Here is a 237437-nt window from a genome sequence, read left to right on the forward strand (position 1 = left end):
GCTGACCCAAGTCAACACGGTCACTTAATGACAGGCATGGAAATGGAGTCTTTGCATGGTTAGTAACATGGCCTTTAGAGTCCCTACGTGAACCTGACCTGTGTCTTATTATTTGAGGGCTTAAGGGTAGAAGGACATGAATCTATTGATTCAAGCTCTGAGCTTTCTTTATAGTGTCATACTCACAAAAGTCTGGTGAGAATGTTTTGTACCAGAAGAATAAAGAATTCCCTATCTCCCAAGAAATAAAAATGCTGAGTGGAGGAGCATCCTGAGCAAGAAGCTCACTTAAAAACTTCCAGGGGTCAGTGCCTCCCAAAGGAGAGCCAAACATAAAGCGAGATTTTCATCAATATGATTGGAAAAGAATAAAAGAAAGGCCTCTGGTGTCCTGGACAGTGCGAGCTTTCTGAATGTGCATCCTGGGACAAGAAGCTCCAATGTTCCAACTTAAAAACAAGAGATTCGCAAGTCCTCTCCACCCTGTGTGTAAGATCCCTTATGTAAGAAATGGTGCCAAAGTAGTTTTTAAAAATTCAGTGAACAAGGTTAACAAATAGTTTGAGGACAGGAGAGGTGGCTCAGCGATTCGGAACACTTGATGTTTGTCCAAAGGACCTTGTTAGGTTCCCAGCACCAACCGCCTGTAACTCCAGCTCCAGGGGAGCCCACGCCTCTCTGTTCACGTGCACGCAACACACAATTGTTTTTTAAAAAGGAAATTAAATGATTGGCACTAAAGTCACTTTATGAAGGCGTTTACCTTCATAGCGTTCTGAGATTAAAACTAAAAATAAAACTGAGATTAAAAATAAAAATCAAAAGGAGAAACCCTAAATACATTTAATTAATATATTTATATTATATTATATATATTTTAATGTTACTGAAAAACACATCTAGGAAAAACCAAACTTCCACGCGACGGTCAGGGCACCGGCCATGGACATCCGTCTGGGTCTGAGGGACACGGGACCTTCCTGGGTCGCCTCCCAGCGGCTGTGAGGAGCAAGGCGGCCAGGTAAGCAGCGCGGGGCGCCGGGCGCGGGAGGGCCACGCGGGCCTCGTGGACGCCGGCCTCCGGGTGCGGGCGCGGGCCCTCCGGCCTCTCCCTGGGCACCGCCCCGGTCCGGGCCGGTCGCTCGGCTCGGCTCGGCCGCGGCCAGGCGGGGCCCGTCGCAGTCGGAGCGGCAGCCGCCTGAGGCGCTCGGGTCGGGTCAGCCTCACGGACGCACAGCGCCCGCCAAGCCACTGCCTCAGGTCAGAGTCGCCCCGGGCCACGCGGCCCGCCGGAGGGACGCGGAAGAAGAGACCTGGGGCGCCGTGCTGGGGTACCGGGTCGTGCGCGGCCTGAGGGGACCGAGTGTGACGACAAGGTGACCGGGCTGAGGGGACGGGCTGAGGAGAAGTCATACTCTGGCAGGACCCTGTGAGACTGACAGCCTGCCGGGGTCTCGGCTGAGAGGACGCGGGCTGAGAAGTCACATTCTGACAGGACTGTGTGACTGACAAGGTGAGGGGGCCTCGGCCTGTGAGGACTGGATCTGACTGGCGAGGTGACTGGGTCTCGGCTGAGGGGACGCGGGATGAGGAGGAGAAGTCACACTCTGACAGGACTGGGTAACTGACAGCCTAACCCTGTCCTGTCTCAACTAGAGGGGACCCGGGCTAGAAAGTCATACTCTGACAGGACGGAGCGTGACAAAGTGAGGGAACCTTGACTGAGGGGACCCGGCTGAGGAGAAGTCAAAATCTTGACAGGACCAAATGCGACAGACAAGGTGACAGAGTCTGGGTCTGAGGGGGACGCGGGCTGAGGAGAAATCACGCTAGGAGAAGAGCGAGAGCGAGTGATAGCGGGGCGGGGTCGCGGACTGAGGGACAGAGTGAGGGGTCTCGGCTGAGGACCTAGAGAGCCGAGAGTGACTGACAGGGTGACTGTCCTCCTGAGGGGCACCGGCCCGGCGCGGAGGACCACAGTGGAGCCACCTCAGGTTCCCAGAGAGGGTGCGCAGGCAAGCGCGTGCGAGCTCGGGAGCTGGGTAGCCGGGCCACCAGAGGCTGACAGGAAAGCCCGGGGTCTCGGCACGGTCCAGGACTCCCGCGGGGGACCGCATTGTGCGGATCCTGGTGACAGTTTTCAGAGAGGGGCTCATCAGCAGCCACCGGGCACCCGGAGGCGCTGGGGGTGGGGAGGGTGTGCCGGTGATTGCCCAGGCGACTTGGCCCGCGGCCCCTGCTCGGGGCTCGCCAGGTGTGAGGAAAGCGGGGTCACTGTCGCCAAGGCCCCGCCCCGCCAGTGCCCCTCTTCAGTCTATGGAGGGGGCGAGCACAGGCCCGGGCTAACTGGAGTAGGCAGCCCTAGTGGTGGGGGTAGAAGGTGGGTGTGTGGCTCCCGGTGCTTTATGGCTTGGGATTGGGGAGGAGCCTAAGGTGAGGAGGCAGAAACTGGGAGTAGCCTGGGCTGCTTTTATATAAGGGACGCGAGGAGGTCAAGAAGGGGCCTGGACCTCTGCTGGGGATCAGAAGGCTGCAGCTCTAAATTCTTCTTAACTCCCATTGAGTAGGTGAGTGGCCCCATCGTCATCATTTTGTTGGAGGGTGTTGTCAAGTGGCCAAACTGCCCCAAGTGCTTACACATCAGGTTGGTTCGGCTGTGTTCTTGTACTGTAAGAATCTGCTTCGCTTCTGATGCTAACGGTGGGAAGGTCAAGGTCGTGTCATTTATTTCATGAGGGAAAAAAAAAAGTTAAGTTTTCTGTCAGGAAGAGGCTAAAGTTGTTCTTCTTTAGCAGGATGAAGGACAAACATGTAAAATAAAATGATCATTTGAAAACAAAACCAGATGAACCAAGTTGCAAGATAACTAAGAATTGGAAAGCCTCTTGATTTGGAGTTCATTATTATAATGTCAACTCTCTATTATCATGCACGAAGCAAATTGTTAACCGGAGTTATTAAATGAATAACTTGGTCTTGGACTTGGGCAGGTCTTCCAAAGATATCAGGTGCTCTGTGGGAGTCTTCCTGTCCATAGCTAAGTGATCAATTGCTGACTAAAAATGTAACCAGCTCCAGGTGCTATATGATTTAAAACCTGGCTTGGGTAGGAGTTGACATACACTATGCCTTTCTCTTGAAAGTCTGACGGAAGCTCTCATAGATGCTAAGAGCATTTGGAGCAATGTTTCAGAAGATTTGACTCCAGCTTTAAAATAATTCTCTGTTGTCTTATCTTCAACCACATTTGCTCTAAAGTAAATGTCCGAAATATTAACTTTAATATACAAACACTTGAAATCAGTGTCATGCGTTAGTTGGAGTGAAGCGTTTTATAAAGCCATCCGTTTTTATTTGACTGCGTGTATTGTGTAAATTTGCCCATTTAAGTGTTACTTCATATTTAACTTGTTGAGAACTGTATCTTCAGTGAGAAGATCCAAGAAGCAACTGGTGGTCATCTCACTCTTTTGCAGCTCACTAGAAGGAAAAAGATTGTCAACGGTTTTTGTTTTTAAGGAAAAAAAAATCTTTTTCATATGTAAAAGCTTCAAACTCTTTAAACTGCTGGAGAACAATGGCGCCGGTAAAGTCTAAAGTTCTGGATACCTCTAGGCTGAAGAGTTTTTAGATGCTGTTTCCTCATTCTTTTATATTTAAAAGAATATAAGTTCTTTAAAACACATTAGAACTAAAAGACCCAGAAGCATCATACACATCAATATTTAAAACAACTTTGACAGTTTTGTGATAACTATTTTTAATAATTAAATATATTTCCTTTAAAGGAACTGGTTTTCTTAACATTCATGTCACTACATATTTCAGAATCACTTTAACAAAAAGAGCAAATAATACTAAAAAAACATATCTTTAGCTTCAAAATCCCTTTGACATTTAAGATTCACATATGAAAAGAAACATGGCTTTAATTTTTTAATGTAGAAATGGATTACTGAGTATGCAAGTGACTGTTTTCAGTTAGTAAGTTCTACATATTTAAATAAATGATTTTTTTTTCACTTTTACATTTCCGAAAAGAGTATGCCATCAGTCTTGTCAAGATCCTTCTGTGTGGGGAAGCTATGTAAATGGCACTGTGAAAACACATATAAAGATTAGCAATGTATTTAAATTACTTTTCAGATTATGAAATGGTTGCTAATGGCAGGAGACATTCATAAAAATTTTTGTTAAAATAGTTTTTCCAAAGGTTTCAATATTTTCACAACTTTCACAGGGTCTATAGGTGCCCAGTGCATATAGCAGGCAGGACCCCTTGGCCATTCTAATTTGTGTCTTTCTGCTGACTTTGTTGTCATGTGGACTTGGAAATATTCTCTGTGTCATAAAGTGGGGTAAAAATACTGGAAGAATTTTTTTTTTTTTTTTTTTTTTTTTTTTTTTTTTGCTTTCATAGGATTCCACTGAGTAAATATTGGTAGAAGATTAAAAAAAAAAATACTACACTAGTCAAGACAATTTGATTTAAGTCAATAGTATGTAATTTTAAACATATGTGCAGCCCGCAAATTGTCAAAATGAATTTCTTTCTTGTTTTTCTTATTTTCATGGCAAATTTCCCTGTTGTCCATTACTTAACTTCACTCTCTTAATGCCTAAACGCAACAAAAAGGGGAGCGGCATGATCGCTTACAAAAGTCATTAGTAAACAGTTAAGTTAACCAAAAGAATAGCAAGAGCAGTTAAATATCTGTCTCGATATCAGGGAAGCCTCAAATATCATATATTAGAGAGATTCATAGCATATGAGGTATTTTTAAAAAATCATTTTTAAGTCTTTTTTCCTGAGGTTGTTTTTGTCCACTACATGTACTTTTCTCGCAATACAGTGGTAGAATTTGGAGAGTTATACATTTATATTTTAAACTATTATTTAATAAATTATCCAACATAACTGTATTTATAAGGAGATCTCAAACACAATAGGCCATACTTTAGTGAAATGTATGATTCATGTTAAGATAATATCTACCACTGGTATGGTATATCCTTAAGTCATTGTCTTAAGACCTAGATTTATTCTATTTCATATATATATATTAATCAAATATTCTGTTCAGAACATGGATGTTTATGCTGCTTAACTATTTCAATTATTATGTTCTTTCTAAGTATGGAAAGTTAGAAAAGCTTAAAATTATTAATCTTTGTTTCTATTTGTTTGTTTTGGGTATGGTTCTAAGACTTTTATCAGCAAGCCTGGATATCTCAAACGATAAGAGCTTGGCCCTGAATTTAACTGAGCTGATATCCTAAAGACAACCTACACGGCAATCTAGGTCAGCACTGACTCGCTCACAAGTCTGACTAGTTTGCTCTCTTACTACCTTTGTGATAACTCTCCAGAAAGATAAAAATGCCTGTCGTTTTATTGCCAACTCAAGAAAAATTTATGGGAATATTCTATTTTCGGCTTCAAATTATATTCTTTACTCTCTGATGATTTGGGACAAAAACAAGCATAACATTTTTTTTTCTTCTGTCTTTGTGAGTCCTTCATAGACAAGGGGTCTTTGTGCTTATACTAAGTTTCCAGGGCGGCAGGCTTGTGTGTTTATTTGATAAAGCTCTGCTCTTTATGGATTTTTATGGGATACTTTTGAGAGAGTTGAGTATGTTATCCAGGGGAAGTTTATTTTACCAAGCATAGTAGTCTCCTTCAGCTCCATAGTTTACTACCAACACCTAAAAGACTAAATAATTCCTTGTGCTAATCATTGAAGCTGTTTGTTGTAACAATAAGCCAAATTAGCCTTCTAAAAAGCTTGAGAAGTCACTTATGCCTGCTGATAGGCCACTCACTTATTGGCAGGCAGCAACTGGACAAGTATATAAATGACTACGCATGTGAAACCCTCTGTGGATTAACTAATACAGATTATTGTAAGAGACTTCCCTATGCAAGAAACGGACTGGGACTGGATGTGGTAACATGGGCTGATCCCAAGCAGCGTTTTGGTGAGCTGCTTGCTTGTCTGACGAGTGGGACGGACAGAGGCTTGTGCGCTGCACAAGTGATTACTGGGGGAAATTGCTGTGGGGCTTGAACTGAACGTCCCTGGCAAGGAAAAACAACAACAACAACAACAACAAAAACCACCTCAAGACCTGGAATTACCAGGCTCTAGTAGAGACAGAGCTGCAAAAGGTTGGGCCTATGGAGGCAACGAAAGACTCAAGCTGGTGCTTCTAAGTAGGGGTGAGTGTCCTTGTGGATTTCCCTTTGGGAGTGGGAGCCCAGATTCTCATTAACTTCTACCCTCTTATGAACAAGTACTGTTGGGACTTCCTAAGAGTCTTCGCTCTTCTTTCAAGCACTTGAGTGACCAGGACAGAGACTGAGAAATCTTTTTTGATAGAGCAGAATGTATTTTTCTCCACTGGACATTTTGGGACACAAAAGAAAGATGTCATCAGTCTTTGTAACTTGTACTGGTTACAGTAAATTTAAACCTTTCAGGCAGAATTTAAACTAGATAATAGAATGAGGCTTTGTTGAATTTAATAGTTTTTTTTTAATTTATTTAGGTATTGGAAGTCAAACCCTAGCCCCTCACATGCAAAGTAGTACTCTTGTACCGCTTTGAACAGTAATACCCTCAGGCTCCTCTTTATTGATTTTGTGCTGTATATTTTGCTTTGAGATGCTGGTAATCAAACACCCATGGCCTTGCATGTACTGGGCAATGCTTTATCACTCTTCAATAATTATTGTTTATAAATATTATATATGTGTGGTTGCTTTGCCTGGATATTTGTCTGTGTACCACTTGTGTGTCTGGATTCTTATAGAGGCTGGAAAATGGTTTCCAACCTCTTGGAACTGGCATTACAAAATGGCTGTGAGTCACTATGTGGATACTGGGAATTGAACCTGGGTCCTCTGAAAGAGTAGCAAGTGTTCTTAACTGCTGAGCCATTTCTCTAGTCTCACCTTATTCTTTTTAGAAAATAAATTCACTACTACCTTTAACACTTAAAAAATCTATAGACTTATCTGGAATTATAATATGGAGATAAAATGGATTGAAACAAATTGTCTGACCCCTTGGAAGAGTTCAGATTGGCATGGACCTAGAAGTGAGGAGTCCTTTTCAGTTTGCAGCAGATAAGGACAAGGGCAATCTGAGGGAAGTGGAGAAAAGGGGAATCCCCTGAGTAGGAGGGTGTAGGAGTGGAACATACAGATCCTAGTCTCTGCTCTCAGGTACATGTTGTGTGCTTACCATGTCCTAGAATGTAAGATTAGGTTGAAAGAATTCACTCTGTTCCTTGGTGACATCTCAGGATTCTAGAATCACTGAAATTCTAAGGTTGCCTCTCACTGCTGTTACTTTCTGGCCCTCAAGTAACTTGTGGGGAGAATCTAGCAAAGGGAATAGAGACAAGTGATTCTTTCATCCTGTATGTTAAAGCAATACATTCTCTTTTATAGGGAGGGCAATAGGGAAACACAGAACTGTGAAACTGAGTGCTGGGGTGAAGAACTGGAAAGAGCTCCTTAACCTTGACCCCACCCCTGCAGCTGTCATTCTACCACTAAAAGTGTTGTTGTCATATGAAGGTCTGGAGTCCACTTTAAAGAGCCAGTGTTCTGGGCAGAATTAACTGACCACGTCACTATCAGAAAGAAAAAAAAAAAAAAAAAAAAAAAGCCTTGCTTTCTTGATTTCTTGTTGCCTGAAAACACAGGTAACATTCACATGGAGTTGGAAGGAGAGAGTAGGAATCACATTTGGTGAATGCCTATAACCATTGCACTTAGGAGGAGGACAGACAGGATTGGGAAAGGGAGATTTACTCACATGTGGAACTGGATAAAGGGGGTTAAAGGAAGCGGGGCGAGAATAAGGTAATACGTGGTCCTTGGCAGCAAAATACGCATGAGACCAACCGTGTGGATCATCAGTGATAAGAAAAGACAAATGATTTATTCACCATGCATACATATTTTTTTCTCATAAAAATCAAAACAAGGACCTAAGAGATGGCTCAGTCAGTAAAAGCTGAACAACCTGAGTTTGGTCCCTAGGGCCCACATGGTAGAGGAAAGAATGGACTCCTGCGGGTTGTCATCTGAACACACACAATAAATAAATGTAATTTAAAAAATTTAAATCAAGACAGGTTGCAGATGTTCCTCAAACTATTTTTCAACTCACAAAACAACAACAAACAAACAGCCATTGTGCAATAGCATTTCACCTAGGAAACGTCATCAAAGTTCAGAGCTGTGAGCTGGCAGTTAGATAATGTAATCAAGTGCTATACTATCACCCTTCCTCAGGTTCTTATTTCCTCCATGATATCACACTAACCCACTACTGTCTTCATGCGTTAGCTCCAGCAGACAAACAAAGCCCCTTCCTAATAGATCGCAGTGAAAGGGGGTTTTCAATCACTTCAGTAGGAAAAAAAAATTGCCTACGAAGAAGAAATGATGCTTAATTCTTTGGCATATCCACTTCACACATACTCTGCTTTCTTCTCTTTAGGCTTAAAATGGTTACAGTAACTCAATAAAGCTCTGCTAGAAACCAAAGCTTGGTGGTCTTATTAGTTCTGTGAATCAAGTAATTGGTAGAATTTGTTAAGAATGGCCACCCTCACACCCAGTACTAAGCACGCTGCTTACCTGTCATTAGTGTGTACACAACCTTTTCAGTTTATGAACCTAAATCTGAGAATCCTAAAGCCTCACCCTACTTACTATATATTGTCTCTTTCTTGCAGTTGGTAATTATCCACGTAAACAAGCTTTTGAGTGTGTGGAAAAGTCTACCCATATGCATGTTTTTCTTGTTCTATATACTGGATAAGGTTTTTAAAAAAGAAAACAAACATGTGAATGATATAAATGTAAGTGAAGTTGAAACTTCAAAAAATTATTTGCATATGTCAGAATAATTCAGAAAAGTAGAGAGTGCACCCAGGCAAGCATTTGGCAATGGAAGATTGCTCCATGTCTCCTTGAAGCATTTGGAATGACTTAGTAACATCCTGATTTTATTTAAAGGCAATATAATATTTTAAATTTTGGGTTCAGCAGTGTTCAAATTCACTGGCTTTTAGGACTTTGAAAGTAATAGATGAGAAGTTTCTTGAAGGAAGGTACCAGTAGGTTTTTATTCATCTTTCCATTTCCAGCATATAGCACAGTGATTAGTAGGTATTGAGTAAATGTTTTCTAAAAGAGTAGGGAGGGCTAGGAATGTAGCTCAGTTGGTAGAGTGCTTGCCTGGCATGTAGAATACTCTAGATTCTATCCCAAACACAAACTAACAACGTGAAATCTTAGCACACAGGAGGTAGAGGCTGGAAGATCAGAGAGCTTCACCATAGTCGTCAGCACTACACAATGGATTGGGCCAGCCTAGATTTATTAGGCTATACTCTTGTCTGTAGCCTATGTGAAGTTCCTGGCCATATTTCACTTTATTCATAGAACCCCTGGGAACTATCCTGTAAAACTCACCAAAGCTGGCTTGCTAGATTACTTAGAAAACCAGTGCTGTTGTCTATAAGTTCCTGTCAAGGTAGGCCAACTGGTTGTTCATAGCTCCTGTTGCTGTAGGCTAACTGGATCTCTTAGACAGGGTCTCACTAGTTCTTTTTGTTTTTGAGTGGCAGTTAGGAAGCCTGAGTGTCAAAGATTGGATTTTACACAACCACAGAAAAGTATCTAGCTCTGAAAAAGTGCTCTATGTTAAGTAAATAAAGCTATTTTCCAATTCCAGTTTAATAAAGATTGACAATAAGCCCTTCCTAGTAATTTTTAGTAACAGTCTTGTTTCTTACTCTAAAATTCTATGATTTGCCAATTGCAGCCAGGGGTGTGGCTCAGTGCTGGAGGGGTTGTCTAGCATGCAAAGTCTTGTGGACAACACACTATGATTTAGATGCTGAAGAAATTTGTATTTACGTATCTCTGATGTCACTGTAATTTACTTCAGGCTGCTTAGAAAGCAGTTGGGCAATGTGTTGCACATTGTAATGCTATACCGTCGCTTCTGAGGCTTCTTCTAGAGCACCAGAAGATACAGGAAAAGCCAGATACAAGAACTTCATAAAAAGCATTGTTATAAGAACCCATATTTGAACTGGGAATGGTGGTATTCACCTGTAATGCCAGAACCTGAGAGACTGTGGTAGGAGGATTGCATGTTTGAAGCCAGTCTGGGCCACATAGTAAGATCCTATCTAAAAACCATACTTGGAAGTGACGCATATATTTAGCAACAGAGAAAATAGTTAACTTTTTAGTTTCTCTGTGATCCTGGTCAGTAAAGATCAAGGCAAAGCGTGAGAAATCCTCTAGCTAGGTTTTTGAGCTTTTCTCTGTTATACCCAAACTTTGTTTCACACTTAGTTTTATTTAACATATTAGATTTATCTATATATTTTTTCATGATTTATATATTTGGGAAGGAGAAGAAAAAACTTAAAATCCGTCTTTTTTTAAATCAGCTTCATCATGTTACACAAAGTTCAATTTTGCAGATGGCCTGTGATCTTTTCAATCTTTAGTTTGTGCTGTCAAATAGAGCTTTAAAAACAGTTTTCAGAATTACTTTCTCTTACAAAGCTCTCCTCTTTTAATTTTTTTCTTAAAAATATATGTATGTATTATGCTCTTTGTTTTTTTCTCTCCCTAAAACTAAATGACCTCATGTGAGAGTTATTTGGCTTTTCAACTCCTGGCAGAATGTTGAACATGTAATCATAACTAGTCACTGATACAGAAGCCTGTTAAGGTAAGCTTCCCTTATCAATAAGACCTTGGTAAAAATCCTAAAGAAAGTGGCTTGAAAATACCTGTGAACAATGCAAAAATCACATATATTTACATATATGTAATTTTATACTTTACATATAAAGTACATGCATACATGCAAAGTACGGTACTAGTCCTTAGACTCTTCCCCCCTGTTCTAGAAATTCCAGAAGAAAAAAGTAACTGCTTTTGCCTTTGACCCAGGTCATATATTATTCCTGTTACTTTCTTTGGGTATATATATATTTATGTGTATTTATATATATTCATATATATATCTGAATTATAATCAATATATATGCGTGTGTATTATGTGTGTATGCATGTACATATGTACATACGTGTATGTACATATGTATCTTGTATTGATCTTGTGGATCAGAATACCCTTTCCATCTTTAAGTGTTAAAAGGACTTCTAGAAGTTTTATGTCAGTGATACTACATCTTCTTTTTTCCCTCTCAAGTTCCTGCCGATTTAGTTCCTAAATGTCAGCCAGTATGAACAGTAGCTAACAAGACTTCAATTTTTAGATCGTAGAATCTTTTGATAGGACAGCCTTAAAGTGATGACACTTCAAATAATAAATCCACCAAAGCTTTTTTGTGGAGAGATGCAGTATGAAATATCAAATCCTGAGCATCCAACATGCTAGTTAAACTGTTCACCACTGAGCCACCGTCTTAGCCCCCATAGCCTATGTAGAACGGCCATTCCCTAATCAAGTTATTGTAACTATTCCATATTTCTGAATTCATAAATTGCCTTTACCATTTTTGTTTGGCATTAAAAATGACAGAAAATGTTCCATTGACCACTTAGAAATAAATTGTAAACATGAATGAAGGCAGTACACAAGCAAAACACATTTTAAAAGCATTTATGTGAAATCAAATAGAATATATTCTTGCCCACACACAATGATGTGGAATATTGAGGGAACATCAATTTAGGCATAAACAAAACTTTCAGATTTGGCAAATGCTGCCAGTGCATTTATTGTATCCTGCAAACTGCACCCTTATTAAATGACCACTGACTTTACAAACCATGTATCTTTACATTGAGATCAAAACCTGTTTTCTGAAAACACGGCTACATGAATGGTTAGTCTGGAGCTCAGGAGCTAAAGATCACAATGTACCAACTACAAACCTGCATCTAGCACTGGGCAGTTAAAGACCCTGGTTTAGTCAGAGAAGTGAAGTGACAGTGATTGAACAGATAGCATATTGGCATGGCCAGCCACATACCCCATTCCGTGTGCTCACTGGGCTTCTCAGAACAGTCTCCAGCCCTGGCATATGTGCAGATGACTCACTTGGATTTGATATGGATATAAAGATTTAAAAAACAGCATGCATAGTCAGGATTTACCCTGACCATCAGCTTTTGAATTCAGAGTATTCAAACTGTTCTTAATCTCCAACTAAAAGAAACAGAAATATAATCTGAATACACTCTGAAATATAATCTGATACAGCCTGTCTTCTGTATCATAAATTACATTTGCTGATTTGGGGGGATTGTCATTTCTCTTTATTTTTATGTTTCTGTCTTGTATTATTAGAGTATAGGGATGTGTGCTCTTGATCTTTTTTTTTAAACCTATATGTGTGCTGTATACCTTCCCTAGTCCTGGCATGCAGCAGGGGACCAGTGCATCCTAAATATTATATATGTACTTTTAAATTTGACTTTAAGAACAAGTGTGTGCTTCTTAAGCATCATTTAGACATGATTCTTAACATTACCACTCCCCACATTTTTAGAGAAATCCCTGAATTGATTTTTTTTAATGTTAATTCACATTCTGTGTGACATTTTTAGGACACATGGAATTAACATGAGAAGAAAGTTGTACTCTGCTCACCCTGATACTCTTAAAGTGAGACATGAGAAAGGGAGACATGTTAATTATGGACTTCAGCATTCTGCATTAGCTAGTTCAGTAGTCCTGGTCAGAGGAATAGGTTCCATAATGGCCTAGGGGCCTGAACCCTGCTTTTACATTTCTCTTTGTAGACTCAACAGCAACTGTGACAAATTCTGTGCAGTACTACAACTGGAAACTGTTTATAACAATGCACAAAACAAATGTTGCTGATACTTTTATCCTGCATCATTCAAGAATGATTCCCTTTCATATATTTTGCCAGCTTAGATAAAGCACCAACAGATTTTGACCTATCCCATTGGTTTATAATAGATTTTTTTCCCAACAGGGTTTCTCTGTGTAGCCCTGGCTTGGAATTCATTCTGTAGACTATGCTGGCTTCAAATTCAGAGATCTGCCTGCATCTGCCTTCTAAGTAAGGGGTTCAAAGCTGTATGCCACCATGCCCAGATTTTAATAAATAGTAATTTAATTGCTTAGCTATTCATCTGTCTTCTAAATAAGGGGTCCAAAGCTGTATGCCACCATGCCCAGCTTTTAATAGATAGTAATTTAATTGTTCAACTATTTCATATATTAACCACAAGTATTATCATCATGGTTCTTTAATAGTTAATCTTTTCTAATGAAGATCTGTATTCATGAACAACTTCAAAGTATTAGACTGAGAAACTGATTTTGCATATAAAAGCAAATACAAAAGATGAGCCTCTTTAAACCATTGCCTTGTGACATCTCTGGATACCCAGTTCTTCCTGGTAGGCCTTCATCTATAGATGTGGAATGAAGGTAGGAGTCTGTTTGCTAAAGATGAATACAGGAAACCTGCACCCTCTCCACCCTTGAGCAACCTGCCATTTTCTGCTCAGCTACTAGTGCAAAGAAACACTGGCCAGACACACGCAGACCCTTTGCTTCCTGAGAAAGAGAACCACAGGAAGAATAAAGAGCCCAAGGAGGTTTGAGATGCGCTCTCATTGAATATCCAAACCTCAGTTTCATTTTAATACTCTTTCATATCTTGCTGCATACAAGGAATTAAACCCCTGCACACAAACAATTAAATTGTTTGGCTAGGTTCTTGACTCAGAGAAAGACAGAGTGCATTAGCTAGGAACCTTGAATCCACCTAAGTCTAAAAAGAGTACAGTTGAAATGGTTAACCAACAACCCATCACAACATGATAATTCAAGGCTGAAAATAAGTGTAACTGAAATCAAAGGAGGGAGGGGTAGCTAGGAAAAGCCCTGCAGAGGAGAATTTGAAAGTTCAAGAATTAAGAGGGTAGCCCAATAAAAAACAATACAAACATATACAGAGAAAGAAACAACAAAGGAGCCAAACAGAGTAAGTCATTTCCCAAAGAACATAAGCAGATCAGTGGGGCTGCTGCTTCATGAACATAGGTTTCCTTTGGTGATGAGGTTTTGAAGCTAGATAGAGGGAGACTTAGAGCTGCCTTTCTTTCTTTTTAATGCAGCGCTGAGAATCAAACCTAGGCCCATGGACATGCTAGGCAAGCAACTGACTGCCAAGCCACATGGCCATCTCTGACTGCACAACTTCTCCAGTGTTCTAGCCAGTGACCCTGGTCTCACCACTGCACATTGTATACATGTATTGAAATATCACTCTGTACCCTACCCTGTATACAATCATTATGTATTGACTGAAACAAAATATGAAAGTATATACTAGACATTATATGGCATTATTTAATATATAGCATTACATATATTAATAATACTATATACCCTGAAATGGGTAATTTTATGTTTCCCCAAAATTAATGTTCATGACTTGAGATAGTCAAAAAGAAAAGAATCTCTGGTGTAAGAAAACCAAGTCTAGAATAGTGACTAAACACAGCCCCAGGGGACTCCATATGAACCAACTGGAGGTGGAGAAAATAGTACCAGGAATGAACAGTCAGAAACAGGGTTGGAAATGTAGATCTTTCAGACTGATCATAAAGGTCTGGAATGCAGATGGAGGAGTATGGGCTTTGTCTTAGCAGTGAGGAGATTCCAGATCTTAAGAAGTTGGAGATGATTAAGTCAAAAGATTAACCTGGCAGCTGTGTGCAGAGAAAGCCACCAGGAAGCTGTTAGAAAAACTGGACATAATGTGTGGAACATCTGTAGGAATGAAGACAAAGCCCCACCTGAGCTGTGCTCTTAGGCAAAGTCATAGTCTACACACTAATGCACACTGACCTGGAGCAAGAGGAGGACAGCTTTGAGGTGACATTGTCATAGTATTCAAGCATGTGGTTTGACCGTTCATAAAAATATCTACAGTATACTGCAGAGAAAATGTCCTTCACCTCAAATTAGATGCACACTGTCTTGAAGAAAAAACTGTCTTCTGGTACTTGTTATAGATTTTAGGGGGCCCTCTCTGTGTATCACTTTATATATTGGACACAGAGCTATAATAGTAAGCAAGACAGAGCTAGTTCCTTTATTTATGTCACATAGCCTTTATCAAATGGTAGCCAGACATTAAAGAGAGTCATAGTTTAGCTCCATGTAAGTAAAGAATTGTGATGCAATGTCTATAGCTGTCCAGCAGTGGGAAAGGCTGCCACAAGGGCAGAAAATGCTTTGTCATTAGAGCCCAAGGGGGTCTCTAAGATGGCTTCCCCTATTGAACCAGGCAACTTGTAAACTCCCATCTAAACCTGAGGTACCAAGTTTTTCTTTCTGTTCTAGCAAGCTAGTAGAACATACTTCCTTCATAATTAGCTACTTTGGAACATTAGCATAAGCTAAGTTTTTAGCTTTTTCATCAGTACTTGTAAATAAGCTTATGTAAATGTATGTGAAAAATTGATTTTTAAATGTATTCTACACTTAGTTTCACAATTAGATGTCTGTGTGTGTGTGTGTGTGTGTGTGTGTGTGTGTGTGTGTGTGTTCCCGTGCACATGCGCGCGTGCACACACGTGTCTTGCTAGGAACTGAAACCAGGCCATCCTATATGCTAAGCACATGCTATACCAATGAGCCACACACCCCCACACTCTGTAGTTCTCCAATTCTTTTTAAAGAAACTATTATTTTCCAATGCTTTCTCAGCCGTTCATTTATTTCCAATTTTAATATTTATAGTAAGTTCCTCTTTCATGATGTTTTTCACAAGTAATGCAAATTTCTGCAGAAGTGAGTTACGTAAATCTAAGTCAAGATGCTGACCTTTAAATCATTTGTTTTTCACTCCTGTGATGTAATGTCATGATTGAACAAGACCTTGTGTGACTACCCACTTGGAGATATCTTTGGGGTGCCATTTTTTTCATTTTAAAAAACAATCAGTTCTTTGAGTATTTTATATGATGTATTTTGATCATAGTCATTCCCTAGCTCTTCCCAAATCCACTTCTCCTTTGCTACCCATTCAACATTGTGTCTTTTTTTTTTTTTTAACACATCCAGTCCAGTTTGTGCTGCCTATATTTTTTTGGATGTGTGTCTTTCCCTTGGAGCATGGTAGACCTACCATGGACCATAGTCTAAGAAGAAACTGATTCTTCTTCTCCTAGCTTCAATAGGTTCTTAACTACAGGTGGGATTTAGTACCTACCTCCCTTTTCCATGCTGGATTGGGATGCTATTTTGATGCATGAAAATAACGTTATTGTTTATCCTATTTGACTTAATTATTATAAACATCAAATTGTTTCTGTCAACATTTAGTAACTAGCTTTAGTATTGATTAGTTGCATTTCATAGCATTGTAACTTTTAGACTTTTATATATAGGAGTGATATCTTTAGTATATTTTATAAAATGCTGGAATGTTTTAACCCAGATGAAAGACAGTCTTTTCATGGGGATTATTTTAGTGCTTATAATAACAAGTAACAGGTTATCTGCTGAAGAAAACAATTAATTTTATTTCATCTCTAATAAAATACCTTGTTAAAGATTGACCCCTCCCCCTTTATGGTGTATGAGTAAAACAGGCTATGCTTTTCACCAAAAAAATGCATATAAAATTTTTGACATATGCCTAGAACATTACCTGATATATAGTAGGCACTCAAATATTTATTGACCATTATCAAATTATATAAAGTGATCTGTATCAGACATCTCAAGTAAAATAATTCATGTCTGAATAGGCATAGTGGTAGGGAGTTTTGAGAAAAGCTAAGGCACTTTCCTTAAGGTGACATTTAGGTATAATTACCAATGTCAAAGTTCAAGTTAAATAGTTTTGGTAGCATATTAATCTCTATGTGATATTTAAAATGCCAATGATAACTAATTCTGGTGGTTAAATACAAAGTGAATAGCTTAACCTGAGCATTGTACATCATTACCACTGAATGGTCAAACCTCTGGGCCTGTCCTCCCTTTCTGTTGCCTTCCCTTCTGCCCTAATTCCTTCTCTCCTTTTCTCCCTTTCTTCCTATTTTGTATCTCTCTCTCTTCTTCCCCCACCCCTTCCTCCTCATTTCCTCTCACTGCTTACAGTAGCTCTGGCTATTAGTCCCTCTTTCCTGCCCTGGTTTTTTTTTTTTTTTTTTTTTTTCATTATGATGCTTCTTATATTTTCTTTTCTGGGGTTTTACAACCACTTCTCTTCTAAAGATTCTTCCTCTGTACCTCTGTCTCTCAGTGTCTATTATTACCATTTCCTTTGGTCGAGACCTTGACTATAGCATGAAAGTAATGTGTGCTTTTAATCTACTAAACAAAAGATCAAAAATGGAATAACTTTGTTCTGAAATTCTTGCTGCTCTTTCTGTCAGAATGTGATTTCCATTGATTGTTTTCCAAATAGATTTTTAAAATGTCAAATCACTAATTCTCAAACCATTGTAAAGAGGTCAATATGCCTTGACTGATGTCTTAGTTAGGGTTTCTATTGCTGTGATGAAACACCATGACCAAAAAGCAAGTTGGGAGAAGAAATGATTTATTTAGCTAACACTTCCATAGCACTGTTCACCGAAGGAAGTCGGGACAAGAGCTCAAACAGAACTGAATCCTGGAGGCAGGAACTGATGCAGAGGCCATGGAGGAGTATTGCTTACTAATTTGCTTCCCATGGTTTTCTCAGCCTCCTTTCTTATAGGACTCAGGACCACCAGCCCAGTGAAGGTACCACCCACCATGGGCTGGGCCCTCCCACATGGATCACTAATTGAGAAATGCCTTATAGTTGGATCTTATGAAGACATTTTCTCAATTCAGGCTCCTTCCTCTCTGATGACTCTTAGATTGTGTCAAGTTGACATAAAACCAGCCAGTACACCTGCAAATGCTTATAAGTGCAGTAGCTTGTTGAGGTAACTCCTGACTGTCTCTAACAACTTTCATTTCTAACCTCTTTTTCCAAATAGCACAGACAGCAGATGATTCTTAAGCCATTGATTTCTGGTTGTGCTTTCCCTTACATGTGCAGTTACACAAGAAAGTCTGTCATGTTCATCCTGTAGCTCCTGTCTAGAACGCCAGTAATAAGTAGCAGATGTTTAGCAGATAACTGTTACTTTACTATTTCACACTCACAGTCTGATTCTATTCCCCGTTCCTCAATAGCTTTCATAACTTTCTTGTGTAAAATTACTCATTAGGGTAACTTAGCTGGTAAATTATTCATAGATGGAAATCTGTGATTTTCTGCTTAAGCATGATTTGTTTGTTTGTTTGTTTGTTTGTTTTTAACCATTCATTGTCATGCTTAGTCTATCACATAGTTTAAAATCCTTAGCCAAATGTCACTTAACCATCTTGCTTAAGGACTTTTTCTTACTTAACTCAAGCGCCAAAAAGATAAGCTAGTTATTGAGAGTTATTATTAATATTTATTAGTCAGCAACTTTGTTTCAGGCTCTATTTAAGCACATTGATACACAATCTTATTCTTCCAACAATCATATATTGTATACAATATTAAGGCTATATACACTGGGATGGGATGTAGTTCAATTGATAGAATACTTGTCTAGCATGCGTAACACCCTGGGTTCCATTCCCAGAACTGCCTAAGCTAGGAATGGTGGCACATATCTATACCTTAGCCCTTGAGAAACCAGAAATCCAAGGTTACCCTGCACTAGTGAGTTTAAGGTTAATATGACCTACAGGAGAACTTGTCTCAAAAGAAGGTAGGTGCATGTTGTACATTTCATGAATTATTCAGGTCAGTGAAGAAATAGCAGAGACAAAACAGAGAAATAACAGAGACAAACAACCTGCCAATTAAAAAAAAGTAGGATTTGAACCCAAGCAATCTAAACCAGCCACCAATTCCTACACAAGAGTCTAATTTCATAGTGTCTGAGTTACCAGAGAATGAAATATCTATAGCCACACACCCCTTCTACCATGCCTTGTGTAACAATTAGATGTGTACAAGTAGCCAAGCGGTGGTGGCACACTCCTTTAATCGTAGCACTTGGGAGGCAGAGGCAGGTGGATTTCTGAGTTCAAGGCCAGCCTGGTATACAGAGTGAGTTCCAGGACAGCCAAGGCTATACAGAGAAACCCTGTCTTGAAAAACCAAAAAAAAAAAAAAAAAAAAAAAAAAAAAAAAAAAAAAAAAGATGTGTACAAGTATATCCACATTCAGATGCTATGTGGGCTAGTTGTTCTAGTTCATGGAAAATCAATTTAGTATGTGACAATGACTTAAAAACACAGTACATCTTTGTTGTTGTTTGTGACAAGGCAAATGAGATCATCGAATCTTTGATGTTTATTCAGAAATTCTACTATTTATTAAAAGCAATCACTGGGGACAGGATAACCAACCACTGTTTAAAAGGCTCTTTCTGCCTGATGTTGTTGTATGCCTTTAATCCCAGTACTCAGAAGTAGAGGCAGGTGAAACTCTGCATTGAAGGCTAGCCTGATCTACAGAGTGAATTCTAGGGCAGTCAGGGCCACATAGAGAAACCCTGTCTCGAAAAGGGAAAAAATGAAAAAGCAAAAACCTTCTCTTTATCTCTCCTTTCTTTATCCCCTCTGCTGTTTAATACAAATAAAATAATTTTATTTAGTTATCTGAGGATATAACAGCTAAATAAATAGTATATTTTATAAGGTTTCTGTAAAAATCTAAGGAAGCTTTTAACTGACCTTGGTTGAGCTACCACTCTAATGGAATCAGTCTTCGTGGTCAGAAGGGATAGGGCAAGGAAAAGACCAGTGAGTTTGTATCCATAGGAACTGGCTCTAGGACCTATAATGAAATGTACTATTCACATATAACCTAGCCATATTGCTTTAAATTGCCTTCAGATGACTTATTATACCTAATACCATATAAATGCCAGCGAAATTGTTATACTGTGTTGTTTGGAGAATAATAATAAGACAAAGTTGTTACATGTTCAGTATAGGCATAGAATTTTTAGAATGTTTATTTGTGATTATCATCGCTACATATGATATGTGAGTTTGGGCATCAAATGCCACAGCAGGAGTGTGGAAACTTGTGGAGTTGGTTCTCTCTTTCCACCTTTACATGGGCTCCAAGGGCTGAATTCAAGTCATTAAATACTTTACATGCTGAGCAACAATACCTTCCTGTTAATGTATTTTTTAAAAATATATTTTTACTATGTAAAATATATTGGATAAATACAGGTCCTAGGAATACACACACTCATACAAACATGCATGCACACACACACACACACACACACACACACACACACACAGAGAGAGAGAGAGAGAGAGAGAGAGAGAGAGAGAGAGAGAGAGAGAGACAGACACACACACACACACACAATCTTCCCATGTCAGGAGCTATGGCTGAAGAATTAGAAACCACATATAAGTAGACATTTGACATTCAAGAGTAGAAAGAAGAAAGCCAACAAACTGATAGCAGGCAATAGTAGAAAATCTCAGGAAGAACAGGTATAAGAGACTAAGAAATATCTGGAAGGCAGGACAGGGCAGCCATATGCAGGAGCCCACTCAGATCAGCTTATAGCTTCTTAATTGTAAAATCTCAAGGTTTTACAATTGTTAGAGATGGTTAATAAGTATTAAACTATGTGACTTTATAACCAGACAGAATATGTTAAAAACAAGAGTAACAGACCCACAAAAAAAGTATATTTCCTAGCTCTTACATTGTTGAGATTTGTTATTTCATTGTGTGTCTGTGTGGTGGACATCCTACCTCAGAGACATCATGTTTGAAACTTGAAATCCTTGTGAAACCAGCATTTTCTTCATGTCAGGAAAGCTAATTAAGCATCTTTCTAGCACGCCAATGGAAAACAGAAATCAAGAAGTCTAAGGAAGCAGCTTCTAACTAGTTTCGGTAGAAAGATGGATGTCAGAGGAACAGAAAAATGGCAAGTGATGAATCCAGTGTCCACTGAAGTTGCTGTTGATGATGTTGCTACTTAACTGTAAAGCTTGCAGAGTATTTACATCTTAATGTCTTTTATAAATCCCAATACACACTACACATACACACATTTATTTTCTAGTGAAACCTTTACTGTTGAAAAAGGAACTGGCTATTTATACACTATACCTCAGGAAATGCACTGTCATATTTCACAATTAGGACCATATTAGTCGTAAGTTTGAGACAGAATGTTGTTATTAAACTTTCTTAGTTTTTAAAAGAAATGTCAAGGTCTTTGAGCACACTAGGCAAGTATTGTACCACTGAGCTACACCCTCAGCACAAAGGTAGAACTACATAGAGTACTGGTTTTGTATGTTTTGAAATAATCACATGGCTTGTTTTAAATTTTTTTCTAATGCCATTATATGTATTTTGGTATTAAATTGCCTTTGCTTTTCTGAGATAAATTCAATTTGATCACAGTAGTTTATTTTTTAAGCATATGATTGAATTAGTTTTACTTATAGTTTTAATTTGATATTAATAAATAGGACTGACATTTTTCTGTGTGTGTGTGTGTGTGTGTGTGTGTGTGTGTGTGTGTGTCACATGCACATGGTAAAGGTTAGAGGACAACTTGTGGAACCTGGTTCTCTCCTTTCACCATAGGGGTTCTGATGGCACAGGCCATCAGGCTTGCCAGAAAGCTCTCTTGCCCATTCAGCCATTTCAATGCCCACCCTTTCCTTTTTAAAATGTTTTCTTTTGTGGAGGAAGGGAAAGGGTTAAACTTTTATATCAATATTATGGTACTTAAATAATTAATTTGGTCATAGTTTTTTTTTTTTATAAGACATCTCTTTCTGCAGCATTTTAAAAGAACACATAAAATTACCTTTTAGGAGAGGTTTTGTTTTGTTTTGTTTTGTTTTGTTTTGTTTTGTTAAGCAATGATGGACATTGAACACAAGGTCTTGTTGGTAACAGGCAACTGGTCTACCACTGAGTTATACCTGCAGTCCTTTGGGGATATAGTTCCTGGATAAGTTCTCAATGATTTCCTTTTTCACACCAACCCTCCATCTCTTGTGTCAATTTTTACTGTTTGTTCCATTTCAGGCAAATTAATCTGGATAAATTGCTCTTGGCCTGCATTAATATCTACTGTGATGTGTAGAAAGTCCTATTTCAGAACGTCTTATGTGAAGTAGTTGAGTAAGTAGGTAAAAATAGCCTGGCCTACTGTGAGCTTTGGAAAACAATGGTTCTGTTTCTTCACACCCTAAGTTTTTAGGTTTTAGGGATTGTAAATGGATTGACCATCCAATGAACATAAAATAAACATAGAATGTGAGAAGCTAGATACACTGTCCTCAGATTGTCTCTGTCCTGAAACACCCTCTGTCTGTAGATTATGCCTTGAAGACACAGAACAGTCTGAATGAATCCAGAGAGTAGGATAGACTATGAGTGATGCTTGGAATACTGCATGCCTCCAGAGATAGTATTAGCTGGCCTTGTTTTCTGTTTGAGCTAACTCTTGGGGTCCCAAGCCTTGAATAGATAGCAGTTTTCCATATTTTTGTGTATTTAAGAGAAAAAAACAAAATAAAATTGGAAGGGGATAAGTAAAGGATCTGGGAGTATCTGGAAGGTAGGAAAGAATATGATCAAAATATATGTATGAACATTTTTAAAATTACAAATAAATTAAAATTACTTTCTTTTTGTCTAATTATTAATAAAATCATATATATTTAAGGAGGAAGGAACAGGAGCATGTGTCAAGTAAATTAGTATTGCTTAATTTTAACCTAGGAACTTTAAATTTTTTGAGGTAGTGATTTTATTAATTTATTGATTGATATTTTTCTTTTGTTTCATACTTCTGAATCTTTTTCTATCTTAAATGTTTTTTAAAAGTCATAGTGATGATCTCTTAAAGTAGTTTCCCACGTGTTAAACATGCACAATGTAGTAAGCAGTTTGGTTGTGGATGTTGCTTTCACTGTTGACTAGCAACTTTGAATGCTTATGCAAATCATTATGATGGAGGTCAGCAGTCACTGCCAAAAACCCAAAGCATATAGGCAGAAAGTGCTGACAAATTAGCTCTTCCTGCAGAGACTGTCCCATTCTGAGAACAGAATTGCAGTTTGCTATTGGTCCTGAGATGGCGTTAAAACTCTACCATTTCCAAGCAGCAGTACTGCCCAGTGATGGGGGATACCAACAAGCGAAGCTCACTGGCTGTACTCATGAAGTTTCATGTTAGAAATAACAGAATGGAAAAACCGTTCATCTTCATAATATAACATTTTACACCACGCATCATGTAGCAGTTTCTATCAATTTTAAGAAGTCAAAAGAGAGAGTGTTGGAGTTTTGTGTGTGTCAGACTGTGCAGAATGTTGGGTCTGCATGCCGGGACTCTCTGGCCCGCCTGATAAAGGCTTTTGGCACCGGATGCTGTTTTGTCTTTACAGAATGTCCTATTCTGGGCTCCCTGAGCCCTTTTAAGAGACAAGGATGTGAATCATTATTTAGACAATCTGCTCCCTGGGCCTTCCTCTGAAAAGTCTGCTTAGTCTGTTGTGTGCCGCATCTCCCATGCTCAAACAGGCTGGGTGCTCTACTGTATCTTAGACTTCCCCAGTATGTAGCTTCCAGATGAACTCAAATTTCAGTAAACATCAGCTTTACAACGTATAACTCTCATCAAATTTGCATCAGATACCCTCCAACTGGATATGGACAACAGGCCTTCTGATGTGTAAGCCACATGCAGAGCTCTCAGCTCCCTATCTTTTGAGGTTGCTAATTCCTTTAAAGATCTAGGTTTTCCTAAGTCTGGATGATAATATAGGTATTATTAACTTGATATTAAAATGGGTGTGTAATAAGAGAGTTTTGCATCATGTCAATGACTTTTCTGGTAAAACAAGAGAAGTGGATCAAACTCCTATCTGTCTCTTTTATGCAACCATTCTGAGGAGAGTTTTGGGTACTGCATGATCCATGATGAGTCATTCAATGGTGTGTTGGTTATTTCTAGAGAATATAAAGTTGTATATGCTCATGGAAAGCAAATACTGAAGATGAAAATTAATGTGTACATTTGTATTTTGGCAGACTGGAATGTCTGAGGATTTAGAATATCAACAAATTTTCAAAATCTTTTTTCTTTTTAATTATTCAGATTTGAAAGAAACTGTGAACCACTGATATCCAAGGACATTTTTTTAAAACAAGGACCACCCTTTACTGGTATGTACATCAGAATAAATTATATTAATATAATTAATAAGTTATATTAAAAATATATTTTAAATTTTTTATTTTTTTTTACTGCCTCAACACTTTCTCCTACGTAATTTGCCAGTTAGTTGGGGTTCATAATAACATACTTGTCTAAGACAAAACAAAGATAGGAAAATGGCCTAGTAGTTGCACTATAACACAAATCTTTAAAAATAACCCTCTAACCTCTTATTTTCATACTCAAGTACACTTGAAGTGTATTATTTCAGATTCTCATACTTATGATTGAAGTTAGATAAATATATCTTGTCTGGTCCTCATAGGCTATACAACCCTAATTTCTGGTCAGACAGAATTAGGTTCATATACCAAACATGTTCTTTTCAAGGAGAATTGCTGATACCTACATGATAGTAGTTCCTCCCTGTGACTGACTAGCACAGAGTATGGCTTCAGGGCCCGTGGATAAAGTTCTGTGAAATCCATCATCTCTCAGATCCTGATCCTAGTGTGCTGAGGCAGTTTTCAGTTCCTAAGTGTGTCTTTTTGCCTGCAGACATAAGTTACTCTGAAGCTTTATGTAGTTTTAGGACAATTGATTATAGTCAACAAGGAAGGTCACAGTGTGGCCCATGTTTTTGAAACCTGCAGATGCATTAAAAAAAGACTATCAGATAAATACATTCACAAATAAATGCAGACTGCATTTGTATGTGTGTCAGCGCATGTTCTTTAGTTCTGTCTTCTGAGAGGACCTAGATAAGAGCCTCCCCAGTAGCAAACCAAACTGTGGTGTTCAAATGCCATTTTCTCTCAAAAGAAAATGGAGCTCTTTGTAGAAGAGGTTGATTCCAACGCTGAGACAATAGTAGTTCAGCATAAGCCTGGAGGCCCATGTGGTGCCAGAAGCCAGGCAGGGTTTGCTCCAGAAGAGTCAGGGGGTGGAAAAGAAAGCCCAGCAGCCAACACTGAGACAATTTGAGCAATAAAAACTCTTACTGTGGGACTGCATTATAGCTCCACCAGTGAAATATATGTAAGAGTTCTGATCAGTGTGAATAGGGGGCGGGGGGGGGGTGAGGAGAGATGGAGGGAATGATCACTCTTCTTTACAGAAGAACTTAGGAAGAAGTGAAGGCAAGAGGAAATTGTCAGAGAACCATAGCAACTGTTGCTGATGGCTGGATCCACCAGTGAGCACTGACTTTAGTGGGTGGGTAAGAATGGAAGAAAAAACAGGATATTTGCACAGCTTCCAAGTATTTTCTCAATGTGTGTTAATTACAAACGGGAATGAAGGGACTTACAGTACAGTCCTGGAAAATACCAACCATAGCCAAGCAGCCAAGGTCCATATCAACAGCAGTAAGACTCACTGAGCTGACTGCCCTGTGAGGTGTCCTGAGAGGGACACAGGGACATATTTGGTATTCTTCACAAAACTCCATGACCTCGGCTAAATCATGAGGCTGCATTAGGTATACCCTGAATAGAGTTAGCTTAAAATTACCTGAGCAACATGCTTCAACAGCCTCAGAAGCATAAAAGACAAACAGAGTTGGGAACCATCACCCACCTAAAGGAAAGCAAGGGGGCTTGGCAGGTGAATGTGGTGGATCCTAGAGCTGAAGAGGGACTAATACTAGTGGGAAAACTAGAGAACTCCAAATAGAGGGGAGAATAGTATTGTGTCAGTATAATATTTTTGATAATTGTACTAGGGTTTGAATATGTGAACCATGGGGAAAGATGCACAAGATGGAGATCTGTTGTGTTTTTATGTTTTATAGAAGCCTTAAGTTAAATCATTTCCCAGCTATAAAATGTTTTGGTTGTGGTTTCATTTATTATTTATTCAATTTATCATAGTTTTGGGAATTGAACTCAGGGCCTTGAAAATTCTAGGTGAACATTCTACCACTGGTACATCCCTAGCCATTAAATTGGAAGCTTTAAAAGCCACATGGAAATCACCAAATAATTGCTCCCCTTGGTTTTCACTGATTTAAAAGAATAGAGTTTCTGCTGGTACTTCATAAACAAGTCAGAGGTGTGAAACAGTTCATTACCTTTCCCTAGAGTGGCTGGTTGTTATTTATGCTAGGGGCTAACCCCAGCTAAATGCAAGCTGAGCAGCTTTCCCCCATTGAGATGCAACCCTACTCCTTTACTCTCTTTTTACACATCCGCATCCCTTTCTCTACAAACCTGTCTCTGTTCAATCTACTTTAGGTACCGATGACTTGCAACCTCTTAGAAAACCCTGAAACCTCCACAGGAGAATATAGGACAGCCAAGCTCTAGAATATCTACCTAGGAAGTATATGTGTTACTCAGCACCTATAACTGGGGTTGTGGGGGAAGAGATCCCAACTTCACACATCTGTACTTTTCTGGGAACTAACTTTTAGCAAATTGTTTGATGCAGCTAGAGGCAGAATAGAATTCGAGTGTTCAAACAAAAGTTGCACAGTTTTTGTGTTTTGTTATTGTTGTTTGTTTGTGTGTTTGTTAATCTCATCCATGTGCTCTTGGTCTCCTATCTTTATTACCTAGAATCTTATATTTGAACAGCGAGGCGGGGAATGACTACTTGACAACAGTCAGAATGTCAGGGAGTGCAGTGAGTGCAAGTAACACTAAAAGAACTTAGCTGCTTAAAGGAAGTCAATAGCAGCATTAAGTTTGCTTTTAAATTGTTTTACCTTAGAAAAGCCCGAAGTGACTTAAAACAGAGGCCAAACCCTTCAAAATAAGGCAAACATGCAGTTTGGCATCAGGAGTGGTCTAAATTCAGTTATTTGGCATGAGAATTAAACACTAAGTATTTGGAATTTGACCCTGAATATTTTTAACTTGCTTGCATGTTTAACCAATTTAGTAAACTATATCAGTTAATGGTTTTTAGGTGGGAGGAAGAATAGCAGATGTACCTAAAGCAGTTACATTCATAGAAAGTGGATCAAGGACTACTGAGACTGAGGCCAGGAGTCAGGCAAGACAGTGAAACAGGAACAGTTTGCATTTTGCAAGCTGAAAAAGTTCTGATGATGCCTGCTCACAACTTAACACCACTGAACTGACATTTCAAAGTGACTTAAAACAAGTAAAAATAGTTAAAATGGTAAAGTTATGTATTGTCACTATAGTAGAAAAAGGAAATTATGGTTATCTTCAGTAGTCACATTCCATTTCTTTGCTATGGTGACTTTACCCTTGGGAAGGTTTTGTTTTTAAACCTAGGGATGGTTTTCTGAACATAAGTTGCTAATTGACAGTTTAAATGGCCCCTGTGCCATAAACTGTGAAGTTCAAAGAAAAACCCCAGGAGTTGCTTGTGGGTTAATTTACAACTAAGGCGGATAAATCTAAACAAAGAAGAAAAGCCCCTGTAAGAAATATATTAACTGATGGTAAGGGAGAAAAGAGTATCAATTAAAGACATCTGAACTTGTTTGGCCCCAGGGATTTTATGACAGCCATTCAATTATAGTTATACTGTAGAACAGACTACAATTCTGTAAATTGAAAATAGGACACAATAATCTTCATAGGTTTCTTTATGCAATATAGGCAGTGCTGGAGCTTGTCTCTGTACAACCTCTGCCTAGCTGACCTGTTGTGCCCGAACCCAGAGCCTCAGGGTTGAAATACAGATCATACATGGCATTGAAACCTTAAGAGTGGACAGTTGGTATGTTCACAACAGTATGTAAAGCTAAAATAAATTATTTTGGATTTTAGCTAATGGGTTTGTTTTCTTTTACTTTTTTCTTCTTTTTCTTAATTTGATTGTGCTTAGTGATTAGACCCAGGGCTTTCCAGACTCTTAGGTCTACTCAGAACTGCAGTAAAGACTTACAGTCTTTTCTTTTCTCATTTGTATTTTTTAAGACTCATTTTATTCACTTTAATTATACATGGGTGTGCATGTGGAAACCAGAGTTGTTGGAACCCCTGGAACTGGAGTTACAGACAATTGTGAACTGCTTGGGTGCTGGGAACTGAACTTGGGTGTTCTGGAAGAGAGCAGCTCATACCACTGACCATATCTCTAGCCCTTTTTGGTTCTTTGAGACTACTCTATACAAGTCTAAAACTTACTATATAGTTCAAGCTGTCTTTACACTTGTGGCAATCTCCTTGCCTCACCTCCAAAGTGCTGAGACTTCAGGCCTATATACCACACCCCTCTCTATCTATCTATCTATCTATCTATCTATCTATCTATCTACCTACTTCCCCCCTCAAGTGTCATCACAAGGTTTTCAAACATAAATACATTGTACCTCTATCACATTTACTTGTCTCCTTTGTTCCTCTTATCACATCTTTCTAAAGCACTTTTATTTTTAAAAGACATAAGAAAATATTTTTTAAAAAAACTATCACAATCACACAAAAACTTTTCTCCCATAGTTTTTCTAGTTCTTGTAAGGTATCTGTTCTCCCATTTCATGTCACGCTTGACTCATCTTACTCTGTTGCTCAAACATTTACATTTTCTCTAGTCTCTGCCTGACTTTCAGTGTATTGTCATGGTAACAAGACTCTCCATTGTAGTGACTATAGTGTTATTACCTAATTTACTAAGCCAGATTTTAGATACTGTCCAGTTTGTTTGTGTGTTTGTTTTGATTTTATTTTTTGATGATATAACTGCTTATGCTATTATATATCATATATGTTCTGGCACCTATTTATTTATTTTTCAAGGTTGTCTTCTTCAGTTAAGAGAAATTTGATAGTGGAGGTTCTTGGGTAATTATATTGTTCTTGCTTCATTAGGGTACTCTAGTAATAAATGAACAAAAAAGTTCAAATGACTTCCCTTTTCTTTGTTCTCCACCTTGCAAACACTAGGATTACAGGCCCATGTGTCACCATACCCAGCTTGTGTAAATGAATTAGCATTTACCTGTGTAACTTGTGATTATGTGGTAGTGGAGGATATGAGGAGTACAGAGTTTACCAGGTATTTAGGAATAATATAACACAAGTGATTTTGTTGTTCTTATTGTTTTTCTTTTAAAAAAAATCAGGCTTGGGGATGCTGCTGAAGTGGTAGAATGGTGCATTGTCCTAGTATGGACTGGGGCCCCATCCTTACAGTCAAACAAACAAATGAACCCCACCAACCAGTAAAACCAACAATCTACTTTATAGCAAAGATCGTTTCCTGAGGCTATACAAGCTTAAGTAAGTTATAGCACTCCTCTATGTGCTGATGACTAAACCCATGTACTGCTGACTACGAGGACGCAATAACAGCTTCTGAAAATGTAAGTCTAACCAAGTAGAACACAACTCAACTTTGAAATTATATTTATTTAGTGAAGCATAATAATACAGGTCTGTAGTCCCAGCACTCGGGAGGTTGAGCCAGTAAGGTCTCAAGTTCAAGGCCAACTTGAGCTACACAGGGAGATCATGTCTCAAAAATATTTTTTTTGTCTATTGAAAAATTATTATTGGGGACTGGAGAGATTGCTCAGTGGTTAAGAGTTCAATTCCTAGCACCTACATGGTGCCTCACATAATTTCCAACTCCAGTTCCAGGGGATCCAATGCCCTCTTCTGGCTTTACTGGGACATACACAGTACACATACATACATACAGGCAAAACACTCATACACACAAAATAAAAAATAAATAAATCTTTAAAAAATACTATAACTATTTTAAGGGGATAAGGATCCTGGTACCTTAAAGAATCAACTGCTTTAAATTTATGATTTTAATATTTGGAAGAATAATTTTAGGGATAAGAAAATATATGAGGAAACCTTAAGACAAAAACACTTATAGTTAAAATGTATTAAAATAAACACAAAATATTAGATTATGGATGAAATTCCTTTTTATGGTTAACTCTTTTAGAAGTTAAGTCTCTTCACTATCCTCTGTCCCCTATTTTATTTATCTTTAAAAAATAAAAATGAGTGTGTATGTGTGTGCATGCCTTGAGCACCTATCCTTTGATTCCTGCCAATCATTTGTATGTTGCAAACAGTGTATATAAATGACACACAGTTGATGTAAGAGCATCTGTTATTCCATGGGACTAAGGGGAAACAGCAGTGATACTTTTCATTTTATTTTAGTTTTTTTTTCTTTAAGCTTATAAACTCCTTGTTCTCTAGTTCTTATGATCTGAAATCATTTAGATTATTTGATGTTTTTAACCTTTTATACTCCTTGGCAGAACATAGGAAATTAAGTGACGTAAACATCTTTAATAAACTCTAAAAGTCACAAGACTTAGTAGCCAGGACAAGAAACAATCAGGAATAAATTTCAGGGAAATGCCATAATGGCATGAGTTTTGTTTTCTTTTGTTAGCAAGCCACATGGTTTTTTCCTTTCAAACCAAGAACATGTAGTGTGGACTCCTTTTAAGATTTTATTTTCATCTGCATCACAGAAATATAGATTTCCCTGAGTTTACTCACTATAATTTGTGATTGCTTATCTGCGAAGGAAGTACAACAGCTCCCACTGGGGAAATACCATGTTAACTCGATCCTAAAATAAGAAATCTAAGGGAAAGGTCACATCCTAATAACTTGTACAAATCTAAATTCCCATGGAGCTTTGAAATCATTTTGTGTGAGTCGAGTATTAACAATGTGTTATTGAATTTCTTCCAGAGAGCATGGTAAAAACGAAGCACTTCTGTATTCAGAAGTGACTGCTGAAGTTTAAATTTGACAAGATCAGTTTTGCTAGTTTTCTACAATAAATATCCAGAGAAATTTAGCATAACTAATAAACCACAAGATCTGTTTTGGTTACTTTCACTGAAACTATAAGGATTGTTACCGGGAAGTAGTGTAATTACATGCAGTGAGAATGCCTTTCCTCCTACCGTGGATACACTTCATACTCAGCTTTTTTTTTTTTTTTCTAACTGCCCTCTAGAACCTACTGTATAATTCCAGAAAAATGCACTGTCTGAGGCGTCAACAACTATGGTCTCTTCAGAAAACTGGCTAGTCCTCAAAGAGTTCAGGCCTCAGTTTCTTTATCTGTTGAGTAGGAAGGTATTTATTTAGAGACTCAGTAAGAATAAATTTATGGAAAACTTAGAAACAGTAACCAGATTATTCTTAGAGTATTACCATAATCTTTTACTCCCCTCACAAATAAATAAGTCAATTCACTCTATACTGTTCACATTATAGTCTCCTACAAGTCTTTCCCTACCGATAAGCCCAAGTCATTCCTGAAAATGGTAGGATTTTCATGAAAGTTGACACATTATCCCAAGTTCAGAGAAATTTTGCTTACAACAAGGACTATTTTCTAAAACATACTTTTTTCTGAAGATATATTGTTAGAAAAATGTCTTAGGAATTTCTTTATTTATTTGGAGAAAGGTGCATTATTATTCTTGAGTCTCTCCTTAATTATTACAAATTAAAGCAAAGCACAGTGTGTGCCTTTTGTCTCCTTTTGGTTTTGTGGGCTTTGTCTTTTAAAATACTGTTATCTATTTCTTTTATAGTGACAGTGAACTTACAATAATTTAAGATTTATAGGGTTATATCTGGGTGTCTTGCCTTTTGGGACTTAGTCTGTGGCAAGAGCAAGATATTCGTTAAGATTATTTACATATATCTGCATTTGACTTTCAACCTTTGACCTCATAGTAAAATACTATGACACAGTAAGAAATACAGACAGTTTGTTAGGGACTTGGTATATGTGTTGTTCAATAGTAGAATCCATGCTTAGCATACATGAGCATACATACTAACCCCTCCAAAGCAACTGATTTGCCTAACTGTTTATCTGTGTGACAGGAGTTCAAAGAACTCCTGAAACTCTTCAGTATCTCTTTAATAATCATTACTCAGGAAAAAATATTAACTTCATCCTTCATGCTAACTATTGTTACACAACAACATGAAAAGCAAGGAGATGTAGAAGGCCTGTCTTAGCACCCTACTGTACATTACCAAAGTAAAATGCCTTATACTCACAGAGGGCAGCCACTCCTTTACTAAGGAGAGTCCCTGAGCCTGACAGAGCACTCAGCCCTGCAGATTCACATCTTACTAAAGAACAACTGGCCTGGGAGAGCGGGGAGTTGCCTTTCACCCGATTGACTGCAAATAGATCCCCAAATGAATAGTCAGTTCATCATCTCATTTCAGCTTTGCTGCAGAGTCACCGTCTGTGCCTCTCTAAAATTCCAAGGCGATATTCTGTCCCCATCAAAGGGAGTGTCATAAGCGTTGTGGCAAACTTCTCCATCTACTGTGGTGTGGTTACCTCCAATCATTCTGACACCAGACTTTCAACAGCATCAAGTTCTTGACTGAACTGGACCAACTATATCCTGTCATTGTTTGTATAAGAGTTAGTTTTTCTATAGTACACATCTTAAGAACACAGACTATCTAGTACTTAACACATTTCCTAGTAAATATTCCAGTTACAAAATTATAATGCAACTAAAATTAAATTATTCAAACATTTTTGTTTCTAATAAATATAGTATTATTAGCAGTCTTCATTAAAAATTGTGCGTGTGTGTGTGTGTGTGTGTGTGTGTGTGTGTATGTGTAAGATGAATGAGAAAGTCGGAGGTTAACCTCAGGAACCATTCATTTTTGCTGTTGTTAATTTTTACTTATTATTGTAATTGTGAGTATAACCATGATAAGGAGGTCATCCATGAAGGTCAGAGGACAATTTTGGGCAGTTGATTCTCTCCATCTACCTTTATGTGGTTCTGGAGCTTAGACAGGTCACCAGGCTTGTGGGGTGAGTGCCTTTACCCACTGAGCCCTCTCACCATGAGTACCTTGTTTTGGGGACAAGATCTTTTATTGGCCTGGGACTCACTGAATAGGGTAAACTGTCCATCCAGTGAGCCCCCAGTGAGCCCCAGGGATTGTCCTATGTCTACCTCTCCAGTGCTGGGAGTATAGGCATACACCATCACACTCTGCCTTTTTATGTTGGTGCTAGGAATCCCAACTCAGGTCTTTATGGTTAATGTGGCAAGTGCTTTAACAACTGAACCGTCTTGCCAGCCCTTAGAATTATTGCATGCTACAGAATTGCACTATTCTTTAAAATTCTGTGATTGACCATCTCTAATCTGAAAATCTGAGAGCTAATACAATAACACATTTAAAAAATGCCACTCCTAACCTTATGTGACATGTTGCTGTTAAAAGACAGGTATACCATAGGCGCCATATAAAACTACTTTCAGACTGTGGATCTAAGGGGTACATGAGGTATAAATGAACTTTGAACATAGTCTTGAGTCTGTCATCTAAGATATCTCAGCATATAAATGCAAGTATTAAAAAAAATCTGAAATTCAAAACACCCCTGTTAGATAAGAAATATTTATCCTATATTTAATCTGTGATTATTTTATTTTATTTTATTTTATTTTATTTTATTTTATTTTATTTTATTTTATTTTCAGACAGGGTCTTACTATGTTGCCTTGACTAGCATGGAACTCACCAAGTAGACCAGGCTGGCTTCAAACTCTCTTCTCTGCCTCTCTCCCTCTCCCTCTCCCTCTCTGCCTCTCCCTCTCCTGCCTCTCTACCTCTCTCTCTGCCTCTCTGCCTCTCTGCCTCTCTGCCTCTCTGCCTCTCTGCCTCTCTGCCTCTCTGCCTCCCTGCCTCCCTGCCTCCCTGCCTCCCTGCCTCCCTGCCTCCCTGCCTCCCTGCCTCCCTGCCTCCCTCTCTGCCTCCCTCTCTGCCTCCCTCTCTGCCTCCCTCTCTGCCTCCCTCTCTGCCTCCCTCTCTGCCTCCCTCTCTGCCTCTGGAATGCTGAGGCTAAAGGCATGTGCCACCACACCCGGCCCAACAGACTGCAGTTTTCTACTCTTTGTGACATTTTGTTGTTGCAAATATTAAAAATAAGTCCAAAAAAAAGCACACACAGGTACTTTATCAGTGGTTTTCAGTCTCTATAATTAAGGGTAAGGAACAGTCAATTCACAGACCAATTCTGACCCCTTCAGCTTTCTATAGCAAGGCTTCTAAGCTAGAATCAGATTTGTTGTTGCTAGTTAGATTGTTGTTGTTGTTGTTGTTATTGTTGTTGTTCCTATTTGCCCCTTGGACTTCTTTTACATATCCATAGACAAAATGGTATTATGATCTATTCCTGGCTCACAGTTTATTTCAGAGACAGTGCCTAAAAAGGAAGAGAATTAAGCAATAGAGCTTGGTGTGTGATTGAGGAGCAGTGTGGTAGAAATCAATAGCAGAAAGCATACATGCAGAGCCAAAATGCTCAGCACCTGCCTCCTGGGCTTGTTAACCATGAACCCTCCAAGAAAGATATGAATACACAGTATAGATGAAGTCAGACATTTTAATGGTAAGCTAAGAGTTTTAAGGTATCAGCATACCCAGAGGGAAGGATTTGAACTTGATCCAGGATTCAGTGGGGAGCATCAAGGCTTGTGCTAGGGGAGTGACAGGATCATAGCTGTGCTCAGGAGGGACCAGTGAAAGGTATCTCAATATTAGTGACACAATGTGGTGACTGAATACACAGAAAGAGAATGAGAAAATGTTGAAATGACTTTTTTTTTTTTTTTTTTTTTTTTTAAGACAAGATCTCCTATGTGGCTCTGGGTGGCCTAGAATTCAACATGTAGACTAGGCTGGCTTTGAACTCACAAGAGGTTTGCCTGCCTCTGCTGGGATTAGAGGTGTGCAGCAGCATCATGCCCCATAACTTTTGGCTGATATAGAGATAGAGGTATGAAAAGAAATGGGAGTAGAGTTGTGTTTGAGGAGGAAGACGAACTGCTTCTGGATTTATTGAAACTGAAGTGAAGATGCAATATATATGTGAAGATATATGACTGACCTTCATCTTATGTCAGTTTGCATGTCTTCACTATCAGTTGAAGAAACCATTGACAATGAGCCCCTAAGAAACAACTCAGAAGCTAAGTGGAGCGCACATACCTATAATCTCAGCACTTAAGAGGTCAAGATTTGAGCTACTTAGGGAATTCCTAACTAGCCTGAGTTTACACAGTGAAGCCTTGTCTCAAAGAAACTAAAAACAAAGAAGCAAACAGTTACTCAGTAAATGTCTGTATTTTGCTAACTGTGAAATGTTTTTTGGAAGCAAAAAAAAAAAAAAAAAAAATTCAACATTGTCTCCATTATACTAAGCATACACTATAGCATATGACACTTAGTAGCTAATCAGTAAATATTTATTAAATGAATGAAAGCTGAACTACAAAGTAAAATGCCACCAACAACGAGGCTTTATGGTATTTTTCTTTATTGCTCTCCTCTCAGTCCCTTTCTTGAAAATTTAGGGGTTGTTAATCATGTTTCCATAGTTGCTTTGCATGACTAACTGGTTTTGTATGTTTTTAATGGAGTTTTTCATTTGGCTGCTATGTTAACTTCTGTTAAAAAAGGAACTAAACTCAGGAATTGACTGAATTTAATGGAAATTACGTTTTCAAAAATGCCCTGTGTAGTAACTTAAATGTCAATTTGATTCTCAATATTTTCCACCTTTGGTTAATTTAAAATTTTCCAAGTATGATTTTATTATAAGAAGGGGCTATGCTTATATTGTCATAGAAAGATATTCTAAGAAAAGGAAATCTATGTCTTAACAAACCTAGTGATGCTGGTTTAAGAAAAAACTAAAACCACAAGAAGATACCCCAAATTTAGTAATACTTCCCACTAAACCCATAATTTGAGTTGTCCTCCTGCTAGCCAAGAGTTCCCAGGTATCACTATAATACTTATACTTCCTATGGATTCTTGCAACCCCCGTCCAAACCCCAATGTGGTGGACTAAATTGGAAAAAAAAAAAAAAAACAAAGTTGGACAATATAGTTTACTGCACTTACATTGAAAATATTTTGCCAAGATGAACTGAAATCTAGAGAAAGTACATCTGAATTTACAGTAGTCCAGTGATACTGAATAACCTTTTCCAGACCACTCCAGCACCAAGCCAGCCTATAGCTTCTATACTATATAGACTGGAAAAGTTATGGCTGCAATTGGAGGCCACTGATTCTTTCCATTTTTTTTTTTTTTTTTCTGATCAGAAATGAGAGAAGTCAAACATTTCACACTTAGCAGGCCAATTTCCACCATCTGGTGATTTCAAGACATCTTTGTCTCTTTTTCATTATGGAGTTTCAAGCTTGGCAGTTTATCTCTGAAATTCCCTTTCCCCCAGGTAGAAATTTAGAATATTTGTTTATATAAAAAAAAATAGAGATTTTCATAAATGGCTCTTTGGTTCTTGGGTAGAAACTAAATCCCCAAGCAAGACAGCCAGGTAGCTACAAACTGAAGGCTAACTGGGAGCTGCTGAGAAGGCTGGTAGAAGTAGCCAGCATGCAAAAGTACTTGGTAATTGGTAATGGTGTGTTCCGTTTTAGATATTAGCTTCTTTTTCAACACGGACTATCACATTATTTTAGAAGAGTGGCCTCTTTGCTGTGATATATACATATAAATAACCTTGGAAGAACTTACTTTGCAGTTTGAGGGGTGAAGTGAGAAAAAAAAAAACATACTGGCAGAAGAGGCAGAAACTCACTGTTTTAACCCAAGCTACCTCTTCCTCCCTGGCCAGGGCATTTCATAGTTCATTTGCCTCCCAAAGACAGGGAGCCATGGTGACCTTCTGTGTAAGGAGTCTGTACACCTATAAATCAGCAATCTAAGTGGAATCTTGGCAGATGAGACTTTACTCAGGAAACCAGCATTTTGTTTATATTTGGATAATTTTAGCACATGGCCTCTGGGCACGTGGTAAGAACTCCAGTAGAAAGAAGTCTAAAGAACAGAATACTTGCTGTGAGTGGTCACCTCCACCCTTTTCCACTCAGTTTAGCCCCAAATAGCCTCAGAGGTACAAGAGAGGAGGGGGGAGTCCAGCAGCTAGAGATGTGAACTCTTAAGTGAGGAGCCAGAACCACAGAGAGGGAAGACCAGAGTATTAGGAGTGTGGCTGGTGATTTTCCAGCCCTGTTGAAAGCAGCACCCCTTCTCCACAGCAAGGAGATAATGGCGAATGTCTTGTGGTGTGGTTGACTTAGATGTGGGCAAGTCCTTCAGACATACAGTCTTATCACAACTGAGGTGTCAATCCCAGATCAAAGTTGAAATTGGTGTCCTTTGTCATTAACCAACAAAGCAAGCAAGCTGAACTAAGACAAGTCAAGTGAACTAAGATAGTCAAGTGGAAAATAAAAGAACTGCTCTTGGAGTGTGGCAGTGAGGCAGCCCTGCTGTCACTTTTCCTTCCTTGGTTCTGAGTATCATTCAGCCTCGACTGCCACCTTCCCTAGTGAGGGCTAAAAGAATGCTCAGAGATCAGAATGTTCAGACTTGTAGTTTTACCTTGAGACCTTTAAGATTTACCTGTGAAGATGATTCATGATTTGCCCTGGCACAGAAGGAAGGTGTGAGCTGCTTTGGGGGGATGAACTCACTCTGGGACCACTGACACCTAACCAGATCAGCAGGTGGCAGGTGGTTACTCAATACTTACCCTGTGAGTTCTTCTGTTTGTGGTGCTGGATATGGACCAACATGTGCTAGTATGCATGCTCTGCCATGGAGCTGCACCTGACCTCACTGTTGATTCCTAAGTACTTTATAATTCTTTTAGATTAGGATCCACTCAGAGTTTAAATGGTCAGTCAGTAGACAAGCTATTCATCTCTTCTTTTTTATTGTAGAAAAATACATTAAACAAAAAAATACCATTTTAACTAAACTCAGAAGCACTAATGATATTCACAGTATTGAACAGCTGTCCCTTGTATCTATTTCAAAACTTCTCTTTCATGGGAACTAAGCTCTGTACCCCCTCGTTGCTCATCCTTAGTTTTGAGGTCTGATTTCTGCCTTTTTAAAATTTGCCTATCCCAATTACTTCATATCAATAGGAATCCACTATATCTGTGGTTTTAGTTATGGCTTGTTTTTCTTGTCACAATGTCTTGAAGGTTCATTCATGTGTCATAGCAGGTATCAGTACACCATTCCTTTTTGTGTCTGAATAATACTCTGGTTTATATATGCATCACATTTTATTTATTTGTATGTTGAGTGAACATTTGTGTTGTTTAACCTTTTCCTTTGCAAATTACACTACAATAACTATATTTTCACATTTATGTTGGAGTTTCTGCTTTCATTCCTTTGAGATACTTAGGAGTAAAGCCACTCAATCACATGGTGAATTAATCCATTTTTAATTGATACAACAAAATAGACAAGGTTGAATACTTTGAAAAGAAAAGAGACTTTAGCTCTCAGCCCTAAAGACTTCAGAGCATAGTTCTGGCCTTGACTGGGCTCTGACAAGGACCTTAGAGAGTAATATCACCATAGGAGGAGTGAAGGCAGGGGCTGAGGGGAGTGACAGGAGGCTACACAGAAGCTAGCTAGGGCAAACCTTGCTTTTTGTGTAGCAACTCTCTGGGAAGAACTAGGCAGAGTCCCAGGAGTCACAGTATCTTCTGAAGCTGTGCCCCACCATCTCCCACCTCTTAATAGTCCCACCACCATTTAATATCACAACACTGGGGACCAGACTTCCAACCCATAAACCTTTGGGGAGGAACAAGCCATATCTAAATACTTATGGTACATAAGTATAATACATATAATACATATGGTGATTCCATGATGGTTTATTGTTTTACGGCACATTTGCCTTGAACTTGCTGTCTTCCCGCCTCAGCCTTTCAATTGTTTGTACTTCACAGACATGATTGGCTTATGTTACTTTTTCAAGCAATCTACATTCCAGCCAGCAATATATTCAGATTCAAAGTTCCCATGTTCTTTGCAGCAATATAACAGCCATCTTGTCAGATGTGAAGTGCTATCTCACTATGGTTTTGCTTTTTTTTTTAAATCTTATGACTCTTGAGAATCTTCTCATATCATTGTTTACACATTTTTAAATAAATGTCCAAGTCCTTTGCCCACTTTTTAATTGCTTTGTTTCCCTTTGCTGTCTCTTGTTCTTCTTTCACATTTAAGTTTGTTTCTCTCGCCCTTCTCCAGATGGTCAAACTCTCATGTCCTCTAAATGCAGGTAGATGTTTTCATCAGCCTCCACTGGCCAACACAATGAGAAAGCTGAGTGCTTTCATGCTGTTGCCTAACAACATTACCCAAGAGGCTATTGCTCTTCAAATACATTCCTTGGTGCAGTGGGATTGCTTGTGTTCTTTCTAAGATCTACCTTCATAAGCCCACATGTGGGTCTGATTCACTGGGAAGAAATCTGGAAGATAAACATCTATTTTTCTCAGAATGTTGAAACTTTAGATCTTAAAGAGGACATTGATGTCTTAAATGGGGACCCACACATTCTTGCAGATCCACACATGAATGTAAAAATACTGTGTCTTTGTGTTATAGCAAGTCATTATAAAGACTGAATTCCACAAGTTAAAAATATGTCTTTGGGGCTGGAGATAGCTCAGTGGTTAAAAGTGCTTGCTGCTCTCCTAAAGGGCACAAATTAGGTTCCCAGCACCCACATGAGATGGCTCACTGCTATCACAACTATCTCTAACTCCAGCTTCAGGGAATCCAGCACCCTCTTCTGGCCTTTGTGGTCATTGCTCACATGTCACACACACACACACACACACACACACACACACACACACACACACAAAATAGGGTTGGTTAGGTAACTTGCCCAGCCCAGCACAAGTAGATGTTTTCACTGGCCATCATTTGGAGACAGAAGGCCCAAGTTCCAAGTCTGACTCCTGGAGGAAAGGGCTTGGGGTACTTCTGGTAAAGGGAAACAGGGTAGTGGAGAAGGGAAGGTGGAAGCCAACACTGATCTCTAATTGCCATTGTTCTTTGTTGCTGTGCTACTGCAATAAGTCCACAGTGTGGTGGGGAAAACAGAAGGCAAGCAAGCTGTTGTGGAATGGTGGTGCCATGAGAGAGGAAAGGAGCATGCTGAGTTGTTTAGAACAGGAGGTGACTTTACCTGGTCTTTTTTTTTTTTTTTTTTTTTTTTTGAAGAAGTGGTTTTTATACACTGACACATTGATATGGAGAGTTACCTTAGGGATTTGTGAGAACAGCAAGGGCAAAGGGATATGGAGGCTCTGAGGTGGAAGAGCTGCTCTCTTACCGACTTAAAAAGAAAGGAGTCAATTGAGGCCTCAGGAAAAAATGGAAGTTTAGGTTTAAGACAGAAGTCAGCTTGAAGTTAAGGTGGGGTAGGGAGTGATGTTCTCTAATTGGCATCCTTGGAGGATCCCTCTGGCTATAGCAGAGGAACTGGCTGGAAGAGATAAGAGCAGATGGGACAGCTGAAGGGAAACAAGAGGGAGGTGTACGTGAGAGGTGGCTGGTCTGAATTACAGGAGTAAGGAGGCAGAGAAGGGGCCAAATGTGAATACTTAACAAATACAGTCCAAAGGATATAGCTGTTGGCACAGACAGGCATGATCTTTCACAGATGACGAGCTAGGTGATGATGGGTCCAACCCATCATCCCTTAGAAAACAGGGATCAATAAAAGAGAAGGACTTTAGGGGAACTGATGCAGCTTTAGTTTATGACCATTAACTTTTTGAGTTGCCTGTGATACGTGTGTGTGTGTGTATGTGTGTGTGTGTGTGTGTGTGTTATTATTTTTATTTTTTAACACTCTAGTCGTTACCCCCTCCCAGTCTGCTCCCACATAGTTCCTCCTCCCATTTCTTCTCCCCCCTGTCTCCAAGAGAATGTCTTCACCCTTCCACCCACCCCCACCCCCACCCCCACCCCCACCAGGCACCCCCTACTCCCTGGGGCCTCAAGTCTCTGGAGGGTTAGGTGAGTGTCTTCTTTCACTGAGCCAAAACAAAGCAGTCCTCTTCTTCTGTATATGTATTTGGGGCCTCTGACCAGATAGTGTATGCTGCCTGGTTGGTGGCTCATTGTCTGAGAAATCTGGGGGTCCAGGTTAGTTGAGACTGCTGGTTTTCCTATGGGGCTGCCTTCCTCTTCAGCTTCTTCCAGTCTTTTTCAACCACAGGGGTATCTGGCTTCTGTCCCTTGGTTAGGGGTAAGTATCTGTGTCTGTCTCAGTCAGATGCTTGTTGGGCCTCTCAGAGAATAGCCATGCTAGGCTCTGTAAGCACACCATAGAATCAGTAATAGTGTCAAGGCCTTGGAGCCTCCTCTTTGGATGGATCCCAAGTTGGGCCAGAAACTGGACCTCCTTTCCCTCAGTCTCTTCTTCATTTTTGTCCCTAAAGTTCTTTTAGACAGAAACAGTTCTGGGTCAGAGGTTTTGACTGTGGGATGGCAACCCCATCTCTCCATTTTATGCCCTGTCTTTCTATTGGAGGTGGACTCTATCAAATAAATATTTGTCTATGGGGCTGATGCTCAGAGAAAGGACTAATACAGAAACATAAATCAGTACCCACACATCTCCGATATTTTCAAACCTTACATGCCGACATAGTTTTGTCAATGCAATTGATTGTCAAGTTGAACAGTTTTCCAGTTCTTTTGAAAGAATCTTATGAAGAAATGGTCAACCCATGCTAGGAATAAATTGTTCTTGGTAAAACTATTTTTTGTTTGTATGTATGTATGTTTGTTTGTTTGTTTGTTTGTTTGTTTGTAGAGCAGCAGTGGGCTTGAACCCAGGGCCTCAAACATGCCAATATAACACTCTGCCTCTGTGTTCTACCCCAGGCTCCCATTCTTGGTAAATTAAATTTCTGCTCAACTCAGTGAATTAGAAGGCTCTAATTTCCAGTTGTATAAAATCTTCCTTCAACATAGTAAGCCATTTTTTTATTTTGGTAAATGTTATAGGACAAACTGAAATATAGATTAAATTTAGATAGTTCTAAATTGATGAGTTTGAAACTTTTACTAACATGGTTTTATTTTAAGTAATGACATTCGACTATAGGTATAAAAAACATAAAAGATTATTTCAGGAAACATTTTAGAAGCTGCTCTTTTAAACAATTATGTCACTTTTCAACCTCCATTCCCTCTTTAGCATCTGTCCATTTTTTCTAAAGGTGTAGAGACAACTTGCTGAAGCCATGCTGCTGTCCTGCTGGCTGTGTGGTCGTGCCACCCAAACAATACATCTTGCAGAAGAGAAATAAATAGCTCATTCATAAGGCAGGCAAGCATGAGGAGACAGAAGGCCCGAGCTCCAAGCCTGCCTCCTGGAGGGAAGGGCCTGGGATACTTCTGTAAAGGGAACAGGGAGGTGGAAGCCTGGGGAAGGAAGGTGAAGGGAATGGAAGGTGAAACAGGCAGTGTAATTTAGCCCATGGCTCTTTCTAAACATGCGTTCAGAACATGGCAGTGTTATTGTACCTTGAAAGGGACTTCTGTACCAGGCAGTGGTGGCGCATGCCTTTAACCCCAGCACTTGGGAGGCAGAGGCAGGTGGATTTCTGAATTCGAGGCCAGCCTGGTCTACAGAGTGAGTTCCAGGACAGCCAGGGCTACACAGAGAAACCCTGTCTCAAAAAAACAAAACAAACAAATAAAAAAAAAAAAAAAGAAAGAAAGAAAGAAAGAAAGAAAGAAAGAAAGAAAGAAAGAAAGAAAGGGACTTCGGATTTTCTTACATCACAAGGTCACTCAATGTACACTACTTGAACATGCCTAAGTAATGAGGTAATTTGTATCCTGGATGATGTGTCAAAGATGTTGTTGACAGCAAAGCTAATGAGCAGGTGCCGCTTAGCTACCAGAGCTCTAAACTCATAATATAAGTGAGTGAAGCCAGAGAGTTTATTCAAGTCTTCCCAGTGCCTCACAGCTTTCAGTACAAATCAGTTAGATGCCATTTTTTATTTTAATATATGGGCTTTGATATAATTTTAGCCACTATGATTGTATGCAATGTATTCCTAGCATTATTGATTTTATATAAAACCACATTTTGATCAATGATTTAATATATAAGCCAGTTTTTTCAAAATTATTTCACTAGCATTAAAAGTAGGCATATGTATATGTACATACAGTAAATAGTCATTATGTCTATATTAGGTTTGAGTGAGCTAAGTCATGAACAGACTACACCAGGGATCTTTCGAATGGTGGTAATAACTTGTGTGTATGGCTATACATGTATGTTTATATATTCATGTGCACATGTGAATATGAATGCTCATACATGGGTACACATGTGCATGGAGTGTCTATGCTTTATGACTACATTGTATGTCTTCTTTGCTTGCTTTCCACATTATTATTTTTTGAGACCGGATCTCTCACTGAACCTGGATCTCATGGACAAAGAAGTGTGCCTCCCTTAATACTGTCCCACTTTCCTTTTTAAATGTGTGGGAGAGATTTGAACTCAGGTCTTCATGCTTGAGCAACAAGCACTTTATTGAAGAAGCTATCTCCCCAGCCCTGAGTTTCTCTAATAAAGAAACATTTATACTTTCTGTGTGCCAAGCACTGTTTGACTCAGGCTTCTTTCTTTTCATGTGTTTTGTTTGAGACAGGGTCCCACTATGTAGCCTTGACTAGCTTGGAACTCACAGAGATCCACCTGCTTCAGCTTCCTGGGTATTTGTGTCCTACCATGTCTGGTTCTTGTTTGATTGCTTGCTTTTCCTTCTGCTTGCTTTCTTCTTCCCACCCCTCTCTGTTGTTGAGAGTTGAACCCAGAGTTCAAAGATTGTGAAGGGTTGAATCACAGCCCTAGCTTGCACCTTATTTCTCTCAGTCTTTATAACAATCACCTACAACAGTGGCTCTTTACTTTAATGCTGTGATGTTTTAATATGGTTCCCCATGTTTTGTTGACCCCCAAATATAAAATTATTTCATTGTTTCTTCATAACTGTAATTTTGCTACTACTATGAATCATAATGTGTATCTGTGCTATCCTAGGGTCTTAGACAACCCCTGTGAAAGAGTTGTTCAACTCCAAAGGGGTTGACCCACAGGTTGAGAACCATTGGTCTACACTGATGAAACTGAGACTTAGTTTATACACACAGTTACATCACTAGTTGTAGAGGCAATGTTGGAACTTAAACCGTGATGCATTTCTTGAATCTATATCTGTGTACCTCACTGAAAGTCTGTAGACCCGTACTCCTAGTGCACACCTTAGCTAAACCATTTATCAGAACTTTAACGCAAAATAATTTGTTAACCTGCATGGTCTCTCCCACCCTCTCGCCATACTTTTACTTCTCCTTTCCAAACATTTTGTCTTTCTTCTACATGTGTTTATTCCTTCTGTTATTAATTGGTTCATTAGTCAGTCTTTATTGATACAATAGTAAAGCCGTATCAAATAATGAAGATAGGAATGGGAAAAACACCAGTACATAGTCACTTTCCTCCAGACACCACACTCCCAGAGTCTGTATCCTGTTCTCCAAGCAAGCCATCCCTGAAATCTCATATCTTCCACTGGGACTTTTCCAAGAGCTATCCCACTTGACATGTTCCTCTGAATCCCTGTGAAAATTTTTAATCTTGGTATTAGCTTGACAATTAGCCAGGTCTGCCTTTTGACATCTCCTCTGGTGTTGGCTCAATTCTTATTCAAATCATAAACCATTGCCTAACGTTTCACTGTATTGTCACTTGCTTCTCTGGCAAGATTACAGATACTTTAAGGGCAGACTTATACTCTTGTGTATTTCCCACAGTGTCTTGTAAATAGCAAACAGTTTTAATTTGGTTGATTTTGAGACAAGGCATCTTTGTGTTTTCAAAGCTAGCTTTAAACTCCAGGGCTCCATCAATCCTCTTGACTCAGCCTCTGGTGCTCAGGATTTTTGTTGGTTTATTGTTGTTTCCATGTGTCTTATTTTACGTTAATCTGACACATCTTTGATGATTTGGGTTAAATATCTTTTTATACAGATTTCACTTCCTGATTCAATGATCTGAGCCAAGATACTCAGCTTTCTTGAGCTTCATCTTTTGGCAAAATGGAAATTATTTGCACTTCTCAAGATTAAATAGGTACTATATAAAAAACATGTTATGTAATGGCTAAAAGATTATATCATCATAATTAGTCATTTTGAACTTCATGGTCAGTCCTCTTGTCCTGAATCTCTAGTAAACCGTCACATCTGTCTTCTTACTTGAATTGTTTATGCAATCTACTTTAATCTTTACCTACCAGTCACCTCATTACATCAAATGTTCTTATTGCTTTATTTATTTCTACTTCTTTATTTTGTTTATTACCAAGTCTAACTTTTTTCCTTTACACAGTTTTGCTATGTAGCCCATGGTGGATTTGAATCCCTAATCTTCCTGCCCCAATCTTCTGAGTTTTGAGCCACTCACCCTGGCGTCCCAACTCTTAATCTTATTTATGACCTTGGATTAAAACAGTGTGAACTGTACTCAGCTAGTGGGAAATGATGGCTCTCAGGTTGCACAGGTCCATCATTGAACAAAAAAAGAGCAGGAAGAGAAATCATTAGTTATAGAGTATATCATTAGGAATTAGCTATTAAGGTTTACTTTGGACTATATTAGAGGGTTTGTTGTTATCGTTCTTGTATTTGTGTGACGTGTGTCTTTGTGCTTTGTTTTGTTTTGGCTAGACAACAGGCTGGCCTCAATCTTGCTGCAGTACTTCTGCCTCTGCTTCCTGGGTTCTGGGCTCTAGGCAGGCACCACACTCCATTCTTCCCCAACATCAGCATCCTATGTGTATATCTCTGGAGAATATATTAGATCAGTGCTTTTAAAGATGTGGCATTATCTTAGGTCATATTTACAGGTCCTTGGCAGAGTTGGAAATATCCCAAAACACAATCATTTCCCTAGTTGAAACATATGACTCAGACTAACGAGAATTTACTAAGTTGAATTATTCTGGGTTTTGCTGATTAGGTTAATTGTAGTCATCAAACCCACTGTTAGGCTACTATCTTCATTGAAATTGGCTATTTTACTCATTCTTGTTTTCACTAAGATAAGTACTTCATCAAGTTTTGGGGTTTTTTTTTTTTTCTTTTTAGAAGTATAGTCTCTGGTTAATGTGTCTCCTGTTTTGGAAGTCTTGAAATGCACAAATTGACTATTGTTATTGTTATTTATGTTGAAAGATATTAAAATGAGATTTGTAATCTAAGTGGGCATTAATTATTTCACATCTGGTGGCTTGAGAAGTGGCCAGATACAACACTCCTTAATGCAAGAGAGCCTAGGGCAAAAACTGTGCAATTCCCACCCTCCTTTGCAAAACAACTGCCTGTGTGAACTTTCAGTGAGAGAGAAAGAGAGAGAAGAAATTTTACAACACTACATTCTACTGCAAGTTTCTTTTTTTTTTTCCAAAAAAAAAAAAAAAGTGCTATAAGTCCTGGATCAATGAGCTAAATGTCAGATGAAGATGATAAGGGATAAACAAACAACAACTAAGACAGCACTGACCTAGTTGCTAGCTGTTAAAGACCAAAGGCATCAGGACACCTATCCTCTCTCATCTCCTGACCTTGCTTAATCTTAAAGTGGTGATGACCTGGTTTGCCTAGGACAGTTTCAGTTCATGCCCAAGGTCCTATATGCATTGCTAACAGTGCCTTGTTTCATTAATACAAGTCCTAGCTGTGAGTTGATAAAGTATCTGATCATCTTAATTGAACCTTTTTATCTCAGCGACTTACTCAACAAGGCTAAGTGGAATGAATGATGAGAATGAATTCAAGGGAGAGCAACAGTTAAGCTAGGGTGGTGCTAGATAGAAACAAAAACTGATCAGCATTTTCAGTAAAATAAAGTCATAGGAAGTGTCATTCCTTTCCTCAGCCCTAGCCATTCAGGATGTCAAGGGAGAAAGATTTGAGCCAAGTTCAAGGCCAGCCTGGAGAACAAAACATGATCTCTTTTCAAAAAAGAAAATATTTCAGTAATAGGATAAAGGCCAAGTTGGAAACTGATTTATGTATACTCTGAGCATCAGAGGAGACAGCATAAGCATTCTGAGGAGTTGGGGACAGGCAGAGAGACATGGCAGCAATGAAGTCAGGAGCATGTGGAATCTTTTATGCAAGACTAACGTTAAGTTTCCTGTCTGTCTTCCAAGTGTGTCTTTCACCTCTTCATACTTTCTGAGGACTATCACTTCTGCTATCTAATAGAAACACTTAAGAGAAGGAAAACATGTAAAATAGTTCCATAGAAAAATGGAAAGACTTGTAGTGTTCTTGATAAGTCTAGTCATTGAAAAAGTGTAACCAAACATCACTGCCACTTATCTACAGAAACTTAGTTTTAAGAATTCAGCTTACTGCGCATGTGCATGTATTCTTCCTCGGACAGCCTTCCAGGTTGGTAGCTGTTCTTTTTCTAGTACCTGTTGCACAGCGTCTTTATTTTAAGTGAGGTCATGATTAAAGTAATAGCTGTTATTACAAAGTCTGCAGAAGCACACAAAGCAAAGAATCCCTCATAATGGATCCAATCACCCAGAAATAACTGCTGTTAGCATCATGGCACAGCTGTTTCCAACCCTCAGAATATTCGTTTTATTTACTTACCTGTTTACTTATTTGTGCTTATGGTGGTGGAGCCCAGGGCCTTGTGAATGCTAGGTAGGCAAGGGTTCCACCGCTAAGCCTCATCCCTATCTTGCATGTATATTTTCATACTCACTCAATAAAGCTTTAAAATTATAATCTTAAGGAAAATGTTTTTAGTGTCCTGGTCACATCAGAAGAAAATAGTATCTTATCTTCATATAGGAATATTCTATTGGTTTGGTTTTATTGTGTTGTCTATGGTTTTTATTTTTCTCCGCTAAGGCCTTTCCATGTGTTCCAGGCTAACCTCAAACACCTTAAGCTAAAGTGATCCTCTTCCCTTAGCCTCAAGGGTATCCGAAACACTGAAGTACAATACTGCCCCTAGCTACATAGATATAACTTTAAAATTTATAAAGTTAGTTTTTCATACAGTAACATGTTTTCATCTTAATGTTTTCTCTATAATAGGACAGTTGTTTCTTCTGGGTTTTGTTGTTTTGGTTTGGCTTGGCTTTTGTTTTTGTTTGTTTGTTTATTTGTTTTTGTTTTTGAGACAGGGTTTCTCTGTGTATCTCTGGCTGTCCTGGAACTCAGTCTGTAGACCAGGATGGCCTTGAACTCACAGAGATCTGCCTGCCTCTCCATTGGGATCAAAGGCTTGTGCCACCACTGCCTAGCCTACTTCCTGGTTTTTTTGTTTGTTTGTTTGTTTGTTTGTTTTAAATGTACTTCCATGTTTGCTTTGTTTGGATTCTTTTTAAAGATTTATTTATTTTATATATATGAATACACTATTACTTTCTTCAGACACCCCATAAGAGGGCATCAGATCTCATTACAGATGGTTGTGAGCCACCATGTGGTTGCTGGGAATTGAACTCAGGACCTCTGGAAGAGCAGTCAATGCTCTTAACTGCTGAGCCATTTTTCCAGCCCCTACTTCCTGTTTTTTTATAGGAAGCAGTCAAAGCTGAAGCACCCAATGACTTGCCAAACCCATTTTAAACCCTTCACTATCACTGTTCTTTCTATGTCTGACTCCAGACATTTGATATACTAGAAGTTTCAAGTATAAGAATCCAAACTAAAGAACTTGTTATGAGCAACCAGGTATTTTATTAGGTCAAGGAAAAAGCATATTTTGAGTAACAGTCTTTAGGTTTCTCTGGAAGGGTTTTCAAAGAATGAAAACTGTCTTTCTTAGCATCTCTTCTGAAAGCAAACATAAGTAGAAAGCTTTCCTAAGGCCTTGAAAGATAGTGTATCATCTTTGTGAGATTTAACAGTCACAATAAACAATGCAGTCTTAAATACCTAATGCTACACTAATAATTTCATTGAAGTTAAATGCACTTTCTTCTCTATCTTCAAAGGAGTTAATGGTATGCACTTGGAGAGGTAAAGCAGACATATGAAATAAACTAGGTCTAGGTTGTGTGACATCAACTTCATGCAGTAAGTGATTAATAAAGGGTAGGATCTAATGAATGCTCATTTACTGGGTGTCAACCAAGAAAACACATAGCAGTTAAATATTATAGCAGAAATGAGGCCATAAATCCAGAAATGAGTCTTGAGGGATGACATGAAATAGGAACACACACATGCATTCATTCATCTACTCAGTATTTGCCATAGGCATATAAGCATGAAGAGAAGATTCTTTTGAATAAAACTTAAGTCACATATTAAGGAGTAGCAATAAGGTGTGAGAATAGGGTGGATGTGTGTGTGCATGTGTGTGCGCATGTGTGCATGTGCACATGTAGTCATAAGACTAATAATCCTGTGCATAAGTTAGGCTACATTTTTTTTTAGAAACAAGAGCCCATAGCATTTAAAATTTATCAAATGTAATAGCTCAAAGAAAGTGTTAAGTGCCATTTAATCTTTGTCCTAGCCCTATCTCTGCTTGAAAAATCAGGAATTGAGACCAGAGTTGTTGTGACTTACCTCAGTTCATAGACCAATTTAGTGACATAACTGAAGGTTGAGGCCAGCTTCTCACTTTCCCCTTTAAACTGTCCTGCCTCTTTCCCTCTTATCCTCCCCCTCCTCCCCCTCCTCTGTCTCCCATTTTTCTTTTGGTTTCTATATGAAATGGGAATCTCATTTTGTAGCCCAGGCTGACCTCAAACTTGTAGGCAATGCTCCTTCTTCAGCATTCCAAGTGCTGTGGCCACAAGCACAAGCTACTTAGTTCGTCAGTCTTGAAATTAACTAAAACACATTTTTCCTTTCCTCCTAGTACTATGAATGGCAGACTTCAGTTTCTAGATTAAATATTTGGGTTAAAATCATCATTTGACCATTAACAGAAAAAAATATGATTTATAAAATGAATGTTTCACATCTCAATTCCAGGAGACATCTTGTTTATAAAACCACAAAAGGTAACATATACAACTTAAAATTCTTGTAACCATTCCATTCAAGAGTTATGTTCTAGATGCAACTCAGTCACTAACTTGCTATGTGATTCTTCATGAACCATGTCTCTCTTTTCTGTACTTAGGAAATGAGAGGGTTAGAGTCTGCAGAGTACCCATTTTGATTGGTTCACAACTGCCTATAAATCCAACTCCAGGAGGTCTAGTGTCCTCTTTGGGCCTCTGAGGGCACCAGCACATACATGGTATACACTAACATAAGCACATACACAAAAGAAGAGAGAGAGAGAGAGAGAGAGAGAGAGAGAGAGAGAGAGAGAGAGAGAGAGAGAGAAACATCTTTGTTTCTTTCTTTCCTTGAAACAAAGAAAGAAATATCCAGTTGGATTCAAGGATTTTATAACACTGTGTTGCATATTTATTCAAATACAAATTTTAAGAGAGGAATTTTTGTGATTCTTAGTATCTACAACATTTTTATGTAATGTAACAAATATACATGTTTGTATTTTAGAGCTGTTTTATAGCTACTAACATAAAGCTCTACAAACTATAGTTTCTGCATATATAAATAAATTAAATAATCAATTTTTTAAAAGTATCTTTGGAACTAAAGCAAGTTTAGTGACAAGCTATAAGTTCTTCAACCTTTACATTAGAAGTACAGGCATAGAAATTCTACTCCATGTATCGATGTGTCACCTTTCTGCTACCATTGCTGTACATACAGTTAGACTATCCCTGGACTCTTCTCTTTTGGAACTCTGCTGTGAAACATTTCTTTCTTTAGCAACACCAACTCTCACTTGACTGTCAGTAAATGCAAAATAATTATTTTCATATTAAAACTCTACCTTTGCCCTCTTCATAACCTTATGCAAAGAAAGTGGTAATACTGAGCACTGGAGAGTTTATAATCTATAGCATTGAAACATCTCAGAACTTAGTTATTATGCATATAATCTAAAAGATAAATTTTTATGTCAGCAACATGAAATAAAATTAAAATTGTAGAACCAGACTGGTGGTTCAGTGCTTGCTTAGAATTCATGAGACCCTGGGTGTACCCCCAACACTGAAACAAACAAGACCCCAAGGAACACAGATTTTGTTTCATAGAGAAAATTTTTTTCTCAAAAATAAGAGTCAACCTATAAGTTGCACAGACAGTTAAAATATGCTATGTCCATGCACAGCCTACTAGTAGTTGATAAATACAAAGGCAGTGTGCAAGTCATTTTACTTCTAGTGCCTTATCTGTGTCATCTGTAAATGAAGCACTTCTTTGTGCCTCAGTTTCCCCAAGTATTATCAAAGAGGAGGTTAGAGTATATGTGTTTGGGATTTCTTGGACATGTGAAAAGTTCATCCTGATATTTCTATTATCTGTGAGCTGTAACTACTCATTTACCTGCCCCAGAAGCTCTTCAGAGCCCCTTTATTTAGCCTGACATTCACTCTTGGTCACCACGGCTTCCTGATTTTAATGCATGCGTCTTTTAAGTGCATAGTTCCCAAAATGTTTATCTGAAAGCTCCCTCCTGAACTGAATGCCACATCTCCATTAATCTCCCAGAGGCTATGTTCTCATCATCTGTAACACTCTTATAGAAGGTCTCCCTTAGATAACAATACACTTCCCCTCCAGGCAGTACATGGAAGAAACAATGGGCTATACAATGGAGTCGTCCTCTGTGATTACACAGAGTGAGAATCTGGCCCATTGTTTTTTCCAGATGCCTAAGGAAGGAGCTGTACTCTTTGGATTCCTATAAAGATTTTGGCTTGTCCACCTTTTCAGACTCCCAAGTAACAAACAATTAAGCAATCTGGCCTCCTTCCCACTTCTCATTTCAATGTGTAGGATATTTGTCAACTTGCCCAGAGTGACTGTAGGCATTTTGAGCTGTTCATCTGTCTGTGTGCAATAGATAACAAAAACATAATTAGAGGGACTGTGTTAAGGCTCAATTTTATATTTGTTTTAGGTGGGGGGCGGGGGGGGGGAGGAACAGCCATTTCAGACTTGAGAAACTTGTTTCTTTCTGTCTTCCTGTTTGGTCTCTCCCTCTCTTTGTGTTTTAATATTTTTTTTTAAAATATCTCAAGTGATATTTACTAAAATGAAACTCATGTTTGTGAACATATAAACATAATATCCTCCCTCCTAGATCTTGGTATATCTGCAGAAACCTGGAGAATGAAGAATAAAGTATACAGTTGAAATGTGATTTAATTAGTCCACAAACTTGTCAGGAATCTTGAACCTAATATTCAAAACTGCGCTGACATTCTAGATAACTTTGGAAGCACCAATTGAAGTCATTTGCTAACCTCCCTGCCCTCATTTAAGAAAACTACTTGCTAAAGACTGAAAATCCCTGTGGATGGAAACTTAGGTAAAACTGAAACACTGATTCTGTTATTTGGGGGTTGGTAAATGGTTTGTGTATGTGATAAAAAGAAAAGATTAGTTATCTGAGGGACCAGGGCACACAAGTCTTACTTTTAACTGTCATAAGAGAAAAGTGAAGTGGAAATAAAAAAAGACATGTTTTGTAATATGAATGTTCGATGAACAGGAGACACTGATATACCTAACAAAGAAAGTTAGGTATTAAAATTATCTAGCTTTTAATAAAAAAGAAAATTAAACATTTAGCCTTTCTTCCCAGTAGAAACTGCATTTCATAGTGATTACACAACTTTACTGAAGGAACATATTCTCCTATAGAGAAATGCCAGCTGAGAGATCTATGAATGACAGAATTAGGAAAGCTTCATGTTATAAACTCAAATTATTGATTTGGAAAAGAAAGGATCAAGTTTATTAAAACCCTAAGCAGAGTGATAATTGAAACTGAATGCCAAGGTGTGAGAGATAGCTTAGTAATTAATAATGTCCATTTGAAGAGGACCCGAATTCAGTTCCTGGTATACACACTGGGTGCTTCACAAGTGTCTGTAACTCTAGCCCTAAGGAATCTGATACCATCTTCTGGACTCTAGGCATCCATGCGCATGTGGTACACATTCACAGAGATGCACATACATACATGGAAGTAAATAAATAAATCTTTTTAAAAATATATTTTAAAGAACATGAGTGCCACAATAACTGCACATATTGCTTTCTAGCAGCAAAGAAGGAAAAAATAGCCATACAATGGAGAGATCAGATTACTGTCATTCCATATTGGTGATTGATGGACTCTCACTACCTGCTCTGTAGCCCAGTGTCTTCTCCTCTTCCTCTCTCATAAGTTCATAAGAAGGCTTGAGAATTGATTCCAGGTGTAACCATGATTTTATTCATGCTTATGTGATACTTTAATTATGTTGCATAGTGTGTGAGCTCCCAGTTCTAATCCTACTACTGGCCATCTTCTCCCAGAGTAGAGCTGCCCCTCAAGCTCACAGTGTTTTTATGAAGTCTAAACAGGAGTGTGTATCTTAGGACAGCACAGCACCTGGCAGAGCAGGTTCTCAATAATACAGCATCTGAAATTTAAAACTACTTGTTGGTTTTGTTGTTGTTGTTCCCAGTGTTCCCAGTCCAGAAACTGGTGGAGTTTTACTTTATAAATTCAAACTTATGGAACTAAACTGTAACAAAACTCATAGTGTGTCTAATAAAGACCATTAAGGAGATAAAACTTTAGGTAATTGACCTAATAATATACTATGACCTGATAAATAGACCCAAATAGAAAAATTGATATAAAAATACATTCTATGTGCTTTATTATTCTATTACCATCAAAATTCAGTTTCTTGTGAGCACATTTTATAATTCTATATCATTCTGTGTCAGATCTCAGTTTGCTATCATAAACAGAATGTGTCTGTTTCTAAGCAAATTTGTAAAATTCCTACTTGATCCTAAGAATTCCATGTTCCACATGTGCAGTTTCTTCCTGAAATACATATGTGATTAAATTATAGGATCAGTGGGTGTGTTATTTGGTGATGGCTCTGTTTGTTAACCAAGAATCAAGCATAGGGATCAAGGTTTTGATTATAAAAATTCATAATATAATATGGGAAGCCAATATAATAATTTGGGAAGCCTATTGCATTCTAGGCACTGGTTTATTTAAATCATTTAAAATTCTAGTAACCCTTCTTTAGATGAGGGAACAAGGGTTTAACAAGACATAACAAAGTAAGGACATTGGTAAGTTCCAGCACTGAAATGAAAACCCTGATATCCTACACTGTGTAAAAACACATGCAAACTTCTTTCCTCACTTTTCTATATTGCTGAGGCTTGTACTTAGACCCTCACACACGCTAGGCAAGTTCTCTACCTCTGATCAACATCTCTATCCCTGTGCTCCATACTGAAGCTCTAAATAGTTATTATGTTGTTATTTTTTAAATAACCTCCTAGCTTCAAACTGGAAATAAAAAATTCTATGCAGCTCTAAGACACTTCTTACTAGAATTTTATTGCCACAAAGAAATTTTCTCATAGTAATATTATTCTCATAATAATAAAGGGCTATGTCATGGTGGAGGTGGGAACTCTTAACAACGGAAAAGCCCTAGAAACTAGTTTAAAAATGTAAAATCTGTAAATGAGTCAAGAAGACATTTGTCAGCAAAATGAATTCCCAAACTGCTTTCTGAATTGTAGCACATTCTGTCAAGAAGGTCCTATAAAGTACTTTCTTTCCAGAGAGTACTGGGTCTGAACTCTGTTGTGAACTCTGATTTCCACAGCTAACTCATTCACATTAAGTGAGTCAGTAAGAAGATACGTCCAGACTGGTAGGCTGTGATTGGTAGACTTAAGGATAATTGATTACAACATGTATTTTAATGTTTTATTGTTTTATCTTAATGAGATAAAGTACAGTTTGTAGCTTTGAAATGAGAATCAAGAAACTATTTGTAATTCAAACTCTGCTACTATCTGAGTTATGACATAAGTGAATAATGTCACTTTGAAACTCATTTTTCTTATAGGAAAAATTAAGAGTTTAAGTGTATTAATTGTCCTGGTACAAAGTTTTGTCAGTCAGTGATTCTAATAGTTCATACATTTCCTTCAGTCATATCACAATATTGGTCAATTGTGTTTTACAGAAGTAAACTCATATCTAGCTCTGTGGATCTGAATTGCTATAGTATCTACAGATTGCTAGTATGGCTTTCTCATGACAGGATGTTGCCTAAGAAAGAAGTTTCTTGAAAAAGTAATTGATAAAAATCAAATTGACAGAGAAACATGCTTTACAGGGCTAGGATTTCTCATATCAATAAATGTTGATAATTTAGGCCATTGTGTTTTTTCATGCCAAAAACCCAATTACAACAAAATTTCAGGTGTTAGACATTACATGAGAAGACAAGTTAACATAGTTTAGGATTCTTTGGTTCAGAGGCATAGTAACTTAAGTGTTTAGTTGAGCCCTACAAAGTGGCTAGACAGGTTTGGTTCTCTTTCAAATATTAAAAAAGTTAACTTTTGAAAGAAAGTGGGAAAGGGGAAGCTTTTAGTTGTTTTATTCTCTTGGGACATTTAATTTACTGTGGTGCCTTGTTTCTCCTCTCTTGAGACTTTAAATTTTACTATGAGGCCTCATTTCTCTGCATAAAAAGACCTTTTATGCTGTCACCTTGTTATCAGTCAGATGTAGAAAAGACATAAATGATGCTGGCTTATGTGTGAATACAACATGGAGAATTTCTGTTAAATTTTAAATAATTATATGCATTCTATCATGTACCTTAGCATCATAACTAAAGGGACCTTAATTTTTCTTCTGAGGAAAGAAGATAACTTGACCTGGGTGTTTGAGTCTAGCCTGGACAGCATATGGAGACCCTGAGTGAAGCTTTGTCTCAAAATCAAATAAACAAAAATACGTTAACATATTCAAACCTTAGTAGATTTTTTTAATGCATGTATGAGGGTAGAACATAAAGCATATGTCTCGATTTCATTTTACAAAAAAAATTTAGAACTATCAACCAAAAACATTAATAATTACTACCTTAATGATGGAAGGTTATAGGTACTTTTAACTTAAAAATTATAAATTTTTGTTTCTGTGTTTTTGTTACCTCCTAACAAGTTTTCTGATTTTTGTTTTTTAAAGAAAAGTAAATTTAATTTGAGTCTTTTATTTTAAAAAAAGTGATTATTTACTTTACAAAGAGGCTCCTTCTCACTCCAGAGAAGAGCAACCTAGCTCTAAGAATTGAGACATCAAATCTATGAAAAAGCTAGGCTTTTTCATATGTATATGTGTGTGTGTATATATATATATACATATATATGTGTGTGTGTGTGTGTGTGTGTGTATTCATCCATTGGAGCTGATGGGCTCAAGTTAATTTCATTTCACTGAGTTATTTTTCTTAAAAGCATATAATATAGTTTATGTAGATTTATTGTGTTAATTGCCTTAAATTTTTACTTTCTTAAAATATGAATGAAATTATAGTTTTTAATGAAAGAATAGGTTGTGTCTGTGAACAAAATGGCATAAATGCCCTTCCTTGCTCTCTGCCTCTGTGAGTATCAGACTTGCAGGAATGGTATCTAGTATCAGGATTGTTTCTTCTCAAAGCCTGTGTTCCAACCACACATCCTTATGATGTGAGGAAACCGTAAGTTGATACAACCAACCACTTGAAGATAAATTCCAAACCAGCTTCAACTGAGCTAGGAAAAAGGCAGTTGTTCTGGGCAAGGACAGGAGGGAATGGCCAATCAGTCTGTCTGTTTCTTGGATGCCTCACCATAAAGCTGAAATCTTGTTAGGACAAGAAAAACAAATGATGCTGCTACCCATTCATTAGGCTGTAAGCTCCTTGAATGACACATGAGACATAAATGTAGTAAGCAACTATTATCTCATCATTCTCATCATCAACAAAACAACCCTACAATATTTGAATGCCAACCAGAAGCATTGTGCTAGGCTCTGGAGAGCCCCAAATTGCTCCCAAACTTTTAGGAGCCAAGATAAACATTAACTTACCAGTAAAACTGAATAAAGCAACCTTTAAATGAGAATATTCAAAAATACTATTCATCAACAATATGAACATGTTATTTTATACAAAAGAAATCAATCAAACATTCTAAAAATCTAAATTCAATCTGTATAATAAATTCAAATTTATTAAATATTAAATTATTTATTCTATATCATAGAAAATGTTTAAATAAATTATTCTAACACTGAGTAATGCTAGCAATATTAATATGATCATTTACTAATGAATTTGGGGTCTCTTTTATACTAAATTATTCATTTTTATGGATATAATTATCTTTGAAGCATACAAAAATTTAGGCTTTCTTTTTTTAAAGCAAATTAGAGATTCCACAATTAACACTCAAGATTAAATATTATAGAGTAGCCTCACCAAGGATAATCATACACTCCTGAAATCCTAACACTTGGGAGGTAGAGGCAGGATGATCAGGAATTAAGATCATTCTCAGCTACAAAGTATGTTTGAGGCCAGCCTGTCTTTAAAAACAAACAAACAAAAAACCCAAAACACAGACTTTCTCAAATAGCAAACTATCAGATGTTTTCAGGTTTCACAAACAGAGAAAGTAGTAAATCAGCTTTCTGTGCTCACTTTGGCAACACTTGTATTAAAATAGGCTTCCCATCTTCTTTGTTGAATAATTTGTTACCTACTTTCTTTCTCCTACCAAGAATGTAATATTGAACCCACAACCAAATCCACACTCCTTATGTTTCCAAAATCCGAGACAAGATGTTCATCTCAATCTGCACTACAATCCTCTAAGCGAGTCAGTCTTCTCTGGTGTCAGCTGGTCTCTTTCTTGACTCTAAATTAACCCTTTCCACAGACCAGTGCTGACCAACTTCTCCACTGAGGTGCAAAATTCTGATAACACATTGGTAATGTTATAATTTTAACACTACAAGGTCTTTTGTGAATCTCACCATGAATTTCAAGAGTAGGACACAAGAATTATTAAGATTCTGAAGACACAGACATCCCCCTACATGTCAGAATCCTTAATAACCTTATGAATTTTCTGATGTTATTACTGTCCCCTGATAATAACAACCTTACTAAAACAAATATATTTCTGATATGAATGTGTACTAACTGACCTTCAAAGTTAACTAGATGATCTCTTAGGTTTGTTTGGATAGTTTTGGTAAATGAAATTAAATGTGAACTCACTGAGGCTAAAAGCTGTGGCTTATTAATTTGTCTATTGGGGGTTTCTACAGTAATACTTAACATTTAATGGACACATGGATAATGGAAATTAAATAAAATAAGGTTAATAAGTATTTCCAATATTTAAGAACAAAATAGATGGATAATTACAGGAAAATGAGATTGACTCCATTTTCACCTATCGGTATGTCCGTGGGAGCAAATTATTTCTTAAGCAACCTAGCACAATAATATGGTAGGACAATAAATTGCAATAAACATTAGTTGCCTTAAACAATCCATACCGTGTAACTATTTTGTTAGTAACTCGGGTATTTTATATGTTGTATGGTTCAAATGTGCCATTAAATATGTAAGCGAAATTTATTGAACCTGCTGTGTACCAAGCTCTGTATTTATTTAAACTAAGACTTTTGTTTACTGGCTGTTTTTGAAGTCCATAAGAGCACACACATCTTGTTCATTAGTACCCTAGCACCAAGCTTAAGGCTTACCATCTCTTATATTGTCAATAAATAGTTGTTGAACAAATGAATGAAACAGAATGATCAAGAGGCTTTTGCTTCAAGTGAAGCTTAGGGCAAGAAAAGAATGACAAAGCACAATCCTAGGAGTAGATGTTACCAGATTCAGCTACTCTGGAATAATTAACTTCTAAAATAATTTGTGCAGTTGAATAACAAGCAAGCAGTAAGAAATAGAGGCTCAGAAAGCCTAGTCAGCCAGTATATACACACATTAAATGTTGTCTTGTGAAAGGAAGGGAAGAAGGGAAGGAGGGAGAGGGAGGAAAAAGGAAGCAATAGGCAGAGTCCAAAATCCCATCCCTTGGAGGATAGTTGGAAAGACTATATCTATGTGGAGGCCAACCCAGATAATAACAGAGACTAAAACAATCTGAGAACCAGGTGAGACTGTTGACCTTAGAAACCAAATGTAGATCTATTCTGAGTCATATGAAATGAGTGAGCTACATCAGTATTGAGAGAATGTATAGACATGGGAAGGAAGGGATTGATAGATCAGCCTCCACTTTCACCATAGTCATTGGTATTGAAAATAGAATAATGTAGGTACTCATTAATATCCCCCTTAAGGGAAAAGCCTCCTCTTCCTCTATCTCTATGGCGCCTGAGCACTGGAGATGAGTTCCAGTGCTAGCCTTGCCTGTCTTTAATTTAGAAGACACAGTTATTACCAAGGGGCCTCCCTTTCTCATCTTTTTACACCCCTTCTAAAATGGTATCATTCTGCCAAATGTTAGCATTTCAAATACCCATGAAAAATCTTAAGGTTTTAATAAATGTCTCCCTTTTGAGGATGGCATAATGAGGAACAAACCCAGGACTACATACACATGCCAAGCAAAAGCTCTACCACTGTTCTATACCCTCAACTAAGTTCAAAAAGTTAAACCAGGATCTGGGGACAGAAATAAGGGAACCAAGTAACATATTGATCTTCATAATATGAAATGAAGCAGAAGTTTTACATTCTAGACACAGATGCCAGGGATATCACATGGGAATATTTATGGATAGAATAGGACTCCGGTTTTTGTTTCATTCTGTTAAAATTTGTCTCTGTTTATTTCTGTTCTTGACTTTAATTATTGATTTAGTGATTGATTTGGTGATTGATTTTGACCTGTGAGTTTCACCAAAAATTTTGGATTCTATTATATCCTTAAGTATTGTATCCTGGGTCTGTGATTCCATCCTATGTCTGATTACTTTGTAATTTAAGGAAGTTTCTAAGCATTAAGAAAAGAGAAATTATTTTATTAAGAATTCAAGTTAAATAGAGATAAAACTAACCCTACACAGTGATCATTAACCCCATTATTTGGACTACTGAGAAACTTACTTTAACTTGAATTACTTTAGTAATATTTGGGGGGAATCATTAAATGATGTAATTGCCAACTTCCTAATTCACTGAGTGATATTTATATCCAGTGAGCATTTTCCCATTGGGCTATTGCTTCATTATTGACAGAGAAACTTTTGCTAGTCCCCTTGAAGAATGAATAGTTACTCAACATAGATTAACTAGATATATGGTTATTCCATTTGGGGGTATCAGGATAAATATAATTCAGGGAATTATTGCTATCTGATATGCTGCCCTGTGTTAGAACTCTTTTTAAAGTCCACAAGTCACTGAATTATATTAGGTCACTTATGTGACAAGGGCTGCTCCCACGTTAGCAGTTTGGCACAGATAGGTTTTTTTTCTGCCAAAGAGGGCAAAGGCCTTAAGCAAGAAGCCAGAGTTTTCTTGATTACAAAACTGACCACAATTCCTTGCCAACCTAGCAGGGTAATTTTTTTTTCTTCTGGTAATAGATTATTCTCAGGGAGAGCTCCAGTTTTTTTAAATTGTGACATAGCACTTATCACTTAAACATCAACCATTGGAATACTACTGCAGTTGCTATTGATAGATAAAGAAATTTAAAACACAAACTTTGATATATAAAATTTAAACTTTACTAGCCTTTATTCTGTCAACTGTTCAGTTTTATAGAATTTGGATAGCAGTAACATTTTGGATCTCTTATAAACTTGTTGAATAAATCACCTTAGAAATGTATTATTCAGTACCCATGTAGGTAACAAAATCTAAAATAAGAATGAACATATATTTGAATACAAGAGTATTCTTCAGATACCCAGTGAGCATTTTCCCATTGAGCTATTGCTTCATTATTGACAGAGAAACTCTTGCTAAGTCCCCTTGAAGAATGATTAGGAGTTTCAACCAAAGATGGATACTTAAGAAAAACTTTGACCAAGTAAGTTTATCTGGTGTTTCATAACTTAGAGATTAAGGTTTTCTATTTTAAAGTCACTGGTGTGTATTTTACTGCAATTAAAAAAGCAATCAATATTGAACAATCTCGGCTCTGGTAATTCCAAATACTGTACAGTTCACGCCCCTCACAAAATACTGAATGTGTGGGTCACTGGCGAGACAGTGTAGCAACATTTTCCTTGTAATGTACCAAGTCTTGCCAAAGCAGCAGACAACATTATGACACACCATTTTGTCACAGCTGGCTCTCAATCAGGACAGTGCCAGCCAATTCAGGCCTGATCCTGTGTTTATTCCCACCTCTCTCAAATATTTGAAAACTGGTGTCTTGGTTCATTAGCATATTCATAAGCTCGATGACCACAAGCTTTTTTCCTTTAACCAACCAATCTTTTGCAAGACATAGACAAAACACCAGTGTGAATTACAGCAAATCTCTATTTATGCTGTTATGGGTGAAACTCTGGGAGATTCTCCTGTTGACTCAGAACATGGTGCCTTTGCTGATGCACTGCCTATGAGCACTTCACAAGGTAAAGTCCATTCCTGATGTTGCTGCATGGGATGCTTCAGGCACTCGTGTGTGGGAGAAATTGCGTGTCTGTTTTCCACGTGTATTCCTATAATATATTAATCCTTTGGTCACTTTTATGGTAATCACTTACAAATGTATTCAGAACCTTCAGCATAGAACCCTAATCTAATATATAGTTTATCTCTGTGCATGGCTTCCATCTCCTGAATTATAAGCATTAAAGGTACTTTGATATCCAAAAACAGACCTGTTCATTTTTGGTTCCTGTATTTGCATACACGTCCCAAAAATGTGTGTGAGCATTTCAGAACACTTGAAGAATCAGCTTCCCCTCGTTATTGTGTTAGATATCTTTTATTGAAGTTTTTAATCCCTTTTGTAGAATTTTTGTTCTTCTTCAAGTATTTTTTAATTATACTTTGAAATCTACATCTTTCTTTTCCCAGAGAATTGCAAGGAGAATTGCTCCTAGAGTATAAGAATGTGTTCAAAAGGGGATGGCATCTGAAGTGTAAATAAAATATCTAAAAAAAAAAAAAAAAAAAAAAGAATGTGTTCAGTTCTCTTTTAGAATTTTTAGGATACTCCAAGCATAATGTCTGATTGAAAAATATCTGTTCTAAACCTCTCACTTTACACACTAGGAAAATGAGGTCTCTGTAATGCTCAATGCGTGCTGAATAAACAATTTACCATTAATTCTATTCAGATTTGTTGCACAGGAACAAAATTTTCCCTTCTCAACATTTTTTTCTTGTCCACTGCAAATGTTACATTCTCTATTTCTATAGCTCCTTCTACTGGGGTCTCTTAAGCACAACTTCTTCTGTTTTGTATCATTTCTTATTTATTCTAGTGTTTCTATTTGTTTTATTTTTCTTGTCTTATAGATTGCATATAAAATAGGTTGTTGAGTTAGGGTGACTATGTTTTATAATAGAAGTGCAGAAGCATTAAAATAAAGTCATTTGTTAGTTAAAACTAGTAGTTTTATTTTAATTTTTTCTGGAAGCCTAAAATTTGAACACATTTGTCACAATTTTTAAAACATCAGTTTTTAAAGTGAAAATTTTTTCCTGAAATCATTTTCTGCTTTGTGTGTGTGTGTGTGTGTGTGTGTGTGTGTGTGTGTGTGTTGCTATGAATCTAACTCAGGATTGAGTTCACTGTCTATCATTAATCCGACCCCTAGTCCTATCATTCATATATATATATTATATATATATCATATATATATCATATATATATCATATATATATCATATATATTATATATATAATCTGAATTTCTTATACAGAAGTTTAGTTTCACTATATTCTATAAAATATTCGATTTTTCTGTAAGCCATAAAAGTGAGTGCTATCTATATTAGTTTTATTTAGCCTGCCTTGAGAAAGAATATCCTGACTACATTATGAAATAGTTCTTGATTCAAACTTTGGTACTTTTGTCTCTTTGAAAGGAACTTGTCTAGAACATAGCACAACGAATACTTTAGGTTGCCTTAGAGGTCAAATGCTGGTTATGTCAAGAGATGGTTAAATAATCAAGATTTTTATTCCATACCAATCTTTTATTTTCATGCCATGACTTTGTCCTAAATGTAATTACTCTGAGTCTGAAATCTCTCTAATAGACTAAAACTTACTTTCTTCATCAAAATGGTACAAATAGAATTATTTTCCAGGAGTGCTGCTGCACTCAACTACTTGGGAGACAATGCTGGGAAGATCAGTCATAAACATGAGTTGGGGCTAGCCTGAGCAACATAATCTTTTGATGTATTAAAATATTAACTTTAATAGTTTAATTACTAAAAATTATAATTTTTACTAATGATTTGAACTTTGGCTTTTATGGTCATCTGGTTTATTCATAAATGTTTTTCTACTAAAAATTTAAGCTATTAAAGCCCAAGAACCCATTTCTTGCATCTATTGTGTTTTGTGGTTGACCATTAAATATTTATTCCACTCCTGCTAAAACAAACAGATAAACTTAGAAATAAACCAAGTATACAATCATCATTAGCTATCCAAGGCCAGCATTGATGGCCTGCTGTAGAGATTCTATCTTTGGCCTAGCCCATAAGCTTAGGCGTTCCTTTATCTGAGGCAAAGTAGATTGGCTGGTGGTACAAGAGCTGGGTACTACTGTAGAAATAGAAAAAAAATGTTTAGTTTTGGTCCTAAAGGTCTAGATGCATTGGTCATACCTATGAAGTTAAAGTTACCCTTTCAACCACTCTGCCCAAATAGGACCTCTACACATTTTCCCAAGGCTCCATGAGCACTGGGTCCCAAAGAGACATCTACACGTTTTTTCAAGGCTCCACGAACACTGGGTCCCTTTCATCTCACTCTTTTCTTTTTCAAAAGTTCTGTAGGCAACCCCAAGTAACCTCATGTTGGCTCTGATTTTCACTAATAAAAATTGGCACAGTGCAAGGGACACTTCCTCGGACTCATGCTCAGTATGCCTCCCACTCTGAGTGCCAGACTCAGTCCTGTGTGGATTCTTTAATTTTCAGCTGTTGCACCAGAGCTTGAAGGATGATGACACTTGTTCTCTGGAGCTTGTTGAGCAATGGAAATGCGTCTTAGAAACATGACAAATGCTGCAATAGAGCCCTTCGAAACTAGAGTCCCTCAGAGATGGGAGCAGTGTTGATTGCATACCATTCTATGGGGGATCTTTAAGCTGTCTAAGGGGCTCTAGGTAATGGTATACTAAAAACAGATAATTGACTAAAATTCTCACCTGGTCGGAAGTTTGAAGAAACCAAAATATAAGGACCAGTCCTGTATTGCCCACATACAAGTTTCATGAATGGAGCAAATCACTTTCCTTTTTTCTTTGTGCCTCCTTTGTCCCTGAATGTTAACAGGATTGCCATGAAGCTTACATAGTACACTATTTGTGAAGGCAGATCTAAAGGCCTCTTGTGACACTTATTGTTTTAGTCCTTGTCATAGTAGTTATTGGAGGATCAGATAGAAGACTCCGAGAGCAGAATATCTTACATTTTAAGCAGAAAATATGGAAAAACAAAACCTGAGGTTATCTTCACTGCCCTAAAATAAGTGACAGTTATTTGAATAAAAGGGGGTTTGTTGGAAAGCAGCTATGCTCACCACTATACTACCAACGCTAAAAGGAGGCATCTTTAGAAACCCCCACGAGTATTTTAAGAAGAAAATAATCAAACTTGAAGAAAATAACTTTATATTTCTTCAAAAAAGAAAAAAGAGAAAAAAAAAAGCAAGCAAAAAAGCAAACAAACAAAAAGCCAGTTAAGTACTGGGGCTGGAGCCCAGAAGTTTGTGTTTGACAGGCAAGCCTGCCTCTGAGCTTCATTTCCAGCCTGGGGTTGCATTGTTTTGTTGTGTTAAACATGACAAAATTACTTCCCACTGCACTAACATTGTCTCTGAAGAAACTGAACTGCCAAAAATTGAAAGTGTTCTTTAGGTCTTTGGGTTTAAATGGAAGCAGTGATTACTCATTTTCTCCCTCGGGGTCAGGAGAGTTTTTCTAGGATATGATATTCTTTATCTGTTGACATGAAAGTGCAGAAAAGATTTAAATTATTGATCCTATTCTAAGTTTCCTACATTTTCATGCAATGGCAATTCAGAGAGCTGTAATGTGATGGGGGTTGGGGCTAGGGTAGGGGGAAGGAGGGGGGTACTTGCCTAGCATGTGCAAAAATCCTGGTTTCATCCCCAGCAGTGAAGAAGGAAAACAATGCAAGTCGTTTTAAGAGAATTTTATAGTTGTTGGTCTTAACTTTTCCCTTAGCACAGCTCTAGTTCTGTCTGTATTTCTGATTTATCTGATTTTAACTTCTATCTTTAACTCTAAGACTTGGTCCATTTCTAGACTTGGTGTCTAGAATGGTCAGTTCTCACACCCAATTGTGAATTAAAGTATATGAAAAACATGAAAGAATTGTCACTTACAAGAAAACACAAGATTTTTTTAAGGCAAGGTCTTGCTATCAGACCTTAAACCTTTCTGTCTCTTCCTCCTTAGTGCTGGGGTCATAGGCACATAAATTCTAAATTCTATACCATAGAATTTAGAATGGCCATAGAATGCTTCTTGGCCATTTACTGGTGCTGAGTACTTGTGTTGGAGTCGTTTGAATACAATTGGGTTTCTGTACCTTTCTACTATGCTACTCTTTTCTTCGTATGCACAGCTTTGTACCTGTAGCTAACTGACACACAGGCACTGCGTGTGCAACTAATAGCAGCTGCAACCCCATGCTTACAACCTCAGAACTGAAGTCACACGGTATTTGAACACCAGTGCTTTAGAACTGTGTAATTTTTATCTGAACAAGAGATTGCCAAGACAAGATTAAGGTTTCCACATGTGGAGAGAGCCATGAGTGGTTACTATGAAGTCGATTTGAAACAGTCAACTATCAGTTACATGTGAGCTAACCTTCCTTAGTCCATGCCAGGTTTACTGTGTGTGAGAAACTCTTACATCCACTCTAGATTTGCAGGTGAACAGCTCTCAAGCTGCCTCCGTCAGTCTTCTAACTGTGGTGCCTGCGCTTACAAGGCACCACAGTGCTGTGGAGTTCACACCTTTGCCTGTCTTCCACTGCCTTCCACTGCCTTCCACTGCCTTCCACTGCCTTCCACTGCCTTCCACTGCCTTCCACTGCCTTCCACTGCCTTCCACTGCCTTCCACTGCCTTCCACTGCTTTCCACTGCCTTCCACTGCCTTCCACTGCCTTCCACTGCCTTTGGTAGCCTGGATCTACTTCATATATGTTGCCTTCCTTCCCACATATCCCAGGAAGTGGCATACCTGGTTCCCTTCAGACTAATCTCACTTTGCAAAAATATAGCCATACTACCTCTTGCTTCTGAGTTTAGTATGTCCTTAAATGCCTTTTCCAGTCTTCTACCTTTTCAAATTTTCCTTGTCTTTCAAGGTCAGGTTAAAAGAACTTCAACCTGTTCTGTGAAGCTTTCTCTGAATATCCACATCTAATGGTTCTTGTCTCCTCCAGTCTGAAAATGTGGTCTCTCCTCTACTTTCTGGGCTGCCAAGAGCCTGATCCAATCCACTCTGGACTAGAAAACAGTCTCTTGACAGGTTTTGTTTGTTAAATGCATCTGCCCTTCCTCCCAACATTGTTCTGCACCTACCTCTTATCCATTATGTTTAAGTCAGGACTCCCCTAGCTCAACACCCTTTAGAGGTTGTTGAACTCACAGGTAATGAACAAAAGCCCAAATTAGCCCTGTAATGCCTACCTAACCCCAGGAGACTTCTACAGTTCCCTTCTTCCCCTGTTCATCTCTTGGCTCTGCTGCATCATCACTGGCATTCTTTCTAGTGCCTGACACTCCATGCATAGACCTGCCCAGAGTCTGTTTCCTCAGCTCCTGTTCTTCCATGAGCACTCTTCTTCTGACATATCCCTGACTGTTTCTCTTGGTCCCCCAACTTTTTGCTCAGATCTTACCTTCCAGTAAGAACAGCCTTTTCCTCTCTTTTTCCTCTTCTGTTCTCTAGTTTCCTGTTTCAAAAGGACTTGTCATTTTCTTCTAAATTGTATAGCTTATTGGCTAGTTGTATTTATAGCTTATAGTCTGCTTCATCCTTTAGATCTTTGGCACCAAAGAGGCAGAGATCTTGGTCAGGTTGATCATTCACTTGTATCCTTGAGACCCAGAACAAAGCTTGGTAAAGAACAGTTCTCATTAATAACAGTCAAATAAGATTAAAACCCTCTGACACTGATAATCTTCACCATGTAATTTAGCCCTTAAGAGAGACAGCCTGTTCTTATTTTCTGTTTTGGAGTATTCCCTAAGCCGTAATCACTGAAAAAGAACCCATGTTTTAGTCTCTATTCCTAGGGGGGAAAAAAGAACAAAATACCTAACACATAATAGTCAACTTGTTGACTCATTAAAACCAAGCTGGTCTCCTGTACTTCCAACACTTCTTTCTGAACTCCAAGGGCACCTGCATACACAATAGATAGATAGATAGATAGATAGATAGATAGATAGATAGATAGATAGATAGACTGACAGACTCAGGTGCACACAGCTACACATAAAATGATTTAAAATAAATCTCTTTTTTAAAGTGGATTAGCTACTTCCCTAAGTGATATAAGCTTCTTTCTTGGTCTTTCATGGCTTGATAATACATTCATTTTCAGAACTAAGTATTTTATTGTCCAACTGTATTACAATTTATCCATTCATCTGCTGAAAGATTCCTTGGTATCTTCCAAATATTAGCAATCATAGAACTGTAATAAGCATCTGTGTGCAGTTTTTTGTGTGGACCTAAGTTTTCAGTTTGGAGTGTGGCCACGGGATTGTATGGGAGGTTTATAAGAACTGCTACACTCTTCCAAAGTCACAGACCCTGTCACAGTCCTCCTGGTAATAAGGGAGTATTCCTGTCACTCCACACCCTCACCAGCTGCTGGTGTTGTCAGTATTTGAAGGTTTTCTAATGATTTATGAGGTTGAAGGTCTTATCTTCTTGCTCAAGTCTTTGTCCTATTTTTATATCAAGTTATTTGGTTTCTTTTGTTGTTGTTGTTGCTTTTGTTTTTTTGTTTTTTTCAAGACAGGGTTTCTCTGTGTAGTCCTGGCTGTCCTGATACTCTCTCTGTAGACCAGGCTGGCCTCGAACTCAGAAATCCACCTGCCTCTGCCTCCCAAGTGCTGGGATTAAAGGCATGCGCCACCACTGCCTAGCTTATTTGGTTTCTTAAGAGTTCTTTGTGTATTTTGAAGAAAACCTTTATCAGATGCTGGTTTTGTTTGTTTTTTGTCTTTGGTTTGTGGTTTTGTTTTTGTTTTTGTTTTGATTGTTGTTGTTGTTTTGTTTGAGATAAGTTTTCTCTGTATAACAGAGCCCTGGCTGTCCTGGATTCACTCTGTAGACCAGGATGGCCTCGGACTCACAGAGATCCATCTGCCTCTGTCTCCTGAGTGCTAGTATATTAAATATACTAGCACTACCATGCCTGTCATCAAATGTGTGTTTTTTACAGATATTTAATTGAAATAGTTTTGTACAGAGTAGACAACTTAAATTTTAATAAAGGTCAGTTTATCTTTCATGGATCATACATTTTTTTTACTGTATTTAAAGAAATCACCACCACACTCACCTAGGCTTTTTCCTTTGTTATCAATGAGAAATTTTATGCATAGTTAAGATAAATAGTATATATGATTTTTGTTTGCTTGTTTGTTTGAGGATCTGACTGTGAAGCCCTGGATGTCCTGGAACTCTCTATGTAGACCATGCTGGCCTCAAACTCAAAGATCTGCCTCCCAAGTGCTAGGATTAAAAGCATGTAACACTACACCTTCTGTGTATAGTTTTTATACACAGTTAGATTCAATTTCTAAATATTTTGTTATAAATTTTTGTGTCCATATTTATGACCAAGTTTATTTACAGGGCTTAATTCTCTGTAAGGCTTTATCTTGTTTTGATAATTCTGGCCTCATAGTATCAAGAATTATTTTTTCTTTGTAATAGTTTATTAACTCTTAGTGAATTTCATACAATGTACCTAGATTATGCTCACCCCCACTCCTTCCCCAACTCCTCTCATCAAGAATCATTATATCTGTTTCTACTGGCAAAGAACTGGTACAATTTCTGCCTTGAATGACTAGTAGAACTGACCAATAAATGCACCTTGACCTTCTGTTTCATATGGTTATTAATTATTTATTCAATTTTTAAGCAGATATAGGCCTGTTCAATTGTTTATTTCTTTTTGGGTACATTTTGGAAGACTGTGTTTTAAGGAACAGGCCCAAGGAAGAGGCTCAATTCATCTAGATTGTTAACTCTATAGCATAGAATCTTTTATAATATAGCCTTTATAAACTATGTGTTATGTTGTGTTGTGTGTTGTGCCGGTGTGCTAAAGATTAAACCAGGGCCTTGTACATATCAAGAATATCTTCTTCTACTGAGATACACCCCATCTTATTTATGATTTTTTATTGTCCCTGGAACCTATAATAATGTGCTTTTATTCATTTCTGGATAAGCACAACTTGACTTTGTACCAATGTATACTGGACAAAGTAATCATTTCAATTCAACTGTACTAGCTATCAGCAGTTAGATTGTTCCTAGAATCTCTCTTTAGAAACATAAGAAAGAAAGATTAACAGAAGAACCATAAACCATGATTGAGCTAGGTTGACCATAGTAGGAAAGGATATGAATCTGTGGGTCAGGAAGCAAGAGAGATGGTCAATATGATCCAGTCATCTTTTCTTTCTCCCCATACCTCACAACATGCTACCTAAACAACATGTGGCCAATACAAGAAAAACTGAATTTCTATAGATAAAATATGAGTGTGCTTTTCCTTCTAGAGGCTGAGGCTAAGGCTACAGCTTCTCTGAGGCTTTGTTGATCTGAATTCAAACGTTTACTGTGAGCCTTTTGGCTTATTATAAAGAAATGTGCGTACAAAGATACATATTAGATGCTCCATCTTCTGCCAAATCAAACCAGAGAAGCACTGGGTATGGTTTCTAATAGTTCTAAGTAGGCAGCAGGACAAAAATGTTTTCTTATGTTGAATAAACAAAAGGCACTACACAGAATTTATTTCTAAACCTTTCTATAGTCAGAGAAGCCACTACTGGATTTAAATTCTTGCAGTAATATCAATTAATTGTGTAATGTTCTGCAATTTACTTAACCCTAAGTCTATTTTTAACATTATTAAATGGTGATAATTACATATAATTCATGTTATACCTTTAACTGTAATAAAATTTGAATATGTTGAAATGCAGGACTTATATATTCTCTGTTACATGTATCATATACACAAAAGTGCATGCATGATGGGCATAAGATATAATGCCTGCTGCTTAAGTGATTAAATTTTTAGCTATCATTATTAAATTATGCTTCTATGAATGAAATTCAGAGTCATTTTCCTCTTTTAATAAAACAAAGGCCTATGATACTAGCCAAAGATAAGAAGAAAATTGGTACAGGGTGCTGGCTCAGTTGATAAAAGTGCTTGCCTAGCACAAACAGTGACCTGAGCTCAATCCCCAGAACCCATATTTTTAAAAAGCCAGCACAGTTTTGTAATCCCAGTACTGAGAGGGGTTGAAGCAGACAGATCCAGTGAGAGAACCTGTCTCAAAATTACAGTGGGTGATATTCCTGAGTGTGACATCCAACACTGTCCTCTGGCTTCTGCACATACACAGGCTCCTGCACACATATGTACATGTGAACATGGATGTACATACACACATATACCCACAATTTTTAAAAGTAAATAAATAGAAGGAGAAGCATCTGTTGCTTAAATATTTTACTTTTATTTCAGTATATCTTTTCTACTTTTCCCCATACTGTTACCTGACCATTCCAGTTTAATAACAAAAAATGCATGCAAACAACAGATTTATTCCCACTTGTTAGATTAACTCATTGAAAAATATGACAGTTAAAAGGTATTTAAGGGGTTGAGGTATAGTTCAGTGGTAGAGTTTAAAACAAAGTATATTCAACTTAATTTTTAACATAATCAAAAGAAAAATTATTTTTTAGAAGTCAGGCAGTATAAAAACTTTAATAAAAAAAAAAAAGTAGAGCGCCTCAGTGCCACAGGGATTCCCTCTGGAAGGCACTGAGCTTTATTTCAGAGCCCCCTTCTGACACTCACGTCCATGACTTGAGAATCACATGCTTGGCTGCAACTTTGTCTACTGTGTTTACCATCTGTTAACCTCTAACCATAGAACATAAGCATTCAACCCTTTTACTACCTCATCCTCTCTCCCAAATACAATTCTTTCTCTTCTCACCTTCATAATCTAGTTTTAAGTAATTTAGAGTTAAAGTCAGTTGTCCATGGTTACATTGTAATAACTTTAAAAGGGATATTTACAGACTTCAACATCAGTATATCGTGGTTTCATAAGCAGTTTCTCCTTCAAATATTAAGCTGTCAGACTGCATGTTCTCCTTTCCAAGCGTGAATCATGGGTCTAAGTCTTACAGTCAACATGTTCAACCTTGACTAACCTAGCACTTCCTAAATTTACTTGACTACCTGGTATTTTTCTGTGTAATGATTTTTTTAAAAAACATCATTAACATATGTATAATACAGTTGGGAAGACGCCAGATAAGACAGACTTTCCAGGCCACAAAAGAGCAATTAAGCACTGGAGTGAGTAACTCTGAGAAACCAGGCACTCTCCTTTTCCAGAAGTCTTTAAAACAGGACATCTGTTTTACTCATAGTCCAGTTTGAACAATAGGACTTTGCTGGTGTTTCTTCCTCTTCCTGTCCCCCAGTGGTCATGTTGGAGGCTTTTAGCCACCTTTTATATGATGTTGGGACTCTGGCTACTAATATATAAAAAAATTACAACTATTATTTATTTAGAGCTTCATAAGTATCTTAGGTGTTTTACATATACTATTTCATTAGTCTTCAGAACAAAATGTGGTAGCACTGTTTTACAGATGATAAAAGAGGGATATTTAGTTTAGATTACACATGGTTACAGAACTTAAGACCATCTGTATTCAACACCTACTCGTCCTATAAACTATAAAACTATAGACAGATGGTGAACTAAGACCTCCAAGGCAGAATTTGAATCCAGGCATCAGATATAACACTGCTCCATCCATTATTGTTAATGTTCAGAACAGCAACCTACAGAAATAACAAATAAGATGGGAGTTATCTATATTTATTATGTAAAAACTCCGGCTACCACAATGCTTATTCTAATAGATTAACCATTCCTTTAACCTTCCCATTAATTGGAGGTTATTATTTTTGTTAGTGTTTTCCCTTCACTATGACCAAATGTCTAACAAGAAATGACCCAGTATCACTATGGCTAGAAATGACAGCAGCCAGCTCAATCCTCATCCCTCTAAGGAACAGGAAGCAGTAAAAGACTGAAGGATGAAGTGGGGCTGAGCTAAAACCCTCAAGGCCCGCCCCTCCATAGCTCACTTTCTTCAGGTAGGCCCTACCTCTTAAAGGTTCCAAAACAGAGCATGCTAGCTGGGTACCAAGTCCTTCAACATAAGATCCTGTGGAATACATTTCACATTCAAACTGTAGCAGGAAAAATTCTGTTGCAGAGTTCTTCTGCATTTTATTCTGTCATAATCTGCCATCTGGTAAATGGTTTCTTGCATGAGACTTATGAAATTTGATGTGACTCATATATATTATTTAAGACCAAATACATCTTGATCTATAAAAATTGGCTTGGGATAAAAGTCTCTTTTTCAACATATTATATCAATATAGTAACAACATCACACAGCTCAAAGGATGCTCAAAGGCCAAGAGAAAGAAAAGATATGTTCTTGCCCACCCAGTCTCTCACTGACTGTATTCATAAACAGATCATTATGTCCATTTTCTTTTACTGTCAAATGGGGAATGACACTTTTTTCAAAATGGCTTTCTCCCCTGTAATATTTCAGGATGATTTTTATCTCTGGATGTTGGCTCACAGATGGAAGAGGAACTATATAATTCCCAAGTTACTTTGTACAATGCTATGGTTTATACAAACCAGTGAGGAAGGGCTGGCTGGGTAAACAAGTGGGAGCCATACTTCTGAGTACCATATTAACCTAAAACAAGAAGTCATTAAAAATCAGTGGTTAAAGTGTGTCTTGAAAATTCTGACAAAGCTAATAAGCTTTAGAAAGTCTATGAGATACTGCCACATTGCCTCAATACCCATCAGAATACATTTTTTTTCTGAGTTACTCTTTAGCATTCCTCACCAATGTCATGCCTGGCCCAACATGAGTTGTTGAAATGTGTTAATGTTTAGTGTAGAGCTGGAGGATTGGGAAGAGGGATATTTAGTTTAGATTAATCATGGTTACAGAGCTTTAGACCATCTGAATTCAACACCTACTCGTCCTAATAATTATCCACAAATCACTTTAGTATCTGGACCTTATTTCCCCCCAAAGCTTTCAGAGCTGGGCTTGGAGTTCACAGCTTCATGTATGTTAGACAAGCATTATATATTACTGAGATGTATCTTCAGCTCTTTATTACTCTTCTTTAAGAATTTTGAGTACATGGTGTCATATGACTATAATCCTATCTCAGGAAGCAGAGGCAGGAGGATCACTGTACATTCTAGGCCAACCACCAGTGCACAGTAAAACCCCATCTAAAACAGAAAAAAATAAAAGGAAAAGAAAAGTAAAAAAAAGAAAACTCTTGTACTTTACAGAGCTGTCCAGAGGATTAAAAGAGATTATTAAGGTGTAGTATCTAGTATAATCATTACCAAAGACTCAGGGGCCTATTAATATTAACCAGTTTAAATATTAAGGAGGTGCAACATGAGCTCAGGTTTCTTTTGTTGTTTTGTTTTTTCTTCTCTTTGGGAATTGAACCCAGCATCTTATACATGCTGAGCTAGCATGCTACCAATGGGCTATAACCTCTATTGAACTTTACATCCAGGCTTTTTAAAAACAATTGTGGTATAAATTTGATTTGCTTACCTTTTTATTCCTGTACTGTGGTTTGAACCTGAGACTTCACTCAGGCCAAGCAAACTCTCTACCACTGAGTCACACCTCAGACTTCCCAGCATTTCTAGTAGTTTTTCTTCCCCTAACTAACAGCATAATATCCCAAAGGTAAGCCATATAGTCCTGGTGCTTGATTTCATAATCTGATATCTTTCTGACCTACTTTCATACTCCCAAATAGAGCCTATTGGATTAGAAAAGTCATTTTACTCTTGCATGAAATCAATTATACTTTTGTTTGAAATGCATTATACTTTAGAGTAGTGTGAGAAGACTGCTCATTAACCATAACAGAATTGAAAGCCAAGTTTGAAGGTCAAAAAGAAACAGCAGAGCTGTGTCTTTGCACACAAAATCTGTCTAAAGACTTTCTTGAAAGATTGTGAAATTGAGGGATGTGCCCTGAGGCAACAGGACTCATGTCACCCATCTGGAACATTAAGACACTGACTTACTCCTGAGAACAGCTGTTGTTCATGCAAATATTTTGTCCATTTGCTCTTTTATGGATAATTGCATGGAGTAACAAAAAACACCTACTTGACTTACAGCTTGGCAGCAACAGAAGCTTATGTTTCTAGAGACAAAATAAGAAGCAGCTTTCCTGGACCATCTCTATGTCAAAGTAAAATAAAGCATGTTTAGATCCTGTGCCTCCCAGTAACATGTCCATGAAGTAATGCTGTTAAAGTCAAGGTGTCCCAGAATACAGAAAGGGAAAGGGAGAGAAAAGCATGCATTTCAGAAATATATCTTCCTAGAGAAGAAAAGGCAAATATTTTTCTTCCTTCTTTGTCCTCCTGGCTTAAAAAAGTAAGGAAACTATAACTCAGTAATAAAGCATTTGCCTATTATATGGGCAAGTCTGGGTTCAGTGCCCAGTATGATAAAAGAAGAACAAATAACTTACTGAATTCTAATCTTTCTGATAGTCCTCAAAGGGAAAAGACTAAATATATGGATTTGAGAGTGGGGTTCTAGCTCGTGCTGTGTCTTGGTTATAATACTAAAGCTTAATCTTTTTAGGGGAGCTTACACCTTGACAAAACTAAACCATTAAGAATATATCTTCATTTTTTTTTCTTCCTGTTTAGCCAAATGAGAAATCATTCTACTCTCCCCTATATAACAATATTATGCAATTGGCAAGCATATAGAACACAGCAACCATGCAGAAGAACTAGTCTTCATTCCAGACAACATCCAAATGCAAATGCTATACTTAATGAGATCAGAAGTTATGTCAGCATTAAAGAGGAAGATTTGTGGAAGTTTTCATAGACAATGTAGTATTTAGCTTTGAAAGACAAGGACAAATATGGTGCAAAGAAATGAAGGATAGGAAAAGATACAGCAACCTCTGAAATCTGCATCTACAAAGAAGAGCAAGAGGAGGAAATGGGAGGAAGGTAGACCAGTAGGATATGCCAGGCATTCAAATACAGTCTGAAATAACCAATGAAAAATAAAACTTAAAAGGTAAGTTAGGACCTACCTGGGCTGCTTATTGAATCCCTGTTTCAAAAACCTTAGGCCTGGGTAAGTGTAGATTATTTGCCTAGCATGTGGGTTCCATCTCCAAATAGAAAAAGAAGTTAACCAATAAAATTATGAATGACCAATTTTTACTGAAACCTAGGTATTTTTGCATCCTTATTTTCATTTCTCAGTATCTGTACTGAGGCATACCCATAACCTTTAACTCAATCAGTCACAACAGATATCATGAGAAACAGCCAACTTTAAGAATATTACAATCTAGACAAAAAAGAACATCTTTTGAGAGGAAAACAACTGATAAAAAGGGTAAAAACATAGATGAAAATTAAACATATTGGGGAGAGAGGCAAAGTGCAATGACTCTAGCTGGGTCCATAAGGATGAATTTTGAAGCAAATGATATAGTTTGATGGGTATTCCTGCTAATTAAGAATACAGACCTCTTAATAAATGTCATTGAGACCAGGTTGTCCTCTAAGTTATCACCAATGCACATTCTTCTTTTGGTGTGCAGTGTTTACACCATAACATAGATAACTTAAGGTTGTTTGGGTACTTACTATGCAGATATTAGACAAGGGAACCCAAACTTTGCCTAGTGAGCCCTCTTGCAGCCAATGAAGCACATCCACAGAGTATCCTTACTTGCATCATCTACAAGGAACTTTGTTTTCTCATGGAAACCATAGCTGAATTCTTTCATCTCATGCAGCCTTTGAGATTAAAAAAAAAAAAAAAAATGCCTTAGCTCTATGTGTGTTGGGAAAAGGCAAGAGAACCATTCACAGATAGCCCTATGTGAGGAGTACGACTTCCAGAACATTTTTGTCAATGAGAAATTATTTGAAAGAATAGTTCCTAAGTCAACCTTGAGTTTGAATCACACACCCCTACCTAGCCCATGGACCTTCGACAAGTCATGAACCATCACTAGGCCTGTCTTTTTATCTATAATAAGGATATTTCAGCATGTATGGAATAAAAGGTACATGTGTCTGGTACATGGAAGACACTCAGTGGTTCTGTTTGTTTCTCTCCTTCCCTGCCCCCTCTGCTAAAAGTTCAGAGTCATTTACTCCAGCCATCAGTTAATTTAGTATTTAATAGATAAATATTTAATGAGCATTTACTGTGAGTCAACCCCTTGTCAAATGGTGCTAATATGACTACAACCAAGATAAAATGTATGAGTTCATTTCTTTGTTGCCAGGGTTAGCAATATTGAATTGCCACAGCTCTGTAGCATTTAGAGTAGTGATTGCTTTTCTAGGCACCACTTTGAATAGTGAGCTCATTTCAAGAAAGCCAAGTCAGACTTATAATTGCCTAAAAATTTAAAGTCTATACTCACCAGTGACTTACAGCTCACAGTTGATATTCAGTACTTGGGACCTAAATAGGTCAGAGTTTTGTTTTACTTACTATGGTAGCAAATCATACTTAGAAAAATGGACAATTGTTGCTCTTCCAGAGGTCCCCTGTTCAGTTCTCAGCACCTAAATGGCAGTCCATAACTGTCAGTAACTGCAGTTCCAGGGGATCTGACATTCTTCTGGCCTCTGTAGGTACCAAGCATGCACATGGTACACATACACCCATGTTGTCAAGCACTCATATAAATAGAATAAATATATATTTTAAAAGAAGAGCACTTTTAATCCAAGCATCTAAGAACCAGAGGCAGAAAAAGGACCAAGGAAGGGAGGCAAAGGGAGAGGGAGAGGGAGAGAGAAAACATTCATCAAATAAAATATACAGAGCTGGGAGGATAGCCAGTTAGGTGCTTGTAAAGCATGAGAAACTGAGTTCAGAATCCAGAAGCCACATACAAATACCAGGCATGGTAGCATATACTTGTAATCCCAGCACTGGGAAGAACACTGGAAAGGTGGAGAAGGAAGATCTCTGGAGCTTATCACCAGCCATTCTAACCTAACTAGTGAACTTTAGGACACAAGAGACACCATCTCAAAGGGTGTGAAGAATGTTACTAAGGATAACTCCTCCATGTGCACAATACACACACACACATGTGAACACACACATATGAATACACACACAAGAAGAATGAAAATCAGTAGCAAAACACCAAAGATCTCAGTCCAAAACAATGCACAAGGGCTATTCATAGCTATTTCAAAAAAAAACATAGAAATGGTGAAAAGGTGCATGAAAAAAAAGTTCAAATCACTAATCCCCAGAGAAAACCAAATCAAAAGTACAATAAAAAAAAAAAAGTACTGTTCCACATCTGTCAGAATGGCTAGTACATGAAGAGAAGAAAGGATATTGAGTAACAGAAACATTTTTAGTGATATATACTATACATTGTGCAATCATTATAAAAAACAAGTGGAGATTATCAAAAATCAAAAGTAGAATTTCCATGTAATTAGCAGCCCCACTGCTAGAAATATGGCCAGGAAACTAAAATTACTATGTCAAGATTTCTATGCTTCCATGTTTATTATGACACTATTCTCTAAAGCCAAGACATGAAATCAATATAAGAATCTAAGACATTGCTGGGCAGTGGTGGCACACGCCTTGGAGGAAGCACTTGGGAGGCAGAGGCAGGCGGATTTCTGAGTTTGAGGCCAGCCTGATCTACCGAGTGAGTTCCAGGACAGCCACAGCTACACAGAGAAACCCTGTCTCGAAACAAACAAACAAACAAACAAATGAATCTAAGACATTATAAACAAGTAAAAGTAAACAAAAAGCTCAGTGGTATGTATAGACACACATGCAGAATGCACATACATACACATGTATACATACATACATACATACATACATACATACATACAGTGGAATACTCTATGGCCTTTAAAAAGAAGAAAATTCTGTTCCTTGTAGCAATATAGATGTCACCCAAAGGAACATTGTACTAAGGGAAACAAACTAGACTCAGGAAACCAAATGCCACACACTCTTGATAGTTGCCAAGGATTAGGCATAGAGGAAATGGGAAGACTGGCCAGAGTTCCCATTAGGCTCTGGAGACCTGATGGACAGCAAGATGATTATAGTTAGGAATAGTGTTTCATATATTTGAAATTTGCTAAGGGAGCAAATCTTAAGTTCTCTCAACACAGAAACTCAGATAAAGGCTGACTTCCTTCTTACCTAGATGGTGCTAGAAAGTCAGTAATACACTCATCCCTCGTAGGGAAGTCTGAGTGAAATGCTTTATTAAACTCATTCAGCTCTCTCTATATATGTCCTTGAAGACTGCTTTGCCCTCCAGATCATGATTCATCTTGTTCTTTTTTTTTTTTTTTTTTCAATTTCAGAAATTACCATGGTTGACACAGAGATGCCATTCTGGCCCACCAACTTCGGAATCAGCTCCGTGGACCTCTCTGTGATGGAAGACCACTCCCATTCCTTTGACATCAAGCCCTTTACCACGGTTGATTTCTCCAGCATTTCTGCTCCACACTATGAAGACATCCCGTTCACAAGAGCTGACCCAATGGTTGCTGATTACAAATATGACCTGAAGCTCCAAGAATACCAAAGTATGTTCACTTTTCAAACTACTAGGACAGTCTCTGAATCACCTTGAATAAATGCTCATGAGATTAGCACTCTGAAGAGAAGGCATCTTTACTCAGTTGTTTATCTACTATGTTTGAAGTTCTAGATGTCTGTGATAGGCCAAAAAGAAGACAGCACAACAATGTTCCTATCCTCCCCAGCATTTCTTCTTCTCCCTCCAATGTTCCCAAACTTCCTACCCCACCCCCTTCTCCTTTCTTTCCTCTCTTGTTTCCATCTTTGGAACATTTTCTAGGATGATTACATTTCCAGTTTTATCTTAGGCTGACAGTCCATCATGTAAACTTTGAATTCTCCCAGCCCCTTATTAGTAAGTCACAGTCACAGGTCAGCTTATATGACTCATCATCGCTAAGTTACTATTACAGTTAGGTTTTCTTTCTAATCTGTAATTTGTAAAATTTACCTCGAACCCTAGTTTGGGGCATAAACTTACATTTTAACATTGTGGCTGATTGACAGATCATCATGACATTAAGTAAATCAACAACAAACATCAGCCTCAAGAGAAACCAGAACTGAATTTTTGAAGATAAAGAGTCATTTCTGTGGTGCTGTTTCCTTGATTTTTATCTTGTGGGCTGATGTGCTGGTTTTCCAGAGTCACCCCTGTGTCACTGGCAACCATTACTTGATAATAAGTAAGAACTTCCTGTAATTTCTAGTTGTTTTCTTTAGATAGAAAGTATACGTGGTTGTATTTATCTGTGTGGTTCTGGGTTAGAGCCTAATATGGAAATTCAATAGGTCTGAGCCACCGGCAAACTCAGTACTTGCTTCACATAGGTTGGTCCTGCTCTCTATCAAAGATCACTTTACAAACCACTTCTTGACTCAACCCTGTTGATAACCTGGCACCTCAGGCTGGGCTCAACATGGCATTTTCTTGCCCCTGTTCCTTCTGTATTTCTTTTGCAAGAAAAGTTTAAAACTATTTCTAAAATGCACCATTTCAATAAAACCCATACTAGCAGAATGAATGCCAGATGCAGCCCACTCCCTTGCCAAATAAGTCACACTTTTTCAAGCCACGTGCAATGTCTGTGGGAGCAGCAGGAGGGGGCACACTTAATTCCCTTGCTTTTAATTCCCTTCCTGCTTTATTTGTGCAGGTGAGGCTCTGGGGTGTTGTGACTTGCCTGAGATGATAAAGTCTTATTTTTTCCTATCTGAGCACCAATGTTTCTTCATGTTTCCCAGCACCTCTCCTGAGACAGTAAAGTTAAGGCATGAAAATTTGAAGGCCACCATGGAAAGCCACAGTGCCTCTTTAAGATTGTTTGTCATGAGATAACCATCTTCTCAAATTTTCCCATGCACAGGTGCAATCAAAGTAGAACCTGCATCTCCACCTTATTATTCTGAAAAGACCCAGCTCTACAACAGGCCTCATGAAGAGCCTGCCAGCTCCCTCATGGCCATTGAGTGCAGAGTCTGTGGGGACAAAGCATCGGGCTTCCACTATGGAGTGCATGCTTGTGAAGGATGCAAGGTAACAATAAATTTCAAAAAAATCATTCTAGAATTTTCTGCAATTTTGTCTATTCCATTTCCCATTACAAACTCACCCTAAGAAATTTAGATAAAGTTGTGGGGGGGTGGTTTTGGCAGAACTCATTCTTCAAGTAATAGAACATTTGAAAATCTAAGAAAAGCTAATAAAAACAGCATTACTCTGCCCACTTCCCCTTCTCTAAAATGAGTCTTGGAGGCATCTCAGTGGATCTTGCAGTTTTTTTTTTTAAAGGACTTATCCAAGGTATCACAGAAAGACAGTGAATGGTGAGCCAGTACTAGGATCTAAATTTCTGATTTCTTTAGTGTGTTTTTCATCGTGCTATATAATCTCTTAGACAAGATTGATAGATTGTATATGTATATCACTTGACCCATAGACTAATGCTGTAATATTAAGCATATTTCTACATTAGAGCTTTAGAAATTGTGAATCAAAGGCATGGGGTCACTTGGGTAGGGGCTTTATGTATTCCCAGGACTGCAAAAGAAAAAACAAAATTAGGGGTTAGTGAGGCTTATCCCTACTAAGCCCTAAGCTAGTGCTGTTCCCTTAGTCCAGCAGCAAACTAAGCCTTGTGTAATGGACGGGCAAAAAGCAACAACTGATCTCTTCCTTTGTGCGAAGAATATTTTAGAAAGTTAGGAATATGCTGCCCCGTTTATAAGAAAAAATACATTAATATATTCATGTATTTATATACAGTTTTAAAATAACTTTAACATACTCATGGATAAAATAGCATCTAACTTATCATGTACTGGAAGCCATGGAATGCATTGCTTATCAGTATTTACCTTATAAATACTGGAAGGTGTGGTGGTGTATACCTTTAATATTAGCACTCAGGAGCAGTTACAGAAGCAACTCTATAAGTTCAAAGTCAGCCTAGTCTCCATAGTGAGTTCAGGCCAGCCCTATCTTAAAATAAAACATAAATAAATGAAGTAAATACTGCTTCACTTGAGCTTTTTCTGGAGAATAAAGATGAAACACACCAGGTAGGTGTGAGATAGGACTTCTGGGCTTTAGATGGATGACAGACCAATAAAGAAAAACTAATTTTTATGAAATTTGTAACCCTCAGCAGATAGTGTGTGTGTGTGTGTGTGTGTGTGTGTGTGTGTGTGTGTGTGTTACCATTATTTAACCACATTCTACAAACATTTTCTCATCTATAAAGCAATGAAATTTAGTTGGATCTGTAAGGTTCTTTTAGTCCAAAAGTAATCTAATATGGTAAAAAGATACAAGCCAGAGTTGCCTCTACCATTTTCTCAAGCACAGCCTGCCAGTCACATAAATACTTCAGCCCTCAGTCACCTTATGTAGAAAACAATTTGATTAGGTTGGCAGCCAAAGTCTTATACATCTCTAAGGTTTGAATTTCAAAACGAGTTCTTGAAACACTCCTGGCAAGAGATACTTTCATTTAAAACACCAAAGCCCATTCATGAGCCTGGCATGATGGCACATGCCTATAATCCCCACTCACAGGAGGTGGAGGCAGGCAGATGGCAGAGACCTTGTTTCAAAAAAGCAAAAACAATTAAAAGAAATCAGTCTGTGATTAAAATATCTGTGATTCAATCATTAGGCACAACTAATAATCTAAGATCCCTGTAAGGAAGAACATATTGTATTTAATGAGTAAGATTTACCCAATTTTTTGTTGAGTTGCTAAATTCTGAGCCATATTTTCTGAGAAGCCCATTCAGTTTGGGTCATGCTGGCCATATACATAATGAGTGTGAGCTGTATGATCATTCAGACTTTGAAGTAATTTATTTCCTGTATGTTGGTGGAGTGTTGAGAAAATTAGAACTTGCAAGCAAATTCTGAGACTCAAAATTTGATTCCCACTTATGGATGTCCACTTCATGTCATGGAGCCTGAAGAAACACAACTTAAGCACCAACTGCTGCCTCATTCCCAATACACCAGGCCAGTAGCTGTCAGTCACAAAGATGTCCTCTTAGCTTATCACCACTACCCATGAGAACTAGAGAACTAAGAAGAATGAAATTAGCAAGTGTTTTTTGTCTTTCCTGTACAGAGCTTAAAATGTACCTTGGCAATTTAATGTTTGCCATTTCCATAGAGTATGGGATAGTCCTATAATTAAACTGCAGTTGACCATTAAGCTTGTGGACTCATTTGTAGATCAAAAGGAATATCGCATCAGATAGCTGTTATGGTCTACAGCCATATCACCCTGAACACACCTGATCTCATCTGATCTCAGAAGCTAAGCAGGGTTGGGCTTGGTTAGTACTTGGATGGGAGACCACCTGGGAATACTGGGTACTGTAGGCTTTAAAAAAAAGGGGGGGGGGGGACAGCTGTTATGAGATTTTCTTAAACACAGGATGCCCGTGGAGGCAGCTCACATTTGTGATTTCTGTCAAAAGGCAAACAGAAAGGAGTAAACTTATTGGAGTTGATTAGGGTGAAGTAGTGACAGGTTCTGGGTGTGTTGCTACTGCAGACTTACACAAAATAAAGCATCTTGTTTCTGAGAGCTTATACGTGACTTAGAGCTCAAAAAAAAACTATTTTGCTTGCTGCTTGCAAATATGCTTTTTGTTTTTGTTTTCTTGAGTCACCACTGTTTTAGGCCCTTCCGTAGTGAAATGAAATGCCTAAAGCTTCATACTTATAAAGAGATTTATTTGGCTCATGGTTCTGGCCCCAGGTTGAGAGTGAGCAATGAGCAACTGGTAACTGCTTTCTTGATGGAGAATTTTAGTGTAAGACTACGAATGGTGAGAGATGAGAAGCAGGTGTGTGTGTGTGTGTGTGTGTGTGTGTGTGTGTGTGTGTGTGTGTGTGTTGGTCTCTCTTCCTCTTACTAAGTAACCAGAATTCAATCACAGGGACTCCACCCTAATGACCTTATCTAATCTTAATCACTGTCCAAAGGCCCCACCTCTAGCCTCCAACAGTCTGATTAAGTTTCCACCCTCTTCCACTTCACATAAAGATTAAAACTTAACACTTGAACCCTTGAGAGACACACTCAAAACAGAGCAATCGTATTTTGTAATCTTTTCTGAAAGATCAGTTGGAACTAAGATTTACCTAAAGCTCTGAGTAAATACAATCTGCACTACAATTCAATGCATCCTACTTCTACTTCTGTGTTGAGCCCTATGCTATGTCTTGGGTAAATGGTTCAGATACATTTCTGCCTGCCTAGGGTAGCTCAGTAAATCAACTCCTATGGGCTGAACTACTTCATGAGAAGGCTGCATGTAATCCCAACACAGAACTTTCAATCTCATGGTAAAATCAGTACCATGCTAAGGACTCAGCTTGTTGTACATGAAATTTTGTTAAAAATAAAAGAACCATGGAGCTGGAGAAATGACACAGTAGCTAAGAGATCTGGTTGTTCTTCCTGAGGGCTCAGGCTCAATTCCTAGCACCCACAGGGTAGCTCCTAGCCTTTTAGAACTACAGTCCCAGGGATCTGACGCCCTCTTCTGGACTCTGTGAGCACTGCATCATGGGGTGCAAGAGCATACATGCAGGCAAAATACCCACACACATAAAATAAAAATAAAGGGGAAAAAGAAAATACTTGGGCCATCATGATAGTTCAGCAGGTAAAAGTGCTTACTGGGCAAACCTGATCACCTGAGGTACATACCCAGAACATACTTAAAAATGGAAAGAGAAAGTCAGGTCCACAGACTTGTTGTCTGACATCCGCACACAGACCATGGCACACAGGTTTTCACCCACCACATAACAACAATAACAACAATAATAATATTTAAATAAAAGAATTGAAGAGAAACTTGGAAAACATTTTTTAAAGTACATAAACAAAAGTAAGAATCCTTTTCTTAAAGGCAAATAGAAAGACATTGGAGTTACTGTATATACTTCTGAAACAGTTACCTACAAACTTCATTACACTCTCACTATGAAATAATCCAAAGAGTTAACTGTTAAAACAATAAGCAAAATTAAAACGCAGATGGAAAATACATATTGTTTTATAGATCCTAAAATAATACAGTACTGGTAGAGTGTTTCGTTATTAGTGATATGGAGAAGCTTTTAAAAAGCCAACTTCATTCTTCAAGTCAGTAAATAAATTTACAGAAAAAGACCCAGTGATATTCTTATGTCTTACTCTTGAAAGAGTTAAATAACATGAAAAAAAATGCTTATCATAAAATTGGAGGGGAATAACAGTAAAAGCATGTTCTTAGGTATATATTCTATACACATTCAGATTAAGAATTTGTATAGAGTTGGGCATAATAATATACACCATTAGTCCCAGCACTCAGGAGGCAGAGGCAGGCACATCTATGTGAGTTCAAGCCCAGCTAGCACTATACAGCAAGACCTTGTCTCAAAAAAAATTTTTTTTTGTATCTGTATTAAATACATAAATAATAGGATGATTACTCTTTAGAATTGAAGGATGCCAAATCTTCCCAAGATGATTTACTTTGGGCATATATCATAGGAATTAAGCTAATTTTTTTATTATTATGGCAATCAAACTTTCTCACCAGCATGGAGTAGGCTTTGCATTAACTCACTGCTAATCACCAGCATTGGCACAGCCCAGTCCTTGGGATCATTTGAGAGGTAAGGGGTTTCAATTACATCAGGCTCTACATGGGACCTAGTTTTTGGGATACTGCTGATCTCACAAGGAGTAACAGAATTTCCAAAACATTAAAGACAAAACAAAGAATCCCTGGCAGGACTTTCCTGGGGAGATACCCACAGAGCTGAGAAGGTGCTGTGCTGCCATGCTTGCAGCCATCAGGAGAAGAGCTGAATTGGGCTTTTATATGGAGTCAGGATTCTCAAAGGTATTAGGAATGTCATAGTCAGCCATGTCTGGACTTCCAGAACAAGCATCTTCAATTTCTCTTTGAAGGAAAGAATTCTCTACTTAGACTTTGTAGGTTCCTCAGTTTATGGTCAAAATATAACTTTAAAATAAAACATCAGAAGCCACATGATAAAATAATAACTCTGAATAACATCTATCAGGAAAAAACAAAAGGTATTGATATCCTCTACCCATTCCCCAAAAGCAGGTATTGGGATGGCCTGATACAGGGCATATAGAGCAGATCTGTAAGACTTGTTTTAAAAGGAGGGGTGGGATCAAAGCAAGGAACCAGCCACACAGACCCCTCAAGAATGCACAGGCTTGCCAGGCAGTGGTGGTGCACGTCTTTAATCCCAGCACTTGGGAGGCAGAGGCAGGCAGATTTCTAAGTTTGAGGCCAGCCTGGTCTAGAGAGTGAGTTCTAAGACAGCCAAGGCTATACAGAGAAACCCTGTCTCTAAAAACAAGAAGAAGAAGAGGAAGAAGAAGAAGAAGAAGAAGAAGAAGAAGAAGAAGAAGAAGAAGAAGAAGAAGAAGAAGAAGAAGAAGAAGAAGAAGAAGAAGAAGAAGAAGAAGAAGAAGGCAGCACAGGTTTAAAAACCAAGTCAGGTGAAACTTCTGAAAGTTACATATATAATTATCACAGTGAAAAAGCCAATGGAAAGCGTAAATATCATACTGGACACAGTAGGGAAAACTAACATCCGAATTACCAAGAATAATAGCAGTGTTCATCCTGGGTTGGTTAGATTTAGATTTTGAATGCTCATTAAATTCTCAGAGCTGGTAGTATTATTGAGAGTTTTTAAAAGGTATGCTTGCACTAATCAATATCAGAGTGAATTCAGAAAAGTCCTCACCAATCTCACTAATAAACTTTAGTGAGAAGTGTTTGTTTTTACTTTCATCAGAATAATTTGTTTTTATGTGGTCTTGTTTAATTGGTGTTCTGATTTTTACATATGCAGTCAATATTAGTAAATAAATAGAAACAAGAACATGGACAACACAAAAGAGAAGTTCAAAAACACAAAGGATAAAACAAGAAATAACATAATATTTGTCTAATTGGGATCCCCAAACTGATAAACAAGAGAAACCCAGATTCAGAAAACACAACCAAGAAAATAAGAAAAGGAAATATGTGTCTACACACACTACAGTAAGACTACAGAGTGCTAGGGAGAAAGAATGTATACAAGCATCCAGTGAGACAGAAAGATCACCACCAAAATCAGTTGACAAAAGATGTATTGCCGCAACAAGAATGGATGCAAAAAAACACAACAGGAGTCAAAGTGCTAAAGAGCGTGCCTAGCATCATTCAAGAACAGAAGTTGAATGAAATGTTTACAGGTTTTTAAAAATCAGTGAAAAAATGCATTTCAACATAAAGTCAGAGAGAAGACACTCATAACACCTGTGACAGACACCAAATAAGCATCCAAGAACATATGAATAATGCCTAATGTCCCATTTTAGACAAGATGTCCCATTACAAACATGGAAAAGAGAAGCCAGGGAACTATATGCTGAGATCACACTTATATTTTACATATAATAGATTCTCAACCAAAGCTGACAGTTGGACATTGTGTCATATGCCTATAGTCACAGGTATGAGGGAGGCTGGGGAAGACAACAAAACATGAGGAAGTCTGAAGTCACCAAGCAGTGGTGAGACATTCAGATTTTACAACACTTTAGAGGACTATAAACTCATATGGCCATTTTTGAAAATAATTTTGCAATATCTTTTAAAGTATGTCATTTATATACCATATAATATAAAAATTCTGGCAAGGATAACCCTTGCATATGTGTAAATTAAATGTGTGCAATGAGCTGAGCATGATGCTACATGCCTGTATATCTAGCACTCAGATGGTTGAGGCAAGAGGATTGTTGCAAGTTTGAGGCCAGCCTAGGCTACATAGCAAGAACTTATCTCAAAAAAGCAAGCAAAGCTTTACTGTAATGCTTATGTAAACTCACTCATAGTAACAAACACCAGTAATTCAAACAGCTGTCACCATGTGAGTAGATTAATAAACGATAGCAAACTCAGAGAATGATCAGAAGGAGATAGACTCACATGTGAGATTTTAATGAAGTATTGTTGTAGGCCCTGGCTGTGTCTAGTGATAAAGAGACAACTCTAGCCCATGAAAGTCACAATTTTAAGTAAGGAGTAAGAACAGGAAAAAAAGAAACACTTAGACATTCATGCTGAGCATTTAGACACTTAGGTAGGTAACTTCTGTGATCTGTTAGAAAGTCACAAGTATGACTAGAAACAAGATAAGGAATAAGGACTCGAGGAGTTCCAGAAGTGGGCCACATGCATAGACAGGAAGACAACATCAGATGAAGGATAAGGCTGATTGAGAGGGGAAGATGTTACCAAAATTTGTAACAAAGGGTGTAGACATATGAATACCGATTGAGTATGCTCAATTCTATAATCCAAAATCCACAAGACCCCGACAAATTTTAGTGCCAATATATTGTCATGTGAAAAATTCCATGGGTGACCTCATTGAACAAATTGTAGTCAGAAAGATGGGTTCAATAAAAATACTGTATAAAGGTATTTTTCAGCTACTCATGGGGGCACACATCTAAAATCCCAGCACTCAGAAGGTCAAAGCTGGAGAAACCCAAAGTCAAGGGCAGCCAGGGCTATATAATGAGACTTCTGTATAAAATCCAAAGTCTCGGTAGCTTAGCAATAGCTTGTGTAGCTTGTGTGAAGCCTTGGGTGGGTAGCTTATGCATATACAATATCACAGTGAAGCCTGTCTTGGCTATCACAGCACCTGAGACACTAAGGAAAGAGAATATTATCAGTTTAAAGCCAGCCAGGCTATATCATGAGACCCTTTCTCAAGAAAAGGGGGGGGGGGGGGAGTATAGATGAGTGATAGAGTTTCTCCTAGCATGCACAGGCTTGGAGTCCCAGTACTGGAGATAGAGGTGAAGAAGAAGATAGATTTCATGTTTATAGGCTTAGATCTATGTTTCCCCAAGACCAAAATACCTTGCTTTGTATTTGCAACTACTTTAGAAAATTATTTTTAATCTGAAATCTAAAGTATTTATGTCTACAAGTATTTCAGATAATGGAATATTAAGCCTGTATTTAAAGAAAGAGCTAGCCACTTGAAGGAAAGAAAGAGGTGGAGTAACTTCAAGAAAAAAAAATTAAGATGACTTCATGAATTCTGGCTTGAGAAATAGAGTATCAAACTGTCTCAGCTCAATTGGAAAAAAAACACACACACACACACACACAAGAAAAGGAGCTTATAAGGAGGGCCAAGGACACTGGATTGAAGGACTTTTGAACTTTCCAGTAAGGCTATCAAAGAAGTAGTAGAACATGTCTATTTGTTTAGTATTCAAGGCGTCATTCTAAAGTCAGGGAGACAGCTCATTGGTAATGTGCATATAGCTCTAGGGAGGAGGAGTCTAAAGAAAGTTAAGATGTTTGACAAAGCAAAGCCAATATTAATTCAGTGGGGTCTTACTTTGGTTTTTAATTAAATTTTATTTTTATTTATTTATATTATTGTCTGTGTATGATATTTAAGTATGAGCATGCACATGTGCCACGGTGCTCATGTAAAGGTCAGAGGGCAGCCTAGAAGACTCCATTTGCTTCTTCCAACATGGGCTCTAGGGATCAAACTTGAGTTGTTAGGTTTACATGGCTTTTTACCTGCGAAGACATCTTGCTGATCTAGTTCCGAGTTTTTTATACCTAACAGGACCAGATGAATTTGAGAGAAGTGAATTTCATGAAGATGAACATAATAAGAAATAAACGAGAACTCTGGACATACACAACAAACATACACACACACAGTGGAGCTAGAAGGTACCTCCAATTAAATTTCCTGCAGTTCTATCCAACATATGTAGTAAATTCATATGAGCACTCTGTTAGTCCCAGAAGGATGTATTTGCATTTTGAGGTAGCAGATTTTCTGGGATTTCCCAATTGCTTTGCGGATTATTTCCTGCTATCTCTTTCTGCTTGCAAGCTACAATGGTGGAGTATTCTTTCAGCTACATAAATAAATAAAACAAATCCTTCAGGAAATTGCAACATGGAGAATTCCAAAAAGTTATTCACATGTGGATTTTTATTGGCCCCAATCATGCTTTAGAAGGAAATGACTATAACTTTGCCAAACTGCTTAGCACAATTGTGAAGGCTGGGGCACACTGCTGGAATGATTTGTTGAGAGGCTGGACTGATTACATGGTATTTTATTTGCATTACATTAAATCCAGAGCACTTCTTAGAGCATGCTGAAAACCAAATGAAGAGCTAAGGTACACCATATAACATCACTGGGATGTGTTCAGTGTCTAAGAGGTAAAAAAGAACCCCAGAGGATATTCTTGTACTTTGGTTTACAGAAAGGACCAATGGACCACAGAGAGTCACTTGTGCAAGACCCGTATCATAGAACTGTGTCACAAACCCACCTTGTGTTTTGTGTGTGTGTGCAGAGGTTCATATATGTGAACATGTATATTTATATAGTGCAGGTGCATGTGTGTGCATGTATGTGAAAGATAGACAACATTGGTGTCATCCTCATGAATATTGTCAACCATATTCAGGACAAGGGTCTCCCACTGGCCTGGATCTCACCGACTAGATTAAACTGGCTGATCAATGAGCCTCAGGGTTCCTCTGGTCTTTGCCTTTCAGTCCTGAGATGACAAGCACAAACCACAGAATGCCAGCATCTTTCCAAGGTTCCTGGGGATTGAACTCAGGCTTGCAAGACAAACACTTTACAGACTGAGCAATCTTTCCAGCCCAAATCTACTTTTGCTGATGTGCAAGTCAGTGAGTGCCTTAATCAACAAGTTGCTGCTTCCACGTATCACATAGACTTAAAAATTGTTTATTTTCCATATTCTTTTGCAGGGTTTTTTTCGAAGAACCATCCGATTGAAGCTTATTTATGATAGGTGTGATCTTAACTGTCGGATCCACAAAAAAAGTAGAAATAAATGTCAGTACTGTCGGTTTCAGAAGTGCCTTGCTGTGGGGATGTCTCACAATGGTAAGTGGACACTGAGAGCCATGTGTACGTCTTGTAACACTCCTGGCCAATGCCAGATCCAGGTCAGTAGGCACTAGGACAACTAATGGAAATGGGTGATCATCCTGATGAGAGCTTCTTCATGTAGGCCAGCACCATTCAGCTTTTAGACAGAATCCTTCATTTGACTGGATACCTGCAATGACTGGAGAAAGGACTTAAAACTTAGGGAAAGGATCTTTGAAAAACTGATATCTTGTTGTAAATATAATGATTATCGTGATACGTATGTTGCTTTGAACTCTTTTTTAAAAAAAACGATGTAAAAGCAGAATTATAATCACATGTGTCACATGAGTGTCTCTGATGCTCAGAGTGTAAGAACCAAATAGCAATATCAGAATTCTACTTCGTGTATTATTGTTGTTGTTCACCATGCCTTTGCATTCTGTACTATCCTTGACTTCAGAGAACACACAGACTTGTAGAAAAAAAGACAGAAATATTTGGAATTCTCATAAAACTGCTGTGCTACATCAATGTAAGAGAATAAAACTTTATATTTTTTAAACCTACATTTAAATTCAAACTTCCAGAGTGTAGCCTGTGAAGAAGCATTTATACAGTGCATATGAGAACCTGGGGTTCCATCCCCAGCATTAGAAAAAAAAATGACATTTTTGGCTTCAGAAAAATAGTAGAGAAAATCCATGTGTTCATAAGCTGTAGCAGTCACTCACATTAATCATAGAAGATCTATGCCTGTGAAAACAAATTCCTCATTACCATTTGGTTCTGATTGGTTGACTGTCCCACAAAACTAATTTTAGCTGTAACTTCATAGTGTTTGTCAAGTCTTAGTCAATACTTTAAAAAAAATTCTTATGGATTCAAGAACTAATATATACTAAAGTTATCAGATTAAGTCCAAAGTTTTATTTCATTTGATATCCAATTTTCCCTCCCTCCCTCCTTTCCTCCCTCCCTTCCTTCTTCCTTCCTTTCTCCTCTTTTCTTTCTCTCATGCAGGAGATCAGAACCAGGGTTTTGTGTATACTAAGCATACACTTTACCACTGAGCTACACCCAGCTCCGATCTTTATTTTCTTTTGCTTTCATCTCTCGAAAAACTGATCTGGTAAGAAGATAATCTTTGAACTCTTAGTGTTCATCTATGTAGACTCTAATGTATCTGTAAAGATTAAATTTTTATCCCATCATGGAGATGTTGGTTTCTCATAGTGGAAACCATCAAGATGCTTGTCAATGATCAATTGGTTGATTCTCTGCCCTTTGAAATCAGTAAAAGGTGTAGCTGTCTTTATGGGCCAGTTCCTTTAAAGCCAAGAGTGTGTTATGAATAGAGCTATCAACAGCACTGGACAGAAAGGGAATTTGGTCCAACTTTCCTCAACATTTGACCACATCTGCTTTGTAGCCATGTACAACTGCAGTCATTGATTGCAAAATAATTGGCTGGTTTAATTCCATCAATTTCCTTTTTATTTCAAACCTCATAAAACACAAGAACAAGTTTTTCAAGCCAAGAGCTTTATTTTAGTTGATGCAATCAAGTTGCAGCAAACTTATTTCATCTTTATGAAGAAATCATTGACTTTGAGGTCATTATCATCAAGATAGTCTAGGAAAACATGCCAATACTGCTTTTAATGCTATTTGGGTTTTGCCTATTCAAAAAAATTGTCATTTCTCATATTCATATGAAATATAGTTCCTAGCACTTACAGGCACTGCAACACTTATGTAAAACATATTTTCTGTGGCTTACAAACAAGCACACCTTACAAGAAATGTATCTCCCATTGCTTAGCACTTGTAGGTAACTAGTATTTAAAATATAAGCTGAGAGTATAGCCCAGTGCAGAGCTTAGCATGCACAACACCCCAAAGTCCATTCCCAGTTCCCTTCCTCCCAAAAGTCTAGCCTATGTATTATGGATAGTATAATTTTCTCCACCCAGAAAAGTCAGAGAAAACTACCATGCCCTTGATAATAAAGATATCATTTGACTTCAACAGTTAACTAGCACTCAGGAAGCAAGGCAGGCAGATCTCTCTAAGAGTCCAAAGTCAGCTGGTCTACATAGCAAGTTCTAGGCCAGCCATGATAACGGAGTGAGATTCTGTCTCAAAAACAAGCAAACAAAAACTCAGTTCATTTATTCTACCTAGAGGGGGCCAATCTGAAAAATATGTTCAGTTTTTTCTTGCAAAGGCAAGAACCAATGGGCATTAAATGTTTTAGTGTCAGAGACTTAAGCAACTCAACCATTAAAGGACTTACAGGTGACTAACAAACCTCAGAGGTTTTCAGATAAGTGTGTTAGCTGCACAATAAAGGAAACATCCAAATAGTCTGTACACACGACAGAAATCTACAGTGGGCTTTAATCAAGTACTGAAGGGGAAACATTTCTGAATACAAAATATTCTAAGTGGCTATAGTCATACTAGCCAATGTGAGCTAACAGCATGAGTAACAGTATCCACACAAAATGCCTTTTTAAGGTACCAAAGGAGACACCCTGTGCATTCTACATGAACATCGGTACGGAGCTGTATACAAGACTGAACACTCCACAACCACCCTGTCCTAATATGTGTCACTTTATTTTTAATTTTTTATATTATCTGTTTTATTTGGAACAAAGGTCTCACTATTTAGCCCAGATTGACCTAGATCCCACAATCTTCCTGTCTAACTCTCCCACATGCATGCGCCACTCCACCTAGGTTCTGTTACTTCTTTTCTGTTCTTTGCCTCTGTTTAGCCCACTTGATGTGTTTAGATTCTCTACCAACAATGCCCTTGCAGTTTTGAAGGGAGATCCCACAGTGACCTTCAAAGAAAACAAAAGCCCTGGAGAATAATGCCAAAATTCATCAAAGCCTGTGATCATTAAGTCCTTTCACAGTTGACAATTATCTCATTATTTATAATGAAAAATATAACTCACTGAATTTTTTACTTTTCAACCAGCTAGTTCATACATTTTACTAGACAATATTAGAGTCTTCCAAACATGGGCATCTGGTATGTCAATTGCCTGAATTTGAAAGTTTCTACCTATGTTTTAGTGCCATAAAAATATAATTAGTATGCCTGAATCAAGTCTGTGTGTGTTATCAGCTGCTCATCAGTTTAAGGCTAGAGTAAAGGCCTAAAGCAGTCTCCCTAAAAAAGTCACATGGTCCATTTCAACTTTCTGTGTTTAAAGGTAGAGCCAGGTATGGTGGTGGTACACTCATGTAACGCCAGACTCAAGAAGCTGAGGCAGGAGGATTGCCATAAGTTTAAACCCAGCCTATGCTACAGTGTGAAACCCTGTTTCAAAAAAAAAAAAAAAGAGCAAAAACCAACCAGGCCAAAGAAGACTTTAGTTTAGCTTGCAGCTTTAGAGGTTCTAATCTATGGTCATCAGGCCCTGTTGCCTTCAGTGAAAGAACTCATCCTTCAGGAAGTACAACAGAGAAAGAGAAGAGCTGAGGCATCACAGTCCAAAGACATACCCTCCAGCATCTTCCCATCTCAGTTACACATGAACACTTGGGTCTTTCGGAGACACCGTAGACCCAAAAGGCAGCACATAGCTGAAGGTTTTCAGGTGGAACTTGCAGCTCAGTTGTGCCACAGACTAGACGCTGTAGAAGGACATACCTTTAGAATCCCCCTTGCTGGGAACTAGGTTGTTTCTCAAAAACTCATCACCAGCATGAACTAGGAAAAAAAAAAAAAAAAAAACGCTACAGGTTTTCCTGTAAATAACCTGGACAAACATGTATTCCAATTATTTTGATCATGTAATAATCTATCATTGCTTCTAGTCCCACAGATTGCTTAGGCATCTTTTGCATCATTGAGCACAGTCAATGTACTACCTTGTCTAAACCACCTTTAGAAGGAAGCGCAAAATGGAAGTGCTAACATGTATAAAAGCCTAGCTCCTAGGGAACCCAGAGAAACCTGTGACTTATGGAATGACTACTGTCTGGGAAGGGAGTTTGTTGCTTCTTCAGCCAAATGGGTGCTTGCATATATTTCTTTACCTTTTAAAACCATAACTTCTGTTGGAAAGATCTGCTGTCACATCCCCAGTATTTGCCATATTTAAATATATATATTGTTTTTAGTTTAAAAATTAGTCATAAAGCATTTTGAAGTATGAATATTTCATACTCAGAGTTACATTTTACATATAAACTAAATAACTAGGTTAATCTAAAGTAATCTAAATTAGAAAAGAATCAGCTTGTGCTACTAATGAGTCATTCAGTCATGTTTTCCCTATAACACTGAAATTTGATAATTATGTTTTTCATATGTTTCAAAGTCAGTGAAAGCTTTGTTGATTAGAATGTCCTATGATACAAATAATGTGGGGTTTTTCCTTTTATTGGAGATAAAAAGCTGACAACTTTAAAAATAGTTTCTCGGTGGTTTCATAAAAATCTGAAGGGAAAAAAATGGTTTCACAATTTTTTGTGGCACTCAGCATTGCCTGAGGTAGTTGTCTCAATGCCTGGCAAATAACCCTAGTATGTCCTAGTATGTAGCATAAATGCCTAAATGATGGATTTAAGCTTTATTACTTTAAAAAAAAATCTCTGCTGTAGTTTAGATCTGAAATGAACCCAAAGGCCCTGTGTTGAAGGCTGACTTGCTAGTGCCTGGTTCTGCTGGGAGATGGTGGGGCCTACATATCATTGGGGTGTGGCCTTGAAGGAGATGTGAGGCCGTGTCCCCATTCTGCCTCTGCTTGCTTTCTAGCCACCAAGAAGTGAACAGGCCTTTTCTGACACACATGCCTACCCTAAGTACTGTATCACTGCATCCAAAAAAACCAAGAGCAATCAACCATTATCATCTCTGTGGCATGAAGAAAAATATGGCCACAGTCATAATACACAAAGCACTCCTATTGTCTCTGTGGTCATCATGATCTTTCTCTAGGGGCCCTGCTTCTTCTCCCATTCTTGTCCCCTTTCCACGTAGACTTCAAGAAAACTGTGTTTTGCTGTTCCTGGAAATGGTCTCTGTGCTTACAAACATTGCCATCTCTAAATCTTGTTCCTCTGTTCCCTATCAGAATCCTAACTGACATGCAAAGCCCTGTTCACATGTCTTTCCTGAAGACTTTTCTGGTTCCTTGTGTTTGCTCTTCTAAGTAGTCTGTACCTTCCCAGTATACCACATTCTGCTGAAACAGACAGTCACATGGGGCAGGGGTGGGAAGGAAGGAAGAAAGAGTTATATTCTTTACTGGCAATGGTCATAGAACTAGCAGTTATATCTTGTGTGATTCACATGCAACAAACATGTACAGATGAAAAACTTAACCAGGTGACACATCTTTGCTGTTAAAAGCCTCCTATGATTGCAAACTCATCCCTTAAAATATAAGAGAGAGAAAACAATTTGTTCCACCTAAATGGTGTAAGGGTGGTACAAAATTTGTGGAAGTAGCCAGCCAAGGACTGTTCCGCTTGAGACTCACTCCACAAGAAGGAGCCTATACCTGCCTGACATTGCCTGGATCGCCCGGATCCAGAGACCAGGATAAAACCAAGAATGACTGACAAATAAATAAATAAATAAATAATCAAAAAATAAAGAGAAAAAATGTTTTTGTAGGATCCAACATTATTCTTCTATTTTGCTTGATTTATTATCTTGAAATCCATTTTAATATACCATTGTAATTAAGTAGCATCTCCCTTTAATGCACCTACAATTTGGTAGATATTTTGAAAATATGTCAGTTTACAATGTTTTAGCATGATACTCAGATCCAGAAAACAAGATACTTAATTATTCCACATACCTAAAGTTTATTGTACAATAATGCCAGTACTAAATATGAAGTGATAAATCTGTCATGTGCTAATATTATATTAATGTTTGGTAATTATATCATGTATATGATAACATACCTTTTAAGAAATTAGTGAGTTTCTCTTATACCTTCTTCCTGAAGGAGAACCTGAAGGATTCTCATGATTCTCATGATTTGTTTTAAAACTGAGATACATTTCTCTAGATGATGTGTTTTGGTGCTGGAGATTAAACCTGCTAAGCACATACTCTACCACTGGGCTAAAACAACCTGTCTGTCCTCTGTATGTAACCACCCCAAATGTAAAAGTTGAAGTTGCTGTCTAAAACAAGTGTCATGACTGGCAAAATTTGCCTTTTTATTTTGTAAAGCCTCAAATAGGACAAACATTGCTTCAAAAAAAAAAAAAAAAAAAAAAAAGCAAAGTGTATTCCCAAGTACTGTAGTTCAGCATGGTTATATCTTTGTAGTGTTTTAGAGCTAAATCTTGAGACATTTTCTCCTAGTTCCTCTTCTCCAGATAAAGTAATTGGGGACCATAGATATTACACAGTTTTCTATAACCTACAGAGAAGAAATCAGAAAGTTTACTTCCTGATGACAGCTATGCGTTAATTCTACTGCCTTCCAAGAGGCCAGACAGTCTCTCTCAGTGACTCAGAGTAACACAGAGAATATTTTCCTTTTGTCATTGGAAATTAATCATCACTGGTGGAAGATAAGAATATACATATATTCTTATGTATACACACACACACACACATATATATATATATGTATTCTTATACATGTATATATTTTTCTGGTTCTCAATATGCCCATTTTTATTTCTAAGCTTTAACTTCACCCTTCTAGGAAACAACTGCCCAACTTCCCTGACCTCCTTCAATTCTCTGCTCAAAGTGTGGGAACTGGGCTGGTAATTTAGTTCCCTGATAAAACACTTGCCTAGCATGTGCCAAGTCCTCAGATCCATTATTAGAACAGCTTTAAACTAAATTTAAAATAATTACTTAACTAAAAACTTCAATTTCTAACAGTTTAAGAACGTTAGGAGACCAATAGATAAACTAGATATTGGAGTTTGTTCTTTATCTGCCAGGGAAAGCAATAGCCTTCAGTCTGATCTATTAGCCATAGAAAGCACATCCTCGGCACTGCTTCATCCCCAATAGTAAACGCTGTGTTTAGAAAACATGGCCTTGCTAAACCCTCCTTGTGCCTTTACTCAATACTCAGCTAATGTGGGTGTAGCTAGGATTACCTGGACTCCAAATGAACTAATACAGCCAGAATTTTCTCTTTTAAAAAAATTCAGATATGGGAGCATAAAACTATAATCTCAGCACCTGGGAGATAGAGGCAGGAGGATAAGTTGTTCAAGTTCATCCTCAGCTACATAGCAAGTTCAAGACTAGCCTGAGATACACAAATCTCTGTTTTGTACAAAGAAACAAATAAAATGTTTCTCCAGTTCGGATGTGTTATACACAGATTTAGTTCCACCAAGCAGGACCTTGTCTCCTTTGCTAAGCCCTTAATGTGTAGAAATGCTAAATCTCCCTGTGGAACAACTTTTGCCTAACTTGTAGCAGAATTGCTTATCAATACAGATGCTTTTTTCATGAGATTTAGCCATTTCGAGAACTTCTACCTATGGAAATATGAACTTGTTCAGATTCTAGCTGAAGAACACTACCTTTAGGCATCCTAATTAAAGTGATCTTGTTAAGGGCTTTAGCTATTTTTGTTACGTGAAGGAAAGAAGGACTGCCAATGTGATAGGAAACTGTCTTTAACTAATTAACTTGACTGTTGTGGTTGCCCATTAGGAAAGATAAAATGCATTTTAGGATTGTTAATGTCCATGTATGTTTATAGTTCCTTGTCTATAAAATTTTAATCATAGCCAGTCATAGCAGCACATGCCTTTAGCTCTAGCACTCAGGAGGCAGAGGCAGACAGATCTCTATGAGTTTGAGGCCAGCCCAAACTCATACTGAGCCATATGCCCAGCCCACAATTTTTTTATCTTTTAATATGTCATAATTCTTACCTTCTCTCATGTAAACTTTCCAATGAACATATTGACTTGTCTCCTAGTTCAGAGTGAGTTCCAGGACAGCCAAGGCTACAGAGAAAAACCCTGTCTTGAAAAACCAAAGAGGGGGTGAATTTTAATCAGAGGAAGGGCTGGAGATATGGCTCAATGATTAAGAAGGTCTTGCAGAAGACCCAGGTTTGATTCCTAGCACTCACATGGTGGTCTGTAATTTCAGTTCCTAGGGATCCTGTGCCCTTTATTATAGGGACTTTATACACATGGAACAAAAATATACGTGCAAACAAAATATTTGCACATATTAATAAACAAATAAATGTTTTCTTTTAAATTTAAGCAGAGGGCCAATAAGATAGTTCAGCAGGTAAAGAAGCTGGCCACAAGTCTGACAACCTAAGACTCATAGTAGAAGAAGATAGCCAACTCCCACAAATTTTCCTCTGACCTCCCATACATGCAACATTTTTTTTTAAATAACCAGAGTTTAGGACAGTATCTAGCATGAAAGTCCATTTACTAATTATTCATCAAGTAAAGAACCGTGTAGAGTGGTCTGTGAAACAGTTAATGATTCTAGCAACTTCTGTCTCACTATATGACAGCTCTGATTTTTTCCAAATTGTATTTCAGAAATTCTGTGTGTGTTTTGTTTTTGCTTTTTATTTCATTTTATTATTTGTTGGTGAGCAATCCCAAGGCTTCATTACACATGTCAGGAGAGCACTCTACCACTAATCCGTATGCTCAGACCACAATTTCTTCATCTTCTAATATAATTCTTATCTTCTCTCATGTAAACTTCCCAATGTATATATTGACTCATCTTCTGTCTAATTTTAAACTTGATACATTGGAATTTAATTTTTCATACATTTATTGTATAGTCTATGAATTTTGTTGTACCCGGGGCAAAGATAAAACCTGGTATTCATATATTTTCTATTCTAGCAGAATATATAATGTAAATGCATTAGAAATGCAGAAATAGTATCACACTAACTAATGTATGCGTACAAGAAACCCTAGTATTTAGAAAGCTTTTTTAAACCCTAAGTTATATATCTAAAACTTGGGATATGTATCTCCCATTTGAATATAGGGATGGATTATTAGAATGCTGGAAAACATGTAATTTTAGAATATTCCCAAGTGGTTCTCACATGCTCTGCCCTCTTTTCCCCAAAGGACAACAAAACAAAGAAGTTTTGTGTGAAGGATGTGGTGGTTACCAATGGCTTTGCAGTGAACTATAAAAGGATCTTTTGCACAGTTGTTAAATTGTTGTTACTTTGTACATATTAATTGGCATAACTGACATTTTCTTGTATGCATGTCATATTCACTCCCATTACCTTTCCTTGTCCCTTTCCTCTGCCAAACTATCCAGTCCCCACTTCTACTTTTATGTTGTTGTCTTCATCATCCTTCTTCTTTCTCTTCTCCTTTTTCCTCTTCCCCTTCTCCCTTCCCTTCCTCTCCTTCTTTTATTTTGCAATCTAATGAGTTTACTTAGGATAACATACAGAAGCATGTATGAGAGTTATTTACAGGAGCTTCGGCAACTTACCTGTGACTACACCACTGAAGAAAATGCCTCTGCCTCCTCCAGCAACCCTTAAGTATCCATAGATCCCCCAGGGACAGATGAGGCCTTGCTGAGCAGGTCTCCGTTTCATGATGAGCATATATTTTATTCATTGTATTTCAAAATGTTCTACAAGTACTTACTATGTGCCCAACAATATGCTAAGTGCTAAGTGCAATGAGCAAGACTCCTGTCTTCATGGAGACTTTAGACCAGGGGAGAAAAGAAAACATTGTTGTCAACTACTGTGGCCAAAGCTATTAAAAAGAAGATGATAGTGTCATGGTCATAGACTGAGGGTGCCCAGTGGCTCTGGGGACAAGGTGGGAGGGCCCCACGGTAAGCTGACATACCCTATGCCAGTGCAGCTAAAGTAGAAGAATAATGAAATGGGAGTCTGCAATTTTAACTAAAAAAAAAAAAAAAAAAAAAAAAAAAAAAAAAAAAAAAAAAATGGCAACTGTTTAAAGATTTCTATTTGAAGGGGTCATGTGCAAAGGTTATATTTAGCAAAAGTATCTAAACATATGCTGATCTGATGTAAACTGAGAGGCAAGCATCTCTTCCCCTCTAACTCCAAGCGAGGTCTCTTATGAGGTCCCTGTAGAGCAATAGTTTCATTAGTGATAAAGTATAGGGTCAACTGAGATGAATTTACACATTTGAGACTTGAGTACAAATCAGTCTTTTCTCTAAAGCAAAATTCACTGATAGTGAATTTTGGCATGGTAGTGACCTGTAATCCCACCAACAGAGAGGTTGGTGCAGGAGAGTTTCACGTTCTGGGTCACATTGTGCTATGCAGCAAGATCTAGTCTCAAACTATAAAATACAATAAAAAAAAATAAGAAGAACTGAGTTGTGGCTCAGTGGTAGAACATGAGTTCAGCATGCACAAGGCCCAAGACTCAATCCCCAGCACCAACGATTAAATAAAGTCACTGAGCAGATAAAAATGTTCCCATATACCTTGTCTTGTGATAGACATACTATCTTTAGTCTAAGAATAAAAAACATCCACCTGGAGCTGGAGAGATGGCTTAGCAGTTAAGAGCACTAGCCACTCTTGCAGAGGACCTAGGTTTGATTCCCAACACCAACATAACAATTAACATCTGTCTGTAACTCCAATTCCAGGAGACCCATTGCCCTCTGCTGGCCTCCTCAGACATTAGGTACACACTGTGATGCAAAGATGCAGGCAAATTCACACACACACACACACACACAATTTTTTTAATTTTTTTACATCTCAAAAACAAAAAAAGAACCACAAATCTGTTGGTTCTCATATTCATCAACATTGATTGAGTGCCACCAAGTACTAGAGAGATCTGTAAATGTGCTCCAACCTTTGCTCACAAGTAGCCGATCATCTAAGTAAAAGAGCCACCATCATCTTGAGTATCACATAGAATGGTGTTCAAGGTACTACTGAGTGTGAGAGCCAGATGTTCCACTGTGACAAAGCAGTGTCCAAAGAATGCCCCTAAAGAGAGCCAGCCACACCTGATGACCTGAGTTCAATGGCCTGAAGCATATATGGTGGAAGGAGAAAACCCTCCACACATGCACTGTGGTACACACACACACACACTATAAATAAACATATATATTTTTATTTTAAAATTTATTGTAATTTTTATACTTTTCCTGCATGTATGTATGTGTACATACCTGATACTAAAAAAAGTAAGAAGAGAGTGTCAGATCCCCTAGAACTTGAGTTGTAGATGATTGTGAGCCACCAAACGGTTGCTGAGAATCAAACCAGGTCCTCTACAAGAGCAAGTGCTCTTAACCACGAAGCCAACTCTCCAGCACCCCCATTTTAAGTTTATTTTATTATTTTTATAAATATTTCTAAAACTACAACAAAGAATGGTCCCAAAGAAACATTACTCAAAGTGACATTTTATAAATAATATCAGAAGAGAAGTAGGAGATTTTATTCGAGTTGAAAAAAATCTATACACAGATTACTATTTATTTCACTTTCTGGAAATGGGATGCAGGCTTTGCACATGCCAGGCAAGGGTTCTGTGCCCAAAGGACACTCCAGCTCACACACGTTAATTCCTACCCTGAGCCTTACAGTCTATCTTAACGCTTTCCTTCATATTCCCACTTCCTTACCTCTTGAGAAGCCAAATTAAAGGTATTCTGATGAACCTCATTAAGGGGAAATTTTGCAGGGTTAGGGGGTAGGTCAACATCCATCCAAGTCTTTCTTTACAACAGGAACAAATAGTTCATACAAACTGCCTGAGAACAGGGCCTAAGTTTGTACAACTTGAACTTCTCCATAGTTGTTTAATTCATGAAACAGGAAGATGCTCCTGCTTTACCTTTTATGAAGTGCAGAGGTTACCAAGATAAATATGACAATGTCCCTGTCTGCAGGACATTGTTCTACAGAGGGATTCGAGGCATAAAAAGTCATAGTTATAGTACAGTGTGAACATTTTGATCTTTGAAATGCTTAGGGTTGAAAGAGTACTGGGAAGAAATAATTAGCTGCACTTGAAAGCTCTATCAAGAAGATGACTTTGCATAAAGGATGGATAGGAGTTGCCTCTCAATTCATGTTTAAATGGATATGTATTCCTGTTTGCTAAACAGATCCTTCCAGTTTCCTAACAGGATCATATGTTGCCTTTTTTAATTGAAGAAGTAAAGACGTTAATTTTCATGTGTCTGTGCTACTGTTGTAAAATAAAACCATAGTGGTAGATAGAAGGCAGAACCAGCACCGGGTGGAGAGGAGGGGCTTGCTCTGTGGGAACCAAGATTAGGGAAAGCACAATGCGAAGCCCTAGTAATGATCCAATGATTCATCCTGTCATTCCTCTTCCTCTGTAGCCATTAGGTTTGGGCGGATGCCACAGGCCGAGAAGGAGAAGCTGTTGGCGGAGATCTCCAGTGATATCGACCAGCTGAACCCAGAGTCTGCTGATCTGCGAGCCCTGGCAAAGCATTTGTATGACTCATACATAAAGTCCTTCCCGCTGACCAAAGCCAAGGCGAGGGCGATCTTGACAGGAAAGACAACAGACAAATCAGTTAGTTCTCTTCTACTCTCTTCATTGTGGATGGCTGGGGCTGGGGGTTGTTTCCTTTGACTAACTGATTTGCCTCAGTGCGCATGAGTATGCAAAATACAGTTCAGCTGCAGGCTGTTAAAATCTAGTGGCAGGCTAGGTCCAAAACACAGGAAATGTCTTCAAATAGGATAAGTAAACATTGTTCTGAAAAAGGAGTAAGTCCTCCAAGCTGTAATAAAAAAATCTTTGAGAGTAATACAAGAACTTATAGGTCATCTCTACACTCATGAATGAACATGAAGCCTTCTGGTCACAAGAGTGTCTCAGAAGCCATGCAGGAGGCTGAGCAGGTGTGGAAAGGTGTAGTGTCCCACTTCTACCTTTCAGTTTTTCTATGGTCATTTGTCCCAGGTCCAAAGTGGGCACAAATTACATGAGGATATCATGAGATATATTGATATAGATATATTGATATCTACCTACAAGCTTTATCCCTGGGAAACTGGAGGCTTTAGCCTTCTATTGTATAAATGAAGTCTACTTTCTGCAAGAAGCTAAGTTGCCTATGCTACTCCAATGGAATGCTTGTTTGTTTGTTTGTTTGTTTGGTATGCTAAATATTGGATTGAATCCCAGGCAAGTATGTTGGATACACAAGCGCTAGAACTAAGCTACAACCCCAAGCCACAAAAAAAAAAAAAAAAAATTCTTCAGTGCCTAGAGATTGACATTGCTGAGTGACATTGTTTAGAAAATTCATAATAGATGGAAATTATCGTTGAATCCAGTTTTCTAGGAAGCAGAAAGCTTCTGATATGAAGCTGAGAAGCAACATCAAATTACATTAAAATGAAGCCGAGATGCTGTTCCCCAGTCCGCCAGGCAACTGGAAGTGTGCACTGGACTGGGTCTCTGTCCTTCAGGTTTTACAGCCAGGGTCTGGCTTTGATATTATAGTCTATGATATGATGAATATCCCTAGGCAGTAAGAGCTACAAGTCCCATTCAGAAGACCTGGATCCAGCTCTTGAAAGCCCTGTGTGTGGTCACTTACTCTCAATGGCCAGGAAAGCCAGTCAACTATTAGGTGATTACATGTAACTTGATGCCCATTCAGATTTTAGAAAAAAAAAAAAATCCTATTATCTCCTTATGTGTTTTGGTGACTATCTCAGGTTATTTCTTTTTTAGTTAAATTACTTCGAGTAGAGTCAGCTAATAGCTATGAGAAAGCCACAGGCCAGTAAAAAGAGCTGAGTTTCTCCCTGCAGGAGGAGATTGATACCTTCACAGTGATACACAAGGGCCTAGGCACTACAGTTCCCAAGTATTTTACACATTCTTCAGATTCCAGTCAGGGCTATCTGAAGGCTGCTATTGTTGTTTATTATTATTATTATTATCTTCTTCTTCTTCTTCTTCTTCTTCTTCTTCTTCTTCTTCATTTAAGAAAAAGGAACTGAAGTAGAGAGGGGCAAGCATGTAGAAAACTAAAGACTATGATGTAAGCGTCCAACTTCTAGTTGGGAGTATTCTCAGCATGCTCTTCCTAGGACTACAGAACACCAGTCATAGTACAGTGGGGTCTGTGCACTAAGTACCAAAAGCAGCCATAGCAAGAGACACACAAGTGAAGCCTCTGAGTAGCTAATTTGATTACAGATAATAAGCTTACTTCACAGGCAGAAAAGTAAAGGAAGACTGCAGAGCCACATGACTAAGCAAAATTAACACTTGAAGGCAAATTGTAAATAGCTTGCCAAGAACAGGTGCAGGAAGGAGGGCTGGAGTCTGGAATCTACCAAATTAGGCACTGAGGAGGGAGGAGACTGCTAAAAGGCCTAGAGCCACTTGTCTTGCAGACTCTGAGTTCTTTGTCTGGGTTCTTATCTCCTCTCTCTCTCTCCCTCTCCCTCTCTCTCTCTCCCTCTCCCTCTCTCTCTCTCTCTCTCTCTCTCTCTCTCTCTCTCTCTCTCTCTCTCATCATTTTTATTGGATATTTTCTTTATTTACATTTCAAATGTTATCCCCTTTCCAAGTGCCTCTCCCCAGAAACCCCCTATTCCATCGTCTTAACTTCCAGTACACACCTGAAATTCATGCTGGAAATCCTATCAATTTAGTGCTACTTAAAGGCTAGGGGTGTGTGTGTGTGTGTGTGTGTGTGTGTGTGTGTGTGAGAGAGAGAGAGAGAGAGAGAGAGAGACAGAGAGAGAGAGACAGAGAGAGAGAGAGAGAGGACAGAGAGAGAGAGACAGAGAGAGAGACAGAAAGACAGAGAGAGATACAGAGACACAGAGACACAGAGACTGAAAGCCAGCCCACACTAATAGGCAAGAATTTAAATGTAGTTAGTGGTGACCAACTTACTCCTATCTTTGTTCTGAAAGACTCAAAGGCCACTAGAAATCACTTGGAAGCCTCATCCCAGCTGACTTTTTGGCTCTAAGTCTTTGAGTTAAAAATAAGATAATTGGAGGTCCTTTGTGAAACAAATAGCTATTAAGCTGCTTTAAGGAAGGGGCTACAAAAGCTTGATTATAGACTTCTCAAGCTCAGAGGCCAAGGATTGTCATTTTTCCCTATCGTATGTAAGCTTGTGCTTTTCCCATAATAGTTACTCAGACTATTTGTTTAATTGAATTAAAGGCTGTTGCTTATGCCCTTTGAAATTATGGACTTTCAACAGAGGGCTTTTCACTAGCCCAATATTTGTTCATCAAACTAGACATCGTTAGCGATTGTATAGTGACAGAATTGCCTCCAGTTAGGGTCTAGAAAAAGAAAAAGAGGCCCAGCCAAATATAAACAACCCATTCACTGATTATACAGAACTAAAATCAAATTGTTTGGCACTGTTTCCTCCTTATCTGGTGAAATCAAATTGAGCACCAATGGAAATAGTTCAGTAGAGAATATGGAAGAGAAACCCAAAATGTGATTTGCAGTGAGAATTGTTCTTTATCAGCACGGTCCTATTATTTATTTGATAGCATCTATCTCTGGGGTGTTATGTTATCTCTTGGCCAGGACTGTGAAAGCTAAGATTTGCATTGATAGGGAAAGTTTTGCTGAAGTGTGGCCTCTCGAGATGGTGGGGGATGTGAGAAAGTGGCTGAGGCCATGAGGAGAAAAGCTTAGGTCTCATTTATACACCCAGTTTGCAGCTGATGTCATCAGCATCTTAGGCCAAGCCTGGGGGAGGCTGCTCAGTGTAGTGGATGACCAATTACCCAGAACCCTCGCAAAAGGAAATGATCAGACTGAAGGGGCCATTCTTTAGGTTTATCTCACTGCTCAATTTAACCACAGCCTGGTAGGAACCCACCAGCTGCTGCCCTCTCAGCCTTTGCCTCTGGGCTAACAGAGGCCACTCCCCCTCCACAGCTAAACTTCCTTCTTCTATGTCTTATTCCCTGGGGCCACTCACACCTTTCAAAACAGATGAATAAATGGCCCTGCTCTTCTCCTATTAATTTTAACATCATATCTTTGGGATAAGATACCAATAATTTTCATCATCTTGCCTCCAAGAATATAGACTGGGTATTCTAGTCCCAGAGTTAGGGGGGAGTAGGCTAAAGCGTCACTAAATAAATCTTAGGAGCATCATGCCTTTTTAACACCCTCAAATAGGGTGGAATTCATTCTCCTCACTACCTGCTTTTCTTCCAGGGGTTTGCTTCAGCACAACCCTTGCTGAAGAAATCCGAGTGATCTCTGAAACCCATAAGTGTGTTGGAACTAGAGCCCTCATTTCTTGAAGGCAATTAGATAACTGAATGGACTTTGGAAGTTTAGGATGTTTGACTATCGTGATGGTACAATGATCACATGATCCCGTGTTTGTTGATGAAAATAAACAGAGTGGTTTTCAAAAACCACCATTCTCGGTGCCATGGCTTGTCATAAAACAATAAATAGAAAACCCCTGGGTATGCCTGCCAACTCTTTACTCCATATCTGAGAGTGATGCCTAGTGAAGTCCTGGCTTGCATTCTATCTACAAATAAGAAATAAAACTTTTTATTTGTACTGTGTTGGACTTTGGGTTCCAAGGCATCATGTTGTTTAAGACAGACACATGTAAAGTCGCTGTTTCTGTAACAAACTGGTGCCATTAGAAAAATGATCATTCTGAATAGTATATAAAATATAAAACCACTGAATCATAAAGCCCATGCAGAATTGTAAACTGCTGTGGAAACATTTCTGTGCCCACTTACATTATGCTTTCTAAAATATCAGCAGCCATTACATCATACTGACTCAAGTGATAGGGAAGATATGTGTCTCTAAATCCTACACTTACAGCTAAACAAAGCATAGTAGTCTCTCCCTCCATCTTTGAAAGAGTCTGAATGAACTGGAATATCTATCCTCCCCTGAGGAGAAAAATATTGAGGGAGTCCTCAGAGAAGAACTTAGGGACCCCATAGGAATAAAGTAGAAAACAGTGCCGTGTAATCCCCAAGACGTCTGAAGTTAGGGTCCAGGTGTTGTTGATCCATCTATCAATAGTAATAAAACAAATTTCTTTATAACCAGAGTCATCAGTAATAGCTAATGATATGACAGATCTAAACTAATATTATTCTAGGTTTGGATGTGTAACTCAGTAGTAGAACACTTGCCTACACATACAAGACTCTGTGTACCATTCACATTACCAAGAAATAACAGTAATATTCATTATAGTTAAGGGGGAAAGCACTTGGTCTTCTTTACTAATTTTTATTTTATTTATTTATTCTTTAGTTGTTGAACTGAGTTGGCCAGTACCTTTGTTTATCTACTGAGTAACTGTTTGGCTGAAATTGAAAAATTTATTTGAGAGCTTTGGTTATATGCTGGTTCGTTTGAGTGCAAATAATTCTTATTAAGTTTTCATTTGTTTGTCTTAAATCACTTAACTACATGGGGACACAGAATTACATCTGACAGTCTTTCTAATTTAACTTCTATCACAAATAGCAATTGACTCTAGGAAATATCATTCAAAAGGCACTGCCTGAGGACCCCAGCACAGAAGAGTCCTAGTTCTTTCCAGAAAAATCATTTTATTAAAAAGGGTTTAGAGCCATGGAGAAAGAATTTGAAAAGAGACAGTCAGAAGGATATCCTGCTTCTACCTAGGGTTTACTGTAAAGAACTCTTGGACTTTGTAAATATCTCAGCTTCCAGTTTCTTCCTGTTTAGAGAGCAATGATGTGTGCTTTTAGAGGTACCCTTGCATTCTGTGGTTCCCATGGTTTTCAACAAGCAAAACTGAAACACAGGAGCAAGGACAGAAAGGAAGTTGAGGAAACCAATGTACTTTGGGGTTAGCATTCATTAACTGTAGTTCATAGAGGACAAGATGTATGCCTAATACTATGAAAGCCAAGAGATGCAGAAATAAAATTTAAAAGATAGGCTCTAAGAATTCTTCTTTGAGAAAAAACAAAAAACAAAAAAAACCTCTACGTATCTAGAGAGGCCCATGAAACAAAGCCCATATTTTCCCAATCTGGGTTATTGTTGTTGTTTTGGTTTTGTTTGGGAACAGGATCTCATGTACCCTGTGCTGACCTAGAATTCAGCCAATGATATATATGTAGCCAATGATAACCTTAAGCTCCAGATTCTCTTGTCTTTATCTAGTAAATGGTAGGATCATGAAAAGCAGCACTGTGCCTGGCTTCTCACTCAGCTGTGATTCTGCACTGTTGTTATCATGTGATTTTCTGTGAGCAGGTCAGGTATTGTGTAGATATGTATATGGCTAACTAGAGAAATCACCCAGAGTAATCTGGGCTGTATTAGTTGAACATTCTTATTTATCTCCTTTAATGGGTTGTTTCTTTAGTCAAGAGGAGCTGTGAACTTAGTACTTTGTGTATAATCCCTTTCATAACTCATATATTAACATGCCAATGGATTACTAAGAGGTACATCCACAGTGTTACAGGCTGTGGTTAGTATTTATGAACCCCATGTTCAATCCCTAATACTAAAGAAAGAGAAGGAAGGAAGGAAGGAAGGAAGGAAGGAAGGAAGGAAGGAAGGATCATTCTGTGGCCAGCAAAGCTTAGGCATCAGAAAATCTCATTCCTAGAGCCTTGGCCACTGTTCTGGGAGCAATTTTGTTCTCATCATTTGCATATTTTTCTTAGACCATGTATAGATTTTGGATCCTAAAAAACCTAGATGGTCCCCTGAGCATGTCTAGTTGTAGCTTTTGCTCCTGCTAAGTAATATGCTTACCTAGCCACTTGATGCTGTCTCTGAAGATAAATACATTGCAAACTAGATAAAAAATTACTGGGTCAAATTTTGAAGATTTGACTCCTGCAGTTGGTATGTCATCAGAAGACATTCTACAAGCTAATCCAAACTGCTAGGGCTCACTTAGCTTTGTATAGAAATGTGACCAAAAACATACAGTTTGTTTTACAAAGAACACTGTACCAAAAGAAGGCTGTCAATGATGCAGAGTGTTAATAACTGGGTTCTCAAGAGGCAGGCAAACCGCTACTTTCTTAGGAGGGTTGAGGATGAGGAAGTCCCAGTGAAATGTGAAAGTGATGCCTAAATGGCTCCTTTGAAGTATGGGAACTGGTAAGCTGGTGGCCTGGGAATCATTCTTACAGTTTGACAGATCCACACAGAAGCAGAAAGAATTTATGCAGAGTCAAAAACAAACCAAAAAAAGAAAAAAAGCCCAGCATAATAAAATGTAACTATGAAAAACAGCAACAAAATCTCCACTGGTGTTCATTTGCATGTCAATACTCCATACTCTCTGCCAGCTCCCCACTTTTTCAGAAATGTCAGAAATGCCAAAGGGGTTTGTTTTGTTTTGTTTTGTTTTGTTTTGTTTTCTTGGGGTTTGTTATGTTTTTGTTTTTGTTTTGTTTTGTTTTGTTTTTGCAAAACTGTACTGCTTTGGCATAATGATGGTGGGGTTGCTGCCTTTGTCCTTGAGTATTTTACTGCCAGGATATCCTGACCAACACTGATTGCCAAGGGGTTAAAGTCTCATTGTTGTTAAATTGGGAGAGAAAATTAGCAGGATTTGGTGCCCTATGTTCAGCTATCCCAGAGTTTCAAAAACAGGAACCTGGGGCTTTATATGAGGGGCAGGGGAAGTCAAGGAGAATCACAAGGGTGATGGACCAGGGCAGAGTTCCAGATAAATCGCTTACTTGGAGGTGAAAGAATCTGATGCTTATGCTCTGTGCCAAGAACCCACATGACTGAGCAGAAGCGCACCAGGAAGCTGAAGGGGCAAGTCTGGGTACAGTCTTCCTGGGTGTGAAGAGACAGTTTACTGTCTTGATTCTATGCTTGTATTTTCCATCCTGGGGATGGAACTCAAAGCCTTGAGCATTCTAAGCAAGCACTGTAGTTATGTCTAACTGAGGTGATGATTTTATGCTCATGTTATCTGTAATAGAGCATTTTCTCTGTTGTCCACACTCAAGAGAGTAAAGGAAGACAAGGAGCTAGGGACTTGACATGCATGGAACCTATACTTAATCCCCAGCAAATTGTAAACCATGTATGATAGCGCACCGCTGTGAAGTCCCAGCACTTGGGAGTTAGAAGTAGGAGCATCAGAAGTTCAAGATCATCCTCTGGTATATATCAAGGTTAAGGCCAGCCTAGGTTAGGTCCCAGGGCCTTGTCAAAAAAATGTTAAATCACTTATATTTTGTTATTATAAGTTATAATACACTATGAAGCACCTCAAACATCAATAGAGGAGGAAGAGGCAGGGAAAAGGAAAACATTTCTTCTAGGTTCTGTAAAATCATCTTCATCCACTCAAATTTTTCTCAAGGTTAGAATCTGACCCTCAGGGATAACACAGTACATTTAAATTGCTATAAATAACTATGCCTTTTCTTTATCCTCTTCTTACTAATGATGCCAATCGTGAAGACTTGGGGTAAACTGAAGCAAAATGTCCAAGAAACAGTGAGCATGATTTGCTCCTAATTGTCTTCAACAATCAAAGGCAGCAAGTCTCTGAGTCCTCTAGACCTCTTTCTGATGTGATGAGCGTTCTGGTTGACATGAACTGAGGGCAGCAGTATTTCTAGAGCAACCCAACCCTGAAGCGTTTGGAAATCTACTCAGGTTAAGAGTCCCCAGTGTGGAACAGACTGAAGTTGGTAAAAATCAGGGATACTTATCTGCAGGTGTCCATAGTTAAAATTTTAGCCATTATATCTTGAAGCTGGCTACTCTTGCAACTTGTGCAACCCACCCCCACTCCATCTTGCCATTTAGGCATACATAGACACACACACAGCACCACCATATACACTAGAAGCACAACCAGAATCTCCTCTAGAAAAGAAATGGAAACCTCCAATTTGTCAACTTCCCAACAGCGGTAGTGCATGCTTTTAATCCAAGCTCCAGGAGCCAGGGGCAGGTAGATCTCTTGAGTTTTTGGGTAGCCTGGTCTACAGAGTGAATTCCTGAACAGCCAGGGCTATACAGAGAAACTTTGTCTCAAAACAAACAAATAAGCAAATACCTTGAGAATTTGGCAGGGTAAATGACTTTCCCTAAGTGAAACGGTTAACTATCCCTCACCCAATCACCCAGCAGCTGACAAGGCTCACAACCATCTACAACCCTAGTTTAGGGGGATCTGACACACTGTTCTGACCTATACAAGCACTAGATACATATATGATGCAGTTATATGTATACAGGTCAACACCCATACACATAAGAGAAAATAAATAAATTTGGGGGAAGTGGAAAAGTTAATCATAGACTGAAAACCAGGACCCAGATAGCCCCAGTTTTTACTCCAGTGCTCAGCTATATACATTATTTAATAAGATTGAGGTTATCTCTTTCTAGGGTTCAGTACATGTAATAAGTGCAAAGTGTTCCTTCTCCTAGTTGATCAACCTTGAGAGTTTCACAATGATCATAAGCCTTTGGCTAGTTCTTAAAAAAAAAAAAATAGGGATTAGAGTGTCATGACAAATATGAATTACTTTTCAAAGCAGCCTGTTTATAAACCTGCATAATTGATCCATTTGTTTTATTTATTAGTTGACCCTTAAGAACAGCTATATTAAAATGTAAGTGCAGAGCTCGGGCTGCTGATAGAACATTTGCTTAGCACACAAGAAGCTCTGTGGGTCAATCCTCAAAACTACAAAAAGTAAAAAAGCTCAAAACCATTTTTATTTTACCATTTTTTTTTTTGCAGTGTTTTACCCACAGGCCTGCTACAGCTGCATTTTCTGAAACAGATGGCTTCCAGAGCTTAGAAAAATAGACATTTTCTTGGCTCAATATTTTTAATCTGCTTTGGGTGATTTTTTTTTATAGTGAAACAGATTTTATATGTTCACTGTGTCTCCTTTGTGGTCTGAGTAAATTTAATCTAAAGCTGCAAGATTAGTTTATGTTCAAGTGGGTCTTTTCAATTATAAATTGCTTTAATTATTTTTTTGGTTTAAAAAAAGGCTAAATGTATATTTTTTTTGAAATTCAAGAAAAACACAACAGACTTTTTTGTTGTTTTAGTCAGTCCCGGGGCCACATAGTGGTAGTATAAGTTGAAGGAGAAAAAGTGCCAAGTTGATGAAATGTTTGCCCACAGCAGGTCAGTGATGAATAGGAAGGGCCTTTCTCCTGTTTAAGTGCCTTCATCTCTCACAGTTGTACTCAGCAAAGCAAATACATATACAAAATAGTCTTTGGAACTAGGGTGGTGCTCTCGCAGAACAAGGAACTCAGCAACTTTCCCTTTTTCATTTGCAGCCATTTGTGATCTACGACATGAATTCCTTAATGATGGGAGAAGATAAAATCAAGTTCAAACATATCACCCCCCTGCAAGAGCAGAGCAAAGAGGTGGCCATCCGCATTTTTCAAGGGTGCCAATTTCGATCCGTGGAAGCCGTGCAAGAGATCACAGAGTATGCCAAAAATATTCCCGGTTTCATTAACCTTGACTTGAATGACCAAGTGACTCTGCTCAAGTATGGTGTCCATGAGATCATCTACACAATGCTGGCCTCCCTGATGAATAAAGATGGAGTCCTCATATCAGAGGGCCAGGGATTCATGACCAGGGAATTCCTCAAAAGCCTGCGGAAACCCTTTGGTGACTTTATGGAGCCCAAGTTTGAGTTTGCTGTGAAGTTCAATGCACTGGAATTAGATGACAGTGACTTGGCCATATTTATAGCTGTCATTATTCTCAGTGGAGGTAAGAGTCATCATTTGATTTTTGTCGAAGGAGGTGGGATTGTGGTGGAATTGTCCTTGGGATTGTGTCTCAGTGCTTTGTGCTCCTTTTTATTGGCTGTACATGTGGGTAGAACATGCCAATGGCACAGTGCCATGAGCATGTCACTCCCCAAGCTGAGTACCATAGGCTTGCAGAGTGAAGGCTGTGGGCATCCCAGGCCCTTTGGGTTTATTCATCAGACTGCTTTTCTCCAGCCAAATCCAATCATGAAAGACAAATGCCCTCTTTCCTTCTTTCACATTCTTTTTCCTTGTCTTGTCCCCTTTCTTCCTAAAAGGCCAATCTGGTCTTCAGTTCATTTTAGTAATGACACGTGTAACTTAACTTTGATAATGTTCCTGTGGTATAGAGCAGGCAGCACTGTGAAATCCTGGCCCAGTTAACACTCTCACCCCACCTTCCCTGCATCAGGGATCAGGGAATGTGTATTTGCTAAACTCCACCTTCTCTCTCATGTGAGTTTCCTGGTGGCTTCCCTTTTATGCCTTTGTAAGGCACTTGGCTGTGATTATGAATACAGTGTGAACCCAAGAGCATACCACAAAGAAAAAAATTGAGCTACTTTGCAGTTTGTTGAAATTTGGGCCTTACAAATATCTGATCTAACTAACCAACTCCAAAGACATATTTTATCCAAATGTTACTTGCAATGATCTCTCTCTTGTTTCCAAGTAAGTAAAACTTTCTGTTTTCATATCTGTCTACAAAAATAGCTTTGAGCCAGAGATGATGGTACACACTTAGAATCCAAGCATTAAGGAGGCTGAGGCAAAGATCTTGGAGTTGGTGGCCAGAATGAGCTACTTAGTCTTAAAATAAACAAACAAAACTTTGCTTTTTTAAATAGTGAGTTCTCAGCGAACAAGCGGTGGCACACGGCTTCTGCGCCTGCCTCCAGAGGGCGACCCGCGCCCTCGCTCTCCCGGTTTGAATCCTGCGTCCCCTGTGTGACTCTGCCAGAGTCTCATAGGGGAAAAAAAAGTTAAATAGTGAGTTCGCATATTGTAAATGACTTTAGGTGCACTTTCTATGTAAATTGTACAGCAACCTATCTGTGAAAACTTACCTGTGGGGAAGGGGACTCTGAGAGTGTAAGGTATATTATTGCTCTGGACAAAGAGTGTGGTCTGGTGGTTAGTTTGTGCAATTGAGAGCAGATGAGTACACGTGAGAAGCATGGTCATTATTAAGGTCACTAAGAACCAACACTAAATCTAAGGAACCAACACTAAATCTAAGGAGATTGCTCTAATGCCCAGGCAAGGTTCTAAGCACTTGCTACACATTAAAGCCTCACAACAACTCAGTAAGATGAGTGCCAGTTTGTTAAGTGAAGAAACCAAAGCAATGGAAGATGTGTGTCCTTGTCCACAGTGATGTGACCAGTGTAAGATGCATCTGGGGAGCCAGGCATTATGGTATTGAGCTTTAAACCCAGCACAGGCAGATCTCTATGAACTCAAGGCTTGCCTGATATAGAGAGTTCCAGGCAACCAAGCTGCATAGTAAGTGAAACCTGTCTAAAGAAAGATGCCCTAGGATTGTTGGTCTACTTCCAGAGTCCATGCTCCAAGCTTCTATTCTGTGCAAAGCAAAGCAGCTGCCTCACGTGATTTGGGGAGCAAAGAGATAGCAGTATGGCAAGGGTTATTGTCAAGTGATAACTCACTTTCATTTTGTGCTGTCTTTGTGCACTGGGAATGAAACCAAGAGACAGGCAAGCACCTAGCACTGAGAGACAAGCACCTACTACCCAGGGATACCCTCAGACACAAAGCAACATTTTTTTTTTTTTTTTTTTGGAATTCAATAGTTGGGTTTTAGGAAGTTTAGGTGCTCAGAATTAAACTCAAGGCCTCAGACATGTCTACCACTGAGTTATACTCCCAACCCCAGAAACACCATTAATAACCATAAAATACTCTACTTTATAAATCATCTCTTACAGACCAAATCATCTCCCTTTATATTTACATTATTATTATTTACTTTTGAATGATAGTGAAAACATAGATGGTTGCTGAAATTATATTCTCTTGTTTTTATTTTTTTATTTATTTTATTTCATTGTTTAGGTATTTTGAAACAGGGGCTCAAGTCTCAAGTGAGTTACCCTGAATTCACTATGTTGCTGAAGTTGGCCTTGAATTCCTGATTCTTGTGCCTCATTTGCCTCAGTGCTAAGATTATATGCTTGTGCCAACGTATCTTTCTTTAAAAAGTGTTCTAAATTTTGATTATTGGATACTCTTCTATGCAAATTTCTATCTAAATCTCAGGTGATTTTGTGATTATAAATTTCCAGGAATGGAATTCATAGCTATGCACATGTTTAAGTCTTTTATTACTTAAGCAGATTGCTTTCCGTAAGTTTGCAGTCATTTATATCCACTGATACTAAGGGAAGCATTTGGGAAAAACCATTCAAAGTTCTTACTTGCCGTATAAACAGGAAAGGTCTAAATAAGAAACAGCCATGATGGGCTTGAGGCAGGAGCTCAGTGGAAGAGTGCTTGTTTGATACATGTAAAGATTCCAAGCACCAGAGAATTAAAAGCATGCACGCATACATGTATACATGTGTACATATACACACATACACATGCACGCACACAAATATGAATGCATACATCATTCACTAGTTGGTCAAGAGACCATACTATAAATACTATGCTTAGATTTGATGCTGTAATTACTAACTCATGTTGGTGTATAAAAGCTAAAATGGCACCAGTAACAAGGATTCTGCATAAAGACATTCCTTTGGCCCTTCACAGATAGTCTTCACAAAAGCCAGGATCCTGATTTCTGACCTATACATCAATGAAAGACATTCCTAAGGTAGTAGCCTACCAGATTATTAAGATCTTTTAACCCCTGTGAATAAATCTAGAATTCCTCAAGGCAGAGAATTTACCACTGACATGTTCCCACATCACAAAAAGGAAAGTTCTTCCCTGACCAAAGTTAATATGTTTAGGTGAAGTCTAAATCCAGGTAACAGACAAGAGTAAAACTGGCCCATGATTGTCCAGTCACGGGAATGTGATTCTCCTCTTTCCTCAGAGAGACTGGTTGCATGCAGGCCAGGTAAAAGCTGTCCAACACGCATTCCCAGTCCAAGGACTGGCTTCCAGTAAGTTTTCATCATCCATAGATGTGAGATCAGTTTCCCATCAGTTTCCAGATTAGCCTTTGCTTGATTGTTTTTTCTTATTCTAAAATTCCAGAAAGGGAAAACATCATGTAAACAAGAGACTTTAATTCAGAAAACAGAGTTCTGCCCCTATCCAATCTTAACAAGAGTGACTGATTATCTCTTCAGCCCTTCAGAAGTTTGTCAATTGTTTTAATGATTTTGAAAAGAAGCACACTGGCCAAGAACCAGGTGATCCATTCTGAGCTGTTCTAGAGTCATGCTGGAACTTTTGCTCTGGTGAAAGCACTTAGGAGCTTAGGCTGGGGAAATGGTGAGCTCTTGTATAAGATCAAGGATCAGAGCTGAGGAGAGGGGGCTTAGAGGGATCGAAGAGGAAGACGTAGATAGAAGTATCAATCTGACCCAGCTGGGGATTTGCTGAGTAAATAGGTGTTGACACCCACTAAACACTGCTGACCCTGTTGATCTGGTTCTTAGATTTGAACTGTGTTTAGCAACTCCTCGAGAACTCAGCTCTTGCAGCCAGCTTGCTGAGAGAGATGACCTAGTTCTCAAAGTCTCTGTCTCCTCTGAGCTAGAGCAAGAAATGGAGTAAAAAGAAGAAGTCAAAAGTAGTGCTTCAGAGCTAAGCTTAGTAGTTCTTAAGAGCAGCTCATAGCCAGTCTCCCACTGCCTCTCAGCAATTCAGCCTTGTCTTTATTCTCACTTCATAGGCAGAAAAGGAAGGGTCATGGACGCAGATTTGTACAAATCTGATACCTACTGAACAGTAGTAAGACTGGGCTAAAAGCCAAATGTCCTGTCACTGTGGTAGCCCTGTCCCCTCTGCTTCCTTGATACAGGATCACAGTTCACTCTCAGCAGCCAGTAGCTGCAACCCCCACTCCTGCGACACCTTCCTTCCTTAAGGCCTGAGCCTGGAAGCCAGGGGAGCACTTCCTTGTAATCCCAGCAGATAATAGCTTCCGTTGCACCCTCTAGTCTTACTGTTGGGGTAGGTGGTGTCCAGAGTAATAAAACTGCATCCAGCAAGGAGATATTTGCAACTGGCGCCACAGACCCATGCCAGCCTTGCTAGCAAGGTTTCAAGCCCTGCTCCATGGCCAATGCCAAATGTGAAGCTCAAGAAATCTTGCAAACTCCAGGACACTCCACAGGACACTTTGCCCCCTTGAGTATGTGCTGTGTGTGTGTGGGGGGGGACAAGCCTAGGAGGGTCCAGCTGGAACTCTCCAACAGGAAAAAGCTCTTGTTAATTCAGAACAGCTTGGAATCTATTTCGATTTGTCCTAAACTTTTAAGATATGAGGGAGGAAATCCACTGGATTTTATAATGTATTTTTCACAGCAAACTGTCACTGCTGTCTGAGTGACAGAAACTGCAACTGTCCCTACAGCAGCAACAGATGGCAAGTCATCAACCCCTCATTTACCCTCTAAAGTCTGACTTCTGCCAAACACCTACAGAGTGTCCCCCTGTTCTTTCTAGAAGACGCAGCAATGTTCCTTCTTTAAAGCAGCTCGGAAAGACTGTTCTTTGGGTGACTGGCTGTTGAGTGGGTAGGAGGTTATATTCCCATACTTATACATTTGTCCATCGAAGAAGACTTGATATTCTTTGTCAATTTGACCTTGTTCTGTCAAGTCAAAAGCTTGGGCCCCAAGGCTTCATCATGGACCATGGTCAGTGGATATATTTGTTAATTCATTAGATTTAATTCAAAAACAACACCTGGAATAAGTTGACAGATGGTTATGATAAACAAAATGGCAGCAGTAGCTCCTATTTGTTGAATATCCCAAAAATCCAGGATGTGTGCTCTATTCCTAGTTTTTTATTTATCTTTGCTGAAGCTCTGTGCAGCTCATACCCCAGTTTAGGTGGAGAAAATGGAATTTCAGAGAGATCAAGTCACTTGCCTATAGTCACATAGCTACTAATTGATAGATCCAAAGTTCAGACCCATTAGTATAGGCAGGCTGGTGCCAGAGGTATAGCTTGGTGACAGAGCCCACGTTGAGCATGTGCAGAACTGGGCATGTTCAATTCCCAGCACTGCAATAGTCATCATCATCATCACCATCACCATGCACTTACCTGAGAAATTCTGCTGCCTTTTGAGTAATTGAGATAAAGATCTTAATTGCCTTGGTCTTAGAGTTCTTTAGAAGCTGAATGTTCATATATTGTTACTGATATCCAATGCCCTCTTAAGACATAATTTTAACTAACTAGCAATCATTTTACCCACTAAGCAACCATCTTCCCAAACCCTTTGCTTCTCTTTGAAAAGTGCTGGGGAAAGGCCTAGGGCTGGTGATAAACTGAAGTCAGTGTTATAGTTCTTATATTTGTCATATAATGATCACCTGAACACAATTGTTTGCAAAGCTTCCCACAAAGGGAGACAATAAACTTCAAATGGCTAATATATATATATATATATATATATATATATATATATATATATATATTATATATAATATATATATATATATATATTTCCACTTAACCAGACACTGTCAATTGCCAGGTTATAAGAGATATAAATGGCTACAAAGGAAAATTATAAGCAGGCTGGAAGATTGTTTGGTCGGTGAAGTGCTCACTGTGCAAGCATGAGGACCTGAGTTCTGAACCCCAGCACCCATGTAAAAAGCCTCCTGCTGTGGCTTAGGAAAAGCCAGCACTGGAAATACAGAAACGGGAAGATCCCTGTGCCTTGCTGGCCAGCCATACTAGCTGGGTCATCAAGCTCCACATTCAGTGAGAAGCCCTTTCCCAAAAAGTAAGGTGGAGAGTAAGGAGGATACCTAATGCCAGCTCTGACATCATGTGCACAGGTGTCTGGTGGGGATTGTTAAATACCATTGTGTCTTCATTTCTCTTGCTCTAGGGAAACAGCTGAGCATATGGACACTTTGTGTAGATCCGACAGATACATACTTACTCAGGGGCATTGCAAAGCACCTCATTCAGCAGCTCAGTCCCAATGACCCACAGCAGATGGCTTGGGGCAGAAGGACCAACTACCAGGTTTGGGAGTGTTCCTCCACCTGTACCTTAGTTACCCTTCAGTTCTTGAGGATATGTGCCTTGCTTCCATTTTACTAAGAGATTTCTGTGAGTTACACTAGCCAGTGTAGCACATATCCCTGGAAAAGCATCTTTTATGTGTCTCAGTGGAACCCCACATAGTCACACTCTGACTCACTCAGCCCTGGGCCTTTACACCTGTTTTAGTCTGTGAATATCTCCCATAGTAGTTAAGTGAAAAGGAGATAAAATCCAAACTACTTTGAAAGTGGACATTAAAAATAAGTACAAATAGCAATAGACCAACATTTTTGCATATTTAGTAGTCCTGGGGAATTGAACTTGTGGCCTCATGCATGTGAGCACAGACTTCCCTGTTGAGCTACACTCTCAGCATTATGCCAGCTTCCTACTTCTTCTATGCCAGCTAAATAGTTAACTTCCTTCCCCATTGGGAAAGTTGTTTTTCCAATTCTTCTTCAGGTATTAAAAATAAACAAAGGCATCTAATTTTTCTTGAGCTGGACATCCAGTGTTAGCCTGTCCCCTGTCCCCCATCAGGAGATGGCCATGTCAGAGTAATAGCTGATTTACTAAAACTAACATGTCTAATGGGCTCCTACCTACACTGTGTATGAGACTGGCAGAATGGCTTTGAATAATGACTCAATTTGAGTTATCTAGAAATGTCCCATTAGTTCTCTGTTTTTATAACCTCATGCACTTGGCATTACAGGGGTGAGGTATATTTATGAGTGTGCAACTGGCACCCAAACACTGAAAACCAAAGAACTGGGGGGGCAAGGATGGGGTAATGGGGGGAATAGTGAAACATCTTAAGAGTCACCCCATAGATTGGCATATATGTGAGACTCTATGTGCAGGCTTTGTTGGTAGAGGAGAGAAGACCCCTTATCTGTAACTGCTCCAGAAATGAAACTTCCTCCTCCGCCCAGGCTGGGTAGGCCGCCATCATCTCAGGACTGAACAAACAGTGGTGTCTGAGACAGACAGGACTAAAAGTGGAACTGCTGAGTCACTCCTGTCCACACTGGCAGTCAAGGAAGAGGCTTCTTAGCCACTCACGGTGGCTTTTCAGAGCACTTTATCATTTTGGACTCTCAAAATGTGTGTTTAAACTCTGGGTGACCCAGGCAGCCTTCCAGATGGGCACCATTCAACTGCAAGTGGGAAAGAGTGAACCCAGGGTCCTCAGGTCACCTAACAGGGAGGTTGGGTACAGGGGCATAAGGGCTGTAATGCAGCCCAAAAGAAACTTCTCACCTGCTACAGCAGCTCTGGATAGGTCAGGGAGAAAGCTCCAGAATCACACAAGAGTCTGAAAGTCCCCTCCCCCACTTCCTAGATGTGCGGTTGCAGCAATTATTGACCTCCCCGGGCCTTAACTTCCTTATCAGCTCCCCAAACAAGTAAAATAGCATTATATGAAGCTCTGGCACTGTGCCTGGGACACTGCTATGCTCACAGTGAATGCTAATTTCCCCTGCTCCTGTGTGATATCATTTGAAGTAGCTCTACTCCATCCTGCCAGTCAAATGGCTTAAAATTCCACCAACCGTTCTTAAACCCCTTCCTACAAAGTAAATACCCCTAGGGAGCTCTCAGCTAATCCTTTTATCAGCTATCACTTTAAGGGGATTAGTTGCAGATTGAGAACAAAACCCAAAGGGAAAGAGATACAGAGGAGGAGGAGGAGCCAAAGAAAGAGGATCAAAACCCCCTAACCCTGAGCCCCCAAGGAGACGGGGAAGCTAGGACTGTGGATTCCCCCTCCCAGAATTCCCTTGACTTTGCAGGAAACTAGGTGTTTAGAAAGTCATATCTACGTCTGTGATCACAAGTTCTTCTTAAAAGAAAAGAGAAAGAGAGGGACAGGGGCAGGGACTGGGAAAGGAGACAATGGTAGAGGGTGTAGGTAGGAAATCTGAAGTTGATAAGTCTCTGGTTTGCTATCAGGGTCTAAAGTCAAAGAGCCCTTTTCTCAGCCCTTCCACTTTTGTCTCCTTTGGCAGAGCCACCAGGTACTTTGCAGGCAGCAGTGTGTCAGGCTGGAGGGGACTCAGAAAAGGTTACTCTCCTACTTCCTTCCACTACTCTTCATCCCCACCACCCCAGCCAGCTACCAGTCCTGATAGAACTACCCAAAACACAGAAAGAACAAACTCGTAGCAGAGCACATGGCTGAGCCTTGGGTGAATGTACGGCAGAGCTAGAAGGATCACAAGGACTGCCCAAGGCTAAGACAGAACTCATAAGAGCCACTTCCATCCTCAAAGACCTTGAAACAGAATCAAACCCAGGCTCCATTCCCTGGGGGTCCTGTAGAGGGACAGACTAGCTTTGACCAAACCTAGAGAGTGTCACCTGCCTTGTCCCTAATGTGTTCATGTTCAGGAGCTGGCTCTGTGGAGATGGGGACCGAGGAGGGTTGATATGGAGCTGCTAGTTGGTGGACAGAAACAGAAAATATTGGTCAGGCTTGATATCCTGCTAAACCTATTATTATCCAACATAGAGAAAGCATTGATTAATGTGAAATCATTGCTTGAACAAGGAAGTGTAAGAATGTTTCACTGCGTCAGAGGGAGTGTCCACCAGCAGCATGTGCACAGCGCTCCTACAGAAGGCAGATGATATCTATCTGTGAAGCATTTGCAAGGCTTCTGTTTTACTGCACCCTGATTTTTCTGATAGCAGCAGTAAACCACCCCAGGCCTCAAATCATCTGTTGGTCAGACCTCTCGTTAATTTAGGTTGACTCCGCTAACATTCCTAATAAATCTTCAGCCCAGGATTGAAAAGAGGGAAACATCTGGAACAGGGAAGGTGAGGGAAAGCTGAAAAACAAGGGAATGACTACGGGAAGAAAAGCAGGGGAGAACCCAGGAAAACCAGGAGCACAGCAGAGTGAGAGACCAGTGAAGGAGTAAGCCCTGAGCCAAAGCTCAGAAGTCTGCTTCATGCTCAAATACACTCAATATTCAGAAAACTGTGACTTACTTTACCATTCTAGCTCTGCTTTGAACCATTATTACCTTCCTAATGAGCAGAAGAGAGAGTTCAGCTGGTAACGTACCTGCCTTGTATGTGTGAAGACAGGAATTCAATTCCCAGAGCCCAGGTTGTTTTGTTTTTGTGTGTGCACATGGTTGCTTGCCCGTTTGTTCATGCCAGCTATGAGGCTGGGGAGATGGTTCAGTGATTAGGAGCATTTGCTGTTGTTCTTTCAGAGGACCAGAGTTAATTCCCAGAACCCATTTTAGGTGGATCAAAAACTCACAACTACCTGTAACTCCAGCTTCAGAGGATCAAACACCCTCCTCTGGCCTCCTCATACACCCACACATAGCATATATTCACCACCACCCTCACACATAAATAATATAAATATGTTTAAAAGCCAGATATGGTGACCCGTGCTGATAATCTCAACACTGGGAAATCGGGGACAGATGGAGCTCCATATGACAAACCCAGGAAGGAAGGAAAAGAGGGAGGAAAGGAGGCAGGGAGGGAAGGAACAAGGGAGGGAGGAAGGGAACCGTGGGTAGCACCTGTGGAAGGATGCCTGAGACTGTCATTCACCTCCGTGTGCACACACTCATACACGTGAACAAAACTATTTTTGCAGTGCTATAGATTAAATTCATGTGTGCCAGACAAGCACTGCAATATAACCCTAGACGTTTACTTATTTAGACAAGGTCTTGCTATGTTGCCCAAGCTGACCTCAAATTTCTGGGCTCAAGCAATTCTCCTCCCTCAGCCTCTGAGTATTTTGGACAACAGGTGTGTTCCACTAAGCCAACTTCCTTTTTTAAAACAAGAAAACTGAAGTAAAGAGAGGTTCATAAATTTTCCCAAGGTCACTATGTGAAGAAGTGGAACATTGGAAAGTCAAAGCTCTCACTGGTACTCAGAACTGGTCCTGCTGACCCAGAGCCACACATTCAGATCAGTGACTGCCCTTAAAACCTAGAAGATCCCATCCCAGATCAAGTGCATGGGACACATATATGTTGTGTCTAATCTCACTAGTTCATCTTAATGTGAATCCTTGTACTAGATCCCGCTCTCCTACATAGTGTATTTCCTAGAGAGGAAGGGTCGGAGGGAATGGCCACAGACACTGCGATAGCTTAATCTGTTCACATTCTGTCTAGCAGTCACTATGACTCTGAAGATTAGATCAGAAAAGTGCCCCCGAGCCCCAACTATCATTTCTACAAGACAGATGTCCCAGAACATGCCGCCGTTGTGCTTTGTGCCTTTTCTGGAGCCGTCCTACACATGTATTCTCAACTGTGAGCGTGCAAACTTGCCCAAGCCCCAAATATGCCTGCACTAAAAATTATTTTCTTACGCTCTCAAATTTCCATTCTCACCAAAAACACCTCTAAACCTTCTGTTTCCCAGCTGTTGATACACCACCCTACCCTCACTGACCTGACCCCACCCTGTAGCAAGATTTGAAGAAACCCAAAGAGTAAGAACTTCTAGTGTTCTTAGTCCTGTAATTCACTATGGCCTTATGAGAGATGTGGTATGGTTGCCTTCAAAAGCAAATTATCCCCGGAAAGATCAGCTGAGTTCTCCAAAAGCATGTGGAAACTTACTTAAGCGGAAGGGAGACAACACTTGAGTCTTCAGGTTCCAGGTCCAGGTCCAGGTCCAGGTCCCCTTAGAACCCATCTTGAATCTTAAGGTATAATCCAATAAAAGAAATGGTGGAGTAAGTTGGAAAAGAAGTTGAGTTGCAGAGTGTTGCGTCTCTAATAACACTTTCTCCTCCTCAATGTTCACCTCACACTTGAACGGAAGTCCTTCATGATTATGAGTCAATAAATAGCTGCTCCACAAGCTGACATCTCCCTTTAAAGGAGCTAAGTACAGTCAATTTTAACTCATCACGAGCCAACAAGGAAGGTAGGAAGTCTCAGTCAATATGTCCTAGAGACCAGACAGAAGGACTGGCCTTTGTCCTCCTGCCTGTCCTTCAAGAAACCTGACCTGTGGCCTGCTGCTGTAGGGGCCTGAGCCTCCTGAGAAAACTTGTGTTAGGGGAATGCAGCCCAGGTGAGTAGGTCCTCGTAGGGCCTAGCATTGAGTCTGCTTCAGAGAAGCCCTGTACCCAAGGCAGAATCAGATCTGGATAAGATGGAAGCTTTGAAGATCTGCCTAAATCAGTTGCTCTCTAATCAATCCCAGGACTGTGTGAATGAAGACCGGAAAGCTTCTTTCCCAATTTGCAGCCTGGGGAGTAAGGATGTAAAAACTGACTCCAGCCTCCTGGAGTGTGTGAGTCAACAGGGCTTCCCCAAAGGGCCTTCTGGGCAGCCCTAGCCAACACAGAGCCCTTGACTCTGAGTCTACTCCAGACCTGTCTCTCACCTCAGCAAGGTGCAAGGACCTCAGATAGCCTTTTAGGGATTATCCTAGCAGGTCCTGGGCCCCAGGGGGTAGAGGAAAGGGAAAGGATGAGAAGGCTCTGGGGCTTGTCTGTGGCACAGTCTCAACTCAGTGTAGGTCCAAGGAAACGTGTGGAGGGAGGTGGAAAGAGAAACAGGGAAGGGAGCAGGGGAGGTCCCAAAGCCCATGAGGAACAGAGGCAGGGGAACAATTGACAGATTCATTTTGCCTTTGACCTAAGACCAAAGACTGGCTTTTTGCAGAGGGGATAGGGGCGTGTTTTTAAATAAGCTGGTTCTAAGTTTAATATGTAAGCCTATGAATATGCTTTTCCAATTCAATTTTTAAATTTATTTCCCTAGTTGAACTATTTGAGCTGTGTACTAGAGGGAGTTACAGATGAGAATGCATCTTAGAACTTTCGACTTAGGGATTTAGAGATCGCTGATAGAGTGTACATAGGAGGGAACTGAGTCCAACAAATTTAATCAGTCAGACCCAAGGTCATGGAGCCGGTGAAGACAAAAATGGAGACCGTGGCCCTTTCTACTCTGTGGCCTCCTCAACTGTGTGCTGCCTCAACAGAGATTTGGGCAGTGGGCAGCCAGGCTGATCAGTAAATGATCTAACTTGTCACTGGAGAAAATATATTTAATCTGTGGCCACAGCATCTCAGCCGTTCAGCCAAACATCATCCATCACATCATAAAGAGTGACTTGCCAAAGAAGAGTCTGAAAATCCAAACCAGATCCTTCCCCAGTCCTGGAGCAGCCGGTTGCATTTCATTCCCGGAGCCAAGCTCCAGCCCATCCTTTGCACGCCAGGGTCTCGTTTGACAGAGACCCTGTGTTCATTCATATGATCTCTTCAGCAGTTTTGTCCCCACTGGTGCTGCTCAAAAAGGAGGAGGAAGAAGGAAGGGCTCCAGAACAGGCTGTTTGCGCCCAGGAGCCTCACTCAGCCCTGCCTATCGAGGATGCTAGGCTGTGAATGTTAGGACATTCACACAGCTTCAGGCTTTCAAAATCTGAGATATTGTTAAAGTGGCGGGGGGGGGGGGGGAGGGGGTGCTCAACAGTCATTATACCAGAGCCCCAATCTAAATTCCAGCTTTCCTTAAAGTTTCAGTGGTTTCATAACTTTTGAAATGTTTATTTTTTTTATTGAGTATATATGAGCATGCACGCACACACACAAGCCATGATAACATATATGGAGGTTAGAAGATAGTCCATTCTCCTTCTTCACATGGTTCTAGGGTTCAAATTCAGGGAAATGGGGTTGCACAGCAACAAGAGCTTTACCTGCTGAACTGCCTTGCTGGCCCAAGTGTTGTCATTATGGTGTCAGAACTGAGAAAGATACAGTACTTCCAGGGGTGAATTCTCTAAGCCAGGACTAAGTCATTTGTTCTGTTCTCAGAGCCTGAAACTTTTGATTGTTGTTATTATTCCCATAGTCCTTCATTTAATGCTGAATTTCAAAGGAACCTGTACTTAATCCAATCGATGGGATATGTTAGAGAAGAAAAAAAAAAAACAGTCATACCAAAGACATATTTCCTTCTGTAATGAAAAATAATCAAAACTGAAAGAATGTTCTCAAAGTCCTACCCTGAGACCACACTGTTCTTCTGAGCCTTGCCTGTGGATAAAGATTACAAGAGTATGTTAGATATGCAAAAACAAAACACCATTCACAGCACACGTCTTCACTGTGGTGATTTTACCTTCAGGCTTGTTCACCAACTACAATATACTCTTCCACCTGGGACTGTTGGCCAGAACAACCACTTGCCCATTAACTCAGCCAGCTGAGCGAGCACTCACTGGGCATCCATCCACTGGTGGTTCAGAGACATCAGGACACTGCTACTTCCTGGGCACAGCAGGAAAGAGAATGCAGTGCTGGCAACACAGGGGAAGGAGGACTTAAGTTATAGTATTCAGATCAGATGAGCACACTCTAGGAAATATATAACCATCAAGCAAATGTAACCTCAGACGCTGAGAGTGGAGGTGATCATAAGGTTCTATGAGGCTCAGAATAAAAGATGAGGGCAAGAAAGAAGGGGTGAAGAGAAGGCATTCCACCCCACTGGTGCTCCATTTGAAGAAGCAGCTGACATTCCGATGAAGTGAAGAGGCTTCAGGCAGCAGGCACTGAGTCTCTCTAGATAGTCTGTAGATGGAGGAATTTGGAATAGAAGTACCTTGCTGCTATTAGAGCAGCTGGACAACTAGAGAAACTGAGACTGGGGGAGAAGGATAGCAGCAGATGAGCAGGATGTAAGACGTGAGTACGGTTATGGTGAAGGGGGAAGAGCTGCCACACTTAACAGAGTGAGCAACCTGCGGGGCTAACCTCAGGAATCAATGCAAGACACTGAGTGTGTCCTAAATATTGTAAATGAATCCTACTTTCAGTAGGTCTTAAGGAAAACACCCATATATTCAAACAAACACTAAACTTAGGATACAAGAACCAAAACACAAACTTTTACTCAGAAATTTCAAAGCAGTGGGAATGGTAGAGAACACATTTGATCCCAGCACTCAGGAAGCAGAGGCAGGCAAATCGCTGTGTGTTCTAGGCCAGCCTAGTTTACACAGCTAGCTAGAACCACATAGTGAGACCCTGTCTTAGAGAGAGAGAGAGAGAGAGAGAGAGAGAGAGAGAGAGAGAGACTGAGACTGTTTTAAAAGAACAATGAGAACCTGTTCCTGAAGGCCTGTGGGATGAAACTAAAGTGACACTGGAGGGAAATTTAGAGCCCTAATGAGCTCATGAGAAATCCCAAAACTAAAAGAGTAAAGCACTCAAATCAAGAAATTAGGGGGGAAAAAAGGAAAGATGAATACATTTATTTTTTAAAGGAGTTAAACCTTGAAACAAAAATATAATTTTAAGTTGATTAAAAAATTAAAGGTTATATTTTAATAAAAAAAAATAGGGGGCAGGGTTGGAGAGATGGCTCTATGATTTAGACATTGACTGTTCTTGTAGAAGACTCAGATTCAGTTCTCAGCACCCTCCAGGAGTTCACACCCATTGGAATCTGATACCTTCTTCTGACCTCCAAAGGCAGCAGGTATGCACATGGTGTGCATACTTACATGCAGACAAAACACACACATAAGCTAAAATAAATAAGCTTAATAGAAAATTGTAAAGAAAAATAGATGTCTTTTACAAATGAAATTTTAAAATGAGAAAACACACAAAAAGCATTGAGTTCAGAAGCATAAAAAAGGGTAGATTCCATTAGTTTATACAAAGGATAAGGACAACAGCAGAGAGGCTCATTGAAGAGAGGAAGGGTTCCGCAAGGGTGGAGGGCAGCCATGAGGGTAACGGGAGACCAGCTGGTCAAAATGCACACTGTACATGTATGGAAATGCCATGAGGAAGCCCACTCATCATTATGCACAATTAATTAGTTAATAAAAACTTTTTGCAATATATAATAAAAATAGATTCCAGATTATACTAGAATATCGTCCTAGAACTCCATCCTAAAGAATGTACTTGTCTTACTTTATATGCTGTAAAAAGCCTAGGTGGATAAAAAGCCACAGAAGAAAAGTTAAAGGTAGTGAAGGACTTGTTACCACGGCCAGAGGGCTCTTCAAATAAACTCCAAGAAACCACAAAGGGGCAGGTAAAACTGAAAAGAAAAACAAAACAAAACAGAGCTCTGCTCATGAGGCTGGTTCCCAGTTACTACCAAACAGGCAATGGCCAGTTCAGACAGTAACACTCCCCACCGCATCACCCAAAGTTGTTACAAAGCCCCAAATAAGACCTTAACAAGGTCGTAGGATATCTGTTAATGTAATCCACTACTCTAGGTTAAGATAAAATCCTATCTTTTCAGATATCATATCTCTTTAAATAGAAAAATTTTAAAGCCATCAATAAAATTTAACCAACATTCCTGACTAAAACAAATTTAAAACTTTAAAATTCTTGGAAAACCAAAAGCAAAACATATTCACCACAATCTACAGCAAATATCACACTGCCGGGGAAGCATTCGCAGTGTTTGCTTCCTGGTTTGGTAAAGCTGATACAAGGGTGTCCTACCAAGCACTAGTACTGCACTCCTGTAGCTACAGACTGAGAGGCTGAACCTGGAGGGCAGAGAGAGCTCAAGCGTTTATTGTCTGCCTAGGCAACACAGTGAGACCTTCCCTAAAAACAAACCAAAAGAAAGTAGAAGACAAAAGTAAGACTGATGAAAAACCCAGGTAATCTCATCGCTCAGTGGAAATGCTGGCCACCCTGTAGGGAGGGGAGGACCCCTCCAACGTGAAGCAGTCATTTATCTTGCTGGAAATGAGATGTGCTGTGCTAAGCAAAAGCCAGCAAGGCTCATATGAGAATATAGGTAGAAGCTATTAAAAAAAAAAAAAAAAGTCATCCAGAGGAGCAAAAGTTGGAAATGTGATTTCTGAGAAGAGAAGCACACTGGCAGAAGAGGCCTTGGGTTGAACATAGGATGCTCCTGATGGTGTCCCATCAGTTAGTCCTGGCTGGGAAGGGCTTGAGCCCTGGGTCTTGCCCATTAGCTGCAGAGCCTCACTCCTCAAACCTGCTTAAGAAAGAGTAGGGATGGGGGCCTTGGCTCTGCGGTGGAGCATGTGCCTACAGCTCAAGAACTGGATTTCACCTCCAGCCTGGGGAGAGGGAAGGCTGAAACTGCACAGGTTAGAGTCCCAGAGAAGGTTTGACAAAGCCTCTTTTTGTCTTCTTGTTCTCCCAGACCGCCCGGGCTTGCTGAACGTGAAGCCCATCGAGGACATCCAAGACAACTTGCTGCAGGCCCTGGAACTCCAGCTCAAGCTGAACCACCCAGAGTCCTCCCAGCTGTTTGCCAAAGTGCTCCAGAAGATGACAGACCTCAGGCAGATCGTCACAGAGCACGTGCAGCTATTGCATGTGATCAAGAAGACGGAGACAGACATGAGCCTTCACCCCCTGCTCCAGGAGATCTACAAGGACTTGTATTAGCAGAAAAGTCCCACCCGCTGACAACGTGTTCCTTCTATGGATTGCACTATTCTTTTGAGGGAAAAATCTAACACCTAAGAAATTTACTGTGAAAAAGCATTTAAAAACAAAAAGTTTTAGAACATGATCTATTTTATGCATATTGTTTATAAAGATACATTTGCAATTTACTTTTAATATTAAAAATTACCACATTATGAAATTGTGTATAGTATTTAAAGAGTGAATGTGTGAATCTGCCATCACAGATGTGGAGAGGATTTCCCCCATTTTATTTCTTTTCTTCCTCCTTTCTTGTTCATTCTTTGACATACATATGTGCTCATATATATGTTTATGTGTGTGTAGGTGCTGTGCATGTGTGTGGAGACCCAGGGACAGCTCTAAAGCTGGCTCATTCTCAGGACTGTCATCTACCCACTTTGAGACAGGGTCTTTCATTAGCCTAGAACCAACCAATTAGGTTAGACTAGCTGGTCAGTGAGCCCTGAGGAGCCGCCTGTCCCCTCCTGCCCTAACTATCCTGTCTAGCATGTGTAAGTGGATTCAAGGGGGTGGGTTGACTCAGGTCCTCATGCTTTCTGGGCTTCACAAGAACCCAAACTTCTCCCACAACTCTACCAGAGTTTCCATGCATCTCAGCAGCATGTTTAACATATTGTCGTCCCTCCATAGTCATGGGATCTGGCTCCAGGTCTCCTGAAGGTACCAAACCCCATAGGTGTTCAAGTTTTTATAATATGATATAGAGTGAATAAAGTCTGCACACTCTCCCCTATCATTTGAACTATCTCTAGATACCTACAATACCTAACACAACGGAAATGTTATAAGCTGTATTATAATATTTGGGAAAAATGACAAGAATGGAAAGAGTCATAAAATTCAATAATTCATTAAAATGCCCCCAGAATATTTGGCCCATGGATGTAAACCTCACAAATATGAAGGTCTGACTATACTGCCTACTAATGGGACACCAATGTGTCCCCAGGTGTCATCTCAACATTGCCAGAAGCTCCAGAAAGCACAAATGCTTTAAGTGTTAACACTACGGAATTGGAGAATAAAGTGCTTGCCTAGCAAACAGCCATGGGTTTGATCCCTACCACTGAAAAAAAAAAAAACTATAACAAAAACAAAAAAAAATAGTCACGTTGAAAGATATCTGTAATTGTAGCACTTAGGAAATGAAGGAAATAGAATCAGGAATTCAAGGTTATCTTTCAATAGTGTCTTTCTATTAAGGCCAGCTTAAGATACATGAGACCCCATCTCAAAAGCAAAGGGAGTGGGTGGCTGGAGAAATGGCTCAGTGGTTAAGAATACCGGCTTCCCCATTCACTTCCCAGCACCCATATCAGGTGGCTCACAACTACCTGTAACTCCCAACTACAGTCTATCTGAAACTTTCTTTGGGTATCCACACGCACATGCCATATACATACCCATAAATAAAATATTTTTAATTTAAAAATATAAAGGGGCAGATGCCTTAGCAAGCCATACAAGGCTGATCACCTGCTTTCCAACCATGGAATACATATAAAAAGTTGGATTGATAGTATGCATCTGTAATCCCAACACTTGCACGGTAAGACAGGAAGCATAGTCAAGAGAATGTCATGGAAGCTCTCAGGCCAGTTAGCTGGAATTTTCACAGCAGTAGAAACAAGAAAAACCCTGCTTCAAAAGGTTACAAGTCAAGAACCAGCTCACAAAAGCTGTCTTCTGACCTCTACACACAAATGAATAAGTAGATAAATAATTATTTTTAAGACTTTAAAGAGTCTGCCAAACTGAGCTTATTATTCAATTAAGAAGAAAAACATGACTCTTTCTTAAAACATTATAATGCAGATAACTAATTATGTGCTGGATGAATGGTTGGGGTTCTTAGTCACATGCTAGGGGATGGTTTGTAGGGAAGTGAAGATTCATAAAGATTGACAAGTCAGGATGGAACCTTGGACCCCGAAGCAGGCCTCAGGGATGGTGCTGAATTGAGAATCTGCAAGAAAGACAACAAAAGGCATTACAGGAAAGAAAACCAGCAAGAACAACAGAGCAGAAGAAGGAAGGGTCTTATTGCCCCCTGACCCTAGACATTGACAGCAGAGATACTGTGACTCTTCCTATCAACCTCCCAAGGACCATTTGCCCAGAGATCCCTTACTTTACTAAACTCAAAGGCTCATGATCCATATTATGTTTGCAATAAATGCCAGCAAGCAGATTATAAGTCGTTCCCCAGCATTAGAGGGTTCTGGGTTGTTAAAACCATCAGCATCACATCATGTCTTGAAAACATGCCCTGTTACTGAATGACCATAAGTCTCTGCTCTCCAGGATGACTGTCCCATGCTCTAACTTAATCCCTTCATTTACCATAACAAGTGGTGTTTCTACCCAGGAGAAACAACTTTAGAATTGGGGGTTGTCAAGCCAAAACATCAAGAAAGATCTTTCTATCCTCTTGGAAAGAAATGTATCTCCAAAGATTGAGATTATGAAAGTGAGTCTTAACTCCAGCCCTAAAAATATACACACACTACACTCCTCAGAAAGGCAACCTCAGAGTCCAAACCTTTAAAATGACAGATAGCACTAAGCTGCATTGGAACCAGAGCCAAGGCTGTGTCTGAGTGACATCCAAACATTTGGAAGGAAGGTGACAAATTCACTCGCCCATCTGGTGGTTTCTTTCTGCCTTGATCAGAGCATCCGGGGATTTTGAAACATCTAGATGACTGCTGGATGTCTTTACAATGTTGGCGCCACGTTGGGACTTTATCAGGGAGATGGCAAGAGAGAATGTGCAAGCCACAGGCAAGGTGGGGCTCTCGGTGGGACCTGGGAGGCGATCCCTTGTTTACAAGGCTCTCAAACAAAAGGCCTTTCAGTTCTCTGCCTGATCTCGGTTCCCACTAGTGCTCCACAGCCTAGCCAAGCCCTTTCCACATTTTCAAGCTCTGTTGCCAACGGAGTGAGGAGAGGGATGCTCTCAGCTCTTTGGCATCAATGCTTAGCGTTAAATAGCTTTTAAATCCTGGCAGCTTTCAAATTCCCATCTCTTGGATTTTTCCCTGTGGCTTGGATGATCATTTGCTAAATATTTTACAACACATTATATTCATCTCTAAAGCTCCTGCTCCTTCCCTGTCCCCCTCCCCCCAGCATGATTCACAAGTTAATCAACACATGCATCATTGGTTATTCATAGCACTTTCTCTAGGCACAAACATGCTTAGGGATGCCTGTCAATAAAAATAGGAAGAAAAGTAACTTTGGTCAAGAGTCAAGCCCTTATCCCACACCTCTCCTGACCACAGCCCAGCATCCTTCAACATTGTTCTGTGATGAGTGGAACACGAGAATAGCAGGATCCTCAAGAAACCAGAGCTCCACAGCCATGGGAACCGGACTTCTCCAGCCATAGGAAACCTGAGCTAACCTGTTATTTTGTTTCTTGTACTTCTGTGTTTAAGTCCAAGTGAGGAGCAAGGAGGATTCGGCAAGAGAAGGGAGGTGGGTTGTGGGTATGTGTGGAGGGATTCAGCTCAGAGGCAGAGCACGTGCTTAACCTGTGTGAGGTCCCAGGTTCTATCCAGTGTGTCCCTCCCTGTGGTATTAGCTGGTGTCACAGCACTTGTGGCTTTGAAGTCCAAAACCAAAGGGATGGTCACAAGAGAAGGCAGCTGCCACAGCATTCCAGTGACTTTTCCTTGGTCATCAAAGAGCAAGTCCTTGCCATGAGTGGACCCTGACTTGTGTGTTGTCTACTACAACTGGGATGCTGAGGAAAGGAGGTAGGATGTTGGTTCCAGGGATGGGGGATGCCCAGAATGAGGACTGGGGATAGGGTTCTTTTTTCTTTTTTCTTTTTTTTTTTTTGGTTTTTTGGTTTTTTGGTTTTTCGAGACAGGGTTTCTTTGTATAGCCCTGGCTGTCCTGGAACTCACTCTGTAGACCAGGCTGGCCTTGAACTCAGAAATCCTCCTGTCTCTGCCTCCCAAGTGCTGGGATTAAAGGCGTGCGCCACCACATCGAGGCGAGGATAGGGTTCTTTAATCCCTCCCAATCACGAGGGCAAGAATCATAGTTCATTTCCATCATGACATCACAGTGCTATCATAAGACCAAAGAGCTGAAGAGTCTGCCCTTCATTAGATAAATGCTTCCCTGATTTTCTCTTGCCTCATCCCATCCTGATTCTTAGCCTGGCTCCTGGGGGTCTCTGCAAGCATCAACACTCTGGTATATGCAGATTCCATCCATTGTCTGTGACTGGTGGCACACTTGAAGACACACACACACACACACACACGAGAGAGAGAGAGAGAGAGAGAGAGAGAGAGAGAGAGAGAGAGAGAGAGAGAGAAATTTAAAAGATATTAAGAAGCAGGTGCATGGTAGTCAGGAGGTCAGGAGGTTAGCCTGGGAGAATTGCTTGAACCTAGAACAAAGCAAGTTCTTGCTTGAAAAATGAGTAAACACATAAACACAGACTGGGGAGAGGGTTTAGTGAGTACACTGCTTGTTGTGCACCCATAAAGACCTGAGTTCAGATCCCTGGTGTCCATGTAGAAGGTGTATGCTAGAGAGAAAGATAAGAGGACTCCTTATCCTGAGGACTTAGTGGCCAGTCAGCCTAACCAAACAGTAAGCTTCATGTTGAATGAGAAATTATACCTCAAAATAAATAGATAAGAAACAAACAACAAATAAAACATCAAGATCTTAGCATTAAGAGCACTAGTCTCATCCACAGCTCATATTTGGCAGTCTACCCTGGAGCAAAGGTGAGGGACAGGCCCTGCCCTCAAGGGGTCACAGTCTGTGAAGGAGTAGATACAGCCCAGAAGTGAGAGCTGCCTAGAGATGCAGCTCCTTGGAGTGTATGGTAGATACAGGAGTGTCCCAGCTCTCCAAGAGGGTCAGGGTGGAAAGTCAGAGGGGCCAAGCATGTGTCAGACTGGGACATGAGTCCACCCCATGGTAAGGAGATCTCTTGAACTGTGTTTGGAGACCATGGGAATCCAAATGAAGTTGCCAAGCACCAGAGGGATATGATCAAATTTGAAGTTTGGAAAGCAAGTTTCCCAAAAGTCAACACTGCCCAAAATATACATTTCCTCTCCAAGTCTCCCCAGGCTGGCCCAGTCCTGGATGGCTACCTGGAGGGATGGATTCCTTAAGAACTTCCAGCCTTGAGGCCTGGCTTTGCCCCCTGATTCCCACATATCATACTTATTCACATACCCCGAGGTTCTGACTCACTTTGACTTTCTAATCCAGTGACAATCTTCTGGCCCACACAAGGGCATCTTCTTCCTAACTTACTATTCCTTCCATTTCCCAGGAGCCAAGGCCTCATACCCCCAGCCCACAAAGGTCTTCTGCTCCTGCAAGGAGCTCAATCTCCACCACTTCACTTACTTTATATCTCAAGGTTGCTTCTAGTCCCGGCTCTTCAACCTACTTCTACATCTATTTCCACAAAGATCGCTCGACTGAGAATTAAGGCTATGGTCACAGTTCAGTGGTCAAACACTTGCCTAGTGCACAAGGCACTGGGTTCAATCTCTGATACCACAACAAAGTAGTTACATAAGACAGGAAGTCCTAGGCATCAGCAAAGATTAACATATTCAAAGTGTTGGCTACCCATATACTCTTTCCAAATGCCAGCGCTACCACCAGAGGGGCTAGTAGCTTAATGAGAAGATTCCAAATGCATGGAGTCCTTCAAGCTATTGTGAGTGACAGCTGAAAGAAGGGAGGGAAAGATGGAACAAACTTCCAGGGAGAGCACTGTTGTGAGATTGCAGATCATTACCTATGGCTGGTAGGAGCCTAGCGTGAAGTACGTTCAAATAACAGCATCCTGGTGCTGACTTCAGAGTTATACTGGCTGGGGTTAAAATTCCAACTCTACAGTGTACCAGTCTAATGACCATGAGGATATGAGCAGTGTCTTAATCTCTTTAGGTCTAAATTGCCCTCAAATATAAAATGGGGTAATAATACCATCTCCAGGGTAATTGTGAGAATTATATGTAATAATGATTGTAAAGTAATTCTGAGTTTCTTGGCACATCTCTGTTGCTTGCAGGCAGCATGATTGCTGTTGTTGCTAACGTGCCCTTTAAGGCCTGAGGTGCTGCTCAGAGACAGAGCCTTGCCTGGTGTGCAGGAGGCCTTGGATTTACCCCTGGACCACAGAAAGTAATTAACTTAATTTAAAAATAAAATATCCAAGAGCTAGAGAGATGGCGCAGCAGTTAAGAGCACACACTGCTCTTGAGAGAATCTGAGTTTGGTTCCCAGCTTGCAGTCTGGTGGCTCACAGCCAGCTGTAACTCTAGCTTTAAATGATCTGATGCCCTCTGTTGGCCTCTGCGAGCACTGCACTCACAATACACACTATAACCACAGAGAGAGAGAGAGAGAGAGAGAGAGACAGAGAGACAGAGAGGACAGAGACAGAGAGACAGAGAAACAGAGAGAGACAGAGAGACTGAGAGACTGAAAGAGACAGAGGCAGATGGACAGACAGACAGACAGAGACAACAGAGCCAGAGAGAGAATATGAATATGGGAGCTCAATTTAAAAATACTCACATAAGCTGGGCCCATGGAGGTTTTTCTATCTTAGTGTGTTTGAGCCCAGAATATGCCACAACATAGTCTGCATTTGTTTGTTTGTTTGATTGTTTGGGTTGGGTTGGGTTGGGTTGGGTTGGGTTGGGTTGGTTTGGTTTTTGAGACTGGGTTTCTCTGTGCAGTCCTGGGTGTCGTAGAACCTACTTTGCAGACCAGACTGGTCTTAAACTCAAAGATCTGCCTGCCTCTGCCTCTCTAGAGCTGGGACTAAAGGCATGTGCTGCCACCACCACCTGGCTGGCAGTCTGCATTTTTTCAGAGTCAAGTGAAAATATATTCAAAAGAGTTTATCCCCAATCCACAAGTATTAGGAGGGAAAAACACATTTGAAAGACAACTGTGCTGTGTTCTGATTTAGAACAAATGCAAAGCACGAGGCTAAGGGAATGTTCTCTCCAGAAGCACCAGGGCTTTTCTCTGGCGACTTCTGCTCCTAATTTTAGATAAATATTACATAGTTTGAATTTCCAAAGGGGTTATAATGAATAAGAAAATTGCTAATTTGACTCTGTAGGGAGTGGGTTGGGATATTTCCATCCCTCTGGAGTTTTGTAAATATGTTCCAGGGCAAATGTTCCCAGGAGAATGTCACTTCTGGGATCTGCTTAGAGTCAAGGGCTGGTCTTAGGGACAACAGAAGTGGCTTCCTGCAAGAGGAGGAATGTGGCTCGCCATGCCCGCTTTCCATAGTACTACAGACCATGGATGAGAGGCTCCACGGTCTGACTGACAGACATGCCACTGTCCAAGGCCATGGACAAGTCCTCTTTGGAGACCAGGCATCTGACCTGGAGAAATCCATCCATCACAAGGCAAGGATGGGCCTTTGTGCCCAGCTATACCAGTGGTACCTAGCTTGCATGTCTCCTGGAAGATCAAGTAAAGGAACCAGGACAAAAACTTTATCACTGCTGGTTGCAGACAAGAGAGTTCAGACACCCAGTGAATCCAGGGAGCTAGCCTAAAGGTTTAAGAAAGAAAGGTGGAGGACTACACAATTCAGGTGTCTTTCTTAGTTGTGCGACTTGAGAAAATGAAAGTAGGCATGTTTCAGGGGCCAGGAGTCAATTACGTTTGAATTCTGGCACAGCTGTGTATCTGCTGCATCTGCAAGCATGCTGACTCCTCTCTGGGCCTCAGTTTCTCTATCTGCACAGCGAGAAAGTTGTTCTGTCTTCTAGCCTTGACACCCCAAGACCTCAGGCCTCCCAGAGAGGCAGGCCAGAGGACAGAACTCTGGCTGTCCATCAGAGGCCCATGTTCTTTGCTGCCTGAGCGTGTGTTCTCAGCTCAGAGCCACCCAGGCCTGGGCCAGGCTGCAGCCTGCGCTCATTAAGGGCCTGGGGCTGCTCCAACCTGAGTTTGTTGGCTGCCTCTAAGGGCAGGGGAGGGGACACCGGATGGCTGGTTGGTTCCCACCCGAAGCCAAACTGCTTTAGAGAAGGGCGTTGTGCTGAGTCAGTTGCTGGCAGCTCGGCCTGGGGTCCCTGGCCACCCTGCCTGCCAGATGGGCCAGCTCCAGGCAGGCCTCGGAGGAGCCCATGTTATGCCTCCAAGGAGCCCATGTTATCGACGTTGCTGCCGCTGCTGCCACAGTGGTGGGCAACATGCCTTGGAAAAGCTGCACTATGGCCAGGCCTCCCAGGGCTCCCAGGGTGGGACAGTTGCTGATGAAGGGGAACTTTTTTTTTTTTTTTTTTTAGGAACTGCCTCCTACTGGCAAGATGCTAGCCAAGGTTTTCTCCTTGCTCCGTTGCCTGATGAGGGTGACTATTCTCTCAAACACCACGCACACTCTGCTCATAAACTGCCTTCCACCTCCTGAGTCCTGGCTCAAGCTTAGGAAGGCAGTGTTTGGGTCAGGACATGGCCAGGAGCACATGACAAGGGTATCTAAGGCAGAGGAAGCCCTAACTAATGCAGAGGTCACATGCAAAGTGAAGGCAGGGCTCAGAGAAGCCAGCAGAGGAGGGGAGATGGAGGCGAGAGCTGGGAGGTGAGGGAGGCCCTCAGACCTCCAAGAAGCTTCACCCTTGCAGAGGCTCCTGGGCAGATGCTGAAGCCTGAAGCAGGGCCCAGGAAAAGGCCAGAAAAGAAACAGCCCATAGGAAACCATGTGCTGAGGCGCAGCCCAGGGAGACAGGTGGAAATGAACGTGCAGGTCATGCCGTGAAGAAAACCAGTGCACAGGCCTGGGCCCCAGCCCTGAAATTCACAGATGTTGTGGACAGATGTGTATGACAGCGCAGTATTTGCATAGGACCATCACACACCCTTCTGTAAGTTCGAAACCATGTCTGCATTAAAATACTCAACCCAGCAAAGGTCCTGTGTAAACAGGTACCACACCAATTTGGGAAACAATGACCTAAGTCTGCACATGCTCAATACAGACACAGTTGTCCCTAATATTATACGCAAAGTTGTTTGAGTTCACTTATATGGAAGCCATGGATACCAAGAGTTGACTATCTTTTTTTTTTTTTTAAGTTTCAAAATCACACTTAAAATATACTTTGAAAGTCAAATGTGTCTCACTTGAGTCCAAGGACTTCCAAAAAGAAAAACTCCCCAAGACGGGGTGCTCCTTTCCTCTTATGGCTTCAAAAGCCCCTAGGACAGGGCTGTGTACCCCACTCTAAGAAACTCGAGCCCTGTGGACCTTTCGAGAAAAGACGTGACTTGCCAGATGTCACACAGGTGATAGTCTCTTCTAGTCAAGCATGGCCGCCATTAGAGAGTCTGAGCTTGGTGAGAGGAAGAGGAGAGGGAGGTGACCTTAGGTCAGCAAAAGCAAGACAAGGAAAACATACAGCCCAGTGTCAGTAAATGTTCACTGGCCTTGCCTGTCCCCAGCTCTCCTCAGCCTCTAGGGACATAGAGATAAGACTGGTGTGACTCAGGCCACCAAGGAAGTCACTTTTGTGGAGATAAACACAGAAGCTGGCAGCCACAGAGCAGCCTGGCAAGCAGAGGAAGCCAGAGGGCTGGAGGCAGGGCTGGTGAGGCTGGATAACCTTGGGCAAGACTTCTGGAACCTTCTTGTGATTCTTCTTATCTAGCTTAGGGACTGCATAGCTACCCCTGGAGGTCACAGTGAGGAGGCACCCAGGTAAAGCAGGGCCAGCACTGCCCACTCTGCTCCCTCCTCAAGTGTTAGTGTAGGGGACAGGTTACAACTGAAGATAACCTCAACTTCCAGCTGGTGTTAGCTGCCATCTGATGTCATAAGAGATTATTGAAATTTCCCAGGCAGGCTGAGCCTTCCATTCCTCTGAAAGTGAGGAAGAAAGTCAACTTGGCTGCCGAGGGAAGAGAAGGCTTCACAGAGGAGGTGACATCTGAGACAGAGTCTTAAAGGAGGACTTAAGAATTACCGGGGCAAACAAGAAAAAAATGCTAGCCGAGGGGCTTCTGCACAAAGGCGGACAGCATGCAGGAAAGAGCAGAGCTTCTGTTTAACTAAGCCTAGGGCACTTGGAGGAAGAGTCAGAAAGGCAGAGTAGAATCAGTCAGGCTAAGAGAGCTAGACAAACCAGGTCAATGAGATTGGAGCTCGTCCTGGGGAGAGTGGGAAGCCACGGAAGACTTTTAGCAGGTATGCTTGCTTTCCTGAGAAAGTCACACTTGTAAAGGGAAAGGTTTGTTCTGGCTCACTGTTCGGGACTTTCAAATCCATGATTGGTTGGTCACATCTCTTGGGGCTGTGATGAGGCTGCACACAGTGGTGGTTATACTGAAAACCAGAAAACACAAGTGATAGCAGCAGTGGGGGGTGGGGGGAAATGGCTTCCATCACAGAGACAGAGGGAGCAGACAGACGTGGGACGAGTCTAGGGTAACGCAGAAGACAAGGATCAGGTTTTGACTTGGTGACACAGGCTATGTGGTGGTGCTTTACTCCCACACTCCATCTTGACTCTCCAAGCCCCATTTCCCCAACTGAAGTCAACAAGCAAGCAGCTTGACACATTTTTTTTTCTTATTTTCTTTTTATCCCTGAAAAGATTCTCCAAATATTTATTGGGCGCTATTTATGTGCTGGGGCCGTTGGAGAATTTACTCCCAACCAGCTGCCAGTTCTGAAGTCATCCCTAGGCAAAGACATGTGTCATCCCCCCGTTTCCACCGTGAAGTAGTAGTACGATTTCATTTCCAAGTTCCTCAAAGGCTTATAAGCAATGAAGCTAAGACTGGAACTTAACTCTTCTGAGATCGGTACCACGGACAACCCTTCAAATTGGCAGAGCCAATGACCCCCCAGGAGTGGAGGATTGGAAGCTTCCATGGATGGTCCTCACCCCAACTACAGGCAGTCCCATCCAGCGTCTCTCAGACCTAGACACGTGCACTACAGAAAGGGTGAGCCTTGTCCCGCCTCCTTCATAAAACTTCACGCTATCTGGTCACTGGAAGGAGAACTTCTCAGAGTACACCTTCGCTTCCAGAGAGACTTTTATAACTGCAAAGCTGAGCCCCAGACAAGTGGCAAGGCCCAAGGGCAGAGTCCTTTTCTTCTTAAGTCTCTTCTCCCTATTGGCCCAGGTCTCTGTTCCCAGCCCAGGAAACTCCCCCGATCACCTATACCTGTGGCCCTGGACCGGAGCCAGGGTCCAAACCTAGGTTTGCAGCTGCTGACACTCAGTAGCCTGGGCTGTTTCCCTGCAAACACCAGCCCACCCCACACACACATACCCTTTTCTATCCTGAAACTCCAGACCCTGTGTTCCCATCCATGGGATGGAGGTGAAGGTCTTGGTCCAGGTCTTATAAGGCTGTCTAGGAGTTCCATGGGATGCTGGGAAGAGAAAGGGCCCAGAGAGCCTCCTAAGTGCTATGACTCTGCTTAGGGCTGCTGTCTACCCAACCTCAACCGTGTCAGAATCAGGCCTCAGGGCAGCTACTTCCAAGGTGGAAATGACATTTGACTTGTGGGCTGGGCCAGTTATTCTCCCTTGAAAATATTGAAGTCCTGGGTTTATGGGCTCCATGAGGCCAGTGCCATGACTAATCCCCATCACTGGTTTCCTTTGTCACCTTGCTTGCTATGCAGGAAGTCAGCAGGCCTCAACCCACTCCCCCACCCCCCCTTAATCACTGCCACCTCCCCATGACCCGCCTCAATCACGTCTCTTTACAGTTGGGCAGAGCCGGCTGGGCCTCCTCAAACTTCCATATCTGCACCTCTAGATCAGTGATAGGCCTAATGGCGTTTGCTTGCCTCCACACCCTGAGCCCAGCATTCCGGGAGTCACGCAATCCCACAGGCCCAGAAAGGAAGCTGTTCGCACAGCCACAGGGCCTTAGGGCCTGGGGAGTCTCCCCACCCCACACACCATGTAAAATGAGCCTTTCTTCAGGGCCATCTGGGCAGGTGGCCCCAGCCATGGCTGACTTCCCTGTTCTCCAGTCCTGCCCAACCCTGCCCACCTCCATCTCCTCCCCTTGTGTCTCAACCTATATATATGCATATATATGTGTGTGTGTGTATGTATGTGTGTTATGTATGCATATATCTCTTTATCTCTCCTTCCCCTCCCTCCCTTTCCCCTTCCCTCCTTCCTCCCTCCTTCCCCATCTCATTTGGACTCTCTCCCAGGGGTCTATAGACTCCTAATTTCTCCTCCCAAAGAGAAGCATTTGCTAGCACGACTACCACTAACCATTCCTTATCTTACCCACTAATCCACTCCTTTCTTTCCTTCAGACCACTGAGCTGCTCTGGGTCAGGCCCTATTGCTAAGTAGTGGTAAACATAAAGAAAAGTGACATAGATCCTGCACCATACAGAGTTGTGGCTGGAAGGGACACTTCAGGGTAGAGAGACCACATAGAGGTTGCCTCAGCTATACCCCTCACCTCCCACTTGGACCGCCAGCCCACTGACCCCCCATTCTTCTGCCTGAGACCCTTCTCATGCTAGGATTCTGTTTTGACATTGCATGTGACAGACTGGGTTTGCCAGGATGCCCCTTTCCCCCAGCAACCCTCACCCAGATCAGTCCCTTGCTTCTCTCTGTTCACTCCCAAAGCTTTATCAGTTACACCCATATCTCTAGGAAGGAACCCAGACCAAGACCTCATTAGCACTCATGGCTGTCAACGTAAGGGCAGTGCTCGCCCAAGAACATGGTGAGCGTATGTAGAGCACCTACTATAAGCCAGATCCTGGTTACTGGGACACCTGGGTAAACATGTTACAGGCCTGACCCAGCCAGGGCAACATGGATAAAGACAGAACTTATGAGATATCCCTGTGGGATCCCTAACCCAGTCTGGTGAACAGAGGAGGCAGCAGCTCAGCTGGGTCTTGGAGGTTCATCCGAAGTTGCTCTAACAGAGACTGTACAGAAGGGCTTTGTAGGTAGAAGAAACAGAAATGCAAGCTCAGCAATGTACAAGCAATCATGCCTGATCCTAGAAGTGCTATTTCTGTTGTCTGCTGGGGGTGGCACCCAGGGCTCTCATGACATCGTGGTGGGAAATGAAGCGGAGCATAGATGCTGAACATCCTCTCAGACACTGGCATGTTTGCACTTTCTAAAGGGAAGTGTGGGGAGAGGGAAGTGTGAGCTCAAGGAAACTTACTGGGGAATGAGTACCTCAGACTACCAGGGCACTGTGGTGCTATGGAATGCTCTTTGCTTCTGGATCTGTTTCCTGGAGTTTTCAGGCTTGGCTGCGACCGCATGACTGTTTGCAAAGGGTCCAGGGGCAGTCTCCCTTGATGATCAATGATCACCAAGGCTTCAGAGGAAAGATTAAACTAAATAGATGAGCTCCACACCCTACCCACTCCTCATAGCCTCCCAGCATGGCACTTCCCTGGACCCAGCAGCCGCTGTGGCCCTTTCCGGGAAACTCATGTTTGATCTACGGTTCTGGGAGTCTGGGATTGCAGAGGTTCCTCTTGTAAACCAGTGGAACATAGTCCCAAGGTAACAGTCCTAGAAGCCAGCAAGGAGGGCAAAGCCTGGGTAGAGAGAGGTGTGGCTACACTTCAGTTGTTCCACCACCCCACAGCCCAGAGCCACGGAGTTACATCTGGGTCTCAGGACAGACAGGGCCCAGGAAAGCCAAAGGTTGCTTTAAGCCTCAACTCCGGCTCTTTTTGTGAACTGATCTCTGAAGAATCCACTCAAGGTGCTTGCCGACTTTTGTACCTGCCACCATGCCTGCTGCAGATGGAACCCAGGGCCTCTCCCAGGATAGGAAAGACACCAGAAAGCCACACCCCAAACCCACCACGTCCCCCCTTTAAGATGTAACTGAGGCATGGAATTGTTGAATTTTGCCAAAGACATACATTCTTTTAAGTTGGCTGAGGAAAAGATGGAGGTATTGACTCACATTGCACCTGAGCCCAAGATGAAGATTTCCCACCACACAAAGCTCCATGTGGGTATGGAAATCTCAGGCCAGACACTGCAAGGATTCCCAGGTGGCACCTATCAAACTTCAACCTGATTGGCTGGGCCAAGGTCACTTAGTATAATCCACAACTAATCACTGTGTCTGAGGGTTGCAGAGCCCTAAGGGGCTTCTTCAGTTCCTGGAGTACAGCCAGCTGGAGCCTCACATCATAATGGGGTAGGGGTATCACTTGGAAGTGGCCTGGAAAGGAGCACAGTGCTTGGAACCACTATAGTCATTTGAGCAGCATGTCATTCTTTCCACCACAGCAAGGGACCATGAGAACAAAACTGTGTTAGGACCTGCTAGAGAACAAAAAGCACACTGGAGCTGGGTCATTCACTGGAGCTGGGTCACTAGATCTGAGCCATTGGAGCTGGACCACTGGAGATGGGCCACTGGAGCTGGACCACTGGAGATGGGCCACTGGAGCTGGACCACTGGAGATGGGCCACTGGACCTGGGTCACTGGACCTGGGTCACTGGAGCTAGGTCACTGAATCTGAGCCATTGGAACTAGACCACTGGAGCTAGGTCACTGGAGCTGGGTCACTGGAGCTGGGTCACTGGAGCTAGGTTACTAGAGCTGGACCACTGGAGAGACATTCACTGACTGGGAGAACCTAGGGCTTGATATAGTAACATGAGTCATAGAACATAGAAGAAAACCTCTGTAGGAAGAAGACAGTTTGTCAGGAGCCTGACTTTGGTCCAGAGAGGTAGCCAGCCCATGGTGACCCTCAGGGAAGAGGGGTTAAGGAATAAGACCCAAGTTTATCTCTTTTACTTTCTGAGACTCTTGAGTCTCATTGACTAAAGCCACCCAGAGCCAATGGGCAAGGACAGCAGTGATGAAAACCGCATAGTTCAGACTAAGGCCTTCCCCCGAGCACAGCAGGGTGGAACTAAGTGTGGACTGAGAAAGGCCATGAGAGGCCTCCCACTTGTCTTATATCTCAGCAACTTTTAGAAACAGGCCTTGGCCCATAGACTGGGAAACTTCTAGAAGCAGCAATCTCCATGTGAAGGGCTTCCTAAGGACCACCCAGAAAGATTTCAGAAGCTCTGTGCCAGAGCTTCATGCCATAAGTCTTTCCCTGCCCCCTGTAGGTCCTTTAGAAGGGAAATAGGCTCCAACTTGTTGGCACAAGAAAGAACTTTCTGAACAGGACATTGATATCACCGACATTAAGACCAGCAATCAATAAATGAGACCTCATGAAACTGAAAAACTTCTGTACAGCAAAGACCACCATCACTTCAGCAAAGTGACAGCCTACAGATCAGGAAAAGATTTATACCAAGTATGATGGAGAGCAAGTACCTAGAATATACGGAGAACTCACAAAGCCAAACTACTTTGGGAAATGTCAGCACATACTGTTGGGGGTGCAGGAAAAGAGGAACACTTACCTGTTTTTGGTGGGAGTGCAAACTTTTACAGCCACTGTGGAAGTCAGTGTGGAGGCCCCTCAGGAAGCAGGGACTAGATCTACCTCAAGATCCAGCTCTACCACGCTTGGGCATCTACCCAAAGGACTCTACATCTTACTACAGAGATGCTTGCTCATCTGTGTTCTCTGCTGCTCTACTCAGACTAGCCAGAAACCGGAAACAGCTGAGATCTCCATAAACTAATGAATGGATAATGAAAATGTATTACATTTACACATGGAATACTGTTCAGCTGTTAGGAAACGTGAAATTATGAAATTTGCTGGTAAATGCATGAAGCTAGAGACAACCATCCTGAGTGAAGTAACCCAGACCCAAAAAGACAAATATTGCTTCTTTTCTCTTATATGTGGATGTTAGCTTTAGGCTTTACATATGTGTGCTGCAATCTGAATAACCAAGCACAGAAATTAGGTACCTAATAAGGGACCAGGGTGGAGGAGAGAATCCTCCAAGGAAGGGGAAATACTCAGATAGTTCCACCCTGCTCTGCTCTGGGGACGGCCTTACTCTGAACTATGCAGTTTTCATCAATGCTGTCCTTGCCCATTGGCTCATTCCCTGTGAAGGATTCAATAAAGAGGGGATGGGAGAGAAGACTATACAGGGAATATGGGGAGGGACAGCTAACACCAAAGGCTATTTGAAAACCCACACAGAAGCTTCCTCAAATATATACATATATGAAAGAACTCTAAAGGGAGTCACCAAATAATACAGGAGACGGCACTCCAACTAGACATACCACCAAGTAAAATCTCCAGTGCTATGAATGGGTCACGGATTGTTAGCCATTAGCCAAAGTAATCACCTGGAACCCCTCAAACATCAAAAGCTACTGCCAAAGCTATTGGTAGATCTCCACAATCTGGTGGCAAGGCCCTACTGCTGAGGACACTTATTTAAATCGTCAAACGCAGAAACGTTGCGCTGGTGCCTGGCTAGAGGCCTCGCTCCTACTGACTAGTGTTCATGGTACTGAAAGGCGAACTGCACACTCCTGGAGGAGAAAGGTGATCGTCGATATCACCCAGCTACAAAGCCTGCAGTCTACAACAGTGACCTGTCTGCAAGAAAGGCTGGTGCAGGAGTGGTGCAAGTGTTATGGGAGATACCAACCACTTTTTTTTTTAAATTAGATTTAAAGCTCACTCCATGACATGGAACCCATACCTGACAATGCTAAAGTGACCAAGAACCTGAGATAGAGAGGTCATGGACCTACTACTATTATAAAGAAAAAAAAAAAAACAATAAAATTACTCCTACGAACCTACTGCTTCACCCAATCCACACCAGAGAAGCTTCTTGCAGTAGATGGGCACGAACACAGAGACAGACCACTGCACAATGTGCAGAGTGAGAGACTTTGGAGTAGTCAGTCAGAGACTGGATGTCTTCATCAAACCTCAAGGCCCAGGCAGCTATGTGGAAGAGAAGGCAGAAAGACTGTAAGAATCAGAGGGGTGGATGATTCCAAGAAAACAGTGTCTTCCAGACACAACAGCACTGATGCACGGATGGACTCATAGAGACCGTGGCATGCACAAGTTCAAGCCAGATGGGTTCTGAGAGGGGGAAGTGGAACCAGGGTCCCAGTCCTAACCAAGAAGCTTTTTGAAACTGATTCCTACTGGCCAAGGAAAAATCAATTTCTCCAATGGAGTGTCACTGGATATACCAACCGCACTCCACTCTAGGGCAGGCAGGCCCCATGCCTGGAAGCAGTTGGCCATCACAAGAGGGACCCTGTGTTTTGTTTTGGGGTTTTTCTGTGAGAGTGTATCTTCCTGTTTTATTTTGTTTTATTTGGCATTTTTGACTTATTTTGTTTGTTCGGGTTTTGTTTATTTGGATTTTCTTTTGGTGGGTGGGAGGAAGGAAGAGAGAGAGACTATGAAGTTCCATGGGTAGGGAAGGAGGGAGGGTTTGGAGGTAAGGAAATATGCTTAAAATATATTGTTTGAAAAATAAATAAATAATTTCAAAAACTTTAAATACATTGATTTGGGGTTTTTACGGGGGTGTTCCACATGTGCCATGCCATAGATGTGCACATCAGAGGACAGCTTATGGTAGCCAGTTCTCGTCTTCTGCTGCATATGTCCCTGGGATCAAAGGCAGGTCATCCTGCTTGACAGCAAGTGCCTCTACCCACTGAGCCATCTTACCATCATTCTAAGACACACACCCCCCCAGTATGTCTTATAATGAGATCACCAGAAAGCAGAGCCTGAGGCAGGGGTTGAGAGCAGGCATGTCTGGGTGAGAGGCTCGAGACACTGGAGGAAGTAAAACAGTGGGGACTGGAAAGAAAAGCATAGGAGAAGTAAACTCATGGAGAGATGCTCTCTGCAGACAGCTTCCATCTCCGATGGCTGATGTCCATCCCAAGGCTCGCCCAACCATCCTCTAGCTGATGCTTATCCCAGGTGTCCTGGGATCGGCTGGGAATTCTCCCACAGAGCCTCCACCTTACACAGTGTCTGAAGATCAGACATTTGGAGGCAGCTTAGCTGAGGAGTTCGGACTGCGGCATCTGAAGGTCAGCTGAACCTTGGGACTTGCTTCCAAGATCACTCACTCCCATGGACTGACTTGTGTCCGCCTAAAATTCCTGTGTTGAAATCCTGTCCCTCTGTGTGATTGCATGAGGAGTAGGACCTCAAGGAGGAGATCAAGGTTAACTGGGGTCAGAAAGATGTTCTCAATCCAGAAAGAATGTGTCCTTACCAAAGGAGATGTCAGAAGCATGCACCCAGAGAAGAAAGGTCATGTGAGAATATAGCAAGAAGCCAGCCAAAGCCCTCCCAGAAACCAGTCCTGTTGGCACCTTGGTCTTGGCCTTCAGGCCTCTTGAACCCAGAAGGGGAAAAAAAAAAAAGAGACAGTCTGTGTTGTTTAAGCCACCCAGGCCATAATGTTTTGTGATGGCCTTCACAGACTTGACACAGGCTAATGGCGCAGGATCACAGTTCCCCCCATACCCATTGCCTGAGTCCTGGCTTGGTCACCGGCCTCTCTCAGAGGGGACAGCATAGTGGGCTGGGGTGCAGCTAAGTAGTATAATGCTTTCCCAGCATACAGGAAATTCTGGGCTTGGTCCCCATCACCATAAAATAAACAAACCTTAAACAAAGTCTTTATGGTATCATAGGCTTGGAGGAAGTAGAAATTCACCACTCCCTCCAGGTCATCTTGGTCCCATGGGCCAGCCTACTTACTGTTAGGGAACAGCACAGGACCATGGACAACAGAATCCACCATGTACAGTGGCCACCACTTCTCAGAGGTGGACTAGAGATGGTAGGTATGGCACCCACGTTTGGGGGACTACTCTCTGGGAACCAGCAAAGAGCAATGCCTGAGACGTAACCCCTTCCCCAAGAGCTCGTTTTGCATTTTGAAAGTTGAACCAAAAGACTGAAGGAGAGATGAGCAATGAGCTGGCACTCAAGAGAGGTTCCAGTGGCTGAGATGGCTCAGGGACCCTAACATTAATCACAGGTTGGGACCTAAGTGTGACCCAATTAGGGGCCCAGCAGGGGGGTGGTGGGTAACTTTCTTACTGCTTGTAAGTTGTGTGTAACAAGTTACAGGCCCCTTAATCATTTGCCCAGAGCCTCAAGTGAGTACCCAAGTGATATTTTGCTTGTTCTGCATCTCTGGTTTTTTTCCCATGGTTGACACCACCCAAGATTGTCCAGTTTGGGACCAGCCCTGAGACTCTGAAAGCTTGAAAGCCCCTAGAGGGCATCAGGTATCATGTATAAAGTAGAGAAACTGAACTCCAGAAAGGAAAAAAAAAATTGATCCAAGGTCACCAAGGGAAGTTGTCACATGCCCAGCACCTACTTAGGACAGGGTCTAGGGCAGCCCATTACATCTCTCCCATTGCCATGGGCAAGGGAGGAGTAGGCTGTCCACAGACTCAGGCTTAGACTTGGAGACCCTAGGCTAGAACTCAGGCCTCCCTGGTAAAGAATGAGAATGAAAGAGAGAGGTCACAGGTCATGTGCCCCTACCCATGTCAGACCCCAGAGAATGTGTATATCCCCAGCCCTGGCCTGAGCGCTCTGAATGCCAGGGTCACAGGCTGTGTTTAGCAATTCTTTAGCACAGCAACCCGCCTGGGACACAGGGCACATGGACACCAGCTCCTGGCCAGCTCCATACCCATTGCAAGAAGAGCAGCCACCATGTGAAGCAATGATTGCCACATGCCCAGAACCCAGCGTCTTAGGATCAGGCCATGGGGACTCAGGGGACCCAAGTTCTGGCGCAAAGGCTCATATGATCAGGACCAGCATTGAGCAACAGTTTGGGTCAAGGGTTTGCCAATCAGAGGCTGCAGTAAACAATGCTGGGCTCCCTGGAAACAAACACAGTAAGCCTGATCCATGGAGTAGCAGTCACAGGACAAGAGAGTGGATATACGGGATCCAATGGTCATGAAGGATTTCACATATTCCCAGCATTCCCAGATGCATGAGGTGTCATCACTTCCTCTTATAGTGGAGGAAACTGAGGTCAGGCACATGGTGTGATAAGCCAAGACTTCAGGTTACTAAGCACAGAGATAAGAGATAAGTCCTTCTCCAGTGTCTCCTAAGGAGGTAGGATGTGTGAGTGGGGTGGGAGCATTTGTCTGCATTCACCCCAGGGTCCTTATTTGAGCCCCTCCAGCTCAGCAGCCTAGCCAAGGGGCCAGATGTAGGACAGCAAATGCTTAGGAGTCTCGTGTCCTACCAGAATCTGATGCTTGGCAGCCTAGTGGCTTCAGTCAAGTCCCTTGACCTGCCCTTGACCTGAATTAGTTTCCTCATACCTGGAGGAGGGGCAAGAGCCACAAGGGTGCAGGCCACCAGGAGAATTCAGCCAGCCCATTGCTGCCCCTGGAGAGCCTGTTGGACGGTCCACAAATGGTTGTCTGCCTAAGGGTATTTTTAAACATTTTTTCAAACCACAAAGAAACCTTTGATAACACACACACATATACCCATGCGCAAACAGACACACACATATACATACATATATGTGTATATCACACATATTTATATCCCAAACAACATATTTTAGAACACACACACAACACACACACACACACAAATATGCTTAGTTAATTAGCCTACTGATGGTTGGCTTTTTAGGATGTTAGACAATATACATGTATACATATATGTACTGGTATATTTAGAAACTAGAAGTCCATTTCAGATGCCATCTTCAGGAACGCAATCCAATCCACTTCCTTTGACACATGGTCTCTCACTGACCTGGAAAGCACCAACTAGGATAGACTGGCTGGTCAGCCAGCCCCAGGGATCCTCTATAGTCAACACTTTTATGTGGGTTTTAGAAATTGAACTCAGATCCTCATGCTTGTGAAACAAGTACTATACCAGTTGAAGTATCTACTTGGCCCCTGTCAGTGATTTTAATCAACTTAGACTGTTATCCTAAGAGACCAGGAATTGGTGGCTCTATGTAAGACCTACAGATGCAAATGAGTCTACAACCCTCATAGGTAATCCCTGGGTCAATGAGTTTTCTGTCACTATGACAAAATACCTGAGTCGATCATCTTATAAGGAGGAAAGGTTCCTTTGGGCTCATAGCTTCAGTTGTAGCCTGTGTTTGCTTGCTCCATTGCCTTTGAGCTGTGGCAAGGCATATCATAATGATGAGGATCATGTGATGCTTTCCTCACAGCAGTCAGTAAGCAAAAGATCAGGGAGGAGAGGCTAAAATCCTACTGTCCTAAAGTAGTTGTGATTTTACTCATTGCTGTGGCAAAATACCTGACAGAAGCAACTTAAAACAGGTTTCTCTTGACTCACAATTTGAGGTTCCAGGCCGTGGCGGGGAAGGTGTGGCAGCAGAGCGTGAGGCAGCTGCTCGAAGGGCATCTGAGGTCCTCTGAGGGCTCTGGTCCCTGTCCTCTTTCTATTCATTCTAGGACTGCAGCTTGTGAGATGATGCCACCCACACTTAGAGTGGTTAACCTAATCTAGATAATCCCCCACAAATGTGCCCAGAGACTTGTCTCTATGATGATTCTAGATCATGTCAAATTGGCAATTATCAACCACCAGTTGATATGCCAAGGGCATATCTCCAGTGACCTAACTTCCTCCCACTAAACCCATAAAGGACCCACCATTTCCCTAGAATATATAGTCATGGAGAGATGGGGGGAAACTAGAACAGGAAGGTGAAATTGAAGACAGGGATAAAGGAGGGAATACAAGGAGTGATCAGTTACACTAAAGGCCATATGAGGCCTCATACAGAAACCTGCTACTGTAGAAGCACCTTAAAATATATACATATATGAAACAAGTCTAAATGGAATCCCCAAACAACAAGGGAGATAATCCCCCAACTAGATACCTTTTGCTATCAAGTAAAACTTCAAGTGCACCTTGGGTTACATCTAATTAAGTCATTGACCAAAGGGTCCCCATGGAAACCCCCTAAACAACCCAGGATATTGCCCAGGCTATTAACTGCTCTCCACAAATTGATGGAAACGCCCTATTGCTGAAGACGACACTTACCTATCTCACTGAACATGGAGAAGCCAAGCCAGTGCCTAACTACAGCCTTCACCCCTTCTGACTAATGGTACTGGAAGGTACTCCGCATGCTACCAGAGAAGAAAGGTAACCAGCAGCCCAGCTACAAACTCTAGGATCTACAATGGTATCCTGCATGGACGATATGCTGCTGTAATTATGGCACAGATGTGGCCCAACCAACCACTACATACTTGGATTTAAGTTCCACTCCAAGAAATGAAACCCATGCCTGACAAGACAAAAGTGAACAAGACCCTGAAACTAGATAGGCCACAGACCTACGGGAAACCCAAATACGATTGTTTTCCCAGAGGAGTACAGCAATAAAATGGCTCCTCATGACACTGCTACACCCATAGATCGGTGTCTCCCTGTGCCATCATCAGAGAAGCTTCCTCTTGCAGTAGAAGAGACCAAAAACTGGACAGTGTGCAGAGAGACTTTGGAACACTCAACCGTAAATGCAATCGAACCCTTCAGCTCAGGGAGCTACGTGGAAGAGGACTCAAAAAGATGGTAAGAGCCAGAGAGGATGGATGGCATCAAGGAAACTGATGAATGTATGAACCACAGAGACTGTGGCAGCATGCACAGGGCCTGCACAGCTTCCAGCCAGATGGGGTCCCAGCAATGAGAGGAGGAAGTGGATATAGTCTCCCATCCCTAATCAAGAAGCTAACTCCAACTGACAATTGCTTGCAAAGGAAAAAAAAAATCAATTTTCTACAATAAAATCTCAGTGGGTATTTAAACCACACTTAAGGGCAGGCCCCATACCCAGCAGTGGATAGCTAGCACAGAGCAAGCTCAGTGGTTTCTTGGTAGATTTTTATTTTTGTTGCATATTGCTTTTTTATGGTTCTCTTGTTTGTTTGTTTGCTTTTTGTTTCGTTTTTTGTTTTTTGAGACAAGGTTTCTCTGTGTAGCCCTGGTGGTCCTGGAACTCACTCTGTAGACCAGGCTGGCCTCGAAGTAAAGAGATCCACCTGCCTCTGCCTCCCAAGTGCTGGGATTAAAGGCGTGCACCACCATTGCCCAGCTTTTCTCATTTTTAAATTCTGATTTGGTGGGGGGTTTTGAGGGGTTGTTGTTGTTCAAAGATAAAAAGATGAAGTTGGATGGATATGGGGAGGTGGGAAGGATCTGGGAGGAGATGGGGAAGAGAAACTGTGATCAAAATATATTGTTGAATTTTCAATTTAAATAAATTATCATAATGAAACACACACACACACTGGTTCCATCATTTCCCAGTGGTCGGGCCCTGGAGACCAAGCTTCAACCCAAGGACCTTCTGGAAATAAACCACCAGACCAAACTGTGTCAGTCAGTGTCTTCTAAACCCATTCATCTGACTAATATGGAGTCCAGCACATGCCATTGGATGGGTCAAAGCCCAATGTAAATGCTGCCACCTCACAGAAGCCACCTTTGATTTACTGTCTCCCATAACCATGTTCTCAAGTCTGTGTCCGCCCCCCCCCCCCCCCAGGATCCTGGACTCACCTGTGCTGGACAAATAGCGCTGGAGGAGAATCTAGGCTTATGGCCAAGGAAAGCCAGACCTCGCCACATTCTAGCTGTATGGCCTTGGGCAGAAGCCACAGTCTCTTTGCCCCTCCGCATCCTTTGTTGTACAGTAGGAGGGCCAATCCCTTCCTCTCAGGTGACTGGAATGCTGTGCTGCTCAGCTCTGAGAATCCAGACAGAGTTAGAGTCATCTTTATTACCTTTCTGTGATAATGAGCAAATACCCTTCTGAAGGGGTCTGTCTTGTCTCTCTAGGTAAAACTGTTTTAAGAGGTCCAAGGAGGACATAGAGCTTGGCCTCTATGGAGCATCTCTGCCTGCCATAATCCATGGGGGAGGGGCAGGGCCTGCCTGTGCAAGACCCCATCTGAGGCTGGTGAAGTGTCTGCAGAGGTGACCATGTCTCCATACCCCTACTGAGGGAAGCGATGTAACAAGCTGAAGTCTATATTGCAAGGAAGAGATGGAACTAGGACTCCAACCCAGAGCGGTTTGGAGAAACTCATTGCATACTGTCTATCAATGTATCACAGTCATCTCTGTGTCCCACAGCCTAGCATGGCAGAGATGCAATGATACCTGTAAAATAGAGAGGGTCCTGAGACACCCCCATCCAGGAACCGAGACCTCAGAGCTACACCCCTTGTGGGTAGACAGATTTCCAAAGTGTGATGCACATGTCCACAATGGCAAATATGGATGCCTGTTGGAACTGGCTTCAGCATGATTCTGTTACCTCCGGGCCTTTGCTTAGTTCTGGAGTCCCTCTTTTGGCATGGGTTGTCCGGGTAAGAGAGCAAGTGTCTTCTCAAGCCTCCTTTAGGAGAATGTTCTTGTCCCTTTTCTTCACAATTCATCTTAACACAGAAAAGAAAAAGTTGAGAGAGAGCAAATGAATGCAATGCAGCTGTTCATTCCAAAATGAGGGAAGGAAAAGTAGAAATGAGGGGCAGGGCTTGGTGGAAGCCTGACCACCCAGGGATGGTATCTGCATGAAAACACCCCCAACTTAGTCCTTTCTAAGTAGACACACAAACATAATCTTAACCAAGAGTTTGCTTGGAACCTTGCTCCAGCCTCTTAAAATGCTTTAGTTGTACTGTTGGATTTCTGTTTTGTTTTGTTTTGTTTTGTTTTTAAGACAGTCTCATGTAGACCAGGCTAGCCTCAAACTTGCCTTGCAGCCAAAGATGACCTTGAATTCTGCTTCCATCTCCCAAGTGCCGGAATTACAAGTGGGGACCACCACATCCAACTCAACAGTTTTTATGTTAAGAATAATATCAGCCAGGCATGGTGGCACACACCTGTAATCTCAGTACTGGGGTAGGAGAAGCAGGAAGAGTTCTGTAAGTTCAGTGCCAGGCTGGGCCACATAGACAAACTCTGTCTCAAAATAATAATAATGATAAGAATAAGAATGATAAGAATAGTAAGAAATACAAATAATAATAATGATGATGATTCCTGCTTATTTTGGACATAGTACACACTGGGGCAAGGTCAAGTGCACACTGCTGTGGCTGGTTTCAAATGAGTCCTCCACTCAGTTCTGTCTGTCTAACCACAGAACTGCAGAGTCGAAAACTGAGCAATATATTTGTGCACACAGATGAGTGTGTGTGTGTGTGTGTGTGTGTGTGTGTGTGTGTGTGTTCCTTCTAGATCAGGTAGGCAACAGGAAAATAAAGGAGGGTCTCTTGAGACCCTTCCTCTGTGGCACTTAGCCACAGTTCCCATTGGTCGCTCAGTGGCAGAGTTCGATCCCTGAGGGTCACACCTGTGTGGGAACAGGTCTTTTCCAGGGGCCCCAAGTCTATGACCCCAATGTCTACCCCAGGTTTGTGATTCCATCAGCAGCTCAGTGACTTTCAGGACAAGCCCATTCTTTCTTTCTGTGCCTTCCATCCCCAAGCTGCCTCGCCTAGAGCAACCCACCTCTGTTGCCACAGAAGCAGAGGTGACGCTGGGAATTCTCCCCTTGGGGGAATTCTCCCACTTTCTTGGGATTTTTACATTATGAGAACAAATCAGAAATTGCCAGGCTCGGTGGTATAGACCAGACTGAGGGGCCAAAGGCAGGAATATTTCAATTTCTAGCTAAGAGACAGCTCAGCGTGAAATGCTTGCTGCAGAAGTGGGAAGAACAAATTTAGATGCTCAGAGCCCATGGGAAACATGAGTGGGTGTTTGTGAGCCCCATCCTCGGAATTCCCAGAGCAAGACGGCTCGTCAGACTAGCAGACATAGTGAGCTCTGGGTTCATTGGAAGATCCTGCCTCACATAGGAGGTGTGGATTAAGACAACTAACATCAACCTACATGCATGTGCACATACATAGACAAATACTCACATACATGTACACGCACACACATGAGGGGATTTACAGGAGTGATAGAAAACCTACCCAGTGTGCACGAGGCCCTAGGTTCAATCCCTAATACTATTTTATTTTTAAAAAAAAAAAAAAAAAGTCAGAAATGAATGTGCCCCCACACACTTCACACTCTCGGCAAGAACATCTGCATATCTTGAACAAGAGATGTCCACCAGCTTTAAAATTCTCTCCTCCATTTTCTCCATCCTTTCTCAGTTACCAGCCATGGTCATCCTTTCCAGTGGCCTCGCTCAACTCTTTTGAAACCTTAGGTTACAGGATAAAGGATCTTAGGGTCCCCAGAGGGGAACTTGGCCTGCTGCTGTCTGCACGGGACTGGGACTTGTGGTATGAATGTGTCCCCAAGGGTCCCTGCATTGCACACTCTATCCCAGGGCAGTGGCGTGTCAACATGAGGCTGATATGAAATGAAATAGCCACCGACATCTTCAGCAGAGCAACTGTAACTACTTGGTACCTTCAAAATATCAAGCTTGTTGTCATACAGCATAGAAGGACAGGGTGGTGAGACTCCAATCCCAGGACGTGCTAGAGTACATCAAGGTGGAAGGTTAGCTCATGGGGGCACATGCTCCATCTATGCAACTAGAGGGAAGTTGTCAGCTATGCTGTGGTGGGACTTCACAGTGATACACCTGCTTGGGGGTCACCTACACTCCTGCAAGTGACTCTCTCGTCTGTATTCTGTAACCAAAGCCAGTGAGCTCATTGGTTTGCCAAGCTGGACTTGAATGGAGCCATTGCTTTAGTCTGTCATCAGTGCGCTGTCTGGGGTGAGTAGATGTTTGCTCATGTCTCAGCCGAGACAGTTCACACGACAGGAGCCTTTAGAGGTGATTTAGGTCGTGAGGGCTCTACCTCAACAGAAGTATTGAGTTTATTATAGGAGGGATGTATTATAGGAGGGAAGTATTGAGTTTATTATAGTTTTTTTTTTTTTTTTTTACTATAGAAAAATCAGTTTGCCCCTAAGCCCTTTCTTTCTCTCCTCCTCTTCCCACTCCTACCTCTCTCCCTTCCCAAGTGATATGCTCCAACATGTTAGGAATAGGACAGACCCTTGTCTAGTTCATCCCCTAGATCCTGCCTCTTCCAGCCTTCAGAACCTTCTGTTCTTCATAAGCAACCCAACTTCGAGTATTCTGTTGAGCAACTGAAACCAAATTACAACAGAGAGCATTGACCCGCCGTTCATTTAAGTCTGTGCCTGTCTTATCGTCCCTGACTGAGCAGAAGCTGTTCTCCATCAAACAGCCAAGCAGTGGGTGTCTACCTCAACATCCCACCTCCCCAAGGACAGTGTGGAAGTCCCTGCCAGGATGCACCAACTGAGCCAGGCAGCAAGGGTGAACCTGGTGTCTTTGACTCTAGCAGGATAGTGGGGAAGCCGGGCAAGGGTGTGATCTGCTTTTCTATAGTTACAGTGTACGGATGCCCAGATGACAGCAGGGCAGCCTGAGCTTGGGCATAAGAGACAAAGGCCTAGGACCCTCTAGCCTGAAATTCTGCCCCTTCCCCCATGTTACCACCTGACATGGACAACCAGGCATTTCCCCCCATGAAAGCAGGATTTTGATCAAGTCATCTTTAAAATCACACACACCTTCCCCTCCTGATTTGTGGTCTCCCCTCCTCTTCCATCTAACGTCTAATGTCAGCGTGGCCTTTACTCCTTAAGTTGCCACCTCACTGAAGCACCTTCGTGGCTCCTAAGTCTATGATAACATGAAAATGGCCCACATGTCAAGACCCTCACCACCTAACTTCAGCTGCCTCTCATCTCACTTCCTGTCCCCAACCTCCAGCTATACAAAGCCCGGCCCAGCTCTCTGTACCCCATTCATACTCCAAGGCCAGAATTGTCCTCAGTGTCCCCATGTCACTTTGATTCACATCCTCAGCAAAAGCAAACCTCAGTTACCACAGGACAATGTCCTGACCCCTAGGCCAAGACCCTCTTGGGGGGACAGTGACTTTATCTATACATTCTCAATGCCCTGAGTTCCAAAGGCACCAAGGAAGCAGCTTCTCTACTCATGATGACAACCTAGCAAACTACCTAGCACTTTGTTGGCTGAGCATGGAAGCAGAACTCTAGGACGTTTTTTGTGCGTGTTTAAGTCACTTAGCTTCCTGGGAGCACTGTTCTCCAGACAGTCCTACTTCTGACCTCCCAGCACAAGAAGGAGAGTGTTTGGGGGAACCCCTTCCACAGTAAGTATACCACCTTTGCTGAATTTTACTTTCTAGTCAGGAGTCAGGGCAGCCATATGAATAAGCTCCTTTGGACAGAATGGCAGAGTCACCGCACAGGCAGGTGGCATCGTAGTAACTCCCTTCCTTCCTTTCTGGGTGTGTGGTCTCATCAAGTGTGTTGATGCCAAGTGGGAGGGCAGCTTCCATCCCACCACACCACTGCCTGTCTGGGCAGGAGGGGAAGCAGCTCCCAGGTTGCTAAGGAGATGCTGCTGTGTGTGTTGTGGGCTCTTGGGAAATGCAGGGGCCAGGGACTAGGGAGCAGCCAGCCATGGCAGGCGCCTTAAGCAAGCTCCCGGCAGTTGCTCCATCCACAGAATAGGGCGATGAGGCCCCAGGGTGGGGCGTTGCATCACATTCTTAGAAAGCTGCCTCTGTACCCACATTTCCATCTGGGGCCTGGGCTGGGTTTCTTTAATTGCTACTTTTTCACTTCCAAGTTTCTGAGGACAAATCTGGACAGGGTTGTGGTGAAATGACAGTTATTAGCCAACCTTCCTGGGCAGTTAATCAGAGCTGCACAAGGCTCTGATTCCCAAGGGTGATCTTTAGGGAATCCACACATTCTCCCCTGCAGTGGGCACCCTGCTTCCCAACACCTACCCTCAAAGAAACTGAGGCAGACCCGGGGTGATGAAGCAGCTTGCCCATGGCCACGCAGCTTGGTCAGGGTGAAGCCCTGCCTCCCCTGAGAGAAAAGTACTCTGGGCTGTAGAATCAGGCTGTGGTGATGTTGGTGTCAACTGTGCTATGGACTCTCTGCTGTCAAGGTGGCCATTTCTCCTCCCTAGAACTCAGTTTTCCTGTCTGTAGAGTGGGTGGCCTTAAACAAATCATTTTGATTATTCCTTTTGGTTTTATTTGCTGGGGTGGGGCCTAGGGCCTTGTTCACACTGAACCCATGCTTTCTCAGTGAGGGCAGATCCTTCCCCCCCACCTCCCCACCCCCGCCCCTTATACAAAAGGTCTCTGTGTACTCCTGGATGACCTGGAACTCCATCTGTAGACCAGGCTGGCTTCAAACTTAAGAGACCTGCCTGCCTCTGCCTCCTGAGTGCTGTGGTTAAAGGTATTCGCCACCACAGTTGGGCTCGGCCTTCACTTCTTAAACACCAGAACACTTCAAGCTAAAGTTGGCTGCAGACAGGCAGGAGGAAGCTCTGCCGGCTGAGGACAGCTTCGAAGACGCGACTGTGGTGGCGGTTGTGCAATTTTGTGTTTTCTAATAGACCATACACTTACAACGAGGGAACTTTATGGTCTGTAAATTATACCTCAATAAGGCTATAAAGAACAGAAAGAATGTTCTGTGAAACACTAGTATTCAGACCCTGTGCTCCAGGGATCCTGGGAAACTGAGTGGCTTCGAGATAGACAACCTCACAATCAGCACCCCCAGGGTGCTGAGATCCTGTCCACACCTCCCTTCGCGCCTCTGTGCCATCTACCCAACTCCCTCACAGCCCCAGGAGTGTGGAGGAGGCTCTCGAGCCCTTGTCAGAACAGAGAATGACCAAAGGAAGAGGTCCCGTGCACTGTTCTAAAACGTTTTTGTTGTTGTTGTTTTTATTTAAGTGTGTGTGTGTGTGTGTGTGTGTGTGTGTGTGTGTGTGTGTGTCACAAAGGCCAGAAGAGGATGTCAGGTCCCCTACAGCCAGAGTTGCAGGTAGTTATAAGCTGTCAGATGTGGGTGGTGGGAACCAAACCCAGGTCTTCCACAAGAGCAGACAGTGAGCTTAAGCACTGAACCACTCGCCAGCCCTCCCTGCAAATCTTTGCAGGGCTGTGTTAGACCTGGGCCTGTTTGGGGGTGGGGGGTGTATTTACAACTAATCCTCCACTGAATCAACACTACACTAGAGGTCCCCCAACAGGTGTGCAAGAATGAGGAATTGACTGTAGGAAGCAGTGAGTGAATGAATGAATGAATGAGTGAGTGAATGGCTTAGTACATCCCCTGAGACATGCAGAGAGGACATTTGCAAGTATGTGTACATTGGATGTTACTCCAAACGCCAGCTGAGTCAAAGGCACAACTCTCTGGGAAGGTGACAAGAGGAGACCCAAGGGCATGTGGAGGAGGGACCAAGGGCAGCACCCAAGTCTGGGAGAGACCCCTCACTTGTTTCTTTTTTCTTTTCTTCATCTTTTCAGTCATATAGGGAATCAAACTCAGGGCCTCATGCATACTAGGCAAGCGCTCTGCCTTTGACCCATTGAACTGTATCCCCAGGCCTCCCTGGTTCATTTCTTTGAGTAAGTAGCCCTACAGGGTTACAAGACCCTAAGCACCTGGCAGCCTTGCACTATCCCCCTTGAAATCTGGATTCCAAAAGAGCCTCTGACAGGCTTCGCTTGGGCCAGAGACCCTCCCTTGACTAACAATCATTGGGTGTCTGTACATACAGTCCTATGAGGACCACACCTAATGACAAGGCTGAGGAATAGACCTCAGAGTCAAACATGGGTTCTGATTTTGTAAGTAAAGGAGAGAAATGCTGGCAGATCAAAATTACTCGAGTCCTCTGCCCACTGGAAAGTTCCATAGTGACAAAAGATTAGAGCATCTGAGAGCGGGGGTTTCACAAAGCCAGATAAGCTCGGGGCCCCAAGCGTGGGACATTGCCTGGGGTCATAGTAGGTGCAGGAGGCAGACAGAACTACGCACAGGCTGGGAAACCAAGAACTGGATGATGGAATTTCTTCTTTTTCCCTTTAAACCTCTTGGCTAAGTCACTGACCTGATACCAACAGTCATATCAGCACTGGGACCATTTCCTCTGTCCTAGAACCTTTAGGAGCCCTGTGGCTTTGATGAAGAGGTCTCCAATGAGACAGTCTGAGACAGGCACACTAACAGGACTTTCCTATAAACCCCAGCTCCAACTTTTATTGAAAGTAAATAAGAGCTGGGCAGAGGTAGTGCATGTCTTTAATCCCAGCATTCGGGAGGCAAAGGCGGGCAGATTTCTGTGAGTTTGTGTCAGCCTGGTCTACAGAGCTAGTAGTCCCATGACAGCCAAGGGGGTATAAAGAAACCCTGTTTTTAAAAAGAGTAAGTGGGAACGGAGAAAGTCAACAGATGTCTCCTTGGTGCATGCTACACACTTGTTTTCTGATCAGTTACTCACATTATTGACCCATCTGATGGTTGAAGCAACTGAGGCTGAGGTTACTTACCTACTGACAAGTGACAGAATTAGAATTTGAATCCAAGACTTGCTAGCTCCAAAGACCCTGATCTAGCCTCTACAAGTTTTCTCAGACAACTATGTCACCTCTCCAGACTTCTTCAGCTACAAATGTCAAAGACTGAGAGGGACAGCCCTCTAGGTAGACTGAGAAGGAACATTCTAGGTGGAATCAGGAATCATGGTACCAAGGGCCCTATGAGGTCTTGACATCTGGAGAAGACAGACTAAGGGCCTTCAACCAGCAAGCCAGCCCTCCATGGGCTATAGATGAGGCCGAGACTGAGTCACCATCCTCTCTCTGCCACCTAAAGGATGGGGACAACCCCTGCCTGGCCTCCCCAGAACCAGTTTCCACCCTCAGTAGTGTCTGTCCACCGGCCTGGCACACTGCGAGTCAATCTGGAGTACGTGCTCAAACACACAGACTCCACAAACAATACAGGGAAATAAAGTTCTTACAGGAAACATCATCATATTGACTCATGACAGACCCATCCATAAAACAACTGGAGTACCTGGGCCAGCTCAGGGTGCAGGCCTGAGCCTCTCTTCTCAGCCAGAAGGAAGTAGGTACTGCTGGGGGTGGGGGGCAACTTCCCCTGACTGCCTAGAGGTTGGCTGGGGCCCTGTATTATTTGTCAAAAGAGGGAAAATTTATTTTTTTTTAAAGAACAAGTCCCAGAGCCTTGTGGTCTCCGTGCCTTGTCTCAACAGCTCTATTGCAAAAGCCCATCTTCAGACCGTGGAGTTTTGCAAGCCATTTGCCCTGTTCAGGAGAGAAACACGGCCCTCTCCAGGGGCCTGTGTCTTCATCTGTCCTTTTTGGCAGAGTGGGGCCTGCTGTGGCCTTGATCCAAGTCTATTTTCAGATTTGGGAGGCAGCATAGCACGGAACTGAAGTGCCCAACAAACTCAGTTACGCAGGACCGTGGGTTTCCTCGTCTGCAGAACCTGAATAAAGATCACCACGTGGCATGGTGCATTCCTTCCTCACCCTTTGTGAGAACAGCATGGAGCACAGCCTAGGAGTGTAGTGACTACCCTGTCTTCATCTAGGGAGTCTGGGCTAGGTCCTTTCTCTGCCTTGACTTCATGCAGCAGCCCTCGCCTGCCAGCCACCCAGGGTGTGGCACAGCTATAGGAAATAGGTTGTCAATCAGGCTTAGGACACTGGCACACACACACACACACACACACACACACACACACACACTGCCAGCTGAGCAGTGGCCATTTTCTGTCCTAGAATTTGAACGACTGAGAAGGAGGAAGGGTCAGTGTCTCTCCTGGTTTCTAAAGGAAACCAGGTATCACTGGGAAGACAGCTGGTAACTTAGTGTCCCTTGAAAGTGCAACCAGGTACCTTCCAGTCCTCAGTGCCTGTCACGTGGAGTGTCACACATCCCTGGCCATGCCTAGCACTGGTTGGGCTTTATGTGATAACACCCAGCTTTGCTCTCTCCACCAGTCCCCCCATGTGGAGGCCACGGTGCCTCTCAGGACCGTGTTCTGAGCAGACCATTCCCCTGCCTCAGCACTCCCAAGTACTAGCCCAGACTCCTAAATTCAGCCCTCAAGTTTCCTTGACTCCTGGTCTCTACTGAGTGTTCCAGCTTCCTGCCAGCATGCTACAGACTTGTTTTCAAGCACGTGCAGGTTCCTAACCCTAGCATGGTTTATGCCCTGGTGCCTCATGCTCGTCTCGTTGGTAAATTATTCTTTCTGTAATACTCCAATGAACTTGCATTTACACCCACAGGGCCCAACTCAAATGTCCCCTTTCTAGAAAGACAGACGTAAACTATTGTCCGAAAAGTTCCTCTCTTCTCAGTGCTTCCACACATACCCTGTCCATCATTCTGTCTCCTATGCTTTCTTCTACTGAACTGGACGTAACAGGATAGAGCCTGCAGCTGCTCTCGCACCAGGATCCCAGCCTGCAGCAGGTTAGCCTAGCAAGCAGTTACTCACTGGAGGGAGAGGGGCCCGGAGGGTGTGTTTGCAGCCTGGGGCCTGCCCTCCTCCTGACCTCTTCACCTACAGGAAGTGGCCAAGACCAAGGCTCTCCTGCTTTCGTCTTCATACCTTCTTTAGTACCAAATGCTACTCTGAGGCTGGGATTTTCTTCAAAACCCCAGGGAGGCAGGCATGTGGAGACGGGGAAACAGCTGTACACAGCTGGGCAGAGGTGAGGGGTGACAGGGCTCCTGCTGGGCTACATCTTATCCGGGTCCAGCTCGCTGGAGGCCATGCCAATCCTGCACCCCTGCCTCCCCGTCTGTAAGAATAAGACAGCACCTGACTTTCTAGGGTTAGGGGAGACTGTATAGGTCATACAGGCCACCTCTCCACCCCATCCCCCCCCCCCCATTCTTCCTTTTCTTCTCCTGGAATTTTCAATGTAAAAGACCAGGATGCTGTCCTTGAACTCACAGAGATCTGCCTTCCTTTGCTTCTAATGTGCTAGGGTCACGCACCAGCACACCCGATCACCTTTTCTTTTCTTTTCTTTTCTTTTCTTTTCTTTTCTTTTCTTTTCTTTTCTCTTCTTTCTTTCTTTCTTTCTTTCTTTCTTCCTTCCTTCCTTCCTTCCTTTCTTTTTTAACATCATCTCTCACTGGCCTAGAGCTAGAGTAGGCCAGGCCTACTGACTAGCCAGAGAGCCCCAGAGATCTGCCTGTCTCTGCCTTCCCAGACACTGAGATTACAAACCTATACCACAATGCCTACCTAGCTGCTTTGTTTTTAAACGTGGGTTCTGGAGGTTGAAATCGGGTCCTCTTCCACACAAACACTTTACGGTCTCAGCTACCCACTCTAGACTTCCAGAACACCCTTACCGCCTTAGGCGCTTTCCTTCCTCCAACAGCAACCGTGTAGGCTGTCCCAGTGTCAGCACCCTGTCTTTCAGTAGAGTTCACGTTTCCTGGAAGCCCCACCAACTTGTTTGTCCACCAGGCCTGTGTGGTCCACTGATGCATACCTGCATTTTAAAAGGTTTTAATGTGTCACTATTTAATTCTTCCTGGGGAGATATTTTCTCAGTGATAGTGACATTTTGTAAATAATATACTTATTTAGTAACGGGAACTTGGGGGACGGTGAAGTCAGCGCACAGCTAATGGAGTTTCCTTTGCAGCCCAGGTCAGGTGGGAGGGAAGAAAGAGGCACCTGAAGCCTGAGCGGTAGCTTCTGGGAACCACGGTGGGTCCAGGCAGTGTCTGGGAGACTTCCTAAGGATTGTGACATGTAGTGGCAAGTAGGAAGACTAATTAAAGGAAACCAAAGACAAGTGGCCAAGAGGTTCGGGCAGGTAAAAACAAAGCACCCAGCCTATAGCAGCATAGTAACCCTCCCCAGGCTGCTTCCCTTCCCAACCCAAGTGCACTTGACTTTCTACTGCTGATACCCAGCAACCCGCAGGCATGGCCTTTGCTTTGTTGCTTGTTTGGGGTTTGGTTTTGTTTGTACATTTGTTTGTGTGTGAGAGAGAGAGGATCTAATAGTGTCCAGACTGGTCTCAAACGTAATAGGGTAATGTAGTGGCAAGGATGGAACTCAGAGCAAAGAAGCCAAGGAATTTACTGTCTGTCAGGACCCAGGTGGGCACTCTCCACATGGAGAAGTGGGAGATGGGGGGGGGGGGAGGGTAGTGCGAGAGCGCCACAGTTCAAGAGTCATATAGTAAGGATTGGGCCCTTTATCATGTGACTTACTAGTCCTGTTGTTTGTACACTGGCTACAGGTGAGGAGCCTGTGACCAGTGGTGCAAGGGACAGAGGTGCCCTGTACAACAATATCTAGAGGCATGGAAACAGGTAGTGGTGGAATGGCCCAGCAAAGAGGTTGTCTGAAGAATGGGCAACACTACTAGAGCTGAGGAGAGACAAAGGGCAGAAACACAGAAAAGGGGGATTTCTTTTCAACCCAATGAATATTTCAATTAGTAGTTTTACTTCTTGGTTATTGGTTACTTAGTTGATTGCATGCTAGGTTGGTTGGTTGGTTGTTCAGTTGATTGGTGGGTTGGCTGGTTAGTTGGTTGGTTGGCTGGTTAGTTTATTGGTTAGCTAGTTTGTTGATTGGTGGCTCAGTTGTTTAGTTTCTCCATTGGTTGGTTGATCAGTTGGTTCAGTTGTTCAGCCCACTGATTTATTGGCAGTTGATTGATGGTTATCCCATTAATTATTTACTTGGTTGATTGTCTAGTTGTTTGTTTGGTTGGTTGGTTGACTGTACGGTTGGTTGGCTATTTGGTTTATGGGCCAACTGATCAGTTAGTTGGTGGTTTAGATGGTTGGCTGATTGCTTGGTGGTTCAACTGGTTGGTTGAGTTGTTGGTTGGCCACTTGGTGGTTCAGCTGTTTGGTTAATTTGTTGTTGATTGGTTGGTGTATTGGGAATTGTCAATATGGACAAATCTTAGGTTCTGTTGACTATTTGAAATATTTCCTGGACTTCCTTATTTCAGAAAATTCCATTAAAGGCTGGGATACAGCTTAGTGGTGGGACACATGCCTAACACGTAAAGTGCCAGGATCCACCTCCAGTACCACAAAGAAAGCAGAGGAGAAGGGAGAAGAGTGAAGAAGATGGAGAGGGATGGGACAGTTCCAGAACCTAATCCACCTCCTACTTACACAAAAGCATTTGTCCATTCAAGAAACATTCATCTGGGCTCCCTCTTACAGCTCTATGCAGGCCATTTGATAATATAAACTCCTTGTTCAAGTTCACATAATTTGTCCACAAAGGAGCTTCACATTAGTGCCAAGGTCATGGATGTGGTAGGAATTTATAGAGTACTGCCAAGAGCTGTACACACACACACACACACACACACACACACATGACTGGCTCTCCTGACTTAGCATGAGCAGCCTGGAGGCACCTAAAAAGCTCTCAAGGTCTCTGAACTGCCAGTCATGTCTCCCAGTCTCCTTCAGGTCTGGTCTTTGCTGATGGCTGGCGATAGAGCTTCTCTGTGGGCCGGCCTCCTCCGCTGCCTTGCTCTTCAGCAAACATTCCACGGGGGTTGATCAGCCTGCGGTTAATGCGGGTTGCTATTCATTTTGTCTATATCACAGCCTGGAAGCAAACAAACAGAAAGCTATATATTTTTTTAAAAGTCTAAATGAAGTCATAATGGAACAGAGGATCTGGTTAAATTTTCAAAAATAGATTTGCTAATTCCTCTGTGCCAGTGCAGCGGTGGCACACTTTTCTAATATTGAGACCAGGACAGCTCCAGGCTGATTCTGCCTTCTTGTACCCCGCCCCCCCCCCAATCTTCCACAGCTCTCAGGAAGAAAAGGGCGGGGGGGTGGCGGGGGGGAAGCAGCCTTGGAGATGCTTATGAGCCAGAGTGAGCCTAACAGAAGGCCCAGAGGCCAGGCCCTGTGCATACTGCTCACATTCTGACCCTGTGTCTTCAGAGTGAGCCAACGAGGTAGCTCACTACCTTCCTCATCTGCAGTCTCTCCATCCAAAATGACTTGAAGTGTTTCAGGGCCAAAGATGGAGTCTGTACTGAATACACACAGAGAGGTATTTTTCCATGTGGTTGTTCCCTAAGCACAGTGAACTGTCCATCACTAGAGCATGTGCACCTCATTCAGTACTTTGATGTAACACAAGATTTAAAGGTCTCAAAAGGATGCGCACAGACAGGTCTTGTGCAAGTGCCATGAAGGCTACAAAAGGGGTCTCACACCCACCCCAAGGACCGGTGGGGGGAGCTCCTAACCCCATCTGTCAGATGAGTCAGATAAAGCTCCAGCAGGCAGGCCCTGTGCCCGAGGTCACAGCAGCCTTTGAGTTCTTCTAGTAGCAGCCAGGGGCCCAACTCTGAGGCAAGTTTACTGTTTCAAAGAACCCCCAGGTTTTTTATCCTGCCTCATCTTCCTGTACCGGGGTTTCTCTATGTCTCACCAGCCTGTTGGTACAAATGAGTCACCTAGCCAACCGGTTATCATCTCACCAGCCCAGCCTCACCCCTGCCCCCCACTCACCTGGTCCTTTAGCCACCCACCTCAGCACTTCCTAGAGCAAGAGTCCCTGAGATGTCCATGGACTCTCCTCCTTCAAAGTTTACCCAGTAGAGGGAACTACCAAGGAATCTGGCAAAGTGGGCTTTCTGGGACTAGAGAGATGTAGCCCACTAGAAGTAGGGGAGCAGGGTTCTGGTAGCCCCACAAGCAAGCAACCTCAGTGCTACCCTCACCCTTAGGAGCTTCCCTATAGAGGGAAGAGGGCTCCTGTTGCTTCTCAGCATGTCCTCCAAGCAGCTGCAGACTGGGACATGGGGCCTCAGTCAGACACACACTACTAGTGATACCACGCAGCAGGGGTGCCGTAGGGGAAAGCTCCAGGGGAAAATGGAGGGGTTGTGGGAGGGGACATGCCTGGCTGGGTAGAAGAAGCCCATGCTAACAGTCACAGAGGGTTTAACAGTCCAGGTTCTATGAGGTGAGCCTTTATTACCATCACCCACTTGTCCTTCCAAGCCAAATAGGGTAGGGACAAGGAAACTGATGGGGCTCAGAGGGACCAAGTCACTGGTCTGAAGTCACAATACTAATGGATGGCGGGCTCCTGTAGAATCAGATCTGAGGGTCCCCAATTTACACTCTTGAATGTTGTCTTTACCGGTGTGAGACCCAGCACTGAGAAACTCAGCTTCTATGTTCTTCAGTCAAAGCACCTGCTACATTGACGGCAGATCTTAGATCCATCATCTTCCCATCCACACAGTAAGCAGGATAGGAAATCCCTGAATTCCAGCAGGACCCAGGGAATGTGTTTTCACTTGAGGGTGTGGCTCAGCTGTGTAGAGCACTTGCCTTGCATGCTCGAAGCCCTGGATTCTGTCCCTAGTACTGCATAAACCAATCATGGGACACATGCCTGTAATCCCAGAACTTGGGAAGTAGAAGAAGGAAAGTCAGAAGTTCAAGGTCATCTGAACTTTCTCAGAGCTTGGCTATGAGTCTCAGAAAGAGGAGAGGGAGCAGGAGAAAGAAGCTAGAAAACAATAAACAAGCATTTTCTGTTTATTTAAAAATTAATGATTGCAGGTACCTGGAAAGGTGGTACCGCAGTGAGGAGCCCCGACTGCTCTTGCAGAGGACCCATTCCCATCACCCACATGGCAGTTCACAACCTCCTGTGACTCCAGTTCTAGGGTGTGGTACGCAGACTCACACATGCGTCAGTCAAAATACACATACACGCCATTTATTAATTAAATCAAACAGTTTATGAAATGAACCAGTGCCCAGCAAGATGGTATGGAGCTGCAGTCTTACAAGCTGTGTGCCCACCCTCTGTGGCCCCAGCTCTTGGGCCAGCTGTGCATGGCCCAACATCCTGTCTTTTCTGTCACCTTGCCCTGAATTTGTCAGTTTTCTGGTTTCTGGTTTTTTAACCAGACTAAACTACTGAAACCCTGGGGTGCTTCTTAAATGTTGTGAGTAGGCCCTGGCCCATTAGACTAGCTTCTGTAAGGTGGGCCCAGGCTCAACAAGATGGCTGTAGACAGTTCCTGGGTACCATCTGAGCCTGAGGACCAACAGGAGCTGGTAAAGGCCCCTGAACATTCTCCCCATCTTCCATCCTCCTTTCCACCACACCCAGGAAGTGGTCTCTGCCCTTCCTCCTATGTGGCCTCATCTCCTGCTTGTGACTTGTAAGCTTTGCACACAGTAGGTGCTCAGTAAACGTTTGGGAAAAATCCAGGAAATGGCTCCTCTGGCTATTCTGTGTATGCACAGAAGTGTGTGTTTGTGTGTAGGCACATGTGTACCACAGTGTACATGTAGTGTGAGTGTGTGTGTGTGTGTATGTATGTTCTTGTGGGGTGGTGTAGGCACATGTATGCCACAGTGCACATGTAGTGTGTGTGTGTGTGTGTGTGTGTGTGTGTGTGTGTGTCCGTCCTTGTGTGGGGATGTAGACATACGTGTGTCATAATGCACTTACAGAGGCCAAAGAACAAACTTCAGGTATTGATCCTCATTTTTCACTTGGTTTATGGCAGGGAGGGTCTCTTCATTCTTGCATAAGCCAGGCTGGCTGGCCTGCCATCCATTCTCCTGTCTCTACCTCCCATCTTTTGGTAGTGGATGCTGGGATTACAATCATCCAGGCTATCACTTTTATGTGGGTTCTGGAGTCCTGAACTGGCCCTATGAGCCTTGTCCACACCTCCTTCAGCTATTCTCTCTGGTAGATGACAGTGTCTCCATTGATCCTGTAGAAGCATAAAGAACTGCACAGATAGGAACTGGGCCATAGCTCGTGGTCAGAACACCTGCAGGAGGCCCTGAGCTCCATTCCCAGCACTGCAAACATACCTAAGTAAATAAATCAAAAGAACTTGCATGATGAGACCCAATGTCCCAGGGCCATGCAGGCAGCAAGGTCTCCATGGGCTGGCCATGAGTTTGCCCCTTACAATATGTTTTGACTTCAAAAAAGTCTTGAGGCTGTATGTGGTGACACATTTCTTTAATCCCAGCAGAGATGGGCAGATCTCTGAATTCAAGGCCAGCCTGGTAACAAAGCAAGTTCTAAAACAGCCAAGGCTACACAGAGAAACTTTGTCTCAAGAAAAAAAAAAAAAAGAACAAACAAAAAAGAAAAAGAAATTTTTTAAAGGTTTAGGGCTGGAGAATGGCACACACTGCTTTTCCAGAGAACCTGCATTGGTTTTCAACATCCACATCAGCTGACTCACAAATGCCTGTAACTCCAGCTCCAGTTGGATCTGACACCCACTTCTGCCTCCTCAACCACACTGCACCACTCACCACTCATGTGACATATCTACCACACACACACACACACACACACACACACACACACAATATTTTGACTTATTTTTAATTTATTTCTAATTTTTATTTATTTTGTTTATTTTTTTTAAAATTAAGCCAGATGGCAGTGATGCACACCTTTAATCTCAGCATTCAGGAGGCAGAGGCAGGCAGATCTCTGTGAGTTCAAGGCCAGCTTGGTCAACAGAGCAAGTTTCAGACAGCTAGAGCTATGCAGAGAATCTTGTCTCAAAACAACAAACAAACAAACAAATCTTCTCTGACTGAGTAAGTGGTGACAATCTGGGTTTGGGTTTGAATTTATGTTTCCTTGACTCCTAGAGAGGAAGAATTTTATGTTACATATTAGTCATTTTCATGGCTTCTTCTGTGGACTATCTGTTCCCAATTTACTAATTTACAGTGAGAAATGTCACTGCCAAAGGGACCGGATACATATGTCCTACTGCCAACACTTAAGTTCCCTGTAGGCACAGTCCACAGAAAGCCAAATCAAATCAAAGAGATGCTTGGTAAGCAAGAGGAGAGGGAGGGGCTGGTGGTGAGGCCTCATGGCTAATGGCATCTACTGCCTTCCTGTGTATCCAGCCTTTCTTCAGAGGGAGAGTTGAGAATCAGAAATGTTACTATAGGTGCATACCTGTAATCCGAGCAGGAGGGGAAAGCAGGCATTCAATGCTAGCCCAGCCCCAGCTGTGAAAAAACTGTGAAGTCAGTCTGAGCGACATGGGACTCTGGGTAAGAACAAGAAGGAGGGTAAATGAAATGCTACTGCATCTAGAGCAGGCCCCTGTCATCCTAGCTGCTGAAGAGGCTGAGGCAGGAGGATGGTTTGAGCCCAACAGTTTGAGAGCAGCCTGAACAAGAGCCAGAGAGGGAGGGAGGGAAAGGGGGAGGGACCCAGAGAGGGAGGGAGAGAAGGAGGGGAAGAGAGAAAAAGAGAGAGAGAGAGAGAGAGAGAGAGAGAGAGAGAGAGAGAGAGAGAGAAGAAAAGGATGCCACTGCAGTCACTTGGGGCTCCCTCTGGCCTAAGGTCCCCCCTTTTTTCCTTCTGGGTATGTTGTTGTTGTTGTTGTTGTTTAGAGACAGGGTCTCACTCTGTAGCCTGAGCTGGCCTGGAATTCATATCAATTAATATTTCTTCCAGCCATGCATGTATGTTTGTGCCTCCTGCGTGTCCCTGGTGCTGCTCTCAAGAGCCAGATTTCAGCATTAGATCTCCCTGAAACTGGAGCTACAGACGTTGTGAGCTGCTGTGTAGGTACTGAGAACCAAACCCAGATCCTCTGGAAGAGCAGTCAGTGCTCTTAGCCACTGAGCCACCTCTCCAGCTCTTTGCTGTCCCCTCTCAGAGGACAAACTTAGCTCTCTTTGCCCCACCCCCAGCCTCAGTTGCACACCCATTCCCAGGACATTTACAACACACAGCTGATACTTTCAGGGTGTCTGCCTTCCTGGTTCTTCACAAGCATAAGCAGGGCTGGGGTCTGTGAAAGCCCATGTCATGTTCCTTGGGTGGAGCATTTGTACGCAGAGCCTGTGTGATTTTCTTTCCTTAGTCTTCAGACAGCTCTCAGACCTCTGGAAGGTTAAGACTCACTGTGACTGAGGCCTTTGAGCATGCAAAGAAGGTGGGAAAAATTAGGGTCTAACGAGTATGAAGTTCTGGGTTCAAATCCCAGCACCACAGAGAGGGCAGGAATCAGAGAAGAGCTCTTGGAGGAGGGTGGGCTTAGAGGAAAGATTGCTCAGGGAGCTGGGAGGAAACAGGATGTGAGGTGGGCATGCCTGAGGCCCTCTTGCCTGCAGCTTGTAATAGCCTCTTCCGCTCAGCCTGGGCCCTCTGGCTTGTTCTCCACCCCAGACCTCCACAGTCCAAGCTGGACTGAGTCACTCCCCCTCAAGCCTTCCAGGTGGCCATTTGTGAGAAGATTCAAATTCCTAAGGACACCAGGAAAGCTCTCACAGCGTGAGCCCCAAGTTTTCCTTCCAGGCTTAGAGACTTAGATTCCAGATCTAGTTTGCCACAGCCGTGGGCATCAAATCCTTTGGCCTGTCTAGACTTGTCTCCTCATCTGTGTAACCTTGGGTTCACTGTCTTATAAGGCTGCTGCCTCTGTAAAGGGGTCTTTTTATAACAGTAAAACAATGTCAAAGCGTGCTTATAAATATGGTGGCACATACCTTTAATGCCAGCACTCAGGAGGCAGAGGCAGGAGGATTTCTGAGTTCGAGGACAGCCTGGTCTACAGAGTGAATTCCAGGACAGCCAGGGCTATACAGAGAAACCCTGTCTCGAAAAACCTAAATTAATTAATTAATTAATTTTAATTAATTAAAATTATTCCTGGGCTGCTGAGAGGCTCAGAGGGTAAAGGCCTTGCACCCAAGCCTGACCAACTGAGTTCAACCCCCTGGACCCATACACAGAACGGAAGAACCAGCTTCTGCAAGATGTCCTCTGACCCCCCAACATGAGCACCCCCATACATACCACACAATACCCCCAAATAAACAAGTGAAACTTTACCATTTTAATATAATTATTTCTATTAGAATACAAATATAAAACCTAAAGTCTTGAAGCTACTTGAAGCCCTAATCAGGAAACAAGGGTGGTAGCCATACCCTCTCCAGGGAGAATTCTAAAAACTTAGGACACGCTATATTCAAAGCATCATGTTGTCCTGACGAGGCCATGGAGTACGGTCCAATAACCGGTAACCCAGTAGAGGACAGCTCAGGTCACTGAGCTCTGCTGTCCTGTAGCTGTGTGGCCCATAGCAAGTTACAGCTAGGAATTATCTACCTGTCCCTGAGGATCGTGGAGCACAGCGAGCTGGGCGTGTGTGACTACTGTGAGCCTTTCCCTCTGAGCCGCAAAGACAGCGCGCTGAAGAGGGACTACAGAGCCTTGGTCTCTTTATCTGCCAATGCAAAAAGGGGAAACGGAGACCTGCAGCAATCGTGCTGGGTGTTCCATGAACGTCTGTGTCTGTCCCAACCTGGCAAGGGGCATGGACACCAGCTCAAGTCTTGGCAGAAAGCATGGCATTTGGCCCTGCTCTGTAGACAGCTGAGAAGGACTCAGAGAAGGAAAAGAGTCTGAGGAAGGTTCCGGAGCACGTGACTGGCTTCTCCCATCATCAGCTCTTATACAAACATCGTGCTTCCTCTGTTCACTAGTCCTGGGGACCGCACATGAGGAATTTTTTTCTCTCCTCCTTTTTTTTTTTTTTTTTTTTTTTTTTTTTTTTTTTTTTTTGCTGATTAAGTTCCCCCAAAAGCCCCTTAAGAATTTTAATAAGAAATGCAAAAATCAACAAAAGTGCAGCAAAGTCTTTCCTGTTATTAAATAAGGGAAAGTAAATATTGCAGATTGGACATATTTCATAAGAGGATGTTATGTTTGGGTGGGAAAAAAATGAGAGAGAAAAGAAAAAACTAATTTGCTTTCTGGCAGCAAATGTGTCTTTGCTGAAATTTGGTTTCAAATCTGATGACTGGAGCATTGTCACTGGCTTGCCTGGAATTTAGACCTTTGACATGTGAGGTGAGTGTGCTCAGACAAGCAGGAAAGCTTTAGACCTCTGTCCTGTGAGTAGAGGGCAGAGTTCTTTAGCCACCCAGGAAATTATGACCCATGGAGGGCCACAAGAAGACAAAAGCAGCCAGGAACAAAGAACACTTGGGTTTTGAGAGAGAAAGCAAGACAAGCGTTCTCTATACCACCATTTTAGAAAGAAGGATGATGTCATAAACGGACAGCAGTACAATCTCCTCAGCACAGTGAGAGGGCCTGCAGTGACAGCCGTGGTGGTGGAGGGGGACTAGGGCTTGAATGTGGCATCAGCTGTGTCTTCTGTGTTACCTTCAGTAAAACACATAGCTGTTCTGACTCTCAGTCTTTAACATGGGGATAGGGGGCTGAAGAGACAGCTTACTGGGGAAGAGCACTGACTGCTCTCACAGAGGTCCCTGGTTCAGTTTCCAGCACCCAGATGGTAGCTCACAAATGTCTGTAACTCCAGGTCTAAGGGATCTGACGCTCTCTGCTGGCTCCACAGACAGACACTACACACCTGTGGTGCACATGTATACATGCAAGTAAACATCCATACTCATACAGTAAATCAAATAGAACCTAAGAAGGATAAAAATGAATGAATAAGTTGATGAATGAAAGAATAAATGAATGAAAGAATAGATGAATGAATGAATGAATGAATGAATGAATGAATGAGGGAACGAATGAAATGGAGAGGTGAGGTGAACACATGTTGCTGCTCTTGTTGCTGTGGAAGAAGCCCTCGTGGAGGAAGCAACTTAAGGGAGGAAGGGTTTGTCTTGGCTCACAGTCTCAGGGAGCACAGCCCAGCAGGCATCGTGGTGGGCTCTGCGGTGGTGCTGCTTGCAGCTTTTCACACCGTGGTAAACCAGGAGGCAAAGGCTCAGGCAGGAACCCCATGACTCACTTCTGCTAGCTCTACTACTAACTAAGGTTCCATGGGCCCCCCAAAACAGCTGCTATGCAGAGACCAAGTGTGCCAGCAGGGGACACTGCACACACAAATCCTAAGAGTGAGGAATAAGAAAGCAGACAGTGAACCCTGAAAGCAACACATCAGCTCAACATGAGCGATCTGACAGTGAAAAGGAGGGGCGGGGAAATAAGAGAAAAAGGGCACAGCTGTGCACTGAAGAGTGGAATGTGCTCTGAGGAATAAAAGACTCATTTTACTCATTTCTGAAAGGTTTGCCCCAAATTCTGCCACACATGCCTCATCCACCTAGCCTTCACACGTAGGCTACATGATCTAGCCTGCCACATGGCAAGGCTGTAAACTAGCCTGCTACACATGAAAGCTATGTATGGCATGGCCTGATGCATGCTAAGGCTCTGTGGTCTAGCCTTCCACACACCTACGTGCAGCCTCCTGCCTCCCCATCTGCCACTGACCGAAACATCACTGTGCAGCACAGGAGGTCAGTTGATCGCTTCTTTCCCTGTCGTGATCCATAGAACACTGACGCTCATGCTGCTGCATGCCGGTCAGCACCACCCTGGAAAACAAAAAGCAAAAGTGAAAACTGGGTTTGTTTTCTGGATGGAGCACCTGGCATTAGAAAGTGGGTGCCGGCCAGCAAGGTCACGTGTGACCACAGCCTCAGAGAAAATGACCAAAGCAAAGGACAGAGGGGAAGTGAGCTCACAATGTGGCCGCTGCCAGCCAGAAGCTTCCATGATGGAACTACCCGGTCCTGGCCTCTGTGCTGTGTCCTCCCTGAAGGGACCCAGCAGTTTCAGAACTGTACCTATCTCCCTGCAGTGACAGCAACAAGGGTGGATACCTAGGTCTGCAAATGTTCGTGTCTGGGACCTCACCAGCTACAAATCCTGGGACCAGAACTAGGGCCTCATCCTTCCTGACTCTCCTCAGGCCGCAGAGTGCTGCCACCACCTTCAGACCCCAGACAGGAAAGTCTGGCTTCTGTTTACCTCCCTGAAGCATCTTTTGTATTTGCATAAATAATAGGAGAAATAATGGGCAATCGGTTCCCATACCCACCACCCAGATTTCTTTCCATGTTTTCTTGTTTTGTTTTTAAGAAATGACGCATTAGAGACAAAATTAAAGTCCCTTTATCCACTGCCAATTGGATACCATGGATGACTGGGCATTGGTGTATGATCATATATCCATATGTACACCCAGTGTGTGATGTTTCGTGTTTTAATTTTCATTAACTAGGATAAATACTATCCTGCATCTTTATCACGTGTTTGAAATTTGCCTATCGACACACTTTTGGAGAAACACGTTAACAAGTTAGTTTGTTCATTTTCACTGCCGCACAGTTGTCTACTCTCAGAATGCTGTACAGTCTGTGTCTGTGGCATATTTTATGAATGTGCCTTCCATATAGGGAGAGACAGTCAGCCTCTTTCTCTCAAAACATACACATGCACACACAAGCACATACAAACACACATGCACACACACACACACATGCACACACGTACACACACACATGCACACTCAACTACATGCCACCTGTTTTGATTAAAAAGAGGTGCCGGGCTGGAGAGGTGGCTCAGCATGTAAGAGTGCTTACTACTCTGCCTTGGAACCTGAGTTCTATTCCCAGCACCTACACCCAGTGGCTCAACTGCCTGTCAACCCAGCTCCAGGGGATCCAACTACCCATTCTGGCTTCCCCAAGCAGCTTGGCTCATGCACACACATAAATAAATAAATAAATAAATAAATAAATAAATAAATAAATAACTTCTATTTTAAAAAGTCATTTGGGGCTGAGAGACAGCTCAGTGATTAAGAGCACTCACTGTTCTGTACTGCAGAAGACTGAGTTCAGTTTCCAGCACCCACTCAGGTAGCTCACAATCACCTGCCTGTAACTCCAGCTCCAGGAGGATCCAACCTCTGGCCTCGTTGGGCACCAGCGTTCTTGTGCACAAACCGATACACAAGACATATGTGCATACACAGTTTTGAAAAGAAAATCTTTGTATCTCTTCGAGTAGTTCACACAAGTTTCTTTAAGAAATTGGCCCCACAGTAGGACACGGTAGACTGTTAAAGGTAGGCAACAGGTAGGCATAGCAATCCTGGGGTCCAGCATCCCCTCGAGTGTGTCAGCTCTGTGTGACCTTGGACAAGTCATTTAACTGTTTCCTTCTGGTGAGACCGGTGTTCTGATCTCTAACTTGGAGGACCTCGTGTCCCTCTAAAAAGGTGCGGGAATGACTTATTTCCCTCAATAATACTGTGGTGATCTGGGTTGTCTTGTTTTGGTTTTTGTTTTTTCTGACAATCACAATAGACTAAAGGCAGAGCCTGGATACCATGCAAAGGCCCAGTAACCGAAAACCTTGAGGGCTCGCTATTCACCCCGTGGTCCCAACGAACCCTCGCTTCTCAGCATGAGAAATAGGCATGTCGCCCCCCTTAAAAAGCTGTCGCAGAGCTTCTAGCAGCACGGATCTCTCCTTTTCTGTAGCTCAACAGAGTCTCCCTCAAAGCTGTGAAAGGCAGAAGGCTTGTTGTGCCCACGGGCTGAAGCTGGATCACATCCCTGGTTGGGTAGATTTGGTGTTTTGTTTCGCCCCTCTGGTTGAGGATGGTGCTCAATAGCACAAGAAGGCTTCACCTGGAGTGGTTGAAATTTGCTGAAATACCGCCATCTCGTGATCACAATACAACACTGCAGGGTCCGGCCTCTCGGGGAAACAATGGTGCGACAGGGGCTGCCCTGCCCTGCTCAGAAATGCGACCGGCTCCCCATTGTCTGCGGGGTAAAGTCCGAAAGCCAAGCCTGGAATTCAAGCGCCTCCACAATCGTCCCCGCCTTGCCTATCCGGCCTTATCTCGACTCCGACCTCCTGCCCTGGCCAGGCCCAGCTCCTTCCTGAACTTCCAAGCTGTGCCCAGCCTCTCACTATGGCCAGCCCTGTGCTCTAGACAGCAATCAGCCCAGCTTCTAAAGCAACTCTTCCAGGAAGCCTTTCTGGCCCATCACCTGCCTTCCCACAAACTCTTACAGAGTCGTGTTTGTTTCAATATTGAATGCTTGTGTTGGGTACTTGACCTAAGACCCATGGGGCTATTGAGGCTGGGAGTCCATGGAGCCTGCTCTGATCCCAGCCACCGGCGACGACAGAGACAGAATTGGTGGCACCCAACTCACAGGCATGCTCTGACAACCTCACAGCGGCCATAGTAGAGGTGAGGAGGATGGCTACATAAAACGCTGGGCATCTAATTGAACTCGAACTGCAGATTAGAAAACTGTTGAATCTGTACACCACGTGGCACGCCTATAATGCCAGAATTTGGGAGATGAAGGCTGTGCTACATGCAGAGTTTGAAGCCAGCAACATCAGACTGTTTCTGAATGGAGAGAGAGAGAGAGAGAGAGAGAGAGAGAGAGAGAGAGAGAGAGAGAGAGAGAGATATTATGGCTGTCCTAGGTATGGTTGAGGAGTAAGTTTATTATAGGTATAAGGGAAGATAGCCAGAGGCAAACACATCTGGGAGAGTCCAAAGTGGTCACGACCCTGAACCATATGGGAAGAGGGGAGAGGGGAAAGGAGAGAGGGGAACCAAGAACAACAGCCAGGAGGCCAAAGGTACAAAAGGAGAGGTAGGTAACCAAAATGTCTGGTTACACAGGGAAGCATCTCTGGGAGAAGGGCAGCCCTAGCCCAGCCCCTGGGCTGGAGAGTTCAGGGTAGAGGGCAAGGGAGTGCCAGCCATACCCTGTAACAGGTAGGGACGATGGGAGAACCTGGTGACCAGGTCTACTTTGATATGTTAAATACAGTTTCAAAACCCTTTCCACCCCTGACAGAAGGTATGTGGGGGAGGACAACTTTTTTTTTAAATATATTTCAAAATTATCTGGTGGCTCCATTCATGACTTACATTAAGATTTGGTGTCCCCAGATAGTTGGGACGCCTTTAATCCCAGCACTCAGAAGGCAGAAGCAGGTAGATCTCTGAGTTTGAAGCCAGTCTGATCTACAGAGTGAGTTACAGGACAGCGAGGACTACACAAAGAAACCCTTATCTGAAAAAACAAAACAAAAACCAAACAAACAAAAGACTCGAAGCCCATTTCCAGCTGTGTTTACTATGTAGTAGACAGATGACCTTTATACTGATAGAAATGTTTGCTTGTTTTATTCTATCAAAAATAGCTTACACCTTTAATCCCGGCACTCGGAGGTGGAGGCAGCCAGATCTCTGAGTTTGCAGACAGCCTGATCTACAGAGTGAGTTCCAGAACAGCCAAGGCTACACAGAGAAACCCTGTCTCAAAAGATAGATAGATAGATAGATAGATAGATAGATAGATAGATAGATAGATAGACAGACAGACAGACAGACAGATATTCCATAAATCTCCCCTACCTGGTAAAACTTTTGTTTATATGATACACTATTCCCAGAACCACACACATCCCCAGAGCTTGATGGTCTAAAGTCTAATTCCTTTCCATCATTGTCTTTGCCTTGGATTCTTTTAAAACTAACCAATATCAAAAGTCTGTGAGATCAGCCCCCAGCCAATGGAGAAGAGACAGAGGCATCACAGAGGTATCACCTGCTATGGAGATCCTGCCCTTCCCCCCCCCCCCCCCCCCCCCCCCCCCCCCGTGTGCTTGCTAGCCTGATTTGAGTCTTGGTTACACCCCTTTAAAGAAATAGTCACATTCCCAAGCTACTTTCCCTTCGGTCATGCATTCCCTTATGTGACACCTAGATTGTTTTCTGTTTGTTTCTAACACTACTCTGGAATTCTGAAATTTGTGTGTGTGTGTGTGTGTGTGTGTGTGTGTCCTCAGAATGAGGCCTCATTTTTGCAATCCCTCACAGATTTGCAGAGTCAGCCATGTGCACACTCCCAGCTGAGGCTGCCCACAAGAAGCCCACCTTCTAGTTCCAGCTCTCAGAGCAACAAACAGAAGCATGCTTTCTGGGTTAGTGAATGCCGAGATTTCTACACTCTTGTGGGTTTTTACACATGATTTCAGTGTTTCAAATGCCCTCAAGCAGAGTACTGAAGTGAGGCAGTGTTGCTCAGCCAGGAAATGCGATTTACTGGAGGAAATATGGCTCAGATAAGCCCCTGGCACACACCAGTTACTGCACTACTGGCTGTGAGGTCAGTGTTAAGGAATCAACAGCAGATAATACAGAGACTGGCTTTAAATAGAACCACCAGTGTGAAACAGGGTTATATTGACCACAGGGTGAAAAGGCTGTGATCAGAGGCTCCCAGAAGCCAGCCCAGTGTTCTCCTGGGAAGAACAGGTCAATATTTGCTAACACCAGAAATAGAATCTACTACACAGTTGATACGAGCATGAGTGCCTGTATTACACGTATGTAATACATTAAGAGATTCATACTAGGATATCATGAGTGAGATCTTACATGATGTTTAAGGTTCTTGTTTTATTCATTTTAAAATTTACTTATTTTATGTTTATGGCCATTTTGACAGGCTGGAGAGATGGCTCAGCCGTTAAAAGAACTGACTGCTCTTCCTAGAGGTTCTGAGTTCAATTCCCAGCAACCACACTGTGGCTCACAAGTATCTGTAATGGGGTCTCACAAGCATCTGTAATGGGGTCTGACACCCTCTTCTGGTGCATTTGAAGACAGCTGAGGTGTACTCATACAAAAGGGAAAAAAAGTGTACTACCACATGACTGTTTTGCATACACATATGTCTGCTTGGTGCCAAAAAAGGGCATCAGATGCTCTGGAACTGAAATTACAGATGGTTGTGAACCACAAAGTAGGTTCTATAAATTGAGCACAGGTTCTCTGGTAAAGCGCTCAGTGCTCTTAACCCCTGAGCCACTTCTGCAGCCCCTCTTGTTGGTGGTAGGTTTTTTGTTTGCTTGGTTGGTTTGGTTTTTTTGAGACAGGATTTCTCTGTGTAGCCCTGGCTGTCCTGGAACTCACTCTGTAGACCAGGTTAACCTCGAACTCAGAGATCCACCCACTTCTGCCTCCTGAGTGCTGGGATTAAAGGTGTGTGAGGACATGATGCCACTTCATGTTGTTCTTTTAAGAGATAAGCAAGGGTCTCAGGATGTTGCCTGGCCTTGAACTCCCAGCCTCAGAAGATGCTAGCCCCTCAGCTTCCCTAGCACACCACCACGCCTGTGGGTAGGGATTATTTTCAAATACTCCAACAAGGAAATCAAAGTTGAGATATGAGGGATATGAAAGAACAAGAAAGCAAAGGTTGGAAGTTTGAGAAATACATTTTTTTATGTTTTGTTTTGTTTTGTGTTTATGGACCCCAGGACCTCTGCAAGCTAGGTAATTGCTCTGCCACTAATTCACACCCCAGCTTAGGAGAAAAAAAAAGAAAAGGAAAGATAAGAGAAGGAAGAGAGGATCTCACTATATAGTCTGGGCTGATCTGGAACTCGCTATGTAGGCCAGGCTAGCCTTTAATTCATAGAGATCTGGCTGCTTCACCTTACCAAGTGCTAGGATTAAAGGCACTCACCACCAGGTCTGACACAATTTGGTTTTTTGTTTTGTTTTGTTTTACTGCCTGTCTGTATTCTTTGTTTTACGTTTGTTGTTGTTGTTGTTGTTGAATATTTTTTGTGTATTCTTAAACAGTTTCACAGTGTGTCTTGATTATAGCCATCTCCAACTCTCCTTTCCCACCCCCACTTGCCCACACATCCCTGCCTATCTTCATTCCCCTGTCTTTTATCTTTTTGATCATCCATCAGATGCAATTAGTACTGCCGGCTAGACTGTTCACTGATCTTTCAGGCTTAATCTTGGCCAAGCCTTATGTAGGTTACAAGTCTTCTGTGAGTTTGTGAAGGCCATGGGCTCTGTCATGTCCAGAAGACAGCATTTCACAGCATCCTCCCATCTTCTGGCTCCTGCCTTCTTTCTGCACCTCTCCCTTTTTCAGAGTTTCCTCAGCCTCTGGCAGGCAAGGGTTAATATAGATATTCCCATTTAAGGCTTAGCACTCTGCAGTCATCTGTCAGCATTTTGACCAGTACTGAGTCTGTATAGTCACCACCACCTTCTGCAGAGAGAAGCTTCTTTGGCCAGGAGTGAAGGCAGCACTAATCTGTGGGTGTAGCCAAAATATTTGGAAGTAGTTGGACCTCTTCATTTAACAAGACAGTAGTAGTCAGTTTCTTCTTAACCTCCCGAGACACCGGCTTTTGATCAAGTTTACAATACCAGGCTTGTCTTCTCTCTGTCGAATAGACCTCAGATCCAGCCATTAAGTGTTGGCTGCCTCTGTAACTGTCCCACCATTATTGCACCAGTGGGCACATCTTCCCTTGTAGCATTCAGGGTTCATTATTGAACAAAATGGAATATCACACGGAGATCGAGGGCAGTCTTTTAGGGCAGGTCACTTCATATCTCATCTCTAAAAAATGAACCTTGTGTTGGAACCTCCAGGCAGTGAGCACTGGAGATACAAAGACAGGTGGATCTCCGTGAGTTGAAGGCCAGTCTGCACTAGTGAGCTCCAGGCAAACGAAGGCTATACAGTGAGACCTATGTAACCTCAAAAGGGGGGAAAAATGGATCTTGTGGGACTGCTGTGAGGATTAAGGAGGGATAAATGACCCCTTAGCCTTTCTCAATAGACTTGGGGGGGATGGGGCGGAATGTACCATCGGCGGTCCTGTGCGCAGGCGTGCTGTGCTAGGACGCAGCCGGTCAGTTTTGCGGCTGCGCGCAGCTGGTTTTGCGGCCGCACTGCTTGACGGCTACAGCACCGCCCCCAGGTTGCCGGGTAACGGTGCGCGCGCGTGGCTGCGTAAGGTAAGACTGACCGGAGGTTGGGAGCCGGCGGGTCGGTTGTGTTCTGTGTCCAGAGTGTGAGCGGCTTCAGGCGTGAGTGGGGTGGGAGCTGGCTGTCACTCAAGCGCGCATGGGCACAGCGTCCTGAGGGCTACCGAGCACTTCGCTCTCGATGACAGATGCCGTCTGCCGCAGACCCAGGCTGGTCTGCGCTGGCCCTAAGCCCTGCAACTCTCAGGAGTTGTGCATGGGAAACACAGATACAAGTGTGTTTTCAAATGATGAGGAGCCCACGAGGGGTGAGGATGGGACGCAGTTGGCAGCGTATTTCTACTCTCAGCACCGCATCAAACCAAGCGTGCTGCTGCCTGCCTGTAATCCCAACTTTCAGAGGTGGAGGCAAGAGTATCAAGCTGTTTTTATGGCCATCCTCAGCTACGTTCAAGTTTGAAGCCAGCCTGGGCTACGTGTGGCCTCGTCTCAAAAAATAAATAAATGATAAGAGACCATGGGTGAGTTTTACATTAGGGAGGCTTCTTTGACACCTGATCCAAGAGTGTTGGGAAATGATAAGGATCCACCTCTTCCTGTGTGGTTTGTGCTTGGATTGACACTTAGGAGTATATAAAAGGGGTTGGGCTGACCATTGGGTGTGATGGTTCATGCCATTAGTCGTAGGTAGCACATGAGAGGCTGGGGCAGAAAGATCATAGTTTAAAGCTAGCCAAAGCTACATAGCACGACCATGTGTCAGCAAAACCAAAAATTTAAAATGAGTCTTAGGCTAGCAGGTTAGGGGAAGAATAAAGGACGGGCCTTGCTTTTGGACAGAAATATGCTTTGTGGTGCTTTGGTGTGAGTCCATGTGTAAGTCCTGGTGTAAGGCCAGGTTTCTCCTTAACAATCTTTGCAGGTACATTTACACACAAGTTATTCTTTTTTTCACTTGTATAGTGGGAATAAAAACATGGCTGGGCTGGGACTGTGGCCCCTTTGATAGAGCATTTTCTTTGAATGAGCCAGGCCCTGGGTTCAATCCCCAGCACTAGGAAGAGAAGCAAGTAAAAGCCTTTATATCCAGTCCTCCAGACCGTCCTGGTCTGGTCTACCCTATACATAAATACCTGATGTTTGTATCTGCACTGACATGTAACACTTGAGTGCTTGGTTCCCCTCCCTGCCCCCCTCCCCCCAGGAAGCCAGAAGAGGATATCTGATTCCCAGCAACCAGAGTTGCAGGTGGGTATAAGCCACCATGTGCATGCTGGGAATTGAACCTGGGTCTTCCGGATGAGCATCCAGTGTCTTAACTACTAAGCCTCTCTCCATCCCCATGCATGGGTATCTTTGACACTCACTTGTCAGTTGTTCTAACTTTACTTCCTTGGTCCATGTTTCCTTGTCTTTATTGAAGTTCCTGGCTTCAAGAGAAATTCCATGAACACCTTGGCCAAGGCTTGATGTTTCTATCATCATCATCATCATCATCATCATCATCATCATCTTGTCAGTGTTTGCCTGCCTGTGTGTCTTGTCTGTGCTTAACATGCATGCAGTACCCACAGAGGCCAAAAGAGGGCATTGGATCCTTGGGACAGGAGTTACAGATAGGCCTGAACTGCTGTGTAGATGCTGAGGATGGAACCAGAGTCCTCTAATGGAGCAGGCAGTACTCTTGCCACCTTGTTTCTTTTTAATGGTCATGAAATGTTAAAGCCACCCACCTCCTCAGGCCCAACTCTCTCTTGCCTAATGAATGCTGGTTTGAGGGCAAGGGCATCCAGGTCATCAGTTGTATTCTGTCCTTTGTGAGGGATTATGTAGGTGACCTGAGAGCTCCCTGTAACCTCTCAGTTTAAGTCATGTGTAGACCTGACAGCTGCAGGTTCAAATCCCCCACCTACCTAGTGAAGTTGCAATGTACACATTTGCATGGGCTGTGGCTCAACAGTGCTTTGTGCTGGTCGCTGGCAGCAGCTCTGTGTTACATCCACCTTGCTTTTGTGTGTGTTCCACACTTGTTTTGTCTCCTTGGGTCAGCGTAAGACCCAGAGTAAAGAGGTCTTCAGCTTCCTTGGATCCTCCTAGGTAATTCTCTACCTGATGGGTAGCTGTGTGGCCTCTCACTCAGGCCTAGCCCACAGTGAACAGATGCAACCTGTACCTGAGCGGGACCCACAGAGAGGTCCCGTAGCTGTCATTCACAGGGCCCTTTACAGGCCTCACTGACCCGAATGTTGCCTTGACTGTAAAATGGCATTGCTTGTGCTCACTTCATAACCAGTATCATCAGAGTATGGCTGATGCCACTCTGCCAGGTCCTGTCCCAAGCACTCTGTGAACCATGGCTTCGAGAAGCTGGTTTTCTCCCCTTTTCTAGATGAACTAAAGCCCAGAGGCTGGGGGGGGGGGGGGGGGGGGTTGCCCACAGTTTTACAGCTAAGATGCAACAGCTTGCTGATTTGGGTGCGTGCACTGTGGAAGCTAGCACCGACACTCGCTTGTCAGATGTTCTAACTTTACCTCCTTGGTCCATGTTTCCCTCTGTGTCAAAGTCCCTGCACACACCCACTGGCGTTTAGTGGGACATAATTGCCCCTTAAATGACAGTGACTCTGCTATAATTCACAGATTTCCCTTTTAAAAGTGGGAGCCAGGCATGGTGACTCACACCTCAAATCTCTGCACTTAGGAAGTAAAGGCAGGGGGACCAAGAGTTCATGGTCATCCTCACCTGCATGGTTCAAGGTCAGCCTGGACCACACAAAACTTGTCTCAATAAAGCAAACAGAGAACCCTGAGGACTGACTACCCCAGGGATTCACCAGACTACTTCTGCCAAGGACACATTCTTGGTTTTATCTCTTTGTCCACTTTATATCCAGTACTTCTGAGTATTAGCAGTCCCTGGGAGATACTTAATGTTTGTTGGTCAAGGAAAAGAAAGTATGTTGTCCTTAAAGGCAGGAATTCTCAAGGCATGTAGCTAGGCCTTGGTGTCAGCAGCTTCAGTTAAAATGATGGTACGGGCTTCTTAGAGGTCTTAGTGTCTGAGATACCTCAGTGACCCATGTACTGATGTCCTCGTTATATGGTATCTTCTAGTTCATTGTTTTACAAATACTCTGCTTTTCCTCAAGAGACTGCGTGATCCTGGTTCGTGCTGGCTCTGTTGTTCTGTGATTACTGAGTGGTCCCTTCCTTTGTCCTCTAGAGACCTGTTATCCTTGAAGAATGGCAGAGGCAGTGTTCCGTGCTCCAAAGAGGAAAAGAAGAGTGTACGAGAGCTACGAGTCACCACTGCCCATCCCCTTTGGTCAGGACCAAGATCCCAGGAAGGAATTCCGAATATTCCAGGCCGAAATGATCAGCAACAATGTGGTGGTGAGGGGTGCAGAGGACATGGAGCAGCTGTACGGGAAGGTAAGTCCCGCCCTTTCCAGTTCCTTCCCAGAACAAGCCGCTCTGAAGCTTCAACTGTAAGCCTGAGAACTAGACACACCCAACCACAAACCAGCATTACAGCAACACGCAGGGTGAAGCGGTGTAAAGACAAGTAATTTACAGAAAGAAAATGAGTAAAAACATGACACTCACCCCCACTGACTTCTGTCCCTTCCCAGAGGTCGCTACAGTGGCACAGGGCCCATGAGCCAGGGCCTGTGGAAAGTTCTCCAACATCTCTGCTCTCTGTCCTTGCTGGGCACTTGTTAGGCAGGACGACAGGTGAGACCCATTCTCCATGTCCTTCTTATTGCTGGGACATTTTTAAAGCCAGCCTGATGGAGAGATGGCTGAGCAGTTAAGAGCAGTGACTGCTTTTCCAGAGGTCCCAGATCTAATTCCTAGCACCAATATGGCAGTTCACGGTTGTCTGTGATTTCAGTTCCAGATGATTCAGTATCTTCTTCTGGCCTCCGAAGGCACCGGGTATATGTGATACAGATAGACATGCATCCAGGCAAAACACCCATACACATAAAATTTAAACGATTGGGTCTTAAAAAGTAATTGTTTTTTTTTTTAACATAAACTGATCAATACATAGTTTATAGCCATGATGTCACTCCTTATAAGCATACCTTTAATCCAGTGACATTATAAATTTATGGAGCAGTTTCCTGTCACCACAGTCCAGGATTAGGGTTTGCTAGTTTGGTTTGGTGCTGAGGTTTGCACTGCTGGCCACCTGTGAACTGTACTTGCCATCCCCTCTGGAAGATATTTACCTATGACAGTTAATCCTGCTCCTGCTCCTGCTCCCAGCTCAGGACAGATGATGGGCATTCTGCTTCTCTTCTACCTTCCTTAGAGGGTTTACAGTAATGTCAGTGGCCTCAGCCCTGGGGTCCCTGTGGACCTGGTGCTTTAAGGCCTCATTGGGTCCTGTCTGCCTACATTTCCCTGCCAAGGCCTTTGTTTGTGAATAAGGTAGAATGAGGCTTTACACTACTGGACAAATTTTAATTATCTTATTACTATTTGATTTTTTCTGTTTATTTATAATCAAAAGCAGGGAAATTATGTATTTAGGGGGAACCAGCAGAAAAGAGAGGGACACTTCCTCTGCAGAGTACAAAAGAATCCAAGAACACCTAGGTCTGTGGTGGGTATAGTTCTCATTCCTGGATACACTGCGTTCCTGAGCCACATGTGAGAAAAGCTGCCCCTGCCTGTTCTGGTGCCTTCAGGATGCTGGACACAAGTCAGCGTAATTTGTCATGAGACAGGAGCTGGTACTGAAGCTGGGGGCTGCAGAGATGGATCTATGAGTAGCGTACACAAGGTCCTAAGTTCAGACCCCAGCCCCATGGGAAAGAATCAACATTGATGGCATACAGATGTGCACATGTGCACCTGCACACCCACATATGCACACGTGCACCTGCACTCCACATATTCACACATGCACCTGCACACCCACATATGCACACGTGCACCTGCACTCCACATATTCACACATGCACCTGCACACCCACATGTGCAAGGCACACATGCACCTGCACTCCACATATTCACACATGTACCTGCACACCCACATGTCCACATGGGCACCTGCACTCCACATATTCACATATGTACCTGCACACCCACATGTGCAAGGCACACATGCACCTGCACTCCACATATGCACACATGCACCTGCACACCCACATGTGCAAGGCACACATGCACCTGCACTCCACATATGCACACATGCACCTGCACACCCACATGTCCACATGGGCACCTGCACTTCACATATGCACACATGCTCCTGCACACCCACATGTGCATACATGCACGTGCACTCCACATATGCATACTGTACCTGTACACCCACATGTGCACACTTGCACATGAACACTTACACACACTACAGAGGTGGGAATGTATGATCGTTAGGAAGTCAGGGAAACATGAGGCTGTTAAATAGTTCTATTCCACTGCAGCTGCAAACCTGACCACTGAGCATCAGCCATGTTTCTTCTTGAAAGGGTTACTTTGGAAAAGGCGTTCTTTCCAGAAGTCGTCCGAACTTCACACTCTCCAATCCCAAGCTGGCTGCCAGATGGAAAGGTAAGCTACATAGGTTTCCTTTGGTGCTTACATGTCCTGGTGAGATGGTACGTTTTGGAAGAGAAGCAATACTGACAGCAAAGAGCAGAGCAGCTACAAGAATTTGCATCAAAACAGCTATTCTGTTCAGTTTGACTTTTTTTTTTTGACTGTCTCACTACTTAGCCCAGGCTGACCTTGAACTCAGAATCTCCCATCTGCCAGCAGATCAGGCCAAAGGATCTTTTATAGTTCTTGGGAATGCATTCACTTTCCTTTAGAAGTCTTACACATATAGGGCCTTGATTTCAATCCTTTGCCCCTCAAAGACAGGAAAACTATTATTCAGGCTTTTTGGTTACGCTTTGCCTGGTAGGATGCTGTGTGTAAGAACTTTCTTTGCCTGTGCTATTGTCAAAATGAGCTTGGTGTTTCATTTGCAGAGGTAGAATTTATAGTAACCGTAGCATTGTTAAACATTTTATTAATATGGGGCTGGTGGTGAGACAACTTGGTAGATAAAAGTGCTTATCACCAATCCTTATGACCTGAGTTAGATCTCCCGGATGAACCCTGTGTTAGAGTTTGCGTGGGTGTGGGTGTGTGACATATACATATATTTATATATACATATATAAGTGTGTATGTGGGGATTTGTTCATACATATTTATATGATTTATTAGAGTGGCTTACAGGCTGTGGACCAGCTAGTCCAACAGTGGCTGTCTGTCTCCTGACAGACAGTCCAAGAATCCAACAGTCCTTCAGTCCACAATACTGAATGTCTTAGCTGGTCTTTAGTATACCTTAGAATCCTGAAGAAGTCTGCTCTAATGCCAGAGAAGCAATGCTACAGCAGCAGGATAGATGTACTTGCCAGTGAGAGTGAAGGCACGCAGGCAAAAAGCAAAACCTTCCTTCTTCTGGGACTTCCTTTTATGTGGACTGCCATCAGAAGAAGTGGCCCAGATTTAGGGTGGGTCTTCCTACCTAAAATCATCCAATCAAGAAAAACTCCTCACACCTGTATCCAGCCACTTGCCTTTTTTAGTTAATTCCAGATGTAGTCAAATTATCACAGACCCACATGGTGGAGAAAGAGAACTGATTCCTGAGTTGTCCTTTGACCTACACACACACACACAAATAAATGGAATTTAAGATTTGGAACTAATGTGCATAGCTCCTTAATTTACATTTCTTTTCTCCTAAAACATTTTTCAAGGCATCTTCATGACAGTTAATTAAGCAATACCAGTAGGTTAAAACATAAAAGAATTGTCAGGCATAGTAGTATATGTCTTTAATCCCAGGACTCAGGAGGAGTTCAGTACCAGCCTGGCTGGTTCCAAGATAACCAGAGCTACAGAGCCTGTCTTGAAAAAGCCACAAAATAAATAAATAAGTAGATACACACACACATACACACACATACACATACATACATACATACATACATACATACATTTATTTTAAAAATTATAAAAGAATTTCTTTAAAGCTAAGTATAGTAGCTCAGACCTATTGCTGGGAGCCAGCCTAGTCTGGAATAATTTGAAATGGGACACAGTGTTGGATGGAGAGTTAGCTTTAAAGACTGATGGTCTCCTGACATTGTTTTGAAGACTGATGGTCTCAGAGGTAGCTGTCTTAGGGAATAGTCACCTATTGTTCAGCCTTCATGAGAGAGACTTGTCAATTTTCTCCTGTCAGAATGCCGTTGCTTCATAAACCACCCCAGAATCCATCTCAGCAGACTCTTTGCCTCCTCCGAGGCATCAAGCTGAGGAGCCTCTGGGCAAGCCTCCTTAGGCAGCAGGTGAGGCTTATCTCAGTGTTCTGTGACTGTGAAGAGACACCATGACCGTGCTAACTCTTATTTTAAAAAAAAAAAAAAAAAAATAAAAAAAAAAAAAAAAAAAAAAAAAAAAAAAAAAAGTATTTAGTTGGGGCTGGCTTACGGTTTCAGAAGTTTAGTCTATTATGATGGTGGGAACCATGCCAGCATGCAGGCCGACATGGTGCTGGGGAGCAGCTGAGAGTTCTACATGCAGATCCACAGACAGCAGGAAGAGAGAGACACCAGGCTGTTCAAAACCTCAAAGCCTGTCCCCAGTGACACACTTCCTCCAATAAGGCCACACCTACTAATCCTTTCAATTAATGCCACTCCTTAGTGACCAAGTAAGTGTTCAAATATGAGTTTATGGTGGCCATTCTTATTCAAACCACCACAAGGCTGAATTTGGGAAAGGAGACAACTTATCCTAAAGGCAGAATGAGGAGTAGGAGTAAAATCTAGACCATTGAGTGACCTGAAAAACACTTTGGAAGAAAGGCCTTGTCCTAGCTGACACCCAGAGGTCTAGCTGAAGCCAACTCCACACCCCAAACCACACCACCATCAAGGGTCTCTCCAGCCACAGAGGGAAAATGAAATCTAAGCTTACACGCAGGGCCCAAACATCCCACAGATGAACTGTCCCCTTACGTATCTGCTTCTGAGCTGGGCTAAGGCTCTTAGAACCCATCTGAGCCAGCAAGAGGTTGTAGATGCATGGAAAGATGGCGGTCAGAAGCTGGCTGTGGCCAATAGACAGTTAGCATTAAGCTGTGTGACTGTGTGGATCTTGAAAGTATCTGTCTTTTTAGGGTTTTAGTGGGTTTTGTTCTGTCTAAGGAAGTCTGTGTGGAACTAATAGAACGTCTTTCTGTTCCAGGTGTGCAGACAGACATGCCGATAATCACCTCAGAGAAGTAAGTGAGGGCTATCTTGGCTCCGTGTGGTCTTCTCGGGTCTGGTGTTAGGTAGTCTGTGATGACAACACTCTGTGCCTTCATTTTTTCCTATGAGTACATAATGCTTGAAACTGAGTCTGGATTTAATGTGGCTCAAATCCCATCTGCATGTATGGCTTGTTCAGGTCACCATCCCAAAACACCCACTGCTGTCATATCTAGAATGTGTTAGAAAGTCCTGAGACTTGGTGTTCTAAATAGGTCTCCCAGCGGATATGGGCAGATGGTCCTGCCCTCTTGCTTGCTCTATACTATAGAGTCAAAGGATCTCACAGAAGTCGCTGTCAACTCCTCTTAGACATTCTGGAAACATTCCCCCAACTTCACAGTCACCTGCATGGTGCCAACATGTCACTCCCAGGATTTCTTCCCCCTACAATCTCATGTACAGCCCCCAGATACTGAGCCCACAGCCCTCTTCTCTCTGCCATCTCTCACAGTCTTGGGTTCAGAGTCAGTTCCAGGATATCAAGGCAAGACCTCAAATCTCTCTGTCGCATGGGCTTTAGCGGTCCCTTAATAAGACTAGGACTAAGTGGTGGCTCGTGTTTGTAATATCAGCACTGATACAGTAGGGTTGCTGTAAGTACAAGGTCAGCTTGATCTACATAGTGAGTTCTGTTCTAGCCTGGGCTAGAGAGTAATCCTTTTTTTCTTGAGGCTGTCTTGTCTTGCTGTGATGAAAACACATGACCAAAGCAAAGTTTAATTCTGCTAGTGTTTCTACACCACAGTTTATCATCCAAGGAAGTCAGCATAGGAATTCAAACATGGCCAAGAACCTGGAGGCAAGAGCTGATGCAGGGACCATGGAGGGATGCTACTTATTGGCTTGCTCACTCAGCCTGCTTTCTTACAGCACCTAGGACCACCAGCCCAAGGATGGCCCCACCCACAATGGGCTGGGTCCTCTCCCACCAGTCACTAATTAAGAAAATGCCCTATAGGTTTGCCTCCAGCCTGATCTTATACAGGCTTCTTCCTAATTGAGACTTCCTGCCCTTACATGACTTGTAGCTTGTGTCAAGCTGACATAAAACCAGCTAGCACGGCCCTTTCTCATAAAACAAAACAGGTGTCGATTCATCTCAAGCCTCATTGTTTGTATGCTCTAGTTCAGACCCCAGCCCCTCTATAAAGCCTCGTTATGCTATGCATAATGTCCACGTAAGTCCACTGTGATGTTCCCACCTTCTATTCCATGATGGCAGACTCATGGCTGTGCCCTGCAGGCAAGCAGAGTATCAGGGAGGCATGTTCCCAGGCTAGCCTTGGAGTGGGCCTTACTTAGAGCCTGGCAGAACCTCTATCCCTGAAGGCCAAGTACTCAGGTCGCCGTACTCAGAGCTAGGATTCTGAAACAAGATAGAGGCCGTGAGGACCCTCCTGATCATGCTTGCTGTGGAGATGTGAGAAGCCACACCTGTCTGAGGATGAGTCCCAGACAGACGCCCCCTGAAGAGCATCACTTATTAGCACTGCAGTGTCTGCAGTCTAAGTGTCCAGAAATGGTCCCTCAGCTCATGGATGTTTCCTCCAGCTGCCAACCCAAAGGACCACAGACTCAGTGACTTAAAGCAACAAAAAAGGATCTTTAGTTCTAGAAGCCAAAAGTCCAAAATGCAGTTATCAGCAAGGCCATCTCCCTCTGGAGGGCACAGGAGGCCATTTCCTGCAAATCTCAGCTTCTGGTGGTGCCTGCAGCCCTCAGTGTTCTTGGCCAGTCCTGTTTCTAGTATTCTTTCTGTGTGTGTGTGTGTGTGTGTGTGTGTGTGTGTGTGTGTGTGTCTGTCTGTCTGTCTGTCTGTCTGTCTGTCTGTCTGTCTGTCTCCGTGTGTGTGTCCGTGTCCATCCTTGTCTGTCTGTGTTTCCTCCTTCTGCTAAGTACACCAGTGAGGACGACCTCATCTTAAATTGAAAAAATACACTACTGGAGTAGCTTTCCCATGAGTAAGTGGGCTCATCTCCAGAGTGAGAGGAATCCACACACGAGAACAATAAAGCAGCCGTTTATGGCAGTGATGCTGGAGATGCCAGTGGCTCAGCCCAGACTCAGAAGAGTCAGGCCCCGAGCCATGTGTAGTTTTTAATGCAGTGTGTACTGAGACAAATCAAGTTGTGGTTTACGCTACCCTGAGGGCCTCGCAGTGAGAGAGCAGATGTGTAACTTCTTGGGCACATCTGTGCTGTACACTTGACACACTTCATCTCGGTCCATCCTCTCCACACGCCCTGGGGTGGCACATGAGTGAGAAGTGGTGGTCACACAGCAAGTGTGACACTCTGTGTGTAGCAGGGATCTGAACTCACATCTGCCCTCTCCAGGCCACTGGACAGGGTGGAGTAGAGCTGTGCGTTTGCTCTGGGTCAGCACAAAGCAGGGGGGAGGCTGGGCCTTCAGTTAAGTGGCTCTTTCTCTTTTTTTGTTTTGTTTTGTTTTGTTTGTTTGTTTGTTTGTTTGTTTTTTTGGTTTTTCGAGACAGGGTTTCTCTGTGTAGCCCTGGCTGTCCTGGAACTCACTCTGTAGACCAGGCTGGCCTCGAACTCAGAGATCCACCTGCCTCTGTCTCCCAAGTGCTGGGATTAAAGGCGTGCACCACCACCGCCCGGCAAGTGGCTCTTTCAATATGTTTTGCTTTTAAGGTTTTACTGGGTTTTGGGGTTTGTTTGGTTGGTTGGTTTTGGTTTTTTGTTTCTTTGTTTTGTGGAGGGTTTTTTTTTTTTTTTTTTTTTTTTTTTTTGTATGCCAGAGGTCTTACCATGTAGCTGGCCTAAAACATGCAATCCTCCTGCCTTTATCCCTTTATCCCTTTATCCCCGTATCCCCGTAGGTGCTGGAAGAACATACTTGCCCCACTGTGACTAAGTCAAGGATTCTGATGTATCTTATAGCTCCCCTCTCCTACAATACGGTGCATTGACACAAGAGTTTGTGTTTAAATAACAGAAGTCCAGGGACGGAGAAGAGGCTCCGTGGCTGTGAGTTCCCACTGCTCTTGTAGAGGACCCAGCACCCGCATGGTGGCTCACAGTGATCTGCATCAGGGGAGTCCAGCGCCCTCTTTTGGCCTCCAAGGGTACCACATGCATATGCTGCACATAAACCCACACACATAGACAAAACAATAAAATGAACAGGTTCAAAGGGCCACAAAAACCTCTGGAGTCTATGCTGCAGTTGCTAGCACAAGAAAACTTTCTAGATCTTTCTGGCTTTTCAACCGTGTGTACTGGTCACCAGGCCGCCATGTTCCTTGATGATAAGAGGTTGTATGTTACAAGATCTCTGTGAGCCAGTAGGACTAGCTCTCAATTTTGTGGGAGGGGGAATGGGAGCAGAAGCTACACCATGGTGGAATACAGAGCCTGGGCTAAGCCCCAAACATGCACAATACCAGATTAACCATGTCTGTTATACTACAGGCTTCAGAGCAGAGTTGCCATGTTTCAGTCCTTAGGTGGGGGAGGGGGCACTTTCTTGAAACAAGGTTTCTCTGGGTAGCCCTGGCTATTCTGGAACTCACTCTGTAGATCAGGCTGGCCTTGAACTCAAGAGATCAGAGTGTTGGGATCAAAGACATGTGCCACCACCACCCAGCTATGTTTTAAATCAGTCTTTAAATCTAAGATTCTGCCAGGCCTGGTTGCATAGACCTATAATTACCAGCTACTCAACAAACTGAAACAAAAGAATTGGCAAGTTCAAGTCTAGCCTGGATAAATCAGACCTCAAAAAAGGGGGGAAAAGAGCAAGGTGGGGCTCAGTGTTAGGACACTCACTTGCTCTCGCTTGCTGGATAGTAATACCTGAATGAGCCAGACCAGTGTACAGGGGTGTGTGCTCATCTGTGTACTGGAAAACCAGTGTGAACAGCTTGGAATTCTGAATAAGCCAAACTAAAGCAGACACCAGCTTTCTAGGTGCAAAAGACAGTTTGCCTGCTGGACAGTGTGTACACCCCGATATATATCTGGGTATATGAGCACACAGGTGAAATAGAGGAGGAATGCAATTAAACGTATCTTCAAGGTGGGCGGGGCCACTGGTGTTTGCCGCAGAGGTCAGCCTGCTGCTGGCCTTGGGTTTGTGATGCATTCTTTTGTCACAGGAACACAGCCCAGCAACATCCTGACAGCCCTGTTGTCTTCACCAGAGCCTTTGTGTCTTGGCAGATGCTCCACTCTTTGAGTATAGAAATTTAATGTGTTACTACTCTGAGGATTATTATGGGAACTTGTTTTCAAATGTTTGGACATGTGTGTGTACGTGATGGCTATCTTGGGTGTCAGCTGAAGACTGCTTCAGTCAGATTGGTCTACCGAAGCATTCTCCTCAACTGCTAGTTGACGGAGAGCCCTAGACCACTGTCAGTGGTACCATCGCTAGGCAGGTGATTCTGGTCTGTATAAGAATGCTAACTGATAAGCCGGGCGGTGGTGGCGCACGCCTTTAATCCCAGCACTTGGGAGGCAGAGGCAGGCGGATTTCTGAGTTCGAGGCCAGCCTGGTCTACAGAGTGAGTTCCAGGACAGCCAGGGGCTACACAGAGAAACCCTGTCTCGAAAAACCAAAAAAAAAAAAAAAAAAAAAAAGAAAAGAATGCTAACTATGCTAACTGATTGTGAGTTAGAATGTGCCAGAAGCAAAGTTCCTCCAAGGTCTTTACTTGTGCCCTGCCCTGGAGCTCCTGCCCTGGCTTCCCTTCATGGTGCCTGTAAGCTCTAAGGTGAAATAAACTCTTTCCCCACCAGTTGCTTTTGGTCAGAGTGTTTCATCACAACAGAAAGCCAACTTGAACTATGTATCAGGCAAATCATTTCTTCCCATATCCAGTGATAGTCCTGGGCACTGTGAAAAATATCAATTGAAATTCACTTCTCAGTGCTAAACAAAGGGTCTTATATTATGAGTGGAGTGTCTGTTGGAAACAGTGTGATAACCAAGATTAAAAATAAGAAAATGGATCCCAATAAAATGCAACACTTTCTCTGCCTTATTTACCAGCATCTCTTGGTTTTGAATCATATAAATTTTCACATTTTGTTAAATGGAGGTTAATTTTGTCAAAATAAGCAAATGATATCAAAGGGTCAGTGATGCATGCTTGTTGCTGGACAGTTAGATGCAGGAGAATGAAGACAGCAAGCCACCCTTGAGAAAAACTGGTCATCTTGGTGGACCACCTTGTAGGCTTTTTTGGTCACTTTGTTGTCATGGCATTTAACTTGAGTGTGTTATTGAAGGTGTTTCTGTCGGCAGGTATCAGCAGCGAGTGCAATGGGCCAGGGATTTCATGCGAAGGCAGGGCCATGATGAGAGCACTGTGCAGAAGATCCTTACAGACTACACAGAACCACTTGAGCTTCCTTGCAGGAAGGGGGAAGAAGAAAGCCCACGGCATGAACCACTGAGCTCCAAGGCCGACTCCTCTCTGGAAGGCAGAGTGGGAAAGGACGAACTTTCTGTGACCACTGGAGATGCTGGACAGTCAGACGACCTGCAGGGTCTCAGCACACACTCAGACTGCCTGCAGGAGGAGCCCGACCATTCCACACTCGCCGTGGCTAGTCCTTCTAGCCTTAATGGGCATGTGGTAGAGAACCCCAAGGCTCTGACCCAGATCCCCTGCCATAGCCAGGAGGCCCTTGTTTCACAGGATGGCCTTTGGCCTGAAGCCAGCAGCCAGGCAGCAGGAGAAAAAAGGGCTGCTCACGAGTATGTGCTCGTAGAGGAAGAGCTGTGTGGTGTCCAGGAGGAGGCACCAGGTGAGAAGGTACGTTGATCAAAGTGCCCTGCTACCCTGGTCTGGGCTTCAGGTACAGTCAGTGACTGTCAGAACATCGCTGTTGGTCTTGGCTTTTTAAAGAGAGCTCACATTCCTTGCTGCTCCCGTTTCGGAGTTAGGATCCGTCTCCTGTGCTGCTCGCTGTTACTGATCTCTCACTAATGCAGACTTTACCCTGACTGGATGTGGATAGGAAAAGAGTGCCCTGGGGTCAGTGCCACCCACAGTTACAAGCATCTGCTGTAGATTAGAAGACTGTCAGTCCCGTCTCCTGCTGCCCAGTGAGAGATGGCAGCCCACCCGGATGCCCTTCACTTACCCTGGGCAGGCCTGTTATTAACACCAGGCTGTGTGATGTTTCTGAGGCCGGCCCTGAAGCACAGCCCCAGCTGCACAGCAGATGCGAGGCCTGTTTCCGCTAAAATTCATGTGTAAAAAAAAAAAAATCTTTTTTTAAATAAGTTAAAGCAAGATCAGTAATTCTCTATGCGTTGTATGGGAGAGGAAGTAACTCCGGATAATTGCCTGATCTCTGCCACAACTGAAGTTTTGACACCTAAGTTCAGGCACACAGTTTGTGAGTGAGAGACACTAAGGTCAACAGTGCAGTTATCCCATCTTCAGGGAAAATTCACAGGATAGTGTTAGCAGAAGAACGAGAACATCCTTTCCACATAGGTTTCTTTTAAGTATTTATTTATTTATTTTAGGCTTATGAGTACACTGTACTCATGAGTACTCTTCAGACACACCAGCAGAGGGCATCAGATCCCATTACAGATGGTTGTGAGCCACCATGTGGTTACTGAAAATTGAACTCAGGACCACTGGAAGATCAGTCAGTGCTCTTAACTGCTGAGCCATCTCTCTAGCCCCTACATGGGCTATTTTTAAAATCTAATCTTTTTTTTTTTTTTTTTTTCAGATTTGAAAAACAGTATGAAAAACCTAGTAGAATAACCTGACAATATTCTGAAACCTTGATGAGAAAAGAAAGACTCAAATTGGGTGTGGTGGTACATACCAAATCCCACCACAGCTGAGGCAGCCTGGGCTAACCTGGGCTAGCCTGGGCTATGTAGCCCATTGAGAGTTTATCAAAAAATGCTCATTTGAGAATTAATACTCTCTCTCTTTCTCTCTGTCTGTCTCTCTCTCTGTCTCTCTCTCTCTCTCTCTCTCTCTCTCTCTGTGTGTGTGTCTTTTTTTCTTTCTTTGTAGTTGCTGAAAAGAAAGAAACTTGTGTGCAGAAGAAATCCATACAGGATCTTTGAGTATCTGCAGCTCAGCCTAGAAGAGGTATGTGTGTGCATCTTGCTCTCAGCCATGGGTGAGTCCAACCCTGTACACTGTACACCTGAACCCACCTTGCACAACAGTTCTATATAGGATGTGAAATGTTGACACACCTGCTAGGATGTTGATCCTCAGCCTCTTTCACCATCTGAGAGTGTGTTGGAACTGGGCTGTAGCTCTGTGAAGTCACTAAAATGGTGTGTGAGAGCTCTGGGTTCAAATCCTCAGCCAGAAAACAAAAGGAATTTTGAGCATTTGGGGGATTTATCTGAGCCCTCCCTCCCTTCTCCTCCCTCTTTTCTTCCTCCTCCTCCTCCTCCTTCTTCTAAGAGAGGTTCTTGCTACATACCCCAGGCTAGCCTAAATTTCATAGCCCCTGACTCAGGTGTGCTGGGATTTGGTGTGTACTACCACAGCCAACTTTTCTCATCAAGGTTTCAAAATATTGTCAAGTTTTCTATTGTTTGGTTGGTTTTGTTTGTTTGTTTCTTTGTTTGTTTGTTTGTTTATTTTGAGGCAGGATATCACAGGGTAGCTTTGGCTACCCAAAAACTCAATATATAGACAGCTGGCCACAAGCTCACAGAGATCCCCCGACAGCCTTCCAATCGCTAGGATGAAAGGTGTGCGGCACCATGCCCAGCTAATTTTTGTCAGCTTTTTAAAAAAAATTTATCTTTATTAAGATGTACTTAGCATACTAGTTCACTCATTAGAACTGTGTAACTCAGGCCGAGATGAAGGTCATTGGCAGAGTATCTGCTTGGGCCAATCCCCGTCCTGCAAAACAATTAAAATTAATAGAAAAATAATAAACAGTCCACTTTGTGTGGCCACTCATATCTGTGAACACCACTAAGAGCCTGAAGAAGGGTGATCATTTGAGCCCAGGAATTCAAAGCCAGGTTGAACAACATAGCCAGACTTTTTCCAGAACACGGGAAGGAAGGAAAGAGAGAGGGAGAGAGGGAGAGAGGAGAGAGGGAGAGGGAGAGAGAGAGAGAGAGAGAGAGAGAGAGAGAGAGAGAGAGAGAGAACTCATTTTTTTTTTAAATTACAGAACCTACTGCTTTTTCATGTGCTTGTGTGACTCTGATGGCATCCTGACAGTGCTGTTACAGGCGTTTCCTCTGCAGAATCAGTTAGTGCACTCCACTAACTGCATGTGTTCTGAGTGTCCTCTACAAACTCCAGCACATGCCCCTCGTGTTCCTCTAGCTGTGCTCGAGCTTGGTTGAGACCCACCCTTCTTACTCCTGCCTTTCTGCTGCAGGAGGCAGTGCGCCCTTGCTGAGAGCTTCTCCAGTAGCTCTGCAGCGTCACAGCTCTTGATGGAAGGGCAGGTCTCTGGGGAATTTGTTGTATTCATCCCTGGTGCTCATGTCAGAGCCCTGTCTGTGACCCTCCGTTCCTGGTCCTTGCCAGTGATACACAGCTGAGCAGGCAGTGGTGGTACTGGGACGGCACCTTTTCTCTTACTTTTTCACCCCAGGCTGATAGTCCACCCTGAGATTCCATAGCCACTGGCCACACCGGACTGTTTTAATTTAAACTAATTAAAACTGAGTAAGTGCAAGTCTCCATTATCCAGTTGCCTCAGCCACATTTTTGTGTACCAAACAGGCACATGTGACCTCCAAGCTAGACACCTTGTAGAACATTCTCAGTTTCCTGGACAGGAGATGCTGGGCAAAAATGAAATGAGCCCAGCCTGTCCTTTCTCCGTGTTCCCTTCTCCCCTCTGGTGTCCAAGCATCAAACTCCATCCGTGTGAATAGCTACACTTTCCACACAGAAATGTCTGATTACTTTTTGCTACTATTTAGATATTGATCCTATCTGTAAAAATAGTTCTACTACAACCTTTTGAGTGCCTTTTCAAAGGACTCAGATTTCTCTCCATCTCTGTATTTAAAGCCAGCTTCCCTGTAAGCTCAGGGAAGCCCTTCTGAGCAGCTGTGAGGGTCTGCTTTGTAGACTGCGTTCCTGTGCTGGTGGGAAGAAGAGAGGATCGTAGCATCTCTTCCCCTGTGTCACTTCCTAACCTTCATTTAGGATCCTGAAGCTAAGAAAGTACAACAGCTGTTGGGGGCCAAACCAGGACTTTGTGTGTGCTGGAGAAGAGCTCTGCCTCTGAGCTACCCCAGCCCAAGAGCAAAACAGTTCAAACAACAAATGTCATAGCTGGTGGTAAAAGGTTAGACTACCTAAAGTGTATGAGTAAAATGATTGGGCCCTAGGAGACTAAAACAGAACATTGGTGGATGGGATTTCAGTAATCAGTGAAAATCTCATTTCCAGTCAGTGTTGGAGCGGCTCATTAACCATATGGAAAGAGGTCCATAACCCAGCCTCAAAGTGTGTGCCAAAATACAGCTTAGGGCAGTTAAAGAAAGACACGACACGGTGGTGGCACATGCTTGGGAGGTGGAGGCAGAAGGACCACAAGTTGAAGGCCAGCTTCAGCTGCATAGAAAATTCTGAGCTTCATGAGACCCATCTCAAAAACAATACAAGCAAAAAACCCAATGTTAAATATACATTATATAGCTTTGCCCAATGAATAAGTTCTTCTAAGAAGCTATGACATGATTGGATGCCAGCGCTGGGGCTGTCAATCTATGATGGAGTGATTCCCAGGAGGCTCCAGGGCCCTGGCTCCTTCCCTAGACCACAGCACTGAAGAAAAGAAGTGGAAACTGAAGTTTCAGAAACTAACTAGCAAACACCACACAGATGCAAATGAACCCTTTAACTTAAGTGATTGCCGCAGATGTTTCTCTGTGGCATACTAACCGTATTCACAGGGGTTTGTTTGGTTTGAGTTTTTATTTTTTACTTAAAAATTAAGTTAGCATACAAAGCATGTTTCATTATGGTATTGTAAGGGTGCATGATTCACTGAAGAACCATACCTCGGACTCAAATGGTATGTAAACGCAAAGACTGTTTTATTCTGCAGAAGTTCAGCGTGCTGGGGTCTCTCATTACCAAGACAGACAAGCAAGTGAGCTGGCAGGCTCATTTTAAAGCTCATCTTTCTCTCTAGGGACATTCTGAATCCATTCTCGGAGTGTGAAGGCTGGAACCTGGGGTTTTTTCTATTAGTAATTGACTTGCTTGGGCTTCCCTGGACTGGCCCAGTTCATAAGCCTTGTCTCCTTAACTGCTAGTTTGAAGTCTGTCATGGAGTCAGCCTAACCTTCTCAGTACATTCATACATGTATGTCGATATACTTTCTCTCTTCTCTGTATTCCCCAAACCCTTGTTCCCGTCTTAGTGAACCCCTCGCTGCCCTCAGGTAAACGCACCCCTGCTCTCCCATGGATCCCATTACCTTCTCTTCTTCCTAGTACCCTGCCCTGGAGATCTTCTCGTCTCACCGGCTTCTTTCTACTTTTATGAGCAACACATATACATTTAACTCTAGATTCTACCTTTGAAGGGGGAGCCCTGTAGAATTTGGCCTTCTGAGCCTGGCTGATTTTGGTTCATATAATGATTTCCACATTCCTGCAGACGTATTGTGTTTCCTTCTGGTTGTTCATGTGCACCAGGATTTATCATTGCACACAGTGATTGTCCTTAGGTGGTGAAAACCTCCCTGTAAGGTGTGGCTGACTTTGGGGGAAGGGAAGCTGATAGTTCTTTAGAGGAGTGGCCAAGTAGGAAGTGTCCCTCCTCTTGTGGTCTTTTGTTTAGTCAGCATTTCAGGGGGACCTCCTGTGTCTGCCAGGGTAGCTACTGGAGATGTTAGCAGGAAAAAGACCTCATTCCTGTTCTTTTGGGGATCTGCAGTTGGGTTGGAGGAAAAGGAGGTTCTTGTAACAGCACCTGCCCCACTTGCCTTGCCTGCATCATCCATCCCGGGTACCATAGAGATCACCACTGCTTCGGTTGTTTTCATGGAGCATTCACAGAGGTGTGTCTCTCATTGGCCCACGATTATGTGGGCTCAGCTCCAAGGCTCAAGAGGAAGTCACACATAATGAGAACAATGGGATACCGAGTGTGCTGGTCTTACGTTCTGTGTGTTTGGTCTAGTGTCTCTGCTAAGGACCTGTCTGTGTGTTATCTCCCTAAGTCCTCATATTACCCTAGATCGTGTTGTGATCTCTCTGACCTGGGAAGAAACTATCTCAGGCTGGTTAAATCCCTCGCTCAAGATCAGTACTTGAACCTAAGCCATCTGATGGTAGAGCCTGAACTCTAAAGCACCTGCTCTGAGCTACCGATGATAACTGGAAACAAACAGATGGTGCCGCTCCGTGTGCCAACACCTTGGCATAGCATTTGCTTAGCATGCCTCCAACCCTGGGTTTGCTCCCCCAGTGGTAAAGATAGATGTGAAGTTATAGACAAAGACGAATAGGGCTGGCTGTGGTAGCCCACACCTTTAGTCCCAACACTGGGAGGCAGAGGCAGGGGGATCTCTGTGAGTTCCAGGTCAGCCTGGTCTACATATTAAAGTTACAGGTCAGACAGGACTTCACAGTGAAATCCTTTCTCAAAAAAATAAATAAAATAAAACAAAACAAAAGACAAAGCAGGGAGAAAATACTTTCCTCATCAACATAGCACAGGAGAGGTGGCTTCCTTTGGTTTTCTGATGGGTGACATGCCAGGATGTTTCCCTCGGAGGATTATAGAAGATCCCATGAGGTCTGACATGTGTCAGGTGCCTCTACGGGAAAGCAGGTGACTACAGGCACATCTCTTACCAAGGATGCTGACATCCCTGGGTGGAGATGACCCCAGTTTAGTCTCTGATTCTCTCTGTTGTCCTGATGCACAGAATGGCAGATGCATTCGTTTGTTTGTTCTTTCCTCTAAATTTAAAATGAGCTCCACCAGAATTTGGTTTGATCAGGGCTTATAGAGGATGAGGCTGCTAAGGGAATGCTTAAGAAAACAGTGCATCTCTCAGTGCTCCCTTCTGCTCATTCGTTGTGACAGTTCCCTCTGAGTGCATGGTCAGTACCAGACATCACATTAACATCACGCAAATGTAAGGCACATGCTCATGTCTCTCCTGGCAGGGTTCCTGACACTAAAGTAGGTGCCCAGTCAGCGATGCCTGAATTCTCTCCCCTATAGCAAGAGGTTCTCTCTCCTCTTAATTGTTGATGTTCATCATAAATTAAGAATTTACAGTGACTTTGTCCTTCCCTCTGCTGGACGATACCAGCTGTCACTCAGATGTGCTGATATTACCTTCCACAGCTGGCTTTTTGCCTGTCATGCTCTTGAACCAGGCCATGGCAGACGCCACACTGTGATTCTGTGCTCTCCTTTAGGAAGTCATGTGATCACAGAGCCAGGCTGCTCCATAGCTTTAGAGAGTTCTGTCTTCAAGATGTGGTTTTCCAGTGCTGTGGGCCCTAACCTGAATACACTGTGTGATGGAAACACTATGCCCAAAACAAAAAGCTTGCTGATGAAGCCAGCTCTACAGACCTCCCTCCTCTGCCTCATGAGGACCTGATTCCAAATAAAATACCTCAGTGAGGTTGGAGAGATAACAATTATAGCACTGACTCTAACCTTAAGAGGATCCAAGCTCTGATCCCAGCATCCACACAGTGACTCGGCGCCATCTGTTACTCCAGCTCCAGGTGATCTGATGCCCCCTTCTGGCCTCTTTGGATCCCTGGCACACACATACACATGTAGGCAAAACACCCATACACATAAAATACAAATATTTTAAACCACCTCAGGAAGGCTTGAACTCAGCTCTGCAGTTGAACTGGGCCTCATCCCATGATCCTCTGAGTGAGGCAGATTCCCTTTCTTCGTTGTACTATTTTGAACTAAGAAATGCAAATTTGCCAAAATGCAGGGGACTTGTCCACCTAAGGACAGCTTTGTCTTTTCTGTGGTGTTTCGGTCACCCTGGTCCACCCACAAACAGCTTCAGTGTTAGGAAATGGTGACAAGAGTGAAGCCAAAGTAAGTTCCTAGGAAGAAGTATGCCCTCTCAGGACATGCTGCCCCCGGAGCAGCAAGCTGAGGCAGGTGCAAAAGCCCCCAGTGCATCTAGCTGCCTGGGCCTCAGCCAAGGCAGGGATGGGGGTTCCTTTCATCCTTTCAGCATAAGCACTGAGCCTTCCCTAGAGGGGAGCTGGACTGTCTTGTGGGCTGAAGCAACAGTGTCAGTCTCTGCTCTGCCTTAGAGAGGGGATTTCCAGACAAAAGTAAGTGCTCTGGAGCAGAGAGGCCAGAGAGTTGCTGGAGCCTGCGGTGAGGAAAAGGCCATTAACACAGCAGAGAGCAGGGTGGGAGGGGGAGGGGCTGTTCATATTCCGGGAGCAGGTCTGGGCCACCACACCCTGCCCTAAACAGTGTGTTTATGAAAAATAACTTTTCTGAATCAAGACTGAGTGGGATGTGTTCTGTTTTGGTCCTGGTTTGCAGATCACAGTGGGGCCTGGCTATGATGGTGTCTTCTGTGATCTCACCACTGGCTTTGGGCTATTCTTCCTCCACCTGTGTCCTCCCCACCCAGCAGGAGCGTGAGTGAGGCAGATAGTTTTGAGTTTGGCACCCAGGACCTCCAGACATCTTGGAGAACCCCACCTCTGGAGAATATCAGTGGCTATGGGTGGTTCCAAGGAAGCCACTGGGGCGCTGGGCCCTGCACCCTCTCATCCCTGAACACTTCTGCACCCTTCAGCTTTCTGGCCCCTTGTTGCCATGTGTGCACAGGCTTGGGACAGGAGAAGAAGGAAGCCAAGTCCTGTTTCTACCCTCCTGCCCTGCACCAGGAAGCAGGGGCCATTTGTGATTAGTTGTGGGTAGCGTATCTCATGACTTTTAAAATACTTTGACATGAGAAAAGGTTGAGATGTAGCTTAGCAGGGCAGTTCAGGCATGCAGGAGGCCTTCCTTCAGTTGCCAGCACTGGAGTCAATAAAATACAAAGTAACCCAGTGTCACCCTTCAGTACTGCCCACCACCCTGTCCCCTGGGTGCCTGAGGATCATAGATCTGACTGCCCTGGACAGAAGCCACAACATAAGGCTGTTGGGATAGATGGGGGTTTGGAGGCATGTTGGCTTTGTCAGGAAGCTATTTTTATTTCTGTTTCGTGATGTGGGGTGAGCTGCGCAGTCAGTCGCTCCCCCACTAAGCCCCACACCCACCCTAGGAGAGCAGCTGTGTTTCTAATGAGTTTTCTCCCTGCTTTGTTGTAGGCTTTCTTCCTGGCATACGCCCTGGGATGCTTGAGTATTTACTATGAGAAGGTAAGTTTTTGTGTACACACAATCGCCTTGTTCCCGCGTTGACATTGGGTAGAACCCCCTTCCCATGGAGCTGTAGTTGACAGTGGGTAGAACCCCCTTCCCATGGAGCTTTAAAGCCAGTGTGTCAACTTTGAATGAAAGAAGATTTGCGCTTTCTCCTGTAAGGCTCAGACTGACGAACCCCAGCTGGAGCAGTTCAGGTAGAAGCAGGATGACTCTTTTAGCTGTGTCTCTCTGAGAGGCTGGGGAATCTGCAGCCTGTTATGTAAGGAGAAGGAAACCTGTATCATGATGGTACTAACATCACCAACAAAACACAGTTGCAGGCTGGCTGCCACCCAGGTGTACAGTCCCTACTCTGCATGTTTAAGGCCTTGGGTTCCATCCCTAGCACTGCAAAAATAATCAAAGTCACCACTGTATACTTGTGCACATGCTGAGTGTCAGACCCTTCAAATTCATTGGGTTTGGTTTGATTTTTTTATATTCAGTTTGGGGAAGTTTTTTGTTTTATTTTTATGTATATAGGCATCTTGCCAGAATATTTGTGCACCCCTTGCATACTTGGTGTCCACAGACACCACTGAGGGCATTGGATCCCGGGAAACTAGAATACAGATTGTGAGCTGCCTGTAGGTGCTAGGATCTTAGGTGTTCTCACTTAATCACTAAGTCATCTCTACAGTCTTTGTTTTTGTTTTCAAGTCAAGATCTTCCGTGTAAACTAGGCAGGCCTGGAACTCACTGTTTGTAGCCTAGGTTGGACTCGATGTTGAGACAAATTCCCTACTACAGCTCTCGGAGTTTCGGAATAACACGTGTGAGCCATGGTGCCCAGCTTGCCTGTGCTAGTTCTCATCTTTGCCACCTCTTGGTAGGAGCTGCATTAACAAACTAACCGAGGCTTAGAGAAAGCACCTCAGCCAAGGCCACCTGGCTAGTGTGGTTAGAACCAGCTGGTAAACCCACGTGTGTGTGGCTTCCATTGTCTCTGGTTTCACCTTTGCCAGGTATTACCATTGCTGGCCTCTAGGCAGATGAAGAAGGGCAGCCTCTCACTGGACATTTTTCATCCATTTTGAATTTGGCACCTTGCTGATGTCATGCCTATTCAAAGTACTTAGGTACAGAAACGAAGAGGAAAGGAGACAAACAGCACCAGAGTGTCTGTGTCTGCTTCTGGGGGATCCTCAGGCTCCAGCCGGACCCCATCCTCTTGGGGAGACTTAGTGAGGGATTGAAGCTACACAGGTATGAACAAAACCTGATGCTAGGTGTTCCTGAGAGCAATTTGTTGTCTGGGGATGGAGCCCAGGGCCTTGTTCACGCTAAACACGTGCTCTACAAAGCCATGTTTGTGGAATTAAAGCTTAGACTGAGCTGGACTGAGCTCATCTCTCTGAGAGGCGAGCCCCCGACAGTTAAAGAGTTGATTCTTTCCCAAAGTAGTGGAGTGAGACCAGATACTTTCTCAACCCACCCACTTACTGGCTGTGACTGTTTTCTGGTAGAACCCAGAGAAAACTTCTTGTTCTATTCAAGGCCCTTCTCTGGACACAGCTGGGTTATCACACTGCACTGTCAGGTGGCTGTTCTCCTAGCTAAACGCTAAATGGATCCAAGGATCATTTGGGGTCTTCAATGAAAATTTCACTTACAAAATCATTTTTTTGCTTTCCTGAGGCTGGCCTGACATTGCAGTAGCTCCTCACTGAAGGACCCATGGAAGTGTGGTTTAAAATCTCCCATGGGCTTGTTACACGTGAGCCCAACAGCGCGTGCTGTTAGTTCCTTTGTCTATAATGTCCTTCCCCAGATCCCCACCTCTGTCCTTGGCCTCAGACCCCTGTGCTGTTTCTCATCTCTAAATTTTAGCCTCTCCTCTCCCTAGCCCTGTTCTCCTCATCTTCCTGTCCCTCTCTCAAGGACGGAGCCCAGGGCCTGTGTGTGCTGGGCCCCATCGCCAAGCTGCACGACAGCCTCAGTGTCTCCTTTTCTGAGTCTCTAGAGCCCTGCAACAAGAAATGAATGGGAGCCTCAGGTGGGAGCCACATGGGTCACTGTAGACTTTTCTGGTGGCACTCAAGGAGCAGAGGCAAGAAGACTGCAAGTTCAAGGCCAGCCTGGGCTACAGTAGTGAGACTGTCTCAAAAAAGCAGTACCCCCACTCACCCACAAGAACATTTTTTTTTCCTGAGCCAGGATTTCTCTTTGTAGCCCTGTCTGTCCTGGAACTCACTTGGTAGACCCACACTGGCATCAAACTCATAGAGATTGGCCTCCCTCTCTGCCTCTGCCTCCACCTCCCGAGTGCTGAGATTAAAGACATGTGCCACCACACCTGGCTTATGCACGTAGTTCATCTAACCATGTATCCAGGGGGCTGGACTATGGCTCGGTGGTAGAGCACTTGCCCAGGCATGCACAAGGCCCTGTTGTACATACCCAGCAATGCAAGGGGAAAGAGTGTGATTAACTTAAAATGACCCAAATTACTAAGACTGCTTGTGTTACTTTCTCTGAGATGGACCTCACAGTAGCACCAGTGTTGGGAACGCCACACTTAGTGGTTGCTGTCACATGTCAATGTGGGTTAGGTCTCCTGAATGAATCCCTCTTGTTGTCTCTATTGCTGCTGCAGTACCATGCTAGTCTAGATGTCTACTCCCCTACTGAGCAGGAAGAAATAAATGCAAACTAACATCTTTTTTTAAAAAAAACTGTAGGAGCCTTTGACAATAGTGAAGCTCTGGCAAGCCTTCACTGCAGTCCAGCCCGCCTTCAGGACTACCTACATGGCCTACCACTACTTCCGAAGCAAAGGCTGGGTGCCCAAGGTGGGGCTCAAGTACGGAACAGATCTGCGTGAGTAGCTCTTGGTGTGTGTGTGTGTGTGTGTGTGTGTGTGTGTGTGTGTGTGTGTTTGCACGCGCGTGTGTGGCAGATGTGAGGTCAGCCCAGTTTGCTTGGGAGGTCGAGGTAACTATCTGTTCTATTGACACCTATTCTGTTGGACACCGTTGCTGGGAGTTTGGATGGGATGGGTTAAATCCAAAGAATGAGAAGGCCGAGTGCTGGTCCAGCCTACTGCCAGGCGCAGACTTTCCCAGTCATAGCCAGGACTTCTATGGCGCCTGCTGCACATCAGCCATGAGCTTGTGTGACTTCTGTCAGGTCTGTTTTCTTGCAGTTTCACTTGCTTCAGACTCCGAGTCCTGGAGTTATGATGATAGGCCAGCTGTTGTTTATTTTGTTTATTGAGCTGACCGGCAGGGTGCTGTTCGTTCCTGTGACACTCATCATGGCTGCCCTTTGTTATTCTGTGTGCCTTTGTCATTCCTTACTGCAGTATGGAAAGGAAAGGCCATGTACCCTCACTGGTTTCCAGTGCTAGTCACTCTCATGACGCTCCCCACCTCTCCTGGGTATAAACAGTCAACAAGCTTGGCTGGATGATCCTTGTTGAAGGAGGCACAGCTGAACTCTCTAGGGAGTTGCTAGGCTCAGGAGACAGTCACTCACAACACCCAGAATCGTGGGATAGTCCTCAGGGGCCACCAGCATCCCTGAAGGTCTTTTCTGACAGTGGTTGGTAGGTTGCTATGTGCCCGTCCCTCTAGGGGACGTCCCTCTTCTGTCTTGGAGGTTACCCACAGAAGGCTGATGGAGTGAACTGGGTTCAAGATAGCTGTGTTGATCCCAGCTCATGTTTGTACAGGGGATGGCCTTGCTTTGTTTCTTTTGACTTCCTCTCGTTCTCATCCCGGTGATCGCATCTACCTACCTAGCGGCTCTCCACCATTCACATCCTAAGGGGGAAATGTGAGTTGAAGCAGTCAGGGAGGCTGTCTGCTGTGTTAAGAGGCAGCGTGGGTAACAGAGCTCTCGGGTTCCAGCTACATCTATCTCGTCCCACCTGCGTGACCTCAGCTGGTTTCTTAATTAGCCTGAGCTCTGTCTTATCAAGCCTTGGGATGTTGATAAAACATCTTTGTAGAGCACTTCTGAGAAGGACTGGGTGAGTTGTGCTCAAATGACTCACAATTTAGTCAAAGCATGTGGTGTTACAGACATGGATTCATTGAGTAGAGAAGACCTTCATTTCCCTTGGATGCTTTGGGTTTTGTTTTGTATCTTGATTTATCTATTTATTTTATGTATTCACCGTTACTCTCTTCAGACACTCCAGAAGAGGGCATCAGACCCCATTGCACATGGTTGTGAGCCATCATGTGGTTGCCGGGAATCGAACTCAGGACCTCTGGAAGGGCAGTCAGTGCTTTTAACCACTGAGCCATCTCTCCAGCCCTGTTTTGTATCTTGAAATAGAGCTTTACATTGCCCAGGCTGCTTGCACAGTTGAACAGCCCTCCTGGCTCAGCCTCCTAAGTAGCTGGACTACATGTGTGTGCCTCTGTACCCAGCAGTGCCTTCATTTTAGTATGTTGAAAACCAGTTCAGAGAGGCAAGTAATTGGCCTAAAGTCTCACAACCTGGAGTGACAGAGATTGCAGGAAGCGATGGTCCTGGTCCACCTGATTCCCATTGCTTAACCCCAGATCATAGAGAGCTGTTTGGATGAGTTTGGATGTTCGCTTCATAGGAACCGAGTTGAGCTGAAACAGTACCTGGGAAATGAATGGGCAAATGGCAGCGTGACCACAGAAACCTGACCAGAAGCAGCAGCTGGCTGAAGGGGTCCTGCAGTGTCCTGGGGAGTCCCGAGCTGGCTCCAAAATCACTGTCTCCAAAAAGGAAGTTGTGTTCATTTCTCAAGGGAAACAAGCTTTTCTTGAGTTTTCCTCTGTTGGAGAGCAAGGGGACAGCCAGGGTCACAGGGCTAGCACATGGCAGCAGTAATGGCAAAGCTGTGGGTTACTTTTAGATTTCAGCCTTCAGGGCGCGGCCATACCATCCATTGTTCATTTATAAATGTCAGGCCTGGGGCTCACCGTAGCACTCACTTTTATTTTCCATGCAATCCAGTGAGCATCTCCAGGTGGCTCCATATGACTGACAGGTGCTCGTGGTCCTGGGCTTCATCTTCAGCACAGGCCCTCAGGGTCACTGGCTAAGTGCTGAGCTCTGGACCCAGGAGTGTTTTGAGTCAACTCGCATATGGCACAGCTCAGAGCCAGGCCCTGCTGCTCAGGGACTGAGAACCTAAAGAAAGCTAGGAAGATGTGGAGATCAGATGGCCAGTCCCTGCCTCCAAGGGGTCCCTGAAGAGGCCCAGGCTCCTTCAATGAGAGGCTATTTTTGACCTCTACAGACTGGCTTCACTCCTTCATGTGTCAGATCCCCATGAGAAAGGCAGGCTGATAACTGGGTGGAGAGTGTGTTACGGATCTTTTGTAATTTCTTATTTATTTACTTATTTATTTTAGTTTTTATTTGTGTGTGTGTGTGTGTGTGTGTGTGTGTGTGTGTGTGTGTGTATGTGTGTATGTATGTGTGTGTGTCTGTCAGGTTCACATGAGCACATGCCATGGCATGGACACATGTGCCATGTATGTATGAGCACTCATACCAAACGTTTTTACTTGCTGAGACTTCTTCCCAACACCTGCATCTAACTGTGTTGCGTGTAAATGACTACAGGTAAGCATGCATCCGGAGACCAGAGGAAGAGGTCAGGTGACTTTTCTGTCACTTTTTAGCTTATTGCCTAGAGACAGGGTCCCTCAGTGAGCCAGAACAGAAACACACTGTTTCAGGTGGGCTGGCCAGCAAGCTCTCATAATCTACCTACCACCCCCCGGTGCTGGGCATGCATAACTGTGCCCCACTCTCTGTATGGTGCTGTCCTCATGCTCAGACGACATATGCTCTCACCACACTTGACTAGCCAAAAGGCTGGGAAGTGGTCCTTGACTTCCCTGGAAACTGTGCGTGTCTCCAGTGCCACGGCACCAGCAGGCGGGGCCCACCCTCACTCTGAGTTCGGTTGATTTGGAACAAGTCACAAATGCTGAACATTGTATGGACTTAATGTTCTGTCTACCATTTTGCACATACGGAGAAAGACAAGGCCCACTTGTAGCTAGGAAATGGCCTGGGCATGGTGAATCACTGGGCTCAGTCCTCAACACCAAAAGAGAATAAAAAAGAATGGCTTGTACTTAACTCTGGGAGTTGCTTGTGGGGTGAACAAGGGTGTCCAGGTTCGGACAGCAGATTTGACTAGCTTCATTGTTCTGGGGAGAAAGAGGTTGGCTCTGAAGCCAGCCTGGGGCCAGAGAGCAGAGTGCCTCATGAAGAGAGCTGGGTGTCGGCTCACTCTGGGTAGTTATGATGGCCTAACATCTTCTTTCTCTCTTTGCAGTGCTGTATCGGAAAGGCCCTCCATTTTACCATGCAAGGTTTGGAAGTTTTTAAATAAATTAATAGACAGGACACAAGGAAATATCTGGCTTTAGGTTTAATTTTCAGTGTCTCAAAGGCAATTAAAAGTCATATTCTTAGTTGAGCAGTGGTGGTGCAATGGTGCACACCTGTAAACCCAGCACTTGGGAGGCAGAGGCAGGCGGATTTCTGAGTTCGAGGACAGCCTGGTCTACAGAGTGAGTCCCAGGACAGCCAGGGCTACACAGACAGTTTCTGTCTCAAAAAACCAAACCTTCCCCCATACCCCCAAAAAATGTCCTATTCCTAGGGCTGAAGAGATGACGTGGTGGTAAAGAGCACTGGTTGCTCTCCCAGAGCTTCCGGTCTCTGGCACCCACATGGTGGCTCACAATAGGAAGATCCAGTGTCTTTTTCTGACATCCACAGACACCAAGCATGAACATGGTATACAAACACATATGTAGGCAAACACCTATACTTATTTTTTAATAACTTTTAAATTTTGTGTGCACTAGTGTTTTGCCCGCATGTATGTCTATCTGAGGATGTCTGATTCCCTGGAACAGCAGTTACAAACAGTTATGAGATGCCATGTGGGTGGTAAGAATTGGACCCAGGTCCTCTGAAAGAGCAGCCAGTGCTCTTAACCACTGAACCGCCTCCCCAGCCCAAACACCCATACTTATAAAAATAAAATATATCTCTCCAAGTCCTGTTCCTGTCCAAGTGTGGTAACATGTATCTTTAACCCCAGCACTCTGAAGAGGAGGCAGGTGGAGCTCTTAAGTTTCAGGTCAGGCTGGTCTACATGGCAAATTCCATGTTTAATCAAGGCTACATAGTGAGACCCTGTCTCAAAACAGCAGGCTCCAGGCTAGCCTGGGGTGCAGCTTAGTGGTAGACCAGACCGCTGGGCTCCATGGTCAGTACTGCAGGAAAGCACACTGGCCTTGTTACACTGTTCACACGATGAGTAAGGCTACCATGGATCTGTGTTAAACACCAAGTTAGTCTGTGATGGTCCTCAGAACGTCCAGGAAGTATGAATATCCAGACAGTTGCAAGAATTTGCAGCTTCCAAGTTGGAAAAAAATAGGTCCATTTCTTCCTGTCAGTAGGCATGCATTCAGCCTGAAAGGTGGTAGCTTCCCATCTGGTTGGTCATTAGTTGTCATTATTTGGTTGTTAGTTGGTTATTTGGTGGTCTAGGCTTTTAGCAGCAGGTGATGTGAAGTTCTTCTGTCTCAGTTCTCAGTAAGACATGCTGTTCTCTGAACAAGTTGTTGGTGTGGCCTTTCCAAAATGTCTGTCTTGTCTTCTAGCTACTCTGTCATCACTGAGCTCGTGGACGACAACTTCGAGGGCTCCCTCCGCAGGCCTTTCAGCTGGAAGTCACTGGCCGCCTTGAGCAGAGTCTCCGGGAATGTCTCTAAGGTAACAGACTACGCCTCACTGCCATTACATGGCTCCTTTGCTTTTTTCTTAAAGTCAGAAGAATTTTTTTTAAATGGGGATATAGGGGCTGGAGAGGCTGAATGTAGGTGTTAAGAACACTTGGCTCTTCCAGATGACCTGAGTTCGTTCTAGCACCCACATCAGACAACTCACAACCCCCTGTAACTCCAGCTCCAGAGGATCTGACGCCCTCTTCTGGCCTCTGTGGGCGCTGCACTCATATGGTGCACACATAGGCACATAAACAAAAATAAGTTTTTTTGGTTTTCTTTTCCCCAAGTCATTTGGAGCTCAGTAGCTAAGAGCTCATACTTTTCCTTCCAGAGGACCAGAGCACCCACACCAGCCATCTGACTCCAGCTCCAGGAGCTCCAAAGCCCTCTTCTGGCTTCCACAGGCATCTGCACTCATATGCACTTCCTACACAGACACGCATAATTAATAATAAAATAATAGAGAATTTTGAGTTATTTGTATGGCTGAGTATACACTCCAGCACTTGGAAAGTGGACACAGGAGGATCGTGAGTCTGAGGCAGCCTGGTCTTCCCTTATCTATATACTGTGGGATATCTATATGGTGGCGTACATAGTGCAGTGTGTATTTTCAACCTTGGATGTGTAAGCAGCCTGTCTCCTTCATCACATCCCCACATCCTCTCCACTGTTGTAAAAGCCAGGAAAGCAGGAGGTATGTCCTGTAAGTGTGCACACTGTAGGGACGAGTGGGGGTGCCTGCTTCCCTCCTCACACACTGATACATGCGATGTCTCTTTGTGGAATATGGAAATTGTGTCATCTTTTCTTGGCAGGAGCTGATGCTGTGTTACTTGATTAAGCCCTCTACTATGACTAAGGAAGACATGGAGACCCCAGAATGCATGAAGAAGATTCAAGTTCAGGTGTGTGAGTCCAGAAGCAGATCCACACCATCTCAAGAGTCTGCACCCACTGCACCCTCTGCAGGGAAAGTCCTTTCCTCAGTGACAAAAGCTGCTTCTGGCCCTGTAAACCTCTCTCACCTTCTTCCCACTGAACCTGTTAGACTCCACCTTCCACAGCCTCAGCCAGTCTGTCTGTTACTTTCCTGTCTCCAGCTGTGGGTGGGCCAGTTCCACAGCCAGGCCAGGGTCTCCACAGGTCTCACTCCCAGATACTAGCAGTCCCTCCCTCCTCGAACTTCTTACATGACTTCCTTCAGTGCTGCGGGTGGAACACAGAACCTCACTTACAGTAAGTGCCTATCTGTCACACACACCTGAGCCTCACACACCCACACCCTTGCTCCTGCATTGAACCAGACACCCTCCAGTAGTCCTGGCTGCTTTCCTCTGCTGGGGCTGCCAAGTTCTCAGTGGAGTCACCACTGTGTGTTAATGTCTCTGTGCCCTTCCCCACTGCCCACCGCCCTCAGGACTTTATCACCACCTTAGCTTCCCACACAGCCTGTGCACCCTCCCTGGTCCCAGTCAGATGTCCTGTCAGCCTCCAGGGCCTCAGTGGCATCTCCCTCCATGTGTCCTGATCTTCTCCAGGTTTGTGGTTCATAAAACGTCAGTGTCCACTTGTCACTTCCCATGGCTGACTGGCAGGTACCAGTGTGCCCCAGAGCAGGTCCTCGCTCGGGTTGAGCGCTAGCCTGACTGCTGCTGTGTGCTGGGAGGCTAATAGTGGTGACAGAGGACAGGGTTCCCTGTGAGGGTTAAGGTTACACCTCATACTTTCTCCACATCTTCCTCTTTGAAGACTGGGAAGGGAATCCCTGCAAATCAGCAGTTTGTGACAGGCAGCTGTGACATCACATGCTTGGGACTCCCATTTTCATTTCTGAAGTCCAGCCCTCTTCTACTCGGTTGCAGGAGGTGATTCTCAGCCGATGGGTTTCTTCCCGAGAGAGAAGTGACCAAGATGAGCTCTGACCTCAATCCGAGAGTCCACTGTCCACCGTGAGCTCTGACTGTGTGGCATCAGCCTGTCCTGAAGGAGCATCAGCATGTTTGGGCATCACGGACCCCAGGGTCAATTGCTGTAATAGAAAAATCTACTCCTGTACTTAGTTCACCCAAGGACTTCAACCAGTTCCCCATGTGACTGAAAACCCATTGATGGTTTGGAAACCTGGAAATACTGAGTGGCCGGTGCATTCTCAAAGAACTCATTATTTTGACAGGTTGGTGTGTTGAGCCCAAAATTATGTAGTACTGGCTATGAAAGGTGCATCTTGCTTTGGACAATTTCTTATAGAATAAAAGTAAGAAGTGAAGGTTTTTGAGAGAAATGCAGTTAACATTTAGCCGAACATGACGTCATTACCCTCTTCCCTTTGGTTAGAGAGCAAAGAAAATGTTGCCTGAGGGGCAGTTAGTCATCTTAGTCGTCAATTTTTTGTGTTGCTGTCATGGAATGGCTGGTGCTAGCTGGCACATAAAGAAAAAGAGCTTATTTGAGTCATGATTTTCATGGCTGGAAAGTCTAAACAGCATGGCATAGGTCTGGCACTTGGCAGCACCATAGTATGCCAGAGAAATGAAAAGGGATGTGGGCCAAAGGAGAGATGGGGACGGGCTCTGGCTCTCTGACCAGTGTCAGGGGAACTAACCCACCCTTGAAGAACTGTAATCCCTTACAAGGGGAAGGTAGTGATTTGATCGGCTCCCTTGAGGAACTTGCCCTGCAGCACTGTTAATGGTAAGTTGAGCTTCAGCGTGTCTTGGTGGGGATGACACACATCCACAAGATAGCCAGCGGGGATGTGAACTCGGTTGTTGGTTCTGTGAGGGTAGATTGAGAACCACAGCATGAGTCATTGAAAGCGGAAGAAAAGTGTCTGAGGTTCACCCAGGTCCAGGCTCAAGAAACTGGCAGACGATGTGGGCACTTGGTCTCCAAGTAGTCTGCTGAGACTGTCCGGAAGCAGTGATCTTTAAAAAGAAAACAGGCATGTTTGCTAATTGCTGTGGCCCATGTCCTCCAGCTTCCTGACTCCATGCTGTCTGCTCATGGTTCTGAATCCTAGTTGAGAGCTTCCATACAGGCCTCACTCCTGTCCACACACACGGTCAGTGATGTAGCTCCCCAGACCCTCCATCGAGCATGAGTGGATGCACAGAGATGCTTGCTGCTACCTCAGAGTTAGCGTTTTTACCATCATGGCTTCCCTCGGGCTCCAGAGCAGAGATTTCTTGTGGCTTCGTGTTTTGAGTGATCACTTTTCAGAACTTCTAAAGTCAGACAAAAGTTTGAGGAGCTGCTACATGTATTTCATTCAGTCCTGCTCAGAACCTGGATGCACTGCAGTTGGAAATCTTTTTTTTTTTAATTATTTATTTTATGAATATGAGTACACTGTAGCTGTCTTCAGACACACACTAGAAGAGGGCATCCGATCCCTTTACAGATGGTTGTGAGCCACCATGTGGGTTCTGGGAATTGAACTCAGGGCCTCTGGAAGAGCAATCAGTGCTCTTAACCACTGAGCCATCTCTCCAGCCCCCCAGTCAGAACTCTTCCAAGAGTGTTGTCACCCCAGCACACACCATCTCAGGTTCCTCAAAGGCTGAGTGACTCCAAGAATAGCCTTCAGTAACAGTGTGGTGGCAGGCCCAGGAGACAGACGGTGTCACTCAGCACAAAGGGTGGAGGAGCATCCTGGACTGGGCCAGGGCAGAATGGGGAGCAAGCCTGCAAAGTGGGGCCTTGGGTTTAACCCCACCACTGGGGAAGGGCAGGGGAGAGAAGGCCAGTGTGTCAGAGGCACCATCTTCTCACTTGGTTTGGTTTAGAGCTGCTGGGGACCCAGGCCTTGCCCATACCAGGTCAGAGTTTAGCACTGGTAAATCCCCAGCTTCAGAAGCAGCCTCTATTCAAACTTGTGTGGAAATGTTTCTTCTTTGCATGTTTGACTTGGACCTTGTACAGCAGGCCATTACTTTAGAGCGTTGGGGTGCTGGGCCGAAACGCATCAGGGGAGTTGATTGAATATCACCTGTGGCTTCCAGCCAGTAGCAGTGGTAGCTTACTTGTGTCCCTCTGAAACAGATGTGCAGTACGACTTTGTTTAAATAGCCCAAGTTTGCCCAGTGGTGGTGGCACATGCCTTTAATCCCAGCACTCAAGAGACAGGCAGATCTCTGAGTTTGAAGCCAGCCTGGTCTACATAGCTAGTTCCAGGACAGCCAAGACAAGAAGCCCTGTCTTGAATGAATGAATGAATGAATGAATGAATGAATGAAAAATGAAAAGTCTGAGTTAATCAAGATTAGAAATTTGCCCTATGATAAAGCCGCCTGCAGGAACTTTCCATGGGTGAAATACAATAGCCTACCTTAGCGTAATTGCCTTCCCATACCCTTCAGAGGCTCAGGCTCCCAGGAATCTCTTCCAGATGGGTTTTTAGTAGACATGCCTTGAAGATCAGAGGACAACTTACAGGAGTCGGTTCTCTCCTTGAACTATGCAGGTCCCAGGGATCAAACTCAGGTTGTTAAGATTAACCACAATTGGCCTTTCCTACTGAACCATCTTGCCAGCCAAAACTTGAGGTGTTTAACCCACCAATTTATCTTAAACATTTGTTGTTTTATAAAGTACTAGAAGGTTTAAAAGCAGTTTGACCATTGTGTAGAATATAGGGATCTCTTACCTGAGAATACATAATAGAAAAAAAGCACTCGTAAACCTGTTAAAGTAATGGGTGGTATATGTAGTTCCTTTATGTGAAAGGCTTCTAGTAGCTCAAATAATTGGCATCTTCATGTGCATTTTTGAGAGCAGAGGATACAGGGTTCTGCTAGGTGGCTCCAACTGGCCTCAAACTCCTCCTCCTGGTCAGCTTCCCCCCCCAAAGAAAACCGAGTAAGTTTCCACACCATGTTTATCAGCATTAGTCCTTCCTAAAGTCTGCCCAAATGTCACACATGTTGGGTAAGTGCTCTGTCTCTGACACCCTCCTGCCCTTTCCCTTGGCATATGCTGATAAAAGTCTAATCAGAAAGTCCAAGTTCACATTTCACAGTACAAGGGACGTGGAAACCCTTGGGAATGATGCTCTCTCTGAGCCTCAGTTTCTTCATCTGTGAAATGGAGTTAGGGGCTAGGGAGATGTCTCAGAAGGTAAGAGCACTTGCTGCACAAGCATAAGGTCCTGAATTTGAATCTCAGCACCCAGGTACACAGCCAGCCAGGCCTGGCTGCACATGCTTTGTAACCCAGCACTGGGATAAAGACAGGCAGGTCTGAGACCTCTTTAGCCAGCCAGCTGAGCCAAAATGTCAAGCTTCCAGTTCAGTGAGAGACCCTGTCTCTATCCCAGTTGGCTCGGTTTCCAGTAAAGTCTTAGCTGTTGTGTGGTATCTGGATGGGCAATTTTATTTTTCTTTAAAGTTCCTGAATTTATAAGTGCAACTATTTGGTATGGAGGGAAGTCTACGCTCTCTGCCTCACCTAGCAAATTCCCCACACATGGGACAATTATATCGCGAAACTCATGATTTTGTATGTATGCTGATCAAAAAATAAATAAATATAAGGTAGGGTCCAATCCAGTTTGTGTCCAAAAGACTCTCAAGAGCTTCTGGGAAAGCAGAAGCCATTTCCAGACTTAGAGTCTGTGATGGTTAATATGAGTTGATTGTCAACAGAATCTAGAACCACCTAGAAGACAAACTTCTGGTGAGAAAACCCATCCTATATAGTGAGCCACACATCCCTATGGGCTGAGGCCCTGGACTGAATACAAAGGAGAATTCCTGGCTGCAGGTCCCATGGGTTCATCTGCCTCTGTGACTACCCCACCACAATGGACTGTATCCCTTTAACCGAGAGCCAAAATACAACCTTCCTTTGTTGGGAGCAAATAAAAGGAACTTGTCTTAAGGACTACCATTTTGACTTCAGACTCCATTTTACCTAAGCTGACCAACTCTTTCTCTCAGCAATAGTTCCCTAAAACATAATGCCTGTTCCCAACAACAGAAAGAACAAACGAATTTGACTGGTTGAGCAAAAAAACGTGTTCAGTGTCAGTTGACAAGGATGGAACACTTGGGAAAGTCCCTAATCCCCAAGCTCTGATGGGTAAACATTATAACTGTAACTTGGCCCAGGTGCTTTTGGGTTTTATGCACATAAATCCTGCTTCAGCCACTACTTGGGGATGCCAGAAGAAAGAAGACTCAGATCCTTGTCTGAATGGCCCTGGTCGATCAACAACTCTGCTTATGTGGTGGGAGAATAATGAAAGAGAAATAAATAATAGAGTGGGCCGTTTGACGAGCCTACTATTTGTGTTTCTGCTTGGATGGAAGAGTATCCTGAGACCTGGAAGCCCAGGAACCACACAGCTCTGAGGGGAGAAGGTGCCCCAGGGGAAGGGCATCCTGAGACACGGGAACTCAGGAACCACATAGGTCCGAGAGGAAAGCTCCTTGGCTGAGGCTTTGCGGCTCCCAGGGGAAGGTATCCTCAGCTGAGCTGAGGAGCTCAGGCGCCCCAGCCCCACTCCTTCTCTTCTTCATAGCTCCCTCCAATGAGAGAGTAACACCAGGCAGAAAATCCCATAAAAGATTTAGTAGAGGGTTCAGGGGTTGGAGGGACAAATCTAGGGATGGCTGCCCTCTGCTCCCAGGAGTGGGCCTCAGAGAAGCAGACAAAGGCAGGGCTTATACAGGATTTCTTGGGCAGAGCCTTCAGGGCAGAGATTTCCAGATTGAGGATTGATGTGATTTCAGGTCCTGAGTTTGAAGAGCTCATGGATTGGTGGGGTTTTGTGGGAAGCTCAGGGATTGGTGGGTTTTCCTGGTTAGGGATTGGTGCCTTTTTTCAACCCCCTTTCCCTGCCATGGGTTATGGTAGGAAGACCTTCCTGGCCTCAGCCAGCTTTGACTGAGGCACCATCTCTGTAGAGCTGCTGGGGAGGCTGGAGAGGAGGTGCTGCCACTGTAGACAGCAGTGGCCGTTCACCAAGGCTGAGGCAGAAAGATGTCACCACTGTGGAGAGCTCCTTCTGAGGCAGGAAAAGAGATGCACCACCGTGGACACCTCCTGCGCAGGATGAGGAGACTGTGCCTGTGCCGCCATGTTTGCCAGCTTGTGCAGCCGCATCTTACCACAGCACAGGCTGGGGTGGGCAGGAGGGGCTGACCACCGCTTTGACGGCATTTGTGTCACACAGCTTAAGGACCACACTGGTATTTTCTCTTCCTAAGTGGATTTGTCAAGTATTTTGTCACCGCTATGAGGGAAGCAACTAATCTAATTGGCATCTATTTCCTGTGTTAACACAGCCCCAGGCCAGGAGATCTCAGCAGTCCCCAAAAGACCCAGACAGCTGAGGAGTGAGTGTAGCAAATCAGGAAAAGAATTTCAGTGTGGCCAACACCGAGGACAATCTAGGCCCTAAGCTTTGCCTGTGAGGCACTAAGAACCATTTTAAGTAGGGAAAGAACACAGGCAAGCCAGGTGCACACGTAAGCAGCCATGGCTAAGGGCCAGGTTGGCCACTGGTACCTCAGGTTGTTATTGAGTGATGAGTTTGGGTGTCCTGTGATAAGGTATTTGGTGTCCTCTGCCATGAGGCTTCGGGTGTCTTGTCAGCCTTGTGATGTTGGGTATGCTTTCGTGGGGTGGTGTTGGGTGTCCTGCTTTCAGTTTGTTCTCCCTAGAATTTGAGATCAGCTAGAGAACAGGCCAGAGAGGAAATAGAGTATGTTAGAGTTGGGCCCCTCTGTCAGAAGGCAGAGGAAGGTGGGTGAAGGACAGTTTCAAAGACACTTCTGCTATATTTTGGGATTTTGTTGTTTTAATTTTGAGTTATTATTATTTAACGCATACGGGTATTTTGTCTGATGCATCTCCACCATGTGCCTGGTGCCCACAGAAGCCAGAAGAGGGTATTGTTTCCTCTGGAACTGGAGTTACAGGGTGGCAAGTTGCCATGTGGGAGCTGGGAATTGAACCAAGTCCTCTGCAAAAAGAATAGATGCTCTTAAAGGCTGAGTCATCTCTCCAGCCACTGTTACCGTTGTTTCTTTTTTGTTTGGTTTGGTATTCTTGACACACCAAAAGTCACTGAGCAGGTTTTCTACCACTTGGCCCCATCCCCAGCCTTCCCATGAGCCTTCAGGGACAGACATAAGACGTGTATACTTTCAGAACCTGTGTCTCCCCTCCATCTCCCTCTCCGCCCCCCTCCTATCGTTGGCTTCCTCTCTCTGGCCCCCTCTTTTCATTCACATCAAAAAGTAAATGTGCTCAGTTCAAATTAATTGATTCAAAGTGTTTTAGATTATAGCAGATTCTCAGCTTAAAAACACAACTGTTGGAGAAATTTAGTTGGAATGATTTTTTTTTTTTTTTGAAACCCAGGACAATTTTATTTATTTTTTCTTAAATTTGGAGTATGATACAGGGGACTAGACCTAGGGTCTCTTACATGATAGGCAGATGGTTCTCCCACTGAGCTATATACTCTGTGATTTTTATTCACTTTATAAATTTTTATTTACTTTTGTTAATTTTATAATTTTTATATAATAAGCTTAATATAAAACCATACACTTTAAAAAAAATTACTCACAATTAAGTACAGTTATAAATCTGCAGTACCATTTAAAGGCAGCAAACCCAAATGTACTGTCTCAGCGACCCTCAGATGCAGCATTTGGTACAAACTGCTCAAGAGGAGCTTGTCACTGGGTTGGGATGGTCAGTCACATGGAAGCCCCTCTCCTCGATGGCCCTGTAGAGTGTGATGTACTTGGAGGCCAGGCGCGTCCTCGGGATCACATACTTTTCTGTGAACGTGCTCTTGTCCAGCTGCTCTTTGCCTTCCATGGCGAGGATGCAGTTAATGAAGGCAAGGGCAAAGGTCAAGCAGTTGTGGTGATTCTCTTCATACCTTGAAGAAACAAGGCTCAGTGAGGTAAGACACTCATCACTGTTTTCCAGGCTGGCCTTGAACTCCTGACCTCAAATAGTCCTCCCACCTCAGCAATGACAGGACACATAAAGCCACCATGCTGGCCCCTGAGAATGCTAACATTAAAAGCTGATCAGTGGTAAAGGCAGCTACCACCATCACAGACAATCTCCGGGATTCACATGGTGGAAGGAAGGAACCAACTCTTTCAAGTTGTTCTCTGACCTCCACACATGTGCTGCGGTGCACACCCACACATACACATGGAGGTAAACAAAGTAAATACATACAATGTCATTTTTAAAAAGTTTTTTTTTTTTTTAAGAGACCAGTCATGGAGCTCATATCTTTAATCCCAGAACCAAGGAGGCAGAGGTAGACAGATCTCTGTGAGTTCAAGGCCAGCAAGGGCTACATAGTGAGAGCCTGTCTCCAGAAAAAAAGAGTGAAGATGGAAAAATGAGAAATTAATCTCAAATCACTAAAATAAACAAAAAAGAACTTAAATATTTTTACACTGTAAACAATATTTTAAAAATTTTAGAAGTGCCACACAGTGGTACCGGCCTTTACACCCAGCACTTCAGAGGCTGAGACGGGATGATCTCTAAGAGTTCAAGGTAAGACTGCTCTACACCGTGAGAACCTGTGTCAAGAAATAAAATTATGCCAGGCGGTGGTGGCGCGTACCTTTGATCCTAGCACTCGGGAGGCAGAGGCAGGCAGATCTTTCTTTGTTGGAGGCTAGCCTGATCTACATAGTAAATACTAAGACAGCCAAGGTTATGTAGTAAGACCTGTCTCAAAAAAATAAATATAAAATTATGAAATATAATAGGATTTTTCTGTGTATGTTTTTAAATCTCATAGCTGGGCACAGTGACAAACTCCTATAATCCTAGCACTCTGGACGTTGAGTCAGGAGCTTGATGATTTTGTAGCTAGCCTGGGCTATATAGACCTTGTCTTGGAGGAAAAAAAGAACAGTGTCTAGAGAGACAGCTCAGCATTTAAGAACCCTGTCTGACCTGCCAAAGGACCTAGGTTCAGTTCCTAGAACCCACACAACAGTTTACAACCATCTGTAACTCCAGACCCAACACCCTCATCTGGCCTCTTCAGGCACATAAACTCAGGTAAAACACTCAGACAAATGAAATAAATTAATAAATTTAAAAATCAATCTTAAAAGCCTCTCGTCACAGCAGTGAAATAGCCATGCAAGGCACAAAGCTCTCAAGACACTGTGACTGAGAGTTTGCTGCCTCCCCCCCTTACCCCACCCCTACCCAGACCCCTGCTCCCATCCCCCTACCCCCACCCCCAGGAAAACAGCCATGGCACAACCCCTGACCCATGTGGCCAAGTAACTGACAAGCAGCAGCTTCTAGGAGGATTTTATTTGGGCTCTGAGGGACCTGTCCAGCCTAGCATCCTGTGGGAAGGCTGGCAGCAGCAGGCATGTGGAGCTGCTGCTCACACCTCCAGGGATCAAAGGGCACAGGTGGGACAGGAAGGGAGGTAGGCTCCAAACCCCAAGGCCCATCCCAAGAGACGCACTTCTTCCAGCCAGGTCCCACCTGCTCCTAATCTCACTCCCAAAATAGCACCAGCATCTGGGCAACCAAATATCCAAACACATGAATCTGTGAGAGACATTTTCTTTTGTTGTTGTTGTTTCGAGACAGGGTTTCTCTGAGTAGCCCTGGCTGTCCTGGAACTCACTCTGTAGACCAGGCTGGCCTAGAACTCAGAAATCCGCCTGCCTCTGCCTCCCAAGTGCTGGGATTAAAGGCGTGCACCACCACCGCCCGGTGAGAGACATTTTCTAACAACCATATTTAGCTGTTCTCACAGATTGATAGTCTAGGCATGGACTGCACTTGAAACAGCAGTGACTGTAGAGCAATGAGAATGTGTGACAAATGGATGGCAGTGGCTTTCAGTCATTCTAGACACCTACCTATGAGGCAGCCAGGCCATTGAAGCAGAGAAGTCTTCCAGGTACTTGTCCCACTGGTCCAGCAGTCCAAACATGCTGGGCTGTACTAGTGGAACACTGAGACTCCGCTCCCAGCCTGCCTCGTCTCGCTGTATGCCGTGTGCACTGTAATTATACACGACCCCTGAAAACCCAAAGCAGAGTCAGCCACTCTGTAAAAGGTGCTCAGAAGATGACAGTAGCCGTTAAGTCCTGTAAATCGGGGTCACACTTGGCTGTCCATCTAGCACAGTGGTTCTCACTCTTCCTGATGCTGACCCCCACCTAATACACTTCCTCATGTTGTGGTGACCCCCAGCCATTAAATTAATCCATTGCTACTTCATAACTGTAATTTTGCTACTGCTATGAATCATAATATAAATATCCAATAAACAGCATATCTGATATGCAACCCCCAAAGTTGTGGATAGGTGAGGCCTGGCTGGATAGTCTCCTGCTCCTGACTTCTATGCTTGAGCTGGGACTGAGGCCCAGCACAGGCTAGGCAAGGGCTCTGACGCAGCCACCCCCCTCCACTTTTCTAAAGTACAAGACCACAGACCTCAGCACATCTCATTTCATTCATCAAGCCTGGGGTGCGGGGACCCAGTATAGTGGGAACACCTTGTGTAGTGGGTTGGGTGTCAGAAGCCAAGGATCCATATTCTGTTTCAAACCCAAGAACTGAGATCTTGGTCTCAACCTCTGACCATCTGTTTCCTTCTCTTAAAATCCAACACAGACATGTAGAAGTTTGTAAGGCTCTTTCTGAAAAAATATTAAGATGGGCCCAGGGCTTAGGGGTGTGGCTCAGTGTCAGTCTGTAGGATGATGCCCTGCCTAGTCCACCCCAGCAATACTACAAAGTGTTTTCGTCTTCTAAACACATAGACTGTAAGTAGTAGTAACTTGCCAAGTCACATGACCTGCTTTAGGCTGCAGTAGGAGAATGACATGCTGTTGCTGTGACCTCATCCTGGCTGGAAACCCTCCTCTCCCCTTAATGGTATTGTGGGCTTTTCTTATGCTGGGGAAATGTAGGAAATGCTCACCTCCTGTGTTAGTGATCCCAACATGCAAGTCAGACTTCCCGTCGTACTCCCTGAAACAGAGGGGTATTATTGGCATTGTGGTTATTTTGATAAGAAGCCTTGCTACATAGCCCAGGCTGTCCTGCAACTCAGGATCTTCCTGCCTCAGACCCCAGGACAGTTGCAACTGCAGATGTGCCACCTTGCCCACCAACAAGCACTTCATGAAGCATGGGCATTTAAAAAGAGGAGGGCATAGGCTTCCCCCTGTAGCCTGTACTAGACTTTGCCATCAGCTGTGGGCTGGCTAAAGGGTGCAGCAAAGCAGAATTCCCACACACCCACAGTCCTGTGGTGAAAGAGCTTTCTTCTCCCTCTGGGAGCCCATTCACTGTCCCACCAGCTAATGTGGGTGAAGGTCCTAGAGGCGTCTCAGAGGTCCCTAGCCTTCTTTTATGTCTGTCTGTTTGTTTTGTTTGGGGCAAGGTGTTTGTTTTGTTTTGTTTTGTTTTGAGACAGGTTTCTCTGTGAGGCCTTGGCTCTCCTGGATTTCACTCTGTAGACTAGGTTGGCCTTGAACTCGGGGAGCCTCTTGCCTCTGCCTCCCAAGTGCTAGGATAAAAGGCCTGTGCCATCACCAGCCTGCTTGGTTCTCAGCCTTCCTAACCACAGCTCAGTATAACCTGTGGCCACTGCATTCCCTGGATTACTGTTTCTTACCATTGCTGTTGGCTTGAGTTTTTTTCTGGTTTGGATTGGTTAGGTCTGGAATCAAACCCAGGGTCTTACACATGCTCAGCACATGCTCTCTATTCCACACACACCCTTAAAATATTCTTTTATATTTGTTTAGTTTTGTTTAAGACAAAAGTTCACCATGTAGCCCAAGCTGACCTTGAACCTATAAGCCAACATCAATTTTTTTTTGTTATTGTACATTAACAAAATAATAGGCTTCATTATGACACTTTCTGACATGTACATAATGTGCTCTGACACGATCTGTACACCTCCCTCAGCAGGTCATTCCTCGGAAGGCACAGTCCTGGCGTCAGCTCTCAGCTGGGTAACTGATTCTTCAATAAGGCAAGCGACCCCAGCTTTATCATGACCAACGACACACACAGATGACTACAGTTCCTTCTCCGTCAGCCCCAGGGACTATTCTGAGCTTACAGAGCCCCATGGGCTCAGAGGCTAGACTTGAGTGAGAAAGAGTAAGCCAGAACATGTCTGTGCTGAGGGCTGGTTCTGCCCCTCTCTGCTACTCCTCACTCCTCACTTCCCAGCTCCATCTTAGCCAGACCACCATCCTTCCCATAAAATTTTAGTCGTTTGATAGTTCACTGGGTGTTGACTCTGGGCCTGTCGAGTAAGGCTGGTGACACAGGAAAGCATGAGTCTCTGCCCTTCTGGCTTGCTTCCAGAAAGATCATTTCAGTTTTAGATTGGCAAGTCTGTGTTTTCTTTAGTTCGTGATACTGGAGTCTGAAGTTCAATAAATCTTACTAACTGATGACTAGAGGAGGAAATACAAGGTGTGGGAACAGGCCTGGCCACCCCTTCTCCTAGAGCCCTGTCACACAGGTCAGGAGCAGGCCTCCTCTGCAGCTCTGGACGGTGCCCTTGGCTGGCTGAGTGGAGTTCAGGCTGAGTGTCTGTGTCTCCTACTGACCAGGCTCCTCTCTGCAGCCTGCACGCTGCACAGCCATGAGCAGCAGGGTTGACCAAGCAGAGCCTGGTGAGCCCCTGGGTCACTGCTCATTCACCTCTGTCACAAGTGTTGTGGAACTCAAAGCAGTCTTGGATACGTGGATGAAAGGGAAGGAATTCTTTGGAGTCCTAGGCTAGGACTGCCTTGGTTGTCTGCAGCCACCACCGCATACAACCTACCCCACACCTCTCTGCTCGTTCTGCCCATGTCAGTAAGGACTGTGCCCACCAGAATTAGCACTTGCCAGAGAATGCATAGTTGCTCATTACAAGGGAAGGAAAGAGAGTGAAGGGTCAGACTTCCCCTTTATCAGGAAGCAACTCCATCACTGATGGTATAATCTTTCCCGAGGATATTAGTCAAGAGGGAATCCTGTCATCAGCAAGCTAAGGAAACAAATGCTGGGAGGATCAGGAGTTCAAGGCCAGCCTGGGCTAAGTGAACAACAACAAAAAGTTTACAAAGGTGAGTTTTTAAGCAAAAGAGAGATGATGAAAAATGAGGATTTGGATCTACCCAAAGGAATGAGGAGCTCCAGAAAATATGGATATTTGAGTAATATCAAATATGTTTTATTGAAAGATAATTGTGCCGGGCGGTGGTGGTGCACGCCTTTAATCCCAGAGGCAGAGGCAGGCGGATTTCTGAGTTCGAGGCCAGCCTGGTCTACAGAGTGAGTTCCAGGACAGCCAGGGCTACACAGAGAAACCCTGTCTCGAAAAACAAAACAGAAAAAAAGATAATCGTATGAATCTAAAATTAATAACTCACATATATGTAAATTTTCCTCATTATTAATATTGTACATTTAAAAAATTTGTGAGTACAAGTGTTTTGCCTGTGTGTGTGTATGTGTGTGTGTGTATACCATGTATGTGCACTACCCACAGAGGCCAGAGGAGAAAGTTGGCTTCCCTAGAACTAGAGTTACAGATGGTCATGAGACACCATGTAGGTTCTGGGAACAGAACCTGGGTCCTCTGGAAGAGCTGGTGCTCTTTTAATAGCTGGGTTGTCCCTCCAGCCCTAACACTCGGCTCTTTTTTGTCGAGTTTTTACAGTTAACATTAACTTTGCACTTTCAGGGGAAAAAATATAATAACTTTTTATTGAAATGTTATTAACTTGCATGTTTTAAGACTGGAAGAGGCTCATGTGTTGGGGACTCATGTCTGTGATCTTAGCACTCAAGAGGCTGAGGCAGGAGGATCACATGTTCAAGACCACCCTGGTCAACATAGCAAATTCCAAGCCAGTCTGTGTCACACGGCAAGAGCCTGCTTCAAGGGAAAAGAAAAAGGCAGCAGGCTAACGAGTGCAGCTTAGCTCTGAGCACATATCCTGACTATAGCCTGTATGAGACTTTGAATTCCGCCTCTAGCACTGTAAAAGGAAGAGGAAATGAAAAGAAGAAAAGGGGGAGGGACCCTTAGACCTCCTTGCTGATTTAACTCACCTCCATCAGGAACCATCTCTCGCTCTCAGCTAGTACTTTGCTCTGCACATTGTACCTGCTTGTCCCGTAAACTGTGAGTTGTCACTTACATATCTCGCCGGTAACATTCACTGCCTGGCTATTCCCAGTCACCCACTCAGCACATCCTTTTCTCCTAAAATCACTCGAGCAGGTGTCTTCACACAACGTGCAGCCTTTCTTTCACATACTACACAAATGTGTGCACAAAACCCAGGGCCTTACCCTAGGCAGGCAAGCCACCACATCCTGGCCCCACACCACCCACGCTGATGGACAAACAGGCCTACAGATGAAGCAAAACAGTCTACCCAAAGCAACCACACACACACTGCACTGCATAGCACAGCACATGTCCCTCAGAGAAGGTTTGATGACTGACACACAGCAGAAACACATGCACGGTTTATCATAACTCAAGCCACCGTACCTAAGGAACGTCCCTCTGGTGGGTTTGAGGAGGAAGGAGCATTTCTCTTGATGACCGTTGGAGAATGGATCAGAGATGCTGATAGGTGCGTCCTCTATCCTGGCAGAGCCCAAGTCTCCCTGGCAAAGAGGGCAGCATTGGGGTACACTGAAAGTGTAGATGGACCTCTCGCAGTGCCTGAATTTAATTAGAGGCTTCCCAGCTCCTGCAAAGTGCATTCCGTGTGATTGCTGGGCCACCAGAACAGGTTTCTGGAGACTTCCTTTTCCTCATTATACAGCTGGCTAACCCACACCACCTGAGTAACCTGATCTACAGTGACATCATCGTGGATGGAAGCTTTAGACACTAAGCTGGGTAGATTAACCAATAACCAGGCTGCACCTGCTGGACTCTTAAAGTGCTAGTTCTTATTTGACTGGCTTACCAAGTTTCTTTGTAGATGCTGTACATTTGCAGCTGGTGACAGCCAGCTCCTCCTCATCCCCTAAAGCCCTGTGTTTCCATGTAGCCTGTCTCACGTTCCCTAAGCCTTTTCTTTTTTTCTTTTTTCGTTTTGTTTTGTTTTTGTTTTGTTTTGTTTTGTTTTGTTTTGTTTTGTTTTTCGAGACAGGGTTTCTCTGTGTAGCCCTAGCTGTCCTGGAACTTACTCTGTAGACCAGGCTGGCCTCGAACTCAGAAATCCGCCTGTGTCTGCCTCCCAAGTGCTGGGATTAAAGGTGTGCGCCACCACCACCCGGCCCCTAAGCCTTTTCTTGTGATATTAACAGCAATTCATTGTGACTGCCTTCCTGCTGGAACAGATACGTTTTTATAGTCTTCTTTCAGTCTAGGGTGGGCTCAGAGTTCATCAGAGGGTCATCAGATAAACAGGAGGGGTTTGGCCCCTCTCTCCCCTGGCCAGCAGGGTGCGCCAGGTCACAGAATGCTGAAAGTTGGAAAGTTACAGGGAGCCTGCTGCATAACAGTCCAGCATCATAAAGGGGACACACTCAAGCCTCCAACTATTCACTAGATAGGACTTTGTGTCCTGAGCCAATTGGATGGGGAATTTGGAGAGGAGGCAAGTCCCGGCTTATAGGAAAAGGGGCAGAAATTTCTTGGTGATGAAGAGATTTTAAAAACCACTGTCTTGTGGTTTTTAATCCTCACATTTGGGAGGCAGAGGCAGGCAGATCTCTGTGAGTTCAAGGCTAGCTCTGGTCTATAGAGCTAGTTCCAGGACAGCCAGGGCTCTACAGAGAACCCTATCTAAAACAAACCAACAACAACAACAACAACAACAAAAGAAAAACAAACAAACAAAAAAAAACCCACAACCCACTGTTTGGTGTCAAATCAGCAGGAAGCTGCTTTTGCCTCTTCTCTATGCTGGTGTCCTGTCTGCACAATGGTTCAGCGCTTTGTTTTCATGGGTCTTTTGAATCATTTATCTTATTTCCCACACTGCCTTCTTTCCTCTTTTTTTTTCTCAGATAAACAAAAGTAATTGTTTTCCTAAAGGTATACTTCCCCCTAGACATATCCATCTTACATTATAACTAAAAACAAAAGCCAAACCACTGTACATTGGATACGAATAAATAAATCAAAAGTCTACCGCATAGGAAGTAGGCTCTTTGAGTCCAGCAGAACCAGATGGCCTCAAGTCTCTAGACCAGAGGTTCTCAACCTTCCTAAGGCTGTGACCCTTTAATACAGTTCCTCATGTTATGGTGACCCCCAACCATACAATTATTTTTGTTGCTACTTCCTAACTCTAATATTGCTGCTGTTATGAATCATAATGTAAGTTTCTGCTATGCAGATGGTCTTAGGTCTCTGTGAAAGGACAGGTTGAGAACGGCTACTTGTTCTCTCATCAGTCTCAAGTACGGCAGGCAGAGCTGTGAGACAGGAGGGATGCTGTAGCACCACAGACAGGAGTGGGTAACAGGAGCAGCAGCACCTGGCAGGGGAAAGAAGGGAGCTTATTTCAGAGTTAGCCATCTTTGTCGGGCACCAGCAGTTGTGTTCCTGGCTGTGTCCCAAGGCCGTACAGAGTGCGGCGTTCTCAGTAAACTGTACTGAGATGTGCCGGCTACAAACTACCAGTGTCTTACTGTCATCGGCAGGGCGGGTATGCCTGACCACTAGTTGTGGAACAGCCCCGCCACACACCCTCAGGAGAGGGCTGGAGACACACCTGAGGAAGGCAGAATTGTCTTTAAAGATGTTAAGCTGGATGAAGTCTTCTGTTGTTACTTGAGGCCACTGTGCAAAGCCCTGTCCTCTCAGCTTTGAAGTTTGCCACCCATAAAGTCTGGAGAGTCTTTGTGACAGACACCCCCTTAGGCAAATGCCCCTACGTCTTCTTGCCCCCTGCTCTCTCAGGTTTTTCCAGGAGGCCCAGTTTTAGGGTATCGCATTTTGTTTTGTTTTCTCCCCAGCGCCTTCATCTTTAGATTCCTTGTAGCCTTTTCTCTTCCATCGTGTACTGAAGTAGACTCTCCTCATAATGTAAGTATCTGCTATGCAGATGGTCTTAGGCCTCTGTGAAAGGACAGGTTGAGAATGGCTGCTTGCTCTCCTCAGTCTCAAGTACGGCAGGCAGAGCTGTGAGCATCTCCGTCTTCTGGACAGCTGCTCTTCTGGCAGGGGCTGGAGTCTCCATATCAGATGCTAAGGGAAGGTGTAGAGTTCCCACTGGACAGGACCAAATGTCTGTGGATACTGTCAGCCAGGTGAGGGCCACCCACAGCAGATGCAGAGGCCACATGCTTCTCAGACACTTCTCAGGCTCCACTGGGCTGGATGAGGTTAGCACAGCTTGCTTCTGTGGTGGAAGGAGAGGGCCACTATCTAACCCACTAACTGGGGTGCAGGGTGAAGGAGATGGGTGTGGGCGGAGATGTTCTCCCTCCTACACTGAATAGCTCATTTGGACTCAGGTTACAGAACTCTCTCTAGTCAATTATTCATATTTAGTTTTGTGTTTTCCCACAGTCAGAGGCTCTCGGGCTTGGGGGGGGGGTGCTGATATTTTCTATCTTTATTTCATCAGAAAAAAAAAAAGAACACACAAAATTTATTACTTTTAGGCCAGAGTCGGGGACATAGCTCAGTGGTAAGGCCCTCGTGTTGTTTGAGGCCCTTGTATATTCCTAGCACTGAACCAGAAAAAGAGAAAGAAATATTGTTGATCCCATGTCTTAGTTAGGGTTTTACTGATGTGAACAGACGCCATGACCAAGGCAAGTCTTAAAAAGGACAACATTTAATTGGGGCTGGCTTACAGGTTCAGAGGTTCAGTCCATTATCGTCAAGACGGGAACATGGCAGCATCCAGGCAGGCATGGTGCAGGAGGAGCTGAGAGTTCTACATCTTCATCTGAAGGTTGCTAGCAGAATACTGGCTTCCAGGCAGCTAGGATGAGGGTCTTAAAGCCCACACTCACAGTGACACACCTACTCCAACTGGGCCTCACCTTCTAATAGTGTCACTCCCTTGGCCGAACATATACAAACCATCACACCCCATAAAAAAGTGGACTGACGTAATGTGTCTTAATAAACTTGATTTAATGCACTAGTTTTTAAACAATTATTTTATGTATTTGTGTATGTATGCCAACATGAGTTCATGTACAGCACTTTTATGCAGGTCCCTGAAGCAGTCAGAGGTCATTGACTCCCCTAGAGTTACAGGTTGTTCTGAGCTGCCTGTTGTCAGGGCTGGGAACTGAACCTAGATCCTCTTGAAAGAATAGTAAGCTCCCCTAACCCCCACCTCTGTGTTGAGAACCGCACTCTCCACGCTTGGCAGCCCCACGCTTTGTGGCTACTAATTGCTGTCCACACTGCCCCATGCTTTGGGGCTAAGTGCTCTGGTCAAGAGAGAGAGTCGGGATGGAGGGGCAAGAGACTCGAAGAATAGAGACAAGACCAGGTGTGTGGTCAAGTCTGGTTATTCCTTTATTTCCCCTATTCTCTTTTCCTATTGACTTCCCATTGATGCTATTACAAGAAAATCCTGGGTATTTATAAGCACAAGCAGGAGAACACAGGTGAAGACATTTTACCACGTGCGCCTTGCAGCTGGGGTCACTAAACAGCAAAACAAGCTATGTGGGATAAACAAGATATTTATCAGAGTGTGCTTCAGCTGTTGTAGGCTTTGAAAAACAAGTCTCTCATCAGGGTATATGGTTCCAGATGGCTGCAAAGTTGATCTAGATGCTTTCTGCTTAAAGTCAGCTCCCAACACCTCTGATTTTTAAAAGACAGGGTTTCTCTGTGTATCCCTGGCTGTCCTAGAGCTCTGTGGATCAGACTGGCTTCTTAAACCAACTAGCCTTTTCTTTAACCCTACTCCTGTCCAACTTTATTTTTTTTAGACAAGGTCTCAAATAGCACAGAATGAGCTTAAAGTCTGCCTCCAACTCTAGGCTACTGAGATTAGAGGCATGTACTACTATACTGGCTACTTTTTGTGTTGATTTGACACAAGCCAGAGTTATTTGGGAAGAGGGAACTTTAACTGAGAAAGTGCCTCCACCAAACTGGCCCGTGGACAAACCTGTAGAACATTTTCTTGATTGATAACTGATGTGGGAGGGTCCAGCTCACTGTGGGTGGAGCCACCCCTGGGCTAGTGGTCCTGAGTGCTAAGAGAAAACAGGCTGGGCAAGCCATGGGGAGCAAGCTGGTACACGGCACTTCTACTCCACAGTTGTGGCTGCATTTCCTGGCTCGAGTTTCTGCCCTGACTTCCCTCAGTTGCATGGAACTGTAAGCTAAAATAACCCCTTTCCTTCCCAAGTGACTTATAATCATATGTGATTTTTATCACATCAATAGAAAAATAACTAAGTCAACCATCATGCACAGTTTTTGCAGTGCTGGTGTTTAACCTGGGACTGTGCATGGGAGGAAAACACTTTACCAACTGAGCTATACTCTGGCCCTTGAAAATCTCCCTCCCTCCCCTCTCTTTCTTATCATATTCTCCTCAATTTTCTTCTCACCCCATCCCCTTCCTACTGAATCCCCTCTTTTTCTTCCCAACAAGACCTCCAGTTACTTCAGTGTGTGTGTGTGTGTTTAATTGCCTACTGAGTTACATTAAGTTGCTTTGCAACAGCATGGATTGGAGTCAGTTACTTGAGCAAGGGCAACTTGCTAGTGGCTCTCTCCCAGGAACCACTAACTTCTTCTAGCTCCTGTGGAGGAGGTGTGTGTTTATGAGTCCCTCCCTCATGCATGACAGAATGTTGATGAGCCTGGTATTTTTTCTTCTTCAGATATAGTCTCACTGTGTATTGTCAGATCTGTATTCACTATGTAGACTAGGCTGCCCTCAAGCTCATAGAGACCTAACTGCCTCTGCCTCCTAATTTAAAGGATTAAGACTAAAGGCAATGACTTAGGGTTTTCCTGCTGTGTACAGACACCATGACCAAGGCAAGTTTTATAAATGACAACATTTAATTGGGGCTGGCTTACAGGTTCAGAGGTTCAATCCATTATCATCAAGGCAGGAACATGACAGCATCCAGGCAGGCATGGTACAGGAGGAGCTGAGAGTTCTACATCTTCATCTGAAGGTTGCTAGCAGAATACTGGCTTCCAGGTAGCTAGGGTGAGGGTCTTAAGCCCACGCCCACAGTGACAAATCTACTCCAAGGTCACACCTCCAACAGGGCTACACCTTCTAATAGTGCCACTCCCTGGGCCAAGCATATGCAAACCATCACATTCCACTCCCTAGCCCCCATAGGTTTGTTGAAACATATGAGTCTATGGGGGCCATACCTAAACATAGAATAATACAAAATACATTTAGTTCAACTTCAAAGGTCTCCATAGTCTATAGCAGTCTCAAAAATGTTAAAAGTCCCAAGTTCAAAGTCTCTTCTGAGATTCATCCAATCACTTATTTGTAATCCCCAAAGCAAGACAGGAAAGCAACTGGGCAAACTCCAAACTCTGAATCTTCATGTCTGATTTCAAGGAGGTCTTCAGATCTCCAGCTCCTTTTTCATCTTTGTTGACTGCAACAAACTTCTTTCTGCTGGGCTGGTTCCACTCCCTGTTAGCAGCTCTCCTCAGCAGATAGCTCAAGGCTCTGGCATCTCAAACATCTTGGGGTCTCCAAGGCAACTTCAATGTTACAGCTTCTTGTTTCGATGTCTAGGATCCACACATGATCTTTGCTCCTCCAAAGGGCTGGCGTCACTTCTCCAACTCTGCCCTCTGTAGCACCTTAAGCTCAGGTTGATCCATTGCTGCTGCGGTTCTTACTGATCATCCCATGGTACTGGCATCTCCAATATGCTGGGGTCTTCCACTACAACTAGGCTTCACCAATAGCCTCTCATGGGCTCTATTCATGGTGCTATGCCTCAGCTCCTTTGCATGACCCCTTCAATTCAGGGTTGTCAACTGCAACTGGGGCTGCACCTACTCCAATGGCCTTCCGTGGCCTCTCACAGTGCCAAGCCTCGGCTTTTCTTCTTGATGCCTTCATTCTTTTAAAGCCAGTACCACCTGGGTGATTCTTACACATTAATAAGTTCAGCTGCAACTCAAGGTACAACCTTGGTTATCTCTGAAACACAGCTTTATCGTGCTCTCAGAAAACACATCCCAGAATATTTCACCTCGGTGATACTGGTCTCTTCTTCATCACCAATAATTTCTTAGCTCCAGCTAGCCAGCATCAATTGTCCCGGTAGTCCCTTTTATTCTGGCCTCTAAAGCCAGAGCCACATGGTCAAAGCTGCCAAATTCTGCTGCTTGCTGGGGCTGGAACATGGCCCCTTGTTCAATTACACTATTACCAGCTTTCTGTTTTCCAATTCCTTCACTGCCTAAGCTTGGCTGTCCTGGAACTTGCTCTGTAGACGGACTGTGACCTCAGAGATCTTCATGCCTTTCTCCTAAGCACCGAGATTAAAGGTGTGGCCACAAAACTTTAAGTTTTTCTTTACCTGGAACTTGTTCTGTTCTAAGCTGGCCATGAACTCAGAGATCTGCTTGGCTTTGCCTGCTGGGATTAAAGGTTTGTACTACTATGCCTGGATCTAAATTTAGCTGGGTGGAATCTGGCCACAAGGTCATTATTCGTTAATTCAATGTAATATCCTAGAACACAGGATTCAGCTCCATTTCACTTCCCGGTGCCCCTTTAATACTTAAACCATATATTTTATATTTTTCCCTTCTCATCTTGCTGTGCTTGTTTAAAATGTTCTTCATGAAACTTAACCAGAGAACCAAGTCTATGATGGGATTTTCTGAGACTTCCTTTGTCAATGCAATCAATCTGAGTCTCTTCATCTTAGCCTCAGGTAGACTCTTCAGACAAAGGCAAGAAGTAATCACATTCTTCACACAAAAAAAAAAATCTTTAGGTCACATATTGAAATTCTTCAATTCAACTGAAACCTCTTGGGCCAGGTCAGCACAGTTCAAATCACTTTCAGTAACAAAGTCTTCCATATTCCTACTAGAATAGCCCATTGAGCCCCATTTAAAGGATTCCACTGCTTTCCAAATCCAAACTCCCCAAATCCACATTATTCCAAACAAAAGCATGGTCAGGCCTATCACAGCAATACACCACTCCTAGTACCAACTTCTGTCTTAGGGTTTTCCTGCTGTGAACAGAACAGATGCCATGACCAGTGCAAGTCTTTTTTTTTTTTTTTTTTTTTTTTTTTTTTTTTTTTTTTTTTTTTTTTTGGTTTTTTTGAGACAGGGTTTCTCTGTATAGCCCTGGATGCCCTGGAACTCACTATGTAGACCAGGATGGCCTCAAACTCAGAAATCTGCCTGCCTCTGCCTCCCAAGTGCTGGGATTAAAGGCGTGAGCCACCACCGCCAGGCCATGGACACAGTCTTGTGAAGGTCTTTTGTAGGTCCCACAGCTATTGTGCATTCACAAGTCTAAAGCTACGTCATGTCCAGCAGACAGCATTCCACGGCACTTCTCCCATCCTCTGGCTTTTACATTCTTTCTGCCTCTTCCATGATACTCTCAGAGCCTTGCTTGCAGGGTCAGGTGGTTGACATGCATGTTCTATTTAGAGCTGAACACTCAGCAGTCCTTACCCATTTAATACAGTGTAGTACCTCTAAAAAATGGGAAAAAATACCCATGTTTCCAGATCAATATTCTGTTAATGTCCATACAATCCTAACTCAACACAATAAACCAGGAGACACTTTTTCAAAGCTGACAACACAACGATAGTTTGCAAAAATCCAAATTATATATATGTACATACTGCTTCAGTTTCTGCTTCCAGGTTCCTGCCTTGAGTTATGTATGTATGTATTTACATAAAAAGAACAGTAAGGGGAGAGGATATTTGATGTGGATATGATCAAATACATTGTACGCATGTATGAAATTATCAAAAATAAAGACATTCTTAGTAGAGGATGGCT

At 42.7% G+C, this 237437-nt stretch overlaps 3 protein-coding genes and 1 non-coding gene across 18 annotated transcripts; 3 read left to right on the forward strand and 1 right to left on the reverse strand.

Moving 5' to 3' along the window:
* Nucleotides 1-1110: 1110 nt before the first annotated feature.
* On the forward strand, nucleotides 1111-130520 carry Pparg (peroxisome proliferator activated receptor gamma). 7 transcript variants are annotated; one of them, XM_034512398.2, is made up of 8 exons: nucleotides 1111-1260; nucleotides 24224-24291; nucleotides 79139-79366; nucleotides 80729-80898; nucleotides 90738-90876; nucleotides 103220-103419; nucleotides 113182-113632; nucleotides 130068-130519. In XM_034512398.2, the coding sequence occupies exons 3-8, from the start codon at nucleotides 79147-79149 to the stop codon at nucleotides 130313-130315; spliced, it is 1428 nt and encodes a 475-aa protein (XP_034368289.1). In that variant the 5' UTR covers nucleotides 1111-1260; nucleotides 24224-24291; nucleotides 79139-79146; the 3' UTR covers nucleotides 130316-130519. The 7 variants fall into 7 exon arrangements, with proteins under 7 accessions (XP_034368289.1, XP_076796417.1, XP_034368288.1 ...); XM_076940302.1 differs by lacking the exon at nucleotides 1111-1260 and adding an exon at nucleotides 1269-1376; XM_034512397.2 differs by lacking the exon at nucleotides 1111-1260 and adding an exon at nucleotides 1376-1513.
* On the forward strand, nucleotides 83120-83238 carry LOC117715836 (5S ribosomal RNA). Its single transcript, XR_004607640.1, has one exon. It is a non-coding gene; the product is annotated as a 5S ribosomal RNA (ribosomal RNA).
* A 26343-nt stretch (nucleotides 130521-156863) lies between the features above and the next one.
* Nucleotides 156864-219721, forward strand: Tsen2 (tRNA splicing endonuclease subunit 2). 9 transcript variants are annotated; one of them, XM_076940308.1, is made up of 12 exons: nucleotides 156864-157132; nucleotides 186199-186407; nucleotides 188462-188543; nucleotides 191244-191280; nucleotides 196583-197096; nucleotides 198330-198407; nucleotides 205602-205652; nucleotides 208379-208517; nucleotides 211978-212014; nucleotides 213323-213434; nucleotides 214267-214356; nucleotides 215314-219721. In XM_076940308.1, exons 2-12 carry the CDS (start codon nucleotides 186219-186221, stop codon nucleotides 215371-215373), a joined length of 1389 nt encoding a protein of 462 aa, XP_076796423.1. In that variant the 5' UTR covers nucleotides 156864-157132; nucleotides 186199-186218; the 3' UTR covers nucleotides 215374-219721. The 9 variants fall into 9 exon arrangements, 8 of the variants coding, with proteins under 8 accessions (XP_076796423.1, XP_076796419.1, XP_034368254.1 ...); XR_013112571.1 differs by lacking the exon at nucleotides 156864-157132 and adding an exon at nucleotides 178081-178394 and having other exon boundaries at nucleotides 208379-208489; nucleotides 215314-215367; XM_076940304.1 differs by lacking the exon at nucleotides 156864-157132 and adding an exon at nucleotides 178098-178394.
* Nucleotides 219722-221792: 2071 nt separating this feature from the next.
* Nucleotides 221793-229325, reverse strand: Mkrn2os (MKRN2 opposite strand). The gene is made up of 4 exons (XM_034512253.2): nucleotides 229005-229325; nucleotides 225408-225457; nucleotides 224335-224497; nucleotides 221793-222350 (listed from the first exon to the last, which is right to left on the reverse strand). The coding sequence occupies exons 1-4, from the start codon at nucleotides 229220-229222 to the stop codon at nucleotides 222128-222130; spliced, it is 654 nt and encodes a 217-aa protein (XP_034368144.1). The 5' UTR covers nucleotides 229223-229325; the 3' UTR covers nucleotides 221793-222127.
* Between the last annotated feature and the right edge of the window lie 8112 nt (nucleotides 229326-237437).

Source organism: Arvicanthis niloticus, chromosome 9, assembly GCF_011762505.2.
Source record: "Arvicanthis niloticus isolate mArvNil1 chromosome 9, mArvNil1.pat.X, whole genome shotgun sequence".
Taxonomy (NCBI): domain Eukaryota; kingdom Metazoa; phylum Chordata; class Mammalia; order Rodentia; family Muridae; genus Arvicanthis; species Arvicanthis niloticus.

Excerpts from the sequence above, each read along its gene's own strand:
- Pparg (XM_034512395.2), top strand. The coding sequence starts at position 61,661 with ATGGGTGAAACTCTGGGAGATTCTCCTGTTGACTCAGAACATGGTGCC. Across the intron at positions 61,743-79,138 it reads GCCTATGAGCACTTCACAAG|AAATTACCATGGTTGACACA; the intron begins GTAAAGTCCATT and ends TTTCAATTTCAG. Across the intron at positions 113,633-130,067 it reads TGTCATTATTCTCAGTGGAG|ACCGCCCGGGCTTGCTGAAC; the intron begins GTAAGAGTCATC and ends TTGTTCTCCCAG.
- Tsen2 (XM_076940308.1), top strand. The coding sequence starts at position 186,219 with ATGGCAGAGGCAGTGTTCCGTGCTCCAAAGAGGAAAAGAAGAGTGTAC. Across the intron at positions 208,518-211,977 it reads CAAGTACGGAACAGATCTGC|TGCTGTATCGGAAAGGCCCT; the intron begins GTGAGTAGCTCT and ends CTCTCTTTGCAG. Across the intron at positions 214,357-215,313 it reads TGAAGAAGATTCAAGTTCAG|GAGGTGATTCTCAGCCGATG; the intron begins GTGTGTGAGTCC and ends ACTCGGTTGCAG.
- Mkrn2os (XM_034512253.2), bottom strand. The coding sequence starts at position 229,222 with ATGCACTTTGCAGGAGCTGGGAAGCCTCTAATTAAATTCAGGCACTGC. Across the intron at positions 224,498-225,407 it reads TGGGATCACTAACACAGGAG|GGGTCGTGTATAATTACAGT; the intron begins GTGAGCATTTCC and ends TTGGGTTTTCAG. Across the intron at positions 222,351-224,334 it reads ATGGCCTGGCTGCCTCATAG|GTATGAAGAGAATCACCACA; the intron begins GTAGGTGTCTAG and ends TGTTTCTTCAAG.